The sequence below is a fragment of the Salmo salar genome, chromosome 26 (assembly GCF_965601325.2).
Source record: "Salmo salar chromosome 26, fSalSal1, whole genome shotgun sequence".
Taxonomy (NCBI): Eukaryota; Metazoa; Chordata; class Actinopteri; order Salmoniformes; family Salmonidae; genus Salmo; species Salmo salar.
This window is the reverse complement of record NC_138316.1, coordinates 38,621,284-38,909,641: the sequence shown is the minus strand read 5'-3', so window position 1 is coordinate 38,909,641 and position 288,358 is coordinate 38,621,284. Positions and strand designations below refer to the sequence as shown.

Here is a 288,358-nt window from a genome sequence, read left to right as displayed (position 1 = left end):
TTTTTCAAATCATATGAGCAAAAAATATTTCGCTTTATTTGGGACGCTAAACCAGACAAAATAAAACGAGCCTATCTATATAATGAATATGAATTGTCTGGGTTGGGATTATTAAATTGTCACGTCCTGGCCAGTATAAGGGTTAATTGTCATTGTAGTTTGGTCAGGACGTGGCAGAGGGTATTTGGTTTATGTGGTTCGGGGTGGTGTGTTTGTTGTAGGGGATTTGATTTATGTATTCCGGGGTTTTTGGGCACTGTTCCTTGTTTATGTATTTCTATGTTGATCTAGCTGGTTGTATGTCTATGTTTGGTTAATTGGGGTTGGGACTCTCAATTGAAGGCAGGTGTTGTCTATTTGCCTTTGATTGAGAGTCCCGTATAGTAGTTTGTGTTTGTCTTTTGTGGGAGATTGTTTGTGAGCACTGCTTGTTGAGCCTGCCACACTGTTGTTAGTTGTGAGTATCATTTATTGTTTTGTTTTTTCTGTGGATGCCTTACTCTTTTTGTGAATGAAAAGAATGAGTATCCATATACCTGCTGCATTTTGGTCTTCCCTGCAACACCACAACATAATCCGTGACATAAATATAAAAGCACTAAACCTCTCTCTAAAAGCTTCACTCATTCAAAAGTTTTATTTGAACCCTAAATGGTTCTAGAGTAAATGACTAAGAAAAGCTCATCCATTGTTTAAAAATGGCCTTTTTGCCTTTGTGCAGATTGCCATGTGTCACGTCCTGACCCTAGTAAGATGTCATTTTCTATAGTAGAGTAGGTCAGGGCGTGACATGGGGTGTTTTTGTGTTTTTCTATGTTTTCTATTTCTATGTTTAAGTTCTAGTTTTTCTATTTCTATGTTGGGATTGTTTGGGTTGATCTCTAATTGGAGGCAGCTGATCCTCGTTGCCTCTGATTAGAGGTCATATTTAAGTAGGGGTTTTTCTTCCTGGGTTTTGTGGGTAGTTTTCTTTTTAGTGTATGTCACCTGATGGAACTGTTTTCGGTCATTTTGTTCAAGTATATTCATTAAAAGTAATTATGAGCACTCTACACGCTGCGCCTTGGTCCCCTTTCTACGACCCCTGTTACACCATGTCTCATTTTCGATTAATTGAAAATTATACTTTTTTCAAAGTATCTCTCTTTTTCAAACAAGCATTGCAGAGCTGGCTACAATTTCAATTTCATCCCCCTGAAAAGAGAACAAATATTACAACAAATATTATGGCTGAACTCAAATGTGCTGGTTGATAAAATACCTGTATTTATGGGAAAGATGTTTGAAAAGGGTATTTGTTCTTAAATGGAATTGTAACTTGTAATGGTAGAGTTATGTCCTTCATGGAGTTATCAGAATTGTACGGGAAGGTCTGCTCAATCCAAGAGTACAACCAATTGATTACACCATTGCCACAAAAATGGTGGCAGCGGGAGGAGGTAGGGAACTGGTCTGTCTGCCCAATATAAAGGATCAAAACTGGCAGAGGTGTCGCGCCCTGGCCATAGAGAGATTTTTGTTCTCTATTTTGGTTAGGCCAGGGTGTGACTAGGGTGGGCATTCTATGTCCTTTTTTCTATATTTTCTATTTCTTTGTTTTTGGCCCGGGTATGGTTCTCAATCAGGGACAGCTGTAGATTGTTGTCTCTGATTGGGAGCCATACTTAGGCAGCCTGTTTTCCTTTGGGTTTTGTGGGTAGTTAATTTCTGTTTAGTTCTAGTTATCCTGACAGAACTGTTGGCAGTCGTTTTGTTTATTTGTAAAGTGTTCATTTTTCCATTAAATTACAAAGATGAACAAATTCCACGCTGCACCTTGGTCTCTTCACAACAACGCACGTTATAGAACTACCCACCACAAGCGGACCAAGCAGCGTGGAAAAGAGGACTGGACATGGGAGGACATCCTGGACGGCAAGGGATCCTACACGTGGGAAGAGATCCTGGCCGGAAGGGATCGCCTCCCATGGGAACAGCTGGAGGCAGCCAGGAGAGTGGAGGCAGTAGGAAGGAAGGACCAACGGCAACGGTATGAGGGAACACGGCTGGCAAGGAAGCCCGAGAGGCAGCCCCAAAAATAATTTGGGGGGGGCACACGGGGAGTGTGGCAGAGTCAGGTTGGAGACCTGAGCCAGCTCCCCGTGCTTACCGTGGCGTGCGTTGTACTGGTCAGACACCGTGTTATGCGGTGGAGCGCACGGTGTCTCCAGTGCGTGGTCACAGCCCGGGATGTTACATCCCAGCTCCCCGCATCTGCCGGGCTAGGGTGAGGATCCAACCAGGAAGGATTGGGCCAGTCCTACTACTCTCCAGACCTCCAGTGCGTCTCCTCGGGCCAGGATATCCTGCACCAGCTCTGCGCACTATGTCTCCAGTGCGTCGGCACAGCCCAGTGCGTCCTGTACCTGCGCCCCGCACGTGCCGGGCCAAGGTCACCATCCAGCCAGGACGGGTTGTGCAGGCTCTCAGCTCGAGACCTCCAGTGCGCCTCCATGGCCCAGGGTATACGGTGCCTCGGTCAAGGACAAGGCCTCCTGTGTGTCTCCCCAGCCTGGTGAGTCCTGTGCCTGCTCCCAGAGCCAGGCCTCCTGCATGTCTCCCCAGCCTGGTGTCCTGTGCCTGCTCCCAGAGCCAGGCCTCCTGCATGTCTCCCCAGCCTGGTGCGTCCTGTGCCAGAGTCGCCCGCCAGTCCGGCGCTGCCAGAGTCGCCAGGCCAGTCCGGCGCTGCCAGAGTCGCCCGCCAGTCCGGCGCTGCCAGAGTCGCCCGCCAGTCCGGCGCTGCCAGAGTCGCCCGCCAGTCCGGCGCTGCCAGAGTCGCCCGCCTGTCCGGGGCCCGCTGCGAGGGTCCCCAGTCTGAGGTCGGCGGCGAGGGCCCCCACTCCAGAGGCACCACCTAAGTGGGCCAAGCCGAAGGTGGAGCGGGGTCCATGTCCCGCACCAGAACCGCCGCCGTAAGGAAGGCCCACCCGCACCCTCCCCTTTAGAATCAGGTTTTGCGGCCAGAGTCCGCACCTTTGGGGGGGGGGATACTGTCACGCCCTGGCCATAGAGAGGTTTTTGTTCTCTATTTTGGTTAGGCCAGGGTGTGACTAGGGTGGGCATTCTATGTCCTTTTTTCTATGTTTTGTATTTCTTTGTTTTTGGCCGGGTATGGTTCTCAATCAGGGACAGCTGTAGATCATTGTCTCTGATTGGGAGCCATACTTAGGCAGCCTGTTTTCCTTTGGGTTTTGTGGGTAGTTAATTTCTGTTTAGTTCTAGTTATCCTGACAGAACTGTTGGCAGTCGTTTTGTTTATTTGTAAAGTGTTCATTTTTCCATTAAATTACAAAGATGATGGTGCCTTGGTCTCTTCACAACGACGCACATTACAGAAGGAATAAAAATAGCATAAATAGGAAAGTATACCAGTTTCATTTGAGGTCCAGGATGTTGACAACTGTGCCATACAGATTGCAAAATAGTTGGGAAGAGATTTTTGATGATACCGATTCCATGGTACAGGGTGTATAAAGTTGATATATAAAACAACGCAAGATTCAAGACTGTGCTTTTCAGCTAAAATGTTTATATAGAATTCTTGCCACTAACAAAATGTTGAATATTTGGGGCGTAAAATCATTGAAGCTCTGCAGATTTTGTTGTGAGGATACAGAATCAATAGACCATTTATTTTGGTATTGCCCTCAGGTAGCCTGTTTCTGGTCTCAGGTTCAGGAATGGCCGAAAATGCATAGCATTGATCTAAAGTTTACCCTAGAAATAGTACTGTTAGGAGATCTGGAGAGACCAGGTTAGTCAATTACTAATATACTAATACTCTTAGTAAAAGTATTTATCTTCAACTCGCAATCTGTGGATTCTATTCGATTATATAGATTGAAATTGTACGTTAAACATCACAGCATAGTTGAAAGATATGTGTTGCGTAGAAACCCGAAGTGGGTGGCCAGCAGAGATAGATGGGATGGGCTGAGGGAAGCTGAGGGTTGGTATGTGGAATTGGAGACAAGTGGGAGTGGAGTTGCTGTGTGAGAGAGAGAATGATGGTCAAAGATAAAAGAAAAGAAAAGTCAAAATAATACATAATAAAAGTACATTTGAATGACACTAAGTGGCAGTGTTTTTACAACTAATGCCAGTTTGCCTGAGGCTGATGCCGTACAGGTGTTTGTACACACTCTCATTAAAATAAACACATACAAGAACACACACATACATGTAATAGTGCCAGACATGCACACAAACATATTTTAAAAACAACAACAACAAAAAGCAATGGAGTAAAGAAAAGCTTATATTTAGGGTTCTGATGGGGTGTGACAGTTGGAAACATTAGAGTGCCTAATGTTAGGTTCTAATTCTCAGAGTAAAACCTTGATGGACACTACGAAAGTTTAAACCAAGTTTATTCTTCCCAGAGGGTCAATACAGCTGCATTAGAGAAAGACATTTTCAGACACATACTGATGTTTAACCCGTTCTCCTAATCTGAGTCTCCTCCTACACATCAATACAAACATTGTATCTTTACTGCTAGGCAGGACACTAAGTCACCTCCTCCCTGTAGGCTGTCTTGTCATTGTTGATAATCAAGCCTACCACTGGTGTGTCGTCTGCAAACTTGATGATTGGGTTGGAGGCGTGCATGGCCACGCAGTCGTGGGTGAACAAGGAGTACAGGAGGGGGCTGAGCACGCACCCTTTTGGGGCCCCAATGTTGAGGCTCAGTGGAGTGGAGATGTTGTTTCCTACCCTTCACCACCTGGGGCGGCCCGTCAGGAAGTCCAGGACCCAGTTGCACAGGGCGGGGTCAAGACCCAGGGACTCAAGCTTAATGATGAGTTTGAAGTGTAGAAAAATGTATGTGCACTGTAGTGGCCATTAGGACTCAGGACTCAATTGACTCAGTTGATAGTAAATATGTTTTTTTTTACATTGCAGTAAACGGGACAGTAGGTAAAAACCATAGGTATTTCATCCTGCTGTCCAATACAGAGGACATGTATTAACAGGCTCTTAAGCTCCTATTTAATGTGTTTGATATTTAAAAAATATTACACTGCTCTGAAAACTCACCAATCTATTACTGAGATATGTATCTATTAGAAACAATTTGAGTAACAAACTCACAAAAATTTGAATTACACAATTACACACACTTGGCATAAAATGTGCTAATTTTGATGGTAATTGTGATGGTAGCCATTTTGAAAAACCAGAAAGAAAAAATGATGAAGGTGACACCCCCACGTGAAAAGCCCAGAATGTCTTCTCAAAGCCACAACAGGTCCTAACACAGTGGCATGTATGACCTTTAGCGACACGGACCAAAAACAAATGTCCATTAGAGAGGACAACAAGGACTTGTTAGGACTCAGGAGGATGTCAGTCCTAATGTCAGCTGGTTACATTGTCGGTTGGCTTTGTTATTTTTGGAATCACAGAATGCCTCCCTAAAGGAAGATTCTTGCCTTTCTGGTGACAGAAAAGAAAAGTGCTCTAATGAGCCAGTGTTCACAGAATGGATGGATTTGTTGATAAAATACAACATTTTATGGGATTATGTTAGCCAAAAGGCTGGAGAAAAGTAATACAGACTCCAAAGAGATATGGGAGCAATTCTTGCTTCTCCTTAAAGGTACATAAAGAAGTATCATGTCCATGAAGTATCACTTATCAGAAAGTTATGGTATGTTAGTTTGTGTTGTTAGTTATGGTATGGTATGTTAGTTTGTTAGTTTGTTAGTTTGTTAGTTTGTGTTGTTAGTTATGGTATGGTATGTTAGTTTGTTAGTTTGTGTTGTTAGTTATGGTATGGTATGTTAGTTTGTTAGTTTTTGTTAGTTTGTTAGTTTGTGTTGTTAGTTATGGTATGGTATGTTAGTTTGTTAGTTTGTGTTGTTAGTTATGGTATGGTATGTTAGTTTGTTAGTTTTTGTTAGTTTGTTAGTTTGTGTTGTTAGTTATGGTATGTTAGTTTGTTAGTTTTTGTTAGTTTGTTAGTTTGTGTTGTTAGTTATGTTATGGTATGTTAGTTTGTTAGTTTGTGTTGTTAGTTATGGTATGGTATGTTAGTTTTGTTAGTTTTTGTTAGTTTGTTAGTTTGTGTTGTTAGTTATGGTATGGTATGTTAGTTTGTTAGTTTTTGTTAGTTTGTTAGTTTGTGTTGTTAGTTATGGTATGGTATGTTAGTTTGTTAGTTTTTGTTAGTTTGTTAGTTTGTGTTGTTAGTTATGGTATGGTATGTTAGTTTGTTAGTTTTTGTTAGTTTGTTAGTTTGTGTTGTTAGTTATGGTATGGTATGTTAGTTTGTTAGTTTGTGTTGTTAGTTATGGTATGGTATGTTAGTTTGTTAGTTTGTGTTGTTAGTTATGGTATGGTATGTTAGTTTGTTAGTTTTTGTTAGTTTGTTAGTTTGTGTTGTTAGTTATGGTATGGTATGTTAGTTTGTTAGTTTGTGTTGTTAGTTATGGTATGGCATGTTAGTTTGTTAGTTTGTTAGTTTGTTAGTTTGTGTTGTTAGTTATGGTATGGTATGTTAGTTTGTTAGTTTGTGTTGTTAGTTATGGTATGGTATGTTAGTTTGTTAGTTTGTGTTGTTAGTTATGGTATGGTATGTTAGTTTGTTAGTTTTTGTTAGTTTGTTAGTTTGTGTTGTTAGTTATGGTATGGTTGAGTTTGTTAGTTTTTGTTAGTTTGTTAGTTTGTGTTGTTAGTTATGGTATGGTATGTTAGTTTGTTAGTTTGTGTTGTTAGTTATGGTATGGTATGTTAGTTTGTTAGTTTTTGTTAGTTTGTTAGTTTGTGTTGTTAGTTATGGTATGGTATGTTAGTTTGTTAGTTTTTGTTAGTTTGTTAGTTTGTGTTGTTAGTTATGGTATGGTATGTTAGTTTGTTAGTTTGTTAGTTTGTTAGTTTGTGTTGTTAGTTATGGTATGGTATGTTAGTTTGTTAGTTTGTGTTGTTAGTTATGGTATGGTATGTTAGTTTGTTAGTTTTTGTTAGTTTGTTAGTTTGTGTTGTTAGTTATGGTATGGTATGTTAGTTTGTTAGTTTTTGTTAGTTTGTTAGTTTGTGTTGTTAGTTATGGTATGGTATGTTAGTTTGTTAGTTTTTGTTAGTTTGTTAGTTTGTGTTGTTAGTTATGGTATGGCATGTTAGTTTGTTAGTTTGTTAGTTTGTTAGTTTGTGTTGTTAGTTATGGTATGGTATGTTAGTTTGTTAGTTTGTGTTGTTAGTTATGGTATGGTATGTTAGTTTTGTTAGTTTTTGTTAGTTTGTTAGTTTGTGTTGTTAGTTATGGTATGGTATGTTAGTTTGTTAGTTTTTGTTAGTTTGTTAGTTTGTGTTGTTAGTTATGGTATGGTATGTTAGTTTGTTAGTTTTTGTTAGTTTGTTAGTTTGTTTTGTTAGTTATGGTATGGCATGTTAGTTTGTTAGTTTTTGTTAGTTTGTTAGTTTGTGTTGTTAGTTATGGTATGGTATGTTAGTTTGTTAGTTTGTTAGTTTGTTAGTTTGTGTTGTTAGTTATGGTATGGTATGTTAGTTTGTTAGTTTGTTAGTTTGTGTTGTTAGTTATGGTATGGTATGTTAGTTTGTTAGTTTTTGTTAGTTTGTTAGTTTGTGTTGTTAGTTATGGTATGTTAGTTTTGTTAGTTTGTTAGTTTGTGTTGTTAGTTATGGTATGGTATGTTAATTTGTTAGTTTGTTAGTTTGTGTTGTTAGTTATGGTATGGTATGTTAGTTTGTTAGTTTGTTAGTTTGTGTTGTTAGTTATGGTATGGTATGTTAGTTTGTTAGTTTTTGTTAGTTTGTTAGTTTGTGTTGTTAGTTATGGTATGTTAGTTTTTGTTAGTTGTTAGTTTGTGTTGTTAGTTATGGTATGGTATGTTAGTTTGTTAGTTTGTTAGTTTTTGTTAGTTTGTTAGTTTGTGTTGTTAGTTATGGTATGGTATGTTAGTTTGTTAGTTTGTTAGTTTGTTAGTTTGTGTTGTTAGTTATTGTTTTTGTACTTTATTTGTTGTTGCAGCATTGGGCACATTTTGTTAAATATGAAAACATTTCATAAATTGTCTTAGAAAAAAAGAATGATTCTCGTTAAGAAGAAGAAATCCAGATGTGGTGTCAGTTTGACTGGACATTTCTGGCCTGCACTACACTACAACTATTTTTTTAAAGCAAAGAAAAAATGCATCATAGCAAAAAACACCTTTTGTCAGATTTAGGCCTTCTATACATCTGTAGTCAATAGGGTGTGTGAGGGTTCTCTCTGCTTGAAATAGACCATCCAGAGTATTCAAGTCATGGAAGTAGGACTGTTTCCTTCAGATGCCCAGTATAGTACACGTACAGATGTAGGATCATAATTTCATCTCTCTTTGTTGCGTTGGATTTTCCTGCACAGAAGTGTATGAGTTTTAAAAATACTTCTAAAATGTGTAATTTCCACTTTCAAGTTTCAGACTTGATTTGCCTAAGTGTGTCAACCCCTACAAAAATAGCCATTAATTATAATCCACATATAATTCACATTTCCTGTTGCTGCAGGATTATTTTCCTGCTGTAGCAAATTGGCTAAAATCCTACATCTGTACTAGTGTCCTAAAGGCTTAGATACTCGTATAGCAATACCTTAAATGGCATTAGTGCTATTACTGGCCAGGTGTTGCATAACAAAAGCCAGGTTAGACCACCACCACCTCTCACCTACCACTGGAAGCCAGCCAACACAGAGCTATAGGAAAGACTGCTGTGAGGTCACTCAAAGCAAAACCACAAGCCTTGGTGCAATAGCATCCAAATGACCACAGAGAGACCCTGTGCTGTTTTGGTTGTGTAGACATACAGTTAAATCACAGAAAACAGAATAGTGCCTCTACGTGGTTAAACTGAGGTATGGTACCTGGTTGGTGTTAATGGTATACATAGTAATTGTCTGGAGTTTGTAATTGGCTTGGCAGTGTTTTGGCCGTGGTTGGTGAAAGGTGACTGTGGCTCGATGACGTGGTGTACGGTGGCTTGAGGCTGATGGTGTCCTAACCTAATGGATACCAGACTGGTGATGCTGAAAGCCTATGATTTGACTTTAATCAGTCAAAATTGCACTGCCAAGCAGGGGCTGTTCCTACGATTCCCTACAGGTGTGGCAATAGAGAATGACAGTATGAGCCATAATACCCATAAAACCTAGCGGTCAAACAGGGAAACTGTTCCAATCGTTTTCCCACCATCAATGTTTCCCATAGGAGATTTTAGAAACACTTAAAATAAGGGCTGCATTTTGTGTAGGCTTACCCTGGCGTGACGTTTTGATAACCGTGTAAATCTCTCCAGGACAAGGTGCCTTATCAATATATTTGCCTGTAGTTACTCCCCAAAATGAAATGCTAATTAGCTGCTAATATGGCTATCATAAATATCTACTAATGCCATGATCTGGACAGACTGCCAAATCGAGGCAAAGGTAAGAATCTCTGTATCAATTATCTAATGTTAGCTAAATGTAGTAATGAATAAGGTAGTAATGACTTTCTCCACCTCTTCAGACTGGATTAGACCTGAGGATAGGTTCAGTATAATGAGGTTGTACTGTTGTGTCCTAGCAAACAGACACTTGGTATTTAACTCTATGGGTAAAAACAACAGGCCACCAGGCAAAGACAGAACATTTTCCAACATTGGTTGATATTTGATTCTGTTTTCAACTAACATGAATTTAACTTGAAATGAATCCTTGACACCCTACATTAAAATGAGACCTAAACTGATTACATTGAAGAAACATAGCAAATTCACCCAGCACAGCTATGGTGTGCTATGCTGATGCTCACCATAATTACACAAACATTATGTTGAAATAGAGATGTTATTAGTTGACCAGATCTTTTGTTCTGGGGATGTCTGATAGCCAATGGTGATGAAACAGCTTTTGATTGGGAGGAGATTGCGACTTGATCCTTGCCTAATGAGTGCGTGGCAGAAGAAGGGCTTAGACTATTGGATTATCGTATCTCAGGCTGGGCTGTATAGTGGTAAGTGACAGGGATATACCTAGTGGGAAAAAAGTTGGGTAAATAATAGTATACTATTCACTATATTTAAAAAGGTGTGTGAACGACATTACTGTAAAATAAATTGTGTAGCTGGGTAACCCAAGCAGCAGACTCTGTTATTTGACTTCTGTCCTAGGGAGTTATACGTCTGACTTCCCGATTCGTCCACCAGAGGGCAGCCACACGCTCTTAGTTTTGTCCCTTTGCTCAAGAATCTGGGCACTATGGGGAATGAGGGTAGTGGAATGTTGCATGTTAGAGCCCCATATGGGGCATGTTTTTTTTCTGGGGTAACTTCTCCCGAGACCCTTTATTAATTTCATGTTGTGAAAATATTTTTTATGCCTCTAGAATTTTCTTCTCAGCAATCAATTAAATATCTTCACAGGACACCAATGGATTACAAACAAGATCATTTAAAACGTTGAAAAGAGTTTTAGGATTGTTCTGGGTAACCTGGGTCAAAGACACATAGGCATTTACATAAGGTGAGAACATTAAGCTCCTCCCCCCAGTCAGAGATGCCAAAGTTAAAGTTATCCATCCCCGTAGTTAAAGGGGAAACCTGGCCCTTCTCACGTGTTCAGGTTGAGTAGTTGTGTTAAGTGTGCATTCATAAAGAACCTGTCCAGTGCATTCAGACAGATCTTTAATATGTTATAACACATGAAACAGCTTCTCAGTCCCCAACACCTTACACTCCATTCAGAGCAGCACAAGAATCAGGAGCACAAGTTATACCATTACAACGAGTGCATTATACTGTGTTTGGAAAATACTATTGTATAATACACATACATACACTCCCCTACACCTCTAACTCTCTCATCATTATTCACCATTCATTCATGATTATTCGTAATCATGGTAGCATCCACATTAATGTATACATGTTCAGAAACATTTTATTCTTATTTACATTAAAAGTGTCTCCAAAATGACGTAATACATTATTTACCATTAATTTATATTGGGCACAACATAATCTGAAACACAACCAAATCGAACTGCAAATGCATCCAACAAGTTTGTAGTCACAATGTAACGGCTGTCTTCATGAAGAGAGGACCAAGGCACAGCGGGTTGCGTGCTCAACATTATAATTTATTAAATGTGAACACCAAAAAACAATAAACAAAGAAACGACGACAGGAAACAGTTTTGCAGGCTACACCAACGCAATGCAAAAACAACTACCCACAATTAACAAACAAAACACATCCCTATATATAGGACTCTCAATCAAAGGCAACTACAAACACCTGCCTTCAATTGAGAGTCCAACACCCAATTACCTAACATAGAAATTACTAAACTAGAAAGAACATAGAAATACAAAAACATAGAACATAACCCAAAACCCGGAAATAATAAATCAAACACCCTTCTAAACAAACCACCACCCCGAACCACATAAAACAAATACCCTCTGCCACGTCCTGACCAAACTACAATCACAAATAACCCCTATACTGGTCAGGACGTGACAGTACCCCCCCTAAAGGTGCAGACCCCGGAAGCACCTCAACAACAAAAAATAAAAAAAATAAACCCCTAACTAAAGGGAGGGAAGGGAGGGTGGCTGCCGTCAACGACGGTACCTGTGCTACAACCCCCCTCCCCAACCCACCTATACTGGAGGTGGCTCAGGTGCGGGACGTGGACCCCGCTCCACCCTTGGCTTAGCCCACTTAGGTGGCTCCCCTGGCTGCGCCCGGCTGGCGGGCGACCCTGGCGGCTCCAGACTAGCGGGCGGCCCTGGCGGCTCCGGACTGGCGGGTGGCTCTGGCGGCTCCGGACTGGCGGGTGGCTCTGGCCTGGCGGGCGGGCGGCTCTGGCGGCTCCGGACTGGCGGGTGGCTCTGGCGGCTCCGGACTGGCGGGCGGCACTGGCGGCTCCGGACTGACGGCAGACTCACCCAGTTCCGGGTCGCAGGCAGACTCACCCGGTTCCGGACAGTGGGCTGTCTCCCCTGGTTCCGGACAGTGGGCCGTCTCCCCTGGTTCCGGACAGTGGGCCGTCTCACCTGGTTCCGGACAGTGGGGCAGTCTAACCTGGTTCCGGACACTCTGGACGAGGCACTGTTGCCGGATACTCAGGACGAGGCACTGTTGCCGGATACTCTGGACGAGGCACTGTTGCCGGATACTCTGGACGAGGCACTGTTGCCGGATACTCTGGACGAGGCACTGTTGCCGGATACTCTGGACGAGGCACTGTAAGCCTGATGCGTGGGGCTGGTAGTGGAGGTACCAGCCTGGGGACACGCACCTCAGGGCTAGTGCGAGGAGCTGGAACAGGCTGAGTTGGACTGGGCTGACTCACTGGAAGCTTGATGCGTGATGCTGGTACTGGACATGCCAGCCTGGAGACACGCACCTCAAGGCTAGTGCGTGTAGTGGGAAACACTGGACCGTAGAGGCGCACTGGCGGTCTCTAGCGCAGGACTGGCATCACCCCTACTGGCTGGATGCCCACTTTCCCCTGGCACATGCGGGGCGCTGGTACTGCACGTACCGGCCTGAAAATACCCGGCCTCGTCACAGCACCCATCACCCCAAAGCACGGGACCTGTCCAGTCACTGGTCGTTTGGAAAAAACACGGGGATTTGGCTTGGGACTTAATCCTCGCCCGGCCAAACTACCCGTGTGCCCCCCCCCAAAAAAAATATTGGGGCTGCCTCTCATGCTCTACCTGCCTCCCAGGCAGGTTATCACAGTGGTCCAATAATTGTTCCCATGTCCAGTCAATTCTTGACTCCAACTCCTCCAGCGACCAGGATGCCATCTCCTCCCGAGCGTGTTGCTTCCTCCACTCCAGGTGCTGCTCCCTATAGTCCACCTGTAATTCCCTTTGCTCCTTTCTCCGCTGCTTGGTCCATTTTTGGTGGGTAGTTCTGTAACGGCTGTCTTCGTGAAGAGAGGACCAAGGCGCAGCGGGTTGCGTGCTCAACATTATAATTTATTAAATGTGAACACCAAAAAACAATAAACAAAGAAACGACGACAGGAAACAGTTTTGCAGGCTACACCAACGCAATGCAAAAACAACTACCCACAATTAACAAACAAAACACATCCCTATATATAGGACTCTCAATCAAAGGCAACTACAAACACCTGCCTTCAATTGAGAGTCCAACACCCAATTACCTAACATAGAAATTACTAAACTAGAAAGAACATAGAAATACAAAAACATAGAACATAACCCAAAACCCGGAAATAATAAATCAAACACCCTTCTAAACAAATTACCACCCCGAACCACATAAAACAAATACCCTCTGCCACGTCCTGACCAAACTACAATCACAAATAACCCCTATACTGGTCAGGACGTGACACACAAGCTTGATGCAGTCATTGCGTGCTAGGAATATGGGACCAAATACTACATTTTGACAAAATGTAATACACTATAAGTGAATTTGTACAAATACTTATGACATCTTCAAATGGGGTGACTAGATACATAAGGTGCTTTCATTTTGAAACTGTAAAACAGATACAGTGCCGTGAAAAAGTATTTGCCCCTTTCTGATTTTCTCTATTTTTACATATTTTTGATACTGAATGGTGTCAGATCTTCAACCAAAACCTAATATTAGATAAAGGGAACCTGAGTTTACAAACAACCCCAAAAAATTATACCTGTTTAATTTAAGTATAAACACTTTTTGTTATGCTTAAAACCTGTTGGGGATAGGGGGCAGTATTTGCACGGCCGGATAAAAAAGGTACCCGATTTAATCTGGTTACTACTCCTGCCCAGTAACTAGAATATGCATATAATTAGTAGATTTGGATAGAAAACACTCTAAAGTTTCAAAAACTGTTTGAATGGTGTCTGTGAGTATAACAGAACTCATATGGCAGGCCAAAACCTGAGAAGATTCCATGCAGGAAGTGGAAATCTGATTTGTGGAATCACCTTCAACACTTTGCCTATGAAACACACCGTGAGTTAGGATTCATTTAGGATTCATTCACTTCCTAAGGCTTCCACTAGATGTCAACAGTCTTTACAAAGTGGTTTGAGTCTTCTCCGGTAAAAACTGACTGAACGAGAGGCCTGGAAAGTTGGTCATAGGGGGAGGGCCATTACTACTATGACGCGGGCGCCCATGGGTACCCTCTCATTCCGAAACGTTTAGTAAGACAATGCAATCGTCCGCCTTGAATATTATTGAAGCTCTGGTTGAAAAAGGCCCTAAAGATTTATGTTATACAACGTTTGACATGTTTTAACGAACATAAATATATATTTTTTGCACATTCGTGACGACAAGTCCCGCACGCTTCAGTACATTATGAGTAGCCTTCGGAACGCGCTAACAAGAAGGAGCTATTGGGACATAAATTATTAACTTTTTCGAACAAAACTACATTTGTTGTGGACCTGGGATTCCTGGAAGTGCCTTCTGATGAAGATAATCAAAGGTAAGGAAATATTTACAATAGTATATTTGATTTTAGATGGTTCCAAGATGGCGCTAACCTGTATCTTCTAGCCTATTTTTCTGAGCATACCACCTCGTTTATTGCAAAGTGTGATTTCCCAGTAAAGTTATTTTTAAATCTGGCAATGCGGTTGCATTCACGAGATGTTAATCTATAATTCTTTGAATGACAATATTACATTTTAACAATGTTTTCGAATAGTAATTTTGTAAATTGTAGCGCTGATTCACCGGAAGCATTTGAGGGAAAATATTTTCTGAACGTCACGCGCCGATGTAAAATGCTGTTTTTATATATAAATATGAACTTTATCGAACAAAAAATGCATGTATTGTGTAACATGATGTCCTAGGAGTGTCATCTGATGAAGATTGTCAAAGGTTAGTGCTGCATTTAGCTGTGTTTTGAGTATTTGTGATGCATGCTAGTTGCTTTGAAAATGGCAGTGTGATTTTTTTTGGCAGGGTACTCTCCTAACATAATCTAATGTTTTGCTTTTGCTGTAAAGCCTTTTTGAAATCGGACAACGTGGTTCGATTCAGGAGAGGTGTATCTATAAAATGGTGTAAAATAGTCATATGTTTGAGAAATTGAAGTTATAGCATTTATGAGGTATTTGTATTTCGCGCGACGCGATTCCACTGGCTGTTGGCTAGGGTGGGGCGCAAGCGTCCCAGGTTCCCTGACAGGTTAAACTCAGTTATTCAACACCCAATTCTCCTGTGTGAGAAGTAATTGCCCCCTTACACTCAATAACTGGTTGTGCCACCTTTAGCTGTAATGACTGCAAGCAAACACTTCCTGTAGTTGTTGATCAGTCTCTCACATTGCTGTGAAGGAATTTTGTCCCACTCTTGCTTGCAGAACTTCTGTAACTCAGCGACATTTGTGGGTTTTCAAGCATGAACTCGACTAGGCCATTCCAAAACCCATGTCGTCCAAAAAGTTGACTCAAGTTTGCCAAGAAGCACCTGGATGATCATCAAGAACCCTTGGAAGAATATTCTATGGACAGATGATTCAAAATTATAACTTTTTGGACGTCATGGGTCCCGTTGTGCATGGCGAAAACAAAACACTGCAATCCACAGTAAGAACCTCATACCAACTGTCAAGCATGGTGGTGGTAGTGTGATGGTTGGGGGATGCTTTGCTGCCTCAGGAGTCAGGACCTGGATGACTTGCCTTAATAGAAGGTTTGTTTTACAGGTTGATCCAAAGCTATCACTTCAATTGCAGTGCCATAGACAACCATGTAAAAACATGGTAACTATTTTGACTTTAGTATGACCACATACTAACATTTGGCACTTATTAATGATCAAGATTTCAAAATCAAGAACACATTTCAAGATTCTAAACTATTGAATATTCAAAACTAAATTCAAAACATATCTAAATAATATTAAATATCAGTACTCCGTATTCAAAGATAATTTACCTGAAGTTCTTGTGAATTATCTTCCACCAACAATGTCTTATGACTCAATTGCCAGCAAAAACAGTTATCAATTATTTAAATGGCTATTTGTGAAAAAAAGGCACTATTAAAAAAAAGTGTAACCAATTTAAATATCCAGGGTGCAACTCTGGAAATGATTTGTGAAATGGCAACATTCTCACTGTGTGTGGTCTCTATTGTCATTCACAGTACTTGGCTGGTAAGCTTACTTGTTTCTACCATTTCATATGTTAAAAACATCCACATATACCTGGACATACTGTATATTGGGCATATATTGTTGTTTTTTTACAATATGTAAGGTACCCAGCTAACACATAACATTCTGAGAAGCATATGTTTCTAAGAGCTTGGTGAGAGCATGGTTGTCCTATGGTTATACAACCTTCCCACAATGTTCTGGGAATGGTGAAGGATACCCAGGTAGCACATAATGTTCTGAGAACCATGTTTCTTGGGTGGGAATTTCAGTACTTCAGCGTGTAAATTTCAGTACTTCAGCGTGTAAATCAGCTAGAAAGATGTGTCGGCATCGATTAATTGTCTCTGGCCCCCTCCCAGTTAGGGGGAGTGATGAGCTCTACAGCAGAGTCTCACAACTCAATCGCTGGTTGAAAACTGTTTTCTGCCCCTCCCAAAAGATAGAATTTGTAGATAATTGGCCCTCTTTCTGGGACTCACCCACAAACAGGACCAAGCCTGGCCTGTTGAGGAGTGACGGACTCCATCCTAGCTGGAGGGGTGATCTCATCTTATCTACGAACATAGACAGGGCTCTAACTCCTCTAGCTCCACAATGAAATAGGGTGCAGGCCAGGCAGCAGGCTGTTAGCCAGCCTGCCAGCTTAGTGGAGTCTGCCACTAGCACAGTCAGCGTAGTCAGCTCAGCTTTCCCCATTGAGACCGTGTCTGTGCCTCGATCTAGGTTGGGCAAAATTAAAAATGGCGGTGTTCGCTTTAGCAATCTCACTAGTATAAAGACCTCCTCCATTCCTGCCATTATTGAAAGAGATTGTGATACCTCACATCTCAAAATTGGGTTACTTAATGTTAGATCCCTCACTTCCAAGGCAGTTATGGTCAATGAACTAATCACTGATAATAATCTTGATGTGATTGGCCTGACTGAAACATGGCTTAAGCCTGATGAATTTACTGTGTTAAATGAGGCCTCACCCCCTGGTTACACTAGTGACCATACCCCCCGTGCATCCGGCAAAGGCGGAGGTGTTGCTAACATTTACGATAGCAAATTTCAATTTACAAAAAAAAAAACAATGACGTTTTCGTCTTTTGAGCTTCTAGTCATGAAATCTATGCAGCCTACTCACTCACTTTTTATAGCTACTGTTTACAGGCCTCCTGGGCCATATGCAGACCCCAACCAAGGAGCATTAAAAGTCGTGCTATAAATTCTCAGACAACCCAAAGATTCCTTGATGCCCTTCCAGACTGCCTCTGCCTACCCAAGGACGTCAGAGGACAAAAATCAGTTAACCACCTAATCGAGGAACTCAATTTAACCTTGCGCAATACCCTAGATGCAGTTGCACCCCTAAAAACTAAAAACATCTGTCATAAGAAACTAGCTCCCTGGTATACAGAAAATACACGAGCTCTGAAGCAAGCTTCCAGAAAATTGGAACGGAAATGGCGCCACACCAAACTGGAAGTCTTCCGACTAGCTTGGAAAGACAGTACCGTGCAGTATCGAAGAGCCCTCACTGCTGCTCGATCATCCTATTTTTCCAACTTAATTGAGGAAAATAAGAACAATCCGAAATTTATTTTTGATACTGTCGCAAAGCTAACTAAAAAGCAGCCTTCGCAAATGGAGGATGGCTTTCACTTCAGCAGTAATACATTTATGAACTTCTTTGAGGAAAAGATCATGATCATTAGAAAGCAAATTACACTCCTCTTTAAATCTGGGTATTCCTCCAAAGCTCCATTGTCCTGAGTCTACACAACTCTGCCAGGACCTAGGATCAAGGGAGATACTAAAGTGTTTTAGTACTATATCTCTTGACGCAATGATGAAAATAATCATGGCCTCCAAACCCTCAAGCTGCATACTGGACCCTATTCCAACTAAACTACTGAAAGAGCTGCTTCCTGTGCTTGGCCCTCCTATGTTGAACATAATAAACGGTTCTCTATCCACCGGATGTGTACCAAGCTCACTAAAAGTGGCAGTAATAAAGCCTCTCTTGAAAAAGCCGAATCTTGATCCAGAAATTATAAAAAACTATCGGCCTATATCGAATCTACCATTCCTCTCAAAAATTTTAGAAAAAGCTGTTGCACAGCAACTCACTGCATTCCTGAAGACAAACAATGTATACGAAACGCTTCAGTCTGGTTTTAGACCCCATCATAGCACTGAGACTGCACTTGTGAAGGTGGTAAATGACCTTTTAATGACGTCAGACCGAGGCTCTGCATCTGTCCTCGTGCTCCTAGATCTTAGTGCCGCTTTTGATACCATCGATCACCACATTCTTTTGGAGAGATTGGAAACCCAAATTGGTCTACATGGACAAGTTCTGGCCTGGTTTAGATCTTATCTGTCGGAAAGATATCAGTTTGTCTCTGTGAATGGTTTGTCCTCTGACAAATCAATTGTAAATTTCGGTGTTCCTCAAGGTTCCGTTTTAGGACCACTATTGTTTTCACTATATATTTTACCTCTTGGGGATGTTATTCGAAAACATAATGTTAAATTTCACTGCTATGCGGACGACACACAGCTGTACATTTCAATGAAACATGGTAAAGCCCCAAAATTGCCCTCGCTAGAAGCCTGTGTTTCAGACATAAAGAAGTGGATGGCTGCAAACTTTCTACTTTTAAACTCGGACAAAACAGAGATGCTTGTTCTAGGTCCCAAGAAACAAAGAGATCTTCTGTTGAATCTGACAATTAATCTGGATGGTTGTACAGTTGTCTCAAATAAAACTGTGAAGGAACTCGGCGTTACTCTGGACCCTGATCTCTCTTTTGAAGAACATATCAAGACTGTTTCAAGGACAGCTTTTTTCCATCTACGTAACATTGCAAAAATCAGAAATTTTCTGTCCAAAAATGACGCAGAAAAATTAATCCATGCTTTTGTTACTTCTAGGCTGGACTACTGCAATGCTCTACTTTCCGGCTACCCGGATAAAGCACTAAATAAACTTCAGTTAGTGCTAAATACGGCTGCTAGAATCCTGACTAGAACCAAAAAATTTGATCATATTACTCCAGTGCTAGCCTCCCTACACTGGCTTCCTGTTAAGGCAAGGGCTGATTTCAAGGTTTTACTGCTAACCTACAAAGCATTACATGGGCTTGCTCCTACCTATCTTTCCGATTTGGTCCTGCCGTACATACCTACACGTACGCTACGGTCACAAGACGCAGGCCTCCTAATTGTCCCTAGAATTTCTAAGCAAACGGCTGGAGTTAGGGCTTTCTCCTATAGAGCTCCATTTTTATGGAATGGTCTGCCTACCAATGTGAGAGACGCAGACTCAGTCTCAACCTTTAAGTCTTTACTGAAGACTTATCTCTTCAGTAGGTCCTATGATTAAGTATAGTCTGGCCCAGGAGTGTGAAGGTGAATGGAAAGGCTGGAGCAACGAACCGCCCTTGCTGTCTCTGCCTTGCCGGTTCCCCTCTTTCCACTAGGATTCTCTGCCTCTAACCCTTTTACAGGGGCTGAGTCACTGGCCTACTGGTGTTCTTCCATGCCGTCCATGGGAGGGGTGCGTCACTTGAGTGGGTTGAGTCACTGACGTGGTCTTCCTGTCTGGGTTGGCGCCCCCCCCTTGGGTTGTGCCATGGCGGAGATCGTTGTGGGCTATACTCGGCCTTGTCTCAGGACGGTAAGTTGGTGGTTGGAGACATCCCTCTAGTGGTGTGGGGGCTGTGCTTTGGCAAAGTGGGTGGGGTTATATCCTGCCTGTTTGGCCCTGTCCGGGGGTATCATCGGATGGGGCCACAGTGTCTTCTGATCCCTCCTGTCTCAGCCTCCAGTATTTATGCTGCAGTAGTTTATGTGTCGGGGGGCTAGGGTCAGTCTGTTACATCTGGAGTATTTCTCTTGTCTTATCTGGTGTCCTGTGTGTATTTAAACATGCTCTCTCTAATTCTCTCTTTCCCTCTTTCTGTCTTTCTCTCGGAGGACCTGAGCCCTAGGACCATGCCTCAAGACTACCTGGTATGATGACTCCTTGCTGTCCCCAGTCCACCTGGCCGTGCTGCTGCTCCAGTTTCAACTGTTCTGCCTGCGGCTATGGAACCCTGACCTGTTCACCGGATGTGCTTTTTGCACCCTCGACAACTACTATGATTATTATTATTTGACCATGCTGGTCATTTGTGAACATTTTAACATTTTAACATCTTGACCATGTTCTGTTATAATATCCACCCTGCACAGCCAGAAGAGGACTGGCCACCCCTCATAGCCTGGTTCCTCTCTAGGTTTCTTCCTAGGTTTTTGGCCTTTCTAGGGAGTTTTTCCTAGGGAGTTTTTCCTAGCCACCGTGCTTCTTTCACATGCTTTGCTTGCTGTTTGGGGTTTTAGGCTGGGTTTCTGTACAGCACTTTGAGAATATCAGCTGATGTACGAAGGGCTATATAAAAATAAATTTGATTTGATTTGATTTAAAGTTTTCTGCATGTTTTCTCAGGATTCTATTTAAAGTCATGTTCTCAGAACATTAAGAAAACATTAGTAAACATTAGTTCTAAGAATGTTATTTAACAACATATGCATTATGTTCTCAGTGTCAACAAAACTCCCTCTGTCCTCTATCTTGTTAAGTGTGTTCAGGTGTGTTGGCTGTGACCACTAATTGGCCACACCTGAACTTAATGTGTGCTTGTTTCCATTGAAATGGGGGTCTGTTTGAATAGACTAAATTGAACTGCTTTGCATGAGTAAAGAAAAACAAAGGATTATAGCTCCATCCTTGTGGCGCAGTGGACTAATTCCATGGATAGAGAACAGAAGATCATAGGTTTGAATCCTACTCCCCCAGTTTCAACTGTTTTGCCTGCGGCTATGGAACCCTGACCTGTTCACCGGACATGCTACCTGTCCCAGACCTGCTGTTTTCAACTCTCTAGAGACAGCAGGAGCGGTAGAGATACTCTCAATGAGTATGAAAAGCCAACTGACATTTACTCCTAAGGTGCTGACCTGTGGCACCCTCGACAACTACTGTGATTATTATTATTTGACCATGCTAGTCATTTATGAACATTTTAACATCTTGGCCATGTTCTGTTATAATCTCCACCCGGCACAGCCAGAAGAGGACTGGCCACCCCTCATAGCCTGGCTCTTCTCTAGGTTTCTTCCTAGGTTTTGGCCTTTCTAGGGAGTTTTTCCTAGCCACCGTGCTTCTACACCTGCATTGCTTGCTGTTTGGGATTTTAGGCTGGGTTTCTGTACAGCACTTTGAGATATCAGCTGATGTAAGAAGGGCTATATAAATAAATTTGATTTGATACTGACACCATGCCACAATAAAAAATGAATGTGTTTATATGATTAATATCTAAGAAGATACATTTTCATGTGTCTTACCTGTGCTTGGAGTTCAAAACCATTTAAGCTAGCAGTGTTATTGAAAGTCTTATTGACACATGTTCTCAGAGTATTATTTAGTTACCTTCAAGTAAACTATAATTTCTATTCTCAGAACGTTAATAAAACCTCCCAGGAAAACTTTCAGTGAACCATAGTAAAATGTTCTCAGAACCTGCCATGCAAACTAAAATGAACGTTCCCTGAACAGGAAACATTTTTATTTCCATTCTCAGAACATTTAAAACATATTCAGTTGTACCGGTCAGGAAACGTATGGCTTCGTTCCCAGAACCAATGGGAAACCAAAAACATATGTTCCCACAACTTCCAATGAACCAAAAGTGCTAGCTGGGCATGTACTACAGTATCAATACTTATCTTAATGTTATAAAAATGTATTGCATTTATTTTGATATTGGCATATACACAGAGTGTAGAAAACATTAAGGACACCTTCTCTTTCCATGACGTAGACTGACCAAGTGAAAGCTATGAACCCTTATTGATGTCCCTTGTTAAATCCACTTCAATCAATGTAGATGAAGGGGAGGAGAAAGGTTAAAGAAGGATTGTTAACCCTTGAGACAACTGAGACAAGAAATGTGTATGTGTGCCATTCAGAGGGTGAATGGGCAAGACAAAAGATTTGTGCCTTCGAACGGGGTATTGTAGTAGGTGCTAGGCGCACCGGTTTGTGTCAAGAACTGCAACGCTGCAGGGTTTTTCACGCTCAACAGTTTCCCTTGTGTGTCAAGAATGGTCCACCACCTAAAATGACATCCAGCCAACTTGGGAAGCATTGGAGTCAACATGGGCCAGCATTGCTGTGGAACGCTTTCGACACCTTGCAGAGCATGCGCCGGCAAATTGAATAGGAGAATCTCAATTGCATACTCTTCATGTCCTCTCTCCTCGCTTCCTTCTCAAAACTCATTGTAGAAGATCTCAATCAAATAAGCCCGGAGGCGATGTATGCTAATAACTCAATTGGGAATTTCTGCTGTCTGTAAAGAAATGGGCTGTAGGTTGATTCTGCTGATACAATTGAATATCATGCAGGATGCTCTAACCTAATGTAGCAGATGCAAAAAGATGCCTGAGCGAAGTTCCCACGTCTGTTTTTCAGGGGAAATGGAAGTTAGTTTGAAAATACTGTATCCCTGAAAACTGGAAACATCCGCTTTTTTTCTGACTCCTCGGAGAGTGAGTATACTGGGAATATTTGAAATCCATACACAATCCTTAAATATCCAAGGATTTGGCAACGTCATTAATTTCCTAAATCTAGCAAATCCCCATTTTGAGAGATACTGACTTTATGATCAAAGTTATCCTTTTATGGGACTAGAGTCGATGATAATGAATACAGGCCGTTTTCAACCAGAGAAGTTGTTGTTTTCTTTAATAGAGAGAACCAATGTCCTCCTCCTCCCTGTCGGACATTTTAGTTCATCGTTTTGGACTTTTGGAGTTTTCTGTCACTCAAGTGCTGGTGGACCCAGTAACTGGGGTTGATATCCAGACGTATTAGTTTTTGCACCCAGGGGTCTCTCTTTGCCCCCTCCACAAACTCCTCCAGAGTTAGCTGACCTGGAACCAAAGACAACAAGGAGATCCTTATTATTCTACCTAATGTGTATCCACTCTGTCATTATACTGTATCATCAAGAATTAGTTAAAGGCGATAGCTCACTCCATATTTTTGAGATCTCATAAGTAACAATTCCTCCATTTCCCACGCCATCGGTTGAGTAGATCAAGCCATACATAGGTCACTTTTTTAATAGTGTCTCACTATGTCATTATTTCTGACACATGACCATCCTGCCAGAGTAAAAGCTAAAGGCTGTCAAAATACACAAATAAGTGCTCCAGTACTCACCGTCACCATTCTCGTCAATTTTCTGGAAGATATGGTCACAAACCTCTTCAGGTGTAAGGTGGATTTGGCCTGCCTCGTCACTGACAGAACCTTTCTTTATCTTGTAGATGATCTACAGACATCCCAAACAGAGGAATGTTACATCAATCAACTGTTATAGTTACGTTTTGCAGACGTTGGTTCCTCAAAAGGTTTGAGAGATTTCCTACCCTTCCACATGTGTGCATTTTAAATCATTAGGTTAGTACAAGGACGGCTGGAGAAAGTTCCTACCATATTCTTTACACCAATTCAATGCTTTTAAATCCATAAGGGGGCGTATACGAGTACACACTTCGGGGGAGCAGTAGAGCATCAGACTACAGCCTTCAAGTCCAAGAGCAGGGTTTCTCAACTTCAAACCTGAACAGCCACTGTGCACACAGATTTTCAATTACCCTATAAATTGCTCCAATTAAGAAGCCTGAATGAAATGGCCCAAATGTAATTCATTTGAATTATTCTAACTAGAGTACTTCCAATACTGCCAATACAGTAACTATGCCAACAGTGAATCTGAGAAAAATGTCTTTAAAGTATTTTTGTTAGCCATCCAAATAGGTTGTAGGTAAATAAGTGATAATGCAATGACGTATCATCTTATTATGAAGTAATGTTTATGCATATCAACCATGACCACTGATTTGATCTATGACCCCTAAAATGCAGATACTGCACTCTGCCTTTGTATGACCTTAACTATATGGGTAATGCAAGGGCAAAGTGCAGTATCTACAATATAAATGTGTTTATTCAACTTTGTTGTTGTTTTTCTGTTTGATAAATAGCTGATTCTCAGAGGCTTTGAGTTTAGTGGTTACCTGACCTAAGCAGATATATACGGCTTAGTGTCTAATTGATAATGAGCTATAGTGTGCTGTAGAACACATCCCTTCCAGGAGCCATGTTGAGAAACACTGGCTTAGAATGTTACTATAGGTCACACTTCGGCCCAAACCCTTACCCTAATAATTATTCTCAGCTCGTGCCTGTCCAGTCGCCCATTGTCATCGTTGTCAAACACCTTGAAAGACCACTTGAGTTTATCCTCGAGCCGTCCTCGAAGCACAAGGTTTAGCGCAGCAACATACTCAATGAAATCCATGGTGTTGTCCTGTAATAGAGACAGACAAACGATCATGATCAACTACAGCCTCAATAAAAATCCTTACGTGTTCTCCATGTAAGAAATACATAACATCCCTGACAGTGGGCATATGTAAAACAAAAGGTATACCATAGGATCATGGTGGATTGTGAAAATATAGGGAAATAGACCTGGGTCAAATATGTATTTTCGGGTAGCCTATATCCAGATACTCATCCAGAGAGTTGTGGACCTTTTTAGACTTCTGCATCGAGCCTATTTCAAACTGTTTCTCATCAATTGTTACATTGGTGGTAACTGTGGGATAGCTTAACTGGCCTACAGCATTGTCTTGGGCCTTTGTTGGAAGTGTGGCCCTATTTCCATTTGGGTCTTTCCATGTCAATTCAGCAGGCCGTAACACCCACTCAGATTCTTCTGAAGTCGTTTCTGTAGTTAAAAACAGATAGTATTAGCATTTCTGCAACATCATTTTTTGAAATATAATTTGATTTCTGAGAAATTAAGCTAATTGATTGCACCTAAATTGGACATTTTAATTTATAGGATTCATAGAATATTCAATAAATATAGTACCTAAGATAAGATTTGGACCTTCACTTTTTTCTAACAAGCAATAAGACGTGAGGAATCCAAAGAAATGTCCAAAAGCCACCCACGGACCCTACACTCCAATCCCACCCCAACTTCGAGTTTATAGTATCAGTTCTCTATGTCTGATAAGTAGTATGGAGCTGCTGCTCTGAGTATTATTTCTTCATCATATGTAATGTATTCTCAGTGAATTTGGTGACGTTTCTTTTCCCCGTTCCGAGAAATTAGTAATGGAAGTTCTTAGGTTTATATCCCATCCTACATCCTGATATTACCAGGTTCTGACCACAAAATAAATATGTTGTATTGTCACAGACACTAGATAGGTGCAGTGAAATGTGTTGTTTTACAGGGTCAGCCATAGTAGTACAGTGCCCCTGGAGCAAATTAGCGTTAAGTGCCTTGCTCGGGCACTTCAACAGATTTTTCACCTTGTCGGCTCGGGTATTCATACCAGCAAATCCAATGCAAGTCAATGGTACCTATTAGCATTTTTGCACTTCATATCCATATAATCTATAAGTAACACCATTGAGTTAACATAAAAATGTAATTAATAGCCCAGGTGTTTATTTAATTAAATTCCTGAACACAACAGGTGCTTATTAGAGACAGGCTTCTATTTAAGCCAGCTGTCTATTTCCTTAATGCACACAGCTTTTGCTCATTTGCATAGTTAATTGTTAAATTCCAGCATTCACTTCCAGCATTTTAATAAATTTCTTCATTTTCCTACACTAATGTGTTATCGTTTACAAACTGTGTCACATTTCTTTTGTCTAGGCATGCCTCTATTGCTTTTTTTCTTTACTTTTCCTTAACAGAATAAGTATTATTTGAAACAGGCATTTATTTGCTGAAATGTGTGCCGCCACCTGGCTATTAAAAGGGACAGACGGCTATTTGAGACTTGGCATTTAATTGAAATGAAGGTACACAATACATGTTAAATACTTTAGGATGATTTGAACATGATGTGTGAAAATGCTGACATAGGTACCATAACCAAAGCATGTGTTGTCCATAGACTGCTTACAGGGTGAGGAAACCAATATGTAATTTTGTAATTTGGGTGAACTATCCATTTGAGGGGGAGATAGTTCAAACATTGTTCACCTAATAGCAGGAACACCACCATCTAGTGGTCAAACCAGGTAATATCAAGATGTAGGATGGGACATAAACCTAACAGCTTCAATGACTCATTTCTCTGAACAGGTAGAATACAATACATAGAATGAAAAAACAAAACTCAGAGCTGCAGCTCCATACTACTTGTCAGACATAGAGAACTGATAATATACTCATTGTTGGGGTGGGATTGGCGTGGGGTGTGGGGGGGTCCATTGGTGGCTTTTGATGTCTAAGTCACTGTTAGAAAAATAATGGTCAAATTTGGAAGTTAGGTATTATATTTAAAGAATACAAAAACTATTTCAGAACAATCTGAGAAGGTTGGTGTTGAAATCCTCTTTCTTGTCCTTTTTGAGGTGGAACGACCCATTTGGCTTTACACTCTGGCCCACTTTATGGAAAGAGGGGTATTATGGCCATCTACCTTTAGGCTTTTAATTAAGCATATGGCCAAATGAAGCATGATAGTGTACAGACAAATAGTTTAGCCTACATGTGGAAAGAGCACACATTTTGGGAAACCCATATTCTAGAAAACAATATTAATAATAGTATTGTACTAAAATTGTATAAATCTGTATTGATGAATTAAATGGGATGTTGAAAACACTTGAGTTGAGGGGAAGGGGTCTATGATAACTTTAGGCCTACACCAATACAACATGTTTTGTTACAGTATGCAAATACATAATTTACAGTAAATGCAAATGACCCAGGTCTGCTTGTTTGTATTCAGAATCTTACCCCATTCATATCAAACGCACTGAATATTCCCTCCATGTATTGCGATTCCGGCGAATTATTGTTTTGAACCCCAAACATCCTTTTGAACTCGTGCAAGTACAACGAACCGCTGGGGCACTCATTGATGAACCTCCTGTAGAGGTCTTGAATTGTCGATACTTCCAACTCTTCTTCGCTGGTTGACTGAGCTTGCTGATTTTGACCCATTGTAAAGTAAAAAAGGTTTGAGTGAAAAAGTTCAAAGTGTGAAAAAGACAACGCGTAAATTTAAATCCAGCTGTGGGCTAGTCTCCGATATGGCTGTGCGCAATAGCCTGGGGACACGGTTACCCCCGAGGTTCATAAAATTTGTAAACCTTTAAGAATTCGACCTCGCATCTTCTCTCTGCTCCCTGCATCGTTGCCTTTGATGGTTGTGCGTGCAAATAGGTCTGACAACATAGGCTACATCATGTGGGATATACATACGTTAACCCCAGGCTAACTTATTTTTAGCAAGACTTGTCCTATATCGGCATTTAGTAATCTGCAGACCTGATCCAATTGGACGATGTAATTTGTAGACCTACAAGGCTACAGTGTGCCAAATAGAGAGAATATGTCCTATAACTTTTGTGACTCAACTGGTTTTATTGTGTTAATATATTATAAAACATTTTCACAATTGCATTTATGTTATAAAACCTTTTCACACCTGGAATGGAGGTTGTCAGGCCATGGGCAAATGATCACCCGTCACTATCTGAGGATTAATAAATACATTTTCACTGAACAGCCACTTCTGAAGTCAAAATAGTATGTATATCAAATTAGTAGATCAGAACAGATCAGAACAGGTAAAATATAGGTAACATATCCAATAGTAGGTTGGAAATGAGTTTAGAGTGTTACTGGATGTAACAGAAGTTAGGTGTTTAAATAGAGAGGTCAGTTGGAATTTGTGAGGCTCTGGTGTAAGGTTCGGGCAATTGTTACTTTCAGTTGACCCATGTTGGGGAATACCTTATTAAGGTTGGCTGTGGGTCAACGAAGGATTAACTGCACACACTGGCCTGTCACGAGAGACTAGATCCAGGACAGCTTGATTGTATTCACTCTTAGAAAAAAGTGTTTCGGATAGGGTTCTTCGGCTGTCCCTGTAGAAAAACTATTTTTGGTTCCAGGTAGAACCCTTTCACCCAACAAGGAACCCCTGAAATGAGCTTTAAAATTAAGAACTCCTTGGTGAAAAGGAACCAAAAAAAGATGTCCCCAACAGAGACAACCAAATAACCCTTTATGGTTCAAGGGAGCACCTTTTTTCTAAGTTAGTACCTTAGATTGAGATTCTGGCAATGAATCGCTTTTAACTCCAGTGACCCATACCTGACCTATTGTTTTCAGCATCTCAGTCTACCTTTTGCATTTTTATAAGTTGATAAAGATAAGAGATATCATAAAAGTTCAGGTATGGACTAAGAGTGTTACGGGATATTACACAAGTACAAGTTGATTGGCTCTGGTGTAAGCTTCTTCAACATGACCCACGTGGGGGAAAACCTCGATGTTGGCTATCGGTCAAAGGAGGATTTATATGAAACAGAAATTACATTGACATTTTATTCATTTCACAGACTCTACAAATAGTGCATTCATCTTAAGATATCTAGGTGAGACAACAACATATCACAACTGTAGCAGGTACATTTTCCCTCAATAAAGTAGTTATCAGCAAAGTCAGTACTAGTAGGAAAAGTGCATTTATTATTATTATTATTATTATTATTATATGGGGGGGAAGGTGCATGATTCAGCGAGATGATTCAATGTGAGATGATTCAGCGAGATGATTCCATGTGAGATGATTCAGTTGAGGTGTTGTATGAGAATCAATTCACCCTGATAAGGATACATTAAACAAGTCCGATATTAAATAGAGAAGTCAGGTAGAAGTTGAGTAGCTCTGGTGCAAGGATCAGGTTAGAGTAACTCCCTACAGAAGACCCTTGTTGAGGAATACCTCGAGGTTGGCTGTGGGTCAATGAAGGATTCATCTGCAAAGATCATTCAGTTATGCCTACAGTCCTAGAAAAAGATGGTTCCAAAGGGATTATTTGTATAGGGATAGGGTTCTACCAAGAACTGTTTTTATCTGAAGAACCCTTTCTGAAAGACAAGTGTTCTATGTAAGACAAATGTTTCTACCTAAAACCTTTAACATTATAAAGAACTGTTTTTGGAAGAAAGGGTTCTTTGATGATTCTTTGGAAGCAAAGAATGATTTTTCAGAAGGCAAGAAGGGTTCTTTGGAAGGCAATAAGGGTTCTACAGTGAGGGAAAAAAGTATTTGATCCCCTGCTGATTTTGTACGTTTGCCCACTGACAAAGAAATGATCAGTCTATAATTTTAATGGTAGGTTTATTTGAACAGTGAGAGACAGAATAACAACAACAAAAAATCCAGAAAAACGCATGTCAAAAATGTTATAAAATAATTTGCATTTTAATGAGGGAAATAAGTATTTGACCCCTCTGCAAAACATGACTTAGTACTTGGTGGCAAAACCCTTGTTGGCAATCACAGAGGTCAGGCGTTTCTTGTAGTTGGCCACCAGGTTTGCACACAGCTCAGGAGGGATTTTGTCCCACTCCTCTTTGCAGATCTTCTCCAAGTCATTAAGGTTTCGAGGCTGACGTTTGGCAACTCGAACCTTCAGCTCCCTCCACAGATTTTCTATGGGATTATGGTCTGGAGACTGGCTAGGCCACTCCAGGACCTTAATGTGCTTCTTCTTGAGCCACTCCTTTGTTGCCTTGGCCATGTGTTTTGGGTCATTGTCATGCTGGAATACCCATCCACGACCCATTTTCAATGCCCTGGCTGAGGGAAGGAGGTTCTCACCCAAGATTAGACGGTACATGGACCCGTCCATCGTCCCTTTGATGCGGTGAAGTTGTCCTGTCCCCTTAGCAGAAAAACACCCCAAAGCATAATGTTTCCACCTCCATGTTTGACGGTGGGGATGGTGTTCTTGGGGTCATAGGCAGCATTCCTCCTCCTCCAAACACGGTGAGTTGAGTTGATGCCAAAGAGCTCCATTTTGGTCTCATCTGACCACAACACTTTCACCCAGTTGTCGTCTGAATCATTCAGATGTTCATTGGCAAACTTCAGACGGGCATGTATATGTGCTTTCTTGAGCAGGGGGACCTTGCGGGCGCTGCAGGATTTCAGTCCTTCACGGCGTAGTGTGTTACCAATTATTTTCTTGGTGACTATGGTCCCAGCTGCCTTGAGATCATTGACAAGATCCTCCAGTGTAGTTCTGGGCTGATTCCTCACCGTTCTCATGATCATTGCAACTCCACGAGGTGAGATCTTGCATGGAGCCCCAGGCTGAGGGAGATTGACAGTTCTTTTGTGTTTCTTCCATTTGCGAATAATCGCACCAACTTTTGTCACCTACTCACCAAGCTGCTTGGCGATGATCTTGTAGCCCATTCCAGCCTTGTGTAGGTCTACAATCTTGTCCCTGTCATCCTTGGAGAGCTCTTTGGTCTTGACCATGGTGGAGAGTTTGGAATCTGATTGATTGATTGCTTCTGTGGACAGGTGTCTTTTATACAGGTAACAAGCTGAGATTAGGAGCACTCCCTTTAAGAGTGTGCTCCTAATCTCAGCTCGTTACCCATATAAAAGACACCTGGGAGCCAGAAATCTTTCTGATTGAGAGGGGGCCAAATACTTATTTCCCTCATTAAAATGCAAATCAATTTATAACATTTTTGACATGCGTTTTTCTGGATTTATTTGTTGTTATTCTGTCTCTCACTGTTCAAATAAACCTACCATTAAAATTATAGACTGATAATTTCTTTGTCAGTGGGCAAACGTACAAAATCAGCAGGGGATCAAATACTTTTTTCCCTCACTGTACATAGAACCACATTTCCCAGCTTCGTCTTTTACATGGTGATATTCCGAATTGTTTGTTTTAATATCTGTGTTTTTGGATGTACATTGATTGGTTGATTCATTTTATGCTACACAAAGATAAAAAAATAAAAAATCTAATCGAAGCCAATCTGTTCGTAGTTATTCGACTTATTGCGCCCGTTACTGGGATGGCCGTTCCAGTTTAGATGATTAAGGTAGTCTCAGCATTCAAGTCATTCAGATTGCAGGTTGTGGGTGCAATTTTTTTTATAAATACATTTGTTTGATATCCTAACTCTGGCTGGATTCCAATAGGAATTACACATGACTGCAAGCTAGCATAATGTGACTTGCTGGCCAGGCCTTGCTGGCTCCTTTAAACCAGGAGTTTCCTAACACAACTATGTTGAGTATAACTAGGACCTCAGAGAAAGTCCTTATGGTATAAGGGCACAAGGCGAGACCCAGATGCAGACACGGGAGGCAGATGGTTTGAGTCTTTGATATTTATTACATCCAAAGGGGTAGGCAAGAGAATGGCCGTGGACAGGCAAAAGGTCAAAACCAGTTCAGGAGGTACAGTATGGCAGGCAGGCTCGAGGTCAGGGCAGGTGGGTACAAAGTCCAGAAAACAGGCAAGGGTCAAAACCGGGAAGACTAGCAAAAGAGAATAGGAACGGCAGCAGCACGGAAAAACCACGCTGGTTGACTTGAAACACACAAGACGAACTGGCACAGACAGACAGAAAACACAGGTATAAATACACAGGGGATAATGGGGAAGATGGGTGACACCTGGAGGGGGTGGAGACAAGCACAAGGACAGGTGAAACAGATCAGGGTGTGACATTATGGTATGTAATTATTGTCATAAATAATTGCATTTTAAAGGCTAATAAGGCTGGCAGATCCATTCATAGATGGTTCTAGGAAGAACACTCCAAAGATAAAATGGTTCTTGGTAGAACCCTTCATAGAGGGTTCTAGGTAGAACTATATACAGGGACTTCTATGAAGAACTCTACATAGAGGGTTCTAGCTAAACTCTTTGCGATGGGTTCTACCTATAGCACCAAAAAAGGTTCCCCTATGGGGCCAAACCGAAGAACCCTATATGGTTCTATTTAGCACCTTTTTTTCTAAGAGTGTAGGGATTAAGAGAAAAGATCTTCTCCAATTAGACGAATCAAACTTGGCCAATGACTTATGTTAAATGACTAATCAATACCAAGCCACGCCTTGGCTGAATACGTGATATTTTCTGATAAGCATGCATGGCACAAATTCAGTTCTACAAAAACCCACCCGAGAGCTTTTGCTTTCTCTATACTCTGAAGAATCAGTGAGAACATTATAGTGTTTTACTCTGAAGAATCAGTGAGAACATTATAGTGTTTTACTCTGAAGAATCAGTGAGAACATTATAGTGTTTTACTCTGAAGAATCAGTGAGAACATTATAGTGTTTTACTCTGAAGAATCAGTGAGAACATTATAGTGTTTTACTCTGAAGAATCAGTGAGGAAATTATAGTGTTTTACTCTGAAGAATCAGTGAGAACATTATAGTGTTTTACTCTGAAGAATCAGTGAGGAAATTATAGTGTTTTACTCTGAAGAATCAGTGAGAACATTATAGTGTTTTACTCTGAAGAATCAGTGAGAACATTATAGTGTTTTACTCTGAAGTATCAGTGAGAACATTATAGTGTTTTACTCTGAAGAATCAGTGAGAACATTATAGTGTTTTACTCTGAAGAATCAGTGAGAACATTATAGTGTTTTACTCTGAAGTATCAGTGAGAACATTATAGTGTTTTACTCTGAAGAATCAGTGAGAACATTATAGTGTTTTACTCTGAAGAATCAGTGAGAACATTATAGTGTTTTACTCTGAAGAATCAGTGAGAACATTATAGTGTTTTACTCTGAAGAATCTGTGAGAACATTATAGTGTTTTACTCTGAAGAATCAGTGAGAACATTATAGTGTTTTACTCTGAAGTATCAGTGAGAACATTATAGTGTTTTACTCTGAAGAATCAGTGAGAACATTATAGTGTTTTACTCTGAAGAATCAGTGAGAACATTATAGTGTTTTACTCTGAAGTATCAGTGAGAACATGATAGTGTTTTACTCTGAAGAATCAGTGAGAACATTATAGTGTTTTACTCTGAAGAATCAGTGAGAACATTATAGTGTTTTACTCTGAAGAATCAGTGAGAACATTATAGTGTTTTACTCTGAAGAATCAGTGAGAACATTATAGTGTTTTACTCTGAAGAATCAGTGAGGAAATTATAGTGTTTTACTCTGAAGTATCAGTGAGAACATTATAGTGTTTTACTCTGAAGAATCAGTGAGAACATTATAGTGCTATACTCCAGGTATACTCATTCACTCCCCCTCATGCAGCGTGCACTCATTCACTCCCCTTTATGCATTTAAAACCATTGGATAGGTGTAAGCAGATGATAGATGATGATGGCAGTATGGTTGTAATGAATGGAGGGTATCACCAGCAGATGGAAGCAAAGGCCAGAAATACTCAGCAGAACCCCCCCCCCCCCCGCCCAAGCCCCTGTAGCGTAGCAGCGGCTATGACCCTGTCCACTGATACATGATCCAGGATCAGGGCCTGTATTCATAAAACATCTCAGAGTGGGAGTGGTGATCTAGGATTAGTTCTTGGTTTTAGATTTTAATGAATGGACTGGAGGGACCTGATCTTAGATCATTACTTCTAGTCGGAGATGTCTTATGATAGAGGTCCAGATGCATTCTCTTCATCACACCACAATAAAGAAAGCTCTGACTCTAGCATGTGTGTTATTGTAACAGAAAGGCATTAAAGTCAGAAACGTTCAAGGAAAATGATTCATAAGAACGGCAAGTAATAGGCCGAGTCACAGCATTTACAACTGTTTTGATTGTAAGTTTAAGACAACAATAAAGTGTGTACAGTACAGCTTCCTGCACACTTCACATTGGAAAAGTGTACACATTTGGTATAAAACACAATGAAAATGTGGATTTACTATATTTACATTGCAAAATATACATACAGTATCTACACATGGGCCAACAGTAAACATTTTGTTTAAATTACCAAAGTCATTTTTGTCTTGTTTAATTAGGGCTAGGCGTCCCGCCAGGTGGACACCTGTCGATAACTTCCTGTGAAGTTGGAGGGCGTGCAATTCAAATAAATAATCATAAAACGTATGGATATTAAACATTTAGGTACATACAAGTGTCTTAAAGTCTTGTTCATCTCACTGCATTGTCCGATTTACAATAGGCTTTACAGCGAAAGCATGCCATGCGATTGTTTGAGGACAGCGCCCCACATCAAAATATTTTTCAACCAGCACACGCTTCATAAAATCACAAATAGCAATTAAATATTCACTTACGTTTTAAAAATCATCCTCTGATTTGCAAACCAAAGGTTCCCAGCTACAACATGCATGGTCATTTTGTTAAATAAATTCCTTCTTTATATTCCAAAAGGTCTGTTTAGTTGGCACCATCGATTTGAGTAATTTAATCCTCAGGTACCCTAAAATGTAATTAAACTATACTATTTCATACGGAAAGAAGTATGTTCAAAAGGAAAGCAAAATTAGCAGGTCTGCGTCCTCTTCATCGTGCGAGCACAGACTGATTTCCAACTCTGACTCCCACTACTAAAACTCAAAATTCTTCCTCGTTTGAGAAGAAACAAGCCTGAGACCTTGAACAGACTGTTGACATCTAGTGGAAGCCATAGGAATTGCAATCTGGGAGCTGGATTTGGATATGACCCTATACGTTCCATTGGAAGAGCATGGGCTCTCAAAAAAAAAAATATTCTGGTTGTTTTTTCTTTGGATTTTCTCCTACCATATCTATTGTGCTATAGTCTCATACATTATGTTAACATTTCTAAAAACTTCAAAGTGTTTCTATCCAATGGTACCAATTATATGCATATCCTGGCTTCTGGGCCTGAGTAACAGGCAGTTTACTTTGGGCACATCAGTCAGGCGGAAATGCAGAAAAAAAGGACCCTAGCCTGAAGAAGTTTCTTTGGGATCTGTGTCCCTTCCACGGGATGGTTGAGCTAACGTAGGCTAATGCAATTAGCATGAGGTTGTAAGTAACAAGAACATTTCCCAGGACATAGACATATCTGATATTGGAAGAAAGCTTAAAATCTTGTTAATCTAACTGCACTGTCCAATTTACAGTAGCTATTACAGTGAAAGAATACCATGCTATTGTTTGAGGAGAGTGCACAATTTTGAACATGGAAAGTTATTAATAAACAAATTAGGCACATTTGGGCAGTCTTGATACTTGAACAGAAATGCAATGGTTCATTGGATCTGTGTCACGGTTGTCGTAGGATGGAGAAGCGGACCAAAGTGCAGCGTGTGTGTCGTTCCACATTTTATTTGTACTGTGAAACTATGCAATACATAAATAAACTGAATGACAAAAAACAACAAATTCAGGTTTTTTTCTCCCAAACTTCGCTTTCTCGGTTTTGTTTTGCCTGGATTCGTATTTCCCCCATTTCTTTCTAGCTTCGCTCTCAAAATCACATAAAAATATGGATATAATAATAATAATAGGGTGAGATCTACACACCAGGGTAACTTTTTTAGGTCTAAAATTGTAGTGCACCTAGCACTGTTGTTTTGGGTAGCTGTGTTTCTGTGCATGTGACAGAGTTCACAAATCAAAATGCCCACATGTGGTGCAACGGGTAGGTTAACCTTTATTTATGGTAATATAAATTATCTAAGTGTTTAGATAGATTATATGGCTACCTCAATCTCTATTTCAAATAATTTCAATGACTTCACAGCTGCTAGTTAGCTAACGTTAGCTATACCAATGCTACATTTAGCTAGATAGCAGGCTCAGCTAAATAAAAATACACCTAGATACTTTACTACAGTATACCTCATAGCCAAGTCTCAAGCCATGTCATGAGATTTGTAAATGAAATAGGACTAGGTTGTCTCCAGCTAATAATCTTTCATTTTCTATTACAGCAAATCAAGTCCTGATTAAGACATTGAAGGTGAATATAGCTCAGAAACCAGTTAGCTAACTAGGTCTAGGCCTAATTGTTTTGTAATTGAAATGTATGTATTGCATTCCATTTGTTGTTATTCCACCTTATTAATTTGATTTGACAACACCTGCAGTAAGTGTCCTTGGGGTGATTCATGCATGCCATTGACTATGGGTGTTGGCCACATACCTACGTATAAACTATACCTATAAGCCAATAGTCCCAACCCAACAGAACTACACAGAAGAAAGGGTGAATACACAGAAACAGGTAAGCTGTTCTAACACATCTGTTTGTAGAATAGAACATGTAAAATGCAAATGAAGACAGTTTTGAAGAAGGGGATAATGATATTCATGGTTATGATGATAAATATAATAATTTTTGCTTCTAGATTTGAATGGACAAGGAGCTTGTGACAATGAGGAATCAAATTATGCTTTTTGTGCTGTTTTTGTTGATGACGAGTAAGCACTTTTTCCACTTTGTATGATGATGATTGTGTTAGTATTTTACATGTGAATTTAAGCTTGCTCACCTTGACCCCCCTCCATTGTTTCGAAAGGTAAGGTGACCACTGCTGATTTTGGTGAGTTTACATTACACCCAATAACTGATTTCAATCCACTTTCAACTCGGACTAAATTGTAACTGAAACCGTCATGAGATACTTACATAACATGAAACAAGCAGAGATTACATCACTTAGTCTTAGAGGCATAGGTGGTAGTTCCTGAACTAGCACAGATTCATCGATTTTACTTCCTTATTCTACCAAAAGAATGCTTGGTGTGGAAACTTCAAGTGTGAAAACTTGGCCTATAAGCATCCTAAAATAACTTATATTTAACTTATATTGCGACAATGTCACTCGAGAAGATCTGTGACTTCAAATTAAAGATTTTGCGAGGGTGTGCATGGATGTCTGTGGTATGTGTCTACCACAGGAGGTTGGTGGCTCCTTAATTAGGGAGGACAGGCTCTTGGTAATTGTAAGGGGTGCGTACTGGCGGCAGAGAAGTCAGACGCAGGAGAGCAAAAACTGTGTTTCCAAACGGCGCAGTTTAATAACAAAAAAACCCACCGGAAAACAGAACAATCAAATAATGGGTACATAACCCGACGCACACTAGGACAGACGTGCACAAGCACTTACAACAAACAATCACTGACAAGGACATGAGGGGTAACAGAGGGTTAAATACACAACATGGGATTGATGGGATTGGAACCAGGTGTGATGGAAGACAAGACAAAACCAAAGGAAAATGAAAAGAGGATCAGCGATGGCTAGAAGGTTGGTGACTTCGACCGCCGAACGCCACCCGAACAAGGAGAGGGAACAACTTCGGGGAAGTCGTGACAGCAATGACTGGAGCAGAATTAGTGGAATGGTATCAAATACATCAAACACATGGTTTCCATGTGTTTCATGCCATTCCATTGACTCCATTCCAGCCATTATTACGAGCCGTCCTCCCCTCAGCAACCTCCATTTATGTGTACACAATACTGGAGCATGCCTCACTCTCCATTGATTTGCATTGGAATTGCTTATACTGTATAATATACAGTGGCTTCAGAAAGTATTCATACTCCTTGATTTGTTACACATTTTTTGTGTTACAGCCTGAATTCAAAATGGATTAAATATACTTTTTTGCTCACCCATCTACACACAATACCCCATAATGACAAAATGAAAACATGCTTTTCGAATTGTTTGCTATTTTTTTTTTATTAAATACAGAAATATCCAATTTACATAAGTATTCACACCCCTTTGATACGACACTCCAAATTGAGTTCAGGTGCATCTAATTTCCTTTGATCATCCTCGAAATGTCACTACAACTCTATTGGAGTCCACCTGTGGCCAATTCAATTGTTTGGACAAGATTTAAAAAATAAACACATCTGTCTATAGAAAGGTCCCACAGTTGACAGTGCATGTCAGAGCAGAAACTATACCATGAAGTCCAAGGGACTGTCCGTAGATCTCCTCATCTCGGAGATCATCTGGGGAAAGGTATAAAACAATTTCTAGAGTGTTGAACATTTCCTTGAGCACAAAATATGGAACTACTCAGATTCTGCCTAGCGCTGACCAAACTGAGCAACCGTGCAAGAAGAACCTTGGTCAGGGAGGCGACCCAGAACGACAGTTTTTATCAAATTATTCATATTTTCATATTTTTATCATATTTGTACTGTGTATTTGAGCTTGTGTCGTCAAAAGGGACTACACCGCAGCAATTTATACTTTTTTTACCAGAAAGGTGAGATTTGTACTTTTCTTGGAGTATGCAGCATTAGTAGTTATTGTTTATGCCCCTTCATGATAAATAGTTACTTTTGGGGATTACAGTGATTACATTTGAGATAAAATTGAGTTACATTTAAGTGGTATTGCATATACTATAGGAGTGTGTGTGAGAGAGAGTGTGTGGCTTTCTTTAGATATTGTTTTATATACAGTATATATACTGTAAGACAACATGTTGACAATCTTATGTTGAAAGAACACTTGGACCCTAAGCCCATTATGGAATGGCCACTTTCTGATGTGCCTGATAGTGATCACTCCTGTATGCCACTGTTTTGGGAAAAATGAGAAGTCAGACAATATGCACTTACATCCCAGCTGTCACATGTCCATATTCAAAAATTCAAGACCCATTCCCGAGCATCTCGTGTCCCGCCGCAATCTAAAATCAGTGGGGCTTTAAGCGTTTATAAAAGACCAAATCTCTTATTTTGGGGGCTACAGGGTTTTACAGGAAGTGCTACATTTCTAACCTCTCTGTCTATATCCTCCAGTGACCACTTCAACAACTGATGTCCCTTCAACAACCCCTGGTGAGTTTACATTACACCCAATAAATAGCTGATTTCAATCCACTTCTCAATTCTCTCTTACTGGATTGTAACTGACTGAAACCAATGTTATATTAAAATAACAAGCTGGACTCTAATCCCTTTATGGAATGGCCACTTGTTGATGTGTCTGATAGTGATCACTCTAGTCTGTCATGGTTTTGGGCAAAATGAGAATTTAAATATTGCGCAATTGCACTCCAACTGCCACTTGTCAATATTCCAAAATTAAAAACCAATTCCCAAGCATCTTGTGTCCCGCCGTGACCTAAAATCACTTTTGCTGAATTGCTGAAAAATCCCAAGAGTTTCTTCTCCCTTTAGTGTGTGGCATCAACCAAATCAACAACAAAATAGTTGGGGTGAGGATGACAATGCAGAAAGTTGGCCGTGACAGATTGTTAGATAATCTCTGTATGGCCTAACTGTAATGATGTTATTAACGGACCATTTTGTTCATCTCAGGCCCACTCTATCCATTTGGGGCTGGAGACACAGTGAGCTCCCGATCCGATGATGGAAGTTCCCCTCCTATAACCCTGGAGCAGCCATTTGTTTATTTTGGAAAACCGTATCAACAGATATACGTGCGTAAAAATACATGTTTTTAACCTCTCTGGGATAGTACATACATTATGGAGTGATAGTAGTACATACTGTATTTATTAATATGTTGCATGTTTTTTTTTTTGTTTTTTTTTACTCCTCCACCACCCAGAGTACAAATATCTTTTTGGTTTTTTTAAACAGCTTTTCTGCTACATATACATACATTTTACATACACATTTTACATACATGGTACTTTTATATAAAGCAGTTACATAACAATAATACATTACCAAACATAAGGGCTTTAATCCCACCCCTCAGCCACTCTCAGCCCATCCCACCTATCACCATAGACCACCCTTGTTTGGTTTCCCTGTGCCATATACTTATCAATGTGCTGTGATGTTTTAGATCCTTTTTTTACCTTTCTAATCGTATAGTATCCACGGATTGTGAGCTAAAGATGAAAACCTTTCCTACGAGTATTATTATATTATTTATTGACTAACTATGGCTTTCCAAATCGCCCAACACTGCTATTTGTAAGGTTAATTTTAAGATCATGTTGTGATTTTTTAACCATTCCTGAACCTGTGACCAGAAACAAGCTACATGGGGGCAATACCAGAATAAATTATCTATTAATTCTATCTCTTCGCAGGCAAAATCTACAGAGCTGAGATTGTTGTATGCCCCCTACATATAGCATTCTGTTGGTGGCAAGAATTGTATATAATAACTTAAATTTAAAAACTCTAAGTGTTGAATCAAGTACAGTTTTTTGTACCAGTTCATAAACCATGTGTCATGGAATTGGTACATCGAAAATCTCTTCCCATTTATTTTGCAACCTGTATGGCGCAGCTGTCAACATTTTTGTCCTCAAATGAAACTGGTATATTTTTCTATTTATGCAGTTCCGTTCAGCCAATTTGTATCTTTAATATATGTCAGGCAAACAAGTTCCCTACCTTCTCCCTTTTCCACTTGCCTCCTTCATATTTGTTGTAGTACTGCATCCAGTTGGTTGTAAGTTTGGATTGAGCAGATATTCCCATATATTTCAATAGCTAAATATGTGACATAACTCCTCCATTTCTATTCATAATATCAGTAATAAATATAATACCATTTAAAAAGAAAATCTATAAAGAATGTTTTTTTAGTAATCAGTATATTTGAGTTTAACCATAACATTTGTTGTAATATTTGTTCTATCTTTTCTTGAGGATAAAACAGAATTTGTAACCAGCTTTGTATGGCTTGTTTAAGAAAGGGCAATACCTTAAACAAAATTTCATTTTCAATCTGTATACATGCAAAAAGGCAATTTTTGAACAAAGGCTGAGCCTTTCTTAATAATCTACTGAAGAAACATTTTGAGTTTAAGTATAATTTATGTATTAGTGAAGCTTTTAGTGAGAGGTTTCAAATGTTAATATTTAAACATTTTAGCCCCCCAAACTCATATTCATTATATAAATAGGCACGTTTAATTTTGTCTTGCTTAGCATTCCAAATAAAATGAAATGAGACTGTGCAGGGATCCAGATTGCGGACTTAAGAAAAAACTAGAGTCATCAGCATACATTGACATTTTTTGTTTTATCCCCTGGATTTCTAAACCCTTGATGTTCTTGTTGGATGTAATTTTAATAGCTGGCATTTCAAAGGCCATAATAAATAGATATGGAGACAACGGACAGCCTTGTTTTACTCCTCTGAAAAGCTCAATACATTCTGAGAAGTAACCATTATTTACTATTTTACACCTGGGGTTGCTGTACATAACTTTAACCCATTGTACAACCTCTCTAGGGTATGTGGGACGAAATCGTCCCACCTACTCAACAGCCAGTGGAATCCCGTGGCGCGTTATTCAAATACCTTAGAAATGCTATTACTTCAAATTCTCTAACATATGACTATTTTACACCATTTTAAAGACAAGACTCTCGTTAATCTAACCACACTGTCCGATTTCAAAAAGGCTTTACAACGAAAGCAAAACATTAGATTATGTCAGCAGAGTACCCAGCCAGAAATAATCAGACACCCATTTTTCAAGCTAGCATATAATGTCACATAAACCCAAACCACAGCTAAATGCAGCACTAACCTTTGATGATCTTCATCAGATGACACTTCTAGGACATTATGTTATACAATACATGCATGTTTTGTTCAATCAAGTTCATATTTATATCAAAAACCAGCTTTTTACATTAGCATGTGACGTTCAGAACTAGCATACCCACCGCAAACTTCCGGTGAATTTACTAAATTACTCACGATAAACGTTCACAAAAAACATAACAATTATTTTAAGAATTATAGATACAGAACTCCTTTATGCAATCGCTATGTCCGATTTTAAAATAGCTTTTCGGCAAAAGCACATTTTGCAATATTCTGAGTAGATAGCCCAGCCATCACGGGCTATCTAATTTGACACCCACCAAGTTTGGCCCTCACCAAACTCCGATTTACTATTAGAAAAATTTGATTATCTTTGCTGTTCTTCGTCAGAATGCACTCCCAGGACTTCTACTTCAATAACAAATGTTGGTTTGGTTCAAAATAATCCATAGTTATGTTCAAATATCCTCTGTTTTGTTCGTGCGTTCAAGACACTATCCGAAGAGTGACGAAGGGTGAAGCGCCCGACGCGTTTCGTGACAAAAAAATTCTAAATATTCCATTACCGTACTTCGAAGCATGTCAACCGCTGTTTAAAATAAATTTTTATGCTATTTTTCTCGTAAAAAAGCGATAATATTCCGAACGGGAAACCCTGTTTACATTCAAAGATGAAAAAATAAAAACATGGTGTCGCCTCGTGCACACGCCTCAGTCTCATTGTTCTCTGATCGACCATTATCCAAATGCGCTACTGTTTTTCAGCCAGGGCCTGCAAAGACATCATTCAGCGTTTTGCCGCCTTCTGAGAGCCTATAGGAGCCGTAGGAAGTGTCACGTTACAGCAGAGATCCTCAGTTTTCAATAAAGAGAGTGTAGAAGCCCAAGAAATGGTCAGAGAGGGCACTTCCTGTAAGGAATCTTCTCAGGTTTTTGCCTGCCATAGGAGTTCTGTTATACTCACAGACACCATTCAAACAGTTTTAGAAACTTTAGGGTATTTTCTATCCAAAGCCAATAATGATATGCATATTCTAGTTTCTGGGCAGTAGTAATAACCAGATTAAATCGGGTACGTTTTTTATCCGGCCGTGCAAATACTGCCCCCTACCCTAGAGCGGATAAGAGATTCACCAAAATTAACCTGTTAGGGCTAGGGGGCAGTATTGACACAGCCGGATAAAAAACGTACCCGATTTAATCTGGTTACTACTCCTGCCCAGTAACTAGAATATGCATATAATTATTGGCTTTGGATAGAAAACACCCTAAAGTTTCTAAAACTGTTTGAATGGTGTCTGTGAGTATAACAGAACTCATATGGCAGGCCAAAACCTGAGAAGATTCCATGCAGGAAGTGGCCTGTCTGACAAGATGTGTTTCATCTAGGCTGTTTTTATTGAAGATTTAGGATCTTTGCTCTAACGTGACACTTCCTACGGCTCCCATAGGCTCTCAGAGCCCGGGAAAAAGCTGAACGATATCGAGGCAGCCTCTGGCTGAAACACTTTATCGCGTTTGGCAAGTGGCCGCTCAGAGTACTGTGGGCTTAGGCGCGTGCCCGAGTCGACCGAATGCTTTATTTTTTTTCGTCTGTTTACCTAAATGCAGATTCCCGGTCGGAATATTATCGCTTTTTTACGAGAAAAATGGCATAAAAATCGATTTTAAACAGCGGTTGACATGCTTCGAAGTACGGTAATGGAATATTTGAAAAAAAATTGTCACGAATTGCGCCATGCTCGTAACCCTTATTTACCCTTTCGGATAGTGACTTGAATGCATGAACAAAATGCCGCTGTTAAGATATAACTATGGATTATTTGGGACCAAACCAACATTTGTTATTGAAGTAGAAGTCCTGGGAGTGCATTCTGACGAAGACAGCAAAGGTAATAACATTTTTCTTATAGTAAATCTGACTTTGATGAGTGCTAAACTTGCTGGGTGTCTAAATAGCTAGCCCTGTGATGCCGGGCTATCTACTGAAAATATTGCAAAATGTGCTTTCACCGAAAAGCTATTTTAAAATCGGACATATCGAGTGCATAGAGGAGTTCTGTATCTATAATTCTTAATATAATTCTTATGCTTTTTGTGAACGTTTATCGTGAGTAATTTAGTAAATTCACCGGCAGTGTTCGGTGGGAATGCTAGTCACATGCTAGTCACATGCTAATGTAAAAAGCTGTTTTTTGATATAAATATGAACTTGATTGAACAAAACATGCATGTATTGTATAACATAATGTCCTAGGGTTGTCATCTGATGAAGATCATCAAAGGTTAGTGCTACATTTAGCTGTGGTTTGGGTTTATGTGACATTATATGCTAGCTTGAAAAATGGGTGTCTGATTATTTCTGGCTGGGTACTCTGCTGACATAATCTAATGTTTTGCTTTCGTTGTAAAGCCTTTTTGAAATCGGACAGTGTGGTTAGATTAACGAGAGTCTTATCTTTAAAATGGTGTAAAATAGTCATATGTTTGAAAAATTGAAGGTTTTGCATTTCTAAGGTTTTCGAATAACGCGCCACGGGATTGCACTAGCTGTTACGTAGGTGGGACGATTTGGTGCCACCTAGCTCAGAGAGGTTAAAGTAATACAGGCATTTATATATAAATTCTAGTCATACTTTATCAAATGCCTTTTCAAAATCTGCTATGAAGACCAAGCCTGGTATCTTCAATGTTTCATAATGTTCAATTGTTTCAAGTAATTGTCATATATTATCTCCAATATATGGTCCATGTAAAAACCCTGTCTGATCAGGATGAACAATATCTGGTAAACCTTTTTTATTCTATGTGCTATGCATTTCGCCAGGATTTTCGCATCACAACATTGAAGCATTAGAGGCCTCCAGTTTTTAAAATGGACTGGGTCTTTATACTTACCACCTGGGTCCTGTTTTAGTAGTAATGAAATCAGACCTTCTTGTTCGAGAACTTGAACGTCTACCATTTGTATAGGAGTAATTAAAATATGCTAATAATGGATATTTGAGTACATCAAAAAAGTTCTGATATACCTCTACTGGTATACCGTCAAGTCCTGATGTTTTCCAGACTGAAAATATTTTATTGCCTCAAAAGGTTCCTCTTCAGTAAGTTGGTCTTCACAAAGGTCTTTCTGTAAATGTGTTCATTTTAAATTATTATTATTATTATTATTAGGAAAGAAATCCTTACAGTTAACATCATTCAGTGAAACAGAGGAGACTGAAAAGAAAATGCATGTTTAAAATATTTTGCTTCCTCTTTCAAGTTATAATTTGATGAATCATGGATAACGAGTTTCTGTAAATTATTTTTGGTAGAATTTCTATGTTGAAGATTCAAGAGAAATTTTGAGCATTTTTCACCATTTTCCATCCAATTCACTTTATTTTTGTAATACATTACACTTGATCATTCTTGAATAAGTACCTCCATTTCTTTTTGGGGTTTTTTTCTAGCCTATTTTGTGCCTCTATAGTACAATTTCCATTACCTTCTACCTGCGCTGTTACTTCCTCTATTTCCTTTATTCATCTAATCTATTTTGACCTAAACTGCTTTTGTTTTAATGATGAGTATTGTATTGAATGGTCTCTAAAAGTACATTTAAAAGTGTCCCATACAATATGTTGCATGTACTTTATTTATTCACGCATGCATTTTGTCTGATTTTCATTTACTTTCACTTGTCAGTGTTGTAAGCGATGCAAAACCATGATCTTCTCCAAAGATCTGTCCTTACAAATAAACAAATTATGAAGCGTAACCAGTTGTGTCTAAACTGTCATACAGGCTTTATTTCCATTTCAATTAAGTAATTTCATTTCAGGTGAACCACAATGGACATCTGACCTTCAATGAAGCATTTGCCAGTTACAAACCATACCGATTCCCTGCATTTTCCTCAAGAGATCTGATCGCTCCATTTTGGACCGATTTGGACAACAGGTGGAATGGTACCATCTCTTACCGGCAGTACAGCAGTGGTAGTGGCGCAGGTCCTAATCCAGGCACTTGTCATCTCCCGTCTGGATTACTGCAACTCGTTGTTGGCTGGGCTCCCTGCCTGTGCCATTAAACCCCTCCAACTCATCCAGAACGCCGCAGCCCGTCTGGTGTTCAACCTTCCCAAGTTCTCTCACGTCACCCCGCTCCTCCGCTCTCTCCACTGGCTTCCAGTCGAAGCTCGCATCCGCTACAAGACCATGGTGCTTGCCTACGGAGCTGTGAGGGGAACGGCACCTCCGTACCTTCAGGCTCTGATCAGGCCCTACACTCAAACAAGGGCACTGCGTTCATCCACCTCTGGCCTGCTCGCCTCCCTACCTCTGAGGAAGCACAGTTCCCGCTCAGCCCAGTCAAAACTGTTCGCTGCTCTGGCACCCCAATGGTGGAACAAGCTCCCTCACGACGCCAGGACAGCGGAGTCAATCACCACCTTCCGGAGACACCTGAAACCCCACCTCTTTAAGGAATACCTAGGATAGGATAAAGTAATCCTTCTAACCCCCCCCCCCCCCCCCCCCCCTTAAAAGATTTAGATGCACTATTGTAAAGTGGTTGTTCCACTGGATATTATAAGGTGAATGCACCAATTTGTAAGTCGCTCTGGATAAGAGCGTCTGCTAAATGACTTAAATGTAAATGTAAATGTAGTGTTCTTCAACAGGCCACACAAGACATTAATCAGTACTTCCCAAACCTGGGCTTCTCTGTTAATTGGGTCTTCGTTGCTACATGGGATAAGGTTGCCTACTACAACAATTTTGGAACAGTAAGACTTTTTGTTGTGGCTCTGTTTTTATTGTCAGCTAAAGTGATGCTTAGTTATTTTTAAGTCGATTAGTAAAAGCCTGTGAAGCTATAATATAAGATGTACAATGGGCAAGATTGGAACATGACACAGGAGGCTACAGTATGTATTAAAATGTTTATCTAATTTCCCTAATATAAGGAAATCACCTTCCAAGTGGTTCTGATTGCTGGTGGCCAATCCTCCTTCATCCTGATGAACTATGGGGAGATTGCACCAACAACTCAAGATATTCAGGTCAGAAGATTGAATGCATATTATACATTTTCATTAAGAAAAATATATGGGTTTATATTCATTATCATGAGCATAAATTGTATTCCTGATGTGAATGATGTATGGATAGTATTTTATCTCTGATGCTTTTCATATATTATAATAATGATCTATGATATGTGTATTTCTAGGCTGGCTATAACACAGTCAACTCCATCCACTACTTCTCGATCCCGGGGTCATTTCAAAGCAACGACACAACTTTCAGTAACACCAGCAATGTCAGTGTCGCTGGTCGCTGGGCCTTCCAGACAAATGGTACTTTCAACAAACCTGGGTTCAAATACTATTTCATGTATTTCAATTACTTTAAATACATTTCAAAATAATTATTCCCCAAAAAATTTTAAGTAGTTTACGTGAATGTATTTGGAAATACATTTGTAAAGTATTATATTTACAGCTACTTCTACTTGATGGCTATGTTTTTGAAACTATGTTTTGAAGTAAAAAGAAAATAAGATAAGTTCACCAGGATACACTTTGACATCATCTGGTGTGCAACATCACTTTAACCAGTAAAAGTAGACTTTGCCTACTTGTTATTGCATAAAATCACATGATGCACACTAGATGATGTCAAGTGTTTAAATCACTCTAAATGATTTATTTTCATTTTGGGAAAAATGTTAACCTCTTAAGTGGGTTTTCCATGAAACAGTAAATAAAATGTGTATAGCCTATGACTGATTGATAACGCACTATTATCCCGTTCCTGCACCAAAACTCTGGTATTTCTCATCCCTAATGGATTTAGGGACCAATTGTTTTTACATGGTCCTTCTAGCCGGATTTAGCGACCAATAATTTTTACATGTTCCTTCGAGACGGATTTAATGACCAACAGTTTTTTACATGGTCCGTCATTTCTCTGGATTTAGTGACCAATAGTTTTTAAACTATGACTGATCAAGTATTATTATGGCTTTGTCCTGTCCACTGCAGAAGACATGTTTTGGGCTTCCTTGGCACTATCTGGAATGTTGAGTTGTGCCGGTGGCTTGTGTAATGTTAAATAAAATTCAAGACCCATCCCCAAGCATCTCGTGTCCAGCCTCAATCTAAAATCAGTTTGGCTAAATTCTAGAATTGTTATTAAGTCAAAATTCGAACAAAATTATTCTCACTTTCGTGTGTGGCATCCGCTCCATCAACAACAAAATCGTAGGGGGTGAGGATGACCTTGCAGGAAGTTGGTCCTGGAAGATTGTTACATAATTGCTAAATGATGTAGTTGTTACATTGTATTAATATTATGCTGCATCTCTGTATCAAACCTCTGTCTCTATTCCTTCCAGCTCCAACATCTGATGAGCCTTTCACAGTTGATGACTTCTGCATAGATTCCATTTTTTGTAAAGGACAGGGTTTGACTGGTTCCGTTTATATGCTGAGCACTTTGTTAATTCTGGTGTTTCTTACCATTTTAAATAATTGATTCTTACTTTGTTGCAATCAAGGGAGTGGTTTTATTGGCAGCCATAGTGCATGTGCTATTCGTTCGGGAGATTTGTCTTTCAAAGTAAAGGCTGGAGTGTCCTGGAAGAACAAAAGTGGGGAAGGAGGTAGCCTATTGTCTAATATTCTAAGCAGTATTGTATGTGCAGTTGCGCCTTTGAGTTACTCCAGATCCACTCCCATTTTCCTTGGGCCCTTCTTCCTGGGTGTTTTAATGGGCCTAGCTATTGTATTGATTTATTTGTGTAGATGGATAACTTGAAATATATTTACCTATTCATTAAAGTGGCAAATTCCAATAGAAACAAAGCGACCACCGTGCCACTTTTTGATAAACAGTTGAGGAATGGGGCTGGAGAAATGTAACCCAAATTCATAGATGGAGCTATGGGTGCAAGGACTGACTGATAACTATGTTAAACTGTTTCTGGACAGCGGTCAGATGTGTGCTCCTGTGATTTAGATTGAGTTGTGTTGATTTAGTTCTGAGCGTGTGGGATGTTTTTATTATTTTGTATCATTGTTTTGGCCAAGCAGAGTGACGGTAATTAAATTATGGCAATTATTGAGATCTGGATCTGCCCTGGGAAGGATAAAAGTTGGAAATATTCTAACTTATGTGAGCAATTGTTAACCAATCTCCTGATGTACATTTTGCATGTCATTGTGGTATTTTCTAGGCTTATAGACTTAGATAAGTGAGTATCTTTTTACATTGAAGACTTCTGGTATTTTCTCTTTGATAACTGTATTGTTATTGCACAACTGTTATTAACCTGATTACTTTTAAATATATACTGGAACTCTGATTGCAAGTATTAGCTCAAAGTGCAGATGTCTTAACTTCATCACTCTTTGTGGCAGAGAATTTTCCTGCTGCATCAGGACATTCAAATGAGCCTTGTGAGTCCCTGAAAAAGAGCAATTCTCTTTCTCTCCATGCTGGGGCAGTCGAGTCATTCAGATCAGGGCTTGCGCTAAAAATATTTTTCTCGCTTTCTCAAACGTTAGCCCTATGTCCTATTACAGTAACATGTATCTGTAGCCTAATAACGTATCTGTAGCCTAATAACGTATCTGTAGCCTAATAACGTATCTGTAGCTTAATAACGTATCTGTAGCCTAATAACGTATCTGTAGCCTAATAACGTATCTGTAGCCTAATAATGTATCTGTAGCTTAATAACGTATCTGTAGCCTAATAACGTATCTGTAGCCTAATAACGTATCTGTAGCCTAATAACGTATCTGTAGCTTAATAACGTATCTGTAGCTTAATAACGTATCTGTAGCCTAATAACGTATCTGTAGCCTAATAACGTATCTGTAGCCTAATAACGTATCTGTAGCTTAATAACGTATCTGTAGCTTAATAACGTATCTGTAGCCTAATAACGTATCTGTAGCCTAATAACGTATCTGTAGCCTAATAACGTATCTGTAGCTTAATAACGTATCTGTAGCCTAATAACGTATCTGTAGCTTAATAACGTATCTGTAGCCTAATAACGTATCTGTAGCTTAATAACGTATCTGTAGCTTAATAACGTATCTGTAGCCTAATAACGTATCTTTAGCCTAATAACGTATCTGTAGCCTAATAACGTATCTGTAGCCTAATAACGTATCTGTAGCCTAAAAGTCAGCGTGGGTTTGATTCCAGCCTGCACCCTTCAGGCACAAATAACTCCATCCCCCGATTGACTTGATCAGGTTACACATTTCAAATATGGACAGTCCATAGATATTTTACCCTCTCTCTTGATAAGAAATGGCCATACCAGACACTTTTCGATAACATAAATAAAATAATAACAGTAGGCCACACCATCATTATTTTTCATTAATACAAATAGTCTAGTAAATTGCCACCGTAGATTTGCTTGGTAAAAAATGACATTCTTTACCTCTGCTGTACAGGATGCTTGTCATAAATCCCCCTTAGTCTGTTCAAAAAGGACTACGCTGTTACAATTACAATACCAACCAGAGGGCGAACATATCTTGAAAGACTTTGGTTCCGAGCAGGACTAAGGGTAACACCGATTTCATCTTTTAGGGAGCAGTAAGGGAGTGAAGTTTATTCATAGTAACGGTTACACGGAGAAAATCGGCCCTTTGAAATGAAAATGGATGGCCCTTCCTTCAACAAAATATATTTTTACCTTAATAGTGCCTAAATGCAAAAAAAATGTATTTAAAAAAAGTGACCCTCCCCTATATCCAAAATAATAATTAAACATATTGTGGGAAGTGGAGAACATGTCTACTGTTTACCATCACTTCTTGGACAGACCCGAGTCCAGAGCCTTAGATTGCAGTTTAAGAAACTGTTCTTCGTCCTGTATGCATTACATGGCATTGCAGGAATTTTGATAGTGTACAGCTGGCAACCCTCATTACGGACACCTGGCAACCATTATTACGCACACCTGGCAACCCTTATTATGCACACCTGCGCCCCATCATGAGGCACATCTGGATTTCATCACTCCCTGATTACTTCCCCTTTATCTAGCACTCCTTTGTATCACCCATTAGGTAGTATTGTTTCCTGTTTTTATGTTTTGACACGTCTCCTGTTTTTGTATTTACTCCATGTTCGTTCCTATTAAACTCATCAACTGCACCTGCTTCCTGACTCCCTGCGTCTCCTTTAAACCAATGGGAACAAATGAGTCATAGAGAGCAGAACAAGCAACGAGGTGGGCAGAGCCAAGCAGAAGTTAGAGAGATCCTATTGGTGCGTTGTAGCTGCATTTGCATATTCCATTAGTGAACACCTACTTTAAAATGGACGTGTGCTATAACTCAATTTGCCTTTGCACTCCTAAACAACACGTTTTTTTTTTTACTTTGGCACTTTCTACAAAACTTTCCACTCTGTTCGTAACAGATTCTAGTTTTGGAAACAGAAAACTCTATTGAAATCAAATGTTACTTTATGAGAATTTGCAGAATGTCGGCCAAAATCCATCTCATTCCATCTTTCCCACTGCCGGCCACTGGGCTTCCTCTCAGTACCATATTTGGTAGTGAGTGGAAATGCCAAACGGATGCTTCACATTTATACATCCGGTGAAATATCTCTCTCATAGTTCTATCTGTGATGTTACTTTCAAAAGTTAGGCCTTACTTTCCACCCCAGACAGAGTAGGCTTTCCGTCACAGGAACATGTAAGCTTTACGTGCTGGCTACTCTTCTTCTGTGGCTTAACCCAACGAGAGAAGGTCACAAGTGTTTCCCTAAAAGCTGTCTGGGTTTAAACATCTTCTATTGTACGGAAACTGAATAATTTAATAAATTGACAGCGACAGAATTAGATTACTTCCCAAGAAAAGTCCCCAAAAATGATCCTCAGCTATCGAGGGTTGTAGCTCAGCCTCTGAATGTCAAAGAAACTAAACAATGATATCTCCATATGCATCAGACGGAGTCACACCTTTCCCAGGTATTTTACAGCTTGTTCCTAACATAAAGTCTCGCAGACCAAAGCGCTGTTATAGACCACTTTATATAATCAGATCCATTTTATTTTCTTCAAAATCTTAAGAAAGGGTAGGCCTGTTTTTTTTTTTGGTTTGTTTTTTTTTACAATTTTCTTTAATAAAAGGTAGTCCTACGGGATAACCTCTCATACACCCTCAATTCGAGTCTTGGTTTTAACTTAACAGCCCTTCAGTGACACTGAGATAGGCTATTTAAAGAGTGCATGGTGGGTGGAGGAATTGCCCGACAAATCTATGGCTATAGCAGCATATACCCTAATTTCGTATGTTAAACAGGTAGGCTTACTCCCCTCCTGAACTGCCACCGTAGGCCTCCTATGCAGCACAGCCATTGTTTAAGCAGCACACAAACACTTTTGATCAGCTATCGCAGAGCAGGCCGGGGCTCAGGGTTGGAATATCCATTAGCAGTGTGTAATGCAGCCTAGTTTTATTTATACCATCCCACCAGCTATCCATAATGTCTATACATCCCATCACACATATATACATATTTACTTTTAGATGTGTGTATTGTTGTGAATTGCTAGATATTACTGCACTGTTGAAGCTAGGAACACAAGCATTTCGCTACACCGACAATAACATCTGCTAAATATGTGTATGCGACCAATAACATTTGATTATCTTAGAAATATAACTTTGCTCTGTGCTTCTACAAGCATGCACTTCGTAGCCTATAGGCTATGGATCATTTCATTGAGACCACACTAAATAGCCTACAGGCGCACTTGATATTGTGTGCCCAGTGGCGATTCACAGATGAGTGGCGACATCGGGGACACAATTGTTACTCCGTATTTCGTATATTTTTTTAATCAACTTACCTAGTAAATGCATAGTAATAAACGGGCTCTAAAATGAAGGGGGGGACTAGCTAAGTATTTGCACCTGTAAATCTTCAGACAGGTATGTTTTAATCATTGATTTTATACAACATTTAGATGCAAACCTGACAACTCGGGCGTGTACACTCTTAGAGTTACAGTTATCTTGTTATACCATCCTTATGACATCACAAAATAATAAATGATGACATGATTATTGTTTGGATCCTTACCAACCATTCCAAACATTTGGATTTCAAAACAAATGTTCCAATGTCCAATCTTTTGATGTTGAAGTTTTGGTGTCACAGTTTCTCTCTGTTGTAACGAAAGGATTTTTAACTTCTCCATACTGCAGTGCAAGAGAGAGAAAGTTTACGACCTGTCATTAAGTCCTAAAACCAGCCCAACTCCCCCTCTCCTCTGGGAGAGAGGGGGTTTGGGCTATCTGTTGTCCTGTGATCCTCACCAAGATAGAGATAGTCATGACACTATGTTTGGAATATTTATTTCTCGCACAGAATAGAATAGGTCAACTTTTGTATTATGGGGGATAGTAGATTGACATAGGCTAGTACTTTAGCTGTTCGGTAGGCCTACTCATCTTGTTGGCTGACGAAAAGTAAATTTAGACAGTTCTTCCAATATGCACCTCAGAACTGGATATGGATGTGCGCCGTTGCGTCCCCGAGTCTGTCTTCACTTGTAGCCTGTGAGAAAGACCCGATCACGTGATGGACAGCCACGTGAGTGAGAGGTGCTCACATGGCTGTCCATAGGAATTATAATGATCATATTCAGCCCAAGGGCACAATGGCTACTGGCCGCAAAAGGCATGGATTTTTTTTAAGGAGCATTACGGCCACACAGGGGATGCAGCCAGGAAATTTGAGGAATTATCAAGTGTTTGTCAGATTGTGAATGAGTCTGTACAGCCTGCGCAAAAAAAACAAAGCTGAGCTCATGCCTTTCATGCAACTTTTAAAAAATCATAATGAGAGTAGCACCATACAGCCTTAGAATGTATTAAAATCAAAATATATATATAGCCCAACATTTGCATCACAACTAAAGTTTCATAAATAACTCTAAATTAAGCATATAGGAATAGCTGTTTCTTTGTTAACTGCTCAACACAGAATTGCTGCATGTCCACACTCCCCCAAATCGTTTGGAGAAAATATTATTTATATTTTATTCAGCTATGTTAAACTATATTCTTCATACTATAAAATGATATTGTCACACCCTGACCATAGAGCGCCCTCGGGGTTCTCTATGGTGTAATAGGTCAGAGCGTGACTAGGTTTTTTTTCTAGTTATTATAGTTCTATGTTGGTGTGTGAGTATGGTTCCCAATTGTAGGCAGCTGAATATCTTTGCCTCTAATTGGGGATTATACTTAGTGTGTCCCTTTTCTCACCTGCGTGGTGGGATATTGTTTTGTGCGAGTGCCTTTGTGCGCTACGTTTTGCACGATCGTTATATCTTTTTTATTTTTTGAAGTTTCACGAGCAATAAAATGTGGAACTCTACTCACGCTGCGCCTTGGTCCAGTTATTTAAACGACGGTCATGACAGATATAAAATAATGCCTCAGAATTCTAAGCAAATCTTGTCTGCTAAATGAACTAGTGTAGCCCACAGCCATACGACATAGTCAGATTACTTTGTAAAACAATATTTGGAAGTTGATCAAATATTTTGTTAGGCTACAGCAGACTTCTTCTCTTTTTAGCAGGAGACATTTGGTTTCCAACCTGTGTTTTCCCGCAATTGTTTTAGAAATATTTAGAAAGCCCATTTTGTCTGCATACTGCATACTGCATACACTGACAGATTTGCAGCGCGTTCCCGACTGTAGGCCATGCCTTGTTATTGGGCTACACACAATCCACAGCTTGGCATTTTTTTTAAAGAAGCTGTTGATCCTCTGTGGCTAAATTAAGGGCATTTTCATGGTGTAGTAGGCTATTCTGAATTATTTCAGAATGGCAGGTCCTACTGCCTGTTAACACACAGTCTAGTTCAAAGTGAATGATGGCAGGCCCTACTGCCTGTAAACACACAGTCCAGCTCAAAGTGAATGATGGCATACTCCAAGCTGGCTGAGTGCCAACCTTAGCACAACAACGGTGAGGAGCTTGCACCGAGCGCACCGGGCTGTGAGTGCGCATGGGCAACACCGTGCGCACCACCGCATAATACGGTGCTTGTACAGTCACTCGCTCCCCACGGTAAGCACGGGGAGTTGGCTCAGGTCTTACACCCGCCTTAGCCAATCTACCCGTGTGCCCCCCGCCCCCCACAATTTTTTTTTTTGCCGCTGCCTCTCGGGCTCCTGTAGCTCTCTTAGCCGTTCTTCCCAGTATCGCCGTTCCGCCTTCGCTGCCTCTATCTCCTCCGGCGGGCGGCGATACTCTCCCGGCCTTGTCCAAGGTCCTGCCCCATCCAGGATCTCTTCCCAGGTCCAGTCCTCTGAACCACACTGCTTGGTCCCACTCGTCTTCCTGGTGAGCGCACGCTGCTTGGCTTTCTTTTGGTGGGATCTTCTGTCACGAGTGCTGTCTTCGAATTCCCTGTCAAAGATCAGCCAAGGCGCAGCGTGCCGGTAGTTCCACATATTTTATTTGTGAACTTGAACAAAACAATAAACAGGTGAAACTGAAACAAATGTGACGTTCTGGGGCTGCTCACACACAGCTGCACAAAAACAAGATCCCACAAAAACACAGGGAAAACAGGCTGCCTAAGTATGGCTTCCAATCAGAGACAACGAGAGACAGCTGCCTCTGATTGGAAACCATACCCGGCCAAAACATAGAAAACAAAACATAGAATGCCCACCCTCCTATCACACCCTGACCTAACTAAACAGAGAAAACACAGCTCTCCTAGGTCAGAGCATGACACCTTCAGTTATGCACATCAACAACCACAAGATAAACAACTAATACTAGCCAGAGCGAGATGAGCTAAAATCTTGTGATCATTGCCCTTGCAAGTTTGATTGTATTGACATTCCCAGCCATAGTTACATTCGTCCAGTTTCGTCCCAAAATATTGAGTGATTGAAACTGAAACAATGCATCCCGATTTAAGTGGAGGCAGCAAACAATGTACCAGGCCAACTGTGATTTACAACTTGATAGCAATATTTTTTGGACTACCAAGAAATGTACAGTGCATATTGAAATTATTCAGACCCCTTAACTTTTTCCACATTTTGTTTCGTTACAGCCTTATTCTAAAATGGATTAAATAAATAAAAAAATCCTCATCAATCTACACACAATACCCCATAATGACAAAGCGAAAACAGGTATTCAGACCCTTTGCTATAAGACTCGAAATTGAGCTCAGGTGCAGCCTGTTTACATTGATCATCCTTGAAATGTTTCTACAACTTGATTGGATCCCACATGTGGTAAATTCAATTGATTGGACATGATTTGAAAGACACACACCTGTCTATATAAGGAATTGTCCGTAGAGCTCCGAGACATGATTGTGTCGATGCACAGATCTGGGGTATAAAAAAATGCCTGCAGCATTGATGGTCCCCAAGAACACAGTGTTCTCCATCATTCTTATATGGAAGAAGTTTGGAACCACAAAGACTCTTCCTAGAGCTGGCCGCCCAGCCAAAGTGAGCAATCAGGGGAAAAGGGCCTTGGTCAGGGAGGTGACAAAGAACACGATGGTCACTCTGACAGAGCTTCAGAGCTCCTCTGTGGCAATGCGAGAACCTTCCAGAAAGACAACCATCTCTGCAACACTTCACCAATCAGGCCTTTATGGTAGAGTGGCCAGATGGAAGCCTCTCCTCAGTAAAAGACACATGACAGCCCGCTTGGAGTTTGCCAAAAGGCACCTAAAGGACTCTCAGACCATGAGAAACAAGATTCTCTGGTCTGATGAAACCAAGATTGAACTCTTTAGCCTGAATGCCAAGCGTCACGTCTGGAGGAAACCTGGCACCATCCCTAAGGTGAAGCATGGTGGTGGCAGCATCATGCTGTGGGGATGTTTTTCAGCGGCAGGGACTGGGAGACTAGTCAGGATTGCAGGAAAGATGAACGGAGCAAAGTACAGAGAGATCCTTGATGAACACCTTTTCCAGAGTGCTCAGGACCTCAGACTGGGGTGAAGGTTCACCTTCCAACAGGACAAGGACCCTAAGCACAAAGCCAAGACAATGCAGGAGTGGCTTCGGGACAAGTGTCTGAATTTCCTTGAGTGGCCCAGTCAGAGCCCGGACTTGAACCCAATCTAACATTTCTGGAGAGACCTGAAAATATCTGTGCAGCTCTTCTCCTTATTCCAACCTGACAGAGCTTGAGAGGATCTGCATAGAAGAATGGGAGAAACTTGCCAAATACAGGTGTGCGAAGCTTGTAGCGTCATACCCAAGAAGACTCAAGGCTGTAATCACTGCCAAAGGTGCTTCAACAAAGTACTGAGTAAAGGTCTGAATACTTATGTAAATGTTATATTTCATTTTTTTTTTTTTTTAATACATTTGCTAACATTTCTAAAAACCTGTTTTTGCTTTGTCATTATGGGTTATTGTGTGTAGATTGATGAGGGAAAAAAACGATTTAATCCATTTTAGAATACGGCTGTAACGTAACAAAATGTGGAAAAAGTCAAGGTCTGAATACTTTCCGAATGCACTGTATTGGTGAATTATATTATTCATGCATTGAACTGCATCCATCTATTCTCCCAACAATGCCTTACTGTATGTCATGGAATTTTGAGTGAAATAGAACCTTTTTTAAAAACCTCTTATTAAGTTGGTTTTGTAGCATGATCTGGGAATTTTATATTTTGTATTGATATTATGATTGTCTGTTTGTTTCATATCTGCAAAGTAGTTAAAGTGGAACTGACATTGTTTTAAGGCCCCAATTAAATCATCTATAGATAAAGAAAAACTGCACTGCAGGTTCACTCAGAATGAACAAACTGTTCATCTCATGGAATTTATGGAAGGTAATCGACACAACCATTCCTGTCCTTATAATTAAAAATAGCTTAAACAATCTGAATGAATCTGCAATGTGTTTTTTCCTATTATGTGCAATTGATTTGGAACCTAATTTAGTTTAAGAAAAAAAAAGGGGAAAAAATAAAGAAAAATGTTAAATGAAGATGCTTTTGTCTTTCCAGTCATTTTAAAAGTGTGCGCTCTTCCTTCTCTGTTCCAGCACCCAGCCATAAGGGTTCATGTCCAGTTGGAGCATGTTCATGATCCATGGGTCTCCCTGGGCCCCCTTGATGAACTCCTCCAGGGTGATGTGACCTGTATGGGCCATCACAACAGAAAGGTTGTCCAGAAAACAAGGCAGACAGACAGACTGGAAGTTTCTGTACAGGCCTACAGCACACCTGGACAAGCAGACCAGGGCCACGTTCAGTAGGAAAACGTTGTGGAACGTTGCAGATAAACATGTCATGAATAGAGCTGACATGACTACATGTAGAAGAAAACAAGAGGGATTTCGAAACATATCTATCTGTTTGTTCCACAACATTGGGCTCTGCTGAATTTGCCCCCAATACTGCACATAATGTAAACATTCAGACTGAGTATGCACCTACCGTCATTGTCCACATCCACAGTCTTCAGTATTCTTTCACACACTTCATTCACCGACAGCTGCATACCCTCCTGCTCTCTCTTGGACGTCGTCTTTAATCGATATATACTCTAGGGGGGAAATTAAGAAGCAACAGTGTGTAACCAATACATACAGTCTATGGTTCTAAATTATTTGGGACAAGATCATTCACAAAGTAAGAGGGCCTAAAAACCTTTACTATTGTTAGGCCTAACTTACATCAATAGCACCTGTTTGCAGGTGTGCATTCACACTTAATGTTTTTACACATCAAAGTTGTTTTAGATTTGTAATTTAAACCACACCTCATGCCAAAAGTAGCCTACACACACACATACACACAGAATTGGCTCATCAGAATTGTTAAAAGTTAGCCATCTGAACAGAAAGTTTTAACTGATAAACTGATTGTCTGCTTCGGCTTATTTATCACCACTGAAGAAGACACTCCCATAAGACCCTTGGATAATTTAATCACTAGACACCGTAGTGACCTTGTGGAATCCTCGGGCGACCTTCACTGGGTGCTTACATCAATAATAGCTCGCAGTTCTGTCCTATCTACATAGCCGTTGCCGTCCTTGTCGTATACTTTAAATGACCAGCGTAATTTGTGCTCCAAGTCCCCCCGGAAAACCAGATTCAAGGCTGCCACAAACTCCAGAAAATCAATGGTGTTATCCTGAAAAGACATAGACAAATTGAAAACAATCGTTTTTTTCCCTAAACTTAGAAAAACGGTGCCCGTGTTCATTTGCAAGGATATAGAAAACTATAAACTCAGAAACATACAGCATACAATAGGCTATCTCACCCCATTCTTGTCAAAAGCTCGAAACATACTCTCCGCATACTCAGAGACTTCCCCAGTTGGGTCGACGCCAAAAAAACGCTTGAACTCGTGGATAAATAAAACACCGCTCGGGCACTCCGTCACAAACTTTTTGTACATGTCCTGGAGCGCCTTGACATCGATCTCTGGGTCATTCTGCTCCGTGTGGTGCGTCTGTCCCATGTTGGCAGGCAGGTGGTTGGGGGAGCGCTGTCCTCTGTTCTGAAGCTCCTTGGTGCTGAGTCTCTGCAGTAGGCCTACTAAAAGAGGTCATTAAACAGGAGGGACTCCCGAGTTGGTGTCAGTAATTAGGAAGGACTCGATCATGAAAGCACTTGAACTGATAAGAGGTTGGACACAGAGGCTTCACTAATGTTCCAGTCAGGTGACTTGGAGCAGCTTTAGAACAGGAATTATGTCAGACAGGTTTCCCCAGGCCCCAAGGGTTGTGAATTGATAAAAACGTATGGTACCCTAGCCTATAGTCCCTGTATATACCCTCATGTCAGCTTGTCCTGAACATTATTCAAGGTAATGCCGACCTAGACACTCTCTCCTCAATTCAAATGATCATACAACTCCCCAAATGCTTTAATTAATCTGAAATGGAATTCATTAAAACAAATAAAACTCAATCTAGTACCCATGATAGACTGAAAATACTATTTAATGAGGCTGTACCACCCCATCTCATTCTTTCTACTGATTCTATTTATAAGCTGTCAAGACTGTCATGACAGCACAGCAATTGAATCAATAGAAAACACAAAGCCCCTCAGACCAAGCTAATTTGTCTGGTAAAGTCCCTCAGTATGTGATTCTCATCCTGTGGTTAATTCTTCACAGTCTTTCACTGTGGAACCATGGAGCTGCTGATCAACCAATCACTATGAAGGAATCGTCCATAACCAGTGGTCCATGGATTATGCCAGAGGACATTCATTACTGCCATGTAAGCATTTCACATCGAAAGCAATTGTCCTTAAAGGGGTTCCCAGCTTGATGCCCGCAAATCTTCTCAGAACAGAACATCTTAACATAACAGAGAAGTCAATTAGGTGAGTGAATGCCAGGCCTTTCACAACCAGCCTGGTTCATTTTCATTGGGCACCAAAGGGAACAAAACAGATTGAAACAGGGAGGGACTGCCTGAACTTGTCCAATAAGAAAGGCTTGTTTTCATTTTCTGTTGTAAAACACTTTCCTACGTCAACTACAGTATGCCCTAATGAATACAACCTAGGCCAGCCATAGAACAACAATGTTGATAGTCATTTACATCCGGTGGGCACACACACATTTTGAAGTTGTTTTCTGGAATTGGTATTTGTATTTATTATGGAGCCCCATTAGCTGCTGTCAAGACAATGTAATGTGTCTGAATGCTGAAACAGTCAGGTAGGCTAGATACCCAAGCTAGGGACCTCATATGCTATACAAAACATTCTGACATTGATTTGACTGTAAATTGCACAACATGTCGTAATCCACGTCAAAGCTGTAACGTAGGCCTTTTCACCTTGAACTGAGATGCACTTACTGGGCCATGGCCAGATTGAGCTCCATGTCTGTCCTTATTCCTTAAACAGTCTCAATGTTGTTTTTCCTGGACTGGATGTCTCCCCGGGTGAAGCTAAGAGGCTCTCGGCCAAGCTAGATTTGTAGATGGAAGACTGGTATATCAAGCTCCCTAATGGGATTGTGGCGCTGCAAGGCTAATGCATCAGGCTAGGCTACACTGAGCTAAAGAAAATATAAAGCAAACCTGGGTCATATTCATTAGGGCACACTGTAGCAAAACGAGCTCATATAGTACCTCCCAGTTTCAAACAGTTTTTTTCAGTTTCGTGCCTAGTGAATCCGACCCTGTATATTTTCCAGTGGGTCAGTCCATAATAAGGGAAGCCTATAAAAGCACCTCCCACTGGGCAAAAACTTTTTGCATTAAAGTTGTTCGCATGTAATTTCAACCAAAAATTGTAATCTGATGACGTTGAAACAATGTGGGAAACTGATTGGATTTGCAAAAAGGTGTCAACGTAAGGCAACTTCAGATTTTTTTCACCCAACATTTTTATTACCTAGTTGGCTAGGGGATTCAAACCAGCGGCCTTTTCAGTTACTAGCCCAACACTCTTAACCGCTAGGCTATATTCAAAGGTTGTTTGTTATCCATTTTATAATTGGTACAATAGCGTTCATTTCACAGTGGCAGGCTGGCAGGAATCCAGCAGTGGATCCTAAACAAAAGCTATATTGGAATAATGAGGTAAGGTGTGGATAAAGTAAGCCATTAGTCCAAATCTCATTAAAGTATATCTAAGGCATATTCATTAGTAAAAATACTTTAATTTACTGTGGAATTTCAAAGTCATACCCCCTAAACCACATTTTGCCTATTCATTCTCTATGACTACCTCTGAACATAGTTGGCAAAACAACACAGATCTGGTAGTAGCCTAAAAGTAAAAAGTTGCGTGAAAAAAATGAAAGAAAATAAATGAAAGTCCTTATGTGGATGACTTTTTGCAAATCCAATCAGATTTCTATGTAGATTCAACATTATCACATAAAATGTTTGTTGAACTGATGTGGAAACAATGTTGATATAACCAGTTTGTGCCCAGCGGGATAGCGTTCAGGTCCCTGGCACAAATAGCTTGAGAAACTCTGACCTTGCCTGCTGTGTCCTTGTCCTCACTAACTCTTATTTGACCAAGATTGTTTGTGTGTATGTATTAATATGTAGGCTACGTGTGCTTTATTGTAAAAATGTTTTTTTTTTTTTAAATACTTCTTTGTTTATAAATCAAAAATCAAATCAAACTTTATTTGTCATGAAATGCTTACTTACATGGTAAGGTCTACACTTGTTGTATTTGGTGCATGTGACAAAGTTTGATTTGATTTTTGATTTAAAAACAACAGAGTAAAAAACATTTTTGGGGGGGTTATGATCGGCTTAACAATGTCTTCGTAAACAAACAATGTATAGCTTCAGAATATGGCAAAATCTGTCATGTTGCTCTCATTGACTGTCAGCCCTTGTATCCATTACTCTACATTTGAAATCTGTTACACTTACAGTATACAGTCCCATCCCCCAGTTTAAGTATCGGGGTTGCCGCTGGGCTGAAGCAAAATCCCAAACTGCCCCTTTAAGTCTAGATTGGCAGTGCGTACAAGATGCTGCTGTACAGTAAGCCTAGATCCTTGACATTTGAAAACAGAAATGTACCCATGTGAAATGATGCAGAGCCTGTGTGCCATCAGGGAAATTTCAAAGGTGCATTGGAGGAAGTTCAGTGCGCAGCGGGCAAGACGCTTTCACAGCACTAGAATGAATCCCAGCCAAATTGTTTGGGCCAACCCTTCAGATTCTAAACCATTGTTCTGTAATATCAATTACCTCGCTCTTGAAGGTGCATTTACATCACCAGTAATCCAGTAAGGTTGTGCAAAGGTACAGGAAGGCAGGCAGGCTCAGGGTCAGCAGAGGTCAGTAATCCAAATTAGGGGGGCAAAGGTACAGGACGGCAGGCAGACTCAGGGTCAGGGCAGGCAGATAAGGTCAACACCGGGAAAACTAGAAAACAGGAACAATCAAGAGACAGGAACGGAGGGGAAAACACTGGTAGGCTTGTAGAAACAAAACGAACTGGCAACAGACAAACAAAGTACACAGGTATAAATACACAGGGGATAATGGGGAAGATGGGTGACACCTGGAGGGGGGTGGAGACAATCACAAAGACAGGTGAAACAGATCAGGGTGTGACAGTACCCCCCCTAGGGCGCATACCTGGTTGCATACCTGGTTGACCGGGGTGTCGGCGTTGGAAATCCGAAATGAGGCCTGGGTCCAGGATGTCCCTGGTGGGGACAGGAGACAAAGGGCTGTGAGCCATGGGTTTAACTCTGGATACATGAAAGGTGGGATGTATGCAAACGGTACGGGGCAACAGAAGACGAACAGCAGAGGGGCTAATAATTTTGGAGATGGGAATCGGGCCGATAAACCGGGGGGAGAGTTTGCGGGATTCCACCCGGAGGGGCAGATCCTGGTTGAATAGCCATACCTTCTGCCCGAGATGATACCAGGGAGCCCGGGTCCGATGGCAATCCGCTTGTCATGAATACCTGCAGGTGGTCTTGAGGAGGGCTGACCGGGCTCTCCTCCAGGTATGACGACAGCGGCGGGAAAACATCTGGGCAGAAGGTATGCCGACCTCTTCTTCCTACTCGGGGAAGAGCGGGAGCTGATACCCCAGGGAACACTCCAAGGGCGATAGGCCCGTGGCAGAGCAGAGAAGGGTGTTGCGGGTGTATTCCACCCAGACAAGCTGCTGGCTCCAGGTGGTGGGGTTGGCGGAGACCAGGCAGCGCAGAGTAGTCTCGAGGTCTTGGTTGGCACCCCCCCCCCCCCCGACTGGCCGTTGGACTGGGTGTGGAACCCAGAGGACAGGCTGGCCGATGACCCAATGAGGGTGCAGAAGGCCTTCCAGAACTGAGGACCTCGGTTGGAGACCATGTCCACGTGGGCAGTCCAGGGATCCGGAAGACGTCCTGCACCATGAGCTGGGCCATCTTCTTGGGCAAGGGTAGTTTGGGAAGAAGAATGAAGTGGTTGGCTTTGGAAAACCGGTCGACCACAGTCAGGATGGCAGTGTTGCCCTCAGATGGGGGGAGACCCGTGACACAATCCAGGGATATGTGGGACCAGGGATGGTGAGGGACAGGCAGTGTTTAAATAAGACCAGCTGGAGCTTGCCGAGGAGTCTTGTTCTGAGCACAGACCGTGCAAGCGGCGACAAACGCTGCGACATCTGGAACCATAGTAGGCCACCAAAAGCATTGTCACACAAAGGCCAGGGTCCAATTGGAGCCCGGGTGGCAGGCAAGCCTGGAGGAATGGGCCCACTCCAGGTCCGCGGAGTGGACAGTGTTGTGGAAAATATTGAATCAAATACTTCTCAGATACCGGAGTTTGTGAATTCAAAAATACTTTATTACAGAGAGTAACAAAGCTGAGCAATTACATGGAAGAACCAACTCTTCATTCTTAGTACTTGGCATTTATACAGTCTTATCCTTACATAACATCATCACTCCACTTTACGAATCTTGTTGTCTTACATAGTTTCCATTCTCTTATTGGCTCAGACATTGGGGCATAGATTATATTGGTGGCGTGACATGCATACTCCTACTGTTGCCTATCACTGATTAGCTAATGTTCCTGTCCAAAGGTCTTCACAAGTTCAGGCCGATGTGGTCTATGTATGATTTACCCATGTGCATGTCAGTAGCCTTCACAAGATCAGACATGGACCAGACCAGACACGTCTTGTTGGTTTACCTTGCCTAATCCACACAGATTCTGCTTACGTTCTTTTACATGTCCAATGGTCAATTCGATGTTGATCCAGCTTTGTACACTCACATGGGCTTCAGCCTTCATTCTGCTTACACATGTCTAATATTTAAACTTATATCGATTATCCTTTCTACTTCAATGAGAACAGTATATTTACTAAGAATCACCAGATGATTGGGTAATCCTCCCACATAATCCCCCCTATGGGACTGTCATAGTTCCAAAAAACATAATTTTCCAGCATAAATGAGAACCAGAGCACCTTCTGTAATGTTATTGACGCAATCTACCTCTTATTCATTTTAACAATCTTAGCACGAGTTACTCAATCACACTGGTTGAGTCAGGTTATCTCAGTTGAATACAAGAAAAATAGTAAACAATAAAATCAATAAACTAAACATCCTAAACCCTTATGTCATTCTCAATATGATACCTAAACATATTGCCCTTCCTCACAGACACCTCTCTAACAAAATTTTTTGACATAAGTGAAAATCCTGTTAGAGATTGAGGGCAAACCCTATGTCACATACATGGTGAAAAGATATTCAGAAGGTCTAACATCATTTATCATTCAGCAACTGTTACATTGAGTACATGGTTATACTTTGTTATACTATGTCTCAGCCTCCAGTATTTATGCTGCAGTAGTTTATGTGTCGGGGGGCTAGGGTCAGTCTGTTACATCTGGAGTATTTCTCTTGTCTTATCCGGTGTCCTGTGTGAATTTAAATATGCTCTCTCTAATTCTCTCTTTCTCTCTTTCTGTCTTTCTCTCGGAGGACCTGAGCCCTAGGACCATGCCTCAGGACTACCTGGTATGATGACTCCTTGCTGTCCCCAGTCCACCTGTCCGTGCTGCTGCTCCAGTTTCAACTGTTCTGCCTGCGGCTATGGAACCCTGACCTGTTCACCGGACGTGCTTGTTGCACCCTCGACAACTACTATGATTATTATTATTTGACCATGCTGGTCATTTGTGAACATTTTAACATCTTGACCATGTTCTGTTATAATATCCACCCTGCACAGCCAGAAGAGGACTGGCCACCCCTCATAGCCTGGTTACTCTCTAGGTTTCTTCCTAGGTTTTTGGCCTTTCTAGGGAGTTTTTCCTAGGGAGTTTTTCCTAGCCACCGTGCTTCTTTCACATGCTTTGCTTGCTGTTTGGGGTTTTAGGCTGGGTTTCTGTACAGCACTTTGAGATATCAGCTGATGTACGAAGGGCTATATAAATACATTTGATTTGATTTGATTTGATTTTGGCTGGCCCCACTGAGCCCACTTATACCAGCCATTACATATCATTGCTTTTCAAAATTTTTGGTCAATGTTTGATTCTGGGGTAGTTTCTTCATTGTGGCTACACCAGTTGGTAACAGATGTCCAGATTTTCTGCATCAACCCACTTTCTTATGATTTTGCCATTGTCTTAGTTGGTGTACTAGTGCATGTGGGAGGTGAGTTTACATTTTCTTCTAGGTTTGTTGCTGTTGCTGTCAAGGCCATTCTACCGTTCTTCATCTGTCCTGGTTTTCACTCTGTTAGAAAGACCATGTGAGGGCAGAAAAGTCGATGGTAAGAAAGTCTCCTTCCCATTCTCCTGTCGTTGTTTCTCCGTCCCCTCGGACAGCGCCTCTGTCAGGGGTATCTGCCAGAGTAGATATGTCATCAGGAGCAACAGGCATGTCACTCCTCCCCATCCCTGGACTCTCTGGATATTCAGGCGAGAGCATCTGTTGGCTGTTAGAAGATGCTCCTTGATCCTCCTCTCCTTCGGCTTCTTTCTGGCTCCTGCCTGGCGCATCGACATCTTGGCTCCTACTTGGTGCACTGACCTCCTCTGCTCCCGTTCCCTCTGGACACCCGCCTGGTTTATCATCATCCTCATGGCTTGGTGGTCACCTCCTTCTCCCCGCCGGGACTCTGGTGCAGTGGTTTAGATGGTACCAGATGTTGCTTCCTTTCACCTGAACGACTGTTGGTGTCGCTAAGACCACTCCGTAGGGACCCTCTTGCCTTGGCTTGTTCCACTTCCTCCGGAACACTCAGATGTAGTCCTGGTCCCCTGGGATTACCGGACGTGGAACCTCTGGTCCTGGTTCATGCTGTTTCCGTGAGGTTTTCAAACTCAGAGACTTATGGCCTCTGTTCTATGATTACACCATACACCATCTTATTTCCATCTCTCATCACACAACAAAATGCCATTCCAGCTGATACTGGTGACTTCCTTCACTTCAGCTGAGCTGCTTTTAGTTTCTCCACTTTCTCCTTCTGATTCCTAAGAGAGTGATAGCATAAGACTTGCAAAGCAATGAAAAACACAAAACATAACAGTATTAACAATATGGTAAGTTAAGCATAAGTATATTCATGAAAACCGAAGTCTGATACCATGACAATTCCCACTCTTTCTTCACCTGACTCTATGCCTCCAGGATACTTTTCTGCTAGACTCCACAAAAATAAAAGCCCTAAAGAAGTTCCTCATGCTTTCACCCAGTCTTCCCCTTTCGGCCCCAGGTTCTGAGAGGTGTTCCCAAGCCATGTCATTTTAACTTTTTTATTGCCACTTAATAGGCACATCACCTGATAGGCAAGCGCGTATCCCTAATCAACATTACATCCTCTTGAGGTAACTCAGCACTGTATATGCTTTCACATGAATGCCTTCAACATGTTGTTAACCTGTTATGGCTAGGGGCAGTATTTTCACAGCCGGATAAAAAACGTACCCGATTTAATCTGATTATTACTCCTGCCCAGAAACTAGAATATGCATATAATTATTATCTTTGGATAGAAAACACTCCAAAGTTTCTAAAACTGTTTGAATGGTGTCTGTGAGTATAACAGAACTCATTTGGCAGGCCAAAACCTGAGAAGATTCCATGCAAACTTTTGTAATAGTAAATCGGAGTTAGGTCAGGGCTAAACTTGGTGGGTGTCTAAATAGCTAGCCGTGATGGCTGGGCTATCTACTCAGAATATTGCAAAATGTGCTTTCACCGAAAAGCTATTTTAAAATCGGACACCTCGATTGCACAAAGGAGTTCTGTATCTATAATTCTTAAAATAATTGTTGTGTTTTTTGTGAATGTTTATCGTGAGTAATTTAGTACACTTTCTTTGTTTCCCTCTCTTTTAAATCCCCATTTTGGGTAACACGTGCCATAGTGTGTTGGCCCGTTATACTAAGTCCTAATCAATAGCCTAGACTGTGTTTTGTGTATGTGTATTTTTATCATCATTTTAGCTTGCTAGTAAATAAATAATCAACTAAGATTGGTGTGGTAAACTCATTGGTGTAGCCCGGGTTCGTGCAGATTCCCGGATTATGCGACGTTCAGACATGAGACAAGAGGTTGATTAATTTAGCGACTGTTGTAAAATCGATATTCTGATATCCTTTGAGTTAATTTGGGAAATAGAAACTCAATCAAACTAATTTTCCCATGGTGCCCCAGGTTAATGAGTTAATAATTGCTTGATTCATTGCTTAATTCATTTAATCACGCAATTATAAACCGTTAATCATTCGATGAGCAACAGTCGTCACATTAACTAATACAACACCGTGGTGGCATATTAGAAATGCCCTCTTTCTTTTATTGTGCTCATCATTAATGCAATGTTTGGTGACCTTATCAATGAATGAGCAGGCTGATTTCTTCCACTCCTGTCGATAAATAAAATGTTTGTCACATTCGTCGTAAGGAGTGGACCAAAATGCAGTTGGTATTTTGATCATCTTCTTATTTATTGAAGGAAAAACCACTTAACAAAACAAACGACAAAAATAGTCCCATAAGGTGCACAGACTATACAGGAAACAACCACCCACAAACACAAGTGAAAACGAACACACTTAAATATGGCTTCCAATTAGAGACAACGACAACCAGCTGCCTCTAATTGGAGGTAATTGAAAAACACAACATAGAATTAGAAAAGCTAGATAAACACATAGAAATAGAAAATATAGAACATAAACCAAAAACCCAGAAACACACAAAACAAACACCCCCTGCCACGCCCTGACCAAACTACAATGACAATTAACCCCTTTTACTGGTCAGGACTTGACAATGTTATTAATAGGCATACCAATGTTTGAGCTACTTAATATATGAGTGATGTGTCAAAACACCTGGGTCAAATTGACAGAAAAGTGGTTTTAATGGTTGATGCAGCATGATCATGTTGATGTGGTATAGTAAAGTAACATTAGCACAATGTTGACTCAATCAATGTTTGCAAGCAAGATGGAAAGTCCAGAATACATAAATAGCTTTTATATATTCTTGATAAAACAGATATGTATGAAAATACCCTTAAAAGAAAGGTGACATTCTGTACTATCGCCTCATATTCATAATTTCATCTCAAATCCAAAATGCTGGAGTACAGAGCTTAATGTACAATTTTAGCTTCAGTGGTTAAGGTAAGGGTTAAAACAAAACAAATATTACAAAATAATTTCCTTAACACTGGGATTGAACCTGCAATCCTCTGACCTGTAGATCCCTGTTGTAGCCCATCATCAACCCCATCCCAAATGTCCTAGCTCATCGTGAACCTACTAGACATGTAGGCTCTCGCGTTGCCCCTAGTAGACGGTAGGAAATTGCCATGGAAATAAAATTCCACCACATGCCATAATTTCACCATTTCAAATATGCCTAAATTCGCCATTATCCACTAGAGTTTGGCCTGGATACATTATATTACGAATGGAATAGTCATCATACGATATCATACGAATTGGAGGACTTATATTATCATATGTCTTGCTCTGAGGCCAGGCTGCTTGTTGTGTTAGCATTTGTGGCTAACTATAGCAGCTTGCAGGTTATGTGTAGTAACGTAGCAGGTTAGGTGAACTAATGTAGCAGGTTAGATTAACTAACATAGCAGGTTAGGCTACTATGGTTAAGGTTAGGGTTAGGGGAAGGGTTAGCTAACATGCTAAGTAGTTGCAAAACACTTGTGGTTAGCTAAAGTTGCTAACTTGCTAAAATGCTAAAGTTGTCCTCGACACAATTCAAACATGCATGTTGAAACTGCTGATTGGCCCTTTAATTAACCAGATCATTCGTACATATCATATGTTTTGGAGGTACACAAAAAAACGTAATATCCTTTGTATGGCTCTGAGGCTAGCCAGTAGTTTTTTTTACTGACACAAATGACAAAAGAAAATAAATATGCCACTTACAAACATAAATTAATCACACCCTTTTGTTTGCAAGGACCAGCTCCTTTAAAGTATAGATACAAATAGGGCAGGTTTACCCGGAAACAGATTAGGCATAGTCCTGTACTAAAAAGCAATTTAAATGGACATGCTTCTTAATCCAGGAATAAACGTAATCTGTGTCCTGGAAACCCACCCAAAGCCTTTCAGATAAAACACATAAACTAAACATTTCTGTAGGTAGATTACAATTTTTTATTGTTTATGTTAGTCATACCCAGTGAAAATCTGGATTTTTCAACTTCATGTGCATCATCTCTAGCATCACCCCAACATATATGAAAATAGTGAGTTTCAATGTTTTGCTGTTAAAAAGATAAAGGAAGATAAGTGTTTCCAATGACATCATCAATGTGCATCGTGTCATTTTGACCAATTGTTAGTAGGCATTACCTACTAATTGGCTGGTGATGTCATTGGAAACACTTATCTTTCTCAATATGTTTTACTACAAAACATAGAAACGTGCCATTTTCACATATGTTGACGTTGGGGTGGTGCTGAAGATTTTTGACATTTCCGTTTAAGTGTAAAAACAGATCAGAACTTTGATTACTTGAATACATTTTAGTCATTTATCAGACACTCTTATCCAGAGCGACTTACAGTAGTGAATACATACATTTCATTTCATGTATTTTTTTTGTTTTGGCCCCCCGTGGGAATCAAACCCACAACCCTGGCGTTGCACACACCATGCTGGCGTTGCAAACACCATGCTGTACCAACTGAGCCACAGGGAAGACTTTGACCTACACTCACCTCCATACATATGTACAGTATTTGGACAGTGAAGCGATAAAAAAAAAAATGTGTCTCTATACTCCAGCATTTTGGAATTGATAGCTTTTATATATTCTTGATAAAAGAGATATGTATGAAAATACCCTTAAAAAAAAGGTGACATTCTGTACTGTCGCCTCGTATTCATAATTTGATCTCAAATCCAAAATGCTGGAGTACAGAGTCTGGGTATCAGTCTTTTTAGCTAACACTCCACTGCACATTTGACAATTCACAGGAGTAGCAAGGAGTGGAATGTATGGCTGAACAGAGACGGCAACTGGGCTAACTGTACGTGTCAAGTCCTCCCATTTGAGGAAGTCATAAGTATTTGGACAAATTAACTTAAAGTGTATTAAAGTAGTCAAAAGTTTAGTATTTGGTCCCATATTCCTTTCACTCAATGACTACATCAATCTTTTGACTCTACACACAAACTCTACTGCATTTGCAGTGTGTTTGGGGTTATATTTTACCCAATATGAACTGAATGATGAATAATGCATTGTGTCATTTTGGAGTCACTTTTATTGTAAGTAGGAATAGAAGATGTTTCGGGAACACTTTTACATTAATGTGGATTTTACCATGATTATGGATAATCATAAATTAATTAATAAATTAATGATGAGTGTGAAAGTTACAGAGGCACAAAGATCATACCCCCCAAATAAATTATATTATTGGTAATGGTGGAAGGTGAAAGGTTTTGTTGTAGCCTCTGTAATCTTATCACTCATCATTATTCATCATTCATTCATGATTTTTTTAAATCATGACATTATCAAGATTCATTTTGAAGTGTTCAGAAACATCTGATCTAGTCCAGTCATCATTTACCATTCAGTTCCTATTGGGTAAAACATAAACCAAAACACACACAAATGCATCCAATGAGTTAGTAGACACAGGTGGGATGTGGTCATTACATGCTAAGAATATGGGACCAAATACTACACTTTTGAGTACTTTAATTACACTATAAATGAATTTGTCCAAATACTTATGACTTTTTCAAATGGGAGGACTAGATACATCAAGTGCTTTCATTTCTAAACTGCAAATCCAATCCATCACTATTTACTTTAGTCACAGATGGCAACAATATGTTTAGTTTCTGTGAACTCTTTGACTATAGCTGTGAATGTATTCAGGCGCACAAGCACTGAGGCTGGAATTCATTGTGCTTTCAAGACAATTGGGACCTCGGAGTAAAACAAGGTAAAGTCATGACCTCAATTATCTTCAGCTCGGAAAGTCGGAGGTCTAGAAAGATACCAGAGTTTCCAACTTAATTCGGACTTAGATGTCCGTTCAAAATGATTTTTCCCAGTCGGAGCTTGTTTTTTTCCAAGTTCCCAGTTGTCTTGAACACACGGAAGTCTGAAGTTGGAAAGTTCCAAGTTGTTTTGAAAGAGGCATCAATCCAACCTGTCACCATAGCAATGTGTATGCAGTGTCTTCTCTACAAACTACTGCCTGAATCTTGACGTCCTCAAGAGGGCCGCCAATGAATTTCCAATTTTTTATTTTTTTATTTAACCTTTATTTTATCAGTCATACTGAGACCAAGGTCTCTTTTACAGATGAGCCCTGAATCACATAAATTACAAAAATACACACATATGCAAGCAGAAATAAAAGCATGGTCATAAAAAACAAACAAATTCATCAGCAATAAGGTCCTCAATCAGCTTTCTGAATTGCCCTAGAGGCACCAAAACATCAAATATCAGAACATTTTGAAGACTGTTCCACAAATAAGGTGCAAGAAAAGTAAAAGCTGATTTACCTAACTCAGTAGAGACCAAAGGAATTTCCAGTTAGCCATCTCTGAGACCGGGTGTGGTAACCTAAATGTCTAAAGTTTAGTAATGATGTTAGGTACAGTGGGACTTTTAGCAAAAGGGCTTTATCAACCTACGTGGCATCAAAGAGGGCCAAGCAACTTTATGGTAGAGAATGCAGTGATTAGTAAATTGTCGCCCGTAAATAAAGTGCAGTGCGCTATGATAAACTGCATATAACAGCTTTAATGAAGTGGCAGCTGCATTCATATAGACTAAAGAGGATGTCGCCATGGTCTAGGACCAATAGGAACATCGACTGAATAATCTGCTTTTTAGTATTTAGTGAGAGGCAGGACCTATTTCTATAAAAGAAGCCCATTTTTATTCTGAGTTTCTTAACTAACTCATCAATATGCTTTTTAAAAGATAGCTTTTCATCTATCCAGATGCCAAGATATTTGTAAGCAGTGACACGATCAATGTATTTCAATGCAGACTTGCTATTGTTTCCAATCGCCACCACTTCATAATGTCATTTTGATTAAAACCAAAATGCTCTCTGTACACGACTGAACGACTGCACTACAGTGCACTACAGATGTCTCCTGGTGTGTTGAGTGGTGGTCTACTGTTCCCGGATATCAAAGGTCAAATATCTCCAACCTCTGACTTCTGAGGAGAGCTGTCCTTACATGGGACACTAAAAGTGGAATCGGGACCATGGGAATGATATCTATGGGAAGACATACTGTCTACTTTGTTTTACTGTGGGATAAAGTTTATCACTTTAAAATAAATGTTGGGGGGATAAAGTTTATCACTTTAAAATAAATGTTGGGGGGATAAAGTTTATCACTTTAAAATAAATGTTGGGGGGATAAAGTTTATCACTTTAAAATAAATGTTGGGGGGATAAAGTTTATCACTTTAAAATAAATGTTGGGGGGAGAAAGTTTATCACTTTAAAATAAATGTTGGGGGAGAAAGTGTATCACTTTAAGATAAATGTTGGGGGGATAAAGTTTATCACTTTAAAATAAATGTTGGGGGGATAAAGTTTATCACTTTAAAATAAATGTTGGGGGGATAAAGTTTATCACTTTAAAATAAATGTTGGGGGGATAAAGTTTATCACTTCAAAATAAATGTTGGGTGGATAAAGTTTATCACTTTAAAATAAATGTTGGGGGGAGAAAGTTTATCACTTTAAAATAAATGTTGGGGGGAGAAAGTTTATCACTTTAAAATAAATGTTGGGGGAGAAAGTGTATCACTTTAAAATAAATGTAATGAATAAGCATGAATAAACTGTCAGTATTTTAAGTACAACAATGAGTATGAAACATGTATTAGCATTAGGCTACATGGGAACTTACTTTTCCACCCTCTTTAACTGTGTTTTAATTCATGCAGCATTACACATTATATCTTTTGGGGAAAAACACTTGTTGGTGACATGTACTTACTGTATACTTTTAAATGTTCCTTAAGTTTGGTCTCCTTTTCTTTTGTGGTAATTTACCTGAAAGCAAGTAGCCTCAAAGTACCACAAGATGGGCTGGCTCTTGGCTCTCACAGAAGACTCCATCATGCAAGCCTCCTACCTGAGTATGTCATCCATACAGTGACCTGTCACACAATGAGTGGTTGGGATGCTGTCGTGACACATAAGCAGAACATCTTACTGTCTCTCCTTCCCTTCTTCTCTCTCTCTCTCCCTACCTCCTAGCGCAGTTGACTTCCGTCAGTCTAATCTGTCAATGTTATTTCTGAAGGAAGTCATTAGACCAATATTTGTTTATCATACCTGTAGACATTTGTTTCCTGAACCTCTCAAGCAGCAGTATACAAGTTGTTATTTGTCTTCAGGTGATGTACCAAATTCAGTTGATTCATGTATTCCTTCATTGCCATTGTACCATGTAGTTGGCTCCTCCTCAATCATTACGTTGTGTTAAAATGAAATCACAAGATTAGGCTAATATTTGGCTCCACTCTACTAAGCTTTGAAGTTTCACAAGATTGCACTTGTATTTTGGAATATTGTATTATTGCTTTAATTCCTTGGGGATTGTGAATTGGGTCTTCCAAGTGGGGGGTTTCTAGAAACACAGAAGTAGGCACCAGTGGAGGTTGCCAAGGGGAGGACAGCTCATGTTTTTCCAAGTGTTTGATACCATTCCATTGATTCCATTCCAGCCATTATTATGAGCCGTCCTCCATTCAGTAGCCTCCACTGGTAGGCACTAGCTACACTGCCTTCAGAAAGTTCACACCCCTTGAATTTTTCTAAATTTTTTTGTGTTACAGCCCAGATTTAAAATGGATTGAATTTAGATTTGTCACTGGCCTACACACAATACCCCATAATGTCAAATCAAATCTTATTGGTCACATACACATGGTTAGCAGATGTTAATGCGAGTGTAGCAAAATGCTTGTGTTTCTAGTTCCGACAGTGCAGTAATATCTAACAAGTAATCTAACAAATTCACAACGACTACCTATACGTCATTCTGCCACTGAACAAGGAAGTTAACCCACTGTTCCTAGGCTGTCATTGAAAATAAGAATTTGTTCTTAACTGACTTATCTAGTTATATAAAGGTTAAAAACAAACAAAAAAAATGTAAAGGGATGAATAAGAATATGCTTATATGGATGAGCGATGGCCGTGCAGCATAGGCAGTAGACGATATAGAATACAGTATATACATGAGATGAGTAATGTAGGATATGTCGACATTTTTAAAGTGACGTTATTTAAAGTGACTAGTGATACCTTTATTAAGTCCATTTATTAAATGTATTAAAGTGGCAAGAGATTTGTCTGTATGTTGGCAGCAGCCGCTGTTAGTAATGGCGGATTTTCTGTGTTAACAATGTAAGAAATAATAAAAAAAGAAATGACTGCAGTTTCCTAAGGACCTGAAGTGAGGCGACCATCTTACTGTTTACATTTACATTTTAGTCATTTAGCAGACGCTCTTATCCAGAGCGACTTACAGTAGTGAATGCATACATTTTTCCCCCCGTACTGGTCCCCCGTGGGAATCTAACCCACAACCCTGGCGTTGCAAACACCATGCTCTACCAACTGAGCTACACGGGAGCACTGTTGATGTCAAAGTGGAATTATGTTTTTACAAATTAATTAAACATTTAAAGCTGAAATGTCTTGAGTCAAGTATTCAACCCCTTTGTTATTGCAAGCCTAAATAAGTTCAGGAGTAAAAATGTGCTTAACAAGTCACATAAGTTGCATGGACTTACTCTGTGTGCAATAATCAGTCTGATATTTTAAAAAAATCCACTGATCAACAAAATATACCACACCATTTTAAAGTGAAAGGATGTATGATTGTATTGGATAAGACTGGTACAGACATCAGTTTATTCTGGATCAGTAATCATTGGTTGCATCGTTTTGTAAAAAAATGTTTATTGTATTTTCATTTCTCAAAATAACAAAAATGGCATTACATGCATGTTCAACAAATATAAACCTACAAATCAAGCAAGACTTGAGACATGAGATCCGCATAAAACGATCATGATCCGTTAACCGGTGAGTCTTCATCCATATCATCGTCCTCAGACTCATCTTCCTCAGACTCTTGTTCTTCACCCTCCTCCCTCCCTTCTTCCTCCTCCACTTCTTCCTTTTCTACCTCCTCCACCTCCTTGACATCTACCTCCTCCACCTCCTTGACATCTACCTCCTCCACCTTTCCCTGTACCTCCTCCACCTTTCCCTGTACCTCCACTACATCCTCTTCCATCTCCTCCACTCCATTTCCTTCCTCTGTCTGTATCTCTCGTTCCATATGCACAACCCCGTTCTCCTCCTCTTCCACCTCCACCATTTCCGGGGGGACTGCAACACAAGAGAAATAAAGATCGGAAACAGTCAAAGAACCATATATGCAAACCCCTCTGCCCCATAATGCTGTTTACTTTGTCCATCGATGGCTCATTTAAATACTCAGACAACGCAGGACATGACAGACACACAGTACATGCCTTGGACATGTCGTATGAGAAGATGTAGTCGCCTGTACACACCTTGTCTGACCTCCCGTCCGGGGATCTGACCAGCCTGCAGCATCCCCTTCAACCTCTCCACCTCGGCCAGAGACGAGGCGTTAGCTATTGCATTCTGGGTAGGGCACAGAACAAATGTATTAGTTCATACATACATACATACATACATACATACATACATACATACATACATACATACATACATACATACATACAGAACCATTACATTAGATAGGCATTTTGGTTTTGATGAACACTCTTTTTGAAAGGACCATTAGAGTAGATTGCCAGTCCCGTTACATTAATTTGTTTAGCAGACCATAAATTGACCATTAAAATTGTGAAAATTACATTAGGTCAGTGGAATAGTGGTATAAAAACTGAGCTGTCCACGCCATAGCGTGTCACTGTCTGAAAACAATGACGTAGGTCTAATCCATGTGTTGCAATGAGTTTGAACACACAATCTGTGGAATGAAAGCAAGCCAAAAGGAACAAACTACACAGCGAGTGTACATTTTCTGGCGCTAAATACAATGTTAATAAATTATGAAGTGCCTTGATCGCTTCCACGTCAGCAGGAGACGGTCCCATCTTCTTCTTCTCAGGCTGCTGCACGGCAGCTCCGGGGGTGAACCTGGGAACGCACACCAGCAGAGTTAGAGAGAACATGGAGGGGATGGGTGCTTCTCTAGCCTCTCAACCAGTGTAGTATCTTTTCTTATTGAGTCAAATAAACTGATACGACAGGAAATGCCATTGAGACGGCGCTCCTAAGAAACACTGTTGCATGGGGGGTGTTCACAGTAGTTGGGGCAACACATATTTAGATACTCCAGTTGCTACGCAACACCCCATCTACAAGAGTGATCGGTGGTGCAGATAGTCCGATTCTAGAGTGTTCCGGTGATTGTCCGACACCCCCACCAGCCAGTGTCCAGTGATTCTAAGGAGCTGCCGTCCGACGGGGACTTTCATCTTACGTTTTGGTCCGCTTGGCAATATCCTTTGCAAGCTGAGCACCTCGTTTGCCCTTGAACATTTTCTCCGCCTCCTGACGCTCCTATGGTAATACATCACAGTTAAAGTGAGAGCTTTTCCAATCAGACAACGACACCTTCACGAGAAGGACGGACAGATGTTTGGGAGAAACATACAAATATAGCACTCTCTTAGCATGTCTAGAAAGACAGAGCTCTCCTCCTATACATTTCCTTCTATTCTGCATGCTTCTTTATCATTGCACTGCAAAGATTAATAACTAGGGCCTTCGTAGGCCAAGTCCAACGGTATGTGACTGTTTGCACTGACTAAAGGCCTACATCATTACAAAAAAACATACAACATACAACCTGACCTGTGTTATAGACGACCACCCTTTGGACCTGGTAATGACAACGCTTTTCTATAAAGCTACAACTCTTAGTTTCTGAACGATGGCATGCACTTACCTTTAACTTGACCTTCTGAAAGTCAAGCACGTGAATCTGGGGAATTTTGTTGATGACATAGAGCCTGTAGTGCTTCTTGTTGGTCACTGGATTCCTTAGGAGGCTGAGATGTCACGAAAGCAGAGATTACGATATTGACTCACAAAACACAGGATTTAGGTACAGAAATATAGCAACTCATCTTGTCCTGCAATTTACAGTGAAATTGATAGCAACCTAAAGGATGAATCTGACTTAACTAGGTGTTGTAGTAGAGGTAAGTATTTATCATGAGATACCTGAGAAGGGTCAATGTCTTCACTGAGGCTAGCGGATCCAAATCACCCTGGAGGTAAAAGCAAATTTAAAAACATGCCAACACATTAAAAACAAATCAATGGTTCAACAGCTGTGACTGAACACAGGAGCACTCATGACACAAATATTGCTAAATAACAGCACAGGTCATATTTTTCCAATCAACAACATGCATTGGTAAAATGCTCCCAATCAGTAATTATTTAAAAAGATCTGATCAGATAAGGCCTTGACCCATTCACTGATGGGATATGTGATAACTCACCAATTCCTGGATGTTGTTGCTTGTGAGGATCAGCTCCCTCATACTCGGCAGTGCCTGTTCAAGGTTTTCACCAACACGACTGTGGGAGCACACAAAACACAGTGATAGCTAGCTAGCTAGGAGGCTAACCTTAAAACGAAATCTAGCAATCCTAGACAACACAATTGTTGCGAAAGTTACCATATTCTGTTGTTGTTCATGAGCAACGTTTTGAGCCTCTTGAGTAAAGGGAAGCCGTCCAGTTTTCTGATTTCATTGTCAGAGAAATCGATGGTATCAAACTGGTCAAGTGTAGCCCCAAGGTTTTCAAGTACAGGAATTTTGTAACCTAAATGAGAGCAGAGCATAAAAGCATAAGGTTAGCCGGATAGTTTTGGTGATGTAGCTAGCAGTTAGCAATCACTATCCATCAGTTATTACAGTGCGAAGGCCTAGCCAAACAGAGTTAGCTTTACTAGCTAGCTAGCATGAAATGCGCAGGTTTATTTACCTCGCAGATCCAGCTCCCTGTCGCGCACCGGGTTTGTGTACTGAGCAGCCTGCTCAATTAGCTCTGCCGATAATTTTACCATATCGACGGCTAACTGGGGGGGGGGGGGGGATGTTTATAAGCGGGTTTCTTGATTTAAAAAAAAATCCTGTCCTTACAATGTTTTTTCAACACGCTGCCGCCCGGAAGTAACACTACTCCCACAATGCAACTCGGTGTAAACTAATAACCGGTCAAATTTCATCGAGCGCGCTCTAGCGCTGAGAACTAGAGGTTCAATCAGTGCGTCTGATGATGCCTGATTATCATTCAAAGATAACTGTCGGGAGCTGACGAGGGTGACTATGTATTTGTCTAGAAGCTGCCCAGAACCTTATTCACTTGGTAAAGGTTTCACCAGACCGAGATAGCTGCACACCTCTATTGCCCCTTCTTCTTCAGTCAGTGCTATCTTGGGACGTCCCTACCCTAAACCCTAACCTTAACCCCTACCCTTACCATAAACATTTAAACGGTCATCTTCAATGGGGCAGGGATGTCCCAAGGATCCCGGACCCTTCTTCAGTAAGTGAGTGCAGTAATCTTTTGGTTTCTCAGTTAAGGCAACTTCTTTGAAAGTCACCTAGGCATAATATGTTTCTGAATTACAATTAGATATCTTCTTTTCATATATAATGATAACCCCATTTAGCGTGTTATTTACCCACAGGTAGGTTACTAATAAATAGATCTTTCTCAGCTTCACCTCGCCCAAAACTTCAACGGACGGTAAGCAGGGCAACTCATTCTCATCTTTGCTATAATTGGGGCCGTCTCCATTTCTTTCTTCTCTAATCCTCTGATGGTGTGGTCATCCTTTTATGTGTTATAAACGGACTGGTGCCTTGCAATTGTGTGCTCTGCAATTGTGTGCTTATTGTATTTAAAGGAGTAGTTAAATAATATAACTGGGGTTCTGAGAGGCTATCCAGCGACCTGCTAGGTCAGCATCAAAGTGAAATAAATAATTTCATCTTGAAGGGTAAAGAAGGGTGGGACCCACATTTAAGGGATTTTGGTACTTTTTTAAAAACTGTGTGGAGTGAATGAATGAATGTGTGTGGGACATTGATAGTGGAATATGCTGTGATGCAAAACAGTCATTAAAGATGAACATTAACATGCACATTGCCATACTGTCTGTCTCTCTTGTTTGTGATGCTGGGAATAACAGCCCCATAACAGTTCATCCTAAAAGATTACTCATGCACACAGGATCTACAGTATATGTACATTCAAATAAAATGAAATTGTATTTGTCACATGTGCCGAATACAACAGGTGTTGCAGGAATAGACCTTACCGTGAAATCATTGCTGATGATTGTTGTCAACATTTCTGTTGTCTGTCTTGTCTTGATGGTTACTGACTGAATCGCCGGCAATAAATGTGCAGAGGTAATTGTGCGTGTGGATGTAATCTTTTACAACGATAATGAACATACTAAACCGTATTAGTTTTACTAAGCTATCTGCCTTTATTCTCTCTGGGATCTCTCTCTCTGTCCCACAGGTATGAACTCACTCTACCTGGCCTGAAGACAACCATCTAGAACAGGGGTGTAAAACTCATTCCATAGAGGGCCTAGTGTCTGCTGCTTTTTCCTTTCAATTAGTACTTAGACAACCAGGTGAGTTCCTTACTAATCAGTTTCCTTAATTCATCAACCAAGTACAAAGGAAGAATGAAAACCCACAGACACTCAGCCCTCTATGATATGAGTTTGACACGTGATCTAGAGGAAAGACCTTTACTCCTCACTCAACAGCATAAATGCTGGCATGACTGTGTGAGAGACGTCCTCATTAAAATAACTGCAGTGGATACAGACACTATGAAGCTTTTCAACCAGACTGGAGGGACACAGAATCAGTCTCTTTCTACAGTATCTATTTCTATGCTCATTCCTCTCAGGGTCTAAAATGTTGAAGTGATTCACATCAAAGGTCAAAGGCGCAATACATTTGCCATTCCTGGTTGTAATTTTCCTGAACCAAATATATTCAACTTTTACAAGTTGTGAAATTATTCACTCCCCTTGCCCAGTTTTTACATTTTTCCCTTAAATCGAAATAATTCAAATAATTCAAAATCTAAGATGTCTTGATTGCATTAGCATTGCTGTGCCACACCGAAATTAGTTCAGGTGCAAACATTTATTTAAGGTGAATGGAGTCCATCTCTGTACAATAACAGTAGTTCACATCAGTCCACACTAAATAATCCTGGTCTTTGCCAGGTCCCTCAACACATTTAAAAATGGGGGAAAACAGCATGTTAATGCAATATATTTATTTTAGCTTTATTTTTACATTTATTGTAGACCAACAGAAAGAAGCATTATCACAAGATTTAGCAGAACAGACATATTCACTATTCATTAACCGAAAGGCTTTATAATCCAAATATATGCATGCAACAAGGCAAAGACCATGGTTTATGACCCACTTTGCAAGAATTGTGTTCTCTGAGAACCGCCAAAGGTGATTACTTTCTTGAAGTGAACTTTCACAAAACCTGATGACTTACTGTTCAAGTGAAAACACTAAGGGCTGGTTTCCCGGATAGAGATTATTAAACCTAGTCCTGGACTAAAAAAGCATGCTCAATGGAGAATCTCCATTTAAATAGCATTTTAGTCCAGGATTTTACTTAATCTGTGCTGTCTGGGAATGTGATTCAATATTTGTTGTGAAGTTAGATGTTCTGGTGATGTTTTAGACGTTCTGGTGATGTTTTAGACATTCAAACAAAGTGGACATGGAATCAGTAAAAATCACAAAACCTTCTAGTCTCAAATTGTTACTATCTAAACATTTTGAGTTTGACTTGACTGAATATTCCAATATAGAGCGTGTCACAAGTAAAAAAACAAATTGCATTTTAATTATAAAGCAGATCCCACTGGGCACAGATGTTAGTTAAACTTCTAGTTTTGATTATATTTGGTTGAGTTGTTAACTAACCGTGAAATCAACAACAAATGTCACCATGTCATTTGATTTAGGTTAAAAGTAGGGTGAAAAAAAGACAAAATGCCCTTACATTGATCTCTTTTTGCAAATCTAATCAGTTTTCCACGTTGATTCAGACGTCTTCACGGATTCTTTTGGTTGAAATGACGTGGAAACAACATTTATTCAACCAGCTTTTGCCCAGTGGGATTTTGGTTTTGGATATTACACTTCAGCTAAACCACATGAGTTACAGATAACTAATTACATATTGAGATTTAATTTATTATGTATCAGTATGATCAAAAAGTTGTAAAAGATAGAGACAATGTATTGGCCACATCGCCCACACCTACTTGAAAGTGATCAAGTACTCAGGATATGCCTGATTGTCATGGAAGATTATGAACATGGATGGTGGAGATACACCATCTGTCACACTGTCATAGAGCTGAATAGTTGTGGTGCTTTTAGGTGGAGGTACTTTCATCCCCCGTTTTCCTGTTGTGAAATCTCCAGTCAGAACTCGACATAGGTACACGTACTTCTGGCCTTGGGGATCCGGTTTTGAGTATGTGTCACTGGCAGAGTAATTTGCTTTGACAGCAAAGTAGGTGCCATCTCCATACAATGCAGCTGCAGAAATTATTTTGGAATGGTTATGAAATTCTCTAAACCTTTAAATCATTGCAGACTGTAGAGTAAATGCAGGAGAAAGCTTATTGCATTTGAATAGAAAATGTGCAAAAACATCATGCCAATATATAGATCAGAATCATAAAGTTGGATAGAGGGTGCACTTGGCCCAAATCCTGTTTTAGCATAGTCACACCCAGAAGTAGCCAATCAATTACACTCCTGAGAAAATATTTCATAAGTGCAGGTTCCAGACAGTAAATCACCAAACTTGGCTTTATACCTTTTAAGACTTTACTGTCCAGCACAGTGGTGGTATGCACCTTTTTTCAATTTATGTATGAACAGACAATACTTTAACATGGAATTAGCCCTCAATGGCACTGCCCATACTGTCACTGAAGAAGCCATTGCCAATATAGGAGATGAGCTCTCTAGTAGATCTCTACGATCGGTTTGCAATAATTCAAACAAAAGAAAATATGAGAATTCAAACATTCAAACAGAAAGAAACCTCAAATTGTTGGCTTTTCTCTTTTTGTGTTAGCCATTACTTACCATTTTTCCCAGCGTAGCTCCGATTGAAGCCAAGCTCGTTAATCTTATCTATGGTTGTGTGGCAGGCTCCATGGAAGAGCTTCCTCTCATTGTTCTGGTGACCGTTCCTGACCTCCATGTCTTTCTTCTTGATCTGAAAGCCCCCCCAGAGGCTTCTGTTCTGGATCCTCTCGATCTGAGTGAAGAACAACCTTGCATTACACATTAATTGGCTAACTAGACAGTGACAAAGATCTTTCACTTCCATAAAGAGGTTCCAGAATCCCTAATATAATGTTGCTAAGCTGTGATGCTTGAACCTAGAATCTAGTTCAATTAAATTGAAAAGGCTATTGTACTTTTTCAACCCATTCTTGAGTATGTACAAATCATTCCATTCACCAGATCCAGCCATGATCTCAAGAGACTTGTACAAGATAGTTGTACAATAAATAAATATACATGTAACTACTATGGAAAATAGGAGAAGAGAGACCTTTAGAACATTCTTCTTGCAAGTATCCTCAAATTGTTTTAGTACGTCAATATGCTCTTGGGTTTGAGGTTGAATGGGGAATGACAGACATGGAGTGTTGGCTGGCATGTCATCCCAGTGCTGGGGGACATCTTTAAAAGTCTCTTCGGGCCGGACCTTTTTCAGCATCTCATGGATCTCATTGGAAGCCTTGAGCACGTCTTTGCTGAGACCCTCTATGGTGAGTTTAGCCTCCTCTTGGGAAGATTTGTGAAAACTTATGCTCACGTCCATGGCGGTCTGCATGTCATAGATGTTCTGCAGCTCCAATTCTGATAGGCTGAAGAGGGCTTTGTCATTGATGAGGTTGAAGTCTTGCTCTTTCACGATGAGGTCCTTGATCACTTGCTTGGCATGATCAACGTGGGCCTGCGACACACCACAGATGTGGAAGCAAGCAGGATCCATGTCCTGGCTCTCAATTTCAATGACTTCATTCTGTTGTGCATTATCAACTTTCCTTCTGGTAAAGAATGCTGTAAGAATATGAAGATAATTTAGTTACAGTATATTGAGTCCAATAGTCTTTACAGGTGTCAATAACAGGAAATATTACTATTAAGCACAGTGGTAAACCTGACATTATTTTCCATAAATGATGTACTGCAGATCAAAGTTTAGAAAAGGAAGTATGTCATACATAAAACATTTTGGAAAAAGCCCTCCTTTTCCTGAATGTCAATGCCTTCCTTTTTAAGCATACTTGTGTGGAAATCATTAAGCATGGCAGGCTGAAAGATGACCATTCGGACAAGCTTCAGGGAGTTCTGGGACTTCTTGCCCACCACTTCCACAACAGCATCCAACATGGCGTCTGCCACTTCACTCGGCTGTATGTTGCCTTGGCCTTGAATGACAGGGCACTTTAGTTGGCACACATTGCAAACATGGATTTGAGATTGAACAAGTGTGAACACATCTTAACAGCCTTACTGTATGTCTGATGTTAAGTTAATCATTGACTAATGCATACAGACTAAAATCTCCTTTCAGTACCTCACATTCTCTTTCCCTCCTCTGTTTTTGTAACTTACCCGTGCCAATAGCAGGTAAAGATATGGATGTGAAGTTATTCTGTGTGCACATTTTGAGTGCACCTTCAACAGACTGCTGGATCTTCTTCGTGTCTGTCTGGTTAACCAAGTGGATGATCTTCTTACACTGCAGGTTGCCTGGCTTTGTCATTATCATGCCTTCGTTAGGCTCGGCTCGTGAAAATAAACATTGTAGATTTCATTGTAAAGAACTGAGCAAATCGCTAATTTCTTGCTTATTTCATGATTGTTGAATAGGACAGTGAAAGACTGACAAGAAAAGTAGGTGAAGATAGTGTACTAGAATAGCAATGGATTGAAATGTGCTTAAATCTCATTCACTAACTGTAAAATCTCTCTGGATTAGAGCGTCTGCTAAATGACTAAAGTGTAAATGTAATGTAATGATTTGCATCATAGGCTAACATGAAGCCTAGTTTGTTTCAAGGCAATAGAGTACAACAGTATGAGTCATACATAAAACCTAGCAGTCAAACAGGGAAATGGTTCCAATCGTTTTTCCACCATTCATTTTCCTCATAGTTTTTTTTAGAAACACTTCAAATAAGGGCTGTGTTTTGGGTAGGCTTACCCTGGCGTGATGTTTTGATAACTGTGTAAATCTCTCAGGGACAAGGTGATTTTTATCAATATATTTGCCTGTATTTACCTCCCAAAAATGAAATGCTAATTTGCTGCTAATGTGGCTATCATAAAAACTACAATCCGGACGAGACTGCCAGATCGAGGCAAAGGTAAACATCTCTGAATTAACTATCTAATGTTAGTTAAATGTAGTAATTAATAAATTGGCTACATAGCTTTAAATTGACAATTCTGTGAACTGTCTTATGCAAGTTTTAAATTGACACAATACCTGTTAGCAAAGGTTTCAGCTAGAGATGACATGCAGGAGCTTGCAAGGATTGTTACAATGGCACCGGAGGAGATTGCTGCCGTTTTACAGGCTCCTAACCAATTGAGCTTTTTTGTGTGTTTCTTTTACATTTGTAACTTATTTTGTAATGTTTCTGCCACCGTCTCTTATGAACAAAAAGAGTTTCTGGATATCAGAACAGTGATTAAATCAAATCAAACTTTATTTGTCACATGTGCCGAATACAACAAGTGTAGACCTTACCATGAAATGCTTACTTACAAGCAGAGTTAAGAAAATATTTACCAAATAAACTAAAGTAAAAAATAATAAAAAGAAACACATATAAATAACAATAATGAGGCTATATACAGGGGGTACCGGTATTGAGTCAGTGTGCGGTGGTACAGGTTAGTTGAGGTAATTTGTACATGTAGGTAGGGGTGAAGCGACTATGCATAGATAATAAACACTGAGTAGCAGCAGTGGACAAAACAAATGGAAGGGGGGGGTGTGTCATTGTAAATAGTCCGGTGGCCATTTGATTAATTGTTCAGCAGTCTTATGGCTTGGGGGTAGAAGCTGTTAAGGAGACTTTTGGTCCTAGACTTGGCGCTCCGGTATCGCTTGCCATGCGGTAGCAGAGAAAACAGTCTATGACTTGAGTGACTGGAGTCTCTGACAATTTTATGGGCTTCCCTCTGACACCGCCTATTATATAGGTCCTGGATGGCAGGAAGCTTGGCCCCAGTCATGTACTGGGCCGTACGCACTACCCTCTGTAGCGCTTTATGGTCAGATGCTGAGCAGTTGCCATACCAGACGGTGATGCAACCGGTCAGGATGCTCTCGATGGTGCAGCTGTAGAACTTTTTGAGGATCTGGGGACCTATGCCAAATCTTTTCAATCTCCTGAGCGGGAAAAGGTTTTGTTGTGCCCTCTTCACAACTGTTTTGTTATATTTTGATCATGTTAGTTCATTGGGGATGTGGACACCAAGGAACTTTAAACTCTTGATCCGCTCCACTACAGACCCGTCAATGTTAATGGGGGCCTGTTTGGCCCGCCTTTTCCTGTAGTCCACGATCAGCTCCTTTGTCTTGCTCACATTGAGGGCGGGGTTGTTGTCCTTGCACCACACTGCCAGTTCTCTGATCTCCTCCCTATAGGCTGTCTCATCATTGTCGGTGAACAGGCCTACCACTGTTGTGTCGTAAGCAAACTTAATGATGGTGTTGGAGTCGTGTTTGGCCCCGCAGTCGTGGGCAAACACGACAGAGGGAGGTGTTTAGTCCCAGGGTCCTTAGCTTAATGATGAGCTTCGTGGGCACTATGGTGTTGAACACCGAGCTGTAGTCAATGAACAGCATTCTCACATAGATGTTCCTTTTGTCCAGGTGGGAAAGGGCAGTGTGGAGTGCGATTGAGATTGCGTCATCTGTGGATCTGTTGGGGCGGTATGCGAGTTGGAGTGGCTGTAGGGTATCCGAGAGGATGCTGTTGATGTGAGCCATGACCAGCCTTTCAAAGCACTTCATGTCTACCGACGTGAGTGCTACGGGGAGGTAATAATTTAGGCAGGTTACCTTTGCTTCCTTGTGCACTATGGTGGTCTGCTTGAAACATGTTGGTATTACAGACTCGGTCAGGGAGAGGTTGAAAATGTCAGTGAAGACACCTGCCAGTTGGTCCATGCATGCTTTGAGTACACATCCTGGTAATGGCCCTGCGGCTTTGTGAATGTTGACCTGTTTAAAGGTCTTGCTCACATCGGCTACCGAGAGCGTTATCACACAGTCATCTAGAACAGCTGGTGCTCTCGTGCATGCTTCAGTGTTGCTTGCCTCGAAGCGAGCATAAAATGCATTTAGCTCATCTGGTAGGCTCGCGTCACTGGGCAGCTCGCGTTTGGGTTTCCCTTTGTAGTCTGTAATAGTTTTCAAACCCTGCCACATCCAACGAGCGTCAGAGCCGGTGTAGTAGGATTCAGTCTTAATCCTGTTTTAACACTTTGCTTGTTTGATGGTTCGTCTGAGGGCATAGCGGGATTTCTTATAAGTGTCTGGATTAGTGTCCCGCTCCTTGAAAGCGGCAGCTCTAGCCTTTAGCTGGATGCAGATGTTGCCTGTAATCCATGGCTTCTGGTTGGGGTATGTACGTATGGTCACTGTGGGGACGACGTCGTTGATGCACTTATTGATGAAGCTGATGACTGAGGTGGTATACTCCTCAATGCCATTGGATGAATCCTGGAACATATTCCAGTCTGTGCTAGCAAAGCAGTCCTGTAGCATAGCATCTGCGTCATACTGGCCAATGATTATAATGATGATTGTGATCCAACCATAAAAGTTCAACATGTAGCTAGATGTATTATGCTAATGTTAACTAGCTGGCCTAATGCATCGTTGCCCATGAAAGGAAGTTAGGCTAGCGGGCAAGTATTTTAGCCAGGTAGCCTAGGACAGCAAAAACTAAAAGCATGTACTGTATGACAGAATCATAGACCGTTTAGGCAACATGAAAGAGGAGGATGGTATTGTGAGCCAACATGTTTTTTCCACTTGCACTCACGTACACACCCACACAGAAATCAGTCCCATGGACAGCCACATCATATTTAGCTTACGTTGATTGCACTAAATCGTTTTTGGTATCTTTTAGTTGTCACTGTATTAGACTAAGCATAGGTGATTAGATCATGTTGAAATGTTGAAATTGAAATGGTGCTGGTTTTAACTCCTTTGGGCTAGGGGGCAGTATTTTCACATCCGGATAAAAAACGTACCCGATTTAATCTGGTTACGACTCCTGCCCAGTAACTAGAATATGCATATAATTATTGGCTTTGGATAGAAAACACCCTAAAGTTTCTAAAACTGTTTGAATGGTGTCTGTGAGTATAACAGAACTCCTATGGCAGGCAAAAACCTGAGAAGGTTTCATGCAGGAAGTGGCCTGTCTGACAAGGTGTTGTTGTTCTTGCTTCTGTGTATTGAAGAGTCAGGATCTTAGCTGTAACGTGACATTTCCTAGGGCTCCAATAGGCTCTCAGAGCCCGGGAAAAACCTGAACGATGACGAGTCAGCCTCAGGCTGAAACACATTATCGCCTTTTCAAAGTGGCCCATCAGAGGACAATGGAATTAGGCGCGTGCCCGATTCGACCCCGTGCAGTATTTTCCTTCGGCTGTTTAGCTAATTGCAGATTCCCGGTCGGAATATTATCGCTTTTTTACGAGAATAATGGCATAAAAATTGATTTTAAACAGCGGTTGACATGCTTCGAAGTACGGTAATGAAATATTTAGAAATCTTTTGTCACGAAATGCGCCATGCGTGCGACCGTTATTTACCCTTTCGGATAGTGTCTAGAACTCACGAACAAAACGACGCTATTCGGATATAACGATTGATTATTTGGGACCAAACCAACATTTGTTATTGAAGTAGAAGTCCTGGGAGTGCATTCTGACGAAGAACAGGAAAGGTAAGACCATTTTTGTTATAGTAAATGTGATTTTGGTGAGTGCTAAACTTGCCGGGTGTCTAAATAGCTAGCCCTGTGATGCCGGGCTATCTACTCAGAATATTGCAAAATGTGCTTCATCCGAAAAGCTATTTTAAAATCGGACATATCGAGTGCATAGAGGAGTAATGTATCTATAATTCTTAAAATAATTGTTATGCTTTTTGTGAACGTTTATCGTGAGTAATTTAGTAAATTGTTAGTAAATTCCCCGGAAGTTTGCGGGGGTATGCTTTTTCTGAACGTCACATGCTAATGTAAAAAGCTGGTTTTTGATATAAATATGAACTTGATTGAACAAAAAATGCATGTTTTGTATAACATAATGTCCTAGGTGTGTCATCTGATGAAGATCATCAAAGGTTAGTGCTGCATTTAGCTGTCTTCTGGGTTTATGTGACATTATATGCTAGCTTGAAAAATGGGTGTCTGATTATTTCTGGCTGTGTACTCTGCTGACATAATCTAATGTTTTGCTTTCGTTGTAAAGCCTTTTTGAAATCGGACAGTGTGGTTAGATTAACGAGAGTCTTGTCTTTACATAGCTATAAAATAGTAATATGTTTGAGAAATTGAAGTAATAGCATTTCAAAGGTTTTGAAAATCGTGCCACAGGATTCAACTGGCTGTTACGTAGGTGGGACGAATTCGTCCCGCCGGTCCCATAGAGGCTAAATCAATTGTGCTTAGTTGTCCAAAAATGTCGGAATCTTTACCTTGCTGACCATGATGTAGGTCATGTAACTGTTTGTTAAATGCAATATGTTCTGTGGACAAGCATTAGACCCAATGATATGTTTCTGCGCATGAGCTTTGCTAGGTTACGTCACCGACATCGGCTACAAGTGTGATTGGGGGATTTCAATTGGAGTGACAGTTCTTGGAACTGTTCATGTTCACTCTCGTTGGTTGTAATGTACAAGTTATCAATCTAGCTAGATTAGCTGTTTATGCCAGCTAGCCATTTTAGTTAGCAAGCTTCTCACGGTAAATGCCACTGACACTGTTTCTAGCATAGTTAAGGTTTCATAATACAAACCATGGTTTTGGTTTGTAGCTGTTGCTAGTTGTTTGTTTGAACGAGAAAGTCCCGCGCCCCACCAAAACCACTCTGCCCATGATTCCCTCAAAATGTATCACCGAACTGGGAGCGGGTTGAGGTAAACATTGTGTTTGATTGCCTGATTGTGTAAAGATGGAGCACTAGACAGCTAGCTAGGCCACCCCAGGACATGTGATTCTGCTTTCTAAAGTGGAGTTGATGTTGTTTACCACTGGTAAACCAGGAGGAAAATACCCAGATGAAAGGGAAGTATAGTGTAACCCTGTGATTGTCATATCTTGTGTTATGATGTCAAGGGTAGAGGCTCTTACCGAGTTGTTGGCATTCAGTCTCCACAGTCGGACCAGCCGTGTCCAGAATGGCTTTAGACACCCCTGGAGTGGTGTACAGTAGGGATATTTCATTTTTATTTTAAAATATGCCCGGCTAAAGCTAGCTCAATAGGTTAATACAATATTCAGTTGTGCAGACATGTCAGGATTGATACTCTATCAGTTAAATGACAATAATATTTTTTAATCCAAAACTAAACCATATATACCTTTGTGTTTGCTATTATTTGCTATGTTTCCAAGTGTATGATCTTAAATAGAGGTAAGAGTACCTGACTTGAGGCTGAAGGAGGAGTTGGAGGAGTTGACAATGACATCCGTAGTCTCTTTGGTAATGTCCCCTGTGACAGCCTGTACAACCACTCCTGACATCTTTATCTCATACATTGCTGAACTTGAGGAAGAACCTAGCAGTTGAGAATAAAAGTCAAGCTATGGACCATCAAAATGATGGGAGTGACCTGGCAGTAATAGGAAGTTGCAAAGACAGCATGAAGCACGGAGTATGTAGCAATGACCATAATAAATGATGTTGGCTGAATAACTATCAACTAGGATACATTTTTCCTGGTTAGGTCACAAGGTCAAGAAACACTCTGGCCCTAATGTATTATAATTCAGGTCAACATAACTATGAAACAACAATAACATTAAAGGATATCTTCACTTTTTAAAACTTACCTCTGTTGCATTTACCCTGAAAGTAGTCCGTCATCCACAGAGAAACTGTCATACACGGTTCGGTTTTGTTTAAATAGCCACTGCTAACTTGAGCTAACACTGCTATGCAAAAGAGGGAAAGTTCAACATGTTCAAACTTGATGACCAAATTCAGATTACATACAATAAAATAAATTAATTTGTTGGACACGGTTGTTTTTTGGTTAGCAGTGGCTAATGTTAGCAGTGGCTATTGAAACAAATCCGAAATGCTGATGTCTCTACTGGACCATGAACTACCCACTGGGCACACTGTCATCTCAATATGACAATTGGGTGATATTTGGTTGAGGCGTTGATAAATGAGATTACAACCTAAAATATATTCACCCATTCAAAAAGGCAGCTAAATGTTTGTTGAATTCCCAAATGTGCTATTACTGTGCTTTCAACCATTTACAAGCACAACAAAGTTCAAAATGGGAAAACAATGTCAGATATTTTGTTTATTTATACAACAACTGAATGTGTTATCACTGATAGCCAAATTAACAGAATTGCAGTTGAGGTTACATGATGGTCAATGCTGTTTAAGATTCTGCACAGATTATTATAGCAATTGTGAAGATCTCCACAGACCTGCCACCTTTGCATGTTGTCCTGAACATACATCTCTAAGAACTTTGTAAAAGCTATGTATGAGGGCCTCCTGGGTAGCATAGTGGTCTAAGGCACTGCAATGCAGTGCTAGAGGCATCACTACAGACCCTGGTTCGTTCCAAGGCTATGTCACAACCAGCCGTGATTGGGAGTGCCATAGGGCAGTGCACAATTGGCTCAGCATTGTCCGGGTTAGGGGAGGGCTTGCCCGGGGGTGTAGGCCATCATTGTAAATAAGAATTTGTTCTTAACTTGACTAGTTAAATAGAGGTTAAAATAAAATAAAAAAGTTAAAGTAACCCCAAAATGAGGCCATGGATATTTTACTCATTTTAAGGTTGAATAAATACTGTTACATAAGTTTGGAAGATACAGTAAATAGCCTGAAGGTTATCATAAAAGTAATATTGAATTTCCTTTGGATGTTACACAAACAAATATCAACATTTTAAGGAAATGTATCTACTTCTTGGATAGTTTCATCTGGCTTAGTCCTATTCTTTAACTTAGATTTTTGGTTGAGTTGGAAACGTGAATCCCATATATAGTTTGTTAACTTGTCAACGAGTTAATAGGCTAGTTACTGTATTACAAAAGTGATATTGAATTGTGTTTGGTTTTCAACGCAACCAAATATCAACATTCTAAGGAGATGTACCTACCGCTTGGATAGTTCCATCTGTGCCACTGCCTTAGTCCTATTCTTTAACTTAGATTTTTGGTTAAGATGGTGACGGGAATCCAACATATATAAATTATTACCTTTCAGAGAAACTGTATTTAAATTTGAAAATCAACCAAAACTTGAAACCCTAGGCCTATAAGTACTGTCTATTTTTTTGTTGAATCCTGGGTTAAATTTAAACAATAGTTGTTGGTGACTTTTCACACAGTAGACTAAGCATCAAGTCAGGCTATAGCAAATGCTATGTAGGCCTAAATAGTATAATAGATAAATATGATTATATTGATAGGGTAAACTTATTCTCTTTTCGACATCCGCACAGAATCATAGTTTTTATTCATCAAAATCCATCTGAAGCTAGAGACTTTCGGGATTTTGCATGGGCTGCATCTCAATCCACCACATCCGCCAATGTTGGACTTCGCATCTGTGGTGGAAGGCGGCTGAGGTAAAGCGTTGTTTGTCAGACCAAGGGGCCGTATCCACAAAGTGTCCCAGAGTGGAAAATTGGTCGTAAGTGCTGAGAGTATAGATATTTTTCTCCTACTCTTATGGGTAGATATAAAAGCTATGCATGAAACCTCTTTAGACACAAGAGTCCCACTTACTTGAAAAACTTTTATTAGACCTCAGGAGCTGTCCTAACCCGCTGACAGTTACCAGCAGGTGTCTTCATAATAGAAAAAGGAAGCAAGTCAGAGGCTCCTGCGCCATAGTCAGAAAATTGCTTTGGAGTTGCAAATAGTGCGGGTAGCCATTTGATTACCTGTTCAGGAGTCTTATGGCTTGGGGGTAAAAACTGTTGAGAAGCCTTTTTGTCCTAGACTTGGCACTCCGGTACCACTTGCCATGCGGTAGTAGAGAGAACAGTCTATGACTGGGGTGGCTGGGGTCTTTGACAATTTTTAGGGCCTTCCTCTGACACCGCCTGGTGTAGAGGTCCTGGATGTCAGGCAGCTTAGCCCCAGTGATGTACTGGGCCGTACGCACTACCCTCTGTAGTGCCTTGTGGTCAGAGGCCAAGCAATTGCCGTACCAGGCAGTGATGCAACCAGTCAGGACGCTCTCGATGTTGCAGCTGTAGAACCTTTTGAGGATCTCAGGACCCATGCCAAATCTTTTTAGTTTCCTAAGGGGGAGTAGGCTTTGTTGTGCCCTCTTCACGACTGTCTTGCTGTGTTTGGACCATTCTAGTTCGTTGTTGATGTGGACACCAAGGAACTTGAAGCTCTCAACCTGCTCCACTACAGCCCCGTCGATGAGAATGGGGGCGTGCTCGGTCCTCCTTTTCCTGTAGTCCACAATCATCTCCTTAGTCTTGGTTACGTTGAGGAATAGGGTGTTATTCTGGCACCACCCGGCCAGGTCTCTGACCTCCTCCCTATAGGCTGTCTCGTCATTGTCGGTGATCAGGCCTACCACTGTTGTGTCGTCTGCAAACTTATTGATTGTGTTGGAGTTGTGCCTGACCATGCAGTCGTGGGTGAACAGGGAGTACATGAGGGGACTGAGCATGCACCCCTGGGGAGCTCCAGTGTTGAGGATCAGCGTGGCAGATGTGTTGCTACCTACCCTCACCACCTGGGGGCGGCCCGTCAGGAAGTCCAGGATCCAGTTGCAGAGGGAGGTGTTTAGTCCCAGGATCCTTAGCTTAGTGATGAGCTTTGAGGGTACTGTGGTGTTGAACGCTGAGCTGTAGTCAATGAATAGCATTCTCACATAAGTGTTCCTTTTGTCCAGGTGGGAAAGGGCAGTGTGGAGTGCAATAGAGATTGCATCATCTGTGGATCTGTTTGGGCGGTATGCAAATTGGAGTGGGTCTATGGTTTCTGGGATAATGGTGTTGATGTGAGCCATTACCAACCTTTCAAAGCACTTCATGGCTACGGACATGAGTGCTACGGGTCTGTAGTCATTTAGGCAGGTTGCCTTTGTGTTCTTGGGCACAGGAACTATGGTGGTCTGCTTGAAACATGTTGGTATTACAGACTCAATCAGGGACATGTTGAAAATGTCAGTGAAGACACCTGCCAGTTAAGACACCTGTCAGTTGGTCAGCACATGCCCGGAGCACACGTCCTGGTAATCCATCTGGCCCCGCAGCCTTGTGTATGTTGACCTGTTTAAAGGTCTTACTCACGTCGGCTACAGAGAGCGTGATCACACAGTCGTCTGGAACACCTGATGCTCTCAAGCATGCCTCAGTGTTGCTTGCCTCGAAGCGAGCATAGAAGTGATTTAGCTCGTCTGGTAGGCTCGTGTCACTGGGCAGCTCGCGGCTGTGCTTCCCTTTGTAGTCTGTAATAGTTTGCAAGCCCTGCCACATAAGACGAGCATCGGAGCCGGTGTAGTATGATTCAAACTTAGCCCTGTATTGACGCTTTGCCTGTTTGATGGGTCGTCAGAGGGCATAGCAGGATTTCTTGTAAGCTTCCGGGTTAGAGTCCCGCACCTTGAAAGCGGCAGGTCTACCCTTTAGCTCAGTGTGAATGTTGCCTGTAATCCATGGCTTCTGGTTGGGGTATGTACGTACAGTCACTGTGGGGACGACGTCCTCGATGCACTTATTGATAAAGCCAGTGACTGATGTGGTGTAGTCCTCAATGCCATCGGAAGAATCCCGGAACATGTTCCAGTCTGTGATGGCAAAACAGTCCTGTAGTTTAGCATCTGCTTCATCTGACCACTTTTTTATAGGCCGAGTCACTGGTGCTTCTTGCTTTAATTTTTGTTTGTAAGCAGGAATCAGGAGGATAGAGTTGTGGTCGGATTTACCAAATGGAGAGCGAGGGAGAGCTTTGTACGCGTCTCTGTGTGTGGAGTACAGGTGATCTAGAATTTTTTTCCCTCTGGTTGCACATTTAACATGTTGATGAGTTAGAACTGATTTAAGTTTCCCTGCATTAAAGTCTCCGGCCACTAGGAGCGCCGCCTCTGGGTGAGTGGTTTCCTGTTTGCTTATTTCCTTATACAATTGCAACATTTGATGTACAGTCACATTCACCGTGGTTGTCTGAAGCGTGCTAAAGAGTTCACAGCTGGCAATAACTCATTGCGATTGGTTAATGAGCGTAATCACTCTCTTTCCTTTCTGGTACCTCAAATTGTTGTGATTACCAGCTGAGATAAACTTTTATGAGTTGATTTTACTCCTGGAACAGAGTTTGTCTGAGCAGTATCTTAACATCATCCTAAAACCTACTCTGAGATTTTTTTTGCCTTAAAACAGGTTTTAATAGGATTTCTAGGACCTTTTCTGAGACACTGCGGATACAGCCCCTGGAGTAATCCCGAAAACCGTCCCATTTGGACTTTACCCGTCCGTAAAGTCCAAATGGTTTGAGCTACAAACTAATATGACCCTACTATGGAAAGCTGAGACTCTCACGAACACTGACATGCAAATATTGGCACAATGACTTGAATGGGATTTGTGACACAAATACAAAAATTTGAAAGGTTTATAGCAACAATGTACCTATCTAGTTTTAATGTTAAGATCCCTCAATTACAGTGCATTCAGAAAGTATTCAGACCCCTTGACTTTTTCCACATTTTGTTACGTTACAGGATTCAGCTTTTTCAGCCAAACCCGTTGGTGACAGGTGTATAAAATCAGGCACACCGCCATGCAATCTCCATAGACAAACATTGGCAGTAGAATGGCCTTACTGAAGAGCTCAGTGACTTTCAACATGGCACCGTCATACAGTATATTGGGGGAAACCATCATTTGTTAACATACCTTTAATCTTCTGAGTAGACACCGCTGCTGAGCCACCTGAAGTTGCAGACTTGGTTGTGAACCTCTTGTTAAATTCATCAGAGAATGCCTGAAAATAAAATCTAAAGCCTTTAAAAATACTAAACAGAAAATCATAAATCAATCTGCTAGAACCAACTCGATCCTCCTCCCTAGACAACGCTTACCAATATATCCTGGCTATCAATGTTATTCAATCCTGGTCCTGAGGACGCACAGGGGTTTGTTCTTACCCAGCACTAGCACACCTGATGCAATTACTCTTTGTGTGTCAGGTGTGCTAATGCTTGGCTAGGACTTCCTAATCAGTTATAATCAGTGATTAATGTCCACCCCCTGTAGAAAGTGAATTAGCATAATATCTCCCAGAGGGACCGACACTGTTTAAGCTAGAGATAATGTATATCCGCATCTGAGGTGGAAGGTTGCAGAGCTACAGCGGTGTTTGTCAGACCAGGAGATATCCCGAAAACGAGTCTTCCAACAAAAACATGTCTATGGAAAAATGAGACTCTCATGAACATGATGGCGTTATCAGTTCTGCGGTATGACCCCCACAAGTGTCACAGGACCCGTCTGAAGGTAACCCGGTACCGAGCCGAAAAATGAATGGTAGTGAATAGGGCATTTCCACTGTAAAAAATATATAATAATTTTCCTGAGCTTTCTTATATCTATCAGATATGACAGACACATCAAAACATACTCCCTTCTGATTTAGACTGAACAAAACTATAAACACAACATGTAAAGTGTTGGTCCCATGTTTCATGAGCTGAAATAAAAAATCCCCAAAATTTTCCATACGTACAAAAAGCTTATTTCTCTCAAATGTTGTGCACAAATGTCACGACTTCCGCTGAAGTCAGCTCCTCTCCTTGTTTGGGCGGCGTTCGGCGATCGACGTCACCAGCTTTCTAGCCATCGCTGCTCCATTTTTCATATTTCCATTTGTTTTGTCTTGTTCCATACACACCTGGTTTTCATTCCCTAATCACACTGCATGTATTTAGTCCTCTGTTCCCCTCCATGTCTTTGTGTGAAATTGTTGTATGTTATGTGGGAATTTACCATGCGCCTGTATTTTTATTCATGTTCCATGTTTTGGCACGTTTAGTGTATTCTGTGCTGTTGTTTGTTGGAACGGAATAGAGCTCGCCTGTTACCACACGCTACTCTCCTGCACCTGACTTCGCCTCCCTTACACACCCATAACAGAATTTCACACCACCCATGGAGTCAGCAGGAGCAGGGACCCCGGTTAGAGGAGTCGAGGAGCGCGTCCAGGAACATTCGGCTATGTTACATCATCTTGGTGCCATAATGGATCGCGTTGGCCAGACTATGGACCGCTGGGAGAGACAGGAGGTCTCTCCAGTGCCTCGACCAGTGCAACCGGGGTCACCTCTACCCGTCCCGTCCGGAGCCAGTCCCAGTGGGATGCGTCTCTCCCTTCCCAGGGAGTATGATGGGACGGCAGCACAGTGCCAGGGATTCCTGTTACAACTGGACCACTACCTGGCCACTGTGCACCCAGCTCCCTCAGGAAGGGAGAGAGTGTCTGCCCTCATCTCATGTCTCTTGGGGAGAGCTCTGGAGTGGGCAAACGCCGTGTGGGGAGAAGGAGACGCGGCGTTGGACCACTTCGAGGAGTTCACCCGTAGCTTCCGGGCTGTCTTCGACCATCCACCTGAAGGGTAGAGCGGCGGGGGAATGGCTCTTCCATTTGAGGCAGGGGACGAGGAGCGCCCAGGAATTCCGGACCTTGGCTGCCGGAGCAGGCTGGAACGACAGGGCCCTCATCGTCCACTATCGGTGCAGCCTGCGAGGGGGCTCTGTCGGTGCCATCTTCCAGCATCCCAGAGGGGGCTCTGTCGGTGCCATCTTCCAGCATCCCCGCTCCGGTGCCCATGGAGTTAGGAGGGGCTGCGCGTAGGGAGGCTGGAGAAGGGGCCATCACATGCACCATCTGTGGCCGCAGAGGGCACACTGCCGGTCGGTGCCGTGTCGGTCCCTCTGGGAGTCGAGGCGAAAGGCAGGGCACTCTGGCATCACCCCAGGTGAGTCTGCACCACACTCATCCAGAGTCCTCTGTTGACCACCTGTTTGTACCTGTTTGTTTCCCTGAGTTTTCCCCGCATTCCCAGCATAAGGCATTTGTCGATTCAGGCGCAGCTGGAAGTTTTATAGACAGAGCGTTAGCCCTTAGTTTAGGTATCCCCATTATTCCTGTAGTTAGACCTTTTCTGGTTCACGCTCTGGATAGTCGACCATTAGGGTCTGGGCCAATCATGGAGGCCACCATCTCCATGTCCATGGAGACGCAGGGGGTCACGAGGAGAAGATCAGTCTCTTCCTCATTGACTGTCCTGCATTTCCTGTGGTACTATGCCTTCCCTGGTTGGCTAATCATAACCCCACTATTTCCTGGCAACAGAGGGCTCTCACGCGATGGTCGGGAGAGTGCTCGGGGAGGTGTGTAGGAGTTTCCGTTGGTGCTACCACGGTGGAAAGTCCAGACCAGGTATCCACCGTGCGCAACCCCACAGAATATGCCGATTTGGCTCTCGCCTTCTGTAAAAAGAAAGCGACTCAATTACCACCTCATCAACGGGGGGATGGTGCGATAAATCTCCTGGCAGACGCTGCGCTTCCCAGGAGTCACGTGTATCCCCTGTCGCAAGCGGAGAAGGTGACTATGGAGACATATGTCTCTGAATCCCTGGTCAGGGGTACATTCGGTCCTCCACTTCACCCGCCTCCTCTAGTTTCTTTTTTGTGAAGAAGAAGTATGGAGGTCTATGCCCGTGCATTGACTATAGAGGTCTCAATCAAATCACGGTGAGGTATAGTTACCCACTACCTCTTATCTCCACGGCGATTGAGTCAATGCATGGGGCGCACTTCTTCACGAAAACTGGATCTCAGGAGTGCGTATAACCTGGTGCATATCCGGGAGGGAGACGAGTGGAAGACAGCGTTTAGTACCACCTCAGGGCATTATGAGTACCTCGTCATGCCATACGGGTTGATGAATGCTCCATCAGTTTTCCAATCCTTTGTAGACGAGATTTTCAGGGACCTGCACGGGCAGGGTGTAGTGGTGTATATCGATGACATTCTGATATACTCCACTACACGTGCTGAGCATGTGTCCTTGGTGCGCAGGGTACTTGGACGACTGTTGGAGCATGACCTGTACGTCAAGGCAGAGAAATGCTTGTTCTTTCAGCAGGCCATCTCCTTCCTAGGGTATCGCATTTCCACATCAGGGGTGGTGATGGAGAGTGACCGCATTGCAGCCGTGCGTAATTGGCCGACTCCCACCACGGTAAAGGAGGTGCAGCAATTTTTAGGGTTTGCCAATTACTACCGGAGATTTATCCGGGGTTTTGGCCAGGTGGCTGCTCCCATTACCTCACTACTGAAGGGGGGTCCAGTAAGGTTGCAGTGGTCAGCTGAAGCGGACAGGGCTTTTGGGAGGCTGAGAGCTCTGTTTACTTCGGCTCCCGTGCTGGCCCATCCTGATCCCTTTTTGGCGTTCATAGTGGAGGTGGACGCGTCCGAGGCTGGGATTGGAGCTGTGCTCTCACAGCGCTCGGGTATTCCACCGAAACTCTGCTCCTGTGCTGTCTTCTCGAAGAAGCTCAGCCCAGCGGAGCGTAACTATGATGTGGGGGACCGGGAGTTGTTAGCTGTGGTTAAAGCGTTGAAGGCGTGGAGACATTGGCTTGATGGGGCTAAACACCCTGGACTGACCACCGCAACCTGGAGTACACCCGGGCAGCAAGGAGACTGAATCCTCGTCAGGCAAGGTGGGCCATGTTCTTTACCCGTTTTATGTTTACCCTGTCCTACAGACCAGGTTCCCAGAATATGAAGGCAGATGCACTGTCCTGGCTGTATGACACAGAGGAGCGGCCCATGGATCAGACTCCCATACTCCCGGCCTCTTGCCTGGTAGCGCCGGTCATGTGGGAGCTGGATGCGGACATTGAGCAGGCGTTGCGTACAGAACCCGCTCCCCTTCAGTGTCCCGTCGGGCGTATGTATGTTCCGTCTGCTGTCCGTGACCAGTTGATCTCTTGGGCCCACACGTCACCCTCCTCTGGTCATCCGGGGATCGGTCAGATGGTGCGCTGTCTGACTGGGAAGTACTGGTGGCCCACCTTGGCTAAGGACGTGACGGTTTATGTTTCCTCCTGCTCGGTGTGTGCCCAGTGTAAGGCTCCGAGACACCTGCCCAGAGGTAAGTTACACCCCTTACCCGTTCCACAACGACCTTGGTCACACCTGTCGGTGGATTTTTTAACAGATCTTCCTCTTTCACAGGGAAACACTACGATCCTGGTCGTTGTGGATCGTTTCTCTAAGTCCTGTCGTCTCCTCGCTCTTCCTATGGCCCTACAGACTGCGGAAGCCCTGTTTACTCACGTCTTCTGGCACTACGGGGTTCCTGAGGATATAGTGTCTGATCGGGGTCCCCAGTTCACGTTGAGAGTCTGGAAGCCGTTCATGGAGCATCTGGGGGTCCCGATCAGCCTTGCCTCGGGTTTTCACCCCAAGAGTAACGGGCAGGTAGAGAGAGTCAACCAGGATGTGGGCAGGTTTCTGCGGTCCTATTGCCAGGACCGGCCGGGGGAGTGGGCGGCATTCATGACCTGGGCCGAGATGGGGCATAACTCGCTTCGCCACTCCTCCACTAACCTATCCCCCTTTCAGTGCGTATTGGGGTACCAGCCGGTTCTGGCGCCGTGGCATCAGGGTCAGACCGAGGCTCCTGCGGTGGACGACTGGTTCCGGCGCGCGGAGGAGACATGGGAGGCTGCCCATGGTCACCTTCAGCGAGCCGCGCTTCGCCAAAAGACCAGCGTGGACCATCACCTCAGTGAGACCGGGTCTGGCTGCCGGAAGCTGGGTCCGCGGTTTGTGGGGCCATTCAAAGTCCTGAGGAGGGTGAACGAGGTGTGTTACAGATTACAGCTTCCCTCTGACTACCATATTAACCCCTTGTTCCATGTGTCTCTCCTCAGGCTAGTGGTGGCTGGTCCGCTCCAGGAATCTGAGGTGCGGGAGGATCCTCCGCCCCCTCTGGACATCGAGGGGGCCCCGGCGTACTCCGTTCGTTCCATCCTGAATTCGAGACGTCAGGCAGGGGGCCTTCAGTATCTCGTGGAGTGGGAATGGTACGGTCCGGAGGAGAGGTGCTGGGTCCCGGTTGCAGATGTGTTGGACCCCGAACTGCTGAGGGTGTTTCACCGAGGCCGGTGTCGGCGCGCCGCTGGAGCCGCACGTCAAGGGGGGGTACTGTCACGACTTCCGCCGAAGTCGGCTCCTCTCCTTGTTCGGGCGGCGTTCAGTGATCGACATCACCGGGTTTCTAGGCATCGCTGCTCCATTTTTCATATTTCCATTTGTTTTGTCTTGTTCCATACACACCTGGTTTTCATTCCCTAATCACACTGCATGGATTTAGTCCTCTGTTCCCCTCTATGTCTTTGTGTGAAATTGTTGTATGTTATGTGGGAATTTACCATGCGCCTGAATTTTTAATTAATGTTCCGTGTTTTGGCACGTTTAGTGTATTCTGTGCTGTCGTTTGTTGGAACGTAATAAAGCGCGCCTGTTACCACAAGCTACTCTCGCCTCCCTTACACACCCAGAACAACACATTTGTTTACATCCCTGTTAGTGAGCATTTCTCCTTTGCCAATATAATCAATCTACCTGACAGGTGTGCAGGGTTGGGGAGTAACGGATTACATGTAAAAAGGTAACTGAAATCCATTACGTTACCAGCAAACATAAACATATTATAATCAGATTACCGATACTTTTGAAAAACTAGATGATTACTTCGAGGATTACTTTTAATCAGAAAGGATGTTTGTGAAAAAATCTTTAACTTTCTCTGTTTTCTCAATGACATTCAAATCAGCATTGAAAAAAGGTGCAAGTTTAAGTTTGTTCCACCTGAGCGAGTCTGACCACAAGCCAGTCTGACCACTATGATGACACATGAAATGTGTTTGATGGGTTGCGGGAAAAGAGCAGGAATAGGCTTTTGTAGGCTACAGTCCAAGCTATGTATTCCAATGGTGCTACTGCTGTCGGCATCCAAAGATGATCCAACTTGAATAAACGCTTGGAGGTAAGGATGACAGTAGTGGTGTAGTCAACGGGGAAATGGATATCACTTATTATTGATATCTACAGTTGAAGTCGGAAGTTTACATACACTTAGTTTGGAGTCATTAAAACTCGTTTTTCAACCACTCCACATATTTCTTGTTAACAAACTATAGTTTTGGCAAGTCGGTGAGGACATCTACTTTGTGCATGACACAAGTAATTTTTACAACAATTGTTTACAGACAGATTATTTAACTTATAATTCACTGTATCACAATTCCAGTGGGTCAGAAGTTTACATGCACTAAGTTGACTGTGCCTTTAAACAGCTTGGAAAATTAGAGAATATGAGTCAATTGGAGGTGTACTTGTGAATGTATTTCAAGGCCTACCTTTAAACTCAGTGCTTTTTTGCTTGACATCATGGGAAAATCAAAAGAAATCAGCCAAGACCTCAGAAAAAAATTGTAGACCTCCACAAATCTGGTTCATCCTTGGGAGCAATTTCCAAATGCCTGAAGGTACCACGTTCATCTGTACGAACAATAGTACGCAAGTATAAACACCATGGGACCACACAGCCGTCATGCCGCTCAGGAAGGAGACACCTTCTGTCTCTTAGAGATGAACATACCTTGGTGCGAAAAGTGCAAATCAATCCCAGAACAACAGCAAAGGACCTTGTGAAGATGCTAGAGGAAACAGGTACAAAAGTATCTATATCCACGGTAAAACGAGTCCTATATCGACATAACCTGAAAAGCCGCTCAGCAAGGAAGAAGCCACTGCTCCAAACCGCCATAAAAAAGCCGGACTACGGTTTGCAACTGCACATGGGGACAAAGATCATACTTTTTGGAGAAATGTCTCTGATGAAACAAAAATAGAACTGTTTGGCCATAATGACCGTCGTTATGTTTGGAGGAAAAAGGGGGAGGCTTGCAAGCCACAGAACACCATCCCAACCGTGAAGCACGGGGGTGGCAACATCATGTTGTGGGGGTGCTTTGCTGCAGGAGGGACTGTTGCACTTCACAAAATAGATGGCATCATGACGAAGGAAAATTATGTGGATATATTGAAGCAACATCTCAAGACATCAGTCAGGAAGTTAAAGCTTGGTCGCAAATGGGTCTTCCAAATGGACAATGACACCAAGCATACTTCCAAAGTTGTGGAAAAATGGCTTAAGGACAACAAAGTCAAGGTATTGGAGTGGCCATCACAAAGCCCTGACCTCAATCCTATAGAAAATTTGTGGGCAGAACTGAAAAAGTGTGTGCGGGCAAGGAGGCCTACAAACCTGACTCAGTTACACCAGCTCTGTCAGGAGGAATGGGCCAAAATTCACCCAACTTATTGTGGGAAGCTTGTGGAAGGCTACCTGAAACATTTCACCCAAGTTTAACAATTTAAAGGCAATGCTACCAAATACTAATTGAGTGTATGTAAACGTCTGACCCACTGGGAATGTGATGAAAGAAATAAAAGCTGAAATAATCATTCTCTCTACTATTACTCTGACATTTCACATTCTTAAAATAAAGTGGTGATCCTCACTGACCTAAGACAGGGCAATTTTTATTAGGATTAAATGTCAGGAATTGTGAACAACTGAGTTTAAATGTATTTGGCTAAGGTGTATGTAAACTCCTGACTTCAACTGTACATAGCACATTGATTTGAATCACACTGCTGCTCTCTCATTTAGCTATTTGCGCCTTACGGATTGTGGTTGTTGTGGATGGCTGTTCACAAATCTAAATGCGTATTAGAACCCAATAATGGTTGAATTCAAGGAGTTTAAGCTGCCTATCAATCATTGTTTTTGAAACCAGTGGACAGACAGTGAAAAATGCGCTCTTGCAACAGCTGCGTAATGCGGATCTAAGCCTATGGAATAAAAGCGGGGCTTTTATTGCTCATTTTAATTCATAGGCCTAATGGACACATGCTCAAACGTGCACACTTTTGATAGACTTAAAGGGGAAATCTGTAGTTGCTACATACATTTTTTTTACTTATAAATGATATATACAGTACCAGTCAAAAGTTTGGACACACCTACTCATTCAAGGGTTTTTCTTTATTTTTACTATTTTCTACATTGTAGAATAATAGTGAAGACATCAAAACTATGAAATAACACATAATGAATCATGTAGTAACCAAAAAAGCTTTAAACAAATCAAAATATATTTTAGATTTTAGATTCTTCAAAGTAGCCACCCTTTTGCCTTGAGGACACCTTTGCACACTCTTGGCAAAGCATGCCATTCCATGAGTGCAGCATTTATTTTTCAACTCGAATCAATGAGCCCAATCAGTAGGACTGGCTAATAAGTCCTTAGTTTTGGGGTCATGCTCAGGTTAAACAATTTGGCTAAACTATACCTCCATATTTCCAAGTCCTATTCTTGAAGATCAAGGGGTATAACATTTATTGGAATGACTGGAATTCTGATGGACTTTAGTTTTTAATGTAAAGATATAATTGAATCGTATTATTATATGTAGTAGAACATGATGGGTTAGAAGAAGCCTACATAACCAACCCATAAAGTAAAATTTAACATCCATATAAGGCCAGCTATGTAAACTTTAACATTGATTTATCCTGCAATGGATGTCGTTCAATTGGTAACATACATTTTTGTCTTCTTCTAATGCTTCTTAAGTGGAAAGTAATCTAAAAGTAACGGAATGTAATCAGAATACGTTACTGAGTTTGTGTAATCCCAAAATTACATTACTGATTACAATTTCAGACTGGTAACTTGTAACTATAACGGATAACATTTAGAAAGTACCCTGCTGTCACGTCCTGACCAGTAGAGGGTGTAGTCGGGTCAGGACGTGGCAGAAGAGAAGTGTGTAGGTTGGTTTGTTTCGTTTATTTTGGCCGTGTGGCTTCCAATCAGGCACAGCTGTAGAGGGTTATTGCAATTTTCTGATTGGGAGTCACACATAAGTAGCCTACTTTTCCTTTGGGGTTTGTGGGTAATTGTTCTTGTTACTGTGTTAAACGTGACAGGACTGTTTTGGTTGTCTGTTTATTGTTTTGTATTGTATAGTGTCCGTTGGATCATTAAATATATGACGAACACTAACTCCACTGCATTTTGGTCCACTCTCTTTAAAGACAGCCGTTACAGAATTACCCACCAAACCAGGACCAAGCAGCGGAGGAGGAAGGAGCAACAGGAGAACAGCTTGATGGACTCATGGACATGGGAACAGATACTGGACGGAGAGGGACCATGGACTCAGGCTGGGGAGTATCGCCTCCCGCAGTGGGAGATTGAAGTGGCGAGAGAGGAGAGGCGATATTATGAGGAGAGAGAGTGCAACAAGCACGAGAGGCAGCCCCAATAATATTTTTTTGGGGGGGCACACGGGACAGTCAGCGGAGCCGAGGTCGGAACCAGAGCCAGTCGGGTTGACATTGGAGGTGAGCGAGGGGTACGAGGCAGAGACTGTGAAGGAGTTAATGGGGAGATTAAAGGAGAGAGAGATGAGAGAGCTGCAGGTTTGGTGCATAAGGCACGGCATTCGCCCTACGGAGCGTGTCGTTGAAATGATGTCACCTGAGGCAGCTCTCCATACTCGTCCTGAGGTGCGTGCTGGTTGTCTGGTGAAGACTGTGCCTGCGCCCAGAAACAGGCCTCCTGCATGTCTTCCCAGCCCTGCACGGCCTGTGCCTACGCCCAGAACCAGGCCTCCTGCATGTCTTCCCATCCTGGTCAAGCCCGTGCCTCCTCCACGGACCAGTCCTCCAGTGGGTCTCCCTATCCTGGTCAAGCCCGTGCCTCCTTCTCGGACCAGTCATCCAGTGGGTCTCCCCATCCTGGTTCGTCCTGTGCCTCCTCCAAGGACCAGTCCTCCGGTGGATCCCTCCACCCTGGTCTTTCCTGTGCCGCCTCCTCAGACCAGGCCTCCTTCATGTCTCCCCAGCCTGGTGAATCCTGAGCCGGATCTGCCAGAGTGGCCCGCCGTGCCGGATCTGCCAGAGTGGCCCGCCTGTCCTCCGGCGCAGCCAGAGTGGCCCGCCTGTCCTCCGGCGCAGCCAGAGTGGCCCGCCTGTCCTCCAGCGCAGCCAGAGTGGCCCGCCTGTCCTCCAGCGCAGCCAGAGTGGCCCGCCTGTCCTCCAGCGCAGCCAGAGTGGCCCGCCTGTCCTCCAGCGCAGCCAGAGTGGCCCGCCTGTCCTCCGGCGCAGCCAGAGTGGCCCACCTGTCCTCCGGCGCAGCCAGAGTCGCCCGCCAGCCGGGCGCAACCAGAGTCGCCCGCCAGCCGGGCGCAACCAGGGTTGGCCACCAGTCCTCCGGTGCGGCCAGGGGCGCAACCTAAGTGGGCGACGCCAAGGGTGCAGCGGAGGCCACGTCCCGCACCTGATCCACCTCCAGGTTAGGTGCGTTGGGGAGGGGGGGTGTAGCACAGTGCCGTCATTGACGGCAGCCACCCTCCCTTCCCTCCCTTATTGTTTAAGGGGGGAGAAAAAAAATTGGGGGGATTTTTTGTTGTTTCGGTGTAGGTGCATTCGGGGTTTGCACCTTTGAGGGGGGGGGTACTGTCACGTCCTGACCAGTAGAGGGTGTAGTTGGGTCAGGACGTGGCAGAAGAGAAGTGTGTAGGTTGGTTTGTTTCGTTTATTTTGGCCGTGTGGCTTCCAATCAGGCACAGCTGTAGAGGGTTATTGCTGATTGGGAGTCACACATAAGTAGCCTACTTTTCCTTTGGGGTTTGTGGGTAATTGTTCTTGTTACTGTGTTAAACGTGACAGGACTGTTTTGGTTGTCTGTTTATTGTTTTGTATTGTATAGTGTCCGTTTGATCATTAAATATATGACGAACACTAACTCCGCTGCATTTTGGTCCACTCTCTCTAAAGACAGCCGTTACACCTGCAAGTGTGGCATATCAAGAAGCTGATTAAACAGCATGATCATTACACAGGTGCATCTTATGCTTGGGACAATAAAAGGCCAATTTAAATTGTGCAGTTTTGTCACACAGCACAAAGCCACATGTCTCACGTTTTGAGGGAGCATGCAATTGGCATGCTGACTGCAGGAATGTCCACCAGAGCTGTTGCCAGAGAATACAATGTTAATTTCTCTACCATAAACTACCTCCAATGTCGTTTTAGAGAATTTGGCAGGACGTCCAACCGGCCTCACAACCGCAGACCACTTGTAACCACGCTAGCCCAGGACCTCTACATGTGGGGTCGTCTGGGATGCTGAGGAGTGTTTCTGTCTGTAATAAAGCCCTTTTGTGGGGAAAAACTCATTCTGATTGGCTGGGCCTGACTCCCCAGTGGATGGGCCTGGCTGCCAAGTGGGTGGGCCTATGCCCTCCTAAGCCCACATATGGCTGCACCCCTGCCCAGTCATCTGAAATCCATCGACTAGGGCATGATGAATTTATTTAAATTGACTGATTTCATTATATGAACTGTAACTCAGTAAAATCTTTGAAATTGTTGCGTGTTGCGTTTATATTTTCGTTCAGCATATTTTTCCATTTACTAATCTGTTATTTCTATGGGCTAATAGCAGCAAGGCCAAATTCAATGTTTCATAAAATTATTGTTTTATATTTTTTTATACTAGAAGGGTCCTAAAATTCTAAATCAAATAGCTAAATGATCCTTGGTATGACGGTGACCATTTTAAAACAATTCCACATGTTCGCTTAGAAACCCAGCCCTGGGCCCTTAGACTCTAGGCAGATATTTAGTCTAAGGCATTAAAAGCTTATTTTGACAGTATTGCATGTTTTTCCGCTTTCCATACCTGGATAGTATCTGGATCACCTGGGTGGAGGATAATCACAACCTCCTTCAAGTGTTTGTGCTTCTTCTTACTGCTGAACTTGAGGACTTGATCCAGCATAAGTGAAGCCACCAGATCCTTGGGGAAGCATAGGTTTCCTGTACCGATGGCAGGGAAGGTCATCGAGACTAGTCTCTGCTGCTCTGCCTTCCCCAGGCATTCCTCCACAATTCCACTCAACAACTGTGGGATGTCAGGCACAAGATGTTTGTTTTATGTTACCTTTATAAAGAAATTGTAGCAAATGTGTTCTAATTGGTAATTATTGGACCAGGCACTGTAGGTTTTTACGATTTTGTCCACCACTAAGCCATTTAGGACTTCCACGTTTGGCCATACTGTGCTGGAAACAGACTGGGTTCCTTTCAAAATATTGAATTGGACAAATTAAAAAATGTATGATACAAATTGACTGAGACAAGAATAGGCTGTTCAAAATGACCCACTTACCTTGGAAAGGTTATAGCAGCATTTGGCAGTATGTTTTATTTGATCTAAGAAGTCAGTGAGATATGTGGACAGCTTTCTACCTTCTGTGCTGCACCTTTCCCTTGATCCCACTTAGGGGCAATGGTATGAAACACCAGCTTGCTCTTAAGGTTGCAGCCATCTGTGATGATGACTGCTCCTGCAGCAGCACTGCCAGCGGTCCCCTGTTCGTTTATCAGGTCTTGAAGTCGGGGTCCGGCAGCTTTTAGGATGGCATTCGAGACCGCTCCGCTATGAAGTAGCAGGTCTAGACCCACTGTGTTCACAACCACCTGAGTCTGTAACAGACAAATACAAATATGCTATAGATCTTTTAGTTGCACTGCATAGTTAATGTCTGGTTTTAAATGAGCTGTTCAATGACAATTATTAGTGTATGACATTTAAGTGCCCAAAGGGTAATCTCTGATACTGTATATCCTGTTTTTATTGAATCTAAATTGAATGAAGAATGAACTAAGACAACTGAGACAAAAGCCAGGAAAAGGGCACAATAGTGATAGTTTACCGTGGCCTCCTGGATGTTCCCTTTCATCAGGATGATTGTCAACCCCTCTTTGGTCTGCACTCTGTCAGAATCATCCCTGCTCTGAATCCGTCTATGCTGGTTCTGTGTCGAGAAAGTTGGATGATTATGTTGCTGAAGACTTTTTCCTTGGCTCCCAAACCCCTTCTGATCTGTGTCCTCCATAGCCTGGACCGTCTGGTCATCCTTTTCAACCAGATGGACCACACAGCCTGTCTGTCTCAAGACTTCTTCAACACACATGGACTCCTTTTCCTGGAAGAACTTCCTTCCGCCAGGCTTGGAGACTCTCAAGATATCAAAGGATGTTGAGGATATCAAGTTTTGAAATAAGTCCATGCAGTCCTTGACATAAACCCTGATGCCACTAAGGCAAATGTCCTTATCTTTGAAAGACACTTTCACTGTGTCTTTAAACTTATCGTACCAAGCATTTTTGTTGTGTTCCTCGATGAATTTGACAATGGCCTTAGACCTCAAGAGTTTCATCAACTGGAGCATTCTTACATAAGTAGTCATCAAGTTTTTTCCGGACTGAATCAACAGTTTGCTTATAGCCAGATATTACCACTTGTAGACTTGGATTTACACCAGGTGTCCTGATGATGAATTTCTTTGATGGAGTGTTGAAAGCTTTCTCCAAATCAGTGACAAGGTCTTGCCACTCTGACATCTTCAGGACATTAGAGTCTTCAACATCGATGTATTGTGAAATCAAAATGGTATCTAGTTGGTTTTCTGCTTCACTCAGAACCTCCTCTGAGACAGCCAGGAGCTGTACTCCCTTTCTTTCTAGTTCTAGTCCTGCATTAATCCCTTGTGAGGTGAAAAGGGAACTGGTAAGCTGATTCTCAACTCCCTCATTGTTCTTCTGCAGAAACTCAAAGACATAGTTGTCTAATTGCACCCTCCTCCGTTTCATTGCCATCCCTCCTTCCATAAACTTCCTGTTAGCACCCAAAACCTCTTGTGTCAAGCCAAATAAGATTACACTCTGGTTCTGATGATTGTACGTCATTTTCAGCTCTGGAAATTCACCTGCAATTTTGTCCTGTAGGCCGTCTTGCAAAAGTATATGGTAGGTAGAGAGCGGCAGTGGGAACTCCTCTGTTATTCCCGTCTTCTCCCTCTCAATGCTGTTGGCAATCCTGTCCATTATCCCATTTAATGTTTGTTTGAGCCTATCCACATCTTCTTCCAATCCCACCACTTTCACAATACCTCTAGGCTTATCAGAAACTACAACCACTGCTTCCCCTGACATCTCCTTGTGTATTGCACGTTCATAAGCTTCCCATGCGTTGGCCTGGATCTGGAGCTCTAAGGACTTGAATTTAGACAAGGCTTGAATGAAGACAGCCTTGGCAGTGGTCTTCCACTTGTTGATGTGATTGGCTTCGACATCCTTCTGCTGGAGTAGAGAAGGCAGAGGGCTTAACTGGACGGTAGGTTGTTGAAAGTCTACTTTGCAGAAGTGATCAGCCATATTCTTGTGGATGGTCTCTGCAACTCCTTGCTTGTCAGAAAGGTATCTCCAAATGGCCTGGTCAATGTTCTCAGTGAAGGCAGCAGGGAGTTTCAATGTGGGTCTATCTTTGCCATACAGGGCCGTTCCCAGAGATTCATAAAATGGGAAAACTTTCATCTTTTTATGTTGCTGTTTTAGGATTCTGTCAACAGCTAAAAGACAATAAATATTTGTTAATACATCATTTTAAAATATGCATTTTTCCAAGGCATACTGTATACTAATAACTTACCTTTCGGATCTTGAAAGGTGATGATTGCAGATTGGTCCTCTTCAGTCATTACAACGTCTTCCACAACCTCATATTTGTCATAGTGTAAGCTGAGGTGTTCTGAACTAAACCTAGGCGGTATGTTTTCAACTTTCACTTTTGCTGTAATCTCCAGGGGTTTGACTCGTAATTGTTTATGAATGAACTTTCTGTTCCCGGGGCAGCTTGTGATGAAGTGCTCAGTCGCTGTCAAAAAAAAGTATACTAGTTGAGATCTTTTCTTCATTTCAATCAATGTACTCAGGCAAATCATGTTGAATTATGTTCTGGAGATCTTCTCTTTGAAGTTTGACATACTGTAAATGAAACATTACTGAAACTCAATTAAAAACTGGACATTTTCATGTTAGGTAAACACTAAAACATAACTTTCCAAGTATGTATATGACCTACACTGTAAACGAATTGCTGTGAATTTGACAGTTATTTAAAGGCAGCTCGTGATAAGTTAGTTACTGTAGTGTATTTGATATTGCAGTACATCAACTCTAATCTAAATACAGTATCAAAGCATATACTGTGTAATGACACAGTACAATACCGTAAAATTGACTGTATTATACTGTAAAAAGTTAATGCTACTGTAATTGTAATGAATGATTAAATTAATGAATTAATGAATGCAATTCATTGATGGGAGTTGGGGTTTGTATTTCACAGTAGGTTGAGTGTTTGGTAATGTTTTTACACATTACAGCATATCAATGAATATGTTGTGTTTTATATCACTTGCACTTCTAGAGGCCTTAACAAAGGCTTCCAAACAGGCAGCGACTACAGAGCAAAACAGACCAAAAGGACATGGCAAAATGCTCAACCATTAGAACTACATATGAGTTCAATTGGAACAGCACTCTCACTAACGGGTGTAACAAATATAACCTCTTATAAGGCACTCCTCAAAATAATGAGATGGAAACAAAATACCATGCAATCACTTGTGGTCAAAAGGTTTTTGCCGCTGAAAAAATATGGTCCAGTGCTGAATTACAGTACCATTTGAAATACAGCAATTTTCCCCCACCCACAACATCTTCCCACAAAGCACCATAATTTACAGTATGCTGCAGTATGGTGTGTTTTACAGTATTTTACTGTTGATAATACAGTAGAAATACTGTAAAAACACAAACAAAGGAATAAAACAACATTTAGAGTTATGATAGGGTTCGAAAGTTTTTCTAAACTCATGAGGCACTTACAGTGCATTCAGAAAGTATTCAGACAACTTCACTTTTTCCATATATTGTTACATTACAGCATTATTCTAAAATTGATTAAATTGTTTTTTCCCCTCATCAATCTACACAATATAACCCATAATGACAAAACAAGAACAGGTTTTTAGATTTTTTTTAAATAACTGATATATCAAATGTACGTAAGTATTCAGCACCTTTGGCAGCTATTACAGCCTCGAGTCCTCTTGGGTATGACAGTACAAGCTTGGTACATCTGTATTTGGGGAGTTTCTCCCATTCTTGTCTGCAGATCCTCTCAAGCTCTGTCAGGTTGGGGACCATCAATGCTGCAGAAATGTTTTGGTACCCTTCCCCAGATCTGTGTCTGGACATAATCCTGTCTCGGAGCTCTACGGACAATTGCTTTGACATCATGGCTTGGTTTTTGCTCTGGCATGCACTGTCAACTGCACTGTCAAACTTATATAGACAGGTGTGTGCCTTTCCAAGTCATGTCCAATCAATTGAATTTACCACATTTGGACTCCAATCAAGTTGTAGAAACATCTCAAGGATGATCAATGGAAACAGGATGCACTTGATCTCAATTTCGAGTCTCATAGCAAAGGGTCTGAATACTTATGTAAATAAAGTATTTCTGTTTATTTGTAATACATTTGCAAAAGAAAAATCGAAAAACTTGTTTTTGCTTTGTCATTATTGGGTATTGTGTGTAGATTGATGAGGGGACAAAATATACTGCTCCAAAAAATAAAGGGAACACTTAAACAACACATCCTAGATCTGAATGAAAGAAATAATCTTATTAAAGACTTTTTTCTTTACATAGTTGAATGTGATGAGAAAAAAAATCACACAAAAATAATCAATGGAAATCCAAATTATCAACCCATGGAGGTCTGGATTTGGAGTCACACTCAAAATTAAAGTGGAAAACCACACTACAGGCTGATCCAACTTTGATGTAATGTCCTTAAAACAAAATGAGGCTCAGTAGTGTGTGTGGCCTCCACGTGCCTGTATGACCTCCCTACAACGCCTGGGCATGCTCCTGATGAGGTGGCGGATGGTCTCCTGAGGGATCTCCTCCCAGACCTGGACTAAAGCATCCGCCAACTCCTGGACAGTCTGTGGTGCAACGTGGCGTTGGTGGATGGAGCGAGACATGATGTCCCAGATGTGCTCAATTGGATTCAGGTCTGGGGAACGGGCGGGCCAGTCCATAGCATCAATGCCTTCCTCTTGCAGGAACTGCTGACACACTCCAGCCACATGAGGTCTAGCATTGTCTTGCATTAGGAGGAACCCAGTGTAACGCCCTGGCCATAGAGAGGGGTTTTTGTTGTTTATTTTGGTTAGGCCAGGGTGTTACATTGGGTGGGCATTCTATGTTCTTTTTTCTAGGTTGGTTTGTTTCATTGATTTTGGCCGTGTGGCTTCCAATCAGGCACAGCTGTAGTTTGTTGTTGCTGATTGGGAGTCACACATAAGTAGCCTGTTTTTCCTTTGGGTTTTGGTGGGTGATTGTTTCTGTCTAGTGCTTTCTGTTGAGAGTTTTTCCTGACAGGACTGTTTTGCTGTATTTGGTTTATTTTTGTATAGTGTTCTCCTTTTTTCATTAAATATCAAGATGAACACACATCCTCCGCTGCACCTTGGTTTTATTACGACGACAGCCCTTACATCCAGGGCCAACCGCACCAGCATATGGTCTCACAAGGGGTCTGAGAATCTCATCTCGGTACCTAATGGCAGTCAGGCTTTTTCTGGCGGGCACATGGAGGGCAGTGAGGCCCCCCAAAGAAATGCCACCCCAGACCATGACTGACCCACCACCAAACCGGTCATGCTGGAGGATGTTGCAGGCAGCAGAATGTTCTCCACGGCATCTCCAGACTCTGTCACGTCTGTCACGTGCTCAGTGTGAACCTGCTTTCATCTGTGAAGCCAGTGGCGAATTTGCCAATCTTGGTGTTTTCTGGCAAATGCCAAATGTCCTGCACGGTGTTGGGCTGTAAGCACAACCCCCACCTGTGGATGTCGGGCCCTCATACCACCCTCATGGAGTCTGTTTCTGACCGTTTGAGCAGACACATGCACATTTATGGCCTGCTGGAGGTCATTTTGCAGGGCTCTGGCAGTGCTTCTCCTACTCCTCCTTGCACAAAGGGGGAGGTAGCGGTCCTGCTGCTGGGTTGTTGCCCTCCTACGGCCTCCTCCACATCTCCTGATGTACTGGCCTGTCTCCTGGTAGCGCCTCCATGCTCTGGACACTACGCTGACAGATACAGCAAACCTTCTTGCCACAGCTCGCATTGATGTGCCATCCTGGATGAGCTGCACTACCTGAGCCACTTGTGTGGGTTGTAGACTCCGTCTCATGCTACCACTAGAGTGAAAGCACCGCCAGCATTCAAAAGTGACCAAAACATCAGCCAGGAAGCATAGGAACTGAGAAGTGGTCTGTGGTCCCCACCTGCAGAACCACTCCTTTATTGGGGGTGTCTTGCTAATTGCCTATAATTTCCACCTGTTGTCTATTCCATTTGCACAACAGCATGTGAAATTTATTGTCAATCAGTGTTGCTTCCTAAGTGGACAGTTTGATTTCACAGAAGTGTGATTGACTTGGAGTTACATTGTGTTGTTTAAGTGTTCCCTTAATTTTTTTTTGAGCAGTGTATTTAAGCAATTTTAAAATAAGGCAGTAAAGTAACAAAATGTGGAAAAAGTGAAGGGGTCTGAATACTTTCCGAAAGCACTGTTTAAGCTGTTCACTTTTTTTATTCGTTTACCTTTTGCATTTTGAAATGTCACAACAGCCAAGCAGGTGTCAGGCAGGACCTCCAGACTGAAGTTCTCTGATGCAGAAGGTGAATCTTTTAAAACATTCTCCACCAGCATCTCCAATAACTCATGGTCCATACTCTCCTGAATGTTCTCCAGCAAGGCTGAGGTGGACCCCTGCTCTTCCTCGTCCGTTGGTGCACTCACACTAACCATCTCCCCCTGAATCTCAGGAGGAGCTGTGTTTCCACCCTGAAGTAAGTCTTTTGGACCAGTAGCAGCTGAGAATGAACAAATTGATTTCTGTAAATGTAAAGGCAAGAAACTCTGCCTAATATAAGAATTGTTGAGAGGGGGCAAACTCTTTCTGTGGAAATTGTCTGTTGTCAAACTGTGCCAGGAAAAGAGCCTAGTTGCCATAATTTCGAAACCCTTAAAAAAAATATCATTTTTCGGACAACTAGTTACCGACAACAAAAAACAATTTAGCATGATTTCTGTGTTAATATAGAGGAATTAATAAATAATCTATCTTTTTGAATAGTAGTAGTACGCTGCTAAAATGAAAATGTGGACTCAGTAGAAAACTTTGTGATAAAAGCACACAATTTGGCACAGAGGTAAATACAGTTGAAGTCGCAAGTTTACATACACATTAGCCAAATACATTTAAACTTGTTTTTTCACAATTCCTGACATTTAATCCTAGTAAAAATTGCCTGTTTTAGGTCAATTAGGATCACCACTTTACTTGAAGAATGTGAAATGTCAGAATAATAGTAGAGAGAATTATTTATTTCACCTTTTATTTCTTTCATCACATTCCCAGTGGGTCAGAAGCTTACATACACTCAATTAGTATTTGGTAGCATTGCCTTTAAATTGTTTGTTTAACTTGGGTCAAACGTTTCAGGTAGCCTTCCACAAGCTTCCCACAATAACTTGGGTGAATTTTGGCCCATTCCTCCTGACAGCTGATGTAACTGAGTCAGGTTTGTAGGCCTCCTTGCTCGCACAGACTTTTTCAGTTCTGCCCACAAATGTTCTATAAGATTGAGGTCAGGGCTTTGTGATGGCCACTCCAATACCTTGACTTTGTTGTCCTTAAGCCATTTTACTACAACTTTGGAAGTATGCTTGGGGTCACTGTCCATTTGGAAGACCTATTTGTGACCAAGCTTTAACTTCCTGACTGATGTCTTGAGATGTTGCTTCAATAAATCCACATAATTTTCCTGCGTCATGATGCCATCTATTTTGTGATGTGCACCAGTCCCTCCTGCAGCAAAGCACCCCCACAACATGATGCTGCCACCCCCGTGCCTCACGGTTGGGATGGTGTTCTTCGGCTTGCAAGCCTCCCCCTTTTTCCTCCAAACACAATGATGGTCATTATGGCCAAACAGTTCTATTTTTGTTTCATCAGACCAGTGGACATTTCTCCAAAAAGTACAATCTTTGTCCCCATGTGCAGTTGCAAACCGTAGTCTGGCTTTTTTTTTATGGCGGTTTGGAGCAGTGGCTTCTTCCTTGCTGAGCGGCCTTTCAGGTTATGTCGCTATAGGACTCGTTTTACCGTGGATATAGATACTTTTGTACCTGTTTCCTCCAGCATCTTCACATGGTCCTTTGCTGTTGTTCTGGGATTGATTTGCACTTGTTGCACCAAAGTACGTTCATCTCTAGGAGACAGAACGTGTCTCCTTCCTGAGTGGTATGATGGCTGCGTGGTCCCATGGTGTTTATACTTGCGTACTATTGTTTGTACAGATGAGCATGGTACCTTCAGGCATTTGGAAAAAGCTCCCAAGGATGAACCAGACTTGTCTACAATTTTCTTTCTGAGGTCTTGGCTGATTTCTTTTGATTTTCCCATGATGTCAAGCAAAGAGGCACTGAATTTGAAGAAGGCTTTGAAATACATCCACAGGTACACCTCCAGTTGACTCAAATGATGTCAATTAACCTATCAGAAGCTTCTAAAGCCATGACATAATTTTCTGGAATTTTCCAAGCTGTTTAAAGGCACAGTCAACTTAGTGCATGTAAACTTCTGACCCACTGGAATTTTGATACAGTGAATTATAAATGAAATAATCTGTCTGTAAACAATTGTTGGAAAAATACTTGTGTCATGCTGTCACGTCCTGACCGGTAATAGGGGTTATTTGTTATTGTAGTTTGATCAGGACGTGGCAGAGGGTATTTGTTTTATGTGGTTCGGGGTGGTGGTTTGTTTAGTAGGGTATTTGATTTATGTATTCCGGGGTTTTTTGGGCACTGTTCTATGTTAGTGCATTTCTATGTTCTGTCTAGTCTTTTGAATTTCTATGTTTTGTTAATTGGGGTTGGACTCTCAATTGGAGGCAGGCGTTTTCTAGTTGCCTCTGATTGAGAGTCCTATATATAGGTATGTGTTTGTTGAGTACTTTGTGGGAGATTGTTCTGTGTATAGCCTTGTGCCTTACCAGCCTGTGAATAGTCGTTGTGTTTTGTTTGTGTACGTGTTTATTTTGGTTCTCCTTCTTGTCCGTTTATAATAAAGAAGATGAGTGCACATTTCCCCGCTGCATTTTGGTCTAAATCTGACGATAACCGTTACACATGCACAAAGTAGATGTCCTAACCGACTTACCAAAACTATAGTTTGTTAACAAGAAATTTGTGGAGTGGTTGAAAAACGAGTTTTAATGACTACAACTTAAGTGTATGTAAACTTCCGACTTCAACTGTATGTCTACAGTAGCTGAGAAACTAATACTAAGTGTATATTGTGTAGTAAGTTGTTAGTAGCCCATGTGCCTCACCCTAATAATCTATTTTCACCTCTTAATTTCGCTTACTGTTCTGACTTGGTCGTGCACATGTAGCCTGTAACCTGTTTTTGAGAAATGTAATCATCGAATACTGTAAGAGCTTTCATTGTCTGCTTATATGCCCCTTTATTTATTCTACGGTTCTGACTTGGTGTACAGGGAGAACACTGTAAGAACGACACATGTTCTGAATTCTGTCACTGTACATGTAACAAATAGTTACATTGACTACATTCGTCCTAGCTCGCTCATTAATGTCTTAATCGAAATTACGGATTGCTTCTTATCCGCTTGTCGTCCTCTTAATTGTCAGTAGAAACCCCATTTGTTTAAGCAAATTAGCCATATCAGATATGTTTTTTTTAAAGGCAGTAAATGATGCTGAATGAACTGTTTTGCTACCAGACAAGGCTCCGCTGTTAGCCAGATGTAGCAGTGGTAAGGTGTTGGGACTCTGAGGTTGGGACAGCTTTATGTAGGCTCTAACAGTTTGTGGGCACCGTTTGTCACCGTTATAGTGCAATTAATGTATTGTTTAGTGTTGTGCTGTGTAGTGGCTTTGCTGGCATGCATCCCACTTGTTTATTTTTTTGCCCCCACCAAGATTTACATGCTAAAATCGCCACTGCTCCCCTCTATTTTCCTGGCTCCCTTTCCTCCGATCCTTTTCTTAACTCCCTTTACTTTCCTTGTTTCCTTGCTCCCTTTCCTTCCCTAGCTTCCTTTTCCCTCCTCCGTTCCTACTTCTGTTTCCTTTCCTCCATTCCTAGCTTCCTTTCCTTGTTCCCCATTGCTTCCTATCATTTCCTCGATTCCTAGACTAATTTCCCCCTTTCCCAGCTCCCTTTCCAAGGAAAGGAGGAAAGCTAAGAGAGTAGGAGAGGAAAATAAGCAAATTAAGGAAAGAGAGCAAGAATAGGAAGAAATTAAGCTAGGAAAGGAAGAAAGGAAAGGGAGCTAGGAAAATAAAATAGGGAAAGGGGGCTAGAAAAAGACGGAAAGGAAGTTCAAAGGATAGGAGGAAAGGAAATGAGCTGGGAAAGTCGAGGAGAAAAGGGAGCTAGGAATGGGAAGATAGCTAGGAAAGGAGGAAAGAGCTAGGAAATAAGGAAAGGAAGCTCAGAAAGGATAGGAGGAAAGGGGGCAAGGAAAGGAAATTAGAAACAGGAGCTAGGAAAGGAAAGAGAGCTAGGAAAGGAGGAAAGGAAGTTAGAAAAGAAAAGGAAGCAAGAAAATAAAAAAGAACGAAAGCTTCATTCCTCCCTATTAACACCGAAATCATGGTGAATTGTGTGCTTGTCAGAAAATAGTTGTCCTAAAATTTCAGAAAGATCAAAAAAAGGTTAAGAAATTACGACATTTATGAACCCTTGGTGTCAAAATTGACCCTTGTTGGCGCTTTTAGGCTTTGACATGGACTCTTTGACATGTTTCTCTGTGAACATTTTTATTTTTGAGAGTGAAAAACCAAAAAAGAAAAACCAAACCAGGAAACTTTTTACCAAGAAAACAGAATTCAGGAATATCCCAAACGGAATTTTGGAAAAATGAAGAAACTAGGAAAAAGGAGGAAAGAGAGCTAGGAAAGTAAAAAAGGAAAGGGAGCTAGGAAAAGAGGAAAGGAACCTAGGAAAGGAAAGGAAGCTAGAAAATAAAAAAAGGAAAGAAAGCTAGGAAAGGAAATAAGGAAACGGATATAGGGAAGGAGAAAGGGGGCGGCAGGTAGCCAAGTGGCTTTAGAGCATCGGACGAGTAACCGAAAGGTTGCTAGATCGAATACCCGAGCTGACAAGGTAAAAATCTGTTGTTCTGCCTCTGAACAAGGCAGTTAACCCACGGTTCCTCGGCCGTCATTGTAAATAAGAATTTGTTCTGAATTGACTTGCTTAGTTAAATAAAAGAAAGCTAGGAAAGTAGATAGGAGATAAGGAAAGGGGGTAAGGAGGAAAGATAAGAAAAGAGGAAGCTAGGAAAGAAAAGGGAGCTAGGTTAGGAGGAAAGCAATATAGGAAATGAGTAAGTAGGAAAGGGATCTCGGTAAGGAGGAAAGGGATCTTGGAAAGAAAAGGAGTTAACGTGTATGTGGTAGGGAATAACTATGGCCAGTAGATTAGTGACAGACCATTTGCTGTGGGCCTGCAGCTGGACTAGATCAGTTACAGTACAAGGGGCTCAACAGCACCCTGGCTAGATTAATGGTGTAAGGTAACTACATGTCATCTCTGCTTTTCGTGGCTAGATCACCGGTAGTGGCAGGTAACTAAATCAAGACTGTCAGATCCCAATTTTACAGGAATTGTTTACAATAATCATGAAACAGTGGATGATAAAAATGATTGTGAACCATTACAAGATATTGAACCCAAAACATTCCTTTCACCAACATTGGACCTAGTCTATGAATCGTGAGCAATATACATTTGTGTGTAGGCCATATGTTGAGCATAGAGTTCTTAGAACAGCTTTACAGACATTTTTCCATCATTACCAAAACAACCCCTCCCACATAGATCACAATTGAATTTTACTCACTTACCAGTATTTGGTTTGCCTGAGTTCACAGCAGATGGTGTTTCCTAAACATAAAAAACTTGTGTTATTCCTATTTTTATAGTTTTTTGTATTTGACTATTTAATGGAGAGATGTTTAGGCTTTTTTTGTTGATAGAATCACCTACAGAACATTGACCAAACTTCCTTGAAACACATGTACTATTAGGGACAGACAGAAATGTACTGGGGAGGGTTGTGTTTTTTTTACTGGGCACAAGGGAGGGTAGTGTATATTTTCCCTGGTTAATATTTGCTTTTCTGCTTGTATTTTTTCTATGAACAATGGCTTGACTTACAGTGCATTCAGAAAGTATTCAGACACTCTACCATAAAGGCCTGATTGGTGGAGTGCTGCAGAGATGGATGTCCTGAGATGGATGTCCTTCTGGAAGGTTCTCCCATCTCAACAGAGGAACTCTGGAGCTCTGTCAGAGTGACCATCTGGTTCTTGATCACCTCCCTGACCAAGGCCCTTCTCCCCCGATTGCTCACTTTGGCTGGGCGGCCAGCTCTAGGAAGAGTCTTGATGTTTCCAAACTTCTTCCATTGAAGAATGATGGAGGCCACTGTGTTCTTGGGGACCTTCAATGCTGAAGAAATGTTTTGGAACCTTTCTGCAGATCTGTGCCTCTACACAATTCTGTCTCTGAGCTCTACGGACAATTCCTTTGACCTCATGGCTGGGTTTTTGCTCTGACATGCACTGTCTACTGTGGGACCTTATATAGACGTGTGTGTGCCTTTCCAAATCATGTCCAATCAATTGAATTTACCACAGGTGGACTCTAATCAAGTTGTAGAAACAGGATGCACCTGAGCTCAATTTCGAGTCTCATAGCAAAGGGTCTGAATACTTATTTAAATAAGGTATTTCTGTTTTTATTTTTAATACATTTGCAAATATTTCTAAAAACCTGTTTTTGCTTTGTCATTGTGGGGTATTGTGTGGAGATTGATGAGGAACAAAATGTATTAAATCAATTTTAGAATAAGGCTGTAACGTAACAAAATGTGGAAAAGGAGAAGGGGTCTGAATACTTTCCCAATGCACTGTACTTTTGATATTTCCCTAATAAAGTTTAGAGACGTTTGTGATGGTTTGGTTTGGTGTGGTGTGGCTATTATTAAGGTTTACATACTACAGGCCTATGATATGAAGTCAGTACGCCCTGGCGCTCCAACTGACTCTGACAGTTGAACTTGAGTTGAGGAAGACTGTTTCAGGCCTACCAGAGTTACTCCTATAATCTAACAATATAATGCTTACCTTTATACAACTTATTCTGATAGAAAATTAACAAATTAGCCTCCTTCTGTATTGCTATATCTGTATAGCAGACGCAGTAGCCATCTGACATAAAGAAATACATGTTGGTGTCTAGCATGCCACCGGCATATCTCTCTCTCTATCTCTCTGGGGTTAGGCCTAAGCTTCTCTTTATTTTATATTCAATTAATATTCAATTATTATTCAATTATTTAAAAAAAATATCAGACAGTGGACAACTAAACCTATAGGCCTATGCATGCAATGCCTCTGATACGTTTAGTGTTAAAATTTCTGACAGCTGAACCGTGAGATGGACAATTATTATTTTAGGAAAGTAGCCTAAAAACCAATAAAAAAATTTGGGTATACATGTTTGCATATGCTACACATCGAAACACAAGGAATAGTGTTTTTGTTATAGCTGTTTTTAAGGACACGTAAATGTGGCTCATTTGGCCAACATGCCTTGTTTATTGATGGCGTTGGCTGCGCCAGGTCGGATCTGAATGTATCTGGTAAAGCCCTGTCTTATCTCAGCTCACTGGTCACCATAGCAACACCCACCTGTAGCACCCGCTCCAGCAGGTATATTGCACGGGTCATCCCCAAAGCCAACACTTCCTTTGGCCGATTTTCCATCCAGTTCTCTGCTGCCAATGACTGGAACGAATTGCAAAAATCTCTGAAGCTGGAGTCTTATATCTCCCTCTCTAAATTCAAGCATAAGCTGTCAGAGCAGCTTACCGATCACTGTACCAGTACACAGCCAATCTGTAAATAGCACACCCGACTACCTCATCCCCATATTATTACTTACCCTCTTGCTCTTTTGCACACCAGTATCTCTACTTGAACATCATCATCATCTGCACATATATCACACTAGTATTAATGCTAAGTTGTAATTATTTTTGAATCTATGGCCTATTTATTGCCTACCTCGCTACTCTTCTACATTTGCACACACTGAACATAGATTCTATTTTTATTTTATTTTGTTATTGACTGTACGTTTGTTTATGTGTAACTCTGTTGTTTTTGTCGCACTGCTTTGCTTTATCTTGGCCAGGTCGCAGTTGTAAATGAGAACTTGTTCTCAACTGGCCTACCTGGTTAAATAAAGGTGAAATAAAAAATAAAAAACTATGGATGTCCGTTAAATTTCTCAAATGTCCGGTAAATTAAAATCTAGCCTGTCATGTTGTCCGGTGCCAAATTTTCCCAAAGGAAACTCTGAAATGTTTTATGAAGATTTTTGAATATTCCCATTAAAATCTGTCGTCAATTGGATGGAAACCTAGCTATAGACACCCTAAAGACTCTGGCGAGTGTGCTAGTCCAGAGTCACTTTGATTATGACTGTACATCATTGTTCACCAGCAGCCCCAAACATTTAAAGAATAAGCTACCATCCAAACAACCTTGTAAGAATTGTACTTAAAACCTCTCTTGGATAGGGGGCAGTATTTTCACGTCCAGATGAAAAGCGTGCCCAAAGTAAACTGCCTGCTACTCAGGCCCAGAAGGATATCCATATAATTAGTAGATTTGGATAGAAAACACTCCGAAGTTTCTACAACGGTTAGAATAATGTCTGTGAGTATAACAGAACTGGCAGGCGAAACCCCGAGCACAATCCATCCAGGGAATTTTTTTGTTGTTGAGGTCAATGTGTTTTCCATTAGGTTTCTAAGGAAGCCCTATTTAATAGGAACCTGGTTGCAGTTCCTATGACTTCCACTAGATGACAACAGTCTTTAGAAATTGATTGATGTTTTTCTTTTGAGAAATGAAGAAGTATTGCTGTTCTTTGTAAGTGTCACTCCTGTGGACTCTACTGTTTTGGTGCGTGTGAACTATCCGGTATTAGAAACAGTTCATTCCGTCTTAAATTTGACAGAATATTTACGTTTCAGGGTACCTAAAGTTGGATTAGGAACGTTGTTTGAAATGTTTGGACCAAGTTTACAGGTAACTTATTAGATACTTTGTAGTCATGTTGGAACCGGTGAATTTCTGAATGAAACGCGTCAAATAAATGGACATTTTGTGTATATAAAGAAGGAATTTATCAAACAAAACGACCATTCATTGTGTCACTGAGACATTTGGAATTGCAAAAAGAAGAAGATCTTCAAAGGTAAGGCATTTATTATATGGCTATTTCTGACTTTTCTGTCGCACCTGCCTGATTGAAATATGATTTTCATGTGTTTGTATGCGGGGCACTGTCCTCAGATAATCGCATGGTTTGCTTTCGCCGTAAAGCCTTTTTCAAATCTGACACAGCGGCTGGATTAACAAAAAGTGAAGCTTTATTATGATGTATTACACTTCTATTTTCGTGAAGGTTGAATATTGATATTACTGTAGTTTGAATTTCGCGCGCTGCAATTTCACTGGATGTTGTCAAATCAATCCTGCTAATGGGATTTGAGTGGTAGTCGCATTTAAGGGATCCCTAAGAGGTTATGTATTTCTGTAAAAAATAGTGACCACAATAGAAATAAGTCCCCGACTTTATTGTGCAATACCGGTCACTTTAAAAATCTTTGTGCATTTATGTATTTTTTTAACAAACAAATAAAATCAATCAATCCAAACTGCAGCATCCAATTGATGAATGGAAAGTGACATCTGTTACAAAACACCAAAAACGTAATGACATTCGGACATTGCCAAGCCTTTGATACTGGCTAAGCCTACAAGGCAGGGAGAAATGTATTTTCTGTTTGTCGAGATTGATTGTGGTGTTGAAAATGCAAACCATGACATTGAAGTGCCCGAAGTTGGCATGCTTTGTTTATTGGTTGTGTGGTGCATTGGCACAGAAACCTATTGGTGGAAAATGAGTTGCATATATTTTATGCAATTAAAAATATGGCATTAAAATGTTGAAAATCTGATTTCCCCCTATCTGATCATTGTCTGCAGCCGGCTCTGAGTGTAATGAAACAGGCAGGGAGATTGAGCTCGTCTGTGGTGGTCAGCGAACCCTCAACCTTCTGGCCCGTAGCCCTGTGTGACATTGACTGTGCCATAAAGCATCCTGAAGTGGAAAAGTCCGATATCTACGTTAATAAACACAGGGTCACTACAGTTATTATTATTTTTGGTCGTAAATATTATTTTGAGTTAATTATATAAGACTATCAAATCACACGGAGCAGGACCAGAACAATGCTGTGATCAACATTTCTGGAGAACACTTTTCTGATGATTGCGTAAGTGTCTTGTCTAAAGGACTGTCCTTTGCCCCCACATACTCAACTAATGAATTCAATACAAAGATTGATCTATTTTGTTTCTACAGGAATCTACATATGAAGGCCTGGTACAAGCAAAACATCTCTCCAACTACAGACACCAGTGTCTCAGGTCAGGCAGTTTCTGTGCCCTCAAAAACACCTTTTAAGCCCAATCGTCCAGAATGCCACACTAAATACATTTGCCAAGAAGGTGAATTTTGATGTGGAGAATCTGTTTAAGGGTAAAATTGACTCCAACCAAACACGATGTAATCTTTTCTAAGACAGAGATGGATGCAGTTCAATCATTATCCAAAAATTAATGGGTTGTGTTTAAAAAAGCAGACAAAGGTGGCGCTACAGTAGTGTGGACTAAAGACAAATATGTGACAGAAGCCTACCGTCAATTAGACAATGATGAATTCTATCAATCTCTTACCTTCAACCCTATAGAGGACGTAAAAACTGAATTGAAACAGATCCATTTTGGATCCTTCTAATAACCATTTCTTTGACCGGATTATATGGTGGGGACGCTGTATTGATGATGTTTGCCTGTTTTGGTCCGGCTCAGAAGATTAACTTATTTCCTTCCACCAATACCTTAACAGCATTAACCCTAACATCAAACTAACTATGGAGTACAGCAAGGATAACATTCATTTTTTGGATGACAAAAAATGTTGTTTGTTGTTTGCACACATGAATCTTTATGAAGCCTACAGATGGGAATACCATTCTGAGGGCAGACAGCTTTCACCCCAAAAGGCTAAAAGAGAACATTCCATATGGCCAATTCTAAAGAGTCGGCAGAATTTGCGATCAGGTAACAGACTACAGTGTCAAATCTGCTGAATTGGAGAATCGTTTCTTGAATCGGGGCTACAGTGTTCAGGTCCTGAAAGATGCAGGTATAAGGGCTGGATTACTTGACAGAGAGAACTTGTTGTGAAGGGGACTGCCTTGTGATACATCAGAGAGAGAGTATTTTGTTACAAAATACAGCACTGAAGCAGATAATATTAAAAGAATCATTAAAAATAATTGGGGAATCATCCAAAGTGATACGCTACTACGCCAAGTCTTTCCTGAGCCACCAGTCATAAGCTTTAAGAGATGTCCTACCCTAAATGACAAATTAGTCCACAGCTATCTTCCTGGTGACTCTCAAAAAACTTGGCTTGACCACAAACCCAAGGGCTCTTTTAAATGTAACCAGTGCAACCATTGCAGAAATATTGCACAGAAAAGTATTTTGTTGACACGGCTTCTAAAATGGAGTATTACGTCAAGCATTTCATTAACTGCAAAACCACTCATGTCATCTACAGATTGGAATGTCCACAGTGCAAGGTGTTCTACATTGGACGGACAAAGAGACGCCTTCAAGACCACTTAGCGGAACACAAGTACACCATACAGGTAGGCAATGAAGACTACCCCATGGCAAGGCACTACAAGTCCTTACACCATGGCAACCCTGCCTCCCTACAAGCTATGGGTACTGATCATGTTCCGGCCTCAATTAGAAAAGGGGACCGTCTTAAACAGTTAAACCAAAGAGAAAGTTTTGGGATTTACAAACTACAGGCCACTAAGTACCCTGGTTTAAATGAAGATATGGATTTCTCACCCTTCCTGTAGGGTTGTGATAGGTCCATTTGTTGTCATCTAGTGGACATTTTGCTCAATTGCCCTCAGCTATGTTTAGACTGTTGTTGTCCATGTTTGCTGTGTTCTAGTGTACTATGGAATATATTGCTTTCCTATTCTTGACACTTCTCCCAGACATATTTAAGGTTAGAACTACCTTTCTAGGCGTTCTGATGCTTCTAATTGGAGTTGAATTTTTTGATAACATAGCTACAGTATTTCACTTTTTTTGCTTAAAGGTATGTGTAATCAAATTAGGGCTAATTGGAAAAGCTGTTCAAAAGAGGACATTGTATTATTATTTCTTTGTACTCCCTGACGAAGGCCATGCAGCTGAAATGCGTAGGATTTTTAAAACTTTGTTGCCATTGAACATGCCATACAAATAAAGGTATTTTAATTCATTATATGAAGAGTGGCTTGGTCCTCCTTTGTTTTTGATGAGGGGGGAGGGTGTTCCGTTTAGTTTAGGGGGGTGCACTTTTTTTTATGACACCTTGAGTTGGACCAGCCCCTCCTCCCCAGAAAATGTTGATCTGTCGCTTAAAATCATGGTACTGTATATAAGATTTTGGAAAAAGGACACCAACAGTGTCTTGAGGCTGTAAAAGGATCATGATTGGACATTTTCATGGACCACTGACCTGTGAACTTGTGACCCCATCTGGTGGCAGTCGAACGGTCAGTTTCAGCATTCCTTGATCCAACTTGATCTCATGCACTTGCTTCCCAAGAACCTTCTGCCTGGCTGTGCATGGGACAGAAAATACACAATCTTACCAATTTATAAAGCTCCAAAGTTTGAAACCAGCAACTGAAATCGCAGCCATGATAATTTTTTGTAGCAACTCTTGTTTCCTACAGACAACAGTATTCCTATTCTCTATACTTGACCTTGGGTATCACTTTATTTGTATATTACCAAACAGGTGCTTTGTAGGTGTTTCAACTAACTAGCCACTAACCCTAACCAGGGAACTGTAACTGCTTTTCAACATCATATTCATAATCTCCAGCACCATCACCCCCAACATCAACATGTGTAAACAACATCAACATGTGTAAACAACATCAACATGTGTAAACGGCAGGTTTTTATTAATTGCCGTCAAAAAGATAGAAGAAGATATGTGTTACCAATGACAGAAACACTGCCATATTCTAGTGTGCATCATGTCATTGTAATACTGCAGTGGGCAAATTATGGTCACACAGATTGTTTCTTGGTAGTTTTCAAAAAATCTACTTTGAAAACGAATGTATACACCTCACACACGTGGTTAACCTGTTTAGGATAGGGGGCAGTATTTTCACGGCCGGAAAAAAAACGTACCCGATTTAATCTGGTTATTACTCCTGCCCAGAAACTAGAATATGCATATAATTATTTGATTTGGATAGAAAACACCCTAAAGTTTGTAAAACTGTTTGAATGGTGTCTGTGAGTATAACAGAACTCATATGGCAGGCCAAAACCTGAGAAGATTCTATATGGGAAGTGCCCTGTCTGACCATTTCTTGGCCTTCTGTAGCCTCTTTATCGAAAATAGAGGATCTCTGCTGTAACGTGACATTTTCTAAGGCTCCCATAGGCTCTCAGAAGGCGCCAGAACAGGGAATGATAACTCTGCAGTCCCTGGGCGAAAAACAGTAGGGGTTTTGGAAAGTTGTCGTTCTGAGAACAATGACACTGGTGCGCGCGTGCATGTGAAGACTCCATTTTCTATTTTCAGTGTTTGAACGAAAACAAGGTCTCCCGGTTGGAATATTATCGCTATTTTACGAGAAAAATCGCATAAAAATTGATTTTAAACAGCGTTTGACATGCTTCGAAGTACGGTAATGGAATATTTTCACTTTTCGTCTCTCGTTCTGCGCTCGCGCGTTATGCCTTTGGATAAGTGATCTGTACGCACGAACAAAACGGAGGTATTTGTACATAAATATGTATTATTTCGAAACAAAAACAACATTTCTTGTGGAAATAGCAGTCCTGGGAGTGCATTCTGACGAAGATCAGCAAAGATAAGAGAATATTTCTAATACTAATTCTGAGTGTAGGTTGCCCCGAACTTGGCGGGTGTCTGAATAGCTCACCATGATGGCTGAGCTATGTACTCAGAATATTGAAAAATGTGCTTTCTCCGTAAAACTATTTTAAAGTCTGACACAGCGGTTGCATCCAGGGGTAGTCTATCTCACAGACACCATTCAAACAGTTTTAGTGTTTTCTATCCAAATCTACTAATAATATGCATATTCTAGTTTCTGGGCCAGAGTAGTAACCTGTTTAAATTGGGTACGTTTTTCATCCGGCCGTGAAAATACTGCCCCCTTGCCCAGACAGGTTAAGGAGAAGTGTATCTTTAATTCTATGTAAAACACTTGTATCTTATATCAACGTTTATGATGAGTATTTCTGTAAATTGATGTGGCTCCCTGTAAAATCACTAGATGTTTTGGAGGCAAAACATTACTGAACATAACGTGCCAATGTAAACTGAGATTTTTGAATATAAATATGAACTTTATCGAACAAAACATACATGTATTGTGTAACACGAAGTCCTATGAGTGCCATCTGATGAAGCTCATCAAAGGTTAGTGATTAATTTTATCTCTATTTCTGCTTTTTGTGACTCCTCTCTTTGGCTGGAAAATGGCTGTATGTTTTTTTGTGACTAGGCGCTGACCTAACATAATCATATGGTATGCTTTCGCCGTAAAGCCTTTTTGAAATCAGACACTGTGGCTGCATTAACAAGAAGTTTATCTTTAAAATGGTGTATAATACTTGTATGTTTGAGGAATTTTAATTATGAGTGTCACGACACCGACGGATGGTGGCGCCCCTCCTCGGCCGGGCGGAGTTCGGCGGTCGTCGTCGCCGGCCTACTAGCTGCCATCGATCCTTTTTTGTTTCACTTTCTGTTGGTTAGGTCTAGGTAGGCACGCACCTGTTTTGGGTTAGTTATTAGTAGGGGGGGGTTATTTAGTTTAGCGCAGGATGTCTGTGTTTGTGCGTGATTATGTTTCTTGTCCGGTTTATGTGCTTGAGGAACGTGTGCTGGTTTTCCTCTGCCTGTGGTTGGTTTCTTTGTGTTCACCACCGCAGAAGTATTTAAGGGCTGCGTCCCTATTTTTGGCGACCATATCTACTTTCTGGAATAAAGAAGTGTGGTCAAGAATTCTCTGTCTCCTGCGCCTGACTCTACCTCTCCTGCTTTCTTGAGCCAGCCCGTGACAATGAGATTTCTGTTTTTTAAATTTTTTGCACTTTCACTGGCTGTCCATTAACGGGATTTGAGCCCTAAGAAGTTTTAATTGTATTGCATTCCAGGTGACTACCTCATGAAGCTGGGAGAGAATGCCAATAGTGTGCAAAGCTGTCTTCAAGGCAAAGGGTGGCTACTTTGAAGAATCTAGAATATATCCTTTTTTGCTTACTTAATGATTCAGTATGTGTTAATTCATGTACAAAATAGTAAAAATGAAGAACAACCCTGGAATGAGTAGGTGTGTCCAAAGTTTTGACTGGTACTGTATATATATATATATATATATATATATAATAAAAGGCCAAACTCTTGAGGCCATAGAGGGTGCTTTTGGTAGTTGACTGCAGGAAAGGGCTACACAACTTTAAGTAGGCAAAGGTTACTTTAGTAAGAACGTTTGGGGCATAAAGTAATAAAAAGCAGATATACACTAAGTGTACAAAGCCTCAATTCGTTGGGACATGGACTCTACAAGGTGTGGAATTCTTTCCACAGGGATGCTGGCCCATGTTGACTCCAATGCTTCCCACAGTTGTGTCAAGTTGGCTGGATGTCCTTTGGGTGGTGGACCATTCTTGATACACACAAAAAAGTTATAACAATACTTTGTGTAGTGGTCTTTATAGGACAATGTCATGTTTTATTCAACAGCAAAAATTGTAGCCAACAATAATTTACAGAATACATATTCGAAACCAGACATGATTTAATATTCTTCCATGGAAATTGCAGAATTAAAATGTGCTTTGTTGAATCTTCAATCTTCCTATGTGAAACTATTTTGGTTTGGAATTCCCATTGTTAGAGCCTATCCTGCCCATAATATACTAGGCAACACACACGTGGCCAGTACATTCATAAGAAGTGCCATTGTTTACATCGTTACCTAGCAACACACTACTGCTGCTACTACTACTACTGTACTACTGCTACTAATACTAATACATTTGCCCATCCATGCAACTTATAAACTTGATCTCCAATGTAAAAAGCATCTGGACCAGTGGAGGCTGCTGAGGGGAAGGACAGCTCAAATGGAATGGCATCAAACCGTGTGTTTGATGTATTTGATACCATTCCACCAATTCCGCTCCAGCCATTACCACAAGCCCGTCATCCCCAATTAAGGGTCCACCAACATCCTGTGATCTAGACATTATCTCTGACATTTGCAAAATTGTTACAATATTGCAATATGATCTCCACTGTATAATTAATTAACGTGTCTGGACGGGACAAACGGGCAGATCACGAATCAGCATCATTTTCAAGGATATATAGCCTACAAAGAAATTTCAAGAAAAACTGAAAATTCATTGAAAAATAGATAAAACTAAACGATTTTTTGCAACTAAACACAATGTGGAATGTCTGAAAGTGTCTTCACATAATTAGCTTACATTTGACCTTTCCGTTGGGACAAATTAAATTAAATAAGGGTTGTTATTTCATAATAGTGTATCTTATAAACAGCCTTATGCATTTGATTTCATTATGCACATAACCTCATCTGGTGTGGATCATATGATTTGAATCATCTATACATCAAAGTTACCCTAGTAAGAACATTGGGGGCAGAAAGTAAGAAAAAGTAGACATAGATGTTTACTGCAGGGTGTGGTGAAATCTTTCAACTTTCACTTTTCTTCTGACTAGTTTCACTAGAATAAACTGTGGCTGCTATAAAAGTGAACTTTTATAAAACTTACCCTCCTCTGTCCGGAACCACACAACTGCTCTTTGTCCATTTGAGACTTCAACTAGACAATCACCACCGTTGGACTTTTTACTCTGGAAATATTTGATCAACTTGTTTTGTACTTTGGGGACATCAGGGTTTCCTAGCTCAACAAGCAGAGAGAATGAGTATGCTTCTGCCATTGCTGCTGGCCATCAATGAATGAACAAATCTGTAGGCTGCTGTAGAGATAGACAGCGTATTCACCGCAGGGTGTGGTGTGTTCTTTCTGGTTTCACTTTTGCTTATGTTTTTGTGAAAAAAGATCTTATTTGACAATGAAACATTATATTGCAGCAACATAACATACAGTAGATTACAAATAAACAGATCAAAGAAATGATTCCTTCAAGACAATGAAAAAAACAACAACTAAGGGCTGTGTAGTAAATCCTTTATTTTCAGGAATGCACAAAAATGTGTGATACTTGGTGACAAAACTGCTGCAACAGAATTTGTCAACAGAATTTGTCAACAGAATTTGTCAAGACGTTTTAATTTTGCCATGTGGTCCCTTATCTTAGCTGTAAGTCAAACTCTACATAAAGTGAAACTAAAATGTCATTTTAGGCATTAATTCTGAATGGTTAGGGATAGGGTAAGGGATAGTTTAGGGTTAAGGTTTGTGAAAGGCTTAAAACAAAAAACAGTATATAACACTAATCTATTTATATGAGAAAAATCTAGTTTTTTTTAAATCACCTTTTTATTTCATTTTATTTACCTTGTCAAATTGAACTAAGATAAAAGGAAAGAGTTGTATGTTAAACATCCAGCTCTTTTCCCCAACCACCACATGACATAAGTACTTAAATGATTCCTTTAAGTCAATGAAAAAAACAACCAAGGGCTGCACCTTTACTTTCAGCTATGAACATAATATAATTGTGTAAAGCGGTGGTTGTCAACTGGTTTTGTTTTGGTATGGAAAACTCACCTGGTTGCCTCAGTCGCGACCCGATATTCATATCGCGGGTGGGAAAAATCCAGTAAAAGGCAACATGGGAAATTATTTCCTGAAAAATATATAAATGCAACATATAAAGTGTTGGTCCCATGTTTCATGAGCTGAGATAAAAGTTACCAGAAATGTTCCTTATGCACAAAAAGCTTATTTCTCTCAAATTTTGTGCACAAATTTGTTCATATGCCTGTTAGTGAGCATTTCTCCTTTTCCAAGATAATCCATCTACCCGACAGGTGTGGCGTATCAAGAGGCTGATTAAACAGCATGATCATTGCACATGTTCACCCTATGCAGGGGGAAATAAAAGGGCACTCTAAAATGTGCAGTTTTGTCACACAACACAATGACACAGATGTCTCAAGTTTTGAGGGAGTGTGCAATTGGCATGCTGACTGCAGGAATGTCCACAAGAGCTGTTGCCAGATAATTGTTACTTTTTCTACCATAAGCCACCTCCGACGTCATTTTAGAGAACTTGGAAACACGTCCAACTTGCCTCACAACCGCAGACCATGTGAAACCACTCAAGCCCAGGACCTCCACATAGGGCTTCTTCACCTGCGGGATTGTCTGACACCAGCCACCCGGAGAGCTGATGAAACTGAGGAGTATTTCTGTCTGTAATAATGCCATTTTGTGGGGAAAAACTCATTCTGATTGGCTGGGCCTAGCTCCTCAGTGGGTGGGCCTGGCTCCCAAGTGGGTGGGCCTATGCCCTCCCAAGCCCACTCATGGCTGGGCCCCTGCTCCTGCCTCTGCCCTTTATATTTTTGTTCAGTACATAATGCTGTATTGATATGTAGCAGTTACAGTACCTTCGGAAAGTATTCAGACCAATTGACTTTGTCCACATTTTGTTACGTTACAGCCTTATTCTAAAATAGATTAAATAAAAACAAATCTTCAGCAATCTCCACACAATATCCCATAATAACAAAGCAAAAACAGTTTTTTTTTAAATTTTTGCAAATGTATTATATAAAAACGGAAATATCACATTTACATAAGTATTCAGGCCCTTTGCAATGAGACTCGAAATTGAGCTCAGGTGCATCCTGTTTCCGTTGATCATCCTTGAGATGTTTCTACAACTTGATTAGAGTCCACCTGTGGTAAATTGAATTCATTGGACATTATTTGGAAAGGCACACACCTGTCTTTATAATGTCCCACAGTTGACAGTGCACGTCAGAGCAAAAACCAAGCCATGAGGTCAAAGGAATTGTCCGTAGAGCGCCGAGACAGGAATGTGTCGGGGTACAGATCTGGGAAATGGTACCCAAACATTTCTGCAGCATTTAAGGTCCCCAAGAACACAGTGGCCTCCATCATTCTTCAATGGAAGAAGTTTGGAACCACCAAGACTTCCTAGAGCTGGCCGCCCGGCCAAACTGAGGAATCTGGGGAGAAGGGCCTTGGTCAGGGAGGTGACCAAGAACCCAATGGTCACTCTGACAGTGCTTTAGAGTTCTTCTGTGGAGATGGGAGAACCTTCCAGAAGGACAACCATCTCTGCAGCACTCCACCTATCAGGCCTTTATGGTAGTGGCCAGATGGAAGCCACGCCTCAGTAAAAGGCACATGACAGCCCACTTGGAGTTTGCCAAAAGGCACCTCAAGACTCTCAGACCATGAGAAACAAGATTCTCTGGTCTGATGAGACCAAGTTTCAAGTCTTTGGCCTGAATGCCAACCGTCAGGTCGGAAGGAAACCTGTCACCATCCCCAAGGTGAAGCATGGTGGTGGCAGCATCATGCTGTGGGGGTAATCAAATGGTTACCCAGACTACCTGCATTGACCATTTTTTGCACTGACTTTATGCCCACACACTGGACTCTACCCACACACTGGACTCTACCCACACACTCACACATGCATACACTGACACCCCAACACGCGCACACATGCATACTGACGCCATACACACATTCACACACACTTTCACACTCACCACATACGCTGCTGCTACTGTCTTATCTATCCTGTTGCCTAGTCACTTTACCCCTACCTATATGTACATAACTACTTCAATTACCTTGTACCCCTGCACATCGACTCGGTACTGCTACTTCCTGTATATAGCCATGCTATATTTACTTGTTATTGTTATTCACTGTGTAATTGTTCCTTGTGTCACTATTTTATTTTGTATCTTTAACTCTGCATTGTTGGAAAATGACCTGTAAATTAGCATTTCACTGTTAGTCTACAACTGTGGCATACAAGGCATGACTTATTTTATTTGAAAGAAACTGACTCTGCATACTGTGCTACAATGTAGATGGGTGAATGGGTAGGCTACTTGTGGAGTGAACTGTACTGACCTCACAGGTCAGGTCTATGCTTAATTTTGACCTTCCAGTTTATAGAATGAAAAGCGGCATGACTGATAAGTGTAGCACTTTTTGAAAGGACTAAGTTAGTGTGTATTGACATCTAGTTCCGCTTGCTAGGATACATTTATTGGACTCTGCCGCCACCTAGTGTGTGACTGGTGCCTTACACAGAAACACGAGAGGCTTCCACGTCATCTTTACTGGCGTGGTGTTTATAAGACATAGACCAGGAAATTGCATTTTTTGTCAACTCACGAAACATGGAAAAGTAGCTAGTTGGAGCTGTGGTGACATTGAAACGCATAATTAAAGGACTATAGAGTCACCAATACGTTTAGAAATGGATGACGATGTTACCATTGAGGACGAAGGTGGACCAGAAATACAGAAGACACCCCTTGGAAACCAGGATTTAAGTTTCCTGCAACAAACTGGTAACTTAAATTGGCTAGCTAATATCAGCTGCACATCTGTCAGTTTTCTGGCTTGTTTACCAAACCTAGCTGGCCTGGCTAGATATCCATCAAAGACTAAAGCTAATAATGCAGCTAGCTAGCTAACGTAATATCAGTGTTGTAGCTATTTTAGCTAGTGTAGGCTAAGATGGTTAGCTACAGTAGCAAAATAACTAGATACAGAGACGCATCATTCATTGACAGGGTTGCCAACTTTTGAAGAAAGCTTGGAGTTAAATTTGCTATGTGAGAACATTTTACTCTTTTAAAGCTTATTTCCTGCAATTCTACGTATTTTGACATGGTTTAGGCCTGTGACCAGGGTAACAAATAACACCGGTCAGGTGTATTCAGGAATCAGGATGCTTAGAAAATGGAATATACACTCAACATTTTACGATTGTGTTACTTTGAGATTTTGGGTGGCTTGAAATGTAGTGTATGCTAATATTTTATTTATTTTAATTTGTTTTGATTGTTTGACACTTCAGACAGTAATGAGATGGGGAGACGGGCAAATGTGAGACAGTGGGGAAGTTGGAAGCAGGGATTGATACCTGTTCTCAGGTGGAAAGTACGGGAGTGTTACCACTACACCAAAACTCTGCACAGGAAATTCTAATGTTGATGGCAGTGGGTAACCAAATCATAGATTGTAGTCTCCTTGTCTATAGACTGCCTTCAAGGTAAGGACACAAACGTTTTCAGTATTTTGTCATTTGGGTGAATTCACTTTAAAATTGGTCTGGAAGAAATTCCTGCTTGCTCACCAGGAGGGTTGGTGGTCCCTGTACTTATGGATAATCAATATTCTCTTTCATCTCGGCAAGGTGAAATGAGGAAACTACTAGTTTTATAATTTTTTAAGTTGCTTTGTTTCCCAAGTGCTGGGTCTTTTGAAAATGTTCTTATTATAACAATACATTTCTCAATCACCCAACCTTCAAGGAAACATCTAATAAATATCTATATAGGTTCTGGCCATCATCTGTCTCTATGTAGACAAAATATGATGGGTTTATGAGTTGAGTCCCCCTAGCATCTCTGCCTAGCATGTACACAATACTAGAATGTGACATTTGTTTGATTCCTGGAGCATTTCATATCAATGCTTTTTTTTTGTATGATCTATTCAAAACTGGCCATGAATGGCTGCAAAAATACATAGCCTCGTACAATTCATTTTCAAAGACTCAAGTAGTCATATCAGATTTTGAATATGTGATTACACTGGCAACATTGGGAAGAAGTGGAATAATAAAATAAGTGTTGGGAATAACAGTTGTGTTATTGCTGACATCGCATTCATCACCCTATATTTTAGCCCAATGTTAAGAATGAGAATTTTTTCCACTGATCAGACTAAATAAAGTAAATAGATAATCAAATCTCCTGAAAACAGGATTACATTAATCTGCCCCTACACCCTAACCAAATACGTGTTCTATTTATTGTTCCCGGGTTCACAATCTGTTAGACACTTTTTTTTTGTTGTATCGTTCCAAAGCAGGTCACCCTACCAAACCTCCCTGCTAAAACATACTGTAGGTCTGTCTGCTGCCTTTTCGTTGTCACAGCCTAACACGGAACCCAAACCTGCTGCGCGCGTGCGCTATCGTGCATACATTTATTTTGTCCCCCTACACCAAACGCGATCACGACACGCAGGTTAAAATATCAAAACAAACTCTGAACCAATGACATTCATTTGGGGACAGGTCGAAAAGCATTAAACATGTATGGCAATTTAGCTAGTTAGCTTGCAGCTTGCTGTTGCTAGCTAATTTGTCCTGGGATATAAACATTGAGTTGTTATTTTACCTGAACTGCACAAGGTCCTCTACTCCGACAAATTAATCCACACACAAAACGGCCAGCCGACTCGTTTCTAGTCACCTCTCCTCCTTCCAGGCTTTTTCATCGTTGAACTTATATGGTGATCGGCATCTAAACTTTCATAGTATTACCACAACTTCCGGCAAAACAGTTCGTCTTTGTGGGTGCAATAATTTGAATAACATCGATTTCTACATTTATTTTGCGAAGCACGCGACGTGTCCGGTCTGGTCAGCATGTAAATGTCAATACTCAGGGCTGGTTCTAGCCTTTTGAGAACCCTAAGCAAGATTTGATTGGGGGGGCCCCCCACATCACGTGAAAACATTTTAGTGGTCCCTCTTTTGATGTTGGAGAATTTTTTGTTGTTGTTGTGTGTTTTAAGTTCATTTCCTGCAATTCTACCCATTTTGCCCAGGGCCGTAGAGCGAATGTTGCCGCTTTAAAGCAAGTTTTCTGCAATCCCACGCTTTGGTATGGAGAGAACTTTGCAATGTTACAACACATTTTATGCAATTCTACTCATTTTGCCATGGGACAGAGAAAAAATGTGCCATTTCACTGCTTATTTCCTGCAATTTCTACCTGTTTTGCCGTGGAGTGGATAAATTTTTTTCCCTGCAATTATACACATTTTGTAATGAATTATGCCATGTTAATGTAATATGAGTGTGCATGACTAACAAAATCAATAGGGGCCCCCTGGAGGTCAGGGCCCCTGGGCACGTGCCCTTCATGCCCGGTCCGTATTCGGCCAGGATTACTACTTGTTTAGATTGGTTGGTAGTTAGCTTAAGCTATCTAAAAATTGTTAGCTGACATGGCTTAAAGAGAAAAGCTACTGATGCACAACCAAATGTCGAAATTGCACCTGATGTATTCTACTGTTCTTACACTCAATAGTAAGTTGAAACCTCAACATAATTTCCCTTCCTGTCCACAGTCGGACCATTGTTGGCAGAATATGGATGGTATCTGTTGTTCATGTGTGTGGGGGTCTACCTGGTGGTCCAGCACCTGAGCAAGAGGAGAGCCAGCCAGGGACAGAGCAGCTCAGCTTCTGGAGCAGTGCAAGGTGAGTGGCCGTAACCAATAGTTTTTTTTATTTAACCAAGGAAGTCACTGAGTTTGACAAGTACATTTAGTCTCTTACGCAGACGCACGCACACACACACGCACCTAGGACATGAGCATTCTTGCTGCAACAATGCCACATATTCTCAAGACAATGACAAGCTTGCTAAAGCAGAAACCAACTGGCACTCACAGGCTAGAGCCAGCTCTCATTCCATCCAGGCGACTGACACATCAGGAACGAAATCTCAGAAGCCATGGAATTAATGGAGTCAGTAATATCATCCAATCTTTTTTTTTTAAATCTGGCAGATCCCAATGCAGTGGTGAGGAGACAAGAGGCACTGGAGGCGTCCAGGAGAAGAATGCAGGAGGAGCTGGATGCCAAGGCGGCCCTCTTCAGGCTGAAACAACAACAGGTATAAGTGACACCTTTCACATGGACGGGCCATACATGGGCCATGGACGGACCATACATGGGCCATGGACGGACCATACATGGGCCATACATGGGCCATGGACGGGCCATACATGGGCCATGGACGGACCATACATGGGCCATGGACGGACCATACATGGGCCATGGACAGACCATACATGGGCCATGGACGGGCCATACATGGGCCATACATGGGCCATGGACGGGCCATACATGGGCCATGGACGGGCCATACATGGGCCATGGACGGGCCATACATGGGCCATGGACGGGCCATACATGGGCCATGGACGGGCCATACATGGGCCATGGACGGGCCATACATGGGCCATGGACGGGCCATGGACGGGCCATACATGGGCCATGGATGGACCATACATGGCCATGGCTTCTTAGCAAAGAGCAATTTCTCAAGCAAGAATTTTGCAAGGACTGTCTGGGAGTGGTCTGAGTTGGGAGGGGAAAACTATCTGTGATTGGCAGAGAGGTTTGGAACTCTTTCTTATTGGCCTATTAACTAATTTAACGCCTGGTGAAGTCACCAGGCAGGCCAAAACTCCGTCCCACCAAAGCAGGTGGAAATTTCAGGCGGCCTTTTCAAACAGCTCTCACACTAAAAGGGCATTATCATCGTTTTCACAGTATTATTCCAACCTCAGTGTGGAAATAAATATGTAAAGCACAGGATAGTCACATTTTTGACTGCACTGGGCCTTTAACACAGATCTAAAACCCCAGGCACCACAAACAAGTTTTCCCGTTGTCCCTGCCAAATCTGATCTTGAAGACTTTTTGGTACTTGTCTTTTGTTTGCCGCGTGATAGCTAGAGGAGGAGAAGAGACAACAGAAAATTGAGATGTATGACAGCATGAAAGAGGGGAGGAGTTACAGAGGAAAAGCAAAGACAGCCCAGGTAAGCTGCCTTCTCTATCATAGGCCTAAGTAACATACATACCATATGCCATTTTGCAAACGCTTTTATCCAAAGTGACTTGCGTGTATACATTTCACATATGTGTGGGCCTGGGAATCGAACACACAACCCTGGCATTGCAAGCGCCATGCTCTACCAACTGATTCATACAGGACCACCATACATATAATGCAAAGTAAATGCACCATTTGATAGACATTATGGCAGAGTCAGGAGTTTTTTTTACGGGCAGGTCACGGGGTCAGAAAAATCTCTTGGCTGTGATAAGTCATGATTAGCACCCAGAGTTTTTCCTGACCATGTCCATCCTGACCATGAAGAAACTTCTGTCTCAGACATATTACATAAGTCGTAGATTTGTTCATGGGTTTCATGTAAGCACTTGTCTGTAAATGAAAATGGCTCATAATTATTATTATTATTATGTAATATTTCAGAACACTGAAGAGGCCAGCACATCGACTACAGTGTTGAAACCAAAGACTGACAAGAAGCCCCTACGGAGCAGTGGTATGTTGACATATTTGATGATGAGAGCAGTATTGTAATTGGGGGCTTCCAGAAGTATGTTTGTAATGGCTGGGAGGGTGTGTAAGCAACACAAAAGGGGGGTTAAGTGTAATTACATTTTTATGATTGTATTTCACCGGTGACCCAATAAAAAAACGATTGTTCACAAAACTAAAACGTTAGACACCGTAATTAAACGGGTTCTGAATCCTACTAGATCCGTTTCTACATCCATGCAATGATGAGCAACTTTCATATTCATGCAAGGCACTAATCTTACTGTAAATAAAAAGCACTGCTATTCTTACTGAAACCTATTCAAAGGTTATACATTTAACATTTCCACCTGCAAATGGTGCCAAACATAAAGTACATACCAGTAGTAACGAAGGAATGAAATCCACAAAAGAAAAACAATTGAACACTGCGCAACGCTGCAAAGTAGCTTTGTACTGCAACTAGTTGGTCTTGCGAGTTGTGTACATCTCTGTATTACGATACAGGAAAACAGATAATATTGCTAATGTTTTGTATTTCAAAAACATTAGCGATACAAAATGTCCATCCTTGCAACTGCTGTTTTTTGGATTATGATCCGGTAAGCAGCAGTACTAAGCTTTTTTGGGGGGGGGATATCCAAACAGTGTCTTTACAAAGAAAATGGCTTAAATGTGATGTTGCTCCTTTAAGGAATAAGTAGTAGGTAGGTGACGCTGGCGTCATCCATCTCCTCTCTGTGCCAGTAACCTACATTCTGCCCTGCTGTGTGTATTTCAGGCTTTAATCCCCTGAGCGGCGAGGGAGGTGGATCCTGTGCGTGGAGACCAGGAAGGAGAGGGCCGTCAGCTGGCGGCGGATGAGGTTAAACGAGGTCAGAGCCACAGGCTCAGGGTCGACATCTCCCCCTTAACCCGGATCTAGGATCAGAATACCCTACCGTCGTTCCTAATCTGAATTACTAGGAGGATGGAAGAAATATCTGACCCTGTATCTGTGGCTAGGTGTGACTTGTGCCTACTCTGAGGTGACCTGTGAACTCTGATCTTTGACCCGTCCGAGTCACACACACAGACCTACTGAAGGAAGCTGCCAGCAATCTTAAAGCCCTCTTAGTTATTGATCTAAATCAATCTGTTATTTGTAACTCTGTGTTTGGGTTTAGGGATTGGTTTCACAACTGTCTGTTTTAGATCATGTTGCCTCAGTAATATTAGCATTGTCAAAAAATACAATGTGTTGCCACATGATAACGATGAATCCTTTCTGTTTTAATGCCTTTGGACAACTTCAAACTAACCAGTGTTGAAAACGATTGTCTTGTTTCCACATTCAAATTTTGGCTTATTGAATCATCTTATTTCAGGACACCTGAGAAGGCCTTCTGAGTATGACAGTTTCTAATGATGCTATTCCTGTAAATGGCATCTGTGCCAGTGGGTTTGGCTGATGACTTTCAGTGTAACTGTGTGTATGTGTGTTTTCTTGTCTTCTTTTGGGGTTGGCATCTGTGTAAACTTTAAAATGTGCGCTGCCTACCAAGGCTTCATGTTGCGAGAGTAGACGCTAGCCAGATGACTTTAGTAGTGCTGTGCATCGTACTGCTTTTTATACAATTACATAAATCAGATGTAACAGTTAGTCATTGTGTTATTTATTGGAATATCAATGATCATCAAGCAATTTTAGTTACTGAGAAATAAACTGACCTGCACCTTTTTATCACAATAAAGATATTATAGATAAGTTGTCTACGTATCTGATATTTGATGGGGAGGCTGACTGTGACGACACACAATAGCTAATGTAATGGTCCAGTGGCGTCATCATACACCTGCCAACTCCATATTGCCCACTAGATGGCGGCATTGTAATGTTAATGAAGCCACAATCATAACGGTATGGTACAGAGTTTCTAAACTGTATTGGGTCAGATCGCACTGATTTCTATGGCTGTCATAGACATTATTGTTGTAGTCTTACTCTTAAATTGATAAGAATTTTATACAATCATTATAAACCTTATGTTAATTTTCTGCACACCATTTACGTTAATTGAGTTATAGAGCATTTTGTGGTTGGCCTAGTCGATTATGATTTCTCAGAAATAGATTTTTCATTTTACTATCAGTGCCGCATATTAACTCGGCTGACGTTTAATTTCAAGGTTCAACAATGCTTGCTCTGTACTTTTTTGCCTGTCTGCATGCATGGTCTTTCACTTTCACCGGCTCGTCACCAGGGCATTATCAGTTTGTGATCAGACTTGCGCGTCAAATACTGGAAGGAAAAAAAGCTGAGACCACTGCGTAATCACACACCCCAGCCAGTCAGAGCGCTCCTACGGAGTAGCCACTAGGTCAAATCACACAGTTAAGCCGCGTTGCTACTAAGCGTTTTCGACATTCTCACAATGGCGAGGTAGTGGAAAGAATGGGTTGGCTACGCGTCTCTGGGCGAAGAAGAAACCATACATTTTGTTGAAGGTCGCAGTTTTTTGTCATGCATTGATAGCGACGGAATGCTTGCTGATTAGAAGGGCCACATGAAGAGAGGAGTGTACGTTCAGGTGGTGGGTTTATGGAGACTGCTACGTATGCAGCAGCCAGCTTACATCGGGACCAATAGCGGGTTGGAGAAGAAAGAAGCTTTCCTACCATGAGAGCGAGTTAACCCCGTTTTTTATGAGGAGGGAGAAACAATTGAACCAATATTGCTTTACAACGACGCTGTGTTGGCAACAGCGAGAATAGGCTACGAGGCAAATCGGAGTTGGGTCAAGTTTTGGGGAATGGCAGGTCGAAGCCGAAGAGCATGGTTTAGTGTTCTGTTGGGGCTGGTTGTCGGGTTCACCCTGGCTTCCAGACTCATATTACCGAAGGCTACGGAGTTGAAGAAATCCGGTCAGAAACGCAAGGCGAACCCAGCCGGTTGCGTGTTGAACGGGGGTCTGAGGAGAGAACACGGTGGGGTGTTATGGCCCCCGCAAGATAACGGATTTTCGGCGACCGAGAAGCCAGTTCCGAGGTCCAAGAATTTCCTTTACGTCGGCGTCATGACTGCCCAGAAGTACCTGAATAACCGCGCCATAGCGGCACATAGGTAAGTTATGTGTAGAAATGGAAGGAATGTTGCTTTTTATTTTTTAAGAAGATACAATTTTCAGCTATTAGTTTTCTGTCCCAGGGTTTCTGTACGCTCAGTTCTGCTCATTCCTCCCCATTCTGAAATTGTCAGCCTACATTTTACATAGGCACTTAAAGAGAAATATTGTTACTAGCTTTCTGCCAAATAGGGTCAACAATGTTGCCTACACTCTTAAGTCTTATGCAAAATTGTTATAAATGTAATCGATAGAAATGTTGCTAGTCGCCATTTAACAGTGTATGAATGCCATGTGTGGCTGTGGCCTGTATTATGATAGTCCTTTTCTTGTGAGCTATTAAACACCTCAACGTTAGGCAGGCCATGTCCTGTAAGCTGTCAAGACAAAACCTTGTTGGATATAATATTATAGATGATATACAGTCACTACAACGTGTCCTAAGTGACATTTAGAAGTCTTTGTTACAGGGTCTATGTTATAACATGCTCTCAACATTCACACCCACATTTACCTAACAAAAATCACACTTCAATAGGCGAACTGTTCTGTTCAGTTTTTCAGGGCTTTGCCAACTCTGAACACATTCACTTCACAATTGAGCTGTATCATTCTGTGGTGATGGTTTTGCCATCAGATGAGCTGTATAGGCTCTTTGGTAGGCTAGTGTTTAATTCGATTGGGTAAGCAATGGCTCCATCCAAGATATTTCCAATTGTGAGGGGTTTCTGTAAGTGTTTTGTTGTAGACTAGCACTGATGCTATTAGGATAGCTCTAAATGTAGAGATGTCTGTTTGGAAAGAGTGAATGTTAATGTTATTAGCCCTGAAATGTCTTTCATCTAGGCCCCACTGAAATGCAGTGAATGTGAAGCTGAAGGTTTTAATGAAATGATGGGTTGGACCTAGAAGACAGCACTGTTGAGTCTGCAGGCTATCCTTTCATGTGTCCAGTCATGTGGAAGATTCAATATAATTCAGGGGAAATGTATTTGCACATCTTCAAAGACATACAAGGATATCTGTATTCAATCAGATTAATTAGAGTCGTTTATTTAGTCTCCCTGGAATGTCCTTTCAATGGACCGATCATGATGAACGTCTAGAGACCTGAGAAGGAGATATCTATCACAGTATTTTACATCCACTCCCATGTCTTTATTTTCAGTGCAGATGGTGGGAAAGCAGGCATACTTTTTACTGTCTCAGTTGTTAGTTAATTACTAGATTCCCTCATTCAAATACAGTTCTTTATCCTAATGAAACATTACTGGTGCACAGTTGGGTATTTAGTGGGCTCAAGTCTGTGTGAACCTCTTGTAAATACAGGTTATAACACATGTTATGCCATGCTATTACATGACGCTCATCTGTCTATTTGACATTTTAGTCATTTATTAGACTATTACAGTAGTGAATATATATATTCATATACACATGTTCATACTGGTCCCCCGTGGGAATCGAACCCACAACCCTGGCGTTGCAAGCGTCATGTTCTACCAACTGAGCCACATGGGACCGTCTATCTATGTCCTTCGTGGGCCCAGACTTGTGTGTGTGTTAGAACTCTGACCCACTCTCCATCCTATAGAGTACCTGACCTCTGCCCGTGTCTCTCTCTGTAGAACGTGGGCTCAGACCATCCCGGGCCATGTGGAGTTCTTCTCCAGCGAGGGTTCGGACACCACCATACCCATCCCCATCGTGGCGCTGCACAACGTGGACGACTCGTACCCACCGCAGAAGAAGTCTTTCATGATGCTCAAGTACATGCACGACCACTACCTGGACCAATATGAGTGGTTCATGCGGGCCGACGATGATGTGTACATCAAGAGCGAGCGCCTGGAGGGCTTCCTGCGCTCGCTCAACAGCAGCGAGGCCCTCTTCCTGGGCCAGACGGGCATGGGCGCCCGCGACGAGCTGGGCAAGCTGGCGCTGGAGCCCGGCGAGAACTTCTGCATGGGTGGCCCCGGCGTGATCATGAGCCGCGAGGTGCTGCGCCGGATGGTTCCCCACATCGGCCAGTGCCTGCAGGAGATGTACACCACGCACGAAGATGTTGAGGTGGGCCGCTGCGTGCGGAGGTTTGCCGGCGTGCAATGCGTCTGGTCCTACGAGGTAAGAGCAAAGATGGTGGCGGTCGTATTGTATACTGCAGTTAGTAGATCTATCACTGCTTTTGAAGGTTTATTTTTAATTGGTGTTATACAAGAGAAGGCTGGGTAGAAAACCATCTGAGATTGAGGATGTAGTCGGTAGAAGTGACCTTCAATGTAGTCCGTCTGAAGTGTACTAAAATGTGAGGAGGGAATCGCCAACAAGACGCCTACCTTGGCTTGAAGTACTCTGTGAAGCGAAAGACATCATGCAGTGGATTTCCCACACACCACAGTAGTGTGTCAAGGGCATAAGTTGATAGTCAGTAGATCTGGCACCTTCAGTAGGCACTCCTTAGACTATCTCCTGGCAGATTTACTATTCAGATCTTATTCACGTGACCATATGATTGCTTGACAGATCAAAGAAAGGGGCCATTCCATTAAATGATGCTGAGACCAGGGCACTAAAGTGCGACCATTTTGGTTCCATATGCCCCTGTAAATATGTTTCTGTGTGACCTGACATTTTATTTTGGGAGCACCAGTGCGTCTAGGAGAAAAATGAGTCAGATAATAATTGCTGTAATGATTAGGGTTTGCTGTTCCCGAGTGACCTACTGTAGAGTAAAACCGAGGACATATTTGTTACTGTCACGGCTGCACCGTTACAACAGAGAAAATGGACTGTTTCAAGCACAAACAGGTAAAAAGTTATGACCCATACTACTGGCGCAATATCTGTTTCTTCCTATCGTGGGATTTGTGGGCTGCATTTTGCATTCATAAACCATGAATGTTTACACCTTTTTCAGTCATTTTACCTCATTATCTAGCTAGCTAACAGCCTGGTTACTTCACCATTCTATCCACTAAACATGTGTTATTATCTAGCTAGCTAACAGCCTGGTTACTTCAGCATTCTATCCACTAAACATGTGTTATTATCTAGCTAGCTAACAGCCTGGTTACTTCAGCATTCTATCCACTAAACATGTGTTATTATCTAGCTAGCTAACAGCCTGGTTACTTCAGCATTCTATCCACTAAACATGTGTCATTATCTAGCTAGCTAACAGCCTGGTTACTTCAGCATTCTATCCACTAAACATGTGTTATTATCTAGCTAGCTAACAGCCTGGTTACTTCAGCATTCTATCCACTAAACATTTGTTATTATCTAGCTAGCTAACAGCCTGGTTACTTCAGCATTCTATCCACTAAACATGTGTTATTATCTAGCTAGCTAACAGCCTGGTTACTTCACCATTCTATCCACTAAACATGTGTTATTATCTAGCTAGCTAACAGCCTGGTTACTTCAGCATTCTATCCACTAAACATGTGTTATTATCTAGCTAGCTAACAGCCTGGTTACTTCAGCATTCTATCCACTAAACATGTGTTATTATCTAGCTAGCTAACAGCCTGGTTACTTCACCATTCTATCCACTAAACATTTGTTATTATCTAGCTAGCTAACAGCCTGGTTACTTCACCATTCTATCCACTAAACATGTGTTATTATCTAGCTAGCTAACAGCCTGGTTACTTCACCATTCTATCCACTAAACATTTGTTATTATCTAGCTAGCTAACAGCCTGGTTACTTCACCATTCTATCCACTAAACATGTGTTATTATCTAGCTAGCTAACAGCCTGGTTACTTCAGCATTCTATCCACTAAACATGTGTTATTATCTAGCTAGCTAACAGCCTGGTTACTTCACCATTCTATCCACTAAACATTTGTTATTATCTAGCTAGCTAACAGCCTGGTTACTTCACCATTCTATCCACTAAACATGTGTTATTATCTAGCTAGCTAACAGCCTGGTTACTTCACCATTCTATCCACTAAACATGTGTTATTATCTAGCTAGCTAACAGCCTGGTTACTTCAGCATTCTATCCACTAAACATTTGTTATTATCTAGCTAGCTAACAGCCTGGTTACTTCAGCATTCTATCCACTAAACATGTGTTATTATCTAGCTAGCTAACAGCCTGGTTACTTCAGCATTCTATCCACTAAACATTTGTTATTATCTAGCTAGCTAACAGCCTGGTTACTTCAGCATTCTATCCACTAAACATGTGAGGCACAGAAAGGAAGGAAAGGGATAGCTTCTTCAGCAGATCAAGGATCACACCAATGAGTGAATGACTGATCTCTTGCATGTCATCACTCACAAACTTGAACCTCTTAAAGAGACCCTGTACAATTGTAATGTTTTGTATCTCAATAGGTACACAATGTAGAAACCTCATTTTTCAATGGCAGGTTTTTCTTGTCAACATTTTAGCTTTTTATAATAAAGAAATGTCTTTACACTGTTAAATATTCATATCTATAGCACAACGTGTGCTTCATATATACTGTATCTCAATCAATGTAAACTTTATTTTCTGGCCAAACAATATTTTTTTTCCCGCTTATACTGCAATCAAAATTCCATGTTTCAGACTTTTGCTTTCTAATGTGCATTGTTCTAAAATCAACCCCATTTAACAAGGTTCTGCAGGTGGAATTTAGGGTATCAGAGATTATGGGTTGCAGCTGGGCAAAAGGTGTCCGTTTTCATCTCAGAGTAACTGTGGAGCTTTCGTGCTGCTGTCCTCCTCACAAGCATTAGACAGAGATTAGAGGGGGAACTGTCAGACTCTTAATTCAACTGTCGATCAATTCATGTCTTTATTCATTAGGCCCACTTGATCTGACGTGTGTTTGCGCTTATGCCCCGCTGGTCCTTTGATATCAAGGTTATTATGACCCAGAGTCACGTGTGTGTGTGTGTGTGTGTGTGTGTGTGTGTGTGTGTGTGTGTGTGTGTGTGTGTGTGTGTGTGTGTGTGTGTGTGTGTGTGTGTGTGTGTGTGTGTGTGTGTGTGTGTGTGTGTGTGTGTGTGTGTGTGTGTGTGTGTGTGTGTGTGTGTGTGTGTGTTATTGACCAGTTTGTAAACCATAACAAGACATTTTCTGTTTGCAGTTGTCCACTGGGTTCCTTTGCAAACTACCAGAAACAGTATGTTGTGTATTTTGGCAGCAGGCACAAGGCCGGACACCCACCCACCATACAGTTGACTTGGCATTCTTCACTTCAGTTAGTCATTTAGCCATAAATCAAGTCAAGGGTTCCGTAGTCACTGTTGAGACACGCAGCTAAACGCACATTTCCCCCATCCAAATAAATCTGCATATGATATCAGGCCTGTGAACAAATTGTTAAAACGCAGCATCTGAGTTTTTAAAGCTGCTAATGAATCTGGTTTGGCAGGTGGAATGAGAGCTGACATGTTTGCTGTCTCATATACAGAGTTCAGTCCCAGCAACCTTTACAACAGGCCTGGGGCGACTTTTAAACAGCCATTTGATGTGAGTTTTAATTACAGCTTTTCGTTATCTAGTTACAGAGAGCGGAGCCAAGAAACTGCATCATTAATATCAGTGAGAGAGTGTGTGTGTGTCTCTGTCTTTCTGTCCTCTTCCTCCTAAGTGTGTGTGTGTGTGTGTGTGTGTCTGGCTGTCCGTTCGTCCCTTCCTCTCCTCATCACATCTCCATGGTGAATCTAAATGACTGTTTAACTTCTTGCATCTAGGCGTTCCGCTAGCGGAACCCCGTTCCACCAGCAGAACGCTTAGCCAACAGCCAATGGAACAGCAGGGCGCAAAATTCAAAACATCAAAAATCTAATAATTTCAATTTCTCAAACATATGACTATTTTACACCATTTTAAAGATACACTTCTCCTGAATCCAACCACAGACACTGTAGTTTTAATAGAAAATGGTCTGAAAGACTACAATTCTCAGACTTCCCACTTCCTGGTTGGATTTTTCTCAGGTTTTTGCCTGCCATATGAGGTCTGTTATACTCACAGACATCATTCAAACTGTTTTAGAAACTTCAGAGTGTTTTCTATCCAAATCTACTAATAAATGCAAATATTTGACTCTGGGCCCTAGTAGGCCGTTTAATTTGGGTACGTTTTTCATCCGGCCGTGAAAATACTGCCCCCTATAGCGAAGAGGTTAACATTACATTGTCTGAAATCTCAGACAATTTCCACATTTTGATGATTCAGTACGTTGGTAGGAAAACTTGCTGACATCACAGTGGAGGTCTTTACTACTAAAATACAAATTAAAAGTTGCTTATGAAGATGTATTCCTTCAGTAAGAGGCAGTTGTTTGGTCAGCCAAGCCATTGACAGTGTGTTCTGTGGGAGCGTTTGAATGAATGTCTGTACATTAGTCTATTTAACCTGTTTGGGATAGGGGGGCAGTATTTTCACGGCCGGATAAAAAAGTTACCCGATTTAATCTGGTTACTACTCCTGCCCAGAAACTAGAATATGCATATAATTAGTAGATTTGGATAGAAAACACTCTAAAGTTTCTAAAACTGTTTGAATGGTGTCTGTGAGTATAACAGAACTCATATGGCAGGCAAAACCCTGAGAAGATTCTATACAGGAAGTGCCCTGTCTGACAATTTGTTCTCCTTCTAGGGCATCTCTAGCAAAAATACAGCATCTCTGCTGTAACGTGACATTTTCTAAGGCTTCCATTGGCTCTAGGAAGGCGCCAGAAAGTGGACTCTCTCCAGTCTCTGGGCGAAAAACAGCAGGGGTTTTTGTGAGTGGTCCTTCTGAGATCAATGACACTGAGGCGCGCGTGCACGAGACGACTCCATTTTTTTCTTTCAGTGTTTGAATGAACACAACATCGCCCGGTTGGAATATTATCGCTATTTTACGAGAAAAATAGCATTTAAAATTGATTTTAAACAGCATTTGACATGCTTCGAAGTACGGTAATGGAATATTTTGAATTTTTTCGTCACGATACGCGCCAGCGCGTCACCCTTCGGATAGTGACTTGAATGCACAAACAAAACGGAGCTATTTGGATATAACTATGGATTATTTCGAACCAAAACAACATTTGTTGTTGAAGTAGAAGTCCTGGGAGTGCATTCTGACGAAGAACAGCAAAGGTAATCCAATTTTTCTTATAGTAAATCTGAGTTTGGTGAGGGCCAAACTTGGTGGGTGTCAAATTAGCTAGCCGTGATGGCCGGGCCATCTACTCAGAATATTGCAAAATGTGCTTTCACCGAAAAGCTATTTTAAAATCTGACTCCGTGATTGCATAAAGGAGTTCTGTATCTATAATTCTTAAAATAATTGTTATGTTTTTTGTGAACGTTTATCGTGAGTAATTTAGTAAATTCACCAGAGGTTTGCAGATGGGTATGCTAGTTCTGAACATCACATGCTAATGTAAAAAGCTGTTTTTTGATACAAATATGAACATGATTGAACAAAACATGCATGTATTGTATAACATAATGTCCTAGGAGTGTCATCTGATGAAGATCATCAAAGGTTAGTGCTGCATTTAGCTGTGGTTTTGGTTTTTGTGACATATATGCTTGCTTTGAAAATGGCTGTGTGATTATTTTTGGGAGGGTACTCTCCTGACATAATCTAATGTTTTACTTTCGTTGTAAAGCCTTTTTGAAATCGGACAGTGTGGTTAGATAAATTAGAATCTTGTCTTTAAAATGGTGTAAAATAGTCATATGTTTGAGAAATTGAAGTTTTTGCATTTTTTAGCTATTTGTAATTCGCGCCACTCTATACCATTGGATATTGGTGAGGCGTTCTGCTAGCGGAACGTCTGTCCCTAACAGGTTAATGTGGTGAAGGAAGAGAAAGAGGTGTGACCCAAACCAAGGCTTATTATTCATCTAGGAGTCCAGTCTTAGGTGTGAGACACACACACACACACAAAGCCTCTCTTTGTGGCACCGCTAATAAAACAAATCCCACTAATTAGTCATCGGTGATCAAACCTCTTCTTGTTTCTTTTGGTCGCTGTTTGGGTGGGATGAGGGGATGGATGCAAATAATCACATGGGCTCATAGTGAAGTATGGTCCTGAGTCATGTGATTGTGTCTGTATAGGCCCAGGTCTCACTCCCTGACCAAAGAAACATCTCTGGTTTCCTCAGTAATGCCTGCCTGTGGGGTTAGTTGCTATGGTAGCTGTGCATCCATGTCTCCCTTCACTACGAGCGAGTCAGTGTTGTTGAGTCATTATCCAAAGGGTGTTTTAGAAGAGCCCTCCAGTGATTCAGAAAGAGCAGCAGAACAGCCGTCACTGGGCTTTTGAGTCTATTGATCCTCTATCACAGCCACAGAACCCAGCGGTTTCTGTCAGACTAGCTGTTATCATACACTACAAGTATGTGGACGCCTGCTCCTTGAACATCTCATTCCAGTATCATGGGCATTAATATGGAGGTAGTCCCCCCCCCCCCCCCCCCCCCCCCTCCCCTTGCCGCTATAATAGTCTCCACTCTTTTGGGAAAGCTTTCCACTAGATGTTGGAACATTGCTGCGGGGACTTGCTTCTATTCAGCCACGAGCATTAGTGAGGTCAGGCACTGATGTTGGGCGATTAGGCCTGGCTCGCAGTCAGCGTTTCAATTCATCCCAAAGGTGTTTGATGGGGTTGAGGTCAGGGCTCTGTGCAGGCCAGTCAAGTTCTTCCACACCGATCTCGACAAACCATTTCTGTATGAACCTTGCTTTGTGAACAGGGCCATTGTCATGCTTAAACGGGAAAGGGCCTTCCCCAAACAGTTGCCACAAAGTTGGAAGAACAGAATCGTCTAGAATGTCATTGCTGTAGCATTAAGAGTTCCCTTCATTGGAACTAAGGAGCCTAGGGTTGTTGGTGACCATATTACTGCCACAACCGGCGGTCACGAGTCATGAAGGCAGTCAAATTCCACTTGACCATTTAGTCACGGTAATTAGGCTTCTCTAAGCTCTGCTGCTGCTGATGGTCATTAGTAGTCTACCAAACTTACTGACTGCCTGGTACTCAGCACTCTATTGTTCCTCTCATCACTCTGACATCAATGCAAATGTCTGGAAAATCTAATGATACTCTTCATTAGAGCCCATGAGCTCATGTTCACAACATTTCTATAGGCTATGCAATTGTGTGAGAACATTAAACAGAGGAGGATCTCATCAGCTTTCTATAGGCTAGGCCTACTATATTCACAACTTTCCTAATATTAAGCACATTGCTTGTCTTTACAACAGGAGTATAGCCTACCTGGCTGGCATGAAAAGCGTCCTCCATTCGCTATTTAAGAGCATAGATGACATGTATTTCCCCTGCTCCTGTTTCCAGACAGGTGATAATAATGGTAATACTAATGTTCCATTTGAATCAGAACAGATTTCACATATTATTTAGTATATGTAAAGAAGATTACATCAGGAATAGTCTGATGGGTGACAATATTAGCCTATCACTTGTGAATGATGCCCAGCATAAGAAACAATGCCTTTTTTGAGACTTTTTCTAATCATAGTCGCACACCTCATGTAGTCTAGCCCATATCACTATGTTTTTGATAAGGTTTGTAACTAAAGTGGCCAAATAAGTTATTAAAATGAAGCACATGAATCCGCTTTACAAGCTGTGTAGATCCTAACTGGCATACAGAAGCAGCACGTGAGTTTGGGGAAGATTATTTTCACCTTAAAAATGCACCTTTATGGCTCTCAACCTTCGCCTCTCCTGAGTCCGTACGGGATTTTCAGCGATGAGACAAGACTTTAACTACCAATTGGATGCCACGAAATTGGGGAGAAAAAGAGGTAAAAAAACAAAAAAAGGGGAAAATGCACCTTTTATAATAAAAGCATTACATATAGCTTCTAGCCTACTACCATGTGCACATTGCTGCGCTTATAATGTGAAGAAATGGCCTGATATTTTATCAACATTTTAAGCTAAATGTTCTGATCTGTTGAGTCAACCTCATTGCTTAAAACGTTTTTGGGATGCTAGTGGTTGTATTAATTTGGGATCTATCACATCCCACAACTGTCCCAGACTATGTTTGGAATATTTATTTATCACACAGAATAGAATAGGTTGACTTTTGTACTATGGGGGATAGTAGATTGACATAGGCTAGTACTTTTGCTGTTCATTAGGCCTACTCATCTTGTTGGCTGACATAAAGTAAATGTGGACAGTTCTTCCAATATCTTCAATATGCACCTCGGAATTGGATAAGGACTCGCGCAGTTGCGTCAAATTGTGATTGGTGTAGTGTTGTGATTGGTGCAGTGTTGTGATTGGTGCAGTGTTGTGATTGGTGCAGTGTTGTGATTGGTGTAGGGTTGTGATTGGTGTAGGGTTGTGATTGGTGCAGTGTTGTGATTGGTGCAGTGTTGTGAATGGTGCAGTGTTGTGATTGGTGCAGTGTTGTGATTGGTGTAGGGTTGTGATTGGTGCAGTGTTGTGATTGGTGTAGTGTTGTGATTGGTGTAGTGTTGTGATTGGTGTAGTGTTGTGATTGGTGTAGTGTTGTGATTGGTGTAGTGTTGTGATTGGTGCAGTGTTGTGATTGGTGTAGTGTTGTGATTGGTGTAGTGTTGTGATTGGTGCAGTGTTGTGATTGGTGTGTGTGTACAGCCTGCACAAACAACAAAGCAGATCTCATGACTTTTTTCAAATCATCATTAGAGTCTCATCATGCAGCCTTACAATGTATTAAACATCTAACATATAGCCCAATGTTTGTAGAACAACTAAAGTTACATTAATAACTCTAAATTAAGCCTATAGGAAAACCTATTTCTTTGTTAACTGTTCAACGCAGAATAGCCACATGTGCGCTCTCCCTCAAATCGTTTGGAGAAAAAAATTATATTTTATTCAGCTTTGTTCAATTGTGTTCTTCATACTATAAAATAGTGCCACGGAATTCTAAGCAAACGTTGTCTGCTAAATGAACTAGTGTAGCCCACAGCCATTTGGGATGGCCAGATCAGGACCTAACATAAGGACAACTCAGAGTATGCTATTCTGTTCTTCTGAAATAGACTAAACTTCAACTGATGCTTGGCATTGCGCATGGTGATCTTAGGCTTGTGTGGGGCTGCTCAGCCGTGGAAACCCATTTCATGAAGCTCCTGAGTGTTGCAACTGAAGATAGACGATTTTTACGTGCTACAAGCTTCAGCACTCGGCAGTCCCGTTTTGTGAGCCAGTGTGGCCTACCAGTTTGCTGTTGAGCCGTTGTTGCTAATAAACGTTTCCACTTCACAATAGCAGAAAAAAATGACTTTTTAGAAAGGTGGCATCCGATGACAGTGACACGTTGAAAGTCACTGAGCTCTTCAGTTCGGGCTATTCTACTGTCAATGTTTGTCTATGGAGATTGCATGGCTGTGTGCTCGATTTTATACACCTGGTTGCCGCAAGTGGATCTTCCATCGAGACAATAACCTCAAGCACACATCAAAATCCCAAAATAAATGGTTAATTGGCCACAAAATAAAAATGTTGCAATGGCCATCTCAGTCTCTGGACTCGAACCCCATTTAAAAACCAGTGGTTTGAATTGAAGAGGACAGTCCATAAGCGCAGATGAAGGATATCAAGGATCTGGAAGGATTCTGTATGGAGGAATGGTCTAAGATCCCTCCCAATGTGTTCTCCAACTCAAACATGTTAGAAATAGACTCAGTGCCGTAGTACTCGCAAGGTGAGGTATTGAAAACTCGGGTGTAAACAATTGACCCCTACTTTAATTTTTTTAAATATTATTACTTGTTAAAGAATTGGATTAGTATTACTTGTAATTTCCCCCCAAAATGTCTGCATACAGTCATTTTTGCACATCTTATAATAATCATTTTGGACCACACTATTTGGTTTGTGGCACATGCAAGGAGTTAACCCTGCTGTTACAAGCATTATGCTCCAATCAAATGCGCCATTGAAATGATGTTAGGAAGGTCAAAGGGTGTCCTGCCTAGGGGAGGGAGGGAGGGAGAGAGGGAGATTCTAACTTGAAGACCCACACCTTCCAGGTCTTCCATTGATGATATGACTGCATGATTTACACAATCTCACGTTAGGGTTCATCCCAGAAAGGCAGCAAGTGGGAGGGAAGGGAGGGCTCTTGGATTTCACAACATGTTTGTTGTTTCTTTAGTCTGTTTTTCTTTCGGAGGAGAACCATTCATGTTCTCCAGTGCTGGTCAGAGTATTTCAAGGTAAGGCAGGATTTCTCATCCTGCCAGATGAATCCACAGGAAGTCAAACGCCCACATCTGTACTTTACTGTACAATGCCTCGACATGCGCGCTCTCTCTCTCTCTCGTTCTCATACTGTCCCATGCTCTCTCTCTCTCTCTCTCTCTCTCTCTCTCTCTCTCTCTCTCATACTGTCCCATGCTCTCTCTCTCTCTCTCTCTCTCTCTCATACTGTCCCATGCTCTCTCTCTCTCTCTCTCTCTCTCATACTGTCCCATGCTCTCTCTCTCTCTCTCTCTCTCTCTCTCTCTCTCTCTCTCTCTCTCTCTCTCATACTGTCCTATGCTCTCTCTCTCTCTCTCTCTCTCATACGGCCCCATGCTCTCTCTCTCTCTCTCTCTCTCTCATACTGTCCCATGCTCTCTCTCTCTCTCTCTCTCTCTCTCTCTCTCTCGCTCTCTCTCTCTCTCTCTCATACTGTCCCATGCTCTCTCTCTCTCTCATAATGTCCCCTGCTCTCTTTAGCTCGCTCTGTATCAGATAGTACCAACTGAAATACCCAGCAAGTCTTCAACAATCTCCCTTTTTTCTCACTCTTTTTCTGGCCTCTTTCTCCTTCTCTCTGTTCCTTGTCTCTCTCTGCCTCTTCCTAACTCTCCATCTTTCTCAATTCAATTTCAATTCAATTTCAATTTAAGGGCTTTATTGGCATGGGAAACATGCCAAATCAAGTGAAGTAGATAATAAACAATAAAAATTAACAGTAAACATTACACTCACGAAAGTTCCAAAATAATAAAGACATTTCAAATGTGTTGTAACGATGTGCATATAGTTAAAGTACAAAAGGGGAAAATAAATAAACACATGGTTTGTATTTACAATGGTATTGTTTCTTCACTGGTTGCCCTTTTGTTGTGGCAACAGATCTGTGATATCTCTCTCTCACACTGGTCTTTGAGACCTAGCCTATAGCATCTATATTTGGTTGTCTTCACAGGCTCAAGTTATTGCAAGGGGTTTTTCACACAAAAAAATGACTGCCATGAACAGCCTGCCTAAAGTGTAATCATATCACTGCTAAAAGAGGACTGGCAGTTCCAGCTGTAACCAACATGATCTTCCATCCTATCACCTGACTTAATCTCTTTCTGGTGAGTGTCATGAGTTCAGAAGGTCGACCGGGCCAAATGCCATAAGACAATGCCACGCCCAGTGAGTAGATGTTGTACGTCTGCTTTAGGTTGATTTGATTTGGCCACTTTAGCCAGTTAGCCTACGGTAAGGTCCCTATTCATGTCTTCAGTGGCATGCTGTCTATAAGACAGAGCGTTATTAGTGTTGCTAGTCTAATGGATATCTGTAGGTAGGGCCTTCACAGCTTGGCACAATCTAAAGAGGTCCTGGTAGTATGTATCACTGATATCCTCTGGGTCATGTTCAGTTGGGCAAACTGTAGCAAAAAATGAAACTATTTTTATTTGAGAAGCCATTCCACTTCAAACCGTTTTCTCCCTAGTGAACATAACACTGGCTTCTCTGGATTTCTCTAGAAGCACGTGTGAGCTGTGGATTAAGCGTCCTAGTATGGTAAGAGTCCTCTCAGAGGGTTTCATCGTACTGGGTAGCAGGCTTAGCCTGGTGTCCCAGATCAGTTTGTGTTGTATAGGCTAGCCAACTCCTTGTCAGTGACAGTTGTAAAGCCTCTCTCTCTCTCTCCTCTATCTCCGTCTCTCTATCCCTCTGGTTTTTCTCTCTCTCAGACGGCAGGGAATGTGGCGAACCTTGTGTATTTCTAGACATCCTGTGGCTGCTGGTGTATGTGTGTTCTCTCTTTTCAGCGCTGCCTCGCACCACGCTAAACTTAGACCCCAAACAAGCAAATAAATGTTTACAGAAATAAACACAAACAGTGGCCAAAAGAGATGAATTTTGCATGAATTACAGTGGGTTTTCCTGACATAAAATGCACCCTCTGTCTAGCTTCAGGAGATGCTAATGATAAGCATGGCAGTGACATGACTACTTCTGGGAGAAAATTACTTAGAATTAGATTTTATCTGCTTTAGTGAATCAAGTCTCTGTCTGTCTGAGGGCTGTTGGTCTGTCTGTCTGTCTGAGGGCTGTTGGTCTGGCTGTCTGTCTGAGGGCTGTTGGTCTGGCTGTCTGTCTGTCTGAGGGCTGTTGGTCTGGCTGTCTGTCTGTCTGAGGGCTGTTGGTCTGGCTGTCTGTCTGTCTGAGGGCTGTTGGTCTGGCTGGCTGTCTGTCTGAGGGCTGTTGGTCTGGCTGGCTGTCTGTCTGAGGGCTGTTGGTCTGGCTGGCTGTCTGTCTGAGGGCTGTTGGTCTGACTGGCTGTCTGTCTGAGGGCTGTTGGTCTGGCTGGCTGTCTGTCTGAGGGCTGTTGGTCTGTCTGTCTGTCTGAGGGCTGTTGGTCTGGCTGTCTGTCTGAGGGCTGTTGGTCTGGCTGTCTGTCTGTCTGAGGGCTGTTGGTCTGGCTGTCTGTCTGTCTGAGGGCTGTTGGTCTGGCTGTCTGTCTGTCTGAGGGCTGTTGGTCTGGCTGGCTGTCTGTCTGAGGGCTGTTGGTCTGGCTGGCTGTCTGTCTGAGGGCTGTTGGTCTGGCTGGCTGTCTGTCTGAGGGCTGTTGGTCTGGCTGGCTGTCTGTCTGAGGGCTGTTGGTCTGGCTGGCTGTCTGTCTGAGGGCTGTTGGTCTGGCTGGCTGTCTGTCTGAGGGCTGTTGGTCTGTCTGAGGGCTGTCTGGCTGTCTGTCTGTCTGAGGGCTGTTGGTCTGGCTGTCTGTTTGAGGGCTGTTGGTCTGGCTGTCTGTTTGAGGGCTGTTGGTCTGGCTGTCTGTCTGTCTGTCTGAGGGCTGTTGTTCTGTCTGAGAGCTGTTGGTCTGTCTGAGGGCTGTCTGGCTGTCTGTCTGTCTGTCTGAGGGCTGTTGGTCTGTCTGAGGGCTGTCTGGCTGTCTGTCTGTCTGTCTGAGGGCTGTTGGTCTGTCTGAGGGCTGTTGGTCTGGCTGTCTGTTTGAGGGCTGTTGGTCTGTCTGGCTGTTGGTCTGTCTGGCTGTTGGTCTGTGTCTGAGGGCTGTTGGTCTGTGTCTGAGGGCTGTTGGTCGGGCTGTCTGTCTGTCTGAGGGCTGTCGATCTGAGGGCTGTTGGTCTGTCTGTCTGAGGGCTGTTGGTCTGTCTGGCTGTCAGGGCTGTTGGTCTGGCTGTCTGTCTTTCTGAGGGCTGTTGGTCTGGCTGTCTGTCTGTCTTTCTGAGGGCTGTTGGTCTGGCTGTCTGTTTGAGGGCTGTTGGTCTGTCTGGCTGTCAGGGCTGTTGTTCTGTATCTGAGGGCTGTTGGTCTGGCTGGCTGTCTTTCTCAGGGCTGTTGGTCTGGCTGTTGGTCTGTCTGAGGGCTGTTGGTCTGTCTGAGGGCTGTTGGTCTGTCTGAGGGCTGTTGGTCTGTCTGTCTGTCTGTCTGTCTGAGGGCTGTCTGTCTGTCTGAGGGCTGTCTGTCTGTCTGAGGGCTGTCTGTCTGTCTGAGGGCTGTTGGTCTGTCAGTCTGTCTGAGGGCTGTTGGTCTGGCTGTCTGTCTGTCTGAGGGCTGTTGGTCTGGCTGTCGGTCTGTCTGAGGGCTGTTGGTCGGTCGGTCGGTCGGTCTGTCTGAGGGCTGTTGGTCGGTCGGTCGGTCGGTCTGTCTGAGGGCTGTTGGTCGGTCGGTCGGTCTGTCTGAGGGCTGTTGGTCGGTCGGTCGGGCTGTCTGAGGGCTGTTGGTCGGTCGGTCGGTCTGTCTGAGGGCTGTTGGTCGGTCGGTCGGTCTGTCTGAGGGCTGTTGGTCGGTCGGTCGGTCTGTCTGAGGGCTGTTGGTCGGTCGGTCGGTCTGTCTGAGGGCTGTTGGTCGGTCGGTCGGTCTGTCTGAGGGCTGTTGGTCGGTCGGTCGGTCTGTCTGAGGGCTGTTGGTCGGTCGGTCAGTCTGTCTGAGGGCTGTCGGTCGGTCGGTCGGTCGGTCTGTCTGAGGGCTGTTGGTCGGTCTGTCTGAGGGCTGTTGGTCGGTCGGTCTGTCTGAGGGCTGTCGGTCGGTCGGTCGGTCGGTCTGTCTGAGGGCTGTTGGTCGGTCTGAGGGCTGTTGGTCGGTCTGTCTGAGGGCTGTTGGTAGGGCTGCAGCTGAAGGATCTAGGCTGTGCAGTGTGTACCCATCCCCACCCTGCGAGAGAGAGAAGAGGGAGAGATCAAGAGAATTACACTGTAATTTGTTTGGAGACGTGTGCTGGGTGTTTCTTGTTTTACCCTCTCTTGTGTACATGAGCACTCTCAGCAGTCAGCCCTTACTCTCGCTCACTCTCTCGCATTTAAACTAAGACTTGGTTTACATTAGGATGCATTTGAGCACTGAGTTGTTGAAGAAAACCGTCAGTGATTGTAAACCGTCACCCATTATTATGAAGCCTTAAGATAATAGTCTGTTGTAACCATATGGTTGTTGACCTCTGGACTTCCTCTCTGCGTCTTGTTGTACAATTGTCATTCACATTTTTGCACAGGCCTATATCATGCATCAGGAGATGCAAGATTTATGGGAAAATGGGAGTGGGCCTTGTCCAACCACAGTCAGTCAATCAGTCAAAATGGGATCTGATCTCCTGTGTGTAATAGAACAGCTCTGTGTGTATCCAGGAAGTGAATTCCCATCCCTTGTCAGCAGTAGCAGCTTTCCTTTCATGCCAACAGAGAAACCTGCTAGAACAGGGCTAATGGGAATCACAAGCATCCACTGCTGCGTGGTATGAACCCACCGTTTTAATCCTAGTTTCTCCTGAGTGGCCTGCCTTCCTCGGGGGCCTGCCTGCCTTCCTCGGGGGCCTGCCTGCCTTCCTCGGGGGCCTGCCTGCCTTCCTCGGGGGCCTGCCTGCCTTCCTCGGGGGCCTGCCTGCCTTCCTCCTCGGGGGCCTGCCTGCCTTCCTCGGGGGCCTGCCTGCCTTCCTCCTCGGGGGGCCTGCCTGCCTTCCTCCTCGGGGGGCCTGCCTGCTCCCGTACACTAGTGTATGTGTCTGAACCCTGTACTGGGTCTCTACTAGGTCTTTTCTTCAGGCCCCACTACTGCCGTTCCTACCTTACCTCAATTTGTCCTTATTAATATGTGACTTTGTTCACGCCGTGTTGCACATGGTTCAGGTTTAATCTGGTAAATGTGGTGGTTAGGGACGCTTTTCCTCTTCCTGTCAGAGGTAGATGTGGAGGGATGGAAAGTAAAAGCTGATTGGCTGGGCGCACGCACACACACACACACAGAGCTGTCACTCTCTCGTTTTCTTTCTCACGTCTCTGAGCCCATGTACTGAATAGGCCTTCAAAGAAGGTAATGGTTGGAGTTATTAATGTAGTCAGCCACTTTAAAGCTGCTACCATGTTTACTGATTCAACTGAAATGGTGTGGCTGTCACAGGAAATCAAAGTCCTCAATTCCGTGTGTTTTTCAGGACTGGAAGTTGGAGCTTTAAGCCAGACGTGACTAAGGACAGGTCATGTGACTCAGGAAGAGTGTTTGGGTAGCAGCCTGGCTGAACTGCTTGTATTTCAGGCCTGTGGATCCGGTCCCCTGGTCCCCAGCATCAGCCTCTGGGAGAGGACCACCTTGAACAACAACACAGCACAACGATACATCATGCATCACAGTTAAACATGCAGCACAACGTTACATCATGCATCACAGTTAAACATGCAGCACAACGATGCATCGCAGTTAAACATGCAGCACAACGATGCATCGCAGTTAAACATGCAGCACAACAGCAGACAAGATGTGTGTACCCTCACAAGGCCCAAACCATCTGCATAAATGAACATGGACATGGCCTTCCCTGCTGTCAGTACTAGAGGAAACCCAGACTCCTCAGACCAGCCGAAGCTGTGGAGATGAAAGAGTGTCATTAGCCCTTCTGTCTTACCGACTTACCCTGTGTGCTCGGCTGATCCAGTATGAGGAATTATTGTGTCGACAAGGTGTCACGTTCTCCCCCTGCCTCCAGGGCCCAGAGAACAGGGCAGGGCCCAGAGAACAGGGCAGGGCCCAGAGAACAGGGCAGGGGTTAACTCAGGCACTCCGAGAACAGAGCCCCCCACAGGGGCCCTCTGCACCACGCAGACAAAGAGAGATGGTATGGCCCAGCCACACGGCCAGGGGGCTGGTTGAAGTGAATAAGGCTTGCCAGCCAGGATTCTAGGCTGATAGCGTTAATAGTAACTGCAGGTGGACAGCCATGCTAACTGGTGCTGTGATGTGCTAACTGGCTTTGTGCTAACTAACCCTGTGCTAACTAGCTCTGTGCTAAATTGGCTCTGTGTTAAACAGGCACTTTTGGCGAACCAGCTCTGTGCTAGCTATGTACTAACTAAGCTACCTAGCTCTGTGCTAACTAGCTCTAACTTAACTAGATTTGTGCTAACTAGCTCTGTGGAACAGATCATGCGCATCAAAAGCAGTGCTTAGTTAGCGCAGAGGTAGTTAGCTAGCTGCGCTGCTCTGCTGCAGCCGTACAATCTGTTCTGGCTGTCACAGGGCCAAGAGGAGATATTATCTCTGCAATCAGTGATTTCTCTCACACCCTCTGGGTTTTGTTCAGGGACGGCGTTAGCTGGTGCGGAGCTAACTGGCTGCGGCGATGCTCTTCAGGCGTATGATCTGAGGAGATGTTATCAGAAAGCAGCATCAGTTAGCCTATCAAACACCCCACAGGTTTATCTGAGGTGAGCAGAACTTTTCTCACTACTGGATCTTCTGATGTCCTCTTTCCACAGTCTCAGTTGTAGTTCAGCTATTTCCTGTTTGTCTGAATCGACTTGACTGAGTGATCGCTGTCTCTGTAGTTAGGCTAGTTGTTATCGTAAAGGTCATCATTAGGTTTCTTTGTAACTTAACTTCTGACTTGCCTAGTAAAATATAGGTTAAATAAAAAATGTATAAAAATGTATTTACCAAAATAAGTTTGGTAACGTTGGAAGGCAATTGAAACTCAATTCATGAATTGAGAATCCCTCATGGAAAGCATAGTCAATAGCGCTTTTCAATTCATTTCCTGAATGGACTTAATTGAAATGGAATTGGTCCTGGTTAAGATATACCTTGGTACAACACAATGCTACACAATTGCCCAATTGTACCCACTAATCGCCCGTGATTAGTCTTCTGTCGTATCAACAATGGTTCTGCTTTAGCCTGTTTTGTCATGTAACTCTTGCTAAGTCATGTATTGACTTGAAAAATGAACAGTAAACATTACACTTATAAAGGTTCTCTCTTTCTCTCTCTGTCCACTTCTGCCTCTATCCTTTATCTCTCTTCTGCAGCCCCTCTCTCTGTCTCCCCTCTGTCCCCTCTCTCTCTTACTTCATCTGTCTCTTTCTTTCTCTGTCTCTTCTGCACCCCCTCTCTCTGCCCTCTTTCTTTGTCTATCGGGCAGTTTGACAGTCTGACAGGAAGTTGATTAGCTTGTGTGTTTGACGTGTCACTTCCACCACAGCCTTATCAAGTGATTCTGGACAAACCATTAGAGTAAGAGGCCTTTCCTGTTTTGGTTCTTCTCATGTGTTTTTCTCTTCCTTTCAGTGGATGATGATTAGCCCTTCAGCTCGTCTTTTGGCTATGAGTCAGTGAGTGTTTACACAAGTCATTCTGTTTCCCATGGCTACTCAATACGGCCACTCTGTCTGATATCACCATCAAGAGATGAATGATGTTTGTGTATTTTTTTGTGATTTCACAACTTTTCCTTTCTACAAACTAATTCATGAATCACCCACTTCTAACAGAGACAGATGAAGTACTGTGTGTGTGTGTGTGTGTGTGTGTGTGTGTGTGTGTGTGTGTGTGTGTGTTGGGCACAGTCTTGACTGAATGAATGCACACGACCTTGACTCCCACGTCTCATCAGGAATGGGAAAGTTGTCATCGCAGAGACTCTTCACCTCTCTCTCCCCCGCTATCTCTCTACCTCTCCAGTCTGCTGCCCCCTCTCCTCTCCCTGCCTCACCCCATCTTTTTTACCAGTGTCTGTCTCTATCTCTCTGTTTCTCAGATGACAGGTCTCTCTCTGATCCTCCTGGGGGCACCTGTAATGTGAGGTGAAGTGAAGGGGCTGGCCATGCTTGAAGGAAAATTCCACTCAAACTCAATCTTTTGGAATTTATTTTGTTAACCTACTGTTTATACAGTCATGTTTTTCATGTCAGCAATCAAGTTTTCAAGATCAAGAACTTTCAAAATACAGAAAGTGTCACAGTATGATGCATGTGTGAGTGTTTTGACATCTCTGCTCCTCTGTCTCCCCCCTCCCCCACCACGCCCTGTGTCTGTGTTTATCCCTGTGTCTGTGTCTATCCCTGTGTCTGTGTCTATCCCTGTGTCTGTGTCTATCCCTGTGTCTGTGTCTATCCCTGTGTCTGTGTCTATCCCTGTGTCTGTGTTTATCCCTGTGTCTGTGTCTATCCCTGTGTCTGTGTCTATCCCTGTGTCTGTGTCTATCCCTGTGTCTGTGTTTATCCCTGTGTCTGTGTCTATCCCTGTGTCTGTGTCTATCCCTGTGTCTGTGTCTATCCCTGTGTCTGTGTCTATCCCTGTGTCTGTGTCTATCCCTGTGTCTGTGTTTATCCCTGTGTCTGTGTCTATCCCTGTGTCTGTGTCTATCCCTGTGTCTGTGTCTATCCCTGTGTCTGTGTCTATCCCTGTGTCTGTGTTTATCCCTGTGTCTGTGTCTATCCCTGTGTCTGTGTCTCCCTGGCGGCATCCCTGTGTCTGTGTTCCCTGGCGGATCCCTGTGTCTGTGTCTATCCCTGTGTCTGTGTTTATCCCTGTGTCTGTGTTTATCCCTGTGTCTGTGTCTATCCCTGTGTCTGTGTTTATCCCTGTGTCTGTGTCTATCCCTGTGTCTGTGTTTATCCCTGTGTCTGTGTCTATCCCTGTGTCTGTGTTTATCCCTGTGTCTGTGTCTATCCCTGTGTCTGTGTCTATCCCTGTGTCTGTGTCTATCCCTGTGTCTGTGTCTATCCCTGTGTCTGTGTCTATCCCTGTGTCTGTGTCTATCCCTGTGTCTGTGTCTATCCCTGTGTCTGTGTTTATCCCTGTGTCTGTGTTTATCCCTGTGTCTGTGTTTATCCCTGTGTCTGTGTTTATCCCTGTGTCTGTGTTTATCCCTGTGTCTGTGTCTATCCCTGTGTCTGTGTCTATCCCTGTGTCTATCTCTGTCTGTCTGTGTCTATCCCTGTCTGTCTGTCTGTCCGTGTCTATGTCTGTCTGTCTGTGTCTATGTCTGTCTGTCTGTGTCTATGTCTGTCTGTCTGTGTCTATGTCTGTCTGTCTGTCTGTGTCTATGTCTGTCTGTCCGTGTCTATGTCTGTCCCTGTCTGTGTCCCTGGCTGTGTCCGTGTCCCTGTCCCACATGTTTCATGTTTGACACAATTAGGGTTATGTCCCAAATGGCACCCTAGTCCCTATATAATGTATTATATTTGACCAGGGCACATAGGGATAGTGTTTCTAATAGGGGGCTGTTAAGTACACACTAGAATATAACCTGTGTAGATAGTGATCATTTTAACCACGTACCACTAGTCCTAACTTGTCTGAAACTTCCGGTACTTCCTGCTTCTCACAGAGAAAACATAGTCTGTGTAAAGTACTGCAGGAATAATACAACAGCACATACCCACCAGCTCTGCTAGAGTTTGGGAGAGATATCCATCCCAAATCAATCCTGATTGGGACAGCTATAAATACATTGGTGACATTGATTTGTTGTGGAGAGTGGGAAGTGGGGTGGTGGTGGTGGTGGAGGTGGTGGTGGTGGTGGTGGTGGTGGTGGTGGTGGAGGTGGTGGTGATTGAGGTGGTGGTGGTGGTGGTGGAGGTGGTGGTGGTGGTGGTGGTGGTGGTGGTGGTGGTGGTGGTGGTGATTGAGGTGGTGGTGGTGGTGGTGGTGGTGGTGATTGAGGTGGTGGTGGTGGTGATTGAGGTGGTGGTGGTGGTGGTGGTGGTGGTGGTGGTGGTGGTGGTGGTGGTGGTGGTGGTGGTGGTTGAATGCAGACGGGCCTCTTTAATGCGCTATATGAAGTGGTTTATTAGATCAGAGGCTCTGTTCTGACGTGTCCTGTTTTATTACGTGGGCTGGCTGCTTCCTGTGACTAAGAACTCTATTCAGTCTGTATTGCAGAAGGTCAGTGTTACAGCGTGATCCACATTTGAATGCAATGTTCCCGCGGAGACTACATTCACGGTAAACTCTGCATACTGTATGTCGGCTCAATCAGAAATTATCTTCATGTATATTGCACAATCTGTAACGCTTAAGCAATACAATTTGACTAGTGGGGGGTTAGCCATCCAGCCGGGCACAGTTCCAGCCCTCCCCTACAACCTGGTTAATCTATCCCTGTCCCTGTTCAGGTGACCATGGCTGTTGAGGTACCTGTGTCTGTCCTGCCTGTGTTCATTCTTTCTGCTTGACCACAAACAGCCTGACAGTCTGTGCTGCTGCCCCGTTTCATGTTACTGACGACAGTCCAAGACACTGCTGCCAGGGGCTGTCAATATATTTTCACTACCGTAATTTCCGGACTATAAGCCGCACCCACTGAATTAAAAAATATATATATTATTTTGAACATAAATAAGCCGCACATGTCTATAAGCCGCAGGTGCCTACCGGTACATTGAAACAAATTAACTTTACACAGGCTTTAACGAAACACGGCTTGTAACAAAAATAAATAGGCTTTAACGAAACACGGCTTGTACAAAAATAAATAGCTTTAACGAAACACGGCTTGTAACAAAAATAAATAGGCTTTAACGAAACACGGCTTGTAACAAAAATAAATAGGCTTTAATGAAACACGGCTTGTAACAAAAAATGAAAAATTAGCAGTAAGCTTTGTCTTTCCTCACGCTGCTGTTTCCAACGTCTTATCATCGACTCATTAAGACCAAGCTCCCGTGCAGCAGCTCTATTTCCTTTTCCAACAGCCAGATCAATCGCCTTCAACTTGAAAGCTGCATCATATGCAATTCTCCGTGTCTTTGCCATGATGAGGGTGACAAAATGACTACCGTAATCAGAATGATGGGAAGTTTGAGAGCGCTCGATTTAATCTAAACAGTAAACAAAAAAGTTGTTTGACCTTAACCCGTTCGGCAATTTCATTGGTCTAATGAAAGCTTCATGCCGCCAAAAAACTGAGCACCTCACAGAATGTGTTTTTTTATTATTATTTTTTTTTAATTGAAAGCGGGAAAAATCCATATATTAGTCATTGTTTAAGACGCGGGGTTCAAAGCGTGGGAAAAAAGTTGTGGCTTATAGTCCGGAATTTACGGTACATAAAGCGCTTTGACCACATTGCCGGGGTCGTGGTCAAGTGGCATGTGAAAGTAGTGCCTCTAGAACAGGGGTGGGAACTCCAGTCCTCCAGGGCCTGATTGGTGTCACTCTTCTTCTCCATCCCTTCAAACACAGCTGATTAATCACATGGCATTCTAACTGAAGATCATGATTAGGTGATTATTGGAGTCAGGTGTGTTAGCTGGGGCAAAACTGTGACACCAATCAGGCCCTGGAGGACTGGAGTTGCCCACCCCTGTTCTAGAATAACCAAATGGATCTGGTCCAGAGCCTAACAGGAGCCGGAGACGCAGTATTTGAATTGGCAATAGTTGTGGCATCAGCCATAGCAACCAAGTCTATCACTACCCCCTGCATCTGTGGAGCCACAGGAGCTCTGTTTATTTCCTCTGTCAGCTGCTAGCCCAGTCGCAGCCCCAGCTCCAGTTCACCAGCCCCCTGTCTTCCAAACCTGCAAGCCCAGCCTCAGCCTCCCTCCTTGGGCACATTGTCCAACCAGAATGCCCTGCAGCCAGTTCCAGCCTCATCCTCAGCCCAAAACCAGTTCCACCCACCCTGCAAGCCCTGGCCTCCCTCCTTGGGCACGTCCAACCAACATGGCCTCCATTCAGTCCCAGCTTCAGCCCTAGCCCCTATCCAGTCAAAGCCTTCTCTCTCCTGCACCGCCACGGTGTACTGCAGGCCCTCCACCGGCCTGCCAACTCATTCGTCTTGGTTTCCTTATTCTCCGTTGGCTTTATTCCCCTCTTTAATTGTCTCCTCCCTCACCCGCCATGCCAGGAATCGTTTAGCAGGCGGCGGCCAGGAGCTTTCTTCCTCCTCCTCCTCCCTTTCCTTTCCTTCCACCCTTGCTCAGTCTCAGTCCTCTCCTCTCTCTGTCTGACAGCCTGGACAGTGCTGGCAGACTTCCTATCCTCTCCCTTCCCTGTACATTCTTCCCTCATGTCTCTCTCTGTCCTATTCTAACCATAATGCCGCTCTCAGCCTTTTCTCTCTTCTGTCTTTACTTCTGTTCATCTGCCTGGTCAGCACTGGGACACTCCTCTTCTGTCCGTCTGCCTGGTCAGTGCTGGGACACTCCTCTCCTCTTCTGTCTGTCTGCCTGGTCAGTGCTGGGACACTCCTCTCCTCTTCTGTCTGTCTGCCTGGTCAGTGCTGGGACACTCCTCTCCTCTTCTGTCTGTCTGCCTGGTCAGTGCTGGGACACTCCTCTCCTCTTCTGTCTGTCTGCCTGGTCAGTGCTGGGACACTCCTCTCCTCTTCTGTCTGGTCAGCGCTGGGACACTCCTCTCCTCTTCTGTCTGTCTGCCTGGTCAGTGCTGGGACACTCCTCTCCTCTTCTGTCTGGTCAGCGCTGGGACACTCCTCTCCTCTTCTGCCTGGTCAGCGCTGGGACACTCCTCTCCTCTTCTGCCTGGTCAGCGCTGGGACACTCCTCTCCTCTTCTGTCTGGTCAGCGCTGGGACACTCCTCTCCTCTTCTGTCTGGTCAGCGCTGGGACACTCCTCTCCTCTTCTGTCTGGTCAGCGCTGGGACACTCCTCTCCTCTTCTGCCTGGTCAGCGCTGGGACACTCCTCTCCTCTTCTGCCTGGTCAGCGCTGGGACACTCCTCTCCTCTTCTGCCTGGTCAGCGCTGGGACACTCCTCTCCTCTTCTGTCTGGTCAGCGCTGGGACACTCCTCTCCTCTTCTGCCTGGTCAGCGCTGGGACACTCCTCTCCTCTTCTGTCTGGTCAGCGCTGGGACACTCCTCTCCTCTTCTGTCTGGTCAGCGCTGGGACACTCCTCTCCTCTTCTGCCTGGTCAGCGCTGGGACACTCCTCTCCTCTTCTGTCTGGTCAGCGCTGGGACACTCCTCTCCTCTTCTGTCTGTCTGCCTGGTCAGCGCTGGGACACTCCTCTCCTCTTCTGTCTGGTCAGCGCTGGGACACTCCTCTCCTCTTCTGCCTGGTCAGCGCTGGGACACTCCTCTCCTCTTCTGCCTGGTCAGCGCTGGGACACTCCTCTCCTCTTCTGTCTGGTCAGCGCTGGGACACTCCTCTCCTCTTCTGTCTGGTCAGCGCTGGGACACTCCTCTCCTCTTCCCTCTCTTCTCTCCTTCTCTGCTCAGTAGCCCACCACCGCTTCTCTCCACACTGTCTGTCTGGCTGGGCAGTGTTGGCATCCGCTGGCTATCCTTCCTCTCTGTGCCAGCGTAGCCCTCGTCATGCTCCTGGTGTCTGGCTCCCTCCAGCCTCCCTCTTCTTTATCCTTTTAGGTTCATTCAGTTCATGCATTTCTCAGTCTACGTTTTAGGGACAGATTGAAGCCTAGATCCTTCCTGTCCCTGCAGTATTGTGTTGTGTGTGTTGTCAGGCCATGTGTCACTCACTTTGTCTGTCCTGTATTGACGTTCCTGCTGCTAGTACATTGCTCTTGTAATGTAAGCTCGTCTCTCATGGAATATTATCTAATCTCTTTCAACAAAATATATGCACTAACGAGCAACACTCCTTTGGTACATGAAAAATAATCAGCCCATTCCATGCAAGGCATGGTTCCCTGTCAACGATGAATAGATAAGTAAATGGCCGACAGCTAGGTTTTTAAACATTTGTAGATGGCAGCTTCTGTCCAGGGCCATGTCCATTAGGCACCAAACGGATAAAAACAGATTGAAACTGGGAGGGACTACCTGGACTCGACAAAATCAGAAATGCTCATTTAAATTTTTTCTGTAGCAAAACATAAAAAGTTGTGCCAAAATGAACACAACCCAGGTGGCCTCAGGCAGGCCCAGTGTTGTCTGTCTGTAGGGGGTGTGCTCCTCTCTGCTGTACCTTTTTACCTTGACCCAAACACACTGAACAGGCTGGGATAAGTGGAGCCGTTAATACCCTGGGTAGCTGCCCTCTGTCTGGCTGTAGGGGACAGGCCTTCTGTAAGCCATCTGGTGCCTGGAGTGGATAGGAGATGCTGCACTAGTTATGAGATGCTTTCCAAATGGCCCCCTATTCCCTATATAGTGCACTACTTTTGACCAGGGTGTATAGGGCTATGGTCTAAGTAGTGCACTGTATAAGGAATAGGGTGACATTTGGTACATGTCCATGGTCATCACTGCACTGTGCTAGGAAGGACGTACCTAGAAGCACAAATAAAATGTTTAACCTAAACTCTGAATGAGCAACGACTAGGTTAACCCATGTAGAAATAAATATTCTGCTCTTCTGTTGTGATTGTTCTAGAATGGCTACCTGGTACTGACCGGGTCCAGACTAGTGGCCTACAGTCAACTTGACTCCTGAGATTTGCACTGTGGATAAACAGTTTCGATCATAAATGCTCTTGATATCTGCACTCTGGTTTGTCTTGGGCATGTTGTCACGATGGTCATTGCATTTGTCAATAGTCCAATGTATTTGACTGTAGGCTAGAGCTATATGTCTGTGTTGCTATAGTTACTGATTGATGCCTGCTCCAAGCCTCCAGTTTGGCAACTATCCTCACTCACTCACTCACACAGGCCCAATGGCCACAGCCCATTATTTAGACAGAGATGTCTACGTTTATTCACTCCCTGCTGTTTTTCTTGTGTCCCAGTCCATAGCCAGCCCCTCTCCATGTCAGCCATCTTGGCTGCTTTCCTCAAATCCAGGAAGGAATTAGGAAAAGAGAACTGCTCACATAATAATCCCTCACCACTGCTTTTTTTCTTTCAATAATGTTTCAGAGATTGATTTCCAGACGGGCTAAGTATGCCTGCCAGCAAGACTATTATGTGTTCATAATTAGGCTGCATCCCAAATCACACCCTATTCCCTATACAGTGCACAGCTTTTGACCAGGGCCCTATGTTAAAAGGAATGCAGTATGTAGGGATAGGGTACCATTTTGGACTTAGCCTTAGTGTGAGAAGGCAGGCTTAAAGTATACTGTTACTGCTGCTAATAGTTTGGGGCAGCAGCTTGTTATTGGTGGACCTGGTTCCCTTAAGTCTTCATTATGGCCTCTATGTGTTTGGTGATGTCTCCAGGACCATGTATATCATAGTATCACAGTATTGTGCCAGATGTATTGGCTATAATAGGCCAAGCTAGTAGGCTACATACACCAGATGTAGCTAGGCTATGTGCTAGCCCCATACACCAGATGTAGCTAAGCTATGTGCTAGCCCCATACACCAGATGTAGCTAGGCTATGTGCTAGCCCCATACACCAGGTGTAGCTAGGCTATGTGCTAGCCCCATACACCAGATGTAGCTAGGCTATGTGCTAGCCCCATACACCAGATGTAGCTAGGCTATGTGCTAGCCCCATACACCAGATGTAGCTAGGCTATGTGCTAGCCCCATACACCAGATGTAGCTAGGCTATGTGCTAGCCCCATACACCAGATGTAGCTAAGCTATGTGCTAGCCCCATACACCAGATGTAGCTAAGCTATGTGCTAGCCCCATACACCAGATGTAGCTAAGCTATGTGCTAGCCCCATACACCAGATGTAGCTAGGCTATGTGCTAGCCCCGTACACCAGATGTAGCTAGGCTATGTGCTAGCCCCGTACACCAGATGTAGCTAAGCTATGTGCTAGCCCCGTACACCAGATGTAGCTAAGCTATGTGCTAGCCCCGTACACCAGATGTAACTAAGCTATGTGCTAGCCCCGTACACCAGATGTAACTAAGCTATGTGCTAGCCCCGTACACCAGATGTAACTAAGCTATGTGCTAGCCCCGTACACCAGATGTAACTAAGCTATGTGCTAGCCCCGTACACCAGATGTGTTAGCTTTCTATTAGCTACAGCTAATGTCCATCTGTAATATATTGCCTAAACCTAAAACCCTGGGCATTAAACATCATGGAGTGGTCTCCAGTATCAATGGCATAAACCTAAAACCCTGGGCATTAAACATCATGACAGAACAGAGAATACAGGACATACTCCAATCTGGGCACCAGGTGCATAGGTCTAGCCTGATCACAGATCTGTTTGTGCTCCTGACAACACCATTGCTGTTTGGCATGACAATGAATGACAAGGATTTGGCATGACAGCACAAACCGACTGGCACTCAGGCTAGCATGGGTCAGAATGCGACAGATGCTATCAAAAAGCTTCCATCCCTTTCCATTCCTCCCATCCCCCTCCTTCCTTCCCTCTCTCCTTCCCTCCATTCCCATTGGACCTGATACCCTGATGGCTCCACCTGGTTAATGATGTCATGGCTCTTTTATTGGGTTGGATTAAATGATTCACTGGCAGATCGTATTTATTGGCATCCTGCTGTGGGACTGATGGAGAGGGCTAACAGCTACTACAGCGCTTTGCTGGGACAGATGGGCACAGCTGGTGTGTGTGTGTGTGTGTGTGTGTGTGTGTGTGTGTGTGTGTGTGTGTGTGTGTGTGTGTGTGTGTGTGTGTGTGTGTGTGTGTGTGATCACACATCTGCTGGCTGGCCTGGTTGCTGCTGTAGGCCATGCTAGTGAGAGGACGTGTCAGCGACGTGGCCCGGTGGTGATGGATTCACATCCCTCTGTTTGTTTACTCTGGGGAGACATCTGCTCTGTCACTGCAGGGTGGAGTGGGACTGTCTGTGTGTGTGTGCTGGGGATGGAGGTTACTGGACTAGTGAGGATGTCTGACAGGTGACCACAGGAAGGGGGTATGCCATGGATGTGTTCAGCCCCATGTAGCTCAGTCAGTAGAGCATGGTGCTTACAACACCAGGGTTGGGGGTTCCATTCCCACAGGGGACCAGGATGAAAAAAGTATGTATCACTACTTACTGTAAGTTGCTCTGGATAAGAGTGTCTGCTAAAGACTAAAATGTGTGTGGTTGTGCTAGTACTGCTCAGTGCCACTCAACCTCAATACCCGGCACAAAAACCAAACACACACACTGACATAACCTGACTTTATCTGCATGACTCATGCTCTGTTTTGGAACCACTTCCATAGAACAGCTTTGTTTGGGAACTGTCTCAAATTCTTTTTGAGAGAAACCCATGTTTGGGAAAAGTAGTCTGGTTTATTCACACAAGTTCACAATTTCCATTTCCACAAAAATACTTTGGCAGTTGACTTTGAAATGCTTCTATTGGATGCCTGTTCTGTTTGGGGCAAGGGTGAAAGTAAACCGGTATGGTCCGGTACAGCTTCCCGGCAAAATAAATAGTGGAGGGTAATGTACTTCGTACCGGTAAAACATGAGTACCACAATAATTGTGGTAGACTCATGGTGGTGGCACCGTGGGTCCCAGAGTGCTCTGCACCAGAGGTGGCACCGTGGGTCCCAGAGTGCTCTGCACCAGAGGTGGCACCGTGGGTCCCAGAGTGCTCTGCACCAGAGGTGGCACCGTGGGTCCCAGAGTGCTCTGCACCAGAGGTGGCACCGTGGGTCCCAGAGTGCTCTGCACCAGAGGTGGCACCGTGGGTCCCAGAGTGCTCTGCACCAGAGGTGGCACCGTGGGTCCCAGAGTGCTCTGCACCAGAGGTGGCACCGTGGGTCCCAGAGTGCTCTGCACCAGAGGTGGCACCGTGGGTCCCAGAGTGCTCTGCACCAGAGGTGGCACCGTGGGTCCCAGAGTGCTCTGCACCAGAGGTGGCACCGTGGGTCCCAGAGTGCTCTGCACCAGAGGTGGCACCGTGGGTCCCAGAGTGCTCTGCACCAGAGGTGGCACCGTGGGTCCCAGAGTGCTCTGCACCAGAGGTGGCACCGTGGGTCCCAGAGTGCTCTGCACCAGAGGTGGCACCGTGGGTCCCAGAGTGCTCTGCACCAGAGGTGGCACCGTGGGTCCCAGAGTGCTCTGCACCAGAGGTGGCACCGTGGGTCCCAGAGTAGAGGGCCCATTTTCTTTCTCTAGATGGTAACCAGGTAAACTCCTGAACCTGGTTGTAGCAGAGACCTTAAGGTTGCTCTATTGGCTGTGTTCAGTGAACTGAGCAGTCGTGCTAGTTGAGCCTGCTCTAAAGTTACCCCAGGTGAGTTAGATTTACTGATGAAGGCAACCGCCCTGAACTGTCACCGGTCCAACAGCTCAAGGGCATCTCCCTGCTACTCCTCTTGCGTGCAGGCACAAACTGCAGGGGGTGTGTGTGTGTGTGTGTGTGTGTGTGTGTGTGTGTGTGTGTGTGTGTGTGTGTGTGTGTGTGTGTGTGTGTGTACGCTATTGGAATGGCTTCTTCTCTCTTTCGCTCGCGGGTCAGTTGTCTGGTTGTATGGCAGTAAGCTGTCTGGCTGGCTGCTCCACTACACACCACAGCTTCTCCTCCCCTCTCCATCCTCCTCTCCTCTTCTGACACCACACCATGGCTTCTCCTCCCCTCTCCATCCCCCTCTCCTCTTCTGACACCACACCACGGCTTCTCCTCCTCTCTCCATCCTCCTCTCCTCTCCTCTTCTGACACCACACCACAGCTTCTCCTCCCCTCTCCATCCTCCTCTCCTCTTCTGACACCACACCACAGCTTATCCTCCCCTCTCCATCCTCCTCTCCTCTTCTGACACCACACCACAGCTTCTCCTCCCCTCTCCATCCTCCTCTCCTCTTCTGACACCACACCACGGCTTCTCCTCCCCTCTCCATCCCCCTCTCCTCTCCTCTTCTGACACCACACCACAGCTTCTCCTCCCCTCTCCATCCCCCTCTCCTCTCCTCTTCTGACACCACACCACAGCTTCTCCTCCCCTCTCCATCCCCCTCTCCTCTTGAAGCTAGTGATGCACCGATATTACATTTTTGGCCGATATCCGATATTTTCCTTCACAAAAAAAGACGATACAGATTTTAAGCATTTTAGCATTCAAACATTTCATTCGCCGATGTGGGCCAGTAAAAACATCCACCTCGTCGGGGAAAGGGGCCATCTTCACTAGAAACTAGTCAACACTAACGTCGCACGCTAGCTGCTAGCTAACTGGTTAGCTTAGCATTGACGAAATCAGAATGGGCATGCGCACTCCACTATTATGTGACAGAATCAGTGGCATTAGAATTAGGAATACGAATACTACGCTGAACAAAAATATAAATCAACATGTAAAGTGTTTGACCCATGTTTCATGAGCTGAAAAATTATCCCAGATATTTTCCATAGGCACAGAAAGCTTATCTCAAATGTTGTGCACATTTGTTTACATCCCTGTCAGTTTTGTTGAGCAGTCGTTTCAATGCCATGACAGAGGGTATCACGTCTGCTGCAGGCACAGTTGATGAGCTTATTTCTCCAGTCAGCTGTTTGAATGGAGCTAGCTAGTGTGTTCATGTTTCAAACATGTTCTCAAATGCCATTGAAATGGCAGCAATGGTATGACATCCAGCATATTCATGAGCATGCAATACGACTTTCCTCAGTACGAAATCCTCAACGACCCACTGCTGTCAGACTCAGCATGCTCATGGGGCTGATATCGCTGGTCCAAATGTCAGTCGTGAAGCTAATAGCAGTGACGCTATTACTGTGTAACTCCGGTAGAGCAACATCTGGAAAAATAGTAAAAAAGTGTAACCGGTGCTCGACCAATCGGCGAAAGCCAACATTAACCATGACGGAGAACAGTTGATAGTCAAGGGCAATGAATTATATTATCTTGGCGTTAATGGATTTCACCTTTGAGTTGTCTCGCTGAAATTTCCTTATTCTTTCAAATGACTGCTCGACGTGTCTGCTCGATCCACACAGCAGACATTGTGGGCTAGGTTAGGAGCCCTGTGTTGCACTTGTAGCGCAAATTGCATGTGACGTCATTACGTCATGTACCTACGTTATATACAAAATGTTCTCATCTATCTGTGTTATATAGGGATACATGTCAGCTTTCACATCGGTTTTGTGCATCGGCGTTAAACTAGACATTGGGCCGATACCGATGTTGGCATTTTTAGCTAATATTGTCCGATTCCGATATGTTAGCCGATATATCGTGCAGCCCTAGTTGAAGCAGATACAAGGAGCCTCTCCTCACCTGACTCCTAACTCAGCAAAAAAAGAAACGTCCCTTTTTCAGGACCGTGTCTTTCAAAGATCATTTGTAAATATCCAAATAACTTCACAGATCTTCATTGTAAAGGGTTTAAACACCGTTTCCCATGCTTGTTCAATGAACCATAAACAATTAATGAACATGCACCTGTGGAACAGTCATTAAGACACTAACAGCTTACAGACTGTAGGCAATTAAGGTCACAGTTATGAAAACTTAGGACATTAAAGAGGCCTTTCTACTGACTCTGAAAAACACCAAAATAAAAATGCCCAGGGTCCCTGCTCATCTGCGTGAACGTGCCTTAGGCATGCTGCAAGGAGGCATGAGGACTGCAGATGTGGCCAGGGCAATAAATTGCAATGTTCGTACTGTGAGATGCCTAACACAGAGCTACAGGGAGACAGGATGGACAGCTGATCGTCCTCGTAGTGGCAGACCACGTGTAACAACACCTGCACAGGATCGGTACATCCAAACATCACACCTGAGGGACATATACAGGATGGCAACAACTGCCCGATTTACACCAGGAACGCACAATCCCTCCATCAGTGCTCAGACTGTCCGCAATAGGCTGAGAGAGGCTGGACTGAGGGCTTGCAGGCCTGTTATAAGGCAGGTCCTCACCAGACATCATCGGCAACAACGTCGCCTATGGGCACAAACCCAACGTCGCTGGACCAGACAGGACTGGCAAAAAGAGCTCTTCACTGACGAGTCACGGTTTTGTCTCACCAGGGGTGATGGTCGGATTCGTGTTTATCGTCGAAGGAATGAGCGTTACAAGACCTGTACTCTGGAGCGGAATTGATTTGGAGGTGGAGGGTCCGTCATGGTCTGGGGTGGTGTGTCACAGCATCATCGGACTGAGCTTGTTTTCATTGCAGGCAATCTCAACGCTGTGCATTACAGGGAAGACATCCTCCTCTCTCATGCGGTATCCTTCCTGCAGACTCATCCTGACAATACCTTCCAGCATGACAATGCCACCAGCCCTACTGCTCATTCTGTGTGTGATTTCCTGCAAGACAGGAATGTCAGCCATGGTCAGCGAAGAGCCCGGATCTCAATCCCATTGAGCACGTCTGGGACCTGTTGGATTGGAGGGTGAGGGCTAGGGCCATTCCCCCCAGAAATGTCCTCCTGCAGGTGCCTTGGTGGAAGAGTGGGGTAACATCTCACAGAAAGAACTGGCAAATCTGGTGCAGTCCATGAGGACGAGATGCAATGCAGTACTTAATGCAGCTGGTGGCCACACCAGATACTGACAGTTATTTTTGATTTTGACCCCCCCCCCCTTTGTTCAGGGACACATTTTTCAATTTCTGTTAGTCACATGTCTGTGGAACTTGTTCAATTTATGTCTGTTGTTGAATCTTATGTTCATACAAATATTTACACATGTTAAGTTTGCTGAAAATAAATGCAGTTGACAGTGAGAGGATGTTTCTTTTTTTGCTGAGATTTATTTATTTATTTATAAAAATATAAGTGGGTTTGGAAATGAAGCAAACAACTACATTGATGGAAGCTACAATCTATCTGCACTATTAAAGCTGATCTACCCCCTAAAGAAAAGAGCACCTCTCCTCACCTGTCTCCCAACTACATTGATGGAAGCTACAATCTATCTGCACTATTAAAGCTGATCTACTCCCTAAAGAAAAGAGCACCTCTCCTCACCTGTCTCCCAACTACATTGATGGAAGCTACAATCTATCTGCACTATTAAAGCTGATCTACCCCCTAAAGAAAAGAGCACCTCTCCTCACCTGTCTCCCAACTACATTGATGGAAGCTACAATCTATCTGCACTATTAAAGCTGATCTACTCCCTAAAGAAAAGAGCACCTCTCCTCACCTGTCTCCCAACTACATTGATGGAAGCTACAATCTATCTGCACTATTAAAGCTGATCTACTCCCTAAAGAAAAGAGCACCTCTCCTCACCTGTCTCCCAACTACATTGATGGAAGCTACAATCTATCTGCACTATTAAAGCTGATCTACTCCCTAAAGAAAAGAGCACCTCTCCTCACCTGTCTCCCAACTACATTGATGGAAGCTACAATCTATCTGCACTATTAAAGCTGATCTACCCCCTAAAGAAAAGAGCACCTCTCCTCACCTGTCTCCCAACTACATTGATGGAAGCTACAATCTATCTGCACTATTAAAGCTGATCTACTCCCTAAAGAAAAGAGCACCTCTCCTCACCTGTCTCCCAACTACATTGATGGAAGCTACAATCTATCTGCACTATTAAAGCTGATCTACCCCCTAAAGAAAAGAGCACCTCTCCTCACCTGTCTCCCAACTACATTGATGGAAGCTACAATCTATCTGCACTATTAAAGCTGATCTACTCCCTAAAGAAAAGAGCACCTCTCCTCACCTGTCTCCCAACTACATTGATGGAAGCTACAATCTATCTGCACTATTAAAGCTGATCTACTCCCTAAAGAAAAGAGCACCTCTCCTCACCTGTCTCCCAACTACATTGATGGAAGCTACAATCTATCTGCACTATTAAAGCTGATCTACTCCCTAAAGAAAAGAGCACCTCTCCTCACCTGTCTCCCAACTACATTGATGGAAGCTACAATCTATCTGCACTATTAAAGCTGATCTACCCCCTAAAGAAAAGAGCACCTCTCCTCACCTGTCTCCCAACTACATTGATGGAAGCTACAATCTATCTGCACTATTAAAGCTGATCTACTCCCTAAAGAAAAGAGCACCTCTCCTCACCTGTCTCCCAACTACATTGATGGAAGCTACAATCTATCTGCACTATTAAAGCTGATCTACCCCCTAAAGAAAAGAGCACCTCTCCTCACCTGTCTCCCAACTACATTGATGGAAGCTACAATCTATCTGCACTATTAAAGCTGATCTACCCCCTAAAGAAAAGAGCACCTCTCCTCACCTGTCTCCCAACTACATTGATGGAAGCTACAATCTATCTGCACTATTAAAGCTGATCTACTCCCTAAAGAAAAGAGCACCTCTCCTCACCTGTCTCCCAACTACATTGATGGAAGCTACAATCTATCTGCACTATTAAAGCTGATCTACCCCCTAAAGAAAAGAGCACCTCTCCTCACCTGTCTCCCAACTACATTGATGGAAGCTACAATCTATCTGCACTATTAAAGCTGATCTACCCCCTAAAGAAAAGAGCACCTCTCCTCACCTGTCTCCCAACTACATTGATGGAAGCTACAATCTATCTGCACTATTAAAGCTGATCTACCCCCTAAAGAAAAGAGCACCTCTCCTCACCTGTCTCCCAACTACATTGATGGAAGCTACAATCTATCTGCACTATTAAAGCTGATCTACCCCCTAAAGAAAAGAGCACCTCTCCTCACCTGTCTCCCAACTACATTGATGGAAGCTACAATCTATCTGCACTATTAAAGCTGATCTACTCCCTAAAGAAAAGAGCACCTCTCCTCACCTGTCTCCCAACTACATTGATGGAAGCTACAATCTATCTGCACTATTAAAGCTGATCTACTCCCTAAAGAAAAGAGCACCTCTCCTCACCTGTCTCCCAACTACATTGATGGAAGCTACAATCTATCTGCACTATTAAAGCTGATCTACTCCCTAAAGAAAAGAGCACCTCTCCTCACCTGTCTCCCAACTACATTGATGGAAGCTACAATCTATCTGCACTATTAAAGCTGATCTACTCCCTAAAGAAAAGAGCACCTCTCCTCACCTGTCTCCCAACTACATTGATGGAAGCTACAATCTATCTGCACTATTAAAGCTGATCTACCCCCTAAAGAAAAGAGCACCTCTCCTCACCTGTCTCCCAACTACATTGATGGAAGCTACAATCTATCTGCACTATTAAAGCTGATCTACCCCCTAAAGAAAAGAGCACCTCTCCTCACCTGTCTCCCAACTACATTGATGGAAGCTACAATCTATCTGCACTATTAAAGCTGATCTACTCCCTAAAGAAAAGAGCACCTCTCCTCACCTGTCTCCCAACTACATTGATGGAAGCTACAATCTATCTGCACTATTAAAGCTGATCTACTCCCTAAAGAAAAGAGCACCTCTCCTCACCTGTCTCCCAACTACATTGATGGAAGCTACAATCTATCTGCACTATTAAAGCTGATCTACTCCCTAAAGAAAAGAGCACCTCTCCTCACCTGTCTCCCAACTACATTGATGGAAGCTACAATCTATCTGCACTATTAAAGCTGATCTACTCCCTAAAGAAAAGAGCACCTCTCCTCACCTGTCTCCCAACTACATTGATGGAAGCTACAATCTATCTGCACTATTAAAGCTGATCTACTCCCTAAAGAAAAGAGCACCTCTCCTCACCTGTCTCCCAACTACATTGATGGAAGCTACAATCTATCTGCACTATTAAAGCTGATCTACCCCCTAAAGAAAAGAGCACCTCTCCTCACCTGTCTCCCAACTACATTGATGGAAGCTACAATCTATCTGCACTATTAAAGCTGATCTACTCCCTAAAGAAAAGAGCACCTCTCCTCACCTGTCTCCCAACTACATTGATGGAAGCTACAATCTATCTGCACTATTAAAGCTGATCTACCCCCTAAAGAAAAGAGCACCTCTCCTCACCTGTCTCCCAACTACATTGATGGAAGCTACAATCTATCTGCACTATTAAAGCTGATCTACTCCCTAAAGAAAAGAGCACCTCTCCTCACCTGTCTCCCAACTACATTGATGGAAGCTACAATCTATCTGCACTATTAAAGCTGATCTACTCCCTAAAGAAAAGAGCACCTCTCCTCACCTGTCTCCCAACTACATTGATGGAAGCTACAATCTATCTGCACTATTAAAGCTGATCTACCCCCTAAAGAAAAGAGCACCTCTCCTCACCTGTCTCCCAACTACATTGATGGAAGCTACAATCTATCTGCACTATTAAAGCTGATCTACTCCCTAAAGAAAAGAGCACCTCTCCTCACCTGTCTCCCAACTACATTGATGGAAGCTACAATCTATCTGCACTATTAAAGCTGATCTACTCCCTAAAGAAAAGAGCACCTCTCCTCACCTGTCTCCCAACTACATTGATGGAAGCTACAATCTATCTGCACTATTAAAGCTGATCTACCCCCTAAAGAAAAGAGCACCTCTCCTCACCTGTCTCCCAACTACATTGATGGAAGCTACAATCTATCTGCACTATTAAAGCTGATCTACTCCCTAAAGAAAAGAGCACCTCTCCTCACCTGTCTCCCAACTACATTGATGGAAGCTACAATCTATCTGCACTATTAAAGCTGATCTACTCCCTAAAGAAAAGAGCACCTCTCCTCACCTGTCTCCCAACTACATTGATGGAAGCTACAATCTATCTGCACTATTAAAGCTGATCTACCCCCTAAAGAAAAGAGCACCTCTCCTCACCTGTCTCCCAACTACATTGATGGAAGCTACAATCTATCTGCACTATTAAAGCTGATCTACCCCCTAAAGAAAAGAGCACCTCTCCTCACCTGTCTCCCAACTACATTGATGGAAGCTACAATCTATCTGCACTATTAAAGCTGATCTACTCCCTAAAGAAAAGAGCACCTCTCCTCACCTGTCTCCCAACTACATTGATGGAAGCTACAATCTATCTGCACTATTAAAGCTGATCTACTCCCTAAAGAAAAGAGCACCTCTCCTCACCTGTCTCCCAACTACATTGATGGAAGCTACAATCTATCTGCAATATTAAAGCTGATCTACCCCCTAAAGAAAAGAGCACCTCTCCTCACCTGTCTCCCAACTACATTGATGGAAGCTACAATCTATCTGCACTATTAAAGCTGATCTACCCCCTAAAGAAAAGAGCACCTCTCCTCACCTGTCTCCCAACTACATTGATGGAAGCTACAATCTATCTGCACTATTAAAGCTGATCTACCCCTAAAGAAAAGAGCACCTCTCCTCACCTGTCTCCCAACTACATTGATGGAAGCTACAATCTATCTGCACTATTAAAGCTGATCTACCCCTAAAGAAAAGAGCACCTCTCCTCACCTGTCTCCCAACTACTTCTCACAGGAAAGGCACAAGTTCACTTCTTTCCTCTAGTCAACAAACACCAATTGATGTAGAATAAACTGCGACAAAATGTATGTTTTGTTTCTACTACTCTACAATAACTAATCGATGTATTCTAAAACACTACAACATTTCTGTGAGTTTCTTTTCCCTCCAAATATGGGATTTCCCCCCTGAATTTAGGAGTATGTTCAAGGAAATAGTTGACTTTCCCTTTAAATAAGTTTGTCTTCTCGGTAAAGAGATTTGTCATTTCTTTCAAGGTACATAGAAACAGTAGCCTGTGGCCCAGATCCCAGCTCTAGTAATCCTCAGTAAGAGTCCCACGCTAAGACCTCAGCCTGACGGCACAGTCTCCTGCCACGCACGCGCACACACACCCCTCCCCCCCTCCCCCCATCCCCACCTCTGACTGACCTAAGCCCCTGTGGTTTACTCTAGGAGGAAGGATGTAGGTAGGTAGCCTAGCTGTACCCCATGGCCCTCCAGACCACCCTGTTCTCCTCTGGCCTCCTGGCCTGGCCTGCCCCTGGCTGGGGGGTTCATTATTTCACCATGTCCTTTAATCCACTAGTTGGTCCCCTCTCTTTCTCTATGGTTGACCACCCACTGGACTGAGGTTGTGTTCTAAATGGCACCATATAGCCTTTATAGATCACTACTTTTGACCAAGGCCCATAAGACTCTGGTCAAAAGTAGTGCACTCTATAGGCTATAAGGTGCCATTTTAGAATGCATTCTCAGTCTCTCTTTCTACCTCTCAAGGCTCTTGTGATAAAGATGCTACTATTACTGCTACTACTACTGTTACTACTACTGTTACTGCTATTACTGCTACTACTATTACTGCTACCTCTACTTCTATAACATTTCAATTCTGCAAGATGTTTAAGCTTTTGAGGATTTTAACAAGGATTTAGGCTAATGTATGTGTTCACCCTGTGTTGCGTGCGATATATGTGGCTGAGCCCTGGTTAATACCTTAATTGCCCCCGAGGGGATTGATTAAGTCCCATTGAATTAAATGTAATTGTCTTCAGTAATTAGGAGCAAGACACAAAAGCACAAATGGCAAACAACGTGCAGAGCAGTTGACCGCGTCTCGATTCACCCCCATCACGGGTCAGTCACACCACCGCAGTGGCTGAGCCCCCGTCCATGTGACCGCATCTCGATTCACCCCATCACGGTCAGTCAACACCGCAGTGGCTGAGCCCCCGTCCATGTGACCGTGTCTCGATTCACCCCATCACGGTCAGTCAACACCGCAGTGGCTGAGCCCCCGTCCATGTGACCGCGTCTCGATTCACCCCATCACGGTCAGTCAACACCGCAGCGGCTGGGCCCCCGTCATGCCATTACTCAGGATTAGTCTGCAAGAGTCTGAGGAAGAGCGGAGGACGTGGTCCACCATGTCTATCCAACCTATATAGAATACTTCCTGTCTATATATGATGTTGTGATATGTACACATTCATGTTGTATGGGGTCTGACACTGCCGTGGTTATAAAGTATGCGGGCTGTACAAGTTCGAGTGTTGACCGTTGACTGTTAAGGGAAAATAAATAAATAAAATCCCAAAAAGGGTCGTCCATTGTTTCCAAACACACTGAAAGGTGAGTAAGCAAACGCAGCTTTCAGATCTTCATTGGTGAAGTCAGCCTATCGGCTCCAAGCGGGGGACTGGAAAGCAGAATATGACCAATCTTGTTTAAGGTTGATCAGTGTGTGTATAGGTCTTGAGGTTTGAGGTGTCGTTGTAGCCCAATGGTGAAGTCACAGAAAATGTTTTAATTGAAGATGAGCCTATAGCAACATAACTAATAGTAACCATCTTCATAAACATATTAATTAGGAACTAACATGTAACAAACTTCATGAAGGTGACCTTTGAACGTCTTGTCATGTGATGGACTGGTCAATTAATCGATTGCACATATGATCAATCAGTTGTGAAGTGTTGAGCGTTCCCATGACGACCTGTCAGTCTGTCTGGACGTGTGAAGGTTAGCAGCAAGATGATTCTGAGATGTTGCCCCTAGAAACTGATCAGTTTCCCTCCTAATGGTTAAAGTTGGGTTTGGTCGAAGGGAAACTTCACCCTGGGCCGCCCACATACCGTTGTGGTCCTATAGACACAACCTAAAGTCCTAGTCGCGATAAACATGTTTTGTGAAATGGAAAAACGTTGAACATATCCTAAATCTCTCAATTATGTGAGGACAACGTCCACAAAACATGTTGGGAATGATGAGAATTCGTCCTCCTCCTCAGACAAACCAGAGCAGAGTCGTTTTCAAGGTCTTAGTCTCCAATGGAACCCTATTTCCCTTTATAGTGTACTACTGTAGACGAGGGCCCACTAGGGTTCTGGTCAAAAGTAGTGCACTATATAGGAATTAGGGTTCCATTTGGGAAGCATCCAAGGTCTTCGGGTGTGTTGTCTCGCCATGAGAGGCAGCTAGTCGACCTGCAACAAGCGCTTCTATAAACCAAACAGCCCCTAAAAACAGCACAGTCGATCTCTGGCCTTCCAAAACCAACCACATGATTGTTCTCCATTGTACACTTTATGTTTAGCAGAAATAACAGCTTTTACCACTGTGGTATGTATGCTAGTCTGTCAACTAGTCTGAAGTAGACAGGGTTTGCGGTCATCTTGTCAGGCCGTGTCGCTCCTGAGCTCTGCTGAGAATTAGTTTGTCTACCTCTGATCAGGGATCAATTTTCCAGAGTCCTGTAGGGGCTGTAGCTTCTCCCCCCCCCCCCCCCCCCCAGTTCCTCTGTAGATTAGCTACGGTCTTAGCCGGGCTGATAGAGGATAACCTTGTCTGGTCCGAGAGGAGGTGGGGGGAGGGGAGGGGTGTACGTGTGTGACAGCTGAGTTGTTGACAGCAGAGAGAGCCCCCCCCTTCCCTCCTATGTTGAGGGTTAGTAGTGGTAAGGGGAGTGGGGGGGGGGGGGGGAAGCTACAGCCCCTACAGGACTCTGGAAAATGTATCCCTGATCAGAGGTAGACAAACTAATTCTCAGCAGAGCTCAGGAGCGACACGGCCTGACAAGATGACCGCAAACCCAGATGGCCGGCTAATGAAGTTGGTCATATTTAGAACAGAGTACCCCTTCATTGTTTCAAGACTGGATAGAGGTGTGTGTGCGTGTGAATGTGTGTGACTGTCGGGGGGTCTTCTGAGTACCTCTTAGACCCCATTCCAGACAGGTGTGTGTGTGTGTGTGTGTGTGTGTGTGTGTGTGTGTGTGTGTGTGTGTGTCTGTCGAGGGGGTCTTCTGAGTACCTCTTAGACCCCATTCCAGACAGGTGTGTGTGTGTGTGTCTGTCGAGGGGTCTTCTGAGTACCTCTTAGACCCCATTCCAGACAGGTGTGTGTGTGTGTGTGTGTGTGTGTGTCTGTCGAGGGGGTCTTCTGAGTACCTCTTAGACCCCATTCCAGACAGGTGTGTGTGTGTGTGTGTGTGTGTGTCTGTCGAGGGGGTCTTCTGAGTACCTCTTAGACCCCATTCCAGACAGGTGTGTGTGTGTGTGTGTGTGTGTGTGTCTGTCGAGGGGGTCTTCTGAGTACCTCTTAGACCCCATTCCAGACAGGTGTGTGTGTGTGTGTGTGTGTCTGTCGAGGGGGTCTTCTGAGTACCTCTTAGACCCCATTCCAGACAGGTGTGTGTGTGTGTGTGTGTGTGTGTCTGTCGAGGGGGTCTTCTGAGTACCTCTTAGACCCCATTCCAGACAGGTGTGTGTGTGTGTGTGTGTGTGTGTGTGTGTGTGTGTGTGTGTGTGTGTGTGTGTGTGTGTCTGTCGAGGGGGTCTTCTGAGTACCTCTTAGACCCCATTCCAGAGAGGTGTGTGTGTGAGAAGCTCTGGTTAGAATGATATCTTTGTTCCTGAGCTGAGGCAGGTTAAGACTCCACCATGTCTCAGGTTGCTGCTGTCTGTAGACTGGAGCGTTGCCCTTAGACTCTGATCTCAGGTCAGTTTGGAATTGCCTCTAATGACTCAGGATGGTTGGCGGGTAAACTGATCATAGATTACTTTTTTTTTTTAAAGTGTTGTGGAGCTTGGCAGACGGTGCTGAGCAGGGTGTGAGCCAAGGCTGTCCTGTATGCCCACTCTACTGCTACCTTCTGCTGCCATATCTCTTGGTTCCCCCACTGTCACCTCTGACAGGGATGGAGAACGCTGTCCAGGGCTGTGCACGGTATAGATTAACCATCTTCAAAGTAATGACTCGGGGACGTCGGGTTTGAAATGAAAGCTTCTTTTAGTAATAATACTTGTTCACGTTACATTTAACTTTAGATTCTACAAAAACAATAAAAGAAAGTTGCTAGCGAAAGTCAGGATAATCACTTACATCACTGGTGCGTTCTCCCCTCTTCCTACTACCTGTTGCAAGGCATTCTGGAACTTGCAGTCAATAGTGTAATCCAATACAACAGAAATATGTATGTAGTTCTCTCAATCTCCATCACAAGAATTCTAATACAATTACATATGTAAATAAGTGTAAAGAAAATATCTTTAGATACAGATCAATGAATGAACTGTAAACATGAACTCTGTAACCCATTAAAAGTTCCAACACGCGGAGAACCATCAGGGTAGGTATGGCCTTCTCTAATAGTAGGACAAGTTCAATTCAGTGAACTTGATTTGTTCTCTAAGGACTATTCTACCCAGACTGACCGTAACGGTACAAACAGCAGCAGACCACGTGAGAAATAGATAACCAATGTCAAATTAGACTACAGTAGATGAATGTAGGCCTCATTAACATGCTCTGGGTTGTCTTCTGCTGGTATCTTAACCCTGTGTTAGAAACACTCCAGGGGAAAGTTTGCCCTAGGTACAGATCCAGGATCAGCAAAAAAATGTATACCGGTTGGAATACAGGAGAATTTTTTTGGAAGCAAACTTTTTCACTTTTTTCTCTGTCTTCCAAATGCCTCGGAGTCCTGCCACATCAAACATCTTCAATTATTAACCTAGCTCTCAATGACCCATCATTTAATCATTCACCGCCTTGGATCATAGTCAGTCGTCTAGCCTGCCAGCCAGCCAGCTCGGCTGTACCTGGTTCTGTACTGAGACTGTAGAGACAGCCTAGCTACTCCAGGACTCCTAGACTAATAACTGAGACTGTAGAGACAGCCTAGCTACTCCAGGACTCCTAGACTAATAACTGAGACTGTATAGAGACATCCTGGCTACTCCAGGACTCCTAGACTAATAACTGAGACTGTATAGAGACAGCCTGGCTACTCCTAGATTAATAACTGAGACTGTAGAGAGACAGCCTGGCTACACCTAGATTAATAACTGAGACTGTAGAGACAGCCTGGCTACTCCAGGACTCCTAGATTAATAACTGAGACTGTATAGAGACATCCTGGCTACACCTAGATTAATAACTGAGACTGTAGAGACAGCCTGGCTACTCCAGGACTCCTAGATTAATAACTGAGACTGTAGAGAGAGCCTGGCTACTCCAGGACTCCTAGATTAATAACTGAGACTGTAGAGAGAGCCTGGCTACTCCAGGACTCCTAGATTAATAACTGAGACTGTATAGAGACATCCTGGCTACTCCTAGATTAATAACTGAGTCTATAGAGACAGCCTGGCTACTCCAGGACTCCTAGATTAATAACTGAGACTGTAGAGACAGCCTGGCTACTCCAGGACTCCTAGATTAATAACTGAGACTGTAGAGAGAGCCTGGCTACTCCAGGACTCCTAGATTAATAACTGAGACTGTAGAGAGAGCCTGGCTACTCCAGGACTCCTAGATTAATAACTGAGACTGTATAGAGACATCCTGGCTACTCCTAGATTAATAACTGAGTCTATAGAGACAGCCTGGCTACTCCAGGACTCCTAGATTAATAACTGAGACTGTAGAGACAGCCTGGCTACTCCAGGATTAATAACTGAGACTGTATAGAGACAGCCTGGCTACTCCTAGATTAATAACTGAGACTGCAGAGAGACATCCTGGCTACTCCTGGACTCCTAGACTAATAACTGAGACTGTAGAGAGACAGCCTGGCTACTCCAGGACTCCTAGACTAATAACGGAGACTGTAGAGAGACAGCCTGGCTACTCCTGGCTACTCCTAGATTAATAACTGAGACTGCAGAGAGACAGCCTGGCTACTCCTAGATTAATATCTAAGTTATATCTTGGTTGGAGTTTTGTTGATTTGTTCAATATGTTTTATGGGACTACGGGAATGAATCCATGTTTTATAGCAACCATCTAACAGTTGTTTATTAAAGACAGTAAAGTAAAGCACCTGTCCACCCTTGTCTAATAGTAGACCTCAGCCAGAGGAACAACCTCGGAATCAAACCGATAACTAACTCAACACAGGCTGGACTGTGCCTAAATGTCACTCAAATGAGGAGTGATTCATTTGTTTCATGTTCTTCCCAGTCAGTGTCATGATGACATACAGTAGGACGTTTTTAGCTCTTCCATTCTCCATCGTCTACCTTCCAAACCAGTTAGCCTAAATAAAGACTTCCAATAGGACATCCACCCAAACCAGTAGAGAGACTGCTGTCTGGAGGCTCTTCACTATTTCCATCTCCTCACTCCTCCCTGCTAGAGTCAGCGAAAAGAGCCGTCTCACCAAATCCCCTGGTTAAGACTAGGCAAAACCTCGTAGCTTCCCATACTTTCCCTCTCCCTTTTTCCACAAACATCCATGAAATGTCCTCCAGACACACCCCAGGATCCAGGAAGACTTCCCTTCCCTGGCTTGCAATAATAACTTGTTGAGCAAAGTAAAGTTAGGCCTAGCCCCAGCGCAGATCTAGAATCAGATTACCCTTGTTCAAGTTGCTATCCTGTACCATTAGGAGGGTCAACTGTCCTTAGCTCAGTGTATAGAGGCTCTATTCCGGAAAGAGCTTGAGTCTACAGGCACAGTTAGGAAAGAAAGCAGCGACGGCCAAGCATCTCAAATGACCCAGGAAGTGTTTTGATTTATTATTCTTTCACATGTTTCTTTAGGAAATTAAAGTAAGTTTTGATTGGGGGTTCTTTAGTTTTTTCTGTTCACCAGCTGAGCTACTTCCATTTTTGCCTTATTGAAAATGTAACTTGGTATTGAGTGGAAAGACTAAGTCATTTGTGCTGAACTGTTATTTTTAAAGCTGTTCTTGCAGTTACCATATTTGTTCCCCTCTATGGTTTGTGTCACATCAAGGCTGCAATGACTCGCAACTGGCCAAAATCTAGGCTTTTTCCCAATAAGCACTCTATTCACTATATAGTGCACTACTTTTGAGCCCTGGGTGCCATTTGGGACGCAAACCTACTCACCACATCATGGTGGAATGTTCCCTATGCTGTGTGTTTAAACAGCATTTATCTGAAGTATTTTTATATCGATGATGGAAAAAGCATTTAAATGCGCCTTTTTCGATCTTTATGTGCATCTGCCTCAGCATGAAACGTCAAGTTTCCCTCTAATCTTTCATTTCACCCACAAACTGTTACTGTGGTATTGGATCTAGACTCTACGGCAGTGTATAATGTCCTTACATCTCACAGCAGGAGCCTATTCATCAATGGAGTTTGATGTGATGAAATGCGCTGTCTATTTCAATTACTGTACAATGTCATTAAGATCATGTATCATTTTTTTAAAAGTTGTATTTATGAAGTTTCCATAAATAAGTGTTTTAGTTTGATTTATTTTAGATAAAAAGATTGTGTGCATTTATTTTTTTTATCTGGGGGATGGTCGGTCTATAATGCTGTATCCTATAATGTAGGTCTATAATGTTGTATCCTATAATGTAGGTCTATAATGTTGTATCCTATAATGTAGGTCTATAATGTTGTATCCTATAATGTAGGTCTATAATGTTGTATCCTATAATGTAGGTCTATAATGTTGTATCCTATAATGTAGGTCTATAATGTTGTATCTTATAATGTAGGTCTATAATGTTGTATCCTATAATGTAGGTCTATAATGTTGTATCCTATAATGTAGGTCTATAATGTTGTATCTTATAATGTAGGTCTATAATGCTGTATCCTATAATGTAGGTCTATAATGTTGTATCCTATAATGTAGGTCTATAATGTTGTATCCTATAATGTAGGTCTATAATGTTGTATCTTATAATGTAGGTCTATAATGATGTATCCTATAATGTAGGTCTATAATGTTGTATCTTATAATATAGGTCTATAATGTTGTATCCTATAATGTAGGTCTATAATGTTGTATCCTATAATGTAGGTCTATAATGTTGTATCCTATAATGTAGGTCTATAATGCTGTATCCTATAATGTAGGTCTATAATGTTGTATCCTATAATGTAGGTCTATAATGTTGTATCTTATAATGTAGGTCTATAATGTTGTATCTTATAATGTAGGTCTATAATGCTGTATCCTATAATGTAGGTCTATAATGTTGTATCCTATAATGTAGGTCTATAATGTTGTATCCTATAATGTAGGTCTATAATGTTGTATGCTATAATGTTGTATCCTATAATGTAGGTCTATAATGCTCTATCCTATAATGTAGGTCTATAATGCTGTATCCTATAATGTAGGTCTATAATGTTGTATTCTATAATGTAGGTCTATAATGTTGTATCCTATAATGTAGGTCTATAATGTTGTATCCTATAATGTAGGTCTATAATGTTGTGAAAAGGGGGAGGCTTGCAAGCCGAAGAGCACCATTTCAACCGTGAAGCACGGGGGTGGCAGCATCATGTTGTGGGGGTGCTTTGCTGCAAGAGGGACTGGTGCACTTCACAAAAATAGATGGCATCATGAGGGAAGAAAATTATGTGGATATATTGAAGCAACATCTCAAGACATCAGTCAGGAAGTTAAAGCTTGGTCGCAAATGGGTCTTCCAAATGGACAATGACCCCAAGCATACTTCCAAAGTTGTGGCAAAATGGTTTAAGGACAACAAAGTCAAGGTATTGGAGTGGCCATCACAAAGCCCTGACTTCAATCCCATAGAACATTTATGGGCAGAACTGACAAGGCGTGTGTGAGCAAGGAGGCCTACAAACCTGACTCAGTTACACCAGTTCTGTCAGGAGGAATGGGCCAAAATTCACTCAACATATTATGGGAAGTTTGTGGAAGGCTACCCGAAACGTTTGACCCAAGTTAATCAATTTAAAGGCAATGGTTCCGAACACTCAATTAGTATATGTAAACTTCTGACCCACTGGGAATGTGATGAAAGTAGTAAAAGCTGAAATATATCATTCTCTCTACTATTATTCTGACATTTTACGTTCTTAAAATAAAGTGGTGATCCTAACTGACCTAAGACAGGGATTTCTTACTAGGATTAAATGTCAGGAATTGTGAAAAACTGAGTTTAAATGTATTTGGCTAAGGTGTGTAAACTTCCGACTTCAACTGTATGTGGTAATGAAATCTTTATCAGTTCTCAGTAGTCTGCCTGTCTGTCTGTCCCTCAGTAGCCAGGAAACATTAGTTTTCTTGTCCCAATCTGCCTGGTGAGTCATTGTTTTAATTGGAGAGGGACGTGAATATTGTCATGGGAAAGTATCGCACTACCACTTGTCTTTTTTTCCCACTGCTGCTAGCTAGGCCTACTTAAAGACTTTTTCTAAAGCATTTGATTTAAATGGTTCACTGCAGTCAAACGTTACCCTGACAATCAACAACTCCTACTTCTTTAGAAGCATCAGGGATGCTTTCCCGTTCACACATTAAGCCTAGGCCTGGACAAAAACAAACAATCAATGGAGATTCTCCCTTGAAAAAGCTTTTTAGTCCAGGTTTAGGATTTATCTGTGTCCGGGAAACCAGGCCAAAGAGTTCAGGGAGTTTAATCAAACGGTTCACACTTCCAAATGTGTCTGTCTCTGTCGCTGTGTGTGTGAATGGGAGGTTACTCAGCAGTTTTTGGGGCCTGAGTGTGTGTATAAAGCTCATACAGTTTAAAATATTCATCCACTGTGTAGGCTGTATAGACCCAGATATCCTGCCTGGAACTCCCAATAAAACTCTGACTGTTCCATTAAAGCACCAAATCTGGAACCTCCCTTCTATTCTCTGTCAGCCTCCCCCGGTGCTGGTTTCTATTGCCTTCATTTTCTCCATGACTCTCCATTGTTGATGGAAATAAGTGTGATCGTTTTGCTCTGGAGGCACATGAGTGCATAGCAAGCGGATGGGCACGCTGATTAGTGCTCATTGTGACAGTTTCCCGTGTGTGTGGAATGACCGACAGGTCTTAGAATGGCTCCTCTGGCTCGGTCAGCTCTGACCATCAAACTCTGCTACGGTCAGCCTATGGGGAGGGAACGCCCTTCAGTCTGCGTCCCGAATGACACCATATCCCCTATACAGTGCACTACTTTTACCCAGAGCCCTATTGATCTGCACTTAATATAAAGTTGCTATTAGAGACGCTGCTCTAGTTTCCATCTGAGGACAGGGAGAGGAGGGTGCCATCTGAGGACAGGGAGAGGAGGGTGTCATCTGAGGACAGGGAGAGGAGGGTGCCATCTGAGGACAGGGAGAGCAGGGTGTCATCTGAGGACAGGGAGAGGAGGGTGCCATCTGAGGACAGGGAGAGGAGGGTGCCATCTGAGGACAGGGAGAGGAGGGTGCCATCTGAGGACAGGGAGAGGAGGGTGCCATCTGAGGACAGGGAGAGCAGGGTGCCATCTGAGGACAGGGAGAGGAGGGTGCCATCTGAGGACAGGGAGAGGAGGGTGCCATCTGAGGACAGGGAGAGGAGGGTGCCATCTGAGGACAGGGAGAGGAGGGTGCCATCTGAGGACAGGGAGAGGAGGGTGGTCCAGGACTGCCGTCTGCCCGTATCCAGGTGATGTGGTGTAGAAATGGGGTCAGCTCCCAAAGCGGAAGCATTAAGCATGTTTTAAAGGGACAGTTCAACCACATTCCACTGGAACTGCTGGCTCACGTGGCATCAGCCCCAACACAATGGGGCTCTGTTTTTGATATGCAGTTAGAATAATAATTTGCCTTTCAGGACACTCAAGGACACCATACATTAAAAGTGCATTAGTTCATTGGTTGGTTGACGAAGGCTTGTTAAAGATGTAAAATGGCTGAGTGGGCAGTCTGATAGCATCTATGCTTTGTTCACAGTTGCTGGCAGTCCATGTCTGTGGAGCTATTTCATCTCTTTTCCCCTTCACATTCCATTACATCAGACAACTTGGTTTCAGCTGTGTGTCTGTGGGACAGGGCAGAGGTGTGTGTGTGTGTGTGTGTGTGTGTGTGTGTGTGTGTGTGTGTGTGTGTGTGTGTGTGTGTGTGTGTGTGTGTGTGTGTGTGTGTGTGTGTGTGTGTGTGTGTGTGTGTGTGAGGGGAAAGGGTGTGTTCCGTCACGTCTGCTTCCTGACAGAAAGATGGATGAAAGGGGTGCTCTGCCACATCTCTGGGACCTCCAGATGAGGAAAGGAGAGGGAGGAGGAGAGAAAGCAGAGGAAAGGAGAGGGAGGAGGAGAGAAAGCAGAGGAAAGGAGAGGGAGGAGGAGAGAAAGCAGAGGAAAGGAGAGGGAGGAGGAGAGAAAGCAGAGGAAAGGAGAGGGAGGAGGAGAGAAAGCAGAGGAAAGGAGAGGGAGGAGGAGAGAAAGCAGAGGAAAGGAGAGGGAGGAGGAGAGAAAGCAGAGGAAAGGAGAGGGAGGAGGAGAGAAAGCAGAGGAAAGGAGAGGGAGGAGGAGAGAAAGCAGAGGAAAGGAGAGGGAGGAGGAGAGAAAGCAGAGGAAAGGAGAGGGAGGAGGAGAGAAAGAAGGAGGAGGGAGAGGGAGGAGGAGAGAAAGAAGGAGGAGGGAGAGGGAGGAGGAGAGAAAGCAGAGGAAAGGAGAGGGAGGAGGAGAGAAAGCAGAGGAAAGGAGAGGGAGGAGGAGAGAAAGAAGGAGGAGGGAGAGGGAGGGAGTAACAAACCATTTACATGACGGGAACTAGCCTTACAGTTTACTGTTTATGTCTGACACACACACACTTACAGTTTACGTCTGAGACAATGAGAGGGCTTCTTCCTCAGCGTGTGTTAATGGACTCTCTGGCACCAGACTCCGTCTCACAAGTACTTCCTCTATATCCTCTCCTCCTCCGCAAAGAGAACCATGTTTCATTAGGATATACACGGACACATGCACACACAGAGGCAGACACACACGTGCTCTCTCTCTCTCTCTCACACACACACACGTACACATACACGTGTGCACACTCTTACACACCCACAATCAGCATCTTATTTACCCTAAAGGCCTCTGCATACTCCAGCCCAGTCTGACATTCCCTAATCAGAATAATGCTGTGGAACCCCTGGCGTGTGAAGACCTTCTCTCCCTGTGCATTATGTGGAAATGGGTTTAGTTAAGAATCGGTCAAAATATCAGCCGCCTCTTTCCTCCCCGTCAGTAGAGGCATGTAGACCTCTGCCCTGGGTCTCCCCCCCGTCTGTCTGCTCCTGTCTCTCTGTGTTGTCATAACGAGCCCTGGGTCTCCCCCCGTCTGTCTGCTCCTGTCTCTCTGTGTTGTCATAACGAGCCCTGGGTCTCCCCCTGTCTGTCTGCTCCTGTCTCTCTGTGTTGTTATAACGAGCCCTGGGTTTACCCCCGTCTGTCTGCTCCTGTCTCTCTGTGTTGTCATAACGAGCCCTGGGTCTCCCCCCGTCTGTCTGCTCCTGTCTCTCTGTGTTGTTATAATGAGCCCTGGGTTTACCCCCCGTCTGTCTGCTCCTGTCTCTCTGTGTTCTCATAACGAGCCCTGGGTCTCCCCCCTGTCTGTCTGCTCCTGTCTCTCTGTGTTGTCATAACGAGCCCTGGGTCTCCCCCCTGTCTGTCTGCTCCTGTCTCTCTGTGTTGTCATAACGAGCCCTGGGTCTCCCCCCCGTCTGTCTGCTCCTGTCTCTCTGTGTTGTCATAACGAGCCCTGGGTCTCCCCCCGTCTGTCTGCTCCTGTCTCTCTGTGTTGTCATAACGAGCCCTGGGTCTCCCCCCGTCTGTCTGCTCCTGTCTCTCTGTGTTGTCATAACGAGCCCTGGGTCTCCCCCCTGTCTGTCTGCTCCTGTCTCTCTGTGTTCTCATAACGAACCCTGGGTTTACCCCCGTCTGTCTGCTCCTGTCTCTCTGTGTTCTCATAACGAGCCCTGGGTCTCCCCCCTGTCTGTCTGCTCCTGTCTCTCTGTGTTGTCATAACGAGCCCTGGGTCTCCCCCCCGTCTGTCTGCTCCTGTCTCTCTGTGTTGTCATAACGAGCCCTGGGTCTCCCCCCGTCTGTCTGCTCCTGTCTCTCTGTGTTGTCATAACGAGCCCTGGGTCTCCCCCCGTCTGTCTGCTCCTGTCTCTCTGTGTTGTCATAACGAGCCCTGGGTCTCCCCCCTGTCTGTCTGCTCCTGTCTCTCTGTGTTCTCATAACGAACCCTGGGTTTACCCCCCGTCTGTCTGCTCCTGTCTCTCTGTGTTGTCATAACGAGCCCTGGGTCTCCCCCCTGTCTGTCTGCTCCTGTCTCTCTGTGTTGTTATAACGAGCCCTGGGTTTCCCCCCGTCTGTCTGCTCCTGTCTCTCTGTGTTGTCATAACGAGCCCTGGGTCTCCCCCCGTCTGTCTGCTCCTGTCTCTCTGTGTTCTCATAACGAGCCCTGGGTTTACCCCCCGTCTGTCTGCTCCTGTCTCTCTGTGTTGTCATAACGAGCCCTGGGTTTCCCCCCGTCTGTCTGCTCCTGTCTCTCTGTGTTGTTATAACGAGCCCTGGGTTTACCCCCCCCCCCGTCTGTCTGCTCCTGTCTCTCTGTGTTGTCATAACGAGCCCTGGGTTTACCCCCCGTCTGTCTGCTCCTGTCTCTCTGTGTTGTCATAACGAGCCCTGGGTCTCCCCCCGTCTGTCTGCTCCTGTCTCTCTGTGTTGTTATAACGAGCCCTGGGTCTCCCCCCGTCTGTCTGCTCCTGTCTCTCTGTGTTGTTATAACGAGCCCTGGGTTTACCCCCCCCCCGTCTGTCTGCTCCTGTCTCTCTGTGTTGTCATAACGAGCCCTGGGTCTCCCCCCGTCTGTCTGCTCCTGTCTCTCTGTGTTCTCATAACGAGCCCTGGGTTTACCCCCCGTCTGTCTGCTCCTGTCTCTCTGTGTTCTCATAACGAGCCCTGGGTTTACCCCCGTCTGTCTGCTCCTGTCTCTCTGTGTTCTCATAACGAGCCCTGGGTCTCCCCCCGTCTGTCTGCTCCTGTCTCTCTGTGTTGTTATAACGAGCCCTGGGTTTACCCCCCGTCTGTCTGCTCCTGTCTCTCTGTGTTCTCATAACGAGCCCTGGGTCTCCCCCCCGTCTGTCTGCTCCTGTCTCTCTGTGTTGTCATAACGAGCCCTGGGTCTCCCCCCCGTCTGTCTGCTCCTGTCTCTCTGTGTTCTCATAACGAGCCCTGGGTCTCCCCCCTGTCTGTCTGCTCCTGTCTCTCTGTGTTCTCATAACGAACCCTGGGTTTACCCCCCGTTTGTCTGCTCCTGTCTCTCTGTGTTGTTATAACGAGCCCTGGGTCTCCCCCCGTCTGTCTGCTCCTGTCTCTCTGTGTTGTCATAACGAGCCCTGGGTCTCCCCCCGTCTGTCTGCTCCTGTCTCTCTGTGTTCTCATAACGAGCCCTGGGTTTACCCCCCTGTCTGTCTGCTCCTGTCTCTCTGTGTTGTTATAACGAGCCCTGGGTTTCCCCCCGTCTGTCTGCTCCTGTCTCTCTGTGTTGTTATAACGAGCCCTGGGTCTCCCCCCTGTCTGTCTGCTCCTGTCTCTCTGTGTTGTCATAACGAGCCCTGGGTCTCCCCCCTGTCTGTCTGCTCCTGTCTCTCTGTGTTGTCATAACGAGCCCTGGGTCTCCCCCCTGTCTGTCTGCTCCTGTCTCTCTGTGTTGTCATAACGAGCCCTGGGTCTCCCCCCTGTCTGTCTGCTCCTGTCTCTCTGTGTTGTTATAACGAGCCCTGGGTTTACCCCCGTCTGTCTGCTCCTGTCTCTCTGTGTTGTTATAACGAGCCCTGGGTCTCCCCCCGTCTGTCTGCTCCTGTCTCTCTGTGTTGTTATAACGAGCCCTGGGTTTACCCCCCGTCTGTCTGCTCCTGTCTCTCTGTGTTCTCATAACGAGCCCTGGGTCTCCCCCCGTCTGTCTGCTCCTGTCTCTCTGTGTTGTTATAACGAGCCCTGGGTCTCCCCCCGTCTGTCTGCTCCTGTCTCTCTGTGTTGTTATAACGAGCCCTGGGTCTCCCCCCGTCTGTCTGCTCCTGTCTCTCTGTGTTGTTATAACGAGCCCTGGGTCTCCCCCCGTCTGTCTGCTCCTGTCTCTCTGTGTTCTCATAACGAGCCCTGGGTCTCCCCCCTGTCTGTCTGCTCCTGTCTCTCTGTGTTGTCATAACGAGCCCTGGGTCTCCCCCCGTCTGTCTGCTCCTGTCTCTCTGTGTTGTTATAACGAGCCCTGGGTTTACCCCCGTCTGTCTGCTCCTGTCTCTCTGTGTTGTCATAACGAGCCCTGGGTTTACCCCCCCCGTCTGTCTGCTCCTGTCTCTCTGTGTTCTCATAACGAGCCCTGGGTCTCCCCCCGTCTGTCTGCTCCTGTCCTCTGTGTTGTTATAACGAGCCCTGGGTCTCCCCCCGTCTGTCTGCTCCTGTCTCTCTGTGTTCTCATAACGAGCCCTGGGTCTCCCCCCGTCTGTCTGCTCCTGTCTCTCTGTGTTGTTATAACGAGCCCTGGGTCTCCCCCCCGTCTGTCTGCTCCTGTCTCTCTGTGTTCTCATAACGAGCCCTGGGTCTACCCCCGTCTGTCTGCTCCTGTCTCTCTGTGTTGTTATAACGAGCCCTGGGTCTCCCCCCGTCTGTCTGCTCCTGTCTCTCTGTGTTGTCATAACGAGCCCTGGGTCTCCCCCCGTCTGTCTGCTCCTGTCTCTCTGTGTTGTTATAACGAGCCCTAGGTTTACCCCCCGTCTGTCTGCTCCTGTCTCTCTGTGTTGTCATAACGAGCCCAACCCTTGTGTCTAATCCTGTGTGTGTGTACCTGTGTGCATGCTCATTACCCCTGTCTGTAATCTAATGGCGACTGTGAGTGCGTTCCTGGCTCATTCTGCCAGCCAGCGTGGCTGATTTCCACTGATGCTGATAGTGCCTTCCATTTCAGAGGGAGGAGGCTGCCAGAGGAGACCCAAATGAACATTTGGAAAATGTTTCACTGTTGTGAAGGTAGGGCTCTTCTAGGTTACGCATACTTCCTGCTCACTGGCTGATAACAACACACACACACACACCCAAAACACCCAAAACACCTTGCCAAGTTGATACAGCCCCCCCATCGTTTCCATTCCTCCAGACATACCAGCCTCTGTTAGATTGAATTAAATTTGCAATTAAACTACTTCCTAAGGTGGAAACCAGGCCAGCAGCGCACCAAGGAGCTTATCTTGTGGCACGTCAATGCCCATTGTTGCCCACTGACTGGGCACAGCATGGGGCGTACCGTGCCGGCTCTGTGTCTTTTGACCGGCTGCCGATCAACACATTTAATTAGGCTTGGTCGTGCTGCAACTGAAGCCCCCATAGGGATCTCCCAGGTGACCCTAGCAAGGCCTTGGTCCCTGTGGTGTATGGTCCTTAGGGAGTCTAGTTGATTAATGACTCATCTGGTGAAATGCTGGTTGTTTCCAGTCAGAAATGGCCTTAGCTTTAGTTCACAATTCTGGAAGCGGTTGTATTGCTCAATCGGTAGCAGTTAGGCTAGATTCTCAGGAACCAGAATGGAGCTCCAGTTTCTGGAATCAAAATGGGTTTTTAGTGCCATTGTTGCATCCACTCTACAGCTGTGTGTGTTTACAGACATCACAGAGCCCTGTGTGAGAGTCTGTGAAGCATATGTGTGAAGGAGGCGTAGGTGTTTGTGATGCATAGTGTGAAGCAACCATCTGAAGCTTTCAGCTGGAGCTTTCTGGTGCCCTATACTCTAAACACATACAGCCTCCTACTCCTCCTGTTCTGCCCTTGAACAAGGCAGTTCCCCCCCCAACAACAACTGCTCCCTGGGTGCCGATGACGTGGATGTTGATTAAGGCAGCCCCCAGCACCTCTCTGATTCAGAGGGGTTGGGTTAAATGCGGAAGAAACATTTTGGTTGAATGCATTGTTGTACAACTGACTAGGTATCCCCCTCCCCTCCTCCCCTTTCCTTGTGGAGATCACTGATTGACAAGGAGAGTGGATGTAGTTTCACTGTGTTGCTTTCAGCAATAGTGTTTTCATAACCACCACCTATCAGAGAGGTCTTAGTCATTCAACGTGGTGTGAGGTACTGCCACTGATATTGACGGAGCTCCTTGAGTACCAAGTGTTGTTGTACAGAGTCCCTGGTGTGAGCCCAGGTCAGAGACGAGCACAGGACCTCCTCTCTTCCTGCATCAGCTCGGCTTGGACGTCTGGAAAGGTAACACTCATTCAGTTAGTTGTGAGTATGGAGGAAAGACCACAGTGATGGAGGAGGATTCCAACAAAGTGCCACCGCTCCTGTTCTCATTCACCCTCACCACCAGCCTGACCAGGGGAACCCTTCACACACAGCGTCCTCTCCGTGGGCCATTTCACTGGTTGGTGATGAGAGGGGAGTAGGAGAGAGAAGAGCTCAGCATAGCAGAGTGGCAGTAACCCAGGTAGTTTTCCCAGGCTCTACTCTCTCTGATTGGTGACATCTGGACTCTGGAGCAGAAACCCAGGGAGACGCGGAGCAGAAACCCGGGGAGACGCGGAGCAGAAACCCGGGGAGACGCGGAGCAGAAACCCGGGGAGACGCGGAGCAGAAACCCGGGGAGACGCGGAGCAGAAACCCGGGGAGACGCGGAGCAGAAACCCGGGGAGACGCGGAGCAGAAACCCGGGGAGACGCGGAGCAGAAACCCGGGGAGACGCGGAGCAGAAACCCGGGGAGACGCGGAGCAGAAACCCGGGGAGACGCGGAGCAGAAACCCGGGGAGACGCGGAGCAGAAACCCGGGGAGACGCGGAGCAGAAACCCGGGGAGACGCGGAGCAGAAACCCGGGGAGACGCGGAGCAGAAACCCGGGGAGACGCGGAGCAGAAACCCAGGGGCCCACAGCTGCTGCTCCCTCTCCCTGAGGGGTCGCCTGGCCGTGTCGACGGCAGGATCAAATGGGGAGCCGGGGTTGTAATTACTTCCACGTCAACTCACAGCATAACTAGCCGTACCTTCACCTGTGTGGCTACTGAGATGGATGACCTAGCTCCCCGCTAATCTCTGAGGACTTGATCAAGGTTTTCACCTCCATGGCACTGGTCACCTCTCACATTGGGTTTATTCATCATTTAGCCCCAAGTCTTACAAGAAGCAGACCTTTTTGTTCTTCTGTAGTTATCTCTGACATGCATGTTCATTACCGAGGAGAATATGTCTTACATGGCGTACATGATTGAAGGAGTTCTTTCCCCTGCCTCTTTCACATCCTTTCCCCCCTGTCCTCCCTCCTCTTCCAGGCCCCGTTCCATATTGATCCCTCGGTGGCTTCTGGCTCGGGGACAGTTGTTGCGGCACGTTGGAAACACACAGCGGCGCATGGTCACTTGGTCAGGAGCATAGCTCTTGCTCTCTCTGTGTGTGTGTGTGTGTGTGTGTGTGTGTGTGTGTGTGTGTGTGTGTGTGTGTGTGTGTGTGTGTGTGTGTGTGTGTGTGTGTGTGTGTGTGTGTGTGTGTGTGTGTGTTAAACAGGGTTGAAGAGAAAGGCTGTAGGCTAAAGAAAGATCTGGAGAGATCCCCACGGGCTGTGCCGGTTGTTCTAGCCCAGCGTTACCACACCTGGTTTCAGTCAATCATTCCAAGTCATCATGAAGACGTTGATTAGTTGAAACAGATGTTCAGTACTGGCTTGTCGTTTAGTATTGAGAAGTGTCAATCTATTTTAGTGTGGGATGTTTTAGTGATCAGTGATGGAAGTGTCTGGCGTGTTTAGGACGCGTCCTGAATGGCGCTCCTCAGAGTGTCTGGTGAGGAGTAGTGAACTCTGCCACGGCCTGTGGCTGGAGAGGATGGAACAGTGACCTTAGGGCTGCTCCCATAACACTGTGTGTTCTCAACCACCACACCCTTAGCCTGGGTCGTGTTCATTAGGGCACAACGCTTGCAACGGAAAATGAAAACAGGTGTTTCTTATTGGACACACCATGTAGTCCCTGTTTCAGTCGCTGCTTCAGTCGCTGCTTCAGTCGCTGCTTCAGTCGCTGCTTCAGTCGCTGCTTCAGTCGCTGCTTCAGTCGCTGCTTCAGTCGCTGCTTCAGTCGCTGCTTCAGTCGCTGCTTCAGTCCCTGCTTCAGTCGCTGCTTCAGTCGCTGCTTCAGTCGCTGCTTCAGTCGCTGCTTCAGTCGCTGCTTCAGTCCCTGCTTCAGTCCCTGCTTCAGTCGCTGCTTCAGTCCCTGTTTTTAGTCCCTGTTTTCAGTCCCTGTTTTTTTAGTCCCTGCTTCAGTCCCTGCTTTAGTCCCTGTTTTCAGTCCCTGTTTCAGTCTGTTTTCTTGTATTTGGTGCCTAATGAACATGACTAGTGTTCCAGTTTATTTGTGCTTTAGACAACTCCTCTGTGCTGGTTCATTTTCACACCAAACATCTGGCATATTGTACATGTATCAGGCATTGTGTGGCAAAACACCGGTAGAAGATTTGACCACAGCACATAGAAAATACTGGACCAGGCTAACAATTCCTAGGATGTTGCTGTAAGTTAGGCTACCCTACCCTTCAGACTTTTCAACTGAAAAGTCCTCCCAAGGAGGAACACCATAGATTGCCAGACTCCGGTACAAAAAAAGGTTCCGAAAGCAAGCGTGCCATAAGGCCCTTCAACAGGAAGCTCTTAGTCAGACAACATCACCACTGACTGAAATAGAGGTGTTGAGGAGCCAGTGTTGATGTTTATGTGAATGTCTGGAAGCAGTCATTTACAGTATGACTTTGATCACTTCTACCCCACCTGTATTTAAACCAGGAAGTCAGTTCCATTGAGATGCATATCCGCCATTTTGCACCCCTCACTTAGTTTACATTCGGCAATAAACCCGTAAACACAGTGAGGTCACACAGCTCCACTTCAAAGGACCCGAGGCCTGAGATTTCCAGGATTATTTAGGGCAGAGACGCAGCAAAAAGATTATACTTAAAGCTCGTTTCGCTTTCAATCATGGAGAGGTTTTGCGTAAACGTTTGTCTCAGAGAAACCAACGCCCACAGTTCAGTTCCCGTCCCTTCCTTCCCTCCACCTCCCCGCAGCTTCCCTAGGGTGGCACTGTCTAATACTAACCCCATGGACCAGTCCACCTCCCTGCAGCTTCCCTAGGGTGGTACTGTCTAATACTAACCCCATGGACCAGTCCACCTCCCTGCAGCTTCCCTAGGGTGGCACTGTCTAATACTAACCCCATGGACCAGTCCACCTCCCTGCAGCTTCCCTAGGGTGGCACTGTCTAATACTAACCCCATGGACCAGTCCACCTCCCTGCAGCTTCCCTAGGGTGGCACTGTCTAATACTAACCCCATGGACCAGTCCACCTCCCTGCAGCTTCCCTAGGGTGGCACTGTCTAATACTAACCCCATGGACCAGTCCACCTCCCTGCAGCTTCCCTAGGGTGGCACTGTCTAATACTAACCCCATGGACCAGTCCACCTCCCTGCAGCTTCCCTAGGGTGGCACTGTCTAATACTAACCCCATGGACCAGTCCACCTCCCTGCAGCTTCCCTAGGGTGGCACTGTCTAATACTAACCCCATGGACCAGTCCACCTCCCTGCAGCTTCCCTAGGGTGGCACTGTCTAATACTAACCCCATGGACCAGTCCACCTCCCTGCAGCTTCCCTAGGGTGGCACTGTCTAATACTAACCCCATGGACCAGTCCACCTCCCCGCAGCTTCCCTAGGGTGGCACTGTCTAATACTAACCCCATGGACCAGTCCACCTCCCCGCAGCTTCCCTAGGGTGGCACTGTCTAATACTAACCCCATGGACCAGTCCACCTCCCCGCAGCTTCCCTAGGGTGGCACTGTCTAATACTAACCCCATGGACCAGTCCACCTCCCCGCAGCTTCCCTAGGGTGGCACTGTCTAATACTAACCCCATGGACCAGTCCACCTCCCTGCAGCTTCCCTAGGGTGGCACTGTCTAATACTAACCCCATGGACCAGTCCACCTCCCTGCAGCTTCCCTAGGGTGGCACTGTCTAATACTAACCCCATGGACCAGTCCACCTCCCTGCAGCTTCCCTAGGGTGGCACTGTCTAATACTAACCCCATGGACCAGTCCACCTCCCTGCAGCTTCCCTAGGGTGGCACTGTCTAATACTAACCCCATGGACCAGTCCACCTCCCTGCAGCTTCCCTAGGGTGGCACTGTCTAATACTAACCCCATGGACCAGTCCACCTCCCTGCAGCTTCCCTAGGGTGGCACTGTCTAATACTAACCCCATGGACCAGTCCACCTCCCTGCAGCTTCCCTAGGGTGGCACTGTCTAATACTAACCCCATGGACCAGTCCACCTCCCTGCAGCTTCCCTAGGGTGGCACTGTCTAATACTAACCCATGGACCAGTCCACCTCCCTGCAGCTTCCCTAGGGTGGCACTGTCTAATACTAACCCCATGGACCAGTCCACCTCCCTGCAGCTTCCCTAGGGTGGCACTGTCTAATACTAACCCCATGGACCAGTCCACCTCCCTGCAGCTTCCCTAGGGTGGCACTGTCTAATACTAACCCCATGGACCAGTCCACCTCCCTGCAGCTTCCCTAGGGTGGCACTGTCTAATACTAACCCCATGGACCAGTCCACCTCCCTGCAGCTTCCCTAGGGTGGCACTGTCTAATACTAACCCCATGGACCAGTCCACCTCCCTGCAGCTTCCCTAGGGTGGCACTGTCTAATACTAACCCCATGGACCAGTCCACCTCCCTGCAGCTTCCCTAGGGTGGCACTGTCTAATACTAACCCCATGGACCAGTCCACCTCCCTGCAGCTTCCCTAGGGTGGCACTGTCTAATACTAACCCCATGGACCAGTCCACCTCCCTGCAGCTTCCCTAGGGTGGCACTGTCTAATACTAACCCCATGGACCAGTCCACCTCCCTGCAGCTTCCCTAGGGTGGCACTGTCTAATACTAACCCCATGGACCAGTCCACCTCCCTGCAGCTTCCCTAGGGTGGCACTGTCTAATACTAACCCCATGGACCAGTCCACCTCCCTGCAGCTTCCCTAGGGTGGCACTGTCTAATACTAACCCCATGGACCAGTCCACCTCCCTGCAGCTTCCCTAGGGTGGCACTGTCTAATACTAAACCCATGGACCAGTCCACCTCCCTGCAGCTTCCCTAGGGTGGCACTGTCTAATACTAACCCCATGGACCAGTCCACCTCCCTGCAGCTTCCCTAGGGTGGCACTGTCTAATACTAACCCCATGGACCAGTCCACCTCCCTGCAGCTTCCCTAGGGTGGCACTGTCTAATACTAACCCCATGGACCAGTCCACCTCCCTGCAGCTTCCCTAGGGTGGCACTGTCTAATACTAACCCCATGGACCAGTCCACCTCCCTGCAGCTTCCCTAGGGTGGCACTGTCTAATACTAACCCCATGGACCAGTCCACCTCCCTGCAGCTTCCCTAGGGTGGCACTGTCTAATACTAACCCCATGGACCAGTCCACCTCCCTGCAGCTTCCCTAGGGTGGCACTGTCTAATACTAACCCCATGGACCAGTCCACCTCCCTGCAGCTTCCCTAGGGTGGCACTGTCTAATACTAACCCCATGGACCAGTCCACCTCCCTGCAGCTTCCCTAGGGTGGCACTGTCTAATACTAACCCCATGGACCAGTCCACCTCCCTGCAGCTTCCCTAGGGTGGCACTGTCTAATACTAACCCCATGGACCAGTCCACCTCCCTGCAGCTTCCCTAGGGTGGCACTGTCTAATACTAACCCCATGGACCAGTCCACCTCCCTGCAGCTTCCCTAGGGTGGCACTGTCTAATACTAACCCCATGGACCAGTCCACCTCCCTGCAGCTTCCCTAGGGTGGCACTGTCTAATACTAACCCCATGGACCAGTCCACCTCCCTGCAGCTTCCCTAGGGTGGCACTGTCTAATACTAACCCCATGGACCAGTCCACCTCCCTGCAGCTTCCCTAGGGTGGCACTGTCTAATACTAACCCCATGGACCAGTCCACCTCCCTGCAGCTTCCCTAGGGTGGTACTGTCTAATACTAACCCCATGGACCAGTCCACCTCCCTGCAGCTTCCCTAGGGTGGTACTGTCTAATACTAACCCCATGGACCAGTCCACCTCCCTGCAGCTTCCCTAGGGTGGCACTGTCTAATACTAACCCCATGGACCAGTCCACCTCCCTGCAGCTTCCCTAGGGTGGCACTGTCTAATACTAACCCCATGGACCAGTCCACCTCCCTGCAGCTTCCCTAGGGTGGCACTGTCTAATACTAACCCCATGGACCAGTCCACCTCCCTGCAGCTTCCCTAGGGTGGCACTGTCTAATACTAACCCCATGGACCAGTCCACCTCCCCGCAGCTTCCCTAGGGTGGCACTGTCTAATACTAACCCCATGGACCAGTCCACCTCCCCGCAGCTTCCCTAGGGTGGCACTGTCTAATACTAACCCCATGGACCAGTCCACCTCCCCGCAGCTTCCCTAGGGTGGCACTGTCTAATACTAACCCCATGGACCAGTCCACCTCCCCGCAGCTTCCCTAGGGTGGCACTGTCTAATACTAACCCCATGGACCAGTCCACCTCCCCGCAGCTTCCCTAGGGTGGCACTGTCTAATACTAACCCCATGGACCAGTCCACCTCCCCGCAGCTTCCCTAGGGTGGCACTGTCTAATACTAACCCCATGGACCAGTCCACCTCCCCGCAGCTTCCCTAGGGTGGCACTGTCTAATACTAACCCCATGGACCAGTCCACCTCCCTGCAGCTTCCCTAGGGTGGCACTGTCTAATACTAACCCCATGGACCAGTCCACCTCCCTGCAGCTTCCCTAGGGTGGCACTGTCTAATACTAACCCCATGGACCAGTCCACCTCCCCGCAGCTTCCCTAGGGTGGCACTGTCTAATACTAACCCCATGGACCAGTCCACCTCCCCGCAGCTTCCCTAGGGTGGCACTGTCTAATACTAACCCCATGGACCAGTCCACCTCCCCGCAGCTTCCCTAGGGTGGCACTGTCTAATACTAACCCCATGGACCAGTCCACCTCCCCGCAGCTTCCCTAGGGTGGCACTGTCTAATACTAACCCCATGGACCAGTCCACCTCCCTGCAGCTTCCCTAGGGTGGCACTGTCTAATACTAACCCCATGGACCAGTCCACCTCCCTGCAGCTTCCCTAGGGTGGCACTGTCTAATACTAACCCCATGGACCAGTCCACCTCCCTGCAGCTTCCCTAGGGTGGCACTGTCTAATACTAACCCCATGGACCAGTCCACCTCCCTGCAGCTTCCCTAGGGTGGCACTGTCTAATACTAACCCCATGGACCAGTCCACCTCCCTGCAGCTTTCCTAGGGTGGCACTGTCTAATACTAACCCCATGGACCAGTCCACCTCCCTGCAGCTTCCCTAGGGTGGCACTGTCTAATACTAACCCCATGGACCAGTCCACCTCCCTGCAGCTTCCCTAGGGTGGCACTGTCTAATACTAACCCCATGGACCAGTCCACCTCCCTGCAGCTTCCCTAGGGTGGCACTGTCTAATACTAACCCCATGGACCAGTCCACCTCCCTGCAGCTTCCCTAGGGTGGCACTGTCTAATACTAACCCCATGGACCAGTCCACCTCCCCGCAGCTTCCCTAGGGTGGCACTGTCTAATACTAACCCCATGGACCAGTCCACCTCCCCGCAGCTTCCCTAGGGTGGCACTGTCTAATACTAACCCCATGGACCAGTCCACCTCCCTGCAGCTTCCCTAGGGTGGCACTGTCTAATACTAACCCCATGGACCAGTCCACCAGTACGCTGCTACCCGGCCGCAACGCCGGAATTACTTTCAGCTGGAAATAAAAACACAACCGACATCGGCTACATTTTCTAACTCCACATCTTTTACTGAGGGTTTTCATTTTGGCTTTGGTAACAGTTAAAGGGGAAATGGTAACAGTTAAAGGAGAAATGGTAACAGTTAAAGGGGAAATGGTAACAGTTAAAGGGGAAATGGTAACAGTTAAAGGGGAAATGCTTTTTTTCTGCAGTGAAGGAGTTGTCAGCTCAGCTCCTCTGCCTTCTAGTTTGGGACGATGAATGATTCAGGGGCCCAGAGTGAGACCTTGACAGACAGGCCCTCTTCTATAAATCACACCCAATCAAACAGCGACACTAATTTGATATTACACTCGATCGCAGCGGTATGTTTTTCACGCCGAGCTAAAGATGGATGTCTGTCGTTAAGAGCTCTCCTATCAGGTTATGTTAATGTTTCTCGCTTTTTTCTGATCAAACACCACGTGTGGGAATGACCCTATATACACAAAGCCCTATTCTAGTTTATTCATGCCTGTAGTGTTTGTAAGCCTGATGAAAGGGTGCGTGTGTGTTTGTATAAAGGTGATGATTGCAGTGGAAGCATGAGAAGATATTTGTGTGCGTTAATTTCTGTTCCTGAGTTGGTGCATCAGTATATTTTCAGTTCAGCAGAAGTACATCAGCCATGGCATAGATGGAGATAACAGTTCTCTGCTGTAACGCCTAAACCGGCCTGTCTTTGAATGCACCGCCTCCGCCCGTCTTCCTCTCTGCCCTGCATTTGTAGTGCCGTTCCTCTTGCACGGGTCCGGGTCATGCCCCTCTGTCCAACTGTGTGAAGGAGGGAGGAGACAGGAAAGAGAGGGAGCCTGTGGAGGGCGCATCTCTGTGTTCTCCTGCCAGGTCCCAGGCCTCCTCTCCTCCGCCCAGATCCCAGCCAAATCAAACTCTCAGCGGACACTTCAGACACACACATCCCTGGCTTGTCCCAGTCTATGGTAGAGTCTCTCCTCTCTTCAGCAGCACAATAACATGGTTGTTTAGGATAGACTACTGTAACCTCCCTCCCCAGTCCCAGGCTACACTACAGTACTTGAGAACTAAAGAGCCCCCCCCCTTAAAGTCTCTTCAAATACTTGGCACACCTTCCTTTCAACTTCCACTCCTCACCAGGCCACTTTGTCTGCTTTTTTTCCTTTTCTGTGTGTAAAGACAGAAGAAGGGAGTCTGGACTCAGGACAGAAACATGTTTCTGCTAGTGGTGACCAGTGAAGGGAGAAATCGGGGAACATGCTGATATTAATAGCTGGACTGGAATGAATGGAAAGTTTGATACGGCTTCATTCCATTCCAACCATTACAATGGGCCCGTCCAGGGTCGTATTTACTAGGGACCAAATGGAAGCCAACAGGTTGAAACGGGGAGGGACCTAACTAAATCTGCCCAATAAAAAAAAAAGTTTTGAGTTTTCTGTTGCAAATCATTTTGCTGTGGTGTGGACTAATGAATATGACCCAGCCTCCACTGGTGGTGACTGGTTCTAAAGACCTTCTGTGACTGTCTGACTGGTGATGAGCGCTGCCCAGTCCTCTGTGACCGTCTGACTGGTGATGAGCGCTGCCCAGTCCTCTGTGACTGTCTGACTGGTGATGAGCGCTGCCCAGTCCTCTGTGACTGTCTGACTGGTGATGAGCGCTGCCCAGTCCTCTGTGACCGTCTGACTGGTGATGAGCGCTGCCCAGTCTTCTGTGACCGTCTGACTGGTGATGAGCGCTGCCCAGTCCTCTGTGACTGTCTGACTGGTGATGAGCGCTACCCAGTCTTCTGTGACCGTCTGACTGGTGATGAGCGCTGCCCAGTCCTCTGTGACTGTCTGACTGGTGATGAGCGCTACCCAGTCTTCTGTGACCGTCTGACTGGTGATGAGCGCTGCCCAGTCCTCTGTGCCCGTCTGACTGGTGATGAGCGCTGCCCAGTCTTCTGTGACCGTCTGACTGGTGATGAGCGCTGCCCAGTCCTCTGTGACTGTCTGACTGGTGATGAGCGCTACCCAGTCTTCTGTGACTGTCTGATTGGTGATGAGCGCTGCCCAGTCTTCTGTGACTGTCTGACTGGTGATGAGCGCTGCCCAGTCTTCTGTGCCCGTCTGACTGGTGATGAGCGCTGCCCAGTCTTCTGTGACCGTCTGACTGGTGATGAGCGCTGCCCAGTCCTCTGTGACTGTCTGACTGGTGATGAGCGCTACCCAGTCTTCTGTGACTGTCTGACTGGTGATGAGCGCTGCCCAGTCTTCTGTGCCCGTCTGACTGGTGATGAGCGCTGCCCAGTCCTCTGTGACTGTCTGACTGGTGATGAGCGCTACCCAGTCTTCTGTGACTGTCTGACTGGTGATGAGCGCTGCCCAGTCTTCTGTGCCCGTCTGACTGGTGATGAGCGCTGCCCAGTCCTCTGTGACTGTCTGACTGGTGATGAGCGCTACCCAGTCTTCTGTGACTGTCTGACTGGTGATGAGCGCTGCCCAGTCTTCTGTGCCCGTCTGACTGGTGATGAGCGCTGCCCAGTCTCTCAAGAGAAGAACCTGTACTGTAAAACCCATTGACTCCGGCCTACCAGTGAGCATCATCTGATCAGGGCTTTTCTTACAACGGTTACTTTTAAATGTTATTTTTGAACGGTAAATGAATGCCCTTGATACTTGTTTGATAGTTTTCTCCCTCCCCAAGACAGCCCATTTTGAAAGAATGCATTGATCAGCAGGTGAATCGAGCCACTTGTGTGGTATGATGGATTGTTTGTGCACATCGTATCCCGTAGAAATAAAACAGCATCTATCTTTGTCATTCTATCTCCACTGTGAATTGACTATCACTTAGTCGACCCTGATGGGTAATATCAGTCCCCCTGTGAAAACCTATCAGTCTGAACATGTCATGAAAATGAAATGGGTTTATTTCTACAACTGTCACTGTAATGTGTGCTGTAACCTATGTGCCATTTGTACACATTTCGAAGGGGGTGTACAATACATTGGCATTTGAGGTAGCTTTTGGTCTTACAAAGATATCGTACTGACCTTTTACACCATCACACACACACACAATAATAATAATAATAATCAGTGACCTTAATTACCCCAGCTTCAGCGTGAAGCGTTGTGAGTACATCTGGGACTCATTCAGCTACTGTGGTTGTGTATCAAGTGTTTCTAGTGCCCATGTTGATCTGAGCTGCTGTTAGGAAACCACTGACACCTGCTGGGTCATCTCCCCTGTATTGCTTTGAACCAGATTCAACACATTCACGTATGATACACTGAATTCTTTCTTTCTGAAACACTGAATTTCATGAGTGTCAGTCAGACTGTTAGTATCCAGCCTCCTGTACAGTGTGATGTGTCAGACTGTTAATATCCAGCCTCCTGTACAGTGTGATGAGTGTCAGACTGTTAATATCCAGCCTCCTGTACAGTGTGATGGTGTCAGACCTGTTAATATCCAGCCTCCTGTACAGTGTGATGAGTGTCAGACTGTTAGTATCCAGCCTCCTGTACAGTATGATGAGTGTCAGACCTGTTAATATCCAGCCTCCTGTACAGTGTGATGAGTGTCAGACTGTTAGTATCCAGCCTCCTGTACAGTGTGATGAGTGTCAGACCTGTTAATATCCAGCCTCCTGTACAGTCTGTCATAATAGAATTGTAGCATCCAGTACACACTGACCTCTGAGAACTCAGCAGGGGTTTGTACGTCTGCTATCCTCAGCGGTGAGCTGTGTAGTGGTTGATGTCATGTCCTCTCTGTCGACGAGTCTCGAGGTGTCTGAAATAAACATGTTTCTATGGTTCTGAGGTGTCTGGCAGGCTGACTGACTAGCCCTGTGGTCTTTATGGCTGACTGACTAGCCCTGTGGTCTTTATGGCTGACTGACTAGCCCTGTGGTCTGTATGGCTGACTGACTAGCCCTGTGGTCTGTATGGCTGACTGACTAGCCCTGTGGTCTGTATGGCTGACCGACTAGCCCTGTGGTCTTTATGGCTGACTGACTAGCCCTGTGGTCTGTGTGGCTGACCGACTAGCCCTGTGGTCTGTATGGCTGACTGACTAGCCCTGTGGTCTGTGTGGCTGACCGACTAGCCCTGTGGTCTGTATGGCTGACCGACTAGCCCTGTGGTCTTTATGGCTGACTGACTAGCCCTGTGGTCTGTATGGCTGACTGACTAGCCCTGTGGTCTGTATGGCTGACCGACTAGCCCTGTGGTCTGTATGGCTGACCGACTAGCCCTGTGGTCTGTATGGCTGACCGACTAGCCCTGTGGTCTTTATGGCTGACTGACTAGCCCTGTGGTCTGTGTGGCTGACCGACTAGCCCTGTGGTCTGTATGGCTGACTGACTAGCCCTGTGGTCTGTGTGGCTGACCGACTAGCCCTGTGGTCTGTATGGCTGACCGACTAGCCCTGTGGTCTTTATGGCTGACTGACTAGCCCTGTGGTCTGTATGGCTGACTGACTAGCCCTGTGGTCTGTATGGCTGACCGACTAGCCCTGTGGTCTGTGTGGCTGACCGACTAGCCCTGTGGTCTGTATGGCTGACCGACTAGCCCTGTGGTCTTTATGGCTGACTGACTAGCCCTGTGGTCTGTATGGCTGACCGACTAGCCCTGTGGTCTGTGTGGCTGACCGACTAGCTCTGTGGTCTGTGTGGCTGACCGACTAGCCCTGTGGTCTGTGTGGCTGACCGACTAGCCCTGTGGTCTGTGTGGCTGACCGACTAGCTCTGTGGTCTGTATGGCTGACCGACTAGCCCTGTGGTCTGTATGGCTGACCGAATAGCCCTGTGGTCTGTATGGCTGACCGACTAGCACTGTGGTCTGTGTGGCTGACTGACTAGCCCTGTGGTCTGTATGGCTGACCGACTAGCCCTGTGGTCTTTATGGCTGACTGACTAGCCCTGTGGTCTGTATGGCTGACCGACTAGCCCTGTGGTCTTTATGGCTGACTGACTAGCCCTGTGGTCTGTATGGCTGACCGACTAGCCCTGTGGTCTGTGTGGCTGACCGACTAGCCCTGTGGTCTGTATGGCTGACCGACTAGCCCTGTGGTCTTTATGGCTGACTGACTAGCCCTGTGGTCTGTATGGCTGACCGACTAGCCCTGTGGTCTGTGTGGCTGACCGACTAGCTCTGTGGTCTGTGTGGCTGACCGACTAGCCCTGTGGTCTGTGTGGCTGACCGACTAGCTCTGTGGTCTGTATGGCTGACCGACTAGCCCTGTGGTCTGTATGGCTGACCGAATAGCCCTGTGGTCTGTATGGCTGACCGACTAGCACTGTGGTCTGTGTGGCTGACCGACTAGCCCTGTGGTCTGTATGGCTGACCGACTAGCTCTGTGGTCTGTGTGGCTGACCGACTAGCCCTGTGGTCTGTGTGGCTGACCGACTAGCCCTGTGGTCTGTGTGGCTGACCGACTAGCCCTGTGGTCTGTGTGGCTGACCGACTAGCCCTGTGGTCTGTGTGGCTGACCGACTAGCCCTGTGGTCTGTGTGGCTGACCGACTAGCCCTGTGGTCTGTGTGGCTGACCGACTAGCCCTGTGGTCTGTGTGGCTGACCGACTAGCCCTGTGGTCTGTGTGGCTGACCGACTAGCCCTGTGGTCTGTGTGGCTGACCGACTAGCCCTGTGGTCAGTGTGGCTGACCGACTAGCCCTGTGGTCTGTGTGGCTGACCGACTAGCCCTGTGGTCTGTGTGGCTGACCGACTAGCCCAGTGGTCTGTGTGGCTGACCGACTAGCCCTGTGGTCTGTGTGGCTGACCGACTAGCCCTGTGGTCTGTGTGGCTGACAGACTAGCCCCGTGGTCTGTATGGCTGACAGACTAGCCCCGTGGTCTGTATGGCTGACAGACTAGCCCCGTGGTCTGTGTGGCTGACAGACTAGCCCCGTGGTCTGTGTGGCTGACAGACTAGCCCCGTGGTCTGTGTGGCTGACAGACTAGCCCCGTGGTCTGTATGGCTGACAGACTAGCCCCGTGGTCTGTATGGCTGGCAGACTAGCCCCGTGGTCTGTATGGCTGGCAGACTAGCCCCGTGGTCTGTATGGCTGACAGACTAGCCCCGTGGTCTGTATGGCTGACAGACTAGCCCCGTGGTCTGTATAGCTGCTAATGCATCAGTGTTCTTCATTACTGGTCCTGTTGAGCCACAGTGTATGCAGGCTTTTGTTCCAACATGAACACACAATCCCTGATTTAACTAAACCAACTAATCGTCAAGACCTGAATTAAGCTGATTTGGATGTGTTCATGCTGGGCTGGAACAAAAGGCCCAATGGCTCTCCAGGACCAGGAGTGAAAAACCCCAATCGGAGCGTCAGCCATACCAAAGAGCAGTCACTGTGGTCGATGCAGTCTGTCTATCGGTACCCTCCTCTGCCCCTGTCTTCACATGAGAGAACGGAACGCTGTTGTTTCAGCCACATGGGAGATACTCATCACGTGCTGTGTGATTGGGGCCAGCTCAGGGGTTAGTGTGCAGTTTATTTTGGCAAGATGTATAAGCCCCCCTGCTGATTTATGGGTTCCGGTCTGGCATGGAGGAGTGGTGAGAGGCATTCTGGGTATCAGTGACCCGTAGTGGCCCTGTACATTAGCGAGGTAGTTACCGTGGCTACTGTTCTCAACTTCCCAGGCAGCTTGGTCATAAGCCTCTCAGTCTATAGGAGAACGTACTTATGGAATATCCAATGGGTTGTTTTTTTCTTCTTTCCAGACTTTCCGCTGGATTTTGAGAGGGTTTTCCCTCTTCTTCCTCTTTCTGCCCATTCCATTTTTCTGTCCGTTCTTTGGCAGTTAACAGCGCTTTGTCTGTGGCTGGTCCAGTGCCAAGAGTAGAAATTCAACACTAGGCTTTTAGGGGGCTGCTTTCAGCACTCCTCCTAGGAGCGATTCTGACTTTATTAAAGAATAAGTGAGAGGTCTTGAGACATAATTACAGCCAGACAATGGGGTATCTTTATGCCGAGGTTATCGTTTTCCGACTGTATGTATAAGTCTGTAAGACCACTGTTTGGTATCCTAATTACAGCGAGACAATTGGTTCTCTGTATGCCGCGGTTATCACCTTGACCCCCCCCCCCCCCCCCCCCCCCACCTTACACTGCTGCTACTCGCTGTTTATTACTTATGCATAGTCACTTTACAAATCACCTCGCCTAACCTGTACCTCCGTACATTGACTCGGTACCGATGCCCCCTGTATATAGCCCCGGTATTTGAATGTCATTTTCTTGTTACTTTTTTTTCTTGTAATGTTTTTCCACTTTTTAGTTTATTTAGTAAATATTTTCTTAACTCTATTTCTTGAACTGCATTGTTGGTTAAGGGCTTGTAAGTAAGTATTTCACGGTAAAGTCTACACCTGTTCTATTCGGTGCATGTGACAAATAAAATGTGATTTGATTTAGATTTTCTACATCTGCAGATGGGTTGGTTTAGTGTAACGTGAACTGTATGCTGAAGATGGAGCACAGCAATGCAATGGACTCCTCTCTTCTCCACATAGCCACGAGGTGCTTATTTTAGGTCCATTGTACATGTTGTGCTTTTTCAAACCTCTCCCGGCATGTTTGAATATGCTATCAGGAGTCTCCCAGCCACCCAGGGATATCCGGCCGCTCTGTCCCAAGGAGGGGGTTATGTGTGGGCATGTGATATCAGGAGAGTCCCAGGCTTGTCAAGGCCTAGCTCGGGGGTGGAGGCCACAGCTTGAGCTAAGCCAGATAACTGTTCCATTGTATTGACTTTAATGTACCTGATAGCCACCATGGAACAAGATTAGAGATTGATTAGTTTTTCTTGCCTTGCCACCTGTATCCTAAATCGGCCCACTCTTACTGGCATACGATTTAGCCCCCGCAACTCTCATATCTCTAACGACGTCCTTGGATACCATAATGGCTTTGTAAACTACATATCTATGGGGAAAATGGCCCAGACAGGCAAATCTTATTCTCAATATGAAATGAGCCACCTTGTTCACATTGACAGTTTGACGTGACTCCAATTCTATTCATTTGCTTATCTGATCCGAATCTGTTCTTTTTCCTGCAGTCTGAACTGTCAAAAAGCACATGAAATCGGATATTTCAAGCCACATTTCAAACCACCTTCGTAGGTGGTTTGAAGTCCAATACAAATCTGATTCCTGGCCATGTGACTTGTCTGAATTGATTTGCCCTCAAGTGGTTTTTAGACTTATTTGGCATATCGTGTTGCTTGTTAACTATTCAGTTGACAGTGTGACAAAATCATGTGATAGCTAACTAGCTTGTTAATAGTTTACAAATACATTAGTAAATGTGCTAGAGAGCTGAACAGCTACCTAGCTAGGACTCATTTAGAAAGCTGAACAGCTACCTAGCTAGGACTCATTTAGAAAGCTGAACAGCTACCTAGCTAGGACTCATTTAGAAAGCTGAACAGCTACCTAGCTAGGACTCATTTAGAAAGCTGAACCGCTACCTAGCTAGGACTCATTTAGAAAGCTGAACCGCTACCTAGCTAGGACTCATTTAGAAAGCTGAACAGCTACCTAGCTAGGACTCATTTAGAAAGCTGAACCGCTACCTAGCTAGGACTCATTTAGAAAGCTGAACCGCTACCTAGCTAGGACTCATTTAGAAAGCTGAACAGCTAACTAGCTAGGAGTCATTTAGAAAGTTGGATCATCTTATCCTTTGAGGTTTTAAAAGTGTTCTTACACTATGATTTTGAACATTCAAAGCAACTGGGAAATGGCATTGTTGTCACCTTGGCAGAATTGGTTCATGGTGGGTTTGGCCAGCCAGGTTTGGTAGGATGTTGTGATTATGTTCTGCTTCGGGTCTAGGGCACATATCTAGGATTGTATTATCCTCCCCTAATCCTAACCTTAACCAATTGGGAGGAAAGGTCAATTGATGTTAGGATCCGGTTGTCCCAATACCCTGATATATCTATGCATTTGGGCTTGGCCTGCAAAACTGTTGGCACCAAACATTTTATGACAATAGCGTTCTAATTCAGAACTCTGACTACAAGCAGTTGTCTTTGAACTTTTGGTGCCAACATGGAGGCTTTTAAAATCCTAACTCTCAAAACAAGTTTGCCATGTATTGGCCTGGGTAGGGTGTTGTCTGTTTTAGATTTAGAATTAGAGCTGTGGTGAAGGAAACAGTAGAGACACTGGAGAGAAGACTGGCTGGCTGGCTGGCTGGCTGGCTGGCTGGCTGGCTGGCTGGCTGGCTGGCTGGCTGGCTGGCAGGCACTGTGAGCCTGTGGTCACCAACGTGTTCATTTCCCCACTTGCTCAACTACAGAGTGGGAGAAAAGCTGTCAGAATGGCAACGACAAGAAAACCAGAAGGAGCTGATGACTCCTGTCTTTCATTGGGGTTTGTCCCTGCAGAATCCCCTTCCCTTTTCTAACCGTCATGTTTTGGAATTACAGCACTCTACCCTGTGGTTAAGATGAACTAAATTGAATATCTGGGGAAAGGGAGTACAGGAATTCCATTGTAACCTCACTTTGTTGTTACTTGTCAACCTTCCCTATCTCTGCTAGGCTGGTCCCAGATCTGTTATGTGATTTCTGGCCAACTCCTCTGACTAGAAGGCATGACGAAGGGTAGTTGGAGAAGTTTGCTAAAGCACACCCAGATCTGGGACCAGGCTATAGACTCCCCACCTCTCCCTCTAGGCCCTGGACATTAGGGAAAGACGACATCTGGATAGAGGGATGTCGATGGTAGTGGGAACAAAATACCCTTTCTGCTGTATCTTGTCTCCCACCCAGACCTGTCGTTGTCCTCAGCATAGCGCTGGGCCAAACTAATGGCAGTTTTTCAGATTCCACCCCTCGTTAGTGCTCCCAAGAATAACCGGAACCTAACTCATATGGCAGCACACTGACTGACAAGGCCCTTATCAAGATGGACGTCTGGGGTGTGCTGCGTTCTGAACAGGGGTGTCAAATGTCCTTCCTTTCCTCCGTACCTTCATTATTTCCCACTGATCTGAAAGGAGGTGACAGACTGACAGGTGAAAACAGTATGCAGCAAATCTAGCCTATCCCTCCTGTCAGTTTGTGTCAGACCCCAGTAAGACTAGCTGTCGCTAATGGCGATCTTAATAAATCTAATCAAAATCAAATGAGTCACAAGTTTAAACAGTCAATCTGGCCAAACGTAACTTTTCTCTGCTCCATGGTATTAGGTCTGCACCACTCAGTCCCTTTAGGATGGTATTACCTTGTTCTGTGCACGCTCTCCTTGAGCTTAATGAAGGATGCATTCAGTCCACAGGATATGATTGCTGGTGACTTTGAGCCATCACAAAGATGTATTTAGGGTCAATATTGACCTTTGCCTAGCTTTATGTCATCCATTGCATTTAACAGCTGGTGTTATTGTTTGTCTATTGAGCTGTGCACTTTAAATGAAAGAGCATAAGGGATGAAGCAGTACGTTCTCAAACCCCTGTAACTGATTTCGAATGCGGTAAAATTACAAACATTTTGTCTGGAGAAGAGCTATGTAGTCCCATTGGCTGAACTCATCAAGTCTAATCGAAATATTACAAGCGGCATGTGTGAAAAACCTCTGCTCAGTGACTGATGTCCATTCAGGCCTGCAGCACAGTTCCAACACTCTACCCTGCCTGCATCTGAAAACTCTCACAAAGGAGACGAAGAGAAGAGGCTGTTTTTAGATTGTTGGGACAGGGTCCGTGTAGGGATCACTGCAAGAGATTTACAGTGGTACTGTAGGAAAGAAGACTAGGAATCTGTGTTAGTATTGGGAGAGGGCCCAGCATTAGCTGAACAGTAGTTATACACAGTGTACAAAACATTAGGAACACCTTCCTAATATTGAGTTGCACCTCCCTTTGCCCTCAGAAGAGCCTCAATTTGTCGAGGCATGGACTCTACAAGGTGTTGAAAGAGTTCCACAGGGATGCTGGCCCATGTTGACTCCAATGCTTCCCACAGTTGTGTCAAGTTGGCTGGATGTCCTTTAGGTGGTGGACCATTCTTGATACACACAGAAAACTGTTGAGTGTGATAAACCCAGCAGCATTGCAGTTCTTGACACACTCAAACCGGTGCGCCTGGCACCTACTACCATACATTGTTCAAAGGCACTTAAATATTTTGTCTCCTCCCCTTCATCTACACTGATTGAAGTGGATTTAACAAGTGACATCAATAAGGGATCATAGCTTTCACCTGGATTCACCTGGTCAGTCTAAGCCATGGAAAGAGCTGGTGTTCCTAATGTTTTGTATACTCTGTGTGTATGCTTAGTAGGGAAGGAGGCTGTGTTGGGACAGCCCAGGGATTACTGTAGAGGTGACTAGCAGCCGTACTGAAGTCTTTTTCAATAGCAACACTCTACCAGGCTAATCACTTTGGCGTGCCTCGCTAATTTCCCACAACAGCCACTTGTTAACTCGATTAAATCGGCTAGCACGCAGGTCGCGGAATGGAGGCTATGAATTGTGTTTGTGTGTGTGTGTTTGGGACATGAGCTTGGGGAGATTCTATGCAAGGCCTCGATCATGTGTTTCTGTTTGTTGCTACCGTTCTATTGAGTAGTGTTACTTTGCAGTTGAAGTAACCAAGCTATCAAAGGACTGTTTACATAGTAAGAATGGGACCTGCACACTCTGCTCAATTTCTTAAACACACACCTTTGTCTGTGAGGGACAATTTGATCTGTGAGGGATCTTCCTGTGTGTCAGATTGAGATTTCTCTCTGAGATAGAGACCTGTAGTATAGTGCGTTGGTTGGCAGAGCGCTACAGGTAACATGTTAGCACAAGCCCAGGCATCCTCTGGGCTTTGTTATTTACTTCCTCTGGTAGTCACCTGGAAAGCTGTAAGGATAACGCTCACTGATTTGAATCACCTGTAAAACCCACCCCCGTGTGTGTGTGTGTGTGTGTGTGTGTGTGTGTGTGTGTGTGTGTGTGTGTGTGTGTGTGTGTGTGTGTGTGTGTGTGTGTGTGTGTGTGTGTGTGTGTGTGTGTGTGTGTGTGACAGGGTGGTGAGGGAGAACAGGAGTGATGACTGGGCATCTTCTACTGAAAGGCTGAATGCTGGAAGACATTAGACGACTAATCTTTTGGACATGCTTTACAACAACTCTGTAGAAGTCCTGATTTCTTGACAGCCTATCCTAGAGTGTCTCCTGCTGTGTCATGTTCTGCCTTGTGTTTTGCTTGGTTGAATGTAGAAACAGGCTGGTTCTCAGCTAGGGACACTTCTACCATCACAATCTATGCCATTAAAGACCTCGACATGCACCTCTTTGCAGACCTAGATTAAATATGACATTATGCCTTCTTATTCTCATTTTAACGGAACCAAAGGCCTCTCTCTAATGACTTGATTGATGTTTTGGTGTGTCCAGTCCTTTGGCAGAGATCAGAGTATTCTCCTGTAGGCTCTGTCCTGGAGTCTGTCCGGCTTTGGTCTGGGCCTTAACCTCATATCCTGACTGCAGCCTCTGTAATATCCTGACCTGGAACCTCTACTCTTCTCTGTACTAGGGATGCACAATATATCGGTGAACATATCGGAATCAGCCGATATCAGCTAAAAATGCCAACATCGGTATTGTCCCGATGTCTAGTTTAACTGCGACGTCAAAGCTGACGTGCATACCTATATAACGTAGGTACATGACGTAATGACGCCACATAAAATGTTGCGCTACACGTGCAACACAGCATTCCTAACCTAGCCCACAATGTCTGCTGTGTCAATCGAGCAGTCAACAAGTCGAACAGTCATTTGAAGGAAGCGAAATCCATTAACGCCAAGATAATGGAATTCATTGCCCTTGACAATCAACCGTTCTCTGTCGTGGGTGATGTTGGCTTTCGCGACTGGTCGAGCACCAGTACACATTAACATTACCAAGTGCGCTATTGTTCAGATGTTACCCTACCTGAGTTGCACAGTAATAGCATCACTGCTATTAGCTCAGAACATACTATGGAACACCGTTTGGGTCTTTGCCTGTCAAAAAAGATACACGTCAAATAACACTTTGACAATAACACTATTTTATGCATTTAAATAATCTTTTAATTTGACACGTCAAATAACACCGTTCTATTATAGAATGTTGTGTGTTCTGAATTTGCACGTGCAAGCCAAGCGCCACCACTACTATCAGTAGTACTGTCAAAGCTGTACAAAAAAGTCTGCAAACAAACACCGGCCACGAACGATGTGTTTACAATCCCGCGTTGATAATAAAGTATTATTTGTTCGACCGCAACTTCTGGGGTAGCTAGCTGGCTTTAGCTTGGTACCTAGCTTCGCCAGTACAACCAGCCTGAAAACAATAACCAGTAGAAACTGCAGTCATTTTCACTATTCTTAGCAATGATTTAGGAGTCTTTGTGAGTAAGTATTAGCTAGGTAGCCACGTTGTTCGCCTATTGAAATTTAACTTCAATTCATGAAAATAAATAGCTAGCCAGCTACTTAACCCTGTTTCCCAAAGCTAACGTTATAAGCAGCCAGCTAGCTTCATCTGGCTAGTAAGGCTCGACCTGACCGGGTATGTGTTGTGAAGCTAGCCACAATAAGAATAAGGCACAATAGTGGAATTTGCGGTTGGCCTTAAAAATAGCAGTACCTCTTTGAAAGTGATGCAGAAGGTTATAATTGGTGGAATCATGCCATATTTAAACTAGATAATGTTAAACAATGTTGAAATGTGAACCAATGAAATGGGGTATCGGTCTACTCGGTGACACCCACAGAACACAACTGTGAAGAGTTTACGCAAATATTAGCATTGTAGCTCTTATCGCGGGACTGTGACTGTGAAATCACCTCCTCAGTCAGCCTATTGTGTGTTGACATTCATATTGCACTGTACAGCTTTACCTAAGGATTGGGGATCAATGAAATGGGGGTAACATTCTACTCAATACCCAATATATTTTTTCCCAACGTCCACCTCAGAGTTATCAGACTCAAACATCCACGCAGTATTGTTTTTCCTTGGGAATAGTGTTCAAAACACACAGGTTGACAATAAATGCGGCTCAATTCACAGTTGTTTCAGAGTCCCGCAATAAGAGCTACGTTCTCTGGGTGTCACTGAGTAGACTGATACCCCATGTCATTGATCCACAATCCATAGGTAAGGCTGTACAGTGAAATAAGTATGCCCCCAGTGTAATTCTAAAGTATAATACATCCAGTGTGATTTAAACAGATTTTGTCAAATTAACAAATTATTGTCTTTTGTTGATTTTATATAACATTCCAACCTCGTTTAGCATGATCTATTCAATTATGGCAGAATTCTACTATTTGTATTAATTTGCATCACTGTCAATGACTTATTTTGAAGGCAAACCGCATAGTCCACTATTGTGGCTAATCCTTATTGTGGCTAGCTTAACATAGATGGGTCCGACCACCATTAATCAAGTAATAACCGTCTTATAAATTAGGGTTATTTTAGATAATGACACCTAGCTATATAGTTAGCTAGCTAACGATAGCTACTGAAACAGATTATTGTTTTGCTATGTTTTTGGGGAAGAACATTGTTTTCATCCATTTTTTTATGACCAGAACTGTTGGTGCGCGAGACAACTTTACCGACATCATAGCATACGTATCGATGAATCATTGACATAGGAAATACAAGTGATTTGTGTAATAATTACGTAAAAAATGTATGAACTAGTTACATTTTTGTGACGTGCAGTCATATTCAGGTCCTGATTGGTCAACAAGCTTATTTGACACGTCAAATAGTGTTATTTAACGTGTATCTTTTTTGACACGCAAAAACCCAAACAGGTTTTACATAGAAATCCTGGTTGAGAATGAAACGACTGAACAATGAAACAGCACAGCAAGTTAGTGAAAGAAATAGGTTCTGATGATGTTTTACTGGTAATGGGGACATACGTAAATGCCAACAAAATAACTTTTTGGTGTGTGTGTGACCTTTATTTAACTAGCCATGTCAATTAAGAACAAATTCTTATTTAAAATGACGTCCTACCCCGACCAAACCCGGACAACGCTGGGCCAATTATGTGCCGCCCTATGGGACTCCCAATCACGGCCGGATGTGATACAGCCTGGATTCGAACCAGGAACTGTAGTGACGCCTCTTGCACTGAGATGCAGTGCCTTGGACCACTGCGTCCATGTGTGTGTGTTAACTATTTAACCGTACTAGAATGGTTAAAAGGCTGCGAAAATGTTAAATATCGGTTATCGGTATCGGGTTTTTGGCAAGGAAAATATCGGATATTGGTATCGGCCACAAATGCCATATCACTACTCTGTACTGTCTTTTCGTCCCAAATGGCACCCTATTCCTTATGTAGTGCACTACTTTTGACCAGGGCCATAGGGTGCCATTTGGAACACAGCCACTGCATGTTGGCTTGTGGTGTTTTATTCAAATGAGGCGTTCTCTTTCTTCTCTCCTCCTGGTCCAACTCAGGACCTCTCTCCTCTCTTCCTGGTTCAAACCAGAACCACTCCCTTCTCCTTTCCTTTCTTCCTCTGCTGACTGCAGATTGTTAGTTATTGAAGGGAGAAGACTACTGACGAGAGATAATAACTAGATGGTTAGTGGAGTGTTACTGAGTACCTCTGAAGCTACAGCAGGGAAATGAAGCCACAACGCTAGAGGAATCCAGCTAGTTGTTCATCTTATCGTCTGTGTGTCTCAGATGTGTCGTAGTTGAAGGAAACATGGTTGAATTAATTGTTGGCAAACCAGAAAGCGCTAATGGCTGAAAAGCAGATGTGTAAATCTCAGTCGATGACTGGAACAGTAGTCGACCACATGTGTGCAATACACACCAGAAACACACTCTCTTTAGGCTCGTAAAAATATTTAGACTAGACTAAACCAGGAGTAGAATCTTCAGATGAGATTCTTTGATGTCTCTGATTAGATGAGCAGTTGAGGAAATCTGTTGTCTGGGACATCTGTGCGATCGCAGTTCTTTGGAATTTGGGGATTGTGTCTCTCCCAGCTGAGTATGCAGATGCACTAAACCAATAGTGTTGGAGTCAATTCAATTCCAACTCACAGAAATGCACTCTGGGCAGTGTTCTGTGTATGAATCAAATTTCAAATCATTTCCTACAGAGACACGAAATGGTGTTGATCCAACTCTGCTGTCCAGCATTCATTTCTATAGCTACAGCCATAGAGTTGGATAGAGGGCTCACTTGGCCCAAATCATGTCATGGAAGCAGCCATTGCAGAGAAAGGCTCTGTCATCTTTATGGCTACAGCCCACTGCATTCACCCCCCAGTATGCTGTCTCCAGTATGCTGTCTCCAGTATGCTATCTCTATACATCAAAGATCTATTGATCTTTAGACTGTCTCTTTCAGCTTGTCCACTAATGGCAAATGGCTGCTGCTGCATGACAATACGTCTGGTGTCACAATGAAGTCATCTGGACTGTGTCCCAAATGGCACCCTATTCCCTATATGACCATGGCTCTGTTAAAAAGTAGTGCACTATATAGGGAATAGGGTGCCATTTGGGATGCACACACTAAAAGTAATCTGGTGTCACAATACTGCTGAAGGGTACACATCCGTATCCCTTCAGAGACTCAATTTCATGGCTATTGTGAGGCTGCCATAGGTGTGAGGGGAGGATAGACTATTGTGAGGCTGCCATAGGTGTGAGGGGAGGATAGACTATTGTGAGGCTGCCATAGGTGTGAGGAGAGGATAGACTATTGTGAGGAGGCCATAGGTGTGAGGGGAGGATAGACTATTGTGAGGCTGCCATAGGTGTGAGGAGATGATAGGCTATTGTGAGGCTGCCATAGGCGTGAGGAGAGGATAGACTATTATGAGGCTGCCATAGGTGTGAGGGGAGGATAGACTATTGTGAGGCTGCCATAGGTGTGAGGGGAGGATAGGCTATTGTGAGGCTGCCATAGGTGTGAGGGGAGGATAGGCTATTGTGAGGCTGCCATAGGTGTGAGGGGAGGATAGACTATTGTGAGGCTGCCATAGGTGTGAGGGGAGGATAGACTATTGTGAGGCTGCCATAGGTGTGAGGAGAGGATAGGCTATTGTGAGGCTGCCATAGGTGTGAGGGGAGGATAGACTATTGTGAGGCTGCCATAGGTGTGAGGGTAGGATAGACTATTGTGAGGCTGCCATAGGTGTGAGGGGAGGATAGACTATTGTGAGGCTGCCATAGGTGTGAGGGGAGGATAGACTATTGTGAGGCTGCCATAGGTGTGAGGGGAGGATAGACTATTGTGAGGCTGCCATAGGTGTGAGGAGAGGATAGGCTATTGTGAGGCTGCCATAGGTGTGAGGGGAGGATAGACTATTGTGAGGCTGCCATAGGTGTGAGGGAAGGATAGACTATTGTGAGGCTGCCATAGGTGTGAGGGTAGGATAGGCTATTGTGAGGCTGCCATAGGTGTGAGGGGAGGATAGACTATTGTGAGGCTGCCATAGGTGTGAGGGTAGGATAGACTATTGTGAGGCTGCCATAGGTGTGAGGGGAGGATAGACTATTGTGAGGCTGCCATAGGTGTGAGGGGAGGATAGACTATTGTGAGGCTGCCATAGGTGTGAGGGGAGGATAGACTATTGTGAGGCTGCCATAGGTGTGAGGAGAGGATAGGCTATTGTGAGGCTGCCATAGGTGTGAGGGGAGGATAGACTATTGTGAGGCTGCCATAGGTGTGAGGGAAGGATAGAGTATTGTGAGGCTGCCATAGGTGTGAGGGTAGGATAGACTATTGTGAGGCTGCCATAGGTGTGAGGGGAGGATAGACTATTGTGAGGCTGCCATAGGTGTGAGGAGAGGATAGGCTATTGTGAGGCTGCCATAGGTGTGAGGGGAGGATAGACTATTGTGAGGCTGCCATAGGTGTGAGGGTAGGATAGACTATTGTGAGGCTGCCATAGGTGTGAGGGGAGGATAGACTATTGTGAGGCTGCCATAGGTGTGAGGGGAGGATAGACTATTGTGAGGCTGCCATAGGTGTGAGGGGAGGATAGACTATTGTGAGGCTGCCATAGGTGTGAGGGGAGGATAGGCGGGCAGGGAAATCACTTTGGACAGACAACACTCGAGCACAAAGGGGCCAGTTACGCTTGCATAATGGTGTCTTTCCTCTCCTCTGTCCTGTGTTCTACTGCCTGGGATTCCTCTCCTCCTTTCCTTTTCTCTCCTCTGTTCTGTGTTCTCCTGCCTGGGACTCCTCTCCTCCTTTCCTCTCCTCTGTCCTGTGTTCTACTGCCTGGGACTCCTCTCCTCCTTTCCTCCCCTCTGTCCTGTGTTCTACTGCCTGGGACTCCTCTCCTCCTTTCCTCTCCTCTGTTCTGTGTTCTACTGCCTGGGACTCCTCTCCTCTGTCCTGTGTTCTACTGCCTGGGACTCCTCTCCTCCTTTCCTCTCCTCTGTTCTGTGTTCTACTGCCTGGGACTCCTCTCCTCCTTTCCTCTCCTCTGTTCTGTGTTCTACTGCCTGGGACTCCTTTCCTCTCCTCTGTTCTGTGTTCTACTGCCTGGGACTCCTTTCCTCTCCTCTGTTCTGTGTTCTACTGCCTGGGACTCCTTTCCTCTCCTCTGTTCTGTGTTCTACTGCCTGGGACTCCTTTCCTCTCCTCTGTTCTGTGTTCTACTGCCTGGGACTCCTCTCCTCTGTCCTGTGTTCTACTGCCTGGGACTTCTGCCCATTTTCTTTACTCTTACTCTTTACTCTGGTCAGCTCCCCTTTCTCCCTCTCCTCTCTGGCTGGTCAGCTCCTCTCTCTGTTTCTCTCCCTCTCCCCTCTGGCTGGTCAGCTCCTCTCTCTGTCTCTCTCCCTCTCCTCTCTGGCTGGTCAGCTCCCCTCTCTGTCTCTCTCCCTCTCCTCTCTGGCTGGTCAGCTCCTCTCTCTGTCTCTCTCCCTCTCCTCTCTGGCTGGTCAGCTCCACTCTCTGTCTCTCTCCCTCTCCTCTCTGGCTGGTCAGCTCCCCTCTCTCCCTCTCCTCTCTGGCTGGTCAGCTCCACTCTCTGTCTCTCTCCCTCTCCTCTCTGGCTGGTCAGCTCCCCTCTCTGTCTCTCTCCCTCTCCTCTCTGGCTGGTCAGCTCCCCTCCCTGTCTCTCTCCCTCTCCCCTCTGGCTGGTCAGCTCCCCTCTCTCTGTCTCTCTCCCTCTCCCCTCTGGCTGGTCAGCTCCTCTCTCTGTCTCTCTCCCTCTCCTCTCTGGCTGGTCAGCTCCCCTCTCTCCCTCTCCTCTCTGGCTGGTCAGCTCCCCTCCCTGTCTCTCTCCCTCTCCCCTCTGGCTGGTCAGCTCCACTCTCTGTCTCTCTCCCTCTCCTCTCTGGCTGGTCAGCTCCCCTCTCTGTCTCTCTCCCTCTCCTCTCTGGCTGGTCAGCTCCCCTCCCTGTCTCTCTCCCTCTCCTCTCTGGCTGGTCAGCTCCCCTCCCTGTCTCTCTCCCTCTCCCCTCTGGCTGGTCAGCTCCACTCTCTGTCTCTCTCCCTCTCCTCTCTGGCTGGTCAGCTCCCCTCCCTGTCTCTCTCCCTCTCCCCTCTGGCTGGTCAGCTCCTCTCTCTGTCTCTCTCCCTCTCCCCTCTGGCTGGTCAGCTCCTCTCTCTGTCTCTCTCCCTCTCCCCTCTGGCTGGTCAGCTCCACTCTCTGTCTCTCTCCCTCTCCCCTCTGGCTGGTCAGCTCCCCTCTCTGTCTCTCTCCCTCTCCCCTCTGGCTGGTCAGCTCCCCTCTCTGTCTCTCTCCCTCTCCCCTCTGGCTGGTCAGCTCCCCTCTCTGTCTCTCTCCCTCTCCTCTCTGGCTGGTCAGCTCCTCTCTCTGTCTCTCTCCCTCTCCTCTCTGGCTGGTCAGCTCCTCTCTCTGTCTCTCTCCCTCTCCCCTCTGGCTGGTCAGCTCCTCTCTCTGTCTCTCTCCCTCTCCCCTCTGGCTGGTCAGCTCCTCTCTGTCTCTCTCCCCTCTGGCTGGTCAGCTCCCCTCTCTGTCTCTCTCCCTCTCCCCTCTGGCTGGTCAGCTCCCCTCTCTGTCTCTCTCCCTCTCCCCTCTGGCTGGTCAGCTCCTCTCTCTGTCTCTCTCCCTCTCCCCTCTGGCTGGTCAGCTCCCCTCTCTGTCTCTCTCCCTCTCCTCTCTGGCTGGTCAGCTCCTCTCTCTGTCTCTCTCCCTCTCCTCTCTGGCTGGTCAGCTCCTCTCTCTGTCTCTCTCCCTCTCCCCTCTGGCTGGTCAGCTCCTCTCTCTGTCTCTCTCCCTCTCCCCTCTGGCTGGTCAGCTCCTCTCTGTCTCTCTCCCCTCTGGCTGGTCAGCTCCACTCCCTCTCCCTCTCCCCTCTGGCTGGTCAGCTCCCCTCTCTTGTTGTAGGTAGGTGGATGGTAGCTATCTCTCTGCAGCAGGGGCGTGTGTGTTGACAGCGAGAGCCGGTAATGTCATTGGACCATAATGGAACATTGCACCTCTGAGCTGAAATATACCAGAACTGGCCACCTAGAATGAAGCACCATTTAGACACATACACGCAAGCTGTCTCTCTCACATGCACACACAACAGACACACACACAGCAGACACACACAACAGACCCACAACAGACACACACAACAGACACAGGTCTGGTGCTGCGCTCCTTTATCATGGGCCAGAGATGTGAGTGGCTAGTCCCAGCCTGTACCAAACCTGTCACACTGGTGTCAGCAATAGACTAGGTTACTGCCCTTCAGTCTTCCCTGTGGGATTCAACTGGTGTCAGCAATAGACTAGGTTACTGCCCTCCAGTCTTCCCTGTGGGATTCAACTGGTGTCAGCAATAGACTAGGTTACTGCCCTCCAGTCTTCCCTGTGGGATTCAACTGGTGTCAGCAATAGACTAGGTTACTGCCCTCCAGTCTTCCCTGTGGGATTCAACTGGTGTCAGCAATAGACTAGGTTACTGCCCTCCAGTCTTCCCTGTGGGATTCAACTGGTGTCAGCAATAGACTAGGTTACTGCCCTCCAGTCTTCCCTGTGGGATTCAACTGGTGTCAGCAATAGACTAGGTTACTGCCCTCCAGTCTTCCCTGTGGGATTCAACTGGTGTCAGCAATAGACTAGGTTACTGCCCTCCAGTCTTCCCTGTGGGATTCAACTGGTGTCAGCAATAGACTAGGTTACTGCCCTCCAGTCTTCCCTGTGGGATTCAACTGGTGTCAGCAATAGACTAGGTTACTGCCCTCCAGTCTTCCCTGTGGGATTCAACTGGTGTCAGCAATAGACTAGGTTACTGCCCTCCAGTCTTCCCTGTGGGATTCAACTGGTGTCAGCAATAGACTAGGTTACTGCCCTCCAGTCTTCCCTGTGGGATTCAACTGGTGTCAGCAATAGACTAGACTGTGGGATTCTCTGACTGCTTCCGTAATGGCACCCTATTCCCTACATTCCCTGTCCCCCCAACTAATGCTAATGACCTAATAATACCTGCATGTTGCCTAGGGCCTGAGTTTTTCCAGTCACATTCCTGCCCCTGATGGTTGCTGATCAGAGGAGCATATATTTCCCACAGAGTTGCCCTCAAGCCGAGTGGCATTCCAACAGCCCTTCACATTCCAACACCTGAGAAGTTTTCTGAACGCCAACCTGGCTCTATTCTCACCCCTTAATGGTGATTTCAGACAACTTGTCCCTTGTAATATTGGTTAAATAGCAGATGGTGTCTGCCGTTGGTGTTTCCCTTGGCCATGCTGTATGTTCATCACAGATTTAACTGGCTCTCAGTTTACGCACAACTCCAGAGGAAGCCTACGCTAGCCAGCACTAGCCCCGACATGAGCCAGACTGGAACCGCCACTTACCCAGCCAGTGTCCCAAATGGCACACTATTCCCTATGCAGCTCAGTACTTTTGACCAGGGTCCCATATGGTTCTGGTCAAAAGTAGTGCACTACATGGGGAATAGGGTGCCATTTTGGACACAACCCCAGAGTGCATATCTACTCACATTACTTTGCAGGGTTCTGCCGTCCAGCCGTAATGTGTTGATTTAGGCCCAAGTAGCGCGGTCCAAGGAAGACAATTGTATCACCTGTCTCCGAATGCAATCGTTCCACAATGACTACATGTTTGTTCAGGGGGGATATTTAGTCGCGCTGCGATAGCGTTGCCCTCTTGTAATGGACTTGATAGCTCTGTTTGTTTTCCCTCTGCTTTGTTTGGAGTGGCGTCCATATTGACTTTATGGAGGCTAGGAGATAAAGAGTTAGCAGGGAAGGGAAGATGAGACAGTGGCATGACTAATTCTACATTTACAACACTGAGCTGTCGTCTTAATGTGTCCAGATAGGATACAACACTGAGCTGTTGTCTTAATGTGTCCAGATAGGATACAACACTGAGCTGTCGTCTTAATGTGTCCAGATAGGATACAACACTGAGCTGTCGTCTTAATGTGTCCAGATAGGATACAACACTGAGCTGTCGTCTTAATGTGTCCAGATAGGATACAACACTGAGCTGTCGTCTTAATGTGTCCGTGGGCCACGAGCTGCGCAGGCCGATAGGGCAACACTGAGCTGTCGTCCTTGGCCAGATGGTCCCGGCTGCGCCAGGCCAGTAGGATACAACACTGAGCTGTCGTCTTAATGTGTCCAGATAGGATACAACACTGAGCTGTCGTCTTAATGTGTCCAGATAGGATACAACACTGAGCTGTCGTCTTAATGTGTCCAGATAGGATACAACACTGAGCTGTCGTCTTAATGTGTCCAGATAGGATACAACACTGAGCTGTCGTCTTAATGTGTCCCGATAGGATACAACACTGAGCTGTCGTCTTAATGTGTCCAGATAGGATACAACACTGAGCTGTCGTCTTAATGTGTCCAGATAGGATACAACACTGAGCTGTCGTCTTAATGTGTCCAGATAGGATACAACACTGAGCTGTCGTCTTAATGTGTCCAGATAGGATACAACACTGAGCTGTCGTCTTAATGTGTCCAGATAGGATACAACACTGAGCTGTCGTCTTAATGTGTCCAGATAGGATACAACACTGAGCTGTCGTCTTAATGTGTCCAGATAGGATACAACACTGAGCTGTCGTCCTAATGTGTCCAGATAGGATACAACACTGAGCTGTCGTCCTAATGTGTCCAGATAGGATACAACACTGAGCTGTCGTCCTAATGTGTCCAGATAGGATACAACACTGAGCTGTCGTCCTAATGTGTCCAGATAGGATACAACACTGAGCTGTCGTCTTAATGTGTCCAGATAGGATACAACACTGAGCTGTCGTCTTAATGTGTCCAGATAGGATACAACACTGAGCTGTCGTCTTAATGTGTCCAGATAGGATACAACACTGAGCTGTCGTCTTAATGTGTCCAGATAGGATACAACACTGAGCTGTCGTCTTAATGTGTCCAGATAGGATACAACACTGAGCTGTCGTCTTAATGTGTCCAGATAGGATACAACACTGAGCTGTCGTCTTAATGTGTCCAGATAGGATACAACACTGAGCTGTCGTCTTAATGTGTCCAGATAGGATACAACACTGAGCTGTCGTCTTAATGTGTCCAGATAGGATACAACACTGAGCTGTCGTCTTAATGTGTCCAGATAGGATACAACACTGAGCTGTCGTCTTAATGTGTCCAGATAGGATACAACACTGAGCTGTCGTCTTAATGTGTCCAGATAGGATACAACACTGAGCTGTCGTCTTAATGTGTCCAGATAGGATACAACACTGAGCTGTCGTCTTAATGTGTCCAGATAGGATACAACACTGAGCTGTCGTCTTAATGTGTCCAGATAGGATACAACACTGAGCTGTCGTCTTAATGTGTCCAGATAGGATACAACACTGAGCTGTCGTCTTAATGTGTCCAGATAGGATACAACACTGAGCTGTCGTCTTAATGTGTCCAGATAGGATACAACACTGAGCTGTCGTCTTAATGTGTCCAGATAGGATACAACACTGAGCTGTCGTCTTAATGTGTCCAGATAGGATCTCCTCCTGATGAAGTGCCTGAAGAGACGGTTGTATATTGGGGAACCTTTTGTCTTCTGTTCCCGAGCCGTCTATTCCGATGCCTCTGCTTTTCCACCAGTTGTCGTGATCACAACAGATTACTACAATCAGACCTGGGTTCAACCAGTATTTGATGTATTTCAAATGCTTTAAGTGTTTGATCTAGCTTGCCTGGAGTGCCAGATGGGCTAGGTTTGCACCATTCCATTGGTTACATGTGAACTCAGTCAAGCACAGATTTTTGAAGCGTTTGAACACAGAAAGTCTGAATACAATAGGTTGTTAAAACCTGGCATAAAACACATGGTATGCTTTTCAGCGCTTAGCTTATCTGTCCATCACTGAGCTTGGGCTTCTCCACCTTCTTCACAAAGCTCTGCTTGATGTGGTTGTGTGTGACACAAGGCTTAAAACTCACAGCAATAACTTACCATTTATATTTTTCTTCCTTTTATTTCTTAATGAGCCATTCAGGGTGATTAGATGAAAGTGTGCTGATGTGAGGCTTGTGAGCGGTGTGTTATGGAGGCTTAATGACTGTGAAAAATCATTCTAATGAGTCTTAACTGCTGATGGAGACATGGAAGACAAAAGTCAGGTCATTAGAGGTGGTAATGATGGGGAAGCCATGGGAGAGAGGGAGGTAAACATCCTGACTGGCTGACTGGCTGGCTCGCAGCAGTGCTGATGTCTACTGCCTCACAGCTGGGCACTCAGAACAATCCGACTTGGCCTACCTGCTGGGGTAAGTCTCAGTACTCTGAAGTGGCTCCTTCTAATCTTCTTCCTTTCATTTGGCCACCTCTCAGAGCAGAGGAGATCTTCATTTATCTACCTCTCAGAGCAGAGGAGATCTTCATTTAGCCACCTCTCAGAGCAGATCTTCATTTAGCTACCTCTCAGAGCAGAGGAGATCTTCATTTAGCTACCTCTCAGAGCAGAGGAGATCTTCATTTAGCCACCTCTCAGAGCAGAGGAGATCTTCATTTGGCCACCTCTCAGAGCAGAGGAGATCTTCATTTAGCTACCTCTCAGAGCAGAGGAGATCTTCATTTAGCTACCTCTCAGAGCAGAGGAGATCTTCATTTAGCCACCTCTCAGAGCAGAGGAGATCTTCATTTAGCCACCTCTCAGAGCAGAGGAGATCTTCATTTAGCTACCTCTCAGAGCAGAGGAGATCTTCATTTATCTACCTCTCAGAGCAGAGGAGATCTTCATTTAGCCACCTCTCAGAGCAGAGGAGATCTTCATTTAGCCACCTCTCAGAGCAGAGGAGATCTTCATTTAGCCACCTCTCAGAGCAGAGGAGATCTTCATTTAGCCACCTCTCAGAGCAGAGGAGATCTTCATTTAGCCACCTCTCAGAGCAGAGGAGATCTTCATTTAGCCACCTCTCAGAGCAGAGGAGATCTTCATTTAGCCACCTCTCAGAGCAGAGGAGATCTTCATTTAGCCACCTCTCAGAGCAGAAGAGATCTTCATTTAGCCATCTCTCAGAGCAGAGGAGATCTTAATTTAGCCACCTCTCAGAGCAGATCTTCATTTAGCTACCTCTCAGAGCAGAGGAGATCTTCATTTAGCTACCTCTCAGAGCAGATCTTCATTTAGCTACCTCTCAGAGCAGAGCAGAGCAGAGGAGATCTTCATTTAGCTACCTCTCAGAGCAGAGGAGATCTTCATTTAGCTACCTCTCAGAGCAGAGCAGATCTTCATTTAGCTACCTCTCAGAGCAGATCTTCATTTAGCCACCTCTCAGAGCAGAGGAGATCTTCATTTAGCTACCTCTCAGAGCAGAGGAGATCTTCAATTAGCTACCTCTCAGAGCAGAGGAGATCTTCATTTAGCTACCTCTCAGAGCAGAGCAGATCTTCATTTAGCTACCTCTCAGAGCAGAGCAGATCTTCATTTAGCTACCTCTCAGAGCAGAGGAGATCTTCATTTAGCCACCTCTCAGAGCAGAGCAGAGGAGATTTTCATTTAGCCACCTCTCAGAGCAGAGGAGAGGAGATCTTCATTTAGCTACCTCTCAGAGCAAAGGAGAGGAGATCTTCATTTAGCTACCTCAGAGCAGAGGAGAGGAGATCTTCATTTAGCTACCTCTCAGAGCAAAGGAGAGGAGATCTTCATTTAGCTACCTCTCAGAGCAAAGGAGAGGAGATCTTAAATTTAAAATTAAAAATTAAAAATTCATTTAGCTACCTCAGAGCAGAGGAGAGGAGATCTTCATTTAGCTACCTCTCAGAGCAAAGGAGAGGAGATCTTCATTTAGCCATCTCTCAGAGCAGAGCAGAGGAGATCTTCATTTAGCTACCTCTCAGAGCAAAGGAGATCTTCATTTGGCCACCCCTCCAAGAAAAAGGGAAGGAGAGGAAATCTAAAAACATCTGAAAGTAGATGAACACTGTCCATGTCACTGACTTCTCCAAAGTATGGAAGGAGATGATGGGAAGGAGAGATAGAGAGGAAGCCACTTTATATTATAAAGATGCACCCGATGGTTTGGTGTCCAAACAGGGCTATTTGCCAGTCACTTCTCAGAACCAGTGAAACATGGACACGTGTAGGGGCTGACTACTGCAGCACAGTCTTTTTCCTACATCTTATTGTATATGCTCATTAAAGAAATGTGTGGAAGGCTGCCATGCGATAGCCCTCTTGGTTCTGATGTAATAGCCTACCTGACCCCTCACACTCTAAAGCTTGGGGTTTGCTTAAGATTTCCATTGATAATAGACTGCTTGATTTTATGGTTTTCCACGTGCCAACTCCTCCTAGGTGCAGGAAGGCAGGGGCAGAGCCCATGGAAAAGCAAAGAGACTTATTCAGTGAGTTCTTGTGACCAGCCGTACTTACACTAGTTAGGTATCGCTTTCAAAAAACTATCAGGCCTGGCCTCTGTACCGGTCCTGTCCGATTCTGTGTATTGCCTTTCCCCCAGGGGAGTGGGTTTGTGGCTGCATTCCAGAGCCGTCCTTCTCAAAATTGGAGGCCTTTTTCTGAGCGGTGTCTGTCTTTCGCAAATAGACCTCTGAGGGCTCCCTTCATTGGATTGGTCAACAACACAGACCCTTCCTTCTTGGCCACGCTTGAGTCGCTGCCAATAGGGGCCTCAGCAGCTGTCCCGAAGTTTACTCACACGGCCCCCTGTGATTGGGGGAACATTAGGTTTGTAAAGCCTCAACAGGTTTGCAGTAAACACTCATCGAACCGCCGAGGCTTACCCGCTCCCTGGTCAATATTTGAGGGCTCTGTAAGCTCAGAGCTCACCTCCAGAAGGCATTCCTTCAGCCTGTTCTAATTTGCACTTTGCATTAGCTGCAGGACGTCTGATAAAAATAACATCTCTATTGGGCTGCAGGAGTTTACGTTCATATAGACATCCATCTTAATAAATCCTCAGTGGAGCAGTATACAAGTACAGGCTCAAGCTATGTTGTGCAACTTGTTTTTTGCTGTTTTCGCATTTTAGAGGGCAGAATGTTTTCTGTCCTAGAGGGCTCTCTGTATGCGTTGTGCTTTTGTACACTCCCATAAAGGGCCTAGTCTATATAATGCATGAGTGTTCTATTGTGCCATATGTAGTTTATTGATGTAACCTCAGCCGTTGTCTACCTCTCTTCTCTCCCCAGATGCAGCAGCTGTTCTACGAGAACTACGAGCCCAACAAGAAGGGATACATCCGCGACCTCCACAATAGCAAGATCCACCGGGCCATCACCCTGCACCCCAACAAGAACCCGCCCTACCAGTACCGCCTGCACAGCTACATGCTCAGCCGCAAGATTGCCCAGCTCCGCCACCGCACCATCCAGCTCCACCGTGAGATCGTCCAGATGGGCCGCTACGGGGCAGCCGAGCCCAGCCGAGAGGACCTGCAGCTGGGCATGCCTCCGTCCTTCATGAGGTTCCACCCTCGGCTCCGCGAGGAGGTCCTGGAGTGGGAGTTCCTGACGGGCAAGTACCTGTTCTCCTCGTCTGACGGTCAACCCCCCCGCCGGGGAATGGACTCCTCCCAGCGTCTGGCCCTGGATGACATCATCATGCAGGTGATGGAGATGATTAACGCCAACGCCAAGACGCGGGGACGGGTGATCGACTTCAAGGAAATCCAGTACGGCTACCGGCGGGTCAACCCCATGTACGGGGCGGAGTACGTGCTGGACCTGTTGCTCCTCTACAAGAAGCACAAAGGGAAGACCATGACGGTGCCGGTGAGGAGACATGCCTACCTCCAGCAGACCTTCAGCCAGATCCAGTTCAGAGAGGAAGAGGAGATGGACGCCAAGGTGCTCGCCAGCAGCATCAACCAGGACTCTGACTCCCTGTCCTTCCTCTCCAACTCCCTCAAGATGTTCGTGCCCTTCAAGCTGTCCAGCTCTAGCCAGGACCAGAAGGAGCCGAAGGAGCCTAAGGTCAACATACTGGTGCCGCTATCCGGACGCTACGACATCTTTGTCCGCTTCATGGCCAATTTAGAACGGGTGTGCCTGATCCCCAACCAGAACGTCAAGCTGCTCATCCTCCTCTTCAGCACCGACAACAACACAGAGCGGGTCAAGCAGGTGGAGCTGATGAGGGAGTACCACGTCAAGTACCCCCGTGCCGAGATGGAGATCCAGCCCGTGTCGGGCTCCTTCTCCCGGGCCTTGGCTCTGGAGGTGGGCTCGGCCCACTTCTCCAACGACTCACTGCTCTTCTACTGCGACGTGGACCTGCTCTTCACAACCGACTTCCTCAAGAGGTGCCGGGGTAATACGGTCCTGGGGGAGCAGACCTACTTCCCCATCATCTTCAGTCAGTACGACCCCAAGGTGGTTTACGCCGGCAAGGTGCCCAGTGAGAACCACTATGTGTTCACCGCCAAGACGGGTCTGTGGCGTCACTACGGCTTCGGGATTGTCTGTGTTTACAAGGGCGACCTGGTCGGGGCCGGGGGCTTCGACACCTCCATCCAAGGGTGGGGCTTGGAGGACGTGGACCTCTTTAACAAATTTGTCCAATCAGGGATCCGGTTGTTCCGGAGCACGGACCCGGGGATCGTACACGTTCACCATCCAGTAGTGTGCGACCCCAACCTGGAGCCCAACCAGTACAAGATGTGCCTGGGCTCCAAAGCCTCGTCGCACGGCTCGACACAGCAGCTGGCTGAACTGTGGCTCGAGAAGAACGACCACGGCTTCCGGAAGGTCGGGAGCTCAAATAACGAATCCCTCAGGACAGCGTGAGAAAGCACTCCGGCCAGGACTGACATAAACCAGTATGTGGAGTCCCCCAGGCCTGGGTGTCTTTCCCTCTTCCCATTTGTCTTAGCAGCATTTTTAACTACCTAATTTATTTTTTACAGAAACAAAAAAGACTTACATGGATATATTTTGGAAATATGCTTTTTTTAAGAAAACGTGAACGTTGAACTGACAGACAAACGTGACTGTAGAAGATGTTTTAATTAATGCTGAAAAATAAAGAATATTGATGATGAATATTCCTTTGGATGAGCCTACCATAACTCTGGTAGCAAGAACAAAGTGCTCTGATGTCTTATTCTACCAGTCTAGTAATAAAGACCATTCTGTGTTATTTGTACAGTAACCTTGTCCCCAGGTTGTTGCACATATAAGCCTGGGATATCAACAATTCAAAGTTTGCCTTAGTGGGAGTGACCATAGAATTCTATGGCAGTGACCTACTGAGTAAAGTACCTGTCGTCATTTAATTTGAGCAAATCACACGACTGTGAGGCGTGTTATGGGAGATGATTGGTTGGTAGATTAAGCCAATGCGCCAGGAGTTTCTCACAGTCATTCTGTATTGACTAACGAAGGCCAAGTTTGATGCGTTGGTCCACCAGATTCATCCCATTTGGGCGAAAGTGTCTGGGAACTACATGATCTATAAAGAGAGTATGGGGGATATGGTGATATTAAGGGTTATATTATGTGTACCTCAGTGATGTGCATGTACAAGCTCTTTAAAAGGTGTAGCGTTTGTCTTGTGCGTGGAGAAGACGGACGTTCTTCAGACCAGCAGTGCTCTAAATGGAACTGGACTCTTGATTGTGAATGTTTACAGGAGGTTGATATGAACAAACATTTCATCATTGAAAAAGGTTGACTTAGATGAAAAGCAATTTGAAATAAGACTAAAGGGCCATTTTGATTCCTTTTTATTTGTTTATAATACAGAATAACACTGTTGTTTTTTTCCATTGATTTTAGATTTTCTTTTTATTTACTTCTGTGAACACAACTGCTGGATTTAATATCTGCAATTCTTCTTCCGCTGTCTAATTTATTGAATTTGCAGTCTCCATTCTCTGTTACCTGACTGTTGGAATATGTATATTAGAAAAATGGTATACCCATCTGTTGTTGGATAGTGTTGTTTTTCCATTTTCTTTTTGTTTCTCTCTCAAACTCATCTGATTACCAAAGAGTTTTTGCACAGTGTGTTTTAGGTGTTGTATGTCATGTTGTTTTCTAGGAGGTGCAGGCACAAACATGACATGTACCGTAGATTAAGAGGTATAGTGAGTGAGGGAGCACCGTCCTGGGCCCAGCTCTTTACTAGCTCTCATGAGGAATCTAAGGCCTATATCAAACTAGTCATCCAGATTTAGGAAGGGGAAGGTATGGGAACAAAGGAAGGGGAAGGTATGGGAATGCTGTGCTCCTTCATAGAACTGGAAGGAATTCTAAATCATTTTAGAACTCTTGGAGTGAATTCCAGAACCTTCTCAGCACCCATTGGTACAATGAATTAGAATAGAACTCTTAGAATGAAATCTGATTTTTATACTGAACAAAAATATAAATGCAACATGCAACAATTTCAAAGATTTTACTGAGTTACAATTCATATGAGGAAATCAGTCAATTTAAATTAATGAATGAATCTACGGATTTCACATGACTGGGAATACAGATCTGTTGGTCATAGATACCTTAAATGAAATGGGCCTCACAATGGTCCTCAGGATCTCGCCACGATATATCTGTGCATTCAAATTGCCATCGATAAAATGCAATTGTGTTTGTTGTCCGTAGCTTATGCCTGTCCATACCATAACCCCACCGCCACCATGGGGCACTCTGTTCACATGACGCCATACAAGTGGTCTGCGGTTGTTAGGCCGGTTTGACATACTGCCAAATTCTCTAAAACGATGTTGGAGGCGGCTTACGGTAGAGAAATTAATATTCAATTCTCTGGCAACAGCTCTGGTGGACATTCCTACAGTCAGCATGCCAATTGCATGTTTCTCAAAACTTGGGATATCTGTGGCATTGTGTTGTGACAAAACTGCACATTTTAGAGTGGCCTTTTATTGTCCCCAGCACAAGGTGCACCTGTGTAATGATCATGCTGTTTAATCAGCTTCTTGATATGCCACACCTGTCAGGTGGATGGATTATCTGGAAAAGGAGAAATGCTCACTAACAGGGATATAAGCTTTTTGTGCATATGGAACATTTCTGGGATATTTTATTTCAGTTCATGAAACATGGAACAACACTTTACATGTTGCGTTTCTATTTTTGTTCAGTGTAGAACTCTGAGAATGAATTATAATTCTATGAATTATCTGGTCCCTGTCTATTTAGGAGAATGTCTTCTGTGCAGTAGCACGCCCCTGGTTTTGGGTTCAAGTTTAAAGGTCTCCTCTACTCCACACAGTCTTTAAGCCCAAGAGAAGACCGGGTCAGCTACACTTGGAGCAGGAGGGCCAACTGTGCTCTACCATAATAGTCTTGGTTTTCTGGGGCTTTTTAATATTTCTGTTGTTCATTCAGCCCTGTCCAACTGGGAAAGGTTTTATATTTAAGAAATAAAATGAAGAATGTTTATCAAAAATGCTTTTGTTGTGGTGGTGTACTTGTTTTAGATAAGCATTCATTGACAATGTGGCCATTTTAAATGATGACAGTTGCATTTTACAGGCAAGGCACGTCAAGACATAACAATAGTAGTTCTAACTTTGGTGATAACTGTCAGACTGTCAGAGCTTGAATGTGACAAATTACAGTAGGATCCATAAATGTACCCTGGTCTCAGATCTGTATATTCTATCATGTCAACTCCTTGACAATGAGTTGATATGATGGCATAAACTAATCTGGGACCAGGCTACCATAAATGGGCCTGGACAAGAGATTTGCTCAGCATAAGTGTTTGCTTATTATTTGCAAAATCATATGAAAACATATGAATACTCATGATAACCCTGGTGTATTAAATTCCCAACCTGGCTTCATAACATCATGGCCACATAATCATCTCTTGACTCCTAATAACACTCCTCTTCATTATGAAAGCTGATGACTGGAATGCTTTCTGGGGCCAAACGGCTCCCGTGCATCACGTTAATAGTGGATGGGGAGACTTTTGCTCTTGCTTTGAGCACATCTAGAAAAGCAACATAATCAATTTATTTATTATTATTTAGGAGTAAATGTATTATCAAAGTGTACTGTATGTTCTCGTGGACAGAAGTGCCCTGGAGTGAGGCTGCCTGGAGGAGACTAGAGTTTGTTTTCTGAATCTCCTCTGAGAGACAACTGAAACCAGGACAATATTAAGCCTATGTTCCAAATGGCACCCTATTCCCTACATAGAGCGCTTGTCAAAAGTAGTTCACTATGTACCATGGTCAGAAGTAGTGCACTACATATGGAATAGGGCACCATTTGGGACGCAACACAACTGATGAATCATGGCTGTAGCTGATCTCCGAGGCCTAGCTCTATGAAGCATGTGGTGAGCTTTAATAGAAAGCAGCCGTATGACATCCTGTGGCTTCTAGAACTCAGAGAGGAGAGACCCAGTCTCGGGCCGTTCAGATAAACGCTGTGCTCTGTCCTCTTCACAAAGAATCTCCCTCTCAGAAATATAGCTTTTCTAAGGTGGCAAGTGATGTTTTTTACTCTTTCCAGACGTTTGCTAGACCACTAGCTATATGGAGCCAGGTAGCCTACTGGTTAAGAGTGTTTGACCAGAAACCGAAAGGTCGCTGGTTCAAATCCCAGAGCTGGCAAGGTGGGGTAAAAAATCTGCCGTTATGCACTTGAGAAAGGCAGTTAACCCCCAGCAACAATTGCTCCTCCACTGATTAAGGTGGAGTGGTTGGGCTAAATGTGGAAGACACATTTCATTTGAATGCATTCCATTTTTTTTTTTTACATTTATTTAACTAGGCAAGTCAGTTAAGAACAAATTCTTATTTACAATGGCGGCCAAAGAACTGCCTTGTTCAGGGGCAGAACGATAGATTTTTACCTTGTCAGCTCGGGGATTCGATCTAGCAACCTTTCGGTGACTGGCCCAATGTTCTAACCACTACCTGCCACCCTAAGTATTTGAGTTGTTCAGTTGTGCAACTGACTAGGTTAGGTATCCTTTATTTCTTTGAAGGAGTCATGGAGTTATGTTACTTCTGGTACAGGCATCCATACCTGGTGCCTGATGGATGGGGCTTTGCTCTTTTGGGACTATTCTATTGGTTCCATTTCAGGTAAGCAACGATCTCAAATACTGTTTGGGGTGGATGACAAATGCTGTGACTGTGTCTGTCTGTGACTGTGTGTCTGTCTGTGAAGGTCTATGAGATTGCCTGTTTGTAGACATGTCTGGGTTTGTGTGTGTGTGTGTGAGTGTGTGTGACGTCCGTTCATGTGTGACTGCATAAGCCTAAGACATGGCTGAAACTCTTTTGTCTCCTTCCCCCATTCTCGGTCTGTGTGTCTTTATGGTCACAGAGCAGACACAATATGGGGATATTGACTTTTCCTGCTATTTGCATGAGGCCCGGTTTCACTGAGCCCGGTAGGAGCTTCCTGTGGCCCTATAGCAGCCTGTCCCAAATGCACCTATTGCCTTTGTAGTGCACTACTTTTTACCAGGGCCCATAAATAGAGGATAGGGGTCTTTTTGGGATACAGCCAGTGTCTCCGGTAAAATTAGCCGACTAGCTAGGCTGAAATTCAATCAAACCCTCCATAACAATATCTACCTAGTGTTTTTGTTTACAAGCTTCACCCTGTGTCCACACACTTGTTATTCTGAAGGTGAAAACATATCTCTAAGGGGAGTCTACGATCTGCATCAGCAACGATCTGCCAGCACGCCTCCCCCTCTCTACCATGTCTCTGACTGATCAACTGTTTCTGCCAGCACACCTCCCCCTCTCTACCATGTCTCTGACTGTGATCAACTGTTTCTGCCAGCACACCTCCCCCTCTCTACCATGTCTCTGACTGTGATCAACTGTTTCTGCCAGCACACCTCCCCCTCTCTACCATGTCTCTGACTGTGATCAACTGTTTCTGCCAGCACACCTCCCCCTCTCTACCATGTCTCTGACTGTGATCAACTGTTTCTGCCAGCACACCTCCCCCTCTCTACCATGTCTCTGACTGATCAACTGTTTCTGCCAGCACACCTCCCCCTCTCTACCATGTCTCTGACTGTGATCAACTGTTTCTGCCAGCACACCTCCCCCTCTCTACCATGTCTCTGACTGATCAACTGTTTCTGCCAGCACACCTCCCCCTCTCTACCATGTCTCTGACTGTGATCAACTGTTTCTGCCAGCACACCTCCCCCTCTCTACCATGTCTCTGACTGTGATCAACTGTTTCTGCCAGCACACCTCCCCCTCTCTACCATGTCTCTGACTGTTATCAACTGTTTCTGCCAGCACACCTCCCCCTCTCTACCATGTCTCTGACTGATCAACTGTTTCTGCCAGCACACCTCCCCCTCTCTACCATGTCTCTGACTGTGATCAACTGTTTCTGCCAGCACACCTCCCCCTCTCTACCATGTCTCTGACTGTGATCAACTGTTTCTGCTAGCACACCTCCCCCTCTCTACCATGTCTCTGACTGTGATCAACTGTTTCTGCCAGCACACCTCCCCCTCTCTACCATGTCTCTGACTGTGATCAACTGTTTCTGCCAGCACACCTCCCCCTCTCTACCATGTCTCTGACTGGATCAACTGTTTCTGCTAGCACACCTCCCCCTCTCTACCATGTCTCTGACTGATCAACTGTTTCTGCCAGCACACCTCCCCCTCTCTACCATGTCTCTGACTGATCCACTGTTTCTGCCAGCACACCTCCCCCTCTCTACCATGTCTCTGACTGTGATCAACTGTTTCTGCCAGCACACCTCCCCCTCTCTACCATGTCTCTGACTGTTATCAACTGTTTCTGCCAGCACACCTCCCCCTCTCTACCATGTCTCTGACTGATCAACTGTTTCTGCCAGCACACCTCCCCCTCTCTACCATGTCTCTGATCTCTACCATGTCTCTGACTGATCAACTGTTTCTGCTAGCACACCTCCCCCTCTCTACCATGTCTCTGACTGATCAACTGTTTCTGCCAGCACACCTCCCCCTCTCTACCATGTCTCTGACTGTGATCAACTGTTTCTGCCAGCACACCTCCCCCTCTCTACCATGTCTCTGACTGATCAACTGTTTCTGCCAGCACACCTCCCCCTCTCTACCATGTCTCTGACTGATCAACTGTTTCTGCTAGCACACCTCCCCCTCTCTACCATGTCTCTGACTGTGATCAACTGTTTCTGCCAGCACACCTCCCCCTCTCTACCATGTCTCTGACTGTGATCAACTGTTTCTGCCAGCACACCTCCCCCTCTCTACCATGTCTCTGACTGTGATCAACTGTTTCTGCCAGCACACCTCCCCCTCTCTGCCATGTCTCTGACTGTTATCAACTCTTTCTGCACAAAATAATAAAACAAAAAACAACCCGTCAACAAGGGGGATGGATTGTTGTGCAGTATTTATCCTCTGGGCAGATGAAACGTTTCGTTGGAATCGCTCCATCTCAGAAGGGTTCGAATTCAATCTTCCCCCCACCCTTTTGTTGGTTCGGTTCTTTCTGGCTTGGCCACATCTGGTTTTGATTAGGGCAGTAATGGCCGCCTCTGTCGTTCCCTCAGGGCGAGATGAACTGAAAACAATTTTAAATGGCTTCCTGCAATGATCTGGATGTGTTTGGGGGCTATTGTTGAAATGGCAAAGGTGCCTTAAGCTGTATTCCAAATGACACCCTACACCCTTAGTGCACTACTACAATAGGGCTGTGGTTTAAATGTGCCCTATATAGGGAATAAGGTGCCCGTGACAGTGCATGGGGTTTAACACTGTCTGGGTATCGGGCATAGGCAATGACTCAAAGGTAAAGGCACAGGAGACAAGGAGCGCAATGCAAACAAAGAGGCTTTTATTGAGAAAAAGCTAATTAAACCCTGGCTCTTTCAGAGCTGTACAAGGTTCAGACTAAACTCATATCCCTTTCATACACATACCAACATCCCTCAAATGTACCATGCCTGATAGTTTTACACTAGCTCTGTGGTATATATGAAAGGGGTTGGGGGTAAAAAAAAAATGAAAGCCACCTAAAGACCTAGTCATGATTTCTGCATTTTCACAGACCCTGTAACCAAAATACAGGTATCGGGTCTTGGTGAATGGTTCTCTGCTTTTTTTCAGGTAAATTCATTAACACTTAAATTGTTTAACGCCTCCCTAATTTGAAATGCAAAACCCACCGACCCTCCCAATTTGGCAGTTACCTACTGATGAGCATAAAATGGGTATACAGTGCCTTCAGAAAGAATTCACACCCCTTGTACCCTACACATACAATTATCTATAAGGTCCCTCAGTCAAACACAGATTCAGCCACAAAGACCAGGGAGGTTTTCCAATGCCTCGCAAAGAAGGGCACCTATTGGTAGATGGGTAAAAAAACTAAAAGCAGACATTGAATATCCCTTTGAGCATGGTGAAGTTTTTAATTATTCTTTGGATGGTGCATCAATACAACTAGTCACTACAAAAATACAGGCGTCCTTCCTAACTCAGTTGCCGGAGAGGAAGGAAACTGCTAAGGGATTTAATGGCAATGATAGGATTACACTGAGAGGATGGATCAACAACGTTGTAATTACGCCACAATACTAATCTAAATGACAGAGGGAAAAGAAGGAAGCCTGTACAGAATAAAAATATTCCAAAACATGCATCCTGTTTGCAACAAGGCACTAAAGTAATACTGCAAAGAATGTGGCAAAGCAATTCACTTTTTGTCCTGGATACAAAGTGTTATGTTTGATGCAACACATTAAGAAGTACCACTCTCCATATTTTCAAACATAGTGGTGGCTGCATCATGTTATGGGTATGCTTGTAATCGTTAAGGATTGGGGAATTTTTCAGGATAAAAAATAAACCGAATGGAGTTAAGCACAGGCAAAATCCTGGAGGAAAACCTGGTTCCGACTGCTTTCCACCAGCCACTGGAAGATCATATCGTCTTTCAGCAGTACAATAACTTAAAAGATAAAGGCTAAGTCTACACTGGAGTTGCATACCAAGAAGACAGTGAATGTTCCTGAGTGACCTAGTCACAGTTTTGACTTAAATCAGCTTGAAAATCTATGGTAAGACTTGAAAATGGCTGTCTAGCAATGATCAATTACCAACTTGACTGAGCTTAAAGATTTTGAAAAATAATAATGTGCAAATATTGTACTATCCAAGTGTGCAAAGCTCTTAGAGACTTACCCAGAAAGACTCACAGCTGTATTCACTGCTAAAGGTGATTCTAACATGTATTGACCCAGGGGTGCGAATACTTATGTAAAGGAGATATTTCTGTATTTAATATTCAATACACTTGCAAAAATGCCTAAAAACACTTTCTCTTTGTCATTATGGGGTATTGTGTATAAACGGGTGAGACAAAATAAATATTTAATCAATTTTTAATTCAGTCTAACACAACAAAATGTGGAATAAGTTGAGGGGTATGAATATTTTCTGAAGGCTCTGTACCTGCAAGAAATTGGTAAAATAAGGGTCTGTTTGAAAGGGGGTCATAAAAACATTGCCTTGTATTGTTTACAGGTAATATAGCATATCTTCTGTCTGAAATGGGTATTAAAAATCAAAAGCATAAAGCCAACAGAGCTAGCCTAAAGCATGAAGCCAACAGAGCTAGCCTAAAGCTTAAACCAGCAAACATAAAAGTCCCAGCCATAGACGGGTTGGTTGTTTAGCAACAAAACTGACGTGTGCGCAACTATAGGGCAAAACAGACAGGGTTGGCTTAGACTGTTAACATGTCAACTATAGGGCTAAACAGACAGGGTTGGCTTAGACTGTTAACATGTCAACTGTAGGGCTAAACAGACAGGGTTAGCTTAGACTGTTAACATGTCAACTGTAGGGCTAAACAGACAGGGTTGGCTTAGACTGTAAACATGTCAACTATAGGGCAAAACAGACAGGGTTAGCTTAGACTGTTGACAATATGTCAACTACAGGGCTAAACAGACAGGGTTGGCTTAGACTGTTAACATGTCAACTGTAGGGCTAAACAGACAGGGTTGGCTTAGACTGTTAACAACATGTCAACTATAGGGCTAAACAGACAGGGTTGGCTTAGACTGTTAACATGTCAACTATAGGGCTAAACAGACAGGGTTGGCTTAGACTGTTAACATGTCAACTATAGGGCTAAACAGACAGGGTTGGCTTAGACTGTTAACATGTCAACTGTAGGGCTAAACAGACAGGGTTGGCTTAGACTGTTGACAACATGTCAACTATAGGGCTAAACAGACTGGGTTGGCTTAGACTGTTGACAACATGTCAACTATAGGGCAAAACAGACAGGGTTGGCTTAGACTGTTAACATGTCAACTGTAGGGCTAAACAGACAGGGTTGGCTTAGACTGTTAACATGTCAACTGTAGGGCTAAACAGACAGGGTTGGCTTAGACTGTTAACATGTCAACTATAGGGCTAAACAGACAGGGTTGGCTTAGACTGTTGACAACATGTCAACTATAGGGCAAAACAGACAGGGTTGGCTTAGACTGTTAACATGTCAACTGTAGGGCTAAACAGACAGGGTTGGATTAGACTGTTAACATGTCAACTATTGGGCAAAACAGACAGGGTTGGCTTAGACTGTTAACATGTCAACTATAGGGCTAAACAGACAGGGTTGGCTTAGACTGTTAACATGTCAACTATAGGGCTAAACAGACAGGGTTGGCTTAGACTGTTAACATGTCAACTATAGGGCAAAACAGACAGGGTTGGCTTAGACTGTTAACATGTCAACTGTAGGGCTAAACAGACAGGGTTGGCTTAGACTGTTAACATGTCAACTGTAGAGCTAAACAGACAGGGTTGGCTTAGACTGTTGACAACATGTCAACTATAGGGCTAAACAGACAGGGTTGGCTTAGACTGTTGACAACATGTCAACTATAGGGCTAAATAGACAGGGTTGGCATAGACTGTTGACAACATGTCAACTATAGGGCTAAACAGACAGGGTTGGCTTAGACTGTTGACAACATGTCAACTATAGGGCTAAACAGACAGGGTTGGCTTAGACTGTTGACAACATGTCAACTGTAGGGCTAAACAGACAGGGTTGGCTTAGACTGTTAACATGTCAACTATAGGGCTAAACAGACAGGGTTGGCTTAGACTGTTAACATGTCAACTATAGGGCAAAACAGACAGGGTTGGCTTAGACTGTTGACAACATGTCAACTATAGGGCTAAACAGACTGGGTTGGCTTAGACTGTTAACATGTCAACTATAGGGCAAAACAGACAGGGTTGGCTTAGACTGTTAACATGTCAACTGTAGGGCTAAACAGACAGGGTTGGCTTAGACTGTTAACATGTCAACTGTAGAGCTAAACAGACAGGGTTGGCTTAGACTGTTAACATGTCAACTATAGGGCAAAACAGACAGGGTTGGCTTAGACTGTTGACAACATGTCAACTATAGGGCTAAACAGACAGGGTTGGCTTAGACTGTTGACAACATGTCAACTATAGGGCTAAACAGACAGGGTTGGCTTAGACTGTTAACATGTCAACTATAGGGCAAAACAGACAGGGTTGGCTTAGACTGTTAACATGTCAACTGTAGGGCTAAACAGACAGGGTTGGCTTAGACTGTTAACATGTCAACTGTAGGGCTAAACAGACAGGGTTGGCTTAGACTGTTAACAACATGTCAACTATAGGGCTAAACAGACAGGGTTGGCTTAGACTGTTAACATGTCAACTATAGGGCAAAACAGACAGGGTTGGCTTAGACTGTTGACAACATGTCAACTATAGGGCTAAACAGACAGGGTTGGCTTAGACTGTTGACATGTCAACTATAGGGTAAAACATACCTGGTTATGAAACCTCTCAGCAAATTATTAATTCTTCCTTGAAGGAAACTTGGATCTCTTCTATTCAAATGCGATCAGAAAACAATGACTTTTCAATGCTTGAACAAAACAAAGCTCCTTCAAAACAGATTGCTTTAATCATGTTGATATTGAATGCCAGGGGGTTGTGTTGGAGACATCACACTTTTAGTGCAAATTGCCAGGAGCAGCCTATTACACACATAAACCCTTTCAGGATGGGCACGGACGGACGGACAGACGGACAGACGGACGGACGGACGGACAGACGGACAGACGGACAGACGGACAGACGGACAGACAGACAGACAGACAGACAGACACAGAATGACTGATCAGTCTCAGAAACATCAGAGATTCTGTGGAAAAAAAACACACACATATACACACAAATGTAAACAGACAAACACACACACACAAACTCTTTCATATCACACACATCCACTCCAGCAGTCCTGTCAGAGGGACTGGCACAGCGGTGTGAAAGTGGGGGATCAGAACAGGAGAATAGAGGAGGTTCAAACATAACACCCTAATGTTCCTCTACTGGCTGGGACAATGCCTCTGTTGTTCCTCAGAGCTGCATGCTGTTTAATGTCTCTCTCTCTCTCTCTGGGAGATTTGGCTTAGTCAGGAGCAAAGCCTCCCCAGGATGTTGCTGATTGCCTGCCTGCTTCACAAAAACCACAAGTGTTTGTGTGTGCGTGCGTGTGTGCATGAGAGAGAGCTTTTAGTTGCACTGGCATTGAATCCCGGCCCCAGTCTTCCCACGTCCCCAATGTCACTCACCCTACTGTCCCCAATGTCACTCACCCTAGTGTCCCCAATGTAACCCACCCTAGTGTCCCCAATGTAACCCACCCTAGTGTCCCCAATGTAACTCATCCTAGTGTCCCCAATGTCACTCACCCTAGTGTCCCCAATGTAACTCATCCTACTGTCCCCAATGTAACTCATCCTAGTGTCCCCAATGTCACTCAGCCTACTGTCCCCAATGTAACTCATCCTAGTGTCCCCAATGTAACCCACCCTACTGTCCCCAATGTAACTCATCGTAGTGTCCCCAATGTAACCCACCCTACTGTCCCCAATGTAACTCAACCTAGTGTCCCCAATGTAACCCACCCTACTGTTCCCAATGTAACTCATCCTAGTGTCCCCAATGTCACTCACCCTACTGTCCCCAATGTAACTCATCCTAGTGTCCCCAATGTAACCCACCCTACTGTAACTCATGCTAGTGTCCCCAATGTAACCCACCCTACTGTCCCCAATGTAACTCAACCTAGTGTCCCCAATGTAACTCAACCTAGTGTCCCCAATGTAACCCACCCTACTGTCCCCAATGTAACCCACCCTACTGGCCCCAATGTAACCCACCCTAGTGTCCCCAATGTAACCCACCCTACTGTCCCCAATGTAACTCATCCTAGTGTCCCCAATGTAACTCATCCTAGTGTCCCCAATGTAACTCATCCTTGTGTCCCCAATGTAACTCAACCTAGTGTCCCCAATGTAACTCAACCTAGTGTCCCCAATGTCACTCACCCTACTGTCCCCAATGTAACTCATCCTAGTGTCCCCAATGTAACTCATCCTAGTGTCCCCAATGTAACCCACCCTACTGTCCCCAATGTAACTCATCCTAGTGTCCCCAATGTCACTTACCCTACTGTCCCCAATGTAACTCATCCTAGTGTCTCCAATGTAACCCACCCTACTGTCCCCAATGTAACCCACCCTACTCTCCCCAATGTAACTCATCCTAGTGTCCCCAATGTAACCCACCCTACTGTCCCCAATGTAACTCAACCTAGTGTCCCCAATGTAACTGAACCTACTGTCCCTAATGTAACTCATCCAAGTGTCCCCAATGTAACCCACCCTACTGTCCCCAATGTAACTCAACCTAGTGTCCCCAATGTAACCCACCCTACTGTCCCCAATGTAACTCAACCTAGTGTCCCCAATGTAACTGAACCTACTGTCCCTAATGTAACTCATCCTAGTGTCCCCAATGTAACCCACCCTACTGTCCCCAATGTAACCCACCCTACTGTCCCCAATGTAACCCACCCTAGTGTCCCCAATGTAACCCATCGTAGTGTCCCCAATGTAACCCATCGTAGTGTCCCCAATGTAACCCACCCTACTGTCCCCAATGTAAGCCACCCTACTGTCCCCAATGTAACCCACCCTACTGTCCCCAATGTAACTCATCCTACTGTCCCCAATGTAACTCATCCTAGTGTCCCCAATGTAACCCACCCTACTGTCCCCAATGTAACTCATCCTAGTGTCCCCAATGTAACTCATCCTAGTGTCCCAGATGTCACTCACCCTACTGTCCCCAATGTCACCCATCCTAGTGTCCCCAATATAACCCACCCTACTGTAACTCATGCTAGTGTCCCCAATGTAACCCACCCTACTGTCCCCAATGTAACTCATCCTAGTGTCCCCAATGTAACCCACCCTACTGTTCCCAATGTAACTCAACCTACTGGCCCCAATGTAACTCAACCTAGTGTCCCCAATGTAACTCAACCTACTGTCCCCAATGTAACCCACCTACTGTCCCCAATGTAACTCATCCTAGTGTCCCCAATGTAACCCACCCTACTGTTCCCAATGTAACTCAACCTAGTGTCCCCAATGTAACCCACCCTACTGTCCCCAATGTAACCCACCCTACTGTCCCCAATGTAACTCATCCTAGTGTCCCCAATGTAACCCATCCTAGTGTCCCCAATGTAACCCACCCTACTGTCCCCAATGTAACTCATCCTAGTGTCCCCAATGTCACTCACCCTACTGTCCCCAATGTAACTCATCCTAGTGTCCCCAATGTCACTCACCCTACTGTCCCCAATGTCACTAATCCTAGTGTCCCCAATGTAACCCACCCTACTGTCCCCAATGTAACTCATCCTAGTGTCCCCAATGTAACCCACCCTACTGTCCCCAATGTAACTCATCCTAGTGTCCCCAATGTCACTCACCCTACTGTCCCCAATGTAACTCATCCTAGTGTCCCCAATGTAACCCACCCTACTGTAACTCATGCTAGTGTCCCCAATGTAACCCACCCTACTGTCCCCAATGTAACTCAACCTAGTGTCCCCAATGTAACTCAACCTAGTGTCCCCAATGTAACCCACCCTACTGTCCCCAATGTAACCCACCCTACTGTCCCCAATGTAACCCACCCTACTGTCCCCAATGTAACCCACCCTACTGTCCCCAATGTAACTCATCCTAGTGTCCCCAATGTAACCCACCCTACTGTCCCCAATGTAACTCAACCTAGTGTCCCCAATGTAACCCACCCTACTGTCCCCAATGTAACTCAACCTAGTGTCCCCAATGTAAGCCACCCTACTGTCCCCATGTAACTCATCCTAGTGTCCCCAATGTAACCCACCCTACTGTCCCCATGTAACTCATCCTAGTGTCCCCAATGTAACCCACCCTAGTGTCCCCAATGTAACCCACCCTAGTGTGCCCAATGTAACTCATCCTACTGTCCCCAATGTAACTCATCCTAGTGTCCCCAATGTAACCCACCCTACTGTCCCCAATGTAACTCAACCTAGTGTCCCCAATGTAACCCACCCTACTGTCCACAATGTAACTCAACCTAGTGTCCCCAATGTAACCCACCCTACTGTCCTCAATGTAACTCAACCGACTGTCCCCAATGTCACTCACCCTAGTGTCCCCAATGTAACCCACCCTAGTCTCCCCAATGTAACTCATCCTAGTGTCCCCAATGTAACCCACCCTACTGTCCCCAATGTAACTCATCCTAGTGTCCCCAATGTCACTCACCCTACTGTCCCCAATGTAACTCATCCTAGTGTCCCCAATGTCACTCACCCTACTGTCCCCAATGTAACTCATCCTAGTGTCCCAAATGTAACCCACCCTACTGTAACTCATGCTAGTGTCCCCAATGTAACCCACCCTACTGTCCCCAATGTAACTCAACCTAGTGTCCCCAATGTAACCCACCCTACTGTCCCCAATGTAACCCACCCTACTGTCCCCAATGTAACCCACCCTACTGTCCCCAATGTAACTCATCCTAGTGTCCCCAATGTAACCCACCCTACTGTCCCCAATGTAACTCAACCTAGTGTCCCCAATGTAACCCACCCTACTGTCCCCAATGTAACTCAACCTAGTGTCCCCAATGTAACCCACCCTACTGTCCCCAATGTAACTCATCCTAGTGTCCCCAATGTCACTTACCCTACTCTCCCCAATGTAACTCATCCTAGTGTCCCCAATGTAACCCACCCTACTGTCCCCAATGTAACCCACCCTACTGTCCCCAATGTAACACATCCTAGTGTCCCCAATGTAACCCACCCTACTGTCCCCAATGTAACTCAACCTAGTGTCCCCAATGTCACTCACCCTACTGTCCCCAATGTAACTCATCCTAGTGTCCCCAATGTAACCCACCCTACTGTCCCCAATGTAACTCAACCTAGTGTCCCCAATGTCACTCACCCTACTGTCCCCAATGTAACTCATCCTAGTGTCCCCAATGTAACCCACCCTACTGTCCCCAATGTAACTCATCCTAGTGTACCCAATGTAACCCATCGTAGTGTCCCCAATGTAACCCATCGTAGTGTCCCCAATGTAACCCACCCTACTGTCCCCAATGTAAGCCACCCTACTGTCCCCAATGTAACCCACCCTACTGTCCCCAATGTAACTCATCCTACTGTCCCCAATGTAACTCATCCTAGTGTCCCCAATGTAACCCACCCTACTGTCCCCAATGTAACTCATCCTAGTGTCCCCAATGTAACTCATCCTAGTGTCCCAGATTTCACTCAACCTACTGTCCCCAATGTCACCCATCCTAGTGTCCCCAATATAACCCACCCTACTGTAACTCATGCTAGTGTCCCCAATGTAACCCACCCTACTGTCCCCAATGTAACTCAACCTACTGTCCCCAATGTAACTCATCCTAGTGTCCCCAATGTAACCCACCCTACTGTCCCCAATGTAACTCAACCTACTGGCCCCAATGTAACTCAACCTAGTGTCCCCAATGTAACTCAACCTACTGTCCCCAATGTAACCCACCTACTGTCCCCAATGTAACTCATCCTAGTGTCCCCAATGTAACCCACCCTACTGTTCCCAATGTAACTCAACCTAGTGTCCCCAATGTAACCCACCCTACTGTCCCCAATGTAACCCACCCTACTGTCCCCAATGTAACTCATCCTAGTGTCCCCAATGTAACCCATCCTAGTGTCCCCAATGTAACCCACCCTACTGTCCCCAATGTAACTCATCCTAGTGTCCCCAATGTAACCCACCCTACTGTCCCCAATGTAACTCATTCTAGTGTCCCCAATGTAACCACCCTACTGTCCCCAATGTAACTCATCCTAGTGTCCCCAATGTAACTCATCCTACTGTCCCCAATGTAACTCATCCTAGTGTCCCCAATGTCACTCACCCTACTGTCCCCAATGTCACTCATCCTAGTGTCCCCAATGTAACCCACCCTACTGTAACTCATGCTAGTGTCCCCAATGTAACCCACCCTACTGTCCCCTAGTGTCCCCAATGTAACCCACCCTAGTGTCCCCAATGTAACCCACCCTAGTGTCCCCAATGTAACTCATCCTAGTGTCCCCAATGTAACTCATCCTAGTGTCCCCAATGTAACTCATCCTAGTGTCCCCAATGTCACTCACCCTACTGTCCCCAATGTAACTCATCCTAGTGTCCCTAATGTAACTCATCCTAGTGTCCCCAATGTCACTCACCCTACTGTCCCCAATGTAACTCATCCTAGTGTCCCCAATGTAACTCATCCTACTGTCCCCAATGTAACTCATCCTACTGTCCCCAATGTAACCCACCCTACTGTCCCCAATGTAACTCATCCTAGTGTCCCTAATGTAACTCATCCTAGTGTCCCCAATGTCACTCACCCTACTGTCCCCAATGTAACTCATCCTAGTGTCCCCAATGTCACTCACCCTACTGTCCCCAATGTCACTAATCCTAGTGTCCCCAATTTAACCCACCCTACTGTCCCCAATGTCACTAATCCTAGTGTCCCCAATTTAACCCACCCTACTGTCCCCAATGTAACTCATCCTAGTGTCCCCAATGTAACCCACCCTACTGTCCCCAATGTAACTAAACCTAGTGTCCCCAATGTAGCTGAACCTACTGTCCCCAATGTAACTCATCCTAGTGTCCCCAATGTAACCCACCCTACTGTCCCCAATGTAACTCATCCTAGTGTCCCCAATGTAACCCACCCTACTGTCCCCAATGTAACTCATCCTAGTGTCCCCAATGTCACTCACCCTACTGTCCCCAATGTAACTCATCCTAGTGTCCCCAATGTAACCCACCCTACTGTAACTCATGCTAGTGTCCCCAATGTAACCCACCCTACTGTCCCCAATGTAACTCAACCTAGTGTCCCCAATGTAACTCAACCTAGTGTCCCCAATGTAACCCACCCTACTGTCCCCAATGTAACCCACCCTACTGTCCCCAATGTAACCCACCCTACTGTCCCCAATGTAACCCACCCTACTGTCCCCAATGTAACTCATCCTAGTGTCCCCAATGTAACCCACCCTACTGTCCCCAATGTAACTCAACCTAGTGTCCCCAATGTAACCCACCCTACTGTCCCCAATGTAACTCAACCTAGTGTCCCCAATGTAAGCCACCCTACTGTCCCCATGTAACTCATCCTAGTGTCCCCAATGTAACCCACCCTACTGTCCCCATGTAACTCATCCTAGTGTCCCCAATGTAACCCACCCTAGTGTCCCCAATGTAACCCACCCTAGTGTCCCCAATGTAACTCATCCTACTGTCCCCAATGTAACTCATCCTAGTGTCCCCAATGTAACCCACCCTACTGTCCCCAATGTAACTCAACCTAGTGTCCCCAATGTAACCCACCCTACTGTCCACAATGTAACTCAACCTAGTGTCCCCAATGTAACCCACCCTACTGTCCTCAATGTAACTCAACCGACTGTCCCCAATGTAACTCACCCTAGTGTCCCCAATGTAACCCACCCTAGTCTCCCCAATGTAACTCATCCTAGTGTCCCCAATGTAACCCACCCTACTGTCCCCAATGTAACTCATCCTAGTGTCCCCAATGTCACTCACCCTACTGTCCCCAATGTAACTCATCCTAGTGTCCCCAATGTCACTCACCCTACTGTCCCCAATGTAACTCATCCTAGTGTCCCAAATGTAACCCACCCTACTGTAACTCATGCTAGTGTCCCCAATGTAACCCACCCTACTGTCCCCAATGTAACTCAACCTAGTGTCCCCAATGTAACCCACCCTACTATCCCCAATGTAACCCACCCTACTGTCCCCAATGTAACCCACCCTACTGTCCCCAATGTAACTCATCCTAGTGTCCCCAATGTAACCCATCCTAGTGTCCCCAATGTAACCTTACCCAACTGTCCCCAATGTAACTCATCCTAGTGTCCCCAATGTAACTCATCCTAGTGTCCCCAATGTAACCCACCCTAGTCTCCCCAATGTAACTCATCCTAGTGTCAACAATGTCACTCACCCTACTGTCCCCAATGTCACTCACCCTACTGTCCCCAATGTAACCCACCCTACTGTCCCCAATGTAACTCATCCTAGTGTCCCCAATGTCACTCACCCTACTGTCCCCAATGTCACTCATCCTAGTGTCCCCAATGTAACCCACCCTACTGTAACTCATGCTAGTGTCCCCAATGTAACCCACCCTACTGTCCCCAATGTAAGTCAACCTAGTGTCCCCAATGTAACACAACCTAGTGTCCCCAATGTAACTCAACCTAGTGTCCCCAATGTAACCCACCCTAGTGTCCCCAATGTAACCCACCCTAGTGTCCGCAATGTAACTCATCCTAGTGTCCCCAATGTCACTCACCCTACTGTCCCCAATGTCACTCATCCTAGTGTCCCTAATGTAACTCATCCTAGTGTCCCCAATGTCACTCACCCTACTGTCCCCAATGTAACTCATCCTAGTGTCCCCAATGTAACTCATCCTACTGTCCCCAATGTAACCCACCCTACTGTCCCCAATGTAACTCATCCTAGTGTCCCTAATGTAACTCATCCTAGTGTCCCCAATGTCACTCACCCTACTGTCCCCTATGTAACTCATCCTAGTGTCCCCAATGTCACTCACCCTACTGTCCCCAATGTCACTCATCCTAGTGTCCCCAATTTAACCCACCCTACTGTCCCCAATGTAACTCATCCTAGTGTCCCCAATGTAACCCACCCTACTGTCCCCAATGTAACTCATCCTAGTGTCCCCAATGTAACCCACCCTAGTGTCCCCAATGTAACCCACCCTAGTGTCCCCAATGTAACTACCCTACTGTCCCCAATGTAACCCACCCTAGTGTCCCCAATGTAACCCACCCTACTGTCCCCAATGTAACTCATCCTAATGTCCCCAATGTAACTCAACCTAGTGTCCCCAATGTAACCCACCCTACTGTCCCCAATGTAACTCATCCTAATGTCCCCAATGTAACTCAACCTAGTGTCCCCAATGTAACTCAACCTAGTGTCTCCAATGTAACCCACCCTACTGTCCCCAATGTAACTCAACCTAATGTCCCCAATGTAACTCATCCTAGTGTCCCCAATGTAACTCATCCTAGTGTTCCCAATGTAACCCACCCTACTGTAACTCATGCTAGTGTCCCCAATGTAACCCACCCTACTGTCCCCAATGTAACTCAACCTATTGTCCCCAATGTAACTCAACCTAATGTCCCCAATGTAACTCATCCTAGTGTCCCCAATGTAACTCAACCTAGTGTCCCCAATGTAACCCACCCTACTGTAACTCATGCTAGTGTCCCCAATGTAACCCACCCTATTGTCCCCAATGTAACTCATCCTAGTGTACCCAATGTCACTCACCCTACTGTCCCCAATGTAACTCATCCTAGTGTCTGCAATGTAACCCACCCTACTGTAACTCATGCTACTGTCCCCAATGTAACCCACCCTACTGTCCCCAATGTAACACACCCTACTGTCCCCAATGTAACTCATCCTAGTGTCCCCAATGTAACCCACCCTACTGTCCCCAATGTAACTCAACCTAGTGTCCCCAATGTAACCCACCCTACTGTCCCCAATGTAACTCAACCTAGTGTCCCCAATGCAACCCACCCTACTGTCCCCAATGTAACTCATCCTAGTGTCCCCAATGTCACTTACCCTACTGTCCCCAATGTAACTCATACTAGTGTCCCCAATGTAACCCACCCTACTGTCCCCAATGTAACCCACCCTACTGTCCCCAATGTAACTCATCCTAGTGTCCCCAATGTAACCCACCCTACTGTCCCCATTGTAACTCAACCTAGTGTCCCCAATGTAACTCAACCTACTGTCCCTAATGTAACTCATCGTAGTGTCCCCAATGTAACCCACCCTACTGTCCCCAATGTAACTCATCCTAGTGTCCCCAATGTAACCTACCCTACTGTTCCCAATGTAACTCAACCTAGTGTCCCCAATGTAACCCACCCTACTGTCCCCAATGTAACCCACCCTACTGTCCCCAATGTAACCCACCCTACTGTCCCCAATGTAACTCATCCTAGTGTCTCCAATGTAACCCATCCTAGTGTCCCCAATGTAACCTTACCCTACTGTCCCCAATGTAACTCATCCTAGTGTCCCCAATGTAACTCATCCTAGTGTCCCCAATGTAACCCACCCTACTGTCCCCAATGTAACTCATCCTAGTGTCAACAATGTCACTCACCCTACTGTCCCCAATGTCACTCACCCTACTGTCCCCAATGTAACCCACCCTACTGTCCCCAATGTAACTCATCCTAGTGTCCCCAATGTCACTCACCCTACTGTCCCCAATGTCACTCATCCTAGTGTCCCCAATGTAACCCACCCTACTGTCCCCAATGTAACTCAACCTAGTGTCCCCAATGTAACTCAACCTAGTGTCCCCAATGTAACTCAACCTAGTGTCCCCAATGTAACCCACCCTAGTGTCCCCAATGTAACCCACCCTAGTGTCCCCAATGTAACTCATCCTAGTGTCCCCAATGTCACTCACCCTACTGTCCCCAATGTAACTCATCCTAGTGTCCCTAATGTAACTCATCCTAGTGTCCCCAATGTCACTCACCCTACTGTCCCCAATGTAACTCATCCTAGTGTCCCCAATGTAACTCATCCTACTGTCCCCAATGTAACCCACCCTACTGTCCCCAATGTAACTCATCCTACTGTCCCCAATGTAACCCACCCTACTGTCCCCAATGTAACTCATCCTAGTGTCCCTAATGTAACTCATCCTAGTGTCCCCAATGTCACTCAACCTACTGTCCCTAATGTAACTCATCGTAGTGTCCCCAATGTAACCCACCCTACTGTCCCCAATGTAACTCATCCTAGTGTCCCCAATGTAACCTACCCTACTGTTCCCAATGTAACTCAACCTAGTGTCCCCAATGTAACCCACCCTACTGTCCCCAATGTAACCCACCCTACTGTCCCCAATGTAACCCACCCTACTGTCCCCAATGTAACTCATCCTAGTGTCTCCAATGTAACCCATCCTAGTGTCCCCAATGTAACCTTACCCTACTGTCCCCAATGTAACTCATCCTAGTGTCCCCAATGTAACTCATCCTAGTGTCCCCAATGTAACCCACCCTACTGTCCCCAATGTAACTCATCCTAGTGTCAACAATGTCACTCACCCTACTGTCCCCAATGTCACTCACCCTACTGTCCCCAATGTAACCCACCCTACTGTCCCCAATGTAACTCATCCTAGTGTCCCCAATGTCACTCACCCTACTGTCCCCAATGTCACTCATCCTAGTGTCCCCAATGTAACCCACCCTACTGTCCCCAATGTAACTCAACCTAGTGTCCCCAATGTAACTCAACCTAGTGTCCCCAATGTAACTCAACCTAGTGTCCCCAATGTAACCCACCCTAGTGTCCCCAATGTAACCCACCCTAGTGTCCCCAATGTAACTCATCCTAGTGTCCCCAATGTCACTCACCCTACTGTCCCCAATGTAACTCATCCTAGTGTCCCTAATGTAACTCATCCTAGTGTCCCCAATGTCACTCACCCTACTGTCCCCAATGTAACTCATCCTAGTGTCCCCAATGTAACTCATCCTACTGTCCCCAATGTAACCCACCCTACTGTCCCCAATGTAACTCATCCTACTGTCCCCAATGTAACCCACCCTACTGTCCCCAATGTAACTCATCCTAGTGTCCCTAATGTAACTCATCCTAGTGTCCCCAATGTCACTCACCCTACTGTCCCCAATGTAACTCATCCTAGTGTCCCCAATGTCACTCACCCTACTGTCCCCAATGTCACTCATCCTAGTGTCCCCAATTTAACTCATCCTAGTGTCCCCAATGTAACTCATCCTAGTGTCCCCAATGTAACCCACCCTACTGTCCCCAATGTAACTCATCCTAGTGTCCCCAATGTAACCCACCCTGGTGTCCCCAATGTAACCCACCCTAGTGTCCCCAATGTAACTACCCTACTGTCCCCAATGTAACCCACCCTAGTGTCCCCAATGTAACCCACCCTACTGTCCCCAATGTAACTCATCCTAATGTCCCCAATGTAACTCAACCTAGTGTCCCCAATGTAACTCAACCTAGTGTCTCCAATGTAACCCACCCTACTGTCCCCAATGTAACTCAACCTAATGTCCCCAATGTAACTCATCCTAGTGTCCCCAATGTAACTCATCCTAGTGTTCCCAATGTAACCCACCCTACTGTAACTCATGCTAGTGTCCCCAATGTAACCCACCCTACTGTCCCCAATGTAACTCAACCTACTGTCCCCAATGTAACTCAACCTAATGTCCCCAATGTAACTCATCCTAGTGTCCCCAATGTAACTCAACCTAGTGTCCCCAATGTAACTCATCCTAGTGTCCCCAATGTAACCCACCCTACTGTAACTCATGCTAGTGTCCCCAATGTAACCCACCCTATTGTCCCCAATGTAACTCAACCTAGTGTCCCCAATGTAACTCATCCTAGTGTCCCCAATGTAACTCATCCGAGTGTCCCCAATGTAACCCACCCTACTGTAACTCATGCTAGTGTCCCCAATGTAACCCACCCTACTGTCCCCAATGTAACTCAACCTAACATACGGACCCGTTTGGTTTAGAATTCAGAAATGGCCTCAAACAAAGGCTGTAACCACAGTCTGGTGAATATCTCAGTTCAAATTCAAGATTTCTTTTTTTTTTCAAGTTTCATGGTCGCCTTCTTTCTGACAGTTGAAAAAAATGCTGCCTGATTTCTTCGAGGAATACATTGCAGAATGAATACTGTTCAGGAGCCGCAGGGGGGTGAGCCCAGGATTTAACCCCCTCTGCTTATCACACCCTTCTGGCCCAATGCACACCACTGCCCATTTTAGTGTGGTAGCCACTCATCCCCTTCCAGGGGCCTTGTGGTAGCCACTCACCCCCCCTAGGGGCCTTGTGGTAGCCACTCATCCCCTCCCAGGGGCCTTGTGGTAGCCACTCATCCCCTCCCAGGGGCCTTGTGGTAGCCACTCATCCCCTCCCAGGGGCCTTGTGGTAGCCACTCATCCCCTCCCAGGGGCCTTGTGGTAGCCACTCATCCCCTCCCAGGGGCCTTGCTACACTCTGCAGCGGAGTCCATGATCCAGAGCTGCAACTGGGTTTGAACGTGCGACCTTGTACTTATGGGGTGAGATCCTTACACCTGAGCCACAGAGCGTCAAGCGTCAGATACTTCTCTTCGTAATAGACATTTCCAGTAACGTACAACAAATGAGGATCACACTCACAACCTAGTGGAGGAAGGCAGGGACTTAACCACAAACCCACTTACTTCTTCATATTTCATACACTTCTTTTTGTATGGTTGACGTTGAGAATTGTGAAAAGCACCAGAGGTAAGATCTGAGCCCACAACCTAGTGGATGGAAGGCAGGGACTTAACCCCTGAACCACAGACTTCAGTTCGCTGCATAAGATGCGTTGATACTACCCTATCTCTACTGACCATGAGGACAGGAGATACATTCAGTGGGTTGGAGATGAGTTGGGTTATTCATGTGTCTCGCCTTGAGCTCTGACTTTAGTAAGGTAGGAGGGATAGACTCACATAAACAGTCATACAGAGAGAGAGAGAGAGAAAAGCAATGAGAGAGAGAGAGAGAGAGAGAGGAGAAAAGCAACGAGAGAGAGAGAGAGTGAAGGAGAAAAGGAACGAGAGAGAGAGCGACGGAGAAAAGGAACGAGAGAGAGCGACGGAGAAAAGGAACGAAAGAGAGAGCGACGGAGAAAAGGACGAAGCGAGAGGGCTGACATGCCAAGTCTCATAACAGCAAGGGTTATGCTCTACATTATTGCATGTTACTGTCATCATATGCGTGAAATCTGAAAGTATACTTCAGCTGGTCTTCTTTCTCCCCCAGTCAGAGGAAATGTGGAATAAATGTTGAGCTCTCTGCTGTTATACATGGAGGCAAGTCTTGTGGAGAACTGGAATTCACAGCGAGCTGTCAATCACATGTATGGATCCTAAAGTTGTTCTTTACCACCAACTACTGTACAAGAGGTTAACTAAAGTAAGGTTAACTAAAGAAGGTTAACTAAAGTATGGTTAAATAAAGTATGGTTAAATAAAGTATGGTTAACTAAATAAGGTTAACTAAAGTAAGGTTAACTAAAGAAGGTTAAATAAAGTATGGTTAACTAAAGTAAGGTTAACTAAAGAAGGTTAAATAAAGTATGGTTAACTAAAGTAAGGTTAACTAAAGAAGGTTAAATAAAGTATGGTTAACTAAAGTAAGGTTAACTAAAGTAGGTTAACTAAAGTATGGTTAACTAAAGTAAGGTTAACTAAAGAAGGTTAAATAAAGTATGGTTAACTAAAGTAAGGTTAACTAAAGTAGGTTAACTAAAGTATGGTTAACTAAAGTAAGGTTAACTAAAGTAAGGTTAACTAAAGAAGGTTAAATAAAGTATGGTTAACTAAAGAAGGTTAAATAAAGTATGGTTAACTAAAGTAAGGTTAACTAAAGTAAGGTTAAATAAAGTATGGTTAACTAAAGTAAGGTTAACTAAAGAAGGTTAAATAAAGTATGGTTAACTAAAGTAAGGTTAACTAAAGAAGGTTAAATAAAGTATGGTTAACTAAAGTAAGGTTAACTAAAGAAGGTTAAATAAAGTATGGTTAACTAAAGTATGGTTAACTAAAGTAAGGTTAACTAAAGAAGGTTAAATAAAGTATGGTTAACTAAAGTAAGGTTAACTAAAGAAGGTTAAATAAAGTATGGTTAACTAAAGTAAGGTTAACTAAAGAAGGTTAAATAAAGTATGGTTAACTAAAGTAAGGTTAACTAAAGTAGGTTAAATAAAGTATGGTTAACTAAAGTAAGGTTAACTAAAGAAGGTTAAATAAAGTATGGTTAACTAAAGTAAGGTTAACTAAAGAAGCTTAAATAAAGTATGGTTAACTAAAGTAAGGTTAACTAAAGAAGGTTAAATAAAGTATGGTTAACTAAAGTAAGGTTAACTAAAGAAGGTTAAATAAAGTATGGTTAACTAAAGTAAGGTTAACTAAAGTAAGGTTAAATAAAGTATGGTTAACTAAAGTAAGGTTAACTAAAGAAGGTTAAATAAAGTATGGTTAACTAAAGTAAGGTTAACTAAAGAAGGTTAAATAAAGTATGGTTAACTAAAGTATGGTTAACTAAAGTAGGTTAACTAAAGTATGGTTAACTAAAGTAAGGTTAACTAAAGTAAGGTTAACTAAAGAAGGTTAAATAAAGTATGGTTAACTAAAGAAGGTTAAATAAAGTATGGTTAACTAAAGTAAGGTTAACTAAAGTAAGGTTAAATAAAGTATGGTTAACTAAAGTAAGGTTAACTAAAGAAGGTTAAATAAAGTATGGTTAACTAAAGTAAGGTTAACTAAAGAAGGTTAAATAAAGTATGGTTAACTAAAGTAAGGTTAACTAAAGAAGGTTAAATAAAGTATGGTTAACTAAAGTAAGGTTAACTAAAGTAAGGTTAACTAAAGTATGGTTAACTAAAGTATGGTTAACTAAAGTAAGGTTAACTAAAGTAAGGTTAACTAAAGAAGGTTAAATAAAGTATGGTTAACTAAAGAAGGTTAAATAAAGTATGGTTAACTAAAGTAAGGTTAACTAAAGTAAGGTTAAATAAAGTATGGTTAACTAAAGTAAGGTTAACTAAAGAAGGTTAAATAAAGTATGGTTAACTAAAGTAAGGTTAACTAAAGAAGGTTAAATAAAGTATGGTTAACTAAAGTAAGGTTAACTAAAGAAGGTTAAATAAAGTATGGTTAACTAAAGTAAGGTTAAGCTCTAGAGAAAGAGCCTTGGAGAAAGGGTTAGTGGTCAATCTGGAATTCAGCCTATATCTTAACAGGCTCTGAGGAGACATGGTCATGGGATGAAGCTTCCCCTAGGTACAGATCTAGGATCAGATCACCCTCCCAAAATCCTAACCTCATCTATTAGAAGGAAAAAACACAAATCTAAACTTAGATCAGTGTTTAAAGTCAACTTTATCCTACTTCAAGACAAGAGAAGGATTGAGACATGGACCTAAATAGCTGCATCTCTCCTAGAGTATCCTACAAGTCTTTACTTCCAACATTGCAGGAGGGAATTGATATGACTTGACACATAGGTGTTACTTCCCCTCACTTGGAGGGCACCTTGCACACACACACACACACACACACACACACACACACACACACACACACACACACACACACACACACACACACACACACACACACACACACACACACACACACACACACACACACACACACACACACACACACACACACACACACACACACACACACACACACACACACACACACACACACACACACACACACACACACACACACACACCTCCAGGTGGTTGCCAGCTCTCTGGGACACAGCCTGCAGGGAGAGAGGACCCAAGACCAGAGAGAGGGAGGGATAGATGAAGCAGAGAGGGGGAGAACATAAAGGAGGAGGAAGACAGAGGTGAAAGAGAGAATGAGGACTATGGTTAGAGGGAAGGATTTAGGAAGGGAGAGAATGAGGATCATGGGTGGGAGAGAGAGACAAGTAGGCAGGGAAAGGAAGAAGGGAGAGAGCAGGGATGAGAGGGAGAGAGGCAGAGAACAGGAATGAGAGAGAGAAAAGGAGGGAGGGAGGGAAAGGGGTTACAGTAGGATTCAGTCTTACGGTCCAAGACCTTCTGTATAATGAGCCAGCAGAGACAGCCAAGCTCATGGAGTTAGACACACACACACACACACACACACACACACACACACACACACACACACACACACACACACACACACACACACGGGAAGGAGAAGGCATACACTCATCCATTAATACAAACGGAGGGAAAGTTGTGAAGAAAGTCACACTCACAAGCATACACATACGCACACACACACACAGAGAGCCTAAAATAGGCATACTCACATACTACACACACACTCATTGACCCAAGCAGGAGAAAGGAAGGAAGAGGCACACACACTCGGAGAAAGTAAGAGGGAAAGAAACACACACACACAGAAGGGAGCCCTAAAGAAGCGGAGTGGCCTGGACTGAACCAACAGGCTCCTTCTCCCCTCTCTCTCTCTATCTCTCCATTTCCCTCTCTCTGTTCCCCATCTTTCTCTCTTCTCTCCTTTTATTTCTCTCTCTACCGCCTTCTCTCCCTCTCCTGCCCCCTCTTTCCCTTTCCCCTCCCTCTCCTACCCCTCTCTCGCTTTCTCTCTTCCCTGCCTCTCCTACCCCTTCCCCTCCCCCTCACTCCCTTCTCTCACTCTCTCCCCTCTAGTCTATCCCATTACCCCAGAGCCCTGGAATCAACTAGGGCCCCTGGAGAGTCTTGAAGAGCCTTAAAATCCTCAGCACATCCATTCACCATATAAGTGTTCCATTTCCATCCTGTCCACGCTAATTGTACCATCATTCAACTTTCTGCCTCCCCTTCTCTCTCTTTCCTCTCACTCTTGTCTTTCTTTGTCTGTCTCTTTTGTTCTCTCTCCTTTTCTCTTTCCCTTTTTCTTTAACCCTGTCTGTCTCTCTTGTTTTCTCTTTATCTCCTGCTCTCACCTTACCTTTTATTCAAACCGTTTCTCTCTCTCATGGAGAAAGTCTTTTGGAGACGAGGCATTACTGAAACTTACACAGAGAACAATGCGGTGGAAAATCCATCAATTCCTCTTTAAAGAAACTCATTTTTTACATGTCTTCACTTTGTGAATTCTGTTTCCATGTGTTAAAACCATCTTTATTCTATAGTTTATATTTGTTTATTTAACCTTATTTAGTTAACCTTACTCTAGTTCACCTTACTTTATTTAACCTTATTTAGTTAACCTTACTCTAGTTCACCTTACTTTATTTAACCTTATTTAGTTAACCTTACTTTATTTAACCTTATTTAGTTAACCTTACTCTAGTTAACCTTACTTTATTTAACCTTATTTAGTTAACCTTACTCTAGTTCACCTTACTTTATTTAACCTTATTTAGTTAACCTTACTCTAGTTCACCTTACTTTATTTAAACTTATTTAGTTAACCTTACTTTAGTTCACCTTACTTTATTTAACCTTACTCTAGTTCACCTTACTTTATTTAACCTTACTCTAGTTCACCTTACTTTATTTAACCTTATTTAGTTAACCTTACTCTAGTTCACCTTACTTTATTTAACCTTACTCTAGTTCACCTTACTTTATTTAACCTTATTTAGTTAACCTTACTTTAGTTCACCTTACTTTATTTAACCTTACTCTAGTTCACCTTACTTTATTTAACCTTATTTAGTTAACCTAATCAATCACCACCTTCCGGAGACACCTGAAACCCCACCTCTTTAAGGAATACCTGGGATAGGATAAAGTAATCCTTCTAACCCCCCCCCCCCCCCCCCCCCCTTAAAAGATTTAGATGTACTATTGTAAAGTGGTTGTTCCACTGGATATCATAAGGTGAATGCACCAATTTGTAAGTCGCTCTGGATAAGAGCGTCTGCTAAATGACTTAAATGTAATGTAATGTTAACCTTACTCTAGTTCACCTTACTTTATTTAACCTTACTTTAGTTCACCTTACTTTATTTAACCTTACTTTAGTTCCCTACACCTTACTTTATTTAACCTTACTTTACCGTTAACCTTACTTTATTTAACCTTATTTAGTTAAAACTTCTGATATTGGCAGAAAGCTTAAATTCTTGTTAATCTAACTGCACTGTCCAATTTACTGTAGCTAGTACAGTGAAAGAATACCATGCTATTGTTTGAGGAGAGTGCACAATTTTGAACATGAAAAGTTATTAATAAACAAATTAGGCACATTTGGGCAGTCTTGATAAAATATTTTGAACAGAAATGCAATGGGTCATTGGATCAGTCTAAAACGTTGCACATACACTGTTGCCATCTAGTGGCCAAGATCTAAACTGCACCTTGGCTGGAATAATACATTATGGCCTTTCTTTTGCATTTCAAAGATGGTACAAAAAAAATACAAAAGAACGGTTGTTTTTTTTTCCTTTGTATTATCTTCTACCAGATCTATTGTGTTATATTCTCCTACATTCCTTTCACATTTCCAAACGTCAAAGTGTTTCCTTTCAAACGCTACCAAGAATATGCATATCCTTGCTTCAGGGCCTGAGCTAATGGCTGTTAGATTTGGGTATGTCATTTTGGTTGAAAAATTGAAAAAAGGGGCGGATCCTTAACTTAGGTCAGAATTGGCCCCAAAGTGTCTTAAAGTGGGAGTGCTGATCTAGGATCAGGTCCTCCCAGTCTTATTCATTGTGATCTGAAAAGGCAAAACTGATCTGGAAGAAACAGAAAAAACACTCAAAAACAGAGTGAAACGGAGGTATTACCTGAACTTGTCCAATAACAAACCCTCATTTTCATTTTCCCTTGCAATGCATTTTGAAACGTTTTGCTGTGCTCTAATGAACACGACCCATGTGTATTTAATTCAGAAGTAGAGCTGTTTGACTGACTGGAGATTAGATCAGTATAGGATTCTACACAATTCTGTCTGACTACCTGATAAACTGATTAATGTTGAAGGGTTCCCAACATTTCATGTAATTAGATGGTGCCAATCTTTCCCATTGAAACAGCTTGTGGCGGGGGTCTAACATTATGCAGGCCAGGGGATTTCCACTTAGCCTGTTACTTCGGTTGTTGCTATCCTTAACATACAGTGCCTTGCAAAAGTATTCATCCCCCTTGGCGTTTTTCCTATTTTGTTGCATTACAACCTGTAATTTAAATTAATTTATATTTGGATTTCAAATAATAGACATACACAAAATAGCTGAAATTGTGAAGTGAAATGAAAAAAATTACTTATTTGGAAAAAAAAAAAAAAATGTAAAACAGAAAAGTGGTGCGTGCATATGTACACTGCTCAAAAAAATAAAGGGAACACTTAAACAACACAATGTAACTCCAAGTCAATCACACTTCTGTGAAATCAAACTGTCCACTTAGGAAGCAACACTGATTGACAATAAATTTCACATGCTGTTGTGCAAATGGAATAGACAACAGGTGGAAATTATAGGCAATTAGCAAGACACCCCCAATAAAGGAGTGGTTCTGCAGGTGGGGACCACAGACCACTTCTCAGTTCTTATGCTTCCTGGCTGATGTTTTGGTCACTTTTGAATGCTGGCGGTGCTTTCACTCTAGTGGTAGCATGAGACGGAGTCTACAACCCACACAAGTGGCTCAGGTAGTGCAGCTCATGAAGGATTGCACATCAATGCGAGCTGTGGCAAGAAGGTTTGCTGTGTCTGTCAGCGTAGTGTTCAGAGCATGGAGGCGCTACCAGGAGACAGGCCAGTACATCAGGAGACGTGGAGGAGGCCGTAGGAGGGCAACAACCCAGCAGCAGGACCGCTACCTCCGCCTTTGTGCAAGGAGGAGCAGATGGAGCACTGCCAGAGCCCTGCAAAATGACCTCCAGCAGGCCACAAATGTGCATGTGTCTGCTCAAACGGTCAGAAACAGACTCCATGAGGGTGGTATGAGGGCCCGACATCCACAGGTGGGGGTTGTGCTTACAGCCCAACACCGTGCAGGACGTTTGGCATTTGCCAGAGAACACCAAGATTGGCAAATTCGCCACTGGTGCCCTGTGCTCTTCACAGATGAAAGCAGGTTCACACTGAGCACGTGACAGAGTCTGGAGACGCCGTGGAGAACGTTCTGCTGCCTGCAACATCCTCCAGCATGACCGGTTTGGCAGTGGGTCAGTCATGGTGTGGGATGGCATTTCTTTGGGGGGCCGCACAGCCCTCCATGTGCTCGCCAGAGGTAGCCTGACTGCCATTAGGTACCGAGATGAGATCCTCAGACCCCTTGTGAGACCATATGCTGGTGCGGTTGGCCCTGGGTTCCTCCTAATGCAAGACAATGCTAGACCTCATGTGGCTGGAGTGTGTCAGCAGTTCCTGCAAGAGGAAGGCATTGATGCTATGGACTGGCCCGCCCGTTCCCCAGACCTGAATCCAATTGAGCATATCTGGGACATCATGTCTCGCTCCATCCACCAACGCCACGTTGCACCACAGACTGTCCAGGAGTTGGCGGATGCTTTAGTCCAGGTCTGGGAGGAGATCCCTCAGGAGACCATCCGCCACCTCATCAGGAGCATGCCCAGGTGTTGTAGGGAGGTCATACAGGCACGTGGAGGCCACACACACAATTGAGCCTCATTTTGACTTGTTTTAAGGACATTACATCAAAGTTGGATCAGCCTGTAGTGTGGTTTTCCACTTTAATTTTGAGTGTGACTCCAAATCCAGACCTCCATGGGTTGATAAATTGGATTTCCATTGATTATTTTTGTGTGATTTTGTTGTCAGCACATTCAACTATGTAAAGAAAAAAGTATTTAATAAGATTATTTCATTCATTCAGATCTAGGATGTGTTATTTTAGTGTTCCCTTTATTTTTTTGAGCAGTATATTCACCCCCTTTGCTATTAAGCCCCTAAATAAGATCTGGTGCATCCAATTACTTTCAGAAGTCACACATTTAGTTAAATAAAGTCCACCTGTGTGCAATCTAAGTGTCACATGATCTCAGTATATATACACCTGTTTTGAAAGGCCCCAGAGTCTGCAACACCACCAAGCAAGGGGCACCATGAAGACCAAGGAGCTCTCCAAACAGGTCAGGGACAAAGTTGTGGAGAAGTACAGATCAGGGTTGGGCTATAAAAAAAAATATCTGAAACTTTGAACATCCCACAGAGCACCATTAAATCCATTATTAAAAAATTTAAAGAATATGGCACCACAACAAACCTGCCAAGAGAGGGACGCCCACCAAACCTCACGAACCAGGCAAGAAGGGCATTAATCAGAGAGGCAACAAAGAGACCAAAGATAACCCTGAAGGAGCTGCAAAGCTCCAGAGCAGAGATTGGAGTATCTGTCCATAGGACCACTTTAAGCCGTACACTCCACAGAGCTGGGCTTTATGGAAGAGTAGCCTGAAAAAAGCCATTGCTTAAAGAAAAAAATAAGCAAACACGTTTGGTGTTTGCAAAAAGGCATGTGGGAGACTCCCCAAATATATGGAAGAAGGTCCTCTGATCAGATGAGACTAAAATGTAGCTTTTTGGCCATCAAGGAAAACGCTATGTCTGGAGCAAACCCAACACCTCTCATCACCCCGAGAACACCATCCCCACAGTGAAGCATAGAGGTGGCAACATCATGCTGTGGGGATATTTTTCATCGGCAGGGATTGGGAAACTGGTCAGAATTGATGGATGGCGCTAAATACAGGTATATTCTTAGGGAAACCTGTTTCAGTCTTCCAGAGATTTGAGACTGGGACGGAGGATCACCTTCTAGCAGGATAATGACCCTAAGCATACTGCTATAGCAACACTCGAGTGGTTTAAAGGGAAACATTTAAATGTCTTGGAATGGCCTAGTCAAAGCCCAGACCTCAATCCAATTGAGAATCTGTGGTGTCTTAAAGATTGCTGTACACCAGCAGAACCCATCCAACTTGAAGGAGCTGGAGCAGTTTTGCCTTGAAGAATGGGCAAAAATCCCAGTGGCTAGATGTGCCAAGCTAATAGAGACAAACCCCAAGAGACTTGCAGCTGTAAGGTGGCTCTACAAAGTGTTGACTTGGGGGGGGGGGGGGGGTGAATAGTTATGCACGCTCAAGTTCTGGTTTTTTTAAACTTATATCTTGTTTGTTTCACAATAAAAACATATTTTTCATCTTCAAAGTGGTAGGCATGTTGTGTAAATGAAATGCAAACCCCCCCAAAAGCAATTTCAATTCCAGGTTGTAAGGCAACAAAAAAGGAAAAATGCCAAGGGGGTGAATACTTTCGCAAGCCACTGTAAGCCCTTAACCCAGGTTAAAATACTAGCAATGTACTGTGTAAAAGGCTCTGTCGTGAAGTTTCCCCTAGGGACAGATCTAGGATCAGATTCCTCTCCCCCAGTCCTAACCTTAACCATTTAGTGGGGAAAATGCAAAACTGACCCAAGATCAGCATCTAGAGGGAACTTCACCCTATTCTGTGTAAAACTGTAGGCAAATAAAGATTGCACTTTATGAGTAACTGAGTCCAGGCCAAATCTAAAAGCAAAGCAAGCGATAAAGTGTGTTAGTAGAGGTAGGCTATTAGGTGCTTATGGGCTCATCTGTTAGGGGAAGAGGTGTGTTGGAGCAAACCATACGTTACTGTTAAGCTCAGAGGCCCCATACACACCGAGGTTGCATAACACATTTGACAATGGAAGGGATGCAATGGATATTTTAGTGATACAGCGCAGTTTGCCTGCAAAAAACCTTTTACACAATTGTGTATATCGCCACAGCGGTTGGAATTTTGTAGAGAAAAACTCTAGGATGTATTATCGCCGCTACGTCAGATGTGTTATGGACCATGTGTATACAAGGCCCAGAGGTTGCGGGAGGACACCCCGACATTTGAGTGAAACCAATTCATATCAGGGCAACAGACTGCCAAGCGTTTTTAGATGACAAGAGCAACATTCATGGTTTTTCTCTGTGCCACCATGTTTTGGGCTAAGTAAGCCCTTGGCAGAGACGGTCATCTTGTTTACGAAATGGTTTTACGAGCAAATTGAAGAAAAGCTCCATCAGTACTGTAGCTTCTGTTCAGGCCAGGGTCGCTCTGAAGTGAGAAAGACAGGTAGGTACTGCCTCTTGATGATCCGTGAAGCTTTATTCAGTACGTTAGAGATTTGATCTGGATTAGATTCCTGATCTGATATGCTTCATTGGTTTTCAAACAATATTATGTTTTCTAGGAGGTTGCATTTACCATTCTATGCATACATGTTGTCCAGAGTTGCACACCGTGTGTGTGTGTGTGTGTGTGTGTGTGTGTAAAGGTTCAATGGTGTGTGCATGTGGTTCACTGGTGTGTGTTTGTGTAGGTTCAATATTTTGTGTGTATGTGTGTGTATGTAATACCTGGCAGCTTGTGACATAATATGGTACAAGCACCCTGTATTCCTCCGTCCAGGTGGGGCCCCTGTCAGCGCTCCCTTCATTAATCCATCATCCCTCCCTCCATCCTTTCATCCCTCATTCCACATCAGCGGTCAGGGTCAGGGGTCAGGTTATAGCAAGGCTGTGTTGGAGAACTTACCTGCCCCCTACTTCTCTCTTCCCATATTGAGAGGGGGGGAGAGGAGAGAGAGGGGAGAGGAGAGGGGGGAGAAGGAGAGAGGGAGAGAGATTGGGAGAGAAGGAGAGGATACTCAAATGTACGAGATTGGGTGATGCAGGCAAGTCTCTTACAAGCAACATTTTGTTGATAAGATTTGATAGATACAGCAGGCAGGTTGGATACGAGGTCAATAAACTTCCATTCAACACAGACTTCTACTATTATAAGAAGTTTATTCATGGTCGTACAGTATATACACAATACAGTATATTTACACTGAAGAGGATTTGAACATATTACACCATAAATTAACACCATCTCACTCACACAGCAGTGAAGTTAGCAAACCCTCCCATGTTGGTATCAACACACTGGATGTCCCAAATGGAACCCTATTCAGTGCACTACTTTTGACCAGGGCCCATAGTGCACTATGAAGGGAATAGGGTGCCATTTGGGATGCAGCCTCAATACACAATATAGTACTGGCAACTTCAAGCGCCAACACTTGAAGTAAAACTGATGGGCATCAAACCGAAGGGCAAAATCCTACACATAGGTAACCCTGACTTTTGTGTTACATGCACAAGTCAGAGTTTAGCCCAGTAGCAGAAAATGTTTAAAATCTAATGAACATCTGAGCTAGTATGAGAGATTGGTATAGGAGAGAGTGTCATTGGTTTAGAGACAGTCCCAGTCGCTATAATGAGACCTTTCTGCTGTGTCCTTGGTCTGTTGGGAGAAGGAACTGCTTACGGTGTTGTTTACTCATATCACTCACACACACACACACACACACACACACACACACACACACACACACACACACACACACACACACACACACACCACACACACACACACACACACACACACACACACACACACACACACACACACACACACACACACACACGACCCAGTTGAGTGTTACGTTCCACTGTCCTGTGAAGTGAGTACTCTGTCAGTGTTCAGTAGATCTGGGACACGTGTCTTTATGGCCCGTTTTGTCCTACCATCCGTTTTAGGGTTGCAGAACTCCAGTAACCTTCCCAAAATCCCCAGGTTTTCCAGAAATCGTGGTTGGTAGATTCTGGATTTCCTGCTTAATCCCTCCTGATTTCGGGAGTCTTCCAACTAGATTTCTGGAAAACCTGGTAATTTTGGTAGTTACCGGAAAATTGCAACCCTAGTCCCTTCTATCTTCATCCTCAGCTCAGGTTTAACTGGTAGTCAATCCATCTTAGTGATGCTCCAGAGGGGGAAGTGTGGGGTGTGTTGGGGGCACACAGGGGCTTTTGACCTGGTCCCTGGGGGTTTGGGCCCAAGATATGACAGGATGAGGCATCCTTCCCCCCCTTCCCTGAGTCTCCTCTCAACATATCCCAATCGCTCCTGTCCTGTCCTCTCTTTTGCTTCACCATCTTCCTCACCCCTCCTCTCCTCTCCTCACCCCTCCTCTCCACGTCACTCTGATGTCAGGGCTCCGCGGCCCCCTGCTCTGAACACTGGGGGCCTGTGAATGTGTACTCCCCCTGGCCGAGGTCTCTCGACACACTCTCTCTATCTCTCCCTCTCCTCTCTCTCTCGCTCTCTCTCTCCCACAGAGAGCTATGATTCTGTGACTGCTAGCCCCTGCCTGGGACAGTGCGGCCGGTGCCGTACAACGGCTACCTTCTTTTCCTCATGCTAGTCTCCAGCCTCCCCAGCTCCTCGTAGGACTGGTAGAAGACATCTAGCTCACGGGGGCCCCAGCCCCGCCAGACACACAGGCACCAGGCCCTATTTTCGTTGCGAAAGCCACACACAACCGTGTCCTTTGCCACCAGTGCGGCCTCCTCCAGGGTCCTGAGAGAGAGAGAGAGAGGGGGGGGGGGTAAAGAGCGAGAGAGAGGGAGGAAGAGAGAGAGGGGGAAGAGGGATAGAAAGAGAGAAGGGTGAGATATGGAGGAGGGAAAGAGAGAGTTAAACATTGAAATGAGTATGTGTGGATTCTTCCTAGAAGTAGCCATGCTTTACTGAGAAGAGGTTCCCTGGAAGGCTACTGAGGAGTACACACAACACGCTGTTTACATAGGATTTATACCTCCAGGTAGGAGGTGCCCTTAGGCACACATCTAGGATGAACTTACCTTCCCTAAAACCTGACTTTAACTCTAAATCTTAGATCAGGGTTTAAAGAGCCATCGACAGGTTAATACATACTTTCCAGAAATGACACAAACAGGTAAATCATACCTCATCGCACTCCTGATTTATGTAGGACATGACACAAACACTCTGGGAAGAGGGAAGGCTTCCAAATAGCTTGTTGCCGTGTTGCGTGCTTAACCATGCATCATATACACACCCCCATATTATCTTCCTGCCACTGTTGTTTCATGTGTTGTAGCTCACCAAGACTACCATCATCCTCTCTGGTATGCACTGCAATCTACAACACTGATGGTTACATGTAATCTACAACACTGATGGTTCCATACAATCTACAACACTGATGGTTACATGTAATCTACAACACTGATGGTTACATGCAATCTACAACACTGATGGTTCCATGTAATCTACAACACTGATGGTTCCATACAATCTACAACACTGATGGTTCCATGTAATCTACAACACTGATGGTTCCATGTAATCTACAACACTGATGGTTCCATGTAATCTACAACACTGATGGTTCCATACAATCTACAACACTGATGGTTCCATGTAATCTACAACACTGATGGTTCCATGTAATCTACAACACTGATGGTTCCATGTAATCTACAACACTGATGGTTCCATGTAATCTACAACACTGATGGTTCCATGTAATCTACAACACTGATGGTTCCATGTAATCTACAACACTGATGGTTCCATGTAATCTACAACACTGATGGTTCCATGTAATCTACAACACTGATGGTTCCATGCAATCTACAACACTGATGGTTCCATGTAATCTACAACACTGATGGTTGCATACAATCTACAACACTGATGGTTCCATGTAATCTACAACACTGATGGTTCCATGTAATCTACAACACTGATGGTTCCATGTAATCTACAACACTGATGGTTACATGTAATCTACAACACTGATGGTTCCATGCAATCTACAACACTGATGGTTCCATGTAATCTACAACACTGATGGTTCCATGTAATCTACAACACTGATGGTTCCATGTAATCTACAACACTGATGGTTCCATGTAATCTACAACACTGATGGTTCCATGTAATCTACAACACTGATGGTTCCATGTAATCTACAACACTGATGGTTCCATGTAATCTACAACACTGATGGTTCCATGTAATCTACAACACTGATGGTTCCATGTAATCTACAACACTGATGGTTCCATGTAATCTACAACACTGATGGTTCCATGTAATCTACAACACTGATGGTTCCATGTAATCTACAACACTGATGGTTCCATGTAATCTACAACACTGATGGTTCCATGTAATCTACAACACTGATGGTTCCATGTAATCTACAACACTGATGGTTCCATGTAATCTACAACACTGATGGTTCCATGTAATCTACAACACTGATGGTTCCATGTAATCTACAACACTGATGGTTACAAACATAGGTGAGCATAAGACCACTATGGGGTAAAGGTATTTTGTATTGAAATATATTTTCCCCCCTGTCACACACACACACACACAACTGCACGCAAGCACACACGCACCCAGAAAAGTCTCACTTAGACAGAACAGTCATTTGTTAGCGGTGTCGCCATAGAAAATGAAGACTTTCCTGCCCTATAAAGCCTTTATAAGTTGTAGTTTGTTTCAAATGGGATGAAATTGATAAACAGAGACCGTGTTTGATAGCATTACATATGTGGTGCATTGTGGGTAGTTGTGACTGATTGATCTACAAATCATAATGACTAGTTATTTAGGATGCAAGGTGATTTGTAGATTTGACTGACTGATCTACAAATCCCCTTGCATCCTAAATAACTAGTCATTATGATTTGTAGATCAGTCAGTCAGTCTACAGTCGATGTGAAACAAGCCCAGAATCTCCAGCGTGTTTCTCACAGCCTTTCCTGTCTTCCTGCGACCCTATGGCCTGACCTCAACCTGTCCCTGGTGCTACTAGTCTAAACGGGATCTGACATCCCCCTATTGAAGTTGAAATTTAAATGGTTAAGGTAAGGGTTAATGTTATTGTTAAAGTTAGGGTTTGGGTAGGGGTTAAGGTTAGGGATGTCCAAAGGATCCCAGATAGCACTAACCCCCTGACAACCACTGCTTATTAAGGACCTCGGCTTTGGGTGGCCCTTTCATTGCCTGCTGCTAAAACCTCACGCACGCACACTGACACACGTACACGCATGCACTTTAGACAGAAGTCCTCTTTTGCTGTAGCTAAAACAGCTGCTGGGACGTTTATAGGAATAATTACAGAGTGGGGAAAAACCCCGTTAAGCACATGATGAGGGATCTCTGCTGGGTCTTTATTGAAGCTGAATCAGCAAATTAATCTCCAGCTCCTTTTCTTGCTGTGCCAGAAAGTGTGTACGTCCCAAATTGCACCTTATTCCCTATGTAGTGCAATACTTTTGACCAGGGCACTACATAGGGAACAGGGTGCTACTACATATGGACTAGGGTTCCATTTGGGATGTAGCCAGACAGTTCTGCTGGCCTACTTTGCTACAGCAGATAAAGAGGTCCCACACTCCACAGGTCTGGAATGAGGCCTGTTTTTCACTGTTCTGCTGGCCTACTTTGCTACAGCAGATAAAGAGGTCCCACACTCCACAGGTCTGGAATGAGGCCTGTTTTTCACTGTTAACACCATGGCTGGATCCCAAATGGAACCCCATGCCCTACATAGGGCCCATAGGTGTTCTGGTCAAAAGTAGTGCACTCTATAGAGCAAAGGGTGCCATTTGGGATGCATCCCATGGCTTGGACGGGGCAATGTGCCGGTGTTACGGTAGAAAGACATTGCCCTGTATTAAAATTCTAAATCAAATAGCTAAATGATCCTTGGTATGCCCTTCTTAAAACAATTCCATATAGCTTATTAGAACCCCCACCCCCTCTTCCCCCGGCTTAGACAGGGCTTAGACTGTAATGGGTTAATCAACGGAGCACTTTCCCACACAGTTTTGTTGGATGTTATAATTGAATTGCGGATACTTTGGGTGGTGCAATCTATTTGAAAGTGACTATAGTTTACAGCAGGTGTCTTCAACTGCACTCCTGGAGCATGGAGGGTTGCTGTTCTGCTTCCCGGACAATGGCGAAGGTGCAAAAAAGATTGAAGAACTCCGATATGACATCATCGTTTGAGCACTATCCAGGCTTTAAACTACGGCGCGCGACATGGTTCAATATAAATCAGCACAATCTACTTTTTCATTTTTTTCAAATTGACGCTGTCTTTGGAGCTAGAATTGGGATCATGTATACTGTGCTAATGACGACACAAAAAAAGAGCAATGGAAAGCATTGTACAATACCGCAAAATCACCAAATGAGGCATTTATGGTAAGTACATGGGGGTAATTCTACACCTTTGTCATTAAGGCCATGGACCGGCCAGACAGGACACACAGCCACACAACTGGCTTCCCAGCTCTAGATCAGTTCTATATCTCACACTATCGTGCCGAGCACAATGGAAGTGTGCTGGCTCAGACAGTCTTTTCCAGCACGGTTACAGCTACTATGGTGGATACGTAACCAGGCCAGCCCAGTACGGCTCTGCTCGGCAGGGTGTAAAGGCTATTACTGAAGGAGAAGCTGTAGACAACAGACACTGTGGCCCTCGAAGGCTAGGAATGGGATACCTGCTTTAGAGCATCAACCCATACGGTAGCCTCTACAATTGGGTACTTCCTATGGATCCCAAAGGAAATACCATTTAGGCCAGTGATGCTCAACCCTATTCCTGGAGATCTACCGTCCTGTAGGTTTTCAGTCCAACCCTAACCTGACATACCTGATTCAGCTAGTTAAGGTCTTGGTAAGCAGCTAATAACCTGTTGGGGCTAGGGGGCAGTATTGACACGGCCGGATAAAAAACGTACCCGATTTAATCTGGTTACTACTCCTGCCCAGTAACTAGAATATGCATATAATTATTGGCTTTGGATAGAAAACACCCTAAAGTTTCTAAAACTGTTTGAATGGTGTCTGTGAGTATAACAGAACTCATATGGCAGGCAAAAACCTGAGAAGATTCCAAACAGGAAGCGCCCTCTCTGACAAGTTGTTGTTCATCTTGGCTCTTTTTATTGAAGACTGAGGATCTTTGCCGTAACGTGACACTTCCTACGGCTCCCATAGGCTCTCAGAACCCGGGAAAAAGCTGAATGATATCGAGGCAGCCTCTGGCTGAAACACATTATCGCGTTTGGATAGTGGCTGGTCAGAGTACTCTGAGACTCACGCTCATGCACGAGGGCACGAGATGTATTTATTTTCTCTCTCTTTGTACGTATACAGGCTTTCCCGGTTGGAATATTATAGCTTTTTTGCGAGAAAAATGGCATAAAAATAGATTTTAAACAGCGGTTGACATGCTTCGAAGTACGGTAATGGAATATTTAGAAAATTTTTGTCACGAAATGCGCCATGCTCGTCACCCTTATTTACCCTTTCGGATAGTGTCTTGAACGCACAAACAAAACGCCGCTATTTGGATATAACAATGGATTATTTGGGACCAAACCAACATTTGTTATTGAAGTAGAAGTCCTGGGAGTGCCTTCTGACGAAGAACAGCAAAGGTAATAACATTTTTCTTATAGTAAATCTGACTTTGGTGAGTGCTAAACTTGCTGGGTGTCTAAATAGCTAGCCCTGTGATGCCGGGCTATCTACTGAGAATATTGCAAAATGTGCTTTCACCGAAAAGGTATTTTAAAATCGGACATATCGAGTGCATAGAGGAGTTCTGTATCTATAATTCTTAAAATATTTGTTATGTTTTTTGTGAACGTTTATCGTGAGTAATTTAGTAAATTCACTGGCAGTGTTTGGTGGGAATGCTAGTCACATGCTAATGTAAAAAGCTGTTTTTTGATATAAATATGAACTTGATTGAACAAAACATGCATGTATTGTATAACATAATGTCCTAGGGTTGTCATCTGATGAAGATCATCAAAGGTTAGTGCTGCATTTAGCTGTGGTTTGGGTTTATGTGACATTATATGCTAGCTTGAAAAATGGGTGTCTGATTATTTCTGGCTGGGTACTCTGCTGACATAATCTAATGTTTTGCTTTCGTTGTAAAGCCTTTTTGAAATCGGACAGTGTGGTTAGATTAACGAGAGTCTTGTCTTTAAAATGGTGTAAAATAGTCATATGTTTGAAAAATTGAAGTTTTTGCATTTTTGAGGTATTTGAATATCGCGCAAGCGTCCCACCTTGCCCATAGAAGATAAACTAAGGTGTGCTAAATAATGGTTGGACTGAAACCCTGCAGGACGGTAGAGGTCCAAGAAGGCAGCCCTGACCTAGCCTATCAGAGGGCAAGGGAGGGCTATTACCATATTCACAAAACCTATCTACACTTCTCAGATTTAAAAGCATTGTCTAGGGGGTGGGGCTAGGAGTGGATTTGTAACTGGCTGATCCATCAGCATGGTGGAAGATGATTGGACAGAGTCTACACACCTCACTGGCTATCAAAAATAATGGATGCATCTCAAACTGTCCCTTTAGACTATTGAGAAACAGCCTTCCTGACAGGATATGACCTCACCCGTAGGAGGAAGTTCCAGGGGGGCAGAGCACAGCGATGACACGCCCCCTGAGCTGTCCTGTCTGCCGCTGGACCTCGATCACCATCACGTCACCACCGCTCCTGGAACACAACACAGTAGTGACTAAAGATCTGTCGTTGGCAGAGTCTAATAGGTCGTGTTTCAGTGGGGCTGACCACATAGATTATACTCATAGATTCTAATTATACTCTGATTCAAATCACTTCTTGCTGATTCGAGTATTGGCTCAATAATGACAAAGAAGCCCACAACGTGTCTGCTGCAGAGGGACAAGACAAAGCCATGATAAAATATATTGGCTCACCATTTACTAGAAAGTTAGATAGAGAACAAGCTATAGCTGACTAGCACTACAACTAACGTTAGCAATCATGGTTACTTTGCTCATTTTTTATTTTTATGTTTGACATACTGGTTTATTTGAATACTATTTTGTAAATGACAAACCTTATTCAAAACTCTAAATTGTGATTTGAGGACAGACCTAAGTTCCATCTGTTGGCATATTTCCACCATTAGACTTTACCCATGTTTGGCCTAAAGACATAGACCTTAGTGTTTCACCCTCTGAAGCCTGGCCCAAAACAAGTCTACTCTGGGCCAGAAAAAGACCCTGACCTGGCACCAGACTGGGCCATTTGGGCCTTTTCTAAAAAACATTTTCCTTCACAAAAGGAACCGTTCAGATATTTCAGTGGGTGTTGATTCTGCTCTTCACAAGTGTTCAGTGTCAGCCCGAGCTATGGAAACACAACTTCCCCTAAATAACAACTAGTGCTTACATCCAAAACAGATTGGAGTAGGACCAGACAGACCAGATAAAAATGTGTTGCAATATCAGATCTCACAACGCCTGGAGGAGTGTTAACGTCTCAGGAACCACCTAAATATGGTAGAGCAATCTTTTCTTGACTGCAAAAAAATAGGACTTGGAACCCGACCCCTAAGTCTGTTGTATGACAGTGTGACATGCTGGGTTTGTGTGTGTACCATTGTGGGTACCTGGGGATCCAAAGGGTTCCATTGACAGCCAGCACAGTGAGGGCCTGCAGGTGGGGGGGAGTGGTGGTAAAGGTTGTGGTGGGGTCAGAGTTCACCACAGGGTCAGGATCGTCTGGGTGGTCCTGAGACCTCTCTTCCTCCTCATTGGAAAAAGGCAAACTGCTGGAACTAGCCAATGAGCTGAGCGCGCAGGAACTGGATCTGTCCAATCCCAGCGGCTCTGACAAGGGGCCGGATCGGTCAAATCCCAGCGAAGGGGTGGAGTCAGAGGACATGGAGCAGTAGTCCGTCAGCGAATCCTGGTGCTGGATGATCTGAGTCCCCGCTTCCTCGCTGTAGATCAGCGTCACTTTGCCGTTAGGACACTCGTCCTCCTCCTCCTCATCTAGACTCTTCCTCTTTGAGTCAAAGTCAGGACTAGTAGCCATGGTAACCCCTGCAGGTCGCTGTACAGTGAACACGTCCCGGAGAGGGTTGGCGTCTCCACAGCTGGAATGACGAAATGACATTTGTATTATGTGTATGTATTGGTCACATGGTCTGTTGCATAGTGAAATTGTGTCTTGGCTGTGTATTTGTATTTATTATGGATCCCCATTAGCTGCTGACTCTTCCTGGGGTCCAACAAAAATGATGGCAGTTTATACAATTTTAAAAACATGACAATACATTTCACAGATTTCACAGCACACTGTGTGCCCTCAGCCCCCTACTCCACCACTAGCACATATCTACAGTTCTAAATCCATGTGTCTATAGTGCATATTTTATCGTGTGTGTAAGCATGTGTCTGTGGCTATGTTTATGTTGCTTCACAGTCCCCGCTGTTCCATAAGGTATATGTGTATCTGTTTTTTTTTTTAATCAAGTTACTTGATGTGGAATAGAGTTCCATGTAGTCATGGCTCTGTGTAGTACTGTGCACCTCCCATAGTCTGTTCTGGACTTGGGGACTGTGAAGAGACCTCTTGTGGCATGTCCTGTGGGGTATGCATGGGTGTCCGAGCTGTGTGCCAGTAGTTTAGACAGACCGCTTGGAGCATTCAACATGTTCATACCTCTCATAAATACAAGTAATGATGAAGTCAATCTCTCCTCCACTTTGAGCCAGGAGAGATTGACATGCATATTATTAATATTAGCTCTCTGTGTACATCCAAGGGCTAGCCGTGCTGCCCTGTTCTGAGCCAATTGCAATTTTCCTAAGTCCCTCTTTGTGACACCTAACCACATGACTGAACAGTAGTCCAGGTGCAACAACACTAGGGCCTCTAGGACCTACCTTGTTGATAGTGCTGTTAAGGTCTCCATCTTAGCTACGGTTGTATCAATATGTTTTGACCATGACAATGACAATCCAGTAATAGTATTAGTTTAGTCCCCCCAACTTGCTCAATTTCCACATTATGTATTACAAGGTTTAGTTGAGGTTTAGTGAATGATTTGTCCCAAATACAATGCCTTTAATTTTAGAAATATTTACGACTAACTTATTCCTTGCCAACCACTCTGAAACTAATAGCTGACATGTGTAGTGTTGATTCATCCACATACATAGACACACTGGCTTTACTCATGTCATTAGTAAAGATTGAAAAAAGTAAGGGCCCTAGACAGCTGCCTTGGGGAATTCCTGATTCTACCTAGAATATGTTGGAGGCTTCCATTAAAGAACACCCTCTGTGTTCTGTTAGACAGGTAACTCTTTATCCACAATATAGCAGGGGGTGTAAAGCTATAACACATAACATTTTCCAGCAGCAGACTATGATCGATAATGCACTGAAGTCTAACAAAACAGCCCCCCCAATCTTTTTATCATCAATTTCTCTCAGCCAATCATCAGTCATTTGTGTAAGTGCTGTGCTTGTTGAATGTCCTTCCCTATAAGCATACTGAAAGTGTGTTGTCAATTAGTTTACTGTAAAATAGCATTATATCTGGTCAAACACAATTTTTTCCAAAAGTTTACTAAGGGTTGGTAACGGGCTGTTTGGTCGGCTTTTTGAGCCAGTATTCTTAGATAGTAAAGCCCCCTATACATGACTTTTGCTTCCCTCCAAGCCTGGGGGCACACCGTTTCTAGTAGGGATAAATTGAAAATATAGTAAATAGGAGGGGCAATATCGTCCGCTATTATCCTCAGTACTTTTCCATCCAAGTTATCAGACCCTGGTGGGTTGTCATTGTTGATAGACAATAATAATTATTTCACCTCTTCCACACTCACTTTATGGAATCCAAAATAACAATGCTGGTCTTTTTCATAATTTGGTTAGATATACTTGGATGTGAAGTGTCAGCGTTTGTTGCTGGAATGTCATGCCTAAATTTGCTAATCTTGCCAATTAAAAAATGATTAAAGTAGTTGGCAATATCAGTTGGTTTTGTGATGAATGAGCCATCTGATTGAATGAATGATGGAGCTGAGTTTGCCTTAATTCCCAAAATATAATTTAAGGTGATCCAAAGCTTTTCACTATCATTCTTTGTCATTTATCTTTGTTTCATAGTGTAGTTTCTTCTTCTTTTTATTTCCTAAGTCCCTTTTTAGTTAGTATATTAGTTAGTATAGTATACTATAGAATATTAGTATAGTTGGTTAACTACACAAGACATTGGTTTTATGGGCCATGGTGTTCTAAAGTCAAGTTTGAATATCTTTCCTATCAGTCAAAGCCCTCTCCAGTCACCATCACCACTCACTCACCCAATCTACCACCAGCGTATCCTATAGCTGTGTTCTACCTACCACCAGCGTATCTTATAGCTGTGTCCTACCTACCACCAGCGTATCTTATAGCTGTGTCCTACATACCACCAGCGTATCTTATAGCTGTGTCCTACCTACCACCAGCGTATCCTATAACTGTGTTCTACCTACCACCAGCGTATCCTATAGCTGTGTCCTACCTACCACCAGCGTATCCTATAGCTGTGTCCTACCTACCACCAGCGTATCTTATAGCTGTGTCCTACCTACCACCAGCGTATCCTATAGCTGTGTTCTACCTACCACCAGCGTATCTTATAGCTGTGTTCTACCTACCACCAGCGTATCTTATAGCTGTGTCCTACCTACCACCAGCGTATCTTATAGCTGTGTCCTACCTACCACCAGCGTATCCTATAGCTGTGTCCTACCTACCACCAGCGTATCCTATAGCTGTGTCCTACCTACCACCAGCGTATCTTATAGCTGTGTCCTACCTACCACCAGCGTATCTTATAGCTGTGTCCTACCTACCACCAGCGTATCTTATAGCTGTGTCCTACATACCACCAGCGTATCTTATAGCTGTGTCCTACCTACCACCAGCGTATCCTATAGCTGTGTCCTACCTACCACCAGCGTATCCTATAACTGTGTTCTACCTACCACCAGCGTATCCTATAGCTGTGTCCTACCTACCACCAGCGTATCTTATAGCTGTGTCCTACCTACCACCAGCGTATCCTATAACTGTGTCCTACCTACCACCAGCGTATCCTATAGCTGTGTTCTACCTACCACCAGCGTATCTTATAGCTGTGTCCTACCTACCACCAGCGTATCTTATAGCTGTGTCCTACCTACCACCAGCGTATCTTATAGCTGTGTCCTACCTACCACCAGCGTATCTTATAGCTGTGTCCTACCTACCACCAGCGTATCCTATAACTGTGTTCTACCTACCACCAGCGTATCCTATAGCTGTGTCCTACCTACCACCAGCGTATCCTATAGCTGTGTCCTACCTACCACCAGCGTATCCTATAGCTGTGTTCTACCTACCACCAGCGTATCCTATAGCTGTGTCCTACCTACCACCAGCGTATCCTATAGCTGTGTCCTACCTACCACCAGCGTATCCTATAACTGTGTTCTACCTACCACCAGCGTATCTTATAGCTGTGTCCTACCTACCACCAGCGTATCCTATAACTGTGTCCTACCTACCACCAGCGTATCCTATAGCTGTGTCCTACCTACCACCAGCGTATCCTATAGCTGTGTTCTACCCATTAGTGTAACACTACCTCACCCCACCCACTCACGTCTCACACACCTGTACGTGGCACAGAGCTGGTAGGTGGCAGCGTGGTACATCTGCAGGGTGTTGGTGTGGTCGTCCAGGGTCCACACCACCTCATCCCCCCACAGACAGGGGCTGGAGGCCAGGGCCTGTATGGAGGATGGTGGGTCGTAGGGGTCCAGACGACGTACCGCCTGGAGGGTCCGGCAGTCAATCACCAGCAGGCCTGGACCATGGGAGTACCACAGCTGGGAGGAAGAGCAAGGTGGAGATAAGATTTACACTTTATGATAACCATTTATATTACCAGAGTTTAACACAGTAACATTGTAATGAGGTTACCGGTATTTCACTACTGTATACAATTATTTACTATTTCATCATTTGACCTTGTGGTATACAGGTATATTGAAATATATCAGAATATCTAGATAGATAGATGAATAGATACATTTCGATATATCGGCATATCATGGTATGCTGATATATCTATTCCAACCTGGGATCCACTGTGGACCAGGACCATGCTCCTGACTGGGTAGGGTCTCTGTCTGGGGTCAGAGTCCTCCATCCCAAACATGGTCGTATTGAGGGTGTGAGAACACAGGTAGGTCTCTCCTTCTACAGGCATGTCATCCATTAGGGAGTACACTGCCACCAGACCGTCTGACATCCCCATGAAGACACACGCCTGGGTCTGCATGGGTGGGAGGAGACCAGAATGTTAGGTTGGGGGGGTGTATATGGAGTGGAGAGTGGTTGAAGGGACATAGAGAGAGAGAGAGACAGAGATAGTCAAGATATCAACAACACATCCAAACCTTGATAAAGACTGAAGACTAGATGAAAAGCATGAAAACATTCTTGTTGCCAAGTTAAAATAGAGAGCGGGGCAGTAAAAAGACTCTTGCATGCACTGCTACAGTAAATAATACAACCAGTAAATCAATCTACTGTACGGTCTTCTAATTTAAGTGTAAATATGCGTTTGATAGCGTTCGTCATTCCCGACACATATTTACATGTCATACAACCAGGTCAGCGGCTCAGTGTCACTGTAGAATGTTTTCCCCAGAGTTGTTCCTCCCACGACCTTGCAGTCCCCCTAGCAACTACCAGCTGTTGTTCTACTGTTGTCCTACAGCGGGGCCTGACTGTTCTACCTGTACAGCTGACTTCAGTGGAGGATGGGTTTCTGGGAAGGAGGGAAAGATCAAAGGGGGCTCCACGTCTGCAGTGTAACACCCTGAACAGCCGACGTGTCAGAAATATGTTATAGAGCTATGGTACTTTGGGGGTGTTGCCTCTGTCAAAGTTCAAACAAATCGAACTATCCAACATTTCTGCGCCCCTTCTTTGTGGCAAGCAAACCAAAGTGCCTTGCAGGTATAATGTGAGAGAGCCTTTTGCTCCTTATCCCCAGACAGACAGCAGGCTCCACTAGGTCAGCCTCAACACCTGGACTACCCCAGCCACAGGACACTTCAAAGGGCTGAGGGTCTAGGGAGAGGGGTGGTGAAGGGGGACGGAGAAGGGGAGGTGAGGGGGCAAACAGGCAGTGCTCCTGTTTATAACTAGCAGCACCGAAAGAGTCATGTTGACACAAAACTAATTTACATTTTTAAATGACTTGGCCATTGACTTTTCCTAAATAAGTATATTTAACACAGCACAGCTGATGGCCCATCTAAACTACACCTAAACTATATTGAAATACATTTTACACATAATAATAGAGTAAGATTAAATTGACAATAGTCTGATGGGTGACAATATTAACAATGGTCAAATTGTATTTGAAGAGATGGGCTAGCGCAGCTTGGAGTTGATACAGAGGCAGGGAAACGCAGCAACAGAAAGTGACTTTTTAAATCCTCCTACAGTCGGGGTAGGCAACTAGATTTTTATCAGAGCGGATGGTCGGGGAGGCAGAACATTATTACAATCATTTGTGCACCGCAAATGACCACAACTAAGCCCAAAAAGAGATTGTTATTTTTAAATACAATCATTCCATACCTTGATTACACTGAGACACCATCACGTCTCTTTTATTCCTGGAAATACTTGGGAATAGATTTCCTAAATTAAACTCATTTTTAGCTGAATTCCTGGTGATTTTACTGTCTCGTTGCCGACCCGTGCTACAGAGTCATATGCAGGTAAGACATTTTGATTTCTGTATAATATCTGAAAGAGACGATTCTGAGGTTTCCAAAACACTAATTTTTGCCAAATAGCTCAAAATGAAAGAGATGAGCTCTATTTCAAAATATCACCTTTACCAAGAATAACCACTTCCATGCACTCCACACATGAACACGTGGCAGCATACAGCCCAGGCTACTAAGCAAAGACTAGTAACATAATAAAGCTATTCTGTTCTTTTGAAATACATTTTCTTATTTCAATGTTTCTTAAGACCTGCCAAAATGACATCATAATAGAAATTATAATGGGTGTGGTTAGTGGTTTTTCGTTTTCTTTACAAATAGGCTACAGTAACATATACTAATGAAAATGCAATTATGTTCTTTATAAAATATACAAATTTGTATTCTAATGTTACCTTCATAAACACAACCAAAGGAACATTTTTCAGGATGCATATATTAAATGGATTTAGACTGTTTGAATGTTGACATCAAAAAGACGCTCCATTGGCTCAGAGCGGGACCGTTCGAGGACTGGCATTTCTACTTCATCTTTTCGCCATGGAAAATCGAGAATGGTATTATTGTGATACTGGTATCATGACAACCATACAGGGCAGTAGTGTACAGTATGTTACATGGTCTCTGGCGGGCACGGGGAACAGACAGGTGACAACAGGAGAGTTACCTGGTCTCTGGCGGGCACGGGGAACAGACAGGTGACAACAGGAGAGTTACCTGGTCTCTGGCGGGCACGGGGAACAGACAGGTGACAACAGGAGAGTTACCTGGTCTCTGGCGGGCACGGGGAACAGACAGGTGACTATAGCAGGACAGGAGATCTGTTTCTGGGGCTGGCTCAGTGGACACATCTCCTTTAGACTGTAGATGAACACTTCCTGCTCCTAGAACACACACACAAGTAAATACACACACGTGCATGTACAGTTGAAGTCAGAACTTTACATACACTTAACGTTGGTGTCATTAAAACTCGTTTTTCAACCACTCTACACATTTCTTGTTAACAAACTATAGTTTTGGCAAGTCGGTTAAGACATCTACTTTGTGCGTGACACAAGTAATTTTTCCAACAATTGTTTACAGACAGATTATTTCACTTATAATTCACTGTATCACAATTCCAGTCGGTCAGAAGTTTACATACACTAAGTTGAGGGTGCCTTTTAACAGCGAGGAAAATTCCAGAAAATGGCTTTAGAAGCTTCTGATAGACTAATTGACATCATTTGAGTCAATTGGAGGTGTACCTGTGGATGTATTTCAAGGCCTACCTTCAAATTCAGTGCCTCTTTGCTTGACATCATGGGAAAATCTAAAGATATCAGCCAAGACCTCAGAAAACAAATTGTAGACCTCCACAAGTCTGGTTCATCCTTGGGAGCAATTTCCAAATGCCTGAAGGTACCACGTTCATCTGTACAAACAATAGTATGCAAGTGTAAACACCATGGGACCACGCAGCCGTCATACCACTCAGGAAGGAGACGCGTTGTCTCCTAGAGATGAACGTACTCTGGAGCTAAAAGTGCAAATCAATCCCAGAACAACAGCTAAGGACCTTGTGAAGATGCTGGAGGAAACGGGTACAAAAGTATCTATATCCAGAGTAAAACGAGTCCTATATCGACATAACCTGAAAGGCCGCTGAACAAGAAAGAAGCCACTGCTCCAAAACCGCCATAAAAAAGCCAGACTACGGTTTGCAACTGCACATGGGGACAAATATTGTACTTTTTGGAGAAATGTCCTCTGGTCTGATGAAACAAAAATAGAACTGTTTGGCCATAATGACCATCGTTATGTTTGGAGGAAAAAGGGGGAGGCTTGCAAGCCGAAGAACACCATCCCAACCGTGAAGCACAGGGGTGGCAGTATCATGTTGTGAGGGTGCTTTGCTGCAGGAGGGACTGGTGCACTTCACAAAATAGATGGCTTCATGAGGAGGGAAAATTATATGGATATATTGAAGCAACATCTCAAGACATCAGTCAGGAAGTTAAAGCTTGGTCACAAATGGGTCTTCCAAATGGACAATGACCCAAAGGATACTTCCAAAGTTGTGGTAAAATGGCTTAAGGACAACAAAGTCAAGGTATTGGAGTGGCCATCACAAAGCCCTGACCTCAATCCTATAGAAAATGTGTGGGCAGAACTGAAAAAGTGTGTGCGAGCAAGGAGGCATGCAAACCTGACTCAGTTACACCAGGTCTGTCAGGAGGAATGGGCCAAAATTCACCCAACTTATTGTGGGAAGCTTGTGGAAGGCTACCCAAAACGTTTGACCCAAGTTAAACAATTTAAAGGCAATGCTACCAAATACTAATTGAGTGTATGTAAATGTCTGACCCACTGGGAATGTGATGAAAAAAATTAAAGATAATAAATCATTCTCTCTACTATTATTCTGACATTTCACATTCTTAAAATAAAGTGGTGATCCTAACTGACCTAAGACAGGGAATTTTTACTAGGATTAAATGTCAGGAATTATGAAAAACTGAGTTTAAATGTATTTGGCTGGTGTATGTAAACTTCTAACATACTGTACCAGTCAAAAGTTTGGACACCTAATC

The 288,358-nt window shown here is 44.1% G+C and overlaps 8 protein-coding genes across 9 annotated transcripts in view; 3 read left to right on the top strand and 5 right to left on the bottom strand.

Annotated features, from left to right (window-relative positions):
• Positions 1-21,829: 21,829 nt before the first annotated feature.
• LOC106562745 (guanylyl cyclase-activating protein 2) lies at positions 21,830-27,455 on the bottom strand. The gene is made up of 4 exons (XM_014127750.3): positions 27,067-27,455; positions 24,451-24,600; positions 23,448-23,559; positions 21,830-23,155 (listed from the first exon to the last, which is right to left on the bottom strand). The coding sequence occupies exons 1-4, from the start codon at positions 27,271-27,273 to the stop codon at positions 23,010-23,012; spliced, it is 615 nt and encodes a 204-aa protein (XP_013983225.2). The 5' UTR covers positions 27,274-27,455; the 3' UTR covers positions 21,830-23,009.
• An 8,771-nt stretch (positions 27,456-36,226) lies between these two features.
• On the top strand, positions 36,227-48,141 carry LOC106587888 (sushi, nidogen and EGF-like domain-containing protein 1). The gene is made up of 10 exons (XM_082969914.1): positions 36,227-36,318; positions 36,443-36,515; positions 36,614-36,637; positions 38,869-38,907; positions 39,391-39,512; positions 45,444-45,600; positions 46,267-46,388; positions 46,569-46,664; positions 46,835-46,970; positions 47,972-48,141. The coding sequence occupies exons 2-10, from the start codon at positions 36,449-36,451 to the stop codon at positions 48,139-48,141; spliced, it is 933 nt and encodes a 310-aa protein (XP_082826040.1). The 5' UTR covers positions 36,227-36,318; positions 36,443-36,448.
• Positions 48,142-55,104: 6,963 nt separating this feature from the next.
• On the bottom strand, positions 55,105-63,993 carry LOC106587698 (guanylyl cyclase-activating protein 2-like). 2 transcript variants are annotated; one of them, XM_045708473.2, is made up of 7 exons: positions 63,037-63,993; positions 62,760-62,830; positions 62,367-62,543; positions 58,940-59,217; positions 58,658-58,807; positions 58,106-58,214; positions 55,105-57,806 (listed from the first exon to the last, which is right to left on the bottom strand). In XM_045708473.2, the coding sequence occupies exons 3-7, from the start codon at positions 62,383-62,385 to the stop codon at positions 57,679-57,681; spliced, it is 684 nt and encodes a 227-aa protein (XP_045564429.1). In that variant the 5' UTR covers positions 62,386-62,543; positions 62,760-62,830; positions 63,037-63,993; the 3' UTR covers positions 55,105-57,678. The 2 variants fall into 2 exon arrangements, with proteins under 2 accessions (XP_045564429.1, XP_045564430.1); XM_045708474.2 differs by having other exon boundaries at positions 62,772-62,830.
• An 11,599-nt stretch (positions 63,994-75,592) lies between these two features.
• On the bottom strand, positions 75,593-78,907 carry LOC123730780 (U2 small nuclear ribonucleoprotein A'). Its single transcript, XM_045708714.2, has 9 exons — positions 78,718-78,907; positions 78,408-78,555; positions 78,228-78,306; positions 77,944-77,990; positions 77,666-77,768; positions 77,198-77,277; positions 76,773-76,851; positions 76,236-76,329; positions 75,593-76,047 (listed from the first exon to the last, which is right to left on the bottom strand). Exons 1-9 carry the CDS (start codon positions 78,797-78,799, stop codon positions 75,722-75,724), a joined length of 1,038 nt encoding a protein of 345 aa, XP_045564670.1. The 5' UTR covers positions 78,800-78,907; the 3' UTR covers positions 75,593-75,721.
• A 2,126-nt stretch (positions 78,908-81,033) lies between these two features.
• Positions 81,034-131,494, bottom strand: LOC123723937 (protein mono-ADP-ribosyltransferase PARP14). Its single transcript, XM_082969899.1, is given in 17 exon segments — positions 81,034-82,346; positions 82,905-83,079; positions 83,380-83,894; positions 84,059-84,265; positions 84,453-84,626; positions 90,233-90,295; positions 90,526-90,660; positions 96,004-96,091; positions 107,949-108,194; positions 108,491-108,754; positions 108,985-109,474; positions 109,476-110,682; positions 110,763-110,987; positions 114,799-115,071; positions 120,143-120,182; positions 126,975-127,078; positions 131,318-131,494. Coding segments are annotated over 17 exon segments (4,662 nt in total). The 5' UTR covers positions 131,490-131,494; the 3' UTR covers positions 81,034-82,062.
• A 3,458-nt stretch (positions 131,495-134,952) lies between these two features.
• Positions 134,953-141,640, top strand: selenos (selenoprotein S). The gene is given in 6 exon segments (NM_001140931.1): positions 134,953-135,084; positions 137,885-138,016; positions 138,328-138,434; positions 139,279-139,368; positions 139,827-139,899; positions 140,677-141,640. Coding segments are annotated over 6 exon segments (579 nt in total). The 5' UTR covers positions 134,953-134,990; the 3' UTR covers positions 140,760-141,640.
• Positions 141,641-142,250: 610 nt separating this feature from the next.
• Positions 142,251-238,558, top strand: chsy1 (chondroitin sulfate synthase 1). Its single transcript, XM_045708938.2, has 3 exons — positions 142,251-142,998; positions 144,628-145,123; positions 234,335-238,558. Exons 1-3 carry the CDS (start codon positions 142,688-142,690, stop codon positions 235,928-235,930), a joined length of 2,403 nt encoding a protein of 800 aa, XP_045564894.1. The 5' UTR covers positions 142,251-142,687; the 3' UTR covers positions 235,931-238,558.
• Positions 238,559-271,031: 32,473 nt separating this feature from the next.
• lrrk1 (leucine-rich repeat kinase 1) overlaps positions 271,032-288,358 on the bottom strand; it is a 174,732-nt gene continuing 157,405 nt past the window's right edge. Inside the window, exons 33-38 of the mRNA XM_082969697.1 lie at positions 286,550-286,666; positions 284,108-284,305; positions 283,642-283,856; positions 279,593-280,081; positions 278,569-278,670; positions 271,032-272,666 (exon numbers count right to left, since the gene is read on the bottom strand). Of these exons, the coding sequence (XP_082825823.1) occupies positions 272,489-272,666; positions 278,569-278,670; positions 279,593-280,081; positions 283,642-283,856; positions 284,108-284,305; positions 286,550-286,666 (1,299 nt within the window). The 3' untranslated portion in view covers positions 271,032-272,488. The remainder of the gene's footprint in view (positions 272,667-278,568; positions 278,671-279,592; positions 280,082-283,641; positions 283,857-284,107; positions 284,306-286,549; positions 286,667-288,358) is intronic.

Bases quoted from the DNA above. Each gene is read 5' to 3' on its own strand.
- LOC106562745 (XM_014127750.3), bottom strand. From the start codon at position 27,273: ATGGGTCAAAATCAGCAAGCTCAGTCAACCAGCGAAGAAGAGTTGGAA. The intron at 23,560-24,450 runs GTAAGGGTTTGG...GGATGTCTGTAG, and splicing joins AGCTGAGAATAATTATTAGG to ATCATCTACAAGATAAAGAA. The intron at 23,156-23,447 runs GTGAGTACTGGA...CTTTGGTTCCAG, and splicing joins AATTGACGAGAATGGTGACG to GTCAGCTAACTCTGGAGGAG.
- LOC106587888 (XM_082969914.1), top strand. From the start codon at position 36,449: ATGGACAAGGAGCTTGTGACAATGAGGAATCAAATTATGCTTTTTGTG. The intron at 39,513-45,443 runs GTGCGTAAAAAT...ATTTCATTTCAG, and splicing joins AACCGTATCAACAGATATAC to GTGAACCACAATGGACATCT. The intron at 46,389-46,568 runs GTAAGACTTTTT...CCCTAATATAAG, and splicing joins ACTACAACAATTTTGGAACA to GAAATCACCTTCCAAGTGGT.
- LOC106587698 (XM_045708473.2), bottom strand. The intron at 58,808-58,939 runs GTGAGATAGCCT...ATGTCTTTTCAG, and splicing joins GAGCTTTTGACAAGAATGGG to GATAACACCATTGATTTTCT. The intron at 58,215-58,657 runs GTAAGCACCCAG...TTTCCCCCCTAG, and splicing joins AACTGCGAGCTATTATTGAT to AGTATATATCGATTAAAGAC.
- LOC123730780 (XM_045708714.2), bottom strand. From the start codon at position 78,799: ATGGTAAAATTATCGGCAGAGCTAATTGAGCAGGCTGCTCAGTACACA. The intron at 78,556-78,717 runs GTAAATAAACCT...GCTCTCATTTAG, and splicing joins CAGGGAGCTGGATCTGCGAG to GTTACAAAATTCCTGTACTT. The intron at 76,048-76,235 runs GTGTGTACAGGC...CTTGTGTTGCAG, and splicing joins CGGACGGGAGGTCAGACAAG to TCCCCCCGGAAATGGTGGAG.
- chsy1 (XM_045708938.2), top strand. From the start codon at position 142,688: ATGGCAGGTCGAAGCCGAAGAGCATGGTTTAGTGTTCTGTTGGGGCTG. The intron at 142,999-144,627 runs GTAAGTTATGTG...CTCTCTCTGTAG, and splicing joins CGCGCCATAGCGGCACATAG to AACGTGGGCTCAGACCATCC. The intron at 145,124-234,334 runs GTAAGAGCAAAG...TTCTCTCCCCAG, and splicing joins AATGCGTCTGGTCCTACGAG to ATGCAGCAGCTGTTCTACGA.